General features: G+C 43.1%; 12 protein-coding genes and 1 non-coding gene across 23 annotated transcripts; 5 read left to right on the plus strand and 8 right to left on the minus strand.

The window, feature by feature from the left end:
* Positions 1-3,621: 3,621 nt before the first annotated feature.
* LOC120957776 (SET and MYND domain-containing protein 4-like) lies at positions 3,622-5,937 on the minus strand. Its single transcript, XM_040380130.2, has 2 exons — positions 4,413-5,937; positions 3,622-4,334 (listed from the first exon to the last, which is right to left on the minus strand). The coding sequence occupies exons 1-2, from the start codon at positions 5,903-5,905 to the stop codon at positions 3,968-3,970; spliced, it is 1,860 nt and encodes a 619-aa protein (XP_040236064.2). The 5' UTR covers positions 5,906-5,937; the 3' UTR covers positions 3,622-3,967.
* Positions 5,938-7,593: 1,656 nt separating this feature from the next.
* Positions 7,594-10,110, plus strand: LOC120958760 (CWF19-like protein 2). The gene is made up of 3 exons (XM_040381759.2): positions 7,594-7,995; positions 8,129-9,816; positions 9,896-10,110. The coding sequence occupies exons 2-3, from the start codon at positions 8,149-8,151 to the stop codon at positions 10,028-10,030; spliced, it is 1,803 nt and encodes a 600-aa protein (XP_040237693.2). The 5' UTR covers positions 7,594-7,995; positions 8,129-8,148; the 3' UTR covers positions 10,031-10,110.
* A 1,560-nt stretch (positions 10,111-11,670) lies between these two features.
* LOC120958358 (40S ribosomal protein S19a) lies at positions 11,671-12,821 on the plus strand. Of its 2 annotated transcripts, none has more exons than XM_040381094.2 (3): positions 11,671-11,766; positions 12,059-12,129; positions 12,213-12,821. In XM_040381094.2, exons 2-3 carry the CDS (start codon positions 12,059-12,061, stop codon positions 12,616-12,618), a joined length of 477 nt encoding a protein of 158 aa, XP_040237028.1. In that variant the 5' UTR covers positions 11,671-11,766; the 3' UTR covers positions 12,619-12,821. The 2 variants fall into 2 exon arrangements, with proteins under 2 accessions (XP_040237028.1, XP_040237029.1); XM_040381095.2 differs by having other exon boundaries at positions 11,756-11,807.
* LOC120956501 (uncharacterized) lies at positions 12,654-21,556 on the minus strand. The gene is made up of 2 exons (XM_040377998.2): positions 21,452-21,556; positions 12,654-21,378 (listed from the first exon to the last, which is right to left on the minus strand). Exon 2 carries the CDS (start codon positions 21,376-21,378, stop codon positions 15,616-15,618), a length of 5,763 nt encoding a protein of 1,920 aa, XP_040233932.2. The 5' UTR covers positions 21,452-21,556; the 3' UTR covers positions 12,654-15,615.
* A 667-nt stretch (positions 21,557-22,223) lies between these two features.
* Positions 22,224-24,118, minus strand: LOC120956502 (delta-aminolevulinic acid dehydratase). The gene is made up of 5 exons (XM_040378000.2): positions 23,596-24,118; positions 23,375-23,522; positions 22,785-23,237; positions 22,595-22,711; positions 22,224-22,527 (listed from the first exon to the last, which is right to left on the minus strand). The coding sequence occupies exons 1-5, from the start codon at positions 23,703-23,705 to the stop codon at positions 22,369-22,371; spliced, it is 987 nt and encodes a 328-aa protein (XP_040233934.2). The 5' UTR covers positions 23,706-24,118; the 3' UTR covers positions 22,224-22,368.
* A 565-nt stretch (positions 24,119-24,683) lies between these two features.
* Positions 24,684-27,186, plus strand: LOC120957402 (mediator of RNA polymerase II transcription subunit 18). The gene is made up of 3 exons (XM_040379600.2): positions 24,684-24,897; positions 26,448-26,538; positions 26,609-27,186. Exons 1-3 carry the CDS (start codon positions 24,773-24,775, stop codon positions 27,026-27,028), a joined length of 636 nt encoding a protein of 211 aa, XP_040235534.1. The 5' UTR covers positions 24,684-24,772; the 3' UTR covers positions 27,029-27,186.
* LOC120957403 (high affinity copper uptake protein 1-like) lies at positions 27,057-31,561 on the minus strand. Of its 7 annotated transcripts, XM_049610162.1 has the most exons (6): positions 30,955-31,435; positions 30,204-30,439; positions 29,623-29,992; positions 28,170-28,216; positions 27,892-28,080; positions 27,669-27,787 (listed from the first exon to the last, which is right to left on the minus strand). In XM_049610162.1, exons 2-5 carry the CDS (start codon positions 30,339-30,341, stop codon positions 28,045-28,047), a joined length of 591 nt encoding a protein of 196 aa, XP_049466119.1. In that variant the 5' UTR covers positions 30,342-30,439; positions 30,955-31,435; the 3' UTR covers positions 27,669-27,787; positions 27,892-28,044. The 7 variants fall into 7 exon arrangements, with proteins under 7 accessions (XP_040235536.2, XP_040235535.2, XP_040235538.2 ...); XM_040379605.2 differs by lacking the exon at positions 27,892-28,080; XM_040379602.2 differs by lacking the exons at positions 27,892-28,080; positions 28,170-28,216; positions 30,955-31,435 and adding an exon at positions 31,442-31,561 and having other exon boundaries at positions 27,057-27,787.
* Positions 31,562-44,031: 12,470 nt separating this feature from the next.
* LOC120956983 (midnolin homolog) lies at positions 44,032-51,471 on the minus strand. The gene has a single exon (XM_040378868.2). It carries the CDS (start codon positions 49,242-49,244, stop codon positions 47,064-47,066), a length of 2,181 nt encoding a protein of 726 aa, XP_040234802.2. The 5' UTR covers positions 49,245-51,471; the 3' UTR covers positions 44,032-47,063.
* A 10,960-nt stretch (positions 51,472-62,431) lies between these two features.
* On the plus strand, positions 62,432-179,542 carry LOC120955640 (delta-like protein 1). 2 transcript variants are annotated; one of them, XM_049610157.1, is made up of 6 exons: positions 62,432-62,858; positions 133,211-133,339; positions 178,196-178,493; positions 178,559-178,750; positions 178,823-179,014; positions 179,077-179,542. In XM_049610157.1, exons 2-6 carry the CDS (start codon positions 133,310-133,312, stop codon positions 179,400-179,402), a joined length of 1,038 nt encoding a protein of 345 aa, XP_049466114.1. In that variant the 5' UTR covers positions 62,432-62,858; positions 133,211-133,309; the 3' UTR covers positions 179,403-179,542. The 2 variants fall into 2 exon arrangements, with proteins under 2 accessions (XP_049466114.1, XP_049466113.1); XM_049610156.1 differs by lacking the exons at positions 62,432-62,858; positions 133,211-133,339 and adding an exon at positions 174,609-175,030.
* Positions 143,451-170,144, minus strand: LOC120955642 (autophagy protein 5). Of its 2 annotated transcripts, XM_040376692.2 has the most exons (8): positions 169,811-170,144; positions 169,637-169,736; positions 169,459-169,564; positions 169,261-169,385; positions 169,081-169,178; positions 166,170-166,275; positions 144,361-144,487; positions 143,451-144,133 (listed from the first exon to the last, which is right to left on the minus strand). In XM_040376692.2, the coding sequence occupies exons 1-7, from the start codon at positions 169,958-169,960 to the stop codon at positions 144,375-144,377; spliced, it is 798 nt and encodes a 265-aa protein (XP_040232626.1). In that variant the 5' UTR covers positions 169,961-170,144; the 3' UTR covers positions 143,451-144,133; positions 144,361-144,374. The 2 variants fall into 2 exon arrangements, with proteins under 2 accessions (XP_040232626.1, XP_040232625.1); XM_040376691.2 differs by having other exon boundaries at positions 143,451-144,487.
* LOC120955641 (protein lethal(2)k10201) lies at positions 179,426-180,646 on the minus strand. The gene is made up of 3 exons (XM_040376689.2): positions 180,299-180,646; positions 180,024-180,225; positions 179,426-179,958 (listed from the first exon to the last, which is right to left on the minus strand). The coding sequence occupies exons 1-3, from the start codon at positions 180,472-180,474 to the stop codon at positions 179,560-179,562; spliced, it is 777 nt and encodes a 258-aa protein (XP_040232623.2). The 5' UTR covers positions 180,475-180,646; the 3' UTR covers positions 179,426-179,559.
* A 13,333-nt stretch (positions 180,647-193,979) lies between these two features.
* Positions 193,980-194,052, plus strand: Trnaf-gaa (transfer RNA phenylalanine (anticodon GAA)). Its single transcript has one exon. It is a non-coding gene; the product is annotated as a tRNA-Phe (tRNA).
* Positions 194,053-231,465: 37,413 nt separating this feature from the next.
* Positions 231,466-235,228, minus strand: LOC120958430 (uncharacterized). 2 transcript variants are annotated; one of them, XM_049610150.1, is made up of 4 exons: positions 235,145-235,228; positions 234,601-234,989; positions 232,777-232,973; positions 231,466-232,711 (listed from the first exon to the last, which is right to left on the minus strand). In XM_049610150.1, the coding sequence occupies exons 3-4, from the start codon at positions 232,945-232,947 to the stop codon at positions 231,527-231,529; spliced, it is 1,356 nt and encodes a 451-aa protein (XP_049466107.1). In that variant the 5' UTR covers positions 232,948-232,973; positions 234,601-234,989; positions 235,145-235,228; the 3' UTR covers positions 231,466-231,526. The 2 variants fall into 2 exon arrangements, with proteins under 2 accessions (XP_049466107.1, XP_040237185.2); XM_040381251.2 differs by lacking the exons at positions 234,601-234,989; positions 235,145-235,228 and adding an exon at positions 234,355-234,594.
* Positions 235,229-267,224: the final 31,996 nt, after the last annotated feature.

The raw sequence follows: 267,224 nt of genomic DNA on the forward strand, positions 1-267,224 counted from the left end.
CTAGTACCCGGTGAGTGAGCAACGGGTACTTCTACGAGTCCAAATAGTCCAAGCACCGCGGCATGACCCTGACCGCCCCCGCCACGTTGCCTTTCTTTCCATGGTAGGTGGGGCAGGCCGGGAGAGGAAGGATGAAGTTTTGCAGTTGATTGCGCCGCGTGTAGGCGCGTGGGCGCACAGTCTTACCGTCGGTACTGGGAGGCACTGAGCAAACTTGATCGAAACCGACGATATTGATCAGCGCCGTCGCGCGTGTGGGAAAATACGTCGCGGACCGTAGTGATCGACAGGTTGAAATATGGCTACGGTCAGAATGTCATTCATAGATTTAAAAGTATCCTCGAGTAAAAAAAAGTGGGGCTTTGTGGGAGCAATTAAAAGAGAATGTCTTTTAGGAGCTTTTAGGTGTGTGTGATCTTCAAGGAAAGTGAATGATCTCATAAATAAGTAATCGAAGAAAGCATTTAGCGTTTTCAACCATTTAAGGATAAGCTTAAATGAAGCGTAAAGTAACTCTGATGGTTAGCGAATACTCTATTCCTCTCGATTTCTTTTTGAATTGTCGAATTCTTCAAAAGCTCGATGATATATGTGATTTAGCCGTTCTAAGATCTTGTTGTTGGTGGTTAATTGAACAACATGTGCCGTGATTAGCCATTAATTTCACCGCATAACAACAGGTCCGTCTTGGGTTCTAATATCATATGGTAACCCTGGTTTATGGCTATAACCCTGGTTTTATAGCCTTTGTCTTGTTGGTATAAGGACCTAGACACTCATCTTTTAGTTTTTTGGTAAACCTTTTTTTACGTCAATTTTATAACGATTCAGAATGAAATGAACTTTGAAGCCTTTACAGGAGCTGATTGTTCTATCTTCGATCTTAAGACCACCTTGTTGTCCGAATTCATTGAAATCGATAACCAAGTTAATTAGATAAAGATGCAGATGTGTGTTGGACTTCACTCATATCGGTTATAGAAAAATAAGCAGAAGTACATGCACACAACCAATTTAGCTTCAATCTAAACGGGCCAGGTCTTTGAAGAGCTTTGACGCTAACAAACTAGACACTGATAAACTCTGCCTTTCGAATACGGTATCTCTCTGTCCAATGTATTATCATCTTTCATATAAAGTAATTAGTAAATACGATCCAGCATCTAAGATCATTTAAGATGTTGACTTGGAAGGGGTCGATCCGAACTTTTTTGTGACTTCGGAACATCTATCATAGAACTGCAAGACGTCCTCTATAACACATTACCACATCACCCAGCTGATACAGTTCCATTGTGAGCCAAATAACAATCTGCTTCTTAAGTGGATTTCTAATTTTATCTTACATCTTATCGTAATCAAAAATATTTAATTGGAAAGGCCAGAATAAGGGTAAATTTTCTGTATATTCCCCAAACTCCTGCCATAGCATAACACTTTACAGAAAATTTGTAGCATTCATTACCAGCAAAATCGAATGCGTTGTAAGAAATAGGCCTGTTAAATGCACTTCGCAACAAACCCCCAACCATGCTGACGACTTCACAGTGTTCACAGTTACGGATCATCTCCCGGTGCGAGGCCGATTGGTTTCCCCCTTTTATGGTCCGAAAGCTGGTGCCGGAATTGTGACCAACTTTAGCCATCCTGGTGTGGGTGTTTCGATTTCTTCGGTTGGCTGGTCCAATCTTCTGTACGGCGTTTGTGTGCCTGCTTTTGGGGGCGAGGTGTTATTATAAAATAAAAAAGCGATCCAACTCCCCGAACTGTCTCTGCACCTTTCTTTGCCCGGTGCCAAATGGCACCACTTGTATGGGTGCAAGTGTTTGTGTGTAAGACATTTTTCTTCCAGTTTTTTTTCTCTTTTACACAGAGGGTAGTACTTCCGCCCCCGTAATGAGTACCGACGCTGCCATGATGTGTGGATGCTGCCATGCTGTCGCTGGCAAGGCACCAGCTTTGGTAATGAGAATGATATCATAGTTGCTTCATCGTTTGCTCCAAAATAGGCAGTCTCCGTTCAGCAGTGAGAGTAATGCAAGCTGTGCTGAACGGATCCAGAATACAGGAGTTCAAAAAGCCAACTGGGCAGAACCCATTACGGCAGCAAGGTTTGGCTAGAGCTCAGAATGATGGAGTGATGTTTGTTAGAGAAGCTCTCGTGATGCAATTGCTTCATTGTGGCTTGCGGTAAATGTACCAATTGGTCTGTAGTGCACTTGGCTGTATATGGGACTGATCATGTACACTGTACGGTTTTAATTATTACGAATGACACCCTTTGACACTGCAGTTATAGGAGAGATTTTTTTTTTGCGTTATTTGAATTGATACCAGGGAAGAATTTTATGTGAAAAATCATCGCTAGTTTAAGCATGTAATGTAAATCTTAACTATTTAGTGTTTATAGGTATGTCAACATTCAGTGTTGGCTTTTTTATTGGCCTGTCTTTGAGCAAAATATGTACAAAAAAACCCATTTTCTCTTAAGCACTTCCGTTCTTAATGTCAAATTTACCGTTTGGAGTTGTATGCGAACGAATCAAACGATTGCAACTTGCATACAAATTGTACATTGAAGTGCTCTCTAGCGGTGAGCTATGATACTGTCGCCCTGTTGACTGGTGTCGTTTAAGGAGCGTAAGAGACCCATGGTACCCTTTGATTTGGATTCGTATTCAGTTTTTCAGAGACAGATTCGGAGTGGATCCACATCTACATTTCGACAGGAGTCGACTCGGATCCGACTCTGGATTTAAAAACCGTTCGAAATCGTCCGGTGTCGGCAAGATTTGGATGTTGATTGCAAGAAACTTATTTAGAAGGCTCATTTACGAAGTTCACGCGCAAAGCGAAAGATGAGGAGTCTAAACTTGCTCTGACTGACTCCGGATAACTATGGTAGTTAACTCCAGTTGACTTCGACTCCAGATTGATTCCAAATCCGGCCGATTTCGACTCCAGTTAGATTCCATGTGCGCTCCTGAGAGCACATCACTACACTACTAGTATCAACTCTGCACTGTAGAACATCTAGGACCTTTTGAGTGTGTGGAACTAAGCATAACGATTCCGTGACTCCACGCAGCTGTCGATACAACCCACCTACAAATATAATTCCGCCGGCTAGCGAGTCGTTTCCAGGAATTGGTTCCACACCTACTATCCGGAATCGATTCCAGAAAACTTCGAAGCTAGCCGGAATCTATTTTAACCAAAACTTAATTTTCCCATAATTACTCACATCTGTTAGAGCAGGGAGTGGACGTTCTCTCCTTTTTCAAAATACAGTAAGACGTCGATTATCCGGGGGTGGATTAACCGTGCGCAACAATTTGGCAGCTGTTCAATCGTGGGGAACATTTGCATCGATAGTTAAGTTGATAAACAATATTTGTGTGCAACTATCAACGGTCTAGTCAACGACTATATCATGTTGAAAACACCGGTTCTCGTCCGATATTTTTGAACTTCATTTTTGTTCATGAACAGTTGTGTAACCTATAGTTATTGATTAAAATATTATTATACTAGTGATTAATTAATCAATTATTTAGAATCACGTGAATTGTACATAAACAGTGCTTCTAATTAATTGATTAACAATTAAATTAGACAGTGAATTTTATAATTTTTCTATGAAAAAGACATGTTTTGGGCCATTGTCCGTGGAAATCGATTATTCGGCAATCCTCCGGTCCGAGCTTCCCGGATAATCGACGTTCTACTGTAGCTATTTTACACGACGCTACTGGTGACCAGTCCAAAAGATTTTAGTTTATTGAATAGTATTGTATCTAATGTTGTGTGCTACACAACAGTTATCAATCGTGCCATAGTTGATTGAAATTCATAATATTTTCGTTTCGCGCTAAACAATTCCCGGTAGCTCTGTGTGTTAGGAAATGCGCACATCTGTGTCCTCGAAATCTTTCACTCGATTTAGTAATTATTTGTGGCACCCCTATTACGGTTCACAGTACTTCCAATACTTAACACTTTCTGAAATCTGACCGTACAGTGTCACGACAGTACATTCAAACTCTATTCGCTTTATGCAAACTATAGGCTCTGCATACGGTTGCGGCGTTACATTCAGAAACGACCGTAGTTTTAACATCATGCTCAATAGCTTCTTTTTATCAAAAGACTGTGCTGCCCCACATATTTGCAAAAAATCAATAAAAAATGCTGCCTTTGTACCATCATTACTTTCTTCAACACATTTTGATGAAGGATAGTCATAAATGCAAGCATCGCACGTGCATTGGAACTGGTAAAATAATGGTAGAATTATTTGCCTCTTTTTCCGATCCTTTGTCCAGTGATCCACTCTAAAAAAATAAATAGGAGAATTATAACGAAGCAATGGGAGAAATTTGAGTTAACGTTTGCCGAATGCCATCACTTACTCGTAATTATCGAACAGTTGGCCTCCTTTAGCGACTGTATGGATGACAATCACGGCGCAACGGCCATCGGGTAAAATGAGACGTCTCACGTTGGGAGCACATGAATGGTTCAGCATGCTAATCAAAGGGTAGCAACTCGTAGGAAATGTTTCGTCCTCGGGATTTCGATTCGTGATCTTAATGCATGTCAATAGTTTATAGTTGCATTCTGTAATTTGCAGATATCGCAGAATCAAATCAAGTAACAGCTTGCTTGCTGTTGGATTTGCCTCGCAGGCCGGTCCCAGCTCGGTCCACTCCAGCAAATGATTGTGCATAACAACTGTAAAAAAGGTCAGCCCGGCAAGTTCTTTGATGTTGCGTCGTTCTTGATTGGTGCACAACACGTGCACCGTGTTGAACACGTCCTGTGGCGTGGCTTTCTTCCAGTCCATCGTAAACCCATCCACCTTCGACTCGTCCAATGCATCCAGATGATCTTTCAACTTCTCTAGATCGTTATCGAAGGTGGTGATCGCAATTGCTATCATGCGTAGAGCAATCACGCCGCTTATGCCTAGAACTGTCCACAGGTCTCTTAATACGCCACACTCATATCGATGGTACTTGCCGTACGCTTTGCTGATACATTCCTCCGAACAGTACATGGCCACCGTACACCCTTCGCATGGAATCAGTGTGAACAATCGTTCCGCTTGGCAAAAGTCACACCGTATGTATTGGAACGTTTCCTTCGCCACTGTGACGAACGGCTTCTCGATCATTACAACATCTCCAACCTTTAGCTTGCGTTTCGTTACCACATGTCGCCCGTACTGATCGTTCCTGCCCAGTGCCAGACAGTTGGCAAGTTGTGGAGCGTTCTCGTGAGCTGGGTAGCTTAACTGCAGGGTTTCCACCACTTCGGTGGAAACCTTGGAGGCATTCTGATTCCTGGCCTTGGACAAAGCTTGTTTGGCCTCCTTTTCGCGTTCATCCAGCTTTCCACTCAAGTGCTTCGGATAGTTCGACTCACGAGCCAGCCGGATGTTCTGCAAACAGTCCTCGAAGCGCTCCATCTTTAGACAAATGAACGAGCGATTTCCGTATGCCAGCGATCTTTCTTCCGATCCTTTGGCCGAAAAAGCGATGCACTCGTTATACAGCTTCATGGCCTCGATGTATCGCTTCACCTTCGGGTGTACCATTTTATTCCCTGCGGACCGTAGCTGAGCCGCCTTCTCGTTGTCCTTGTTGCCATCGTTGCGCAAGTTCAACCGTTCGCGAAAAGTACAATTATGAAGCGATTCCCTTACTTTCGAAAATAAGAACTGGACAGTCTCGTTGGCATTTCGATTCATCATGTTTGCTTTTTGCATGCTGGGTTCAAACACCACAGTCCACAGCCTTTGAAAAAAGGTCATCATTTGTTGTTTTTCTTTTTCCCACGACACACACTCTACGCCGAAATATGCTTCCATACTTTCTAAAAAGTCTATGTCGTATTGCTCCATTTTCTTTTTTACTTACTGCAATCCGAACAAAATGTATACTACAACTAAGGTAAATAAATTAATTGTAAACAGTAATTGATCTCACAAAATCGATCGAACTTTCTTTACCTCACAAGCGTGCAGATGAATGGCACACGTTTCTTTGAATTTGCACAAAGGAATCGTTACCGTCGTGGAGTTTTTGGTTGATGTTTGGGCAAGGCGCGCAACCAGATTTGTGAGCACACCCAGTAAACAATCTGGATATCAACGAGTCCATCGTGCGAAAACTGCTCGAAAATGAAGTACCCAGTCAGACCAATCGGATTTAATTTCCCTACAGGCAAAGAGCGGGATATTTTATCATGGTGTGCGTAAAAACCTAGAGTTAAGCGCGCTTGTAATTACCCGGTAATTACCCCTATCTTTCCACTAAATTACCGGGAATTTAAGAGTAATTTAATAATAAATTAGCAGTCATTAATTAACCCATTCGACCAGTTTTGATAGATTCTATTCCTTTCTCTATTTCTTTGCGATGTTTTTCAGCCAGGTTTTTAATAAATAACACAAAAAGCGTCGAATGATTATTGTATGGTTTTAGTTTATCATTTTTCTTGAATCGCGAATAACGCGGATGATGAGTCAAATGATATATTTTATCACCAATTCCTGACAGTGGCGGATCTAACGGTAGGCGGACTAGGCGGTCGCCTGCCCAAGCGCCACAGATTAAGCTTAAACGACTGGAAAATTGAATATCCATAGAAAAAAAATGAAAGCTCCACAGCTTCATTGGTTTGATCAATAGATGGCGTATTACAACTCATCATTATATTGCTATCCTTTTCTTGCAATGTGTTTCGACAAGTTTCATCTTATCATGACCTATATAGCCTTCTAACTTTCCGAGCAAAAATCTATATGAATGGTCGTGTGGTCAGATACGTGGGTATCAACACCAACGACCATTACTCAAATCTCACTTGCTTCAGTGCTGGTGGTTTCCATTGGAGTTTAGTATTTAAACAATCGTATCGCCGTTCTAGTTCTAGCGATGCATAACTTCAATACGAAACCATACAACAGTACAGAGGAAATGAGAAAGCTCTCCTTCAAGCGATGAAGCTCAACTGGTTGGGGTATCCCACCAACAGATAGCGCCACCAGCTTTTTTGCTATTTTTAGAATGCATGAGTCGTTTGCCGTCTGCTAAAAGAAGTCTTTCTATATTCCGTTTAGGTAGAGAACTTGAGTCGTTTAGAAGCCGTTTAGTGGTCGTTTAGTGGATTTGTGGCACTTGGGTGGGGCCCGTCGATTTCGGGGCCCCGTAGATCGCCATTCTATAGTATGCCGTATGGACAGAGTACTAGCGACAAAGGTCCCCGGAAGGATGGCCGTTGGGGCCCCAATGCTTGCCAAATAATTTCCCGTTCGATCGAATGTTAAAATCTATTTCAAAAGGTTTTGAACTGTAATATTCAGTCAGAATCATATCAAATAATTTATAAAGTGACTAAAACCACCCCCTACTTGCAAAATTACACGAAAATTTGTGATATTTTAGCTGAAAATCACGAGATTCGACTTACGCGGAAATCCGAGATACGCGGTATTTTGCGGCCGTTTTCGGTCCCCATATACCGTGTATCTCGGGGACCGCCTGTATAGTGTTTTTTGTTATGATAATGTGCTCTTATAACTGCTTTTTTAAATATCCTCCTCATAACGCAATGTCACCTTTGTATTGAACTGTCATTTCTCAACAGCACGGATAAACGGAAAGCCGGATAAAAGGTACACGGATAAACGGCGCTCCACTGTACTCTTAAATTAACGGCGTTAAGATAGGGGTAATTTTAGCCCGATTTGTCTGGCTGGGAAGAGGTACCGTGTATCTCGGGGACTACCTGTACTTGGGGAAAGTAATTTTGTTGCTTGGGTAGCAGATTAATGTTTGACGCACGTAAAAAACGGTCTCCGTCGCCGATCAAAACAAACAATTCCACCGTGGGGACAATTTTGGTGCCGCTTTGCTTTGCGAAATATTTATTTCAGAATATTTGTGAGCAATCTCAAATAAATGTTTGCCATATTTGAATTTTAGACAGGTAAATAATACTTTGTGGCTAGAGTTCAATTTTAAACATCCTCCAAATCGCTTCAGGAAACTTCTGAATATGTTCTATGCAACGAAAGAATATTGATAAACAGTTCAGGCTAACATTGCTATTTTCATTTTAGGTTCTGTTGGTATAAATAACATGGGATCTTTTTCCACCTCCGACAGCGAGGAAGAGCGCAAACAGCGCAAGCACAAGAAAAAGGAGAAAAAGTCCAAAAAATCCAAAAAGGAGAAAAAGCATAAAAAAGAAAAGAAACACAAACGCCACCGGCGGCATCGCTCGTCCTCGTCGTCCAGCGCGGGAAGCGAAAGCGATCAGTGGGTTGAGGCACTGCCAGCAACTACGGATGGCCCCTCCCGACAGTCACCCGAAGCGAAGCTCGAGCGTGAAGATTGGATGAACAGCATGCCGATACCGACGTACAGCCGGGAGCCGAAAAAGGAGGACAAGAAAAACAGTACGCCCGCGGACCAGCAGCAGCAGCAGTACGATCCGAAGACAAGCGTCCGTGAGCTGAATCCGTACTGGAAGAACGGGGGCAGCGGGTTGCCCAGCTTCCGCAAACCGGCCAATGATGAGGATGACTACGACGAGCGGGATGATTACTACCGACGTCGTGCGAACGAGTCACAGCAGCCGCAGCAACAGCATCGGCCTAGTAATGCTGGATGGAAAAAATCCGCTCGAGAAACCACTGCAAATATAATCGCACCAAGGGAAGATGATAAAAGGGTAGAAAAAGAACAGGAAAGCGTGAACAAACCGGATGCTCTCGATGAACAGCTCCTGACGGACGAGCAGTTGAATGAGCTAGGAGCTAAAATCATCAAAGCGGAACTGCTCGGCAACACCGCGCAGGCGGAAAGTTTAAAGCTGAAGCTAGAAAAGGCGAAAGCTTACCGTAATGAAGTGCAAGCGAACAAAAAGCAGCATCCGTCCCTCCGCCATGATCCGCCTGCTCAGAAACGAAGAATAAGCACGGACGAGCCAATCACGTACGTTACCGGCAAACAGGGCAGTGAACGGTCCCAGCGCTTCGACGGTAGGAAGCAGAAACGCTACCAGCAAAATCTACCACCCGGGCCGGATCTGGCCGACAAGTTCCGGTCCGAGCGAGTCGAGAACGACAACATGGACGCACAGTTCTTCAAAGTGTCCGCGAAGATGGGCGACGGCAAGCGATTGGAAAACATCTTCGACCACCAGAAGGCGTCCTCGTCCGCTGCCGGTATGGATGGCATCGAAGAGCGGTCGGTCAAGGACATGAACCGTATGGCCAAGGCACAGGCCGACTGTGAGCGTTGCCTCAACTCGTCCGTGTTCGGTCAGGAGCAGGTCATTTCGATGGGCAAAAACGTTTACCTCGCGATACCGACTTGGCGAGCGCTACAACCCAAGCACTGCTTCATTGTACCGGTCGGTCACTATCCCTGCCTGACGCAGGTCGACGAGGACGTTCATCGGGACATTGTAGACGTGTGCAAGGCGCTGGTGCAGATGTTCCGCAAGCACGGCATGGAGGTGGTATTTTTCGAAACGGTTCGCTACCTGCACCGCAACCCGCACACGTACATCCAGTGCGTGCCGGCGAAGGATTACGAGATGGCACCGTTCTACTTCAAGAAAGCGATCCTCGAGTCGGAGACAGAGTGGGCCATGAACAAAAAGCTACACACCGTGGAGGGGTTCAATGTGCGGCGCACGGTGCCGAAGGGTTTGCCCTACTTTTGGGTGAACTTTAACATGGAGAGCGGGTTCGCGCACGTGATCGAGGATCAGGAACTGTTTCCGGTTACCTTTGCAACGGTAAGTGAACGGGCAATGTTGAACGCTTTTTAGCAGCTGCGTTTAAATTAATCGTTCGCTTTTTGGGTGTTTTGAACAGGAAACTATTGCCGGCATTCTTGGGCTCGATACGCGAGATTGGCGCAAACCGAGGAAGGAGATGAATCCGGCCCAAAAAGTGGAAGAGTTTAAGCGGTGGTGGAGCGAATATGACTCCATTCTGCAAACAAAATAATTGTTTAAGGTTATTCTTCATTTTTTTACGAAATAAAGTGAATTCAAGCAATTTTACTGTTCGTTTTAACCCTATTGGAATAGTTGGCTACCCGGGTAGCCAAATCGATTTTGATTGCTTATTTCTCTGATGTAAGAATCCGATTAACTTGAAATTTGGAAAGTTTATGTAAACTATAGTCATCTTTCAGTTCATCTTTTAAATTTTTCGTAGATTTTTTTAGAAAAATAAACCTGTCGTTAAGAAATATTTTTTGCAATACCCCTATTCCAGGCAACTACCAGGGTAGCCAGCAACTTTGGAGGCTTATAACTTTTGGATTAGTGATGGGTAAACTTGGCAAAAATCCGGAGTCGACTCCGATCCGACTCCGATAAATTCGGAAACGACTCCGCGGAGGTAGTTCCGCCGTCGGCCGAGGTCGACTTGTATAGGAAGTGCACGCGCAAAGTGAAAGAGAAAAAAACACAAAGAAAGGAAATGTCTGATCACAAGCACATTACACCACACTGCTCCCGTTGACTTCGACCAACCTCGATTCCGAACGACTCCGGATGACTCCGAACGACTCCAGATGACTCCAGACGATTCCGACTCCGGGCGACTCCGGATGACTCCGAACGACTCCGAGTGATTCCGGACACCGAACGACTCCAACTCCGGGCGAATCTAGTGGTTCCATTTTGCCGGAGTCGGAATCGGACTAACAATAGTCGGAGTCGGATCGGAGTCGTGGGTGAGCTCCATACAGCACATCACTATTTTGGATAAGTAATCCAAAATCGATGCAATTTTCTGATGATAATTTAATAAAATAATCTTCTTTTTTGGCACAACAAATTTTTTGAAAAAATAAATAAAAAATGATGAAAACTTGTTTTCACTTATCTACAAAATTTCTACAAAAACTGTTCATAACACGTCTCATATTGTTTACAGATTTTTCTATGTCCCATAAAAAAGATAAAGGAGTTTCGATTTGAAAGAAAACCGTTACAACTCACCTGTCGTAATAATCTTATAAAATGCACATTTGCGACAAATGCAAAAACTTCATCAAATTGTCTCTATTGGTAAATTATATTGATTATACATTGTAAAGAGACTGAATTTAAACATCGTGTTTGAAATTTATTTGATGTTGGTGTCTTTCTACCAGCAAGGGTCAAAATATAACGGTTTTTATTCAAATGGAAACTCCTTTATTTTTTAAATTCGTAATAGTACATAAATTTTGAAAAACAATATGCAAGACGTGTAATATACAGTTCTCAAAACTATTAGAGCCATTTTGCTGGGATTTTTTTGTAAAAAGGTGTTACACATTAAAACATATAAAGTGTTGTATTATTTCAAAGAAATCCTTTCAACTTTGAAAGGCTATAATTTAAAAACGGCTGTGAGATGAACCAATCTATGCACCATTATAGAAACTGCAATAGTTTATGCAATTTTCATCACGGTATTGCATCGATATTGACTCACGCATTCAAAAGTTATATGCCTCCAAAGTCGCTGGCTACCCAGGTAGCCCGGTTGCCTGAAACATGATGTTGTTTTGGTTGCCAGTGACAGGGTTAATCGCGATGTCCTTGGGGAAAGTCACACTGTGCGACCCCCGGATGTTGATGAAACGTCAAATAGCTGTCCGCGTTTCACCACTGACAGCGGCTGTCAGAGCTGTCGCCATATTAGCTTCTTTCGATCTCTTTTTCCGGTTGCGCTTGCAAGTGAAGGTACGTTTTGTGGCAAATTTGCTGGAAAAAGTGTGGCAAATGTAAGGAAATGGGGCCGAAAATCGCCATCTCTCGCGATGCAAACGCAACTTGACGGGCTGCGGTTGTGTTGGTGGTGCAGTTAGCGACATTTGGCACGGGATTGCGGTGTAAAAAGCCGAAAAATGTTGACCACCAGTGTGTGAGACGGGTTGCATGTGGCTGCCTGGTCGCGCCGCTGGTGTGTTGTGTGTGTTGTGTGCTGGCTCCCCTTGTCTAACGTGTGCGCGTGTGTGTTTCTCTTATTTTTTAGATGCCTGGAATCACCGTAAAGGACGTTGATCAAGACAAAGTGGTTGAGGGTGTTGCCCTTTTCCTCAAGAAGTAAGTATTGTCTCTCCGGGGTCACACAATCAGCAAATGCTTACGGCTCCACTTCTCTATCCCGCCCCTCACCCATCACGCAGGTCTGGAAAGCTGAAGGTGCCGGAGTATGTGGATCTGATCAAGACTGCCAAGTTCAAGGAGCTGGCCCCGACCGACCCGGACTGGTTCTACGTCCGCTGTGCCTCGATCCTGCGCCGCCTGTACCACCACAGCCCGGCCGGCATCGGGTCGATCTGCCGCATCTACGGTGGCCGCCAGCGCCACGGTGTGCGACCGTCCCACTTCTGCCGGGCCGACGGTAGCGCCACCCGCAAGGCCGTCCAGGCCCTCGAAGCCATCAAGATGATCGAGCGGCACGCGGACGGTGGCCGCAAGCTCTCCAGCCAGGGCCAGCGCGATCTGGACCGCATCGCAGCCCAGATTTCCAGCAAGAAGCGCGAAGCGGCCAAGAAGGAAGCCGCCCAGGTGCTGAAGCTGCAGGAATAAGCGTGTGTGTGCTGTTTTTTTGAACGCCCGTGGGTAAAATCCATTTTTTTCTTGTATTCCGTGCGCGGGAGAGAAAAGAAAACAACACAACTCTGTGGATGAAAGATTGAAACGATGGTGGTGTGGTCAGAATATAAGTTACTTGCTACTACTGTGGACGACAGCGAACCAACATCGCGCTGTCGTTGAGAGTGGAAAACAAATTGGACTCTTCCTGTGTTGTGTGTGTGTGTGTGTGCGTGTTTTACAGTGAGAAATTACGCTAATTCGTCCATTGGTTTCGGTACCGGCCGGTGTCGAGGGTTGTTGTTGTTGTTTTTGGTTTGAAAAAGTCCGTTTTATTCGTGCATGTGAAGTGTCAGCAGCAGCACCGTATTGCCATCAGGTGGAAATTTACACACTAAACACGCTGTGATGTTTAACCTGGTTGCTTGGATTGTACCATGTTGTGCTTTGCAACAAGCTCTTTTAATTTTACTAACTTTTAATTGCCATACTGCCACCGTCCTTAGGGACGGACAGAAGGAAGATTTTTCATAACAAGTCCAGTGGCTACACTAGTGGTGTGAAATGGTCGTTTAGCCTCAAACGGTTAACATGTAAAGGCTTCGATCTTTCGTTGCCACAGGAACCGACTCTTCTGTGATCTTGACTCATTGAATTGGCATGCTTTTACTTATGAAAATTTGCGGAATTTATGAATATATTTATTTTTCCTCTCCATTTACCTTAAACAGGCAGATTATTCTTTCTGAAAATGTTTTATTTAATTGCCCTTTTCGTGGGCTCTCGGTTTCATTTCTTCTTCGTTTTTTGCTTATTCGGCGTTACAACCGGTCTTGGACAGCTCCAAAAATGTCGGAAACCGCTCATTTACACGGAACTTAGTATACCAATACATTATTCCGGTCTTAAGGCGGGCGCCTCCATGCTATTTTGCCACCTATATTTGCTTTTAGGTCTTCCGATTCCATGCCTGTAGTTCGCTCCTAGGGTATGGTGATGAGTAAAGTTGGCAAAAAACTGGAGTCGACTCCGGTCCTACTCCGATAATTTCGGAAGATAGGTCCGTCCAGCATTATCCGGAGTCGTTTGGAGTTGTTCGGAGTATTACGAAGTCCTCGGGAGATGTCCGGAATCGGTCCGGAAACAAAGGCCTGTGTATGAAGTGCACGTACAACGTGAAAGACACGACACACACGACAAAATGAAATGCCTGGTCACAAGCACATTACACCGGATGGCTCCTGTTAACTCCGACCGACTCTGGTCGACTCCGGACGACTTTGACTTCGAACGACTTCGGACTAGTGATGGGAAAAATGAAGCTTTTGTCGGAATCAATTTGGACTACTTCCGAAGTTTACTGGAATTGATTCTGGATAGTAGATCCGGAATCGGCATTTGCTGCGGAATTGGTTTCGGATTCGGAATCGGAATCGAATCCTCAATCGGAATTGACTTGGAAATCAGAATCGGAATCGAATCCTGAATCGGAATTGGCATGGAAATCAGAATTGGCTTCGAAACGGAGTCGGTTTCGGCATCTCCATAAGAATAGGCGTTTGGAGAATCAAAATCAAAAACAATGAATTAAGATTTATTTGTAAACGATTCTCATGGAGATTCCGGGACCGATTTCGCTTCTGAAGCTTATAATTTCAATTCAATAACTGATTCTCATTCCGGAGGTCGGAATTTCATTTCTGGAGTCATTCCTTATTCCATAACCGGGGCTAATAAACTCCTGAGTCAACTCCCGAATCGGAATTCGCTCTGGATTTGATTCCGAGCACGGAATCAGAATCGGGTAGGTCCGATTCCGAGCTCTCACCACTTCTTTGGATGACTCCGACTCCGGGCGGAACTAGTGGTTCGGATTTGACCGGAGTCGGTATCGGAGTCGTGGATGGGCTCCAAAGAGCACATATATAAGAGCGGTATAGCTTGTCGTTCTATCAGCTCCTCCATAGTCCTTCGAAACATACATATCAAACATCATTCTGAACATTTTCCCCTCGAATATGACTAACAAGGATTCGTCAGTTTTAGCCAAAATCCAACAGTAGAGGTCCCAGCTTTATCCGTTGTGGTAGGTTTTTCGTTTTCCATTTCATTGGCTCCGCTGAAATTAAATGCAACTTATTTGGAAATGTGTACTATCACTGTTAAATAATTTTGTTATATTTTGCAACATTATTTTCATTTTTTGTTTGTTTATTTTTGCATTTTTTTTTGTTTCGTATTTTTATTGCAAATTGATTGAGCTTATTTAATGTCTATTTTATTTGCGAAAATTCGCTCTCTAAAATTCAAATATCCAAATTGATAAACAAAAATTGATTAAAACATTTACAGGCGGTCCCCGAGATACACGGTACCTCTTATACGCGGATTCGGAGATACGCGGTTTTCTAAATTTGACAATTCTTTGAGCAAATTGTACTGATTTGACACATTAATTGCAAATTGCCAAATAATTTCCGTTTTGATCGGATGTTAAAAACTATTTAAAAAGGTTTAAAACAGTTATATTCAGTCAGAATAATATCAAATAATTCATAAAGTGACTAAAACCACCCCTTACTTGCAAAATTACACGAAAATTAGTGATATTTTAGCTGGAAATCACGAGATTCGACTTACGCGGAAATTCGAGATACGCGGTATTTTGCGGCCGTTTTCGGTCCCCATTAACCGTGTATCTCGGGGACCGCCTGTATTTAATATATCCCTGCATCAATTGCTTATTACAGTCTTTTTCTAAAGGCAATTCAAATATGTTTTTAATTCTGCAACGGCTTTCTTCTCAGATTCTTTTTCATAACAAATCCTAAAAATTGATAAATGCTATCTAAATGTCCTACACAATGCGTGTTTGAGCCTTAAAGGGCTCAGATCTCTCATACTTGAGTGAAAGATTAGATCTATTCGTATAAACCTCCCCAGATTTGAGAAAAAAAGTTGTGTTACACCTTTTAAATTCGTATACCCAACCTACTGATCAGCAAACGAGGTAACGATCACCAGCAGCTCCTCCAGGAAGCACTGCGACTCACCATACCCCTGCATCTGTATCACCTGCGCTACCGACACACCCTCCATCCCGGGCAGTGTACAGTCCAGCACCGACCGCAACCGGGGCAGATCACGCTCGTCCACCTCCGCCAGCGTGTGCTGCAGCTCGTACTCGAGCAGCCCCTGCGAAAGCTCCCGATCGTCACAGATCAACGAAAGCACTACCAAATCTTCCTCCCCGATCCGTGTCAACCCTCTGATGTCATTTTCGATCGCATACTTGAGCAAACACTTCGCAATCTCAACGTTCCGCAGGATTATTGCCGTTCCGAGGACCGTCAGACCGTCGTTTGCGGTGTGCCGTAAGTTCGGTTTGTACCGTAACACCACGCGCAACAGCTGGACCGAGCTCGTCCTTGCCGCGTACTGTACCAGCGTCAAACCCTTCCCATCGATCGCATCGATCGCGGTGGCATCGTGCTCGAGCAGCATGCCGACGACCCGGTCCGCCCGGTACAGGCACGTTCCGGCGGCAAGCTGGGCCGGCGTTACGCCGTAACTGTTCACCACCGACACGTCGGCACCGTGCCGTAGCAATCGTGCGATAATATCACGCCGTCCGACCATCACGGCCGTATGAATCAGCCGGTTCGCACCGTTCCCATCGTCCAGCTGTAGCACGGACTGGCCCTGCTCGTTGCGCAGCTCGCGCGCAACACACTGATCGTAGAGGTACCGTCCGACCGCGTAGTCTTGCGAGTTGAGCAGCGACACGTGGATGGCCGCCATGCCGCTCTTATCCGCGAGCAGCGGATTGGCACCATTTTCCACCAGCAGCGTCACGAGCTCGAGCGTATCGCGCGGAAAGCAGTGATGGAGCGGTGTTTCACCCCCCTTGTCCCTATAATTAACCGTTTCCGTTAGATCGATGGGGTGATCGATGCTAGCGGGAAGGATATCGTACGCACAATTCGTTTGCTCAATCTGCCAGAAGTGCTTGGTGGCTTTGGGGGTGGAAAACGAAGCGTAAATGATGCCATATTCATTGAGTTTGCTGTTTGCAAAGGTTTGGAAGTCCTTTAAACAGTCTAGCAACGAATCTGGGTTGGTTAGTGCGAAGGAGGTGTCTTCAACCTTCAAAACTTCATCCTCTCCCATTAGCACGTGGAACGTAACCGTTACAGCTGGCGTCTTCACCGTCACCTCTTGCCATGTCATACCCTCCAGCACAGCGCACGATTCCATGCAAACGATCATCTCCTCGCAGCTGTCCCCCGCATTCCAAAGCGGTTGCTCTTCACATCTCTTCCCCGACCGGATATACACAGAGTCCCGTTCAAACACAATGCCCCCTAGCACACCGGCAAACTCCTCTGGCAGCGTGCGTGCCTTCCGGCCCCACGCCAGCAATGTCTCTACCATCGCTTTGTCCCTGTTTTGTACCGCCCGAAACAGTGACGTTTCGTACGTTTTCGATTCCTCCACAAAAGCGATCATTTTCCAGCGATAAAGCACCGCGAGCGCCAGCCGGAAGTGATCGTGATGGATGGCGGGCTGTTGTAGGGTACAGGCCACGTCAACTTTTTTAAGGATCGTTTCCAAGATTGGCATATTTTTGCTTCTTATCGCTTCGTGCAGGGTGGATGAGTTGTCGAGCCAATCGAACCCAAGTCGTTGCAGTGCTCGAATCATTTTGTCCGTTGCCGTCCCGTTGCGTATCGCCACCGTAAAGGGATCTAGTGCAACCGTACCGAACATGTCGCGCTGGATCGTGCCGATGTTGCGCAACAGGTTGTACTGGCCGTGCTTTACCAGCAATAAAAAGGCGCAGCGCTCTTCGCGCACCCCATCCGGGAAGAGTGTATCGATGGGTGCGTTCTCTTCGAGCAGCACTTTAACACAGTTCCACCGCTTCCGGCGTGCTGCTTCGTGCAGGATCTTAGCCAGACTGGTACTGGCCTTCGTTGGACAGCGTGCAAGTAAATGCTTCAACAGAGCCACCTCTCCCTGTCGAACCGCGGCCAGACAGCCCTGTTCAAAGGCAGCGGGAATGAAGTGTGAAAACGAGGGCGTTTCAAGCAAATAAACCCCAGCAGTGTAGTTACTCGCCTGTGCGGCCGTTTTCAGCAGAAACGTGTACGTCGAGGGATCTATCTCAGCCCTGCCCATCATGCCCGCAAAGATGTCGTTCCAGTGCAGCATGATGGCGAGCAGAATGACGGCCGGATGCGGTACGGTGGTGCGCGGTAGTAGCAAATCCGTGATCGCACGCCCACAGTACAGCATCGCATCGCCGAGCGGACCGCGGGATTCCGTCGCGTTAAAGTGCTCAAAGTAGGGCAGCAGCTCGCGCACGCCACGTTCATTGCCGTGCTCGATCAGCTTCTGCAAAATGGGGCCCCTATTAACGACGGCAACGAGATGTACGAAGAGATCAGTTTGGCGCACGCGCTCCATCAGCTCGGGCCAGCCGAACAGCTCTTCCCGAATCACACGATCGCCGGTAGCGATCGTACGATCATAAGCCGACTGAAAGTCGCGCAACTTCAGTGCCATCGCTAGCTGATGGTCAGCATCGTTGCAGCGATCTTGGATCATTGCGAAAAATTGACCCACATACTGTACCATCCGTTGCGCAACACGGCAAGGATTCAGCAGCTCCGAAAGCTCGAAGTAATCCGCCGCCAGAAAGGCAGGGTTACGGGAGCAACAAAACCGAGCCTTTCGAATCTCTCCACCGGCGATCCGGATCGCGTGCATCCGCTCAATATCGCCAGCGCGAAATGCTTCCAAGAGACGTTTCTGCACCGCAACCCACTCGTTGATTTTATCCTCCGTTGGAAAGGAAAAATTAGCCGCCTTCCCCGCACCAGCCCCTCCGCCAAACAGGCGCACCTTCCGGTTGGCAAACACGAACGCATTCACCACGATCTTCTCCATCGAGCTGTCCGTGAGCAGATTGTACGAAAGTGCGTCGTGCGCCAGGAAATTGCGATAATTCTTGCCCTGTATCATCGGCACGCGATGCTTGACGTAGTGGAAGCTGTCCCCAAAGTACCCGACCGCGTACAGCATCTCGCACAGCTCCAGCTGCATGTACTCGATCGCAACCAGCATGGCGGTCGGTAGCTCAAACAGCCGCCTGGTCAACCCGTCCAGCGTGTGCAGCTCGTTCGCCTTGAGCAGTTGCCGCAACTCTTCACGACGTTCGTCGTACAGCTGCTGCAGCTCTTCCTGATCTTTCCTCACCAACGTTCGCGTGAGTTCTTTACTCCAAACGAGCTTCCGCTCCTTGCAGAACGATTCCAGCACCTTCCACTTGTTGTCCACGAAGAACATGTTGTTGTAGTACGGTTTGAGGCGCTTGTTCAGCTGCTGTAACGCTTCCTCGCCGATCGTGCCCGCCTCCATACCGAGCTGCTCCAGTAGCTTTCGCGTGTGCTCGACGTAATCGAACTCTTCCGCACAGTCCATCGAGATGGAACCATTCTTCAGGATGCCCGCAATGACGGATGGATTGTACTGGAGCAGTCGCTTCTCCATCCACTCGATCGTGACCGACTCCACGTGATTGCTGTGCCAGGAGGAGCGCACCTCGCGGTAGAATTTGTTCGCCCACGTCATCGTCAGCTTCCAGTCGAGCATGCGCCGGATCGCATCCAAACTGTCCCCGACAAAGCACGCTCTCCTTAGCTCCGCGTACCCAAAACCATCGTTTTCTTCAATGTGTTTGCCCAGCACGTTCACGATGCTCCGCTTCACAGCGAGCTGGTCCTGCAGCAGCCGAAATTGGGGCGTCTGGCCGATCGCTTCCCTCGCCAGCTCCGCAAACGTGTCGTTCGCTTCTTCAAAGTACGCCCGCACCTGCCTGTAGCAAGCGCTCTGCCGCCGCTCCAGCTCTTCCATATCGCCCACATACACGGCAAGCGAACGGATCTGCTCCATGCTGCTGCATCGTCTCATAGCGCCATAAAACGAGTGTCTTATGTCGGCGACCGCAACGGCATACAGCAGCTGGAAAGCGGTCCGCACCATGCCCAGATGCGAGCGGAACGTTTCACACAGCCGCCGATCGTTGCCATCACCCACCAGAAGCTTCTTCAGCGAAATGCTGTGCGAAAACACCTCCCGCAGCTGCTTGTTCATGTCGGGGAAGAGGGCCGTTAGCATGGAGTCGACCGCGCCCTGTGCCTTGCCGGGCAGGTTGGCCGAGTTGGTCGTGTTTTTGATCGCTTCCCCGAGCACCTGGACGGTGCGCTTCATGCACGCGATGTCGGCGAAGGTGGTCGGGGCGGTGACACGGCGCCGTGCCGTGCCGGCCATCTGCTCGCAGTAGTACACGATCTTGTGCAGCGAGTAGTGCTGCTTGGTGGCGACGTAACACTTGATCAGCTTGCGGCGGATGGTGCGATCGGGGCGCATGAGGTGGCTGAGATCGAACGATTCGCCCGCGATGAGGTCGGCTACGATGGGGCCGGTAGCTTTGCCCTTCTTCCAGTCGCCCATCAAACGGTTCGCCACGTTCTGTGGGTGGGACACGTGGCGTAGCCGTCTGCGTATTTGCTCAATCAGATGCTCTTTGGTGTTTTTTTCGAGCGCTTTTAGTTGGTTCAGTTTTGCCTCGGTCCAAGGTTTATCGATGCGTTTTAGCTTGTCCATTAAATCTTTAATCAGAGCGTCCTTATTGGAGGAACCGATCGTGTCTGCCCGCTCACGCAGCTGCCTCACCACGTGCTCTTTGTTGGGCAGATGCGATTCTCCAATTTTTCCCAACAATTCCTCAATCAGCGCACTCTTCGCTGTGGCATCTTTCCCCTCAACACTCTGCACAATCTCCAGCAAATCCTGCTCCGTTCGCTCGAGATACATCTTCACCAGCGTCAGCTGTCGGCTCACCATGCGCGCAAACTCGATCACGAGACATTTGTTCACCATCAGCCGATACTCCCGAAATTGGCCCGGATTTCGATAGATGGATAGGAAAATGGCCACACAAAAGATTGCCTCCTGAAGCGGAAGATAAGCGAGGAATTGTTTGTGCTTGAGTAGATAGAGATGGTTGTGCAGGGTTTGCAGCCGGTGCAGAAACGGATCGTCAACGTCCGCGTACAGCCCAGTGTCGTGATGCTTTGCAATATCTTCCCAACACTCCCGCACGAGTTCGATGTGCTGCTTCCATTCGTTGGGGTCTTTCGTGCCCGGCCAATTGCCGGCCAGGTGTCGGAAGCCATAGTCGGACAGCTTCCACAGCGTGTAGATGTGCAGATCTTCCGAGAGTTTAACGTTTTTCGCATTTAGTTGAACTAACGCACACGAGATGTGTTGAAATTCTTCCTCCTCCGTCAACTGTCTCACCGCCAGGTACGCTTTGAATATCTCCAACGAATCGTGTCTCAGCACACGGTAGCAAGCGGTTGCATCATCCAACCCTTCGGTCGTTATCTTTATCAGCGCCTCGAGCAGCTCGCGATCTTCACCTGCCTGGGCACACTCGAGCATCGTTCGTCCGTCCCCGTCGACGGCGGCACTATCAAACAGGCCACTCGCGAGCAGGCCACGCACCACTGGCAGATGACTCATGCCACCAAGCTTCACGCACAGATGCAGCGGGCTTTCCCCGTACAGACGCTCAAACTCCAGCACGGTACCGATGGTCAGCTGGCCGATGCATCCTGCCAAAAGGTCGGCATCACCGGTGCTTACCGCTTCGAACACACACTCCACCAAATCAGCGCTCTCCATCTGCAAAGTGACAAAGCGAAACTTGTAGCAGGTTAAATACGCACAAAATTTACACTATGCGCAGCAAACTTACGCCTTGTTATCGCTTGCGCACGACTGTGAAGGAACTGTTTTGGTTTTGCGTGCGCTGAGAACAAACGTCGCTGCCGGTCGTGCCCCCACTTAAGTGACGATCAAGTGGGGTTTCCCACCCCATTCTTTGTAGTGGTGGGGGTAAGAAAAAGACACTGCTCGTGAGCTCTCTTACCACGATAGCGCTCTTCTGGCTTACGCACACCATGCCAAAGTTTCTTTGGTGCGCTTATTTTACGCGTGAAGGGGATTTTTACAAACTTTTAAACCAGTTTAATTCGCAGCGGGTCAATGCGGCCAAGCCATTCGTTATAATTGCGTTGGGTATTCCCCGTTTCGAATATTTCGCTTAATATAGGATTTCGCACAACTTTTTCGACATTTGGGGCACCATTTTTTAATTTCTGATAAAATAAATTAGAGCGTTTCTAAAAATGAGTCATTTAGGATTCTCTAATTAAAATGGATACCAATAATTATTTTGAAACATTTTAAAAATTGTGTTGATAAACTTATGACTCCTTCCTGATATGCTTTCGCGACTATAATTGCAACAAATTAGGGAAATTGTAATTAAATCGTCTTAAAAAGTGACAAACTTCTTACAAATTAGGAAGCAGCTGTTAAATTTGAAGGGAATTTTAGTAAATAATTATAAAAGGAAAATTATTGCAATAATAACAATTTGCCTTAAACTGGTAGAAATGTCCATAAATATATGTGAAACCCCAAATTAATAGTTAATATTTTCTCTAGAAAAAGAACAGTTCATACCTTTTTTACACACAATTTTCGGGTGTAGTAGATTCATTGCAACAATAAACAAGATGTTTTGTCAATACAAACACATACTGATGTTCCCGACACCAAATCAAAACGTTATCACTATTATCAGCTTCACGAGGACAAAGGGGAATCTCATTCTTTTAGCCAGTCTAGCACGAGCGGCGTGAAGTAGGAAATGATACAGTCGGCACCGGCCCGGCGCATACCGACCAGCACCTCCCACAGGACAGTCTTCAGATCAAAGGCACCGATTTGGCCGGCATTCAGCAGCATCGAGTACTCGCCCGAAACCTGCAAATTGTAATAAATTCAACAATTAATTGAATAATAATGGAAATTAGTTGAACAATAATCCTACTTGATAGATGAACAGTGGAAGCTCGGGATAGTCGTCCTTCACTTGCTTCACAATGTCGAGGTAGGCCATGCCCGGCTTCACCATCAGCATGTCGGCGCCTTCCTCCACGTCACGTTTCTATAAAATAAAAGCAAATAATGGATATATTTTACACAACAATAGCAAAAAAGGTTAGCAAACATTGCCCTACCGCAGCCCGCTTCGCTATGCCCTTCGAGCCCGGTGGCAGCTGGTAGCACTTCCGGTCGCCGAACGCCGGTGCCGATTTGGCCGCATCCCGGAACGGCCCATAAAAGCCGGACGCAAACTTCACCGAGTACGACAGCACGGAGCAACGGTTTTCGAGGTTGCTCCCCCTCAGTGCCTCCTTTATCGCGCCAATGCGATTGTCCATCATGTCGGACGGTGCAACAATGTGCGCACCGGCCTGTGCATACGCGAGGGCAATTTCGGCGATGCGCTTAATGCTTGGCCCGTTGTCGATAAGCCCGTCGGCGGTCAGCACACCGCAGTGGCCGTGGTCGGTGTACGGGCAGAGGCAGACGTCGCACGCAATCAGCAGCTCGGGGAAGGCTGCCCGCAGGCGGGGCAGGGCGCGTATCACCGGATTGGTGGCGCAATCGGCACCCGAACCGGTGGAGTCCTAAAAATGAAAATCGAATTAAAAAAAATCGTTTGTTTGTGATTACGATGAGCTGGTGAAAATGAAAGTGTCGATGGTGTGTGTTATCACTGCACTGGGTGATTTGCACATTGAAGCATAACACATTGAAGTTATACCTTGGGCATTTTATCAACCACACCGAAGAGCAGGATCGATTGCAGACCCTTCGCAACGAGCGGTTCCAGGTGGGCCAGCAGGGTGGTGAGACCGTACCGGGCCACTCCCGGCATGCTTGGAATGGGCTGGACTGCGTCATCGTCGTCGCTGGAAAGGGAAAGAAAGCGATGTTAGCCATTGTCACGGCACACTTTGACCTGCAAGTGGGAAGCTTCCTTACACCAAAAACACCGGGTACATCAGGTTGTGCGCTTCGATGGACACATCCTGGCACTGGAGCTTTCGCAGCGTGGGATGGAATATGCTGCTGTGCAGTCTTGCCGACGTCATGGTGCACGGTTCTTCAATCGGGGAATGATTTGCAGATTGTGGAGAATCGGAGAGCGAGAGAGAGCGAGAAAGCGAGCGTCCGGCGCGTGTGGGCAATGAATAGTAAATAGCGAGCGCGACTTTACGCTGGAATCATTGCAGCTTGGCTAGATTGTGTAATTTACAGCCGAGGATCGTGCTTTGTTTGTGTTGGGCACCTGTAGCACGTGCACAACACACACACATACCAATGAGCACGGAAACGCCGGAAGGTTGTTGGGAATGGATCGTGGAATGGAGTTGTTTTGGTATGATATTTGACGGAAACAATGGACGATTTTTAGACTGACACTTGTAACACTTATTAGCTTATTTAATACTGTTTATATATGTAAATTGCACACTTTTCTTTAAAAAATATCAATACAACAAATGTTGCTGTGGTTTGCTTCCTGGTGAAACATCTGTTTTTGACAATCAAGGTGCATGTAGCTCACCTTTCCTTTACTTGCCCTGGCACTAGTGATGGGTAAATTCAACAAAAATTCGGAATCGCTTCCGAATGACTCCGCCAAAATTTAGGCGTAAGAAGTCAGTCGGAGTTAAAGCCTCTCTAAAATATACAAATAACAACTCCGCCAAAATCGGAAGCGGTTCCGCAAGGTAGGTGCAACACTCCAAGCTCGGAACCGTTAAGCCAAAGCCTGAAGTGCTTCAAATCGCCAGTAGAAGCGATAAAATCTAATACAACATTAGGAGTTGATAAGTAAAAACAATGTCTTCTTGATTTACATTTGACTCCTACGGCTCCGAACGGCTCCGGACGGCTCCTGGTGGAATCGTCGGTTTTATTTAGCCGAAATTGGAGCCGGAGTAGCAAAGCCCGCAAGCGATTCCAAGCTGTGAGTGCGATTCCGATAACCCATCACTACTTGACACACGCGCAAGCTGTCATAAAGTGACAGCGCTTTGTTTGTGTTGAATTGTTTGCTTTTTTTCTCTGCTGCGCGCTCTGGTAAACATTTACCAGTTGTGGTTGCATTTTTAACCGAAATTTGTGATAAAAACTCTCATTCCCCAAACGAACGATGGGTGCACAAGTTAATGCTGCCGAGTTGCTGCAGCAAGCGCTCAGCTCAAATATCATACCGAATCAGGAGTTTCTGCTGCAGGGTTCGATACTAGATTCGGCCGCCGAGAATCTGCTTCACCGGTAAGCATCGGTTTGGGGGTTGATTAAAGGATAATGGTTCCTCTTTTCAGATGATCTCTCAATGCAGATGTCCTTGCAGATGCAAAGGACAGTACCAGATTCAGTGCAATGTATAATATTGTCTGGTTTGTGCCTCCACAACAACTCTCGCTCCAAGAGGAGTGATACGCTGAACCAGTATAGAGTCTTCCGGAACCAGATTTTATAGACTCTTTTCAGGTCTTGTCTCACGCCTGAGATATAGACATTATTCGGTGGCGATAAAGTTCGTGAATGTGCGTCCCAGTTTTGGAATGTCCCTTCTTCTTTTCTATGGATTTAGAGGTATATGTATTCCCCTAGAACAACTAGCGCTTCCGCGAGATAAAAAACGAACCTGAACCTGCACCTACTGGCGAGAAAAAGTAGGGCACTTCTTACGAACCGGTACATAAAAAGAACGAGAATGCTTGCGTGTCGGAGCTAAACATATCGTCGAGGCTGGAGGAACCCATCAAACCTCGTGGCCATCCCGCCAACAACATACCCGTGCTTACAAAACTGTCATGCAGGAAATTACCTATATTCCTTTGAGCACGGAAGAACCACAGTTAACGAAAACAATATATTCGAAACTGATCCAAAGACTTCCAGTGACACTAGCATCATGTCGGCGCTGCCTGGAAAGATTCACGACAAAAAAACGAACATCACTGCAACGCTCCGTTCTATTCTTGCTTGTACATGGGGCAAATTCCACATGTAGAACTCTTCAGTAGATGGAATGGTACCACACACCAATCACATGTCAGACGTGTGCAGCTATAGACACGCTCGAACTCAATCAGTTTGCTCCATGTGAACGAGTTAGCGCTACTTGGAGAGCCTTTTGGAAGAGCTGAACGATCGTGTACCCAATCGAAACATTAAACAACAAACAATGGCCAGAAACCGGGCTCGGAAGCTGTACGATTTGGTGCTGACCAACCCGCATGGTTTGCTGATAGATAGATAGATTGATAGATGATGAAACCTACGTGAAAGTCGATTTTATAATTTTTTAACAAGGATTTGGCAAGGATTTGACAAGGAATCCGTTCATGTGGCAAAACACCATTGTGATTGTGAAGAATAAGAAAATTAAATCTGATTTGTATTAGCAAGAGTGCATTAAGACACGAATTTTGCCAATTATTGGGACTCATGATGGTCCAATCATGTTTTGGCCTGATCCAGCAAGCTGCCATTATAGCAAGGACGTGCTACAATGGTACAACGATAATGATGTGAAAATCATATCAGAAAACCTGAATCCACCAAATTGCCGCAGTTTCGATCAACAGACCGATATTGGGAAATAATGATACAATAATTAGAATAAAAGGGAGCAGTAACTAAGGACATCATACAAATGAAGAATTGGCGAAAGCATGAAATTTGAAATGGGAGTCAACAACGCGATGGATTATAACGATCAGTTATAATTCTCACATACGTCTCTGAGGCATGAAGATGGGTTAAATTAAGGAAAACCTACAACAGTAAAATGTATGTTTTGTCTATTTCCACAGATTGCGAGGTCTTTGCGACAATGTGGACGCTAGCCCGGAAACCTTCAGCGATATTGAAATGTGCTTCAGCTTGAAGCTTCCTACAGAGAAGGTGACTCACCTGTGCAACACTTCTCCATTCCCGAAATTACTTACACCTTTTCCGCCATTTCTCCTCCTAGACCCCGGTAATGACGGTCCGTGTGCGTCGTGCGCAGGACGTGGAAGCCCCCCTCCAGCTGCGCTACATCGGTCAACCCGAGCTGGGCGATCGGACCCGTCCCACGCTGGTCCGCAGCAGCCTCGACATTGCCTGCACCCCGCACGTGATCGATTTCCTGACCGAGATGGGCTTCCGGCTCGATTTCGAGTACTCCACCAAGGGGTACATGTTTCGCAAGGGTCGCATGAAGATTACCGTCTCTAAAATCTTGAAAAACATGACCGAACCCATCTCCCAAAGCTATTTGGTGGAGCTGTCGGTGCTGGCGCCCAAGGGCCAGGACGCAATCGCCGAGGATATGCGCATCTTTGCCGAGCAGCTGAAACCGCTGGTGCAGCTGGAAAAGATTGATTACAAGCGGTTCGCCCAAATGCCGTAAAAACAAAAAATAATTCCTCGCTCTTCCGTTTGCTTTATGACTTAGTGTGGTAACGATGCATTGTCTTTTGTGGCTTTATTGCGAAAGTTTTACACCTTTTTTCCCTCTCTCTCTTCAATATACAATTATAAACATTTGCAGGTTTCTGTACAAACAAACAGTTTAAGAAAAGTCCCCTTTGTGGGAAGGATGCTTGACAACCAAAAATATCACAAATTATTAGAATACACAAAGACGGAAGCATTTTTTTGTTTTGTAAAAGATTGGAAGCAAACACCCCTTTTTTTAGTTACTTAAATAGCACGCGACCGGTCCCCCTTTTTTGTTCCTTAAATATTGTCAATTAGTTTGTTTGTTCTTGGTTGAAATGGTAATTATATAGGTTGGCACCTTCTCTTCCCCGCTAATTTAAAGTATGATCATGTGTTAGTTGACCCTTTTGGTCGGTTCCTTCAGCACCCTGCTTCAGACGGGGAGGCGGAAAAAGCGCTAAAAGATCACAGTTTCGGTGCGGCATCAACCCGTGGAAACCGCCAGCAAGTGGATAGTGTGGGACTTTGGGTACTGTGCAGGAATTGTATCGTAATTTGTGTTCGGTAGGCCGTTTTTTGTTTTACGCTTTACATTTCCCGCTCTAGTGACAGCCAGACGAACCGTGCGCGATGCCATACCGACTGCTTGTGCCATGCTCTGCGTCCAACGACGAGGAGTCACGCGGGTAATGCTCGAGACTGGTCGATGCGGAAGGGTTTACCGATTCTGTAACAAAAAAAATAAGGGAAGCGACAGCAACACAAAAAAGGAGAAACAAAATCAGACCAGGAACTTAAAAACACAGAACAGAAAGAGCAACAAAATCAAACCAGAAAAACGACGGGCACAGAAGAACGAGGATGATGGATTGTGGCGGGATTATTGTACAGGAAATGGGGAACTGTAGCCAGCGTGTTCGGAAGGTTAAAAATGTATGCATGTGTGTTCGAATGACGGCGCAAGGGATGATGATACTATACAACTTAGGTCAGGGTTTGATAATTAGAGCGGGTAGTACGCTAAAACAGGCAAAAAGAAACAGAAAAAGATATAAGGGAAAAGAAAAAAATGGCACAACAGAACAGTTCTAAAACCGATTGTCACATACAGCGGATGGACAGGGCGCTGAGTGGCTCATTGCGCAGCTTTCCGCACCTTTTGCACCAATGCAGAATCGTTCAGAAAGCGGAAGGAGAAAGAAAGAGAGAGAGAGAGAGAGAGAGAGAAAGAAGAGAAGAAACAGGACATGATCAGAAAGGACGATTAGACATGACATTTGTGCGTGTGTTGCTAGCAGTGCTGCAAAATGCAAAAAATGCAAAATATCACGTCTGCACGTACTCAATTGTGATAATCAGACGTGATACACAAAACGATTGGTGTGATCAATGCATGCTTCGTGACATTTTTGCGACCATCGCTTGATCAGTCACTCTGTCATGACTTTTTACTGTGATCAGTTCTGCAAAATCTCACTGACATAGTCATGACAAATTCCAGCTGAAACAAAATCATGTCAGCGTCACGAGCTCTATTGTGATGAACAGAGGTGAGGCTCAAGCAGTTGGTGCGACCATCACATGCTTTGTGACATTTTGTGCAATGCACTCTTGGTGATTCTTGGTCGTGATATTCTCTGTCGGTGATCATCAAGATAGTCATGGGAGATATGCGATGCGTGCAAATGGTTCCAAGAAACAAAATGAGCATTGTTTCTCGCTTGATTCGACCCGACAGTGGAACCGCACGCAAAGTATATTCCAAGAATGTTGTGATTATCACCGACAGAACACGTCATGACCAAGTGAGTGGCCAAGAGTTGGATGCTAAACAAAATGTCATTTAGCTTGTGAATGGTCAACCAACTGTTTGTGTCTTACTTCTGATCATCACAGTTGTGTACGTGAGGTGATTTGAGCTTCGTTTTAGTCAAGAGTGTTTTGGTGACTGAAACAGTGGCATTTGGCAGCAGTGTTCACAGTCAGAAAAAGTCATGATTATGCTTGTGGCGGCAGCTTGTGAGTCAGAGTCCCGCGATTGACTCAAGCACCCGCATGTCGTGTTCGGCATGTCATGACGCACTTTCATTGAGTATCAGCAATGAGCATCAAGCTACCACGGATATGTTCATTGGGTTCGTTGATGAGTACAGTATGAACTCACTGGTTGAACCTCGATTCCCTGCCAACTATTGTTTTATGTGCTTTTTAGTTGGCACGTTTTTCCATACAAAAATATTCTGTAATTTTTCTCAGCAGGCCATGAGATTTTTGTGATTTTTCAAAAACTGGGTTTTCCATACAATCGCATGCTTTTTAATTGAACTGTCAGCCAACTAAAGAGCGTTCAACTAAAAAACATGCCAATTAAAAAACGTTCAATTATTGAATTCTGACTGTATCTCGTGATGCTCATGACATTTTGCAGCAGTGCTTGTGCAGGTTGCTAGTGCTACAAAGAGATGAAATGGGTAAGTCGATTGCCCTCCCCCAATCGGGATTCAAGTGAACATTGACACAAAGACGTCACTTTGCTGCCCCTCTTTTGAACCACACACTCACCTTGCTGTAGGCAGCGCGTGGTGCAGATCATTTTCGTCTGGTGCGCCTGTATATTCTCCATGTTCACCTTCATCGAGAGGTGGCCAAACAGGAAGTAACCGAGCCCCATGCCACCGACGACCGCCACAAACAGGTACCCATTGTACACCATCACCGTCAGCATGAGCGCATATCCCAGCATGCTGTGAAAGAGGAAGGTGACGGCTTCGGCGGCCAGCTTCCGGATGCGGCGCGATAGGTTGCTGCCGCTTAGCGGCCCATTGCTGACGCTACCCTCAAGGGAAAGCAGGGTGGCACTTTCGCTCGGTGGACACGAGGCGGATCGTACCCGTTCGCGTGCCGTCCTAGCGCGCACCTTAGCACCGTGGATCTAAAATAAAAAGGTAAAACAAATGAATTATTGAGCGATGGGCTGTGCTAACTCACGATTGTCATTTCAGATATCGTTCGTTCTACTTTGTAAGTGCGGTTTTTTCACCAAACAAAGACGCACGGGGCACCTATCGGTCAATGAACTCGCCGAACGGGCGGAACCGTGTAGCTGCACATTATCTACGGCACACTGCTGCTCTCCTTCTTACCTTTAGCCCCTCGTACGCCACCGACAGGGCGGTCAGCGTGAGACAGAGGGCCACCATTGGTCCCGTACCGTTCACCGTCAGGCCGGAAAAGAACACGTCGCCCACGTTTGAGCCCCACCAGAAGGACATGTGCATCATCCTCGCGTGTGCAGGTACGTTGTGGTGACCGCTGTTATGCTATTATGCTACTGCTACTGCCCGGCTTTGGTCGTCCTCTCCACCGTGAATGCTCAGCCCTGTGGGATAAGCAAAGAAAGAAAGCAAAAGTACGTTAGCGCGTTGGAAGAAACGACACGATAAGGGCCGATACTCATGGGCAGAACGGGGGTGATTTTGTGTAGTTGGAAGGGAGGCAAGGGAGGGAATACACACACAATAGTTTACAGTGCACGCAGCAATCTCTGCTCCCGGCCCGATGATAAGCGTGTGTGTGGTGCGTAACCACAAACGATGACCATCGACCGATTGAGATGGCCTGCTTTTTGTGGCCTGCACTCCACACTGGGGAGGAAGAACTGGTAGTGCTGGTGTACCTACGAAGAAGCCTTCCCCTGGCGTTGTTATTTAACCAACAACGGAAAGTAAAACACAAGGACGGCAATTCAGGTTTTAAAACACACAAGCACACATGCACGCGCACACATTGGTTTGGCCCATTGATCCGGTTTTTGGGGGCATGCGGATTTTTATGTAATAATGCGCCACACCACCCCACCCAATCACTTTGCAGCATCGAGCTTGCACAGCTTACCTTTTGTGGGTTTAATCAGCCTCAATCAAGGGAAAGAACCCACTGGGCGGATGTGCGGTGGTTCATCTACGCTTCTCCCTAATCTCCGTGTGGCACAATAGCAACAACGGTCTTGGCAGTGTGGGCACTTGTGGGGTGAAATGGATACGAGCGCGGGAGGGTGTTGTTGTTGTGCAAACTTCCCACACTCTTTTCTGCTGCGACAATCTGCTTGATGCTAACAAAGCCGTTTTATCCAAACAAAACAACACAAACTGGTTGGGTGGTTCTGTAGCACTTTAGAATCTTTTTCTATCAACCATCTAATTGTGGTGGTTTGATTGGTGAACAGTTTTGTTTAAACCCACACACGGGGAGCAGAAGCCTACGAAACAACACCCCGAAAATGCTGTGCTTGTGTCAGCTGTGTTTTGAAAGAGTGGTTTGTTGTTTTTTTTCTCTTGTGTTTGTCTTTACTTTTCCTTTCGGGTCCGAGTTTTACACCTACCAGTCCCTCACGCCCCTAGTCCCTCTCCTTTTCCGCTCAGCGACGACAGTCGAACGAAATTTGTGCTTTACACGGGTAGAAAGAGAGATGCCATAGAAGACGCGCGTTGTGTGGCGATGTGTTGTTGTTGTCTCTTTCAACCTCTGCCGTCCTTGAGCGGTATTAAGCGGCATTTACACGTAGTGCGTTCGATTTGCTTGAGAAAAGTTTCGGTGGGTTGAGTTTTATTGCAGTGAAATAATTCAACAGGTTGAAAGATTTAAAATACTCGTTGAATCTGTTACTTTTGTGGCAAAGAAATGAAATTACAGTCGTGTTGGGTACATTTTGCCTCTTAATTGCCATTTCTTTTATATTCAGCATACATTTTGTCTTTTTTGCTTCTGTATTTGTCTGATAGGAACTATTTTCTGTTTTATCCTATGTGTATTTGAGCTAATTTGGGACAAATTAAAATTTATAGATAACAAGGCTCGTATCGAGAAGCCTAGGGATTTGGACGATGGTAGGTGCGGATGATGGTTCGAAATTTGGGAACCGGAAACAAACACAAATTGATGTCGAAGCCATGCGGAATCGTTGGGAGCCGCTAAACGGCAGCTGGAGTCCGAGAGTCGCTAAAACCTTAAGAGAAAAACATCTCTGACCAGTTTTTAATGACTAAAATCCCTAAATCTATAGTTTTTTATGCTTTTGGTTAATTTTCTGATTTTGAGAGGTTCATTGCAAGCCATTGAATACTATTAACCTGAATTATTAATTATTAATTGAATAGTGTTTTGGCTGAGTGAGACTCGGGCTGTGTTTTTGTTCTCCGTTTCGTTTCAATCGTCGCGTAGGGTGAGGGGGAGAGATGCAAGATAATAATAATGACACATTTGGCACATCATCTTTTGTGTAAAGGAATGGTTTGCTAATTGGGCCAACATTATTTTATTTTAATATAGTTTTGCCATTATTTTATTATGGGTTTGTGCAGTTTCTAAAAATCGTGGGACTGTCAACGGTTAGACAATTGAACGATACACTAGTTCATTGATCGGTAAAATACGTCTCTCTGCTGCCTAGAAACGGCTTTTTCCTGTGTTCCTGCTCGTCAACTGCAAAAAGAGCGAGATGCAAAAGCGATGGCTGTATCAAATATGACACATTGACAAAATTTTGGTACAAAAAGCTGTAAAACACAACAGAAAGTGAAGCCTCGGATTATCGTAGGATTTTACAAAAGTGACAAAAGCTCTTGATTTAAAAAAACAGCATTTTGTCACGTCCGTTTCCGTGACCTTACACATATTAAAAAAAAACTTTGACATAATTTTACTCTTGGTTTATCAATTTGACTCTTCCCAATTTGCAAATTGGAGCTCTATGGTTATTTTTAATGAATTTGTTTCATTCAGTCACAAAGCTTCCCCTTTACTACGCTGGACCATTTTGCTAAAATTATAATACAACTGCTTTACAAACAGCGTTTGAAGAAATCCGCTTTGGACTTCTCACCAAAAAATATAATAAATGCTTGGCATTATGTGGTTTTTACAGGGTTTCCCACGATTCATTGGTTGGTTCCCATATATTTTTTTGGGCTCGTCTCACGATTTTTTCATCGTATCCCGTAGATTTTTGGTTCGTTCCCATAATGTATTGGTATCATTCGATTAGATATAAATACAATTGAACCTTAAAATTCTGGCAAACGCCCAATAAATCATGGGAACACACCAAAAGATATGGGAAGCAACCACAACATTATGGGAACCGACCAATAAATCCTGTAACCCTGTAATACAGAAATCAATTCAGGAAATCAATTAGAATAATGCATTTTAGCATTATTATCATGACAACCCAAGTGCCACAAATCCACTAAACGACCACTAAACGGCTTCTAAACGACTCAAGTTCTCTACCTAAACGGAATATAGAAAGACTTCGTTTAGCAGACGGCAAACGACTCATGCATTCTAAAAATAGCGAAAAAGCTGGTGGCGCTCTCTGTTGGTGGGATACCCCAACCAGTTGAGCTTCATCGCTTGGAGGAGAGCTTTCTCATTTCCTCTGTACTGTTGTATGGTTTCGCATTGAAGTTATGCATCGCTAGAACTAGAACGGCGATACGATTGTTTAAATACTAAACTCCAACGGAAACCACCAGCACTGAAGCAAGTGAGATTTGAGTAATGGTCGTTGGTGTTGATACCCACGTATCTGACCACACGACCATTCATATAGATTTTTGCTCAGAAAGTTATAAGGCTATATAGCTCATAATAAGATGAAACTTGTCGAAACACATTGCAAGAAAAGGATAGCAATATAATGATGAGTTGTAATACGCCATCTATTGATCAAACCAGTTAGCACGTGGCCACGGAGCTGAAAAAATGTTGAAATTTTTTTCAACTTTATCAAAATTGCTTGTCAACTGCAAAAAAGAGCTTTTCTCGTGGCCGCACCAAAAACATACACAAGAGCGACAAAAAGCTCCAACATCTGAATATCATCGATATTTTGTTTAAGAAGCACTAACTACCCAAGCGCCACAGATTAAGCTTAAACGACTGGAAAATTGAAATCCATAGAAAAAAAATGAAAGCTCCATAGCTTCATTGGTTTGATCAATAGATGGCGTATTACAACTCATCATTATATTGCCATCCTTTTCTCGCAATGTGTTTCAACAAGTTTCATCTTATCGTGACCTATATAGCCTTCTAACTTTGCGAGTAGTGTTGGGAAAAAGAGCACAATTGGGTGTGCTGTGCGCACACGCACGCACATCTCAGTGTGCGGTGCACATTTCGCTCTGTGCGCGCTCTACGCACTGTGCGCGCGCTCCGCACTTTTCGCACGGTGCGCGCACTTTTCGCACACTCCGCACAGTGCGAGCACAGTCCGGACTTTTCGCACACTTCGCACATTGCGAGCACACTCCGCACTTTTCGCACACTTCGCACAGTGCAAGCTTCACTTGCTTCACTTTGCACTGTGCGAGCACACTTCGTACCATGGTGGTACGTACACAAAGACCACGAACACACGACCAGTGTCAGCTTTTTCTCTTAGAGTTCATTTACTCAGCAATCGGGTTCGTCTAACAGTGGATGAACTTGGCGGACACCTGACCTCTTCAAGCCCAACCCCCCCCCCCCCCACCCTCCGCCCATCCACGAGGGCTATTATTGGTCCCAACAGAAAGCATGTGTAGATCCATGCAAATATTGAAAACCCCATCGATATGACATACACCTACATACATGTGACATACAATCCTTTAAAGCAGGGGCTTCCAAACTTTTCAGCTCGCTGGCCGCATTGCTTCAAAAATAACTATGTTGAGGGCCATTTCATTCCACGAGCTGCACTTCATTCCACGCTCTTCTTTTCCACCCTTTTACGCATGGCAAAAGCGCAGAACGCTGAAACACGCGCGCACTGCTGAAATCAATACAATTTAATCATCGTTGGCCCAAGGCATTGGGTAGAGCGAGAAACAACATATTTCTTTGCAAGTGTGGATGGCCGGTGCACGAGCACACCGAAACCGCGCGGAGACATTTGCTGCGAGAATCGAATGCACAGAACGCTGCGCTTGACCACCATTGAAAACCCGTTACACAAACACAAGGATACAACACACCCAGACAAAAATTTAAAGGCCCCGAAACACAATATCAACACAGCGGTCCGTAGCCGGAGAAATTATCAGGAAATTCGGCTGACACCAAGCACGCGTCTCTTTAAAACTACTATGAACTGTGAATGTCGTAGGTAAACGACGCTCCAGTGGGTTGAGGTTTCTCTTGAATTTGGCTGAGATGAGACGTGTCTGTGCTTGTACTCGGAGCCATCGCTTTGCGATTGTGCAATAAAACAGACAGCTGGTTTCACGCGAAAACTGTTATTCGCGTCGCAGGCTTGCGCGCACTGTGCGGAGTGTGCTCGCACAGTATGAAGTGTGCTCACTCTGTGCGAAAAGTGCGCGCACTGTGCGGAGTGTGCGAAAAGTGCCCGCACTGTGCGAAGTGTGCGAAAAGTGCGAAGTGCGCGCACTGTGCGAAAAGTGCGAAGTGCGCGCACTGTGCGAAGTGTGCTCGCACAGTACAAAGTGTGCTGTGCAGTGCGCACAATGAGGTGTGCTGTGCGCACAGTGCGCACTCGCGCACAATGCCCAACACTATTTGCGAGCAAAAATCTATAAGATTGGTCGTGTGGTCAGATACACGGGTATCAACACCAACGACCATCACTTAAATCTCACTTGCTTCAGTGCTGGTGGTTTCCGTTGGAGTTTAGTATTTAAACAATCGTATCACCGTTCTAGTTCTAGCGATGCATAACTTCAATGCGAAACCATACAACAGTACAGAGGAAATGAGAAAGCTCTCCTCCAAGCGAGGAAGCTCAACTGGTTGGGGTATCCCACCAACAGAGAGCGCCACCAGCTTTTTTTCTATTTTTAGAATGCATGAGTCGTTTGCCGTCTGCTAAACGAAGTCTTTCTATATTCCGTTTAGGTAGAGAACTTGAGTCGTTTAGAAGCCGTTTAGTGGTCGTTTAGTGGATTTGTGGCACTTGGGTAGGTACATAAATCAATTAGAATCATGCATTTTAGCATTATTATCATAACAATGGGTCACAACTGCGCCAAATGGCTGTTTGTTTACGCTTTTTCACGAACGTCAAATTTTGTCAACTTTTTTTCCTGGCTGCTCCAGGTCACAAAATTTTGACAGAAGCTCAAAAAAGTGACAAAAGCTCACATTTTGAAAAATTTGTCAGCATTTTGTCACTCCCATGGCCTTTCGCTTTGTCGTGTTAAACCCGTGCTTAATGCTACAACGAGCTTTTTTTATTGACTGGCTGCGTACGTTCGTCGTGCACGCAGCCAAAAGCACAATTTTGAAAATCTGAAAAACGGGTGCACGTTGCATGAAGAACGGTTAATTACATTGCGTATTAAAATTGTAAGTTCATTGATTTAATGTTTATACTTTCCGCTTGCCTTTTTTAACGTTTAAATAAAAAAAAATACTACAATTGTCATAATGTGTCCGTCCTTGTATAATATTTTTATGATGGCAAAATGTTACAAAAAAAACTAAATGAAATTTGATAAATATAAATTTTTGCTTGCGTCGGTTTCCCTCACTGTTTAGCTTAATTCGCCGAACTGTTCCAATCATGTGCAAAACATTAAAAAATACACACAAAAAAACTGTGACATTTACGTAGTCATTATAAAAAAAACCTCCTGACAAAGTGCAGGTCCTGACCGGCCGGGCGATAAGGGAATAATTCATTCATTAAATTTGCGATAACTTCCACGTTGACATGTTGCGTTGTTGTGGCACATTGCGAAATATTGTGCACCCAAGTTCGCCCGACGTGTGTGGGGCTGGTACCCGTGATGTTGTACCGACTAATTGAAGAAAGCAAAGATGCGCCTATCAGTCTGCGCCTGGCGGTTTCGGCAGGCCTCCCGAAATTAGGCCGCATCAAGGTTTGTTTCCTTTGCAAAATTCCCGTCTAATCGCACTCATCCTAACTTCCTAGGTTAACGGGTGCACAACAACAATCGGTCCATCCGTCGCTCGTGCACTAGACTTGATGGGTCCGGTACAAAAGAATGTCCGGCACCCTTGCCAAAAACCGGCCAATCCGAGCCGGATCGTTATCGCTCATCGTCCGTCGCCTGTTCGCCAACTCGTCGGGACCGTTGGTGGCGCATCACCCAGCGCTCTGGCTACTGTTCCTGGCTTCTAAGCGAGCGCCTCCCCATCAACCTGATCTTGGTGACCTCCGGGCAAGAAAATAAATACACATACACAGTGATGCTCCCCTTACTAACACAGCATCAAACGAGAGCATCATGTTTAGGTTGCCACATTCGAAACCGTTGCTGCTGCTGCTGGGCCCATAGCCTCACATTCCGATCCTTTCGCGAAATCAGATTAAAAATAGTCCGGCCCATCCTGCCGGTCGAACGATGCCCATGTCGGTGTGTGCTTCTTTGCTGTGTTGTGCCACCTTTTCGCGCGCTGGCGATACACTTTCCATCTCATTCTATCGGTTTGTCTGGCTGGGCGGTCTGACGGACAGTTGCAAGGAACGAAAGCAAGTAATCACATCACATCCGGTCAATCGCGACCTGCAGGAATGGTTTGATAGTTTGTGTAGCAAATATTGATAATGGACACCTTGCTATAAGGAAAGGTTTGTGAGGTAAAGTAAAATTAATTGAACGAGTAGCCTAAAAAGCTGCCAATTTTGTAATTCTTTGATGTTTACTTGTGATGGATTGAAAAAATGCACCTTAAAGCTTCGGCAATATAAAAGCGTGTTTGAAAGCAAACCACAAATTAATAGCTTTTGTAAGAATTTTTAAATGAATCCATAAACAATCCTGGGCCTTTTTATTTTCAACTATAATCCTCTATGCTTGGTTAGATCAGCTTACACGATTAAGTAGAAATTGTAATAAGTTCTTCCGTGGCACCTGGTAATCAATTTTTGTCGCAAATTAACGCCATCGTGAACATTGCGTCCTGTAGCGTAGACGTTAAAGGATAGCTCTAGTAGCACGTCCGTCAACGGTTCAATGCTCGATCTTGCCCGATCGCGGAGTTTACGTACTGAACTTTTAATCGACCATTACATAAAGTAGGAGGTATAATCGAAAACAAAAGAGAGACTAGACTGATCAATCAATTAAAAAAATACCCCACAAATCGTTATTTCAAATTGGTTAGTGATTTTGCAATTATAAATTATAAAAAAAGGAATATTCTGCTGATTTAAGTGGCGCAGAGAGAGCATGTAAGCCTCTTTTATGCGCTTTTAAAAATAGACACATCAAATTACCTAACTGACCATCACATTCCGGGTGATTCTTCACCTTCAAATTAGTCTTATCGCGCTTGCATGTTCATGACAAGACGCGACCCCCTTTGCCCAAGTGTTGGGCTGAAAATCGTGGGAGAGCACCCAATAGTTGAGCCAATTTACGCCTTGGTGCACGCCATATCCAGCCCATCGATTATATCGATAATGCTACAAATCAACTGAGTGGTGGGGGAAAACACCGTGGCACCGGTGTTCGTGGGAGCCTTACCAAAAAATTCGCATCCAGGGTTGCCTCATCCGTCATCCGGGGTTTGTTTGAGTCCCGGGACCGCGTTGACAAATCACTCGCACCTATCGTCCGCCCTGGGCATAAAACGGTGTGAGGAAAACGCTCATCGATCTCTCGCCTGGACCGATTTTTTGTTTGTTTTTTTTTTTGCTGGTCTGGGTCTCTGTCAACCCGTATAAATTAGTAGCGCGCCAGAGGACTCTCCATCCAGTGTACAGTGTTTTAAATCGCCCATTTTTTTGCCAAATCACTTCCCTTCCGTGCCCGAGCTGGCGATAATGAAGTGTGTAACGTTTTCGCACGCTCTGCTTCTGGGGTTTGGAAAAGGGGTAGAATGGGATGGAGGGATGGGGCTGACAAAACTAATTCAATTAAAAATCACTCCATTCCGGGCCGGGCGAGATACCGAATTACTGGACTGGTCACATGGCACAATCCCCTGTCGCACGGGAGAGGTATGATTAGCACTTGAAGCAACGAAGCAAAGCAACGGGTAAGGCTTGGGCATTAGATATGTATATCCGTGTAAACATGATTGCTTGTTTGTAATTTTGTAAAGATTATATTATAACCTTTTTTCACCAACCACCATCGAAAACAAAACGCGCCTAATTGAGTTCGTAGTATTATTAATTGTATCTTTAATCTATTCTGTTACATTTAGTAGTCGTTTATCAGATTTAAAAAGAGAGGATGATTTATTTTAAATTCTGATTATTTAACTAAATCAATTTAAATGATTCCAGAATTTGAACATAAAAGCCAAATTTCACTCTATAGTGACCTCTGATATTATCTCATATTTCATATTTCACGATAAATTAATTTTGACAATATCATGTACACCTAAATATTGTTTTTAAGGTTTTCCCAAGACATTTGGGTAACAATAGTTGGAGCAAACTATAAAACGTACATTAAACTCGAATTAAACGATGAATAATGAACAATAAACGAACGCAAACAATTTTATATTGAGCGTTAACCTCAACTGTACACTGAGACTGATTAGCGCCGAGGTTAAGTCTATGGTCGAAGATCGAACAGATCGGAGATGTGTGAGTTCTAGTCCAGATCCAGGATTGTGTCCCCGAATATCGCTCTTCTTCCAAATTCTGTCTGGAATCGTTTTTAATAATATAAAGTATGATTGGTATAGTTACACAGTCGAACCTCGTTGATCTGTGTTTTGGGGTCTAACGAGAGAGGTAGTTTTATGAGACAGCAAAGAAGTACAAGCATTTTGAGAATTTAGGTATGAAGCTAAGCTATTCGGAAAAATGCAATTAACAATTTTTTGTTGAATTATTGTATTTTTTTTTCAAACTACCCAACTAAAAAGTACGATACCCCAAAGTATCGTACCAAACATTAAAATTTAAATTTTTAAAAATTCGTATTAGGTAATCGATCAATTAGTCTGCTGGCATATGTCCCAGCTAAATTTATACGAGAAACACGCATTCGTGTGGGATGTTACATGTACAGCAGAGCACGCATTAGCCGGCGTTTTTATGCGCACACACTGGGCGTTAATTGAATTATACCCCTTTTGCGTGTACCATCTCTGGATGGAAGTGACTGGCGCTGATTGGCCGGTGTAAATAAGAACCGTGCAAGAACGAAAGTATTTCTTGAATTTTATTTGTTTTTTTTTTTCACAAGATGGTTAGTTGTGATAGACCGGTAGAGACATTGCTCTCGAATAAAATTATATAAATATTGTATTAATTGTATTCAAATACCCCGTTCCAGAGAGTCAAGCTTAATTACCCAACCGGTAACCAAAAATTCCACCACACACTGGCACACCTGGCTGACGGAAGTGCCGCGTAAGCTCCACCAGGACACATTGATGCGCATTTTCCTGTCGTTCGGTCGGAGGATTCGCTCCTCGTAATTGGTTCACCGGTAACTTGATACTGCTTTGCCCCCGCTGAAAGTGAAAAGCGTTCGCGATAACCCTTTCGCCTGCGGCCCCGGGGTTCAAGGACAGCCAGAGGGCACTTTTGGCGGGGCGGGGTGGGGATGTGGACCGCTTTAATTTGGACCGTCTGATTCAATTAGGCGCGTACTTAGTGAAAGTTGTGCGATCGATGTTGGTGTTGCTTTTGTCGTTGCCATGCCCGAAACGCGTATGCACGCTAAATGAATTAATGGTTTCACATTTCGTGCGCAAGAAAACACATTTTTGGGAGTGTAATTTTTGTTAACCCTTTTTTTCGGGGTTATTGCCACGTGAGTGTGACACAGTTAAGAGTACAGCAAAAAAAAAAAGAGGAGCCTACCACTCCGAATCGATCAGCGGGAAAATGAATCACCCAAGCACGATCGTGTAGCATTTCGAGCAATTGGCTCTTTTTTTAATATTTTCCACCAACTGATCAGTGAAACTGTTTATAAAAAAAACGATGGAAAACCAATAGCCGGCCGGTTGTGCTGTGAGGCATCAAAGACAATGCGCGACTGAGGATGAAACTGAAATGAAAATGATTTTATAAAATGCAGCTCTCCTCCCCGTTTCGTAAAGTCAACCCGTTAGCGTATCGCCCGCCAGCGCCCCAGTACGCCCGGATCGTTTCGGATCAATGATAACGCGCTCTCAATTGTAGGATGTACAGCTAAGTAAGGGGTACTAACACTGATCGGCAAAACCGAGCGATAAAAATAATAAGAGCTAGAGCCGGCCAAATAGTGGGCAAATAAATGAATTTCTCATTTACGAACCCACGAGGGGGCGGACTGGGACTGGGTGTGTTTGGGTTCACTATTTTCTCTTTCTTTAATTCACTTTCCTGCCGGTAATTAGGTTCCAGTTTTATGGTCGGGTTATTAGATATATCGCAACGAGTATATTGTTTTTTTTTTGCACACGTGCCAATAGGGAATCGGTGCCAAATGCTCTAGAATCAGGTGCGTCTGGAAATGAGTTTAATATTGAGAAAAATGAGAATGACATTAATGTATTTTTGAAGAGCTTTACTTTGCAGTTTTGATCATATTGTGATATTGCGATGGTGATCATATTCACAATCACAAATTAAAGGTGTACTTTCTTCTCGATTTTTCTTAATTTAACGATCGTTTTGTCGTTGTGCAACAAAATTATGTTTGTTCAAAAAATAAATAATTCTCCTCATATTCAGTCGTTTAGTGAAAATGAAATATTGTTTTTTTTTGTGATGTCTCACAATATACAAATCAACACATAAAACATTACACACGAGGGTTAAAGGTTGTTTTCCCAAATATTGGAACAGAATGATAAATTACACACATCTATTCAACATTTCTCTGTGAACGTATTGTTACAACATTTGTAGAGCGATGGAAACTAATCCTTAATATACAGTAGCTCACAAAATGTGCATAACAGTTGCATAGAGCTTAAGTGCAATAAAGTTAATTTCTGTAAAATTTAGTTTGATCTAGCAGATTTTTTTGCGACCATTATGTTTTCATAGCATTTTTGATAAGATTTAATTATACTTTAAATTCAAAATGTTGTTTTAAGCATAGATTTGCCCATTTGTTAGTATAAGAAAATCATTGAATTTAAGATTAAAATTTCAAATCAATTGTTACAATATTCTCGACATACGCGATTTCGCTATACGTTATTTTCTAAATTTGACAGTTCTTATAGCAAATTGTACTAATTTTACACATCGAATGTCAAATGCAAAATAATTTTCCTTTTGATCGAATTTGAAAACGCCATTTTAAAAGGTAACCAATAAAATTGTAACCTTCAGTTGAAATCAGATCAAATAATAAATTTAGTGGCTAAAACCTACCACTTCAAGCAAAATCATACGAAAATTAGCTATAATTTGTCTGCAAACCTTGAAATTCGACTTCGACGCTAATATTCGAGATACGCTATTGCCTCCGGCCCGCATCAATAGCGTATATTGGGGAATACCTGTACATCTTATCTGTAAGTTCGGGTGGACCACACATTTTTTCGGATATCGATATATATATAGCCATGTAAAACATGTCTTTCTGTTTCAAATAACTATTTTGTGTAGAAGATTTTTTTTTGCGAAGACACTCTTGTATCTGGTACAACTGGTGTCAAACGCGTGTTGATGTACCAATTCTATTCCAAATTCCTCAATGTGATAGGGCCTTTACAGAACCCTAATTGGTCAAGCAGCCTTTTTTGTAAAAGTATCCTGAAGAGGCTAGTGGTCATTTTTGCTTTAGAAAATTAGGTTATGACTTCAAATGAAGTACATGCGTCCATGTAATTGTAGGTGCACCATCAATTCTTTGATTTCAAATTCAGATATTTTAGTTAGCTTTGACTTAAATATAATAGACATGGTTTGGTAACCTTACTTTTACACTACCTATCGATGGATAGGAAGATTAACTAGCGATAGCTATCAAGATTTTAAGTCTAAGTTTAAGTCTAAGTCTAAGTCCAAGTTTGAAAACTGGTTAAGATATTAACAAAGCTCTTGTGATCATGCTGCGTTTACCATCAATTTTGTGAACCTCTGTAAATGTTTATTATTTTGCAAGTAGATGATTACTGCAATATAATATCGTTCGGTATATGCTATAAGGTAGATTTCGGTAAAAATGGTGATCTTTAGTGTATAAAAAAATAACGATTTATATTCATTTTCGCTCGATCATTAAATAGGGGTTTCTTCCGCGATTTTTTTTTTTGATACCGGAGTATGCGCCCAACACCGACGGGAATTCATTGTAACAGTCCCTTACCTGCTATGCTTTATGCAATTAGTCTCAACATCATAGGGAATAGGACGTTGTACATATGCTAAAGTTTAGGTAGCTATGGTGTGAGTTCAGCTTGATCTCATGGTCTGTGGGGCAAAGGATCCTCTGTGGATCTGGCTTATTAGATCCGATTATAGTTTGACCAGAAATATTCGAAAATATACCCTGAAATACTGGCAGGGGTTTCCAGGGCACTTTCGAATGTGCACCTCATTATTCATCACTTTCAAAATGTTTTTCAACAGCTTTCAAATGGTGTATTGAAGTAAAGAATAAAATTTCGATTCTTACACATGATTTTCAACACACCCATCACTAAGAACTAAATCCAGCTTCAGGTGTGTTGAAAATCATGTGGAAGAACTGAAACATGATTGTGATGCAAGTACAACATTTGACAGTTGTTGAAAAACATGTCGCAAGCAATGAAAAATGTTGTAGACACAATGTTGTAGGAAATTGACTCGGAAAACCCTGCAAGTTGCAATCTGTACTATCATATGATACTGAAATGATCGCAATAAGTTTCATTGTCATCATTCCTACCAACTTGTCAAAATCCGTTACCGTAAAAAAGACGCTGAAATATAAGAATAAAACTAAATAAGACTTAACAACCCAATTCATACACGAGGAAGAGTTTTCACGAATTTCTTTCAATGTCAGTGCGAGGAAAAGTAATAATGGAAACAATTTGCAATTTATGTTTTAAATGTATTGCTTTTGATTTTATTTGTTTTAACCATATGTGGGTAGTGGTGTCGAGCGAATCTGTTCTTCAACCGTTTTTTGCAAACACACACACTCACACTCTATTGCTCTCTACACCACCACGAGGGGAGGGGTTCTTCTTCTCTCGTACGCTTACGCATTGGCACTTGATTGACACAGTTAGTGTGTTGTATGTATGTATGTATATAGATTATTGTTGCCGTTTGTTGTATGTATTGTATGCTTTTCTGGCAGACATTTGTCGCCGTTTTGATAAGTATTTGATCTGTGTCGCTTATAAGATCTATCCTGTCTATCTACCGCTAATGCTGCGCTACACACACACGCGCGCGCTTCTTTGCTTTTGTAATATACGTTTTTTTTTATACAATTGGGGGTTTAAATTATGACGCTTACACACTAAACAGCACTAAACTGGCTACACTAAGCTCTAAGCTATGCTAATATAATAAACGTTTTGATTCGTTTTCATTTAGGCACTCGAATTTCACAATTACGTTTGTTTTCTTCCCTATGCTTTTTAGTCGCTACTATTAACAATTACTGTATTACTACTGATATAAGAGGGTTTTCCTGTAGTTTGTTTTCGAAACGCTCTACCGTTCCCCTGTCTATCCGTTTCTTCTTTGCTTTCGCGCTCTGGAAGAACTCGATTCTTAAATTGGGATGCTTGGGATGATGGGATTTACATCGGAAAATGGGAGGGGAAATTCGAGTCGCTGTTTTAACAATTAACCTTTCTACATGCTACTTCTCAACAAACGTGTTATAAACATTGCTTACTTAAACACTAGAGCTTTCTTTTTGCTTAACATTAACCACCAATCTGTACGCACAAAAACGTCGTCTTACTGTACACCTTTTGCTTGCTGCTGATTCTGTGTGTTGGCACCGTTTAGTTTTTATACAAGATTGAGAGATAATACAGCCGAGAGAGAGAGAGAGTGAGAGTGAGATAGAGCGAATAAAAAGGAAAGACTTAAGGACTAATACGACCAGAAACGAGAACAAACAAGTTTAGCTGACCTGCACTGAACTATGGGACGGGCGGCCCACACCCCAGAACTAAGGCACCGTTATACAAGTTTTCGATTACATTTTTCAAAAACCAAAAAAAGAAAGAAAGGGAAACAAATTAAAAAAAACTCATGTCTCATTTGCTGACGTTGAGCGAGCGAGCGAGCCGCACCGTCGCCACTTCCTTCCCCCCGCGGGGTTTGAAATCTTTCTTGACCCTTTTTTTGCAATTGTCCCTTATACGATATGCAGGTGTACAATTGCAGTCACAGGATAGGATTTGCTTTTTTTTTTGTAAGTGTGCGCGATTTGTTTGCCGTTTTAATACGTTATTGCTTTTTGGTGGTTGGGTGGCATTTTTTTTACCCCACACTGTTTTGATCCGGTGCTAAGGGCCAGCCACAACACACACATACAATTGCACTTTGCCAATTGAAGTCTAATTTTAGCTACCCCGCACACCACAACTCGACCAGGTATGATGATGATGCAAGCCAGAAACATAAAACCTTTTTCCCTCTCTTTGCCCTCCCGTCGCCGCGCGTCAAACTGATCGTAATCAAGCGGGACGCGGGACAGGGTGTGTGTGCGCGCGTTCTAAGGTGACAACACACGGTGGTCGGTCCCGTGCACACTTACGAGGGAAGCAGCGCAAAACAGGTGACTCAAACCCTCTTCTTCCCCACAAAACCAAAGCCTATCGGCGGAACAAACATATTTGCTCGCGAAAAAACAAAACGAAAAGAAAAAAAAAGAAGCAAAAGTCAAGTAGCGCGCGATCGAGGGCGATGCGTAATAGGGTCTAGTTCAAGAAGTGCATGTGCGAAGCATTATTTTGCGGCACAAAAATAGGAATAAAAAAGCAAAATAAAAAAAATCGTTCTCCGTTGTTCCTTTTCACGGCGAAACTGGAGAGATGGAAAACGTTGCTCCCTGTTTGAATGATATGTGAAACCGCCGGTAGTTGGCACATTGCACCCTAAATGTCCTAAAAGCACACGGTACGGTAGGTGTGTGTGTGTGTGTGTTGCTCTACGCTACCCCGCCTTTTCGCGCGGATTTTGGGAAATTCCCACCGAAAAGGCAAGTGGCAAACGCGCACTACCCAAAGAAAAGGGAAAAGGTGCGAAAAGATGCAGCCCATCCCCCATGTTGTATCCTTAAGCGGCCGCTTGTACCTTCTTTCCTTCTTTTTTCGTCGCAGCAACACGTTTGATTTGGAGAGGGCACATTATAAGTGTGTTGTAAAATGCAAATGCATTTTGGTTTGCTTTAAGAGCGCAGCTAAGGTCTACCTGGCAAGGCTGCCTCTCATAGCTCCGAAGCTTCTCAATCCCTACACTGCCCTACCTGGGATCTTCTCAATTGACCCCGGGGCCCTCGATTATGGCCATCCCTGTGTGTCCCTATCTCTCTCTCTATTGATTGAACTTGCAAACGAAAAAGCTAATGACACGGTGAACATTATGGCACCTGTGAGGTGTGACGATCGACTAATTGTGGGGAAATCCCGCGATCCCGATCTGGTCGCCTCCTTACCCAAAACCTGCCCGGTAAAGCATAATAAGGTGTGCGGCGGTCGGTGTGTTAATCCCGCCACCTGTGCGGCCCCTTGCTGAACTGTTGGCCACCAACAGACAAAACAAGACCTGCTCGTTCTGTTCTGGAGACGGTTGTAATTTTGGCATTTGGTGTGTAAAACAACGTCAAACTTGATATCCTTCCCATCACTTTCTCGTTTCATCTCTCTCTCGTGCTGTTTTCTGAATCTTCCTCATCTCGAGTTACATCCCTGTATCTCTCTGTGTGTGCTTTTAATTCACACAATATATAGTAAAATATCACATTTCAGTTAAATAAAACAAATATGATTAAATGGCCTATCTTGAAAAAGCAACTCCCGTTTTGCTTCCCTCCCTTTTAATGCTATGCACCCAGTACGGCATTACCTTTCACGTGTCGCAATTGAAGCGGTGCAAAAAATCACCCTACAACGAGCGGTGAAACTCGCACACTGCCCGCTGTCGTCACTTCCGCATGATGATGATGATGGTGTTGCTGGTGGTGGTGGTGGTCATCTTCCTGCTGCTGCTCCTCCTGCTGCAGCCACTTTTCCACGTACTTGCGGCTAATGTTGTACTTGGTCGCGACCGCCCGGTAGTCCCCGCGGCACGCCACATCATGGTAGAAGCTGTCGATTGCCTGCCGCTTCAGCTTCTCCGACGACGACGGGCCGTCGCTGCTGCCGTGGCTGGAGGCGCTGCTGTGGCTAGCGTTGTCCTCCTCCGGCCCGCTGCAGACGGACGAGATCGAGGTGGAGCTGTCGTATCCGGACACGGGCGACGCTTGCGGTGAGCTCCAGCCCCGCCCGGTGGCGAGCGCCGGTACGGGCGCCACACCCGGCAGGCCGGTCACCGGCGAGGCAAGCAGATAGGCCGGCGGGTTCAGCTCGTACGCGTGCGGCGGTTCGTAGTACGCCGGCGAGCTGTTGCTCCAGATGATTGGATATTGCTGCTGCTGGTGGTGTTGCTCCACGATCGCGGGCGATTCACGCGTCGAATCCTTATCATCTTCCGCGAGGGCTGAATCGGGCCTTTGCTGCTGCTGCTGCGACTGCTGCTTTGGTTCCTCATCCAGCAGGTACGGTTTGAAGAGTTTCACCGACTTGGCGGGGCGGCTCGTGTCGGGCGTTGCGATCGGGCCACTCATTGCCGAGGAGGATCGCTTGTTGGAGGAGGTGACCGTGCTGCTGGTGGCATCGCTTGACCGGCGGCAGGACAGATCCCACGCCTGTTCCGACGCGCTGTGGCTGCTTACCGGCTCATCCACCTCCTCTACGCTGATTTCCTCCTCCTCATCCTCCTCCTCCTCCGCCGCTTCCAGCTCCCCTTCCTCGTCGCGCTGCTCCTGCTTTACCCGCCGGTCGTACCCGGCGTCGGATGCGGGCGAAACGGGCCCACCGAGCTGGGACGAACCGGGGCGTGACAGATCGATCGGATGATCGTACCGCTGGACGGCGGCTGCTGCCACCGCCGCTGCCGCAAACGCACGAATGTGGCCGTAATAGTGGTTGCTCTCCCCGGCCGACGTTGGCGGTGAGGGTGGGGCGGCGGCAGGCGACGAACCAGCCAGCCGCGGTACGGGCGAAAAGATGACGGACGGCTGCTGCGGGTTCGCCGGATCGCCGCCAGAGGACGCCGGCTGCTCACCGTTCGATACGCTCGCTGGCGGCGACGTGGGACAGAGCGAACCGGCGGCCGATGACGAGCACGACGCCGATGATGCGGTGGACAGGGGCGAACAGGAGGACACTGGGATGGCCGGGGCGGTGTGGACGGGTGACAAACTTGCACCATTACGCACCGCGCGTTGTCTGACCGCGTCCATCAGATGCTGCTGCTGCTGCTGCTGGGGCACGATGGGTCCACCGATCGGATGGAACGCCAGCGGATGGACCGGCTGCAGGTGTTGCTGCTGCTGCTGGTGGTGGTGGTGGTAGTGTGCTGCTGCTGCTGCTGCTGCTGCGGCCGCTGCTGCTGCTGCCGCCGCCGCTACCGAGGGCGCTTGCATCAACCCGGTCAGCCCCGGATGGTGATGGTGCGGATGATGGTGGTGATGGTGCATGGCCGCCGCTGCCGCCGGCTGATAGTGCAGCGGATGATGGGCCGGATGGTGCACCGATGGATGGTGCTGCTGCACGTGGGGCAGATGCGGATGCTGGTGGTGGTGCTGGTGATGATTTAGAAGATTTATTTTCATCCCCGCCTCCCTGTTGGCGTTGCCTGCTCCTCCGTTGGTAGAAATTCCGGTGTTGCTACTGCTGCTGCTGTTGCTGTTGCTGCTGCTACTTCCGCCACCGTTTGCTACGACGGAGCGGAGATTGCTTTCCACCTGCAGCCACTTCTGGATTTGCCGCCGGTGAATGCCGTACTTGCGGGCGGTCGCCCGCTGATTCCCCTTGCAGTCCCCATCGTTCCGGTACGAGTCGAGCACCTGCAGCTTGAACTGGGCGGTGAAGATGCGCCGCGACCCCATCTTGGCGGCGTTGCTGTGGCTGGGGCTGGTGGTGGTGGTCGCTGTGCCGGCGGCGGACGGTGACCGGCCGGTCGGGGACGCTTCACTTTTCACCATCATGCCGGCAACAGTGAGTGAACCGTGGGCCATTTTTGTTTCTGTTTTTTTTTTCGAGAAAGTTTTGCACAAAGTGTTTGTTGTGGATATGTCGGATATGTTTTTCGCTACTGAAAAAAGGCACACACACAATTGGTAGTATTTTACAGACACACACACTAAAAGGCACGTAGATACACGTTCGCACACTTGTGGCACAGCATCATTACGGAACGTTTACGGCACATTACACGCTTGCTTGGAGCTTGGAACTGTCAAAATATTCCATTCGCCCGGCGGCTCTTTCTGTTTGCTGTTTTCGCTGCGTGTTTGTATGCGTGTGGAGGCGCCCGGTGCAGTTCGTTTTCACTGTTGTCGTCCGCACACACTATCACGTTCTCTCTCTATATATATATTTGCCGTTCTAATGCGCTTGCTGCATTTTCACAAAAACGCACAACACACACTTTACTATCGTCACTTGCTCTTTGTATAACAATTGCTTTTATTGCGGTTGTGGAGACAAACGCACACACACACACTACTGTCGTTGGAGAAAAGTCGTCAAAAAGGCACTTTGGGAATATGAGTCTTCCCTGCAATTACAACACTGGAAACACTCGCCAAAAACAAAACGCACTACAATATATTTCACACTAAATACAAACACACACACACGACCCGAGTAGAAGAAAAGGCTCTCTGTGAATGATGACCGAGCGCGCGCGCGGGTTGCACTCCGGTTGCTTTGTGGTGTGTCCGCTGTCGTTGAGCTGTGTTTTCAAAATGAAACACACAACACACACCTGAAACCTATTTTGTTAGGGGGGTCCTATTGGCTCCGTCTTTCTCGCTCTCTCACTCTCTCTATCTCTTGTTGTCTCTCTCGCGCGCGGGAGACGAGCGTGCGTGCGCTCTGGTGCAGTTGCTGTGAGGTATTGAAAAAACGGCTCGCTTTGCCGACTGTGCCAGGGCCGGCCGTGCTCACGGTTTGTCGTCGATCGTACGCCCCTCTCTCTCTCTCGCTCACCAGCGCACCCACACACACAAACGTACGAGGGGCGCAGTGCGTGCGCGTTGATTCATACTCACCGTCACATGATCGTACAAGAGAGTGTGTGTGAGAGAGAGAGCGCGAAAATGAGTGTTGAATGAGTGTGAAAGAAGCGAAGGAAAGAGTGAATGAGTGAGAGAGAGCGTGTGATGGCGTTCTCGTTCGCCGCTAGCGAGACAAGTGGCAGAAAGCGTTTGAGCGCGGCTTGTGAGAGCAGGAAAGCGCATTCTCTCGCTTTCGTATGTGCGTGTGTGTGTGTGTCTGTGGCCCTTTTGTAGGGCAGGTGCGGGTAGTGCGCGCGGTTCGATGGAATGTCGTTCGTTCGGTTGTGCGGGTTTTGGGTGTTCGTACGTGCGTCAAGTGTGGAAAGGTGGTCAGAGCGGTGGGCGGCGGGGTGGCGCACCAAACGAGACAGTCAGCCGTCAGCGAACGCGGAGCTGATTTCATCCCTGTGTGTGTGTGTCAGTGTGTGAGTATAGTGCGCATTCACAAAACGCCTACTGGTCTGCCGCGAGTGTGAGCATCCGTTCCGAGCCCATTCTCTCTCTCTCTCTCTCTCACACACACACAGTCTTTCGCATTGCTTTCTCGCTCGCGCACGCTTTGCAGTGGTGCGGCGCGATCTCTGGTGCGTCGAGAATGCCACTCGGTCTGACCGGACTGCGCGAGAGATCGAAACATTTCCCACCCCGTCCCTTCCCCCTTTTCATTCCCTTCCCTGTTTGCCCTGCATTTAGCTTGTTTTTTCTGCTTCTTTCAAACCGTTCTACAAGCGCGAGCGCTGCTTTGTGTGTGTGTGTTGTGCCCTGTTGCCGTCATCCAGGCTGCCGTCTTCCATTCCGACCGTTTGCAAGTGGGTGCAAGGGGGGGAGGGACGGCTAAGCCACCTTCACCTTTCACCCTCGCGCACACACACAACCTGCCGCGGCTCGGTCGCTCCGTCGGGGCCGTTTCCGCATGCGTGTGACAGCTCATCTCGCCCGGCTCCACTATCTCCCATAGGGTGGGTTAGGTGGGGTGAGGGAGTTGGGAAGGGGACGAAACACACACACACACACACAAATCGAAGATGATTTATCGACGCACTCAATTTTACAGGTTTTTGTTTTTTTCTTTATCATTTGAAGAGCGAAGAATGAATTGCCCCTAAAAATAATTTCAATTTGACACATTTGCGCATCCCCCAATACCCCTGTCCCACTCTCCCCTTTCGCGATCGCCACCCCTTTTCACCTCTCAGCTCCCCCCAAACCCCTTTTACACTGGTGTGCCAAAAATGTTAAAATAACCGCGAGTTCAATTTGAAAAAAGGGAAAAACAAACAGAAATTGCTTCCTTTTCTCTCCCACACGGCGGTGAGCCGTATCAGGAAGGTTCTATCTCTTTCTCGCTCGCTCGTCGATGACGCTCGATTTATACCAAAAAAAGAAGCATACGTATGCATGACCAACGACCGCTGGCTACTGTGTGTGTTCTTTTCTGCTACATACGCGCGTGTGTGTGAGAGTTGTGTGACTGATGCGAGCGAGAGAGCGAGAGAGAGAGGTGCGGCAAACGTGGCAACGCAGCATCAAACTTGTGCAGCCGCGATAGTGTAGCTCTCCAACACAGGCACACTCTTTCTGGCCACACTGCTGCTATGCTTCTCCGATTGTGTCGGCTTCTCGTTCTATTGCCCTTCCCTTCTCTCCCACCCTCACGTCTCTCTGCGACGAGCGTGAAGGTGGTGGAAGAAAGAGCAACAGGCAAACGAGCAAGCTCTCGATGTGTGCGAGCAGCAGCAGCAGCCGCCGTGCACGGGACAGGCCTGCCTAGACCGCACCAGACAAATTGTCGCCACGGCGCGGCTCGCTCTCTCGGGCTTGAACGCACAGACAAAGGCGGAGGGGCGAAGCGGGACGGAGCGGAACGGGTCGGGACAGACAGGCAGGCAGACAGGCAGGCAGGCAGGCAGGCAGGCAGGCAGTGTTCGCCGTCCATGGGCGAACCACCCCAGACAAAGCGTCGCGCGGCTGGAAAGCATTGCATAGGCCGCGCGGCGTATACAACATCACACACATCGTTCGATGTTGGGGTGTTCTTTTTTTCCTGCTCTGGGGTTTCGAACGTGGTTGTGTGTATGTGATTCTGGGAGCTGAGGGGCCCGAGCATCATCATTATTATCATCAGCATCATCATCGGCAGCAACTCCATGATGTGTTGTCCGAGTGGCCACAGTCAAAATGTCATTAACAACCTCTTGGGTGTATGTGTGGGTAGGGGAGGAAGGACCTGCAACAAGCTAAAATAACAAGTTTCGGCAGGAAGTTGTTTAGGCGCTAGGGTTGTGAATGAATCGGGTTTTGGGAATTGATTGGAAATTATGTCTACAGAAGTACGACACTCCAAGCATTGATTATTGATACAGATATAGAGGTCTTACTTCGCTCTAATGATTTTGAGGTTAACTTTGAACTACGTTCAATCTGTTTACTCAGAACTAACAGCTTAGGTCTTCTTGAGATGTTCTGGAATAATGGATCTATACAAGATCATAATATGGTTTATTAGATCCTCGTCTTCTATTTGGCGTGACAACCTACGCGGACATGCCAGTCTATATGCAGGATCTGAAATTTCCAAACAGTCCAATTGCACTGGATTAGACTATAGTGCTTCCTACTAGATCACTAGATCATCGTAGCATACAGTAGAAAAGAGTATAATAGATTAGAATATAATATAAAACATTCCTTAGCTCCTTCATAGGAGTGCTAGGCTAGTTATATGTGTTAAAATATTACGTATAGTCTTCATTCAAATGTGAAAACCCTATCAGTGATGCTCGGGACTTATTTTTATCTGTTCCTGAGAATGTCAAATGAGTCCAAAATAGTCAGTTTTGAGCAGGACCTATGTTTGAGAGTTTGGAATTTCTCTGGAGCTCAGGAAGTCATCGCGGAGTATCTTAAGATACTCAACGTCCAATCAATCGGTTTTATTATGAATAACTTCCAAGGCATTATCATTACGAACACCATGCGAGGTCATTCTAGGTAGCCGCATCAGTATGGACGGGGAAACGTTCTACGATCATTAAAAAAAACAACCCTCCAACAGGCTCAGATTGCATAAGCCGCACAACGGAGACATAACATGAGCAAACACGGCAGACCGCATGGCGCGCGATGCATTGACATTTAGGTTCTAAGGTCAACGGTACAGACTAAACGTGCATATCATACGGAAACGTGCCATTCTACTGTTTGCCGCTACCCTACTCACGGTCATCACGGATTGATGGGGCCGCCCCGATTGCATAACCTTAGCTCCCATTCCCAGGAGTTGGTGAAAGGTCCTTGCAGCGATAGACTGCGCGCGAGTGAGAGGCTAAAAAGAACACCCCGACCGCTAGCCATCCTCACGCAAAATCTAGATCATAATTCAACCTGCTCGTTACGGTCACCTTCGACAGGGGGCCTTACGCACACACCTTACGCCATGGCTGGATTGCCGCTTTCGATTGCGCAACAGCGAAAGCGCGCACGAACCTTAACGCGGACGCGCGTTTTTCTTGTCCTTTTGTCCTTCACCGCCGGTGGCCTCGGCCCGGCGTGCGCGAAAGGCGCCTACTACGACTTGGAGTCCGTAGGATCTTTCCTTGACTTTCGCACCAGCGAGTTTGCGCGCTGGAGAATTGTTTGCAGAAAATAAATAAATAGAAAACCACTGCCACAGTGCGACCACCGCACGGAGCTGCCGCATGTCCTTGTGCGCACGCTGCTGGCGTTTCCTTTCACTGACCCACAGCAAAAAGGGCGATTTCTGGAGCGTGAGAAAGCAGCCACCACCAGAGTAGAGCGTGTGGGGGGGACCAGTCCATTCGTTCGGACGTTGTAATCATTATCGAATCGGACCGAAACGCATTATTCCCACCCCGTGTGACGATTGGCGTGTATCGATTATATTGCTCATTTAAAGTGCGATTAAATTGCGACGCAAAAACGCCAACAGCAAGGCACATGGGGCAAAACATGTGAATCAAGTTTTAATGTGGCGGATTATAGCGTGCCTTAGAAATGCGCGACTTAGAACGCGCTAAATCAAGACGCGTTTCCGGGATTTTGCGTTTCGCTCTCGAAATGCTCGAAACGATGGTTGGAAAACATATTGCCGCCACTCGAAAATATATACCACCAGAAGGCGAAGGAATTGTGGATGATGATGGTGGGGCGAGAAAGTCAAAAGTCGTCGCGGAACGATGTGTGCAAATTAAAATCGATTCTGACGCCTGGGCGCACGTGGTCGTCCCATGAAAGTCGTCGCGGTGCGGTGTGCGTTCACAGCTTTGCTCTCTTTTCTACCGATCGCTGTTAGCGTTGGGGCCTTACTTCATGGTGTGTTTCTTCTTCTCTTCTTGGTGTACGGCTTGCTAATACGCATAGACGGAGTGGGAAGAACGCGGCAAAATCGCGACCAAAGATGCGCGCAGATTTGTATTTAGAAGATCGGTACAGTGCGTGCAGGCTTTTGGTCTTGATCTTTTGCAATGGAGATTTGTGAAATTTTGAATTAAATTTGCTGAATTCTGAAAATCAGGAAAACTGAGACATAGATTTAAATAGTTTAACATTTGGAGTTTTTTCTTCAATTTAGTTTTTAACGCATATCGTATCAATGGTATATTGAAAATATTGTATTATCGCATTAAACTATTTCCAACATTCCGAACGAATGGTTAAGGTTCTTACTGGCTCCAAAGAAATGGGCAAGAACGGTGATCATTTGCTTCTAATCGTGGCAAATAACAAAAACAGAAAAACCCAAAGCACACACATACACAACAAAAATCCCATCCTGCTTGGATCGACGCGCGCGCGATCATTGGAAAACGTGATTCTGATGGGACGCGAAAGCATACGCAAGAAGACGCGCCACCAACGGAACAAAAAGCAACGACCAAGAAGCAACAACTCCCCAGCGCCCTAAACCAAATCGTTCGAATCAGCCACAAGCGCCGCTGCTCGTTTGCGTGATGCGCAGGAGGCTAGCATGCGGAGGTTAGAGACGTATGTACCACGGTAAAGGGTTACTTGTTGCTTTTTTATGAGTCTTTTTTTGTCGTTCCTGCGCGGTCTCTCTCTCTCTCCCTCTTTTTGCTGTACGGCTCTTTCCCACTCTGGCGGTTTTTTTGGTGCGCCGTTCTTGTGCGCCGCGCGATGTACAATTTTCTCTTCCAGGCGCGAACGCGGCGTCTGCCTGGCTGCCACGCCACTTTGTGTGCGCGCCTCATTGACTCAGCGCACCGACGCCGCGGGTTGTGGGAGTGTAGGTGCGCCCATACCAGCTCTTTATGTATGTGTGTGTGTGTGTGTGTGTGTGGGCGGAGGAAGGGAGAGAAAAGGGTGAACAGAAAAAAAAACATACACTCTGGTCGCGTTAGAGCATCGTACGATGCTGCTGGCGGGCAGTAAAACGCGCGAGAGAACGCGCAAGCAAACGCGCGCTCCATGCTGTCTGTGCCTGTGCGCTGACGATGCATAATCGCGATCCGGCGTGCACAATGTTTGGCGCGGAATGCACCACACAACCCTGTAGCCTGGTGGTGGTGGTGGTTGTGGTGGGTTGGATTGGGTGCCATAATGTTGCCAGTCGGTTCGAGTGGGAGTCATTTCCGGTGAACGTGCGTTTTAAATCGTTAACGTGACGGGACGGCCGTGTTGGCGGTGATGATCACGATGATGGCGTTGTTGTTGTTGTTGTTATTGCTGCTGGTTAATATCGTTGTGTTAGAATTTTACTGCCGAGCCCTAATTCTGAGAGGCAAAACAGAAAATCTGACAAAAAAGGAGGGTCCGTTGTGAGCAAACAAACTTAAACAAATTTTGCAGTCTTGTTAGCTTTGGGGGAGCTTTGATGAAGGTTTTCCACTTCTGAAGAGGGGGTTTAGATATTGAGAGCTCACATGCAGGGTTCTGCAACTGATCTAATGTAGTTGAGATACCTACTGAACTCGGTGTGAAATAGTATTTATGTGTGATATATGTAGGGGCGGTCCCGTGGTAAAGTCGTCAACTCGAACGACTCAATAATATACCCGTCATGGGTTCAAGCCTACAATGGATCGTCCTCCCGTTGCAAGGACTGATAACTATCAGGCTTGTGTGATAATGAACTAATTCTCGAAAGCCTGTATAGGCCGGGCATGTCCGCGTAGGACGTTCGATTTCCCAAAAAACATTTCGTATGCCTTTTACTCTTAAACAAGTCTAAATAATTAAGCAATACGGCAAAGCCGTCCCTCCTGAATAACAAAAAAAGTCTAAAGAAAGCTTTATTATGAGTGTACTAAGCTACATCGTTTTAAAATGTCTTTTGAAGATGCTTAACAGTCTTTAAAGTTGCAAAACCTTTAAAACGCATAGAAGACACTGTAAGACTGTCTGTTAAAAATAAAATTGGAAAATTATGGCTGGCTTTAATCAACCTGTAAACGTATTTTAAAGCACGTTTTAAGACTTGTTATTTGAGATTAAGGCATCAAGATCAATTGATCTTTTAAATCTTGGCTTATGCCGTGATTTGACGGGTTATAACATCATAAAACGCTCAGAAAGTTGTAAGAACCGCTGAAAACACTTGCATTACATTTCTATGCTGTTTAATTATAATAACTATTTGTGAAAAAAAAAACTGTTTGAATTGGGTTTTACGATGATTTTTAATGTGCTTATAAGTGAAATTAATTATGCATAATGTTTGACTAGTATTAGCAATATAAATACATTATTGTATAATGCAATTTATAAATTTATTAAAAATTACATCATTTTACACACGATTTAAATAAATTGCAAAGTAAAATATTGCTTTTACCTTAACTTGGGGCACAATTAATCGCCAAAAAAATAATTATTTCAGTCATTACAAATCCTTCAAACAGTGGCAGTACAATTTTTCACCAGTATTTTTTTTTTCAATGTGATTTTTTATAGCGTTTTCCGAGTCAATTCTTACTGTCAACACAATTTTTCATGGATTGCGAGATGTTTTCCAACTGCTGTCAAATGATTTATGTGTATCACAATAATTTTTCAGTTCTTCCACATGATTTTCAACATATTTCAAGGTGGATTGAGTTTGAAAGTTCTTTGTGAGGTGTTGAAAATCATGTCTTTGAATTTCTCTTTTATAATGTATAAGTGTATAATGTTATGTTAATTGACTTTCTGTTTGAATGTAAGAATTGAAATTTTATTATGATGCAAATATACCATTTTCATGAAAAACATCTTTGAGGTCGTCAATAATGATGTGCACATTCGAAACTGATTTGGAAAATCATGTCATGTAATGTATGTTGTGATCATCCTCTTCGATCAGCTATTCTCTTGGATATGTTCTTTCGTTGGCCACGTTATTTCTATTTTGTTTAATAATCACTCCAAAAAGTTCCATTTCTTAAATCAAACATTCCAATTTGACGTCCTTAACGTCTTCCGCTTAAAGTTCAAAAATATCTTCGCAAAACCAACAAATAGCAGGAAATTTGATGGAAACCCACCCCACCGAAAAACCTGCAGACCGTTTCCAGCCGTCCGAGCGACGACGCTTTGTCTGACGCGTGCTCTGCCGGTGGCGACAATTTGTCTGGCCCGCAGGCCTAGGCGCAACGGAGCAATGTGCGGTGCGCGGCCGTTTGCGGCGTTTTGTTGCCGCTTGTTGCTTTTCTTCCGCACGCCCTGCTGCCGTGTGTAAGCAATAGAACGAAGCAGCCAACACAATTGAAAACATTGTCCGGTATGAGTGTGTGTATGTGTGTGTGTTGTGGGTATGAAAAACAAAAGCGCACCACCAAAGTCTAAACAAACGCGCAGCGAACAAGCAACAAGCTCCACAGCGTAAACAATCGCGCGCGCCCGTAAAGCATCACTAATTAGAAAAAATGTACCTTTAATCGGGGTTTACCGTCAACGAGGCAAGGCTTTTGAACAGGTGGTGCTTTCGTTACAATCAGTTCCGTTGCTTCGAGTTCCGGGACAGATTGGAATTCGTCCAGCGCAAGGGCACGGGATCCGCTGCACACTGGATGCAAGTACGCAGTAGAAATCGAATGTTCTTGTTGCAAAGGTGGGATTTTAAAAGCGAATGTCATCATAGTGGTTTTCCAGCAAATTTTCCCGATCTGTCATCGTCATCATCTTGCTATAAGGGAACCATTAAATGCGCTTCATTATCACAATTCATCCACCGTTCTCCGGCAATCATCTCTTGACTCAGTCTTTTAGCTCCATTAGGGAAAGACACAGCTAGAACGTGTGCGCCACCATACCCAAGAAGCAAAAAAATTCACAATTCTTCAATTACTGTACCGTCATCTGTACGGGATAAACCGTGCAGCATGAAAAATTCCCCCCCGTGATTCGCACCAGAGGGGTAGGTGGGGGCAGATTTTACCCAGGAAGCAAATTATATAAGCAAACACTCTGGCACTTGTGTACGAACGTTCACTTTCCGCGCACGGCGGTACGTGTCGCGGGAAGCATTTGAAGTGCAAAAATGGGAAGTTCTTGCCACTGGCGCCTTGTTCGCTGCATTGTAGCACTGGCGGCGAGTAAGGGGGGAGAGGGTTGACTCATCATAATGATCGTAACGTCGTGTTGTGGTGGTGATTTTGCTTCGATGAGGTGGGCAATCGTCATATCACGTGTTCTGTGTTGCACTGTTGCAGCTGGAGAGGAATGAAAGGGACACTTTTGTGCACAGTTGACCTTGTGTGATCGATCGCATGATGGTGGGGAGAGCGGGAAAGGAGAGGCTAATTATAAGCTTCCTGTGTGACACACTGTTGCTGCTAATGATGTGTAGATGATGCTTTGGTCGGTGGTAACAACACTACCCATGCATACATTGCTGGGGGACTAATGGATTTTATTGCATCATTGATTCTCTCGGATGAGAGAGACTGGAAAGGAGAGAATGTTGTAAAGAATTGCAGCAAGCGGTATTGCTTTCACAATGTATGGGGAATACACAACAATGGGAATACCCGCTAATATACAACCAGTGTGAGTGAGGAGAGAATAAGACTAGTTCCTTTCTTTTTTATTCAAACAGAGTTGCAATTTCAAAAGAAACTTTTGTAACCCCCACAACACTTTGTTGTAAAGCTGGAAGGGAGTTTATTTAGTCCCTTTACCAATATTATTACACCACCAATTTTTTCGCCCGATCTTATCGGGGCTTGATTACACGACCCGCTTTGCGTGGGGCCAAACTCTTCGCACTACGCTATGCGGTCCTCTTCACACGGGGTTCGGTAATATCTGAGCAGTATTGTGCGTGTTTAAATTGCTTAATTGCATTTAAAACCATGTTATGGTTTTTTAAGTTGTCATTACTATCAAAGAATGATTATGTGTATTGTATGATTAAACAAAATCTACATGGCAATAGGCTATGTTTTAGACGTCGCGATAAAAGTCTCTATAAACGTCTCTTGTACTGAATACATTTACTTTGAAAGCATTAAGTTCTTAATTATAGAAGTCTCATTCCAAATAGACTTAAATACTAACCTGTTTGCTAAGTAAACATATTTTCAATAGAGTCCATAAAAGATAGATTGCTTGCGTATGGCCTAGAAACACTTTACATAACATATCGGGGACGGCGGGCAACTAAACTTGCCGAATCACCACCAACCGACGCTAAACGGGCAGAACTTGTTCCCGCCTGACGCTAAATCTCTCGCTGGCTACGTGGCGCTACTCAGCGTTTCAATCCTGTTCTTCAACGCAAACCCACCGCACCTTTCTTCCTGGCCCCGTTTCACGGCGCACGGGCAAGACGGAATGAAAAATCACCCTCCCCATCTGGCCCATCATTCACTTCGCCCCCCCTTACATGCACACGACAGGAGGGTGCCTGCTGGTGAGAGTGAAGTGGAGAAGCATCATCATCATCGTTCGTGCGTTGGCATAAAATTCTGTCCGCTAATCTTCGTTCCTTCACCTTCACCTCCTCCAACCGCAAGCTCCACCGAGTCAGGGCGCCATGGTGAGTCGTTCTCGATTCTTGCTTGATTTAACTCGCCCTCTCGCTTTGGCACTCTGTCTGTTTCGCTTGCTCTCACTCTCGCCTCGAGATATCATGGATCGTAGCGCGATACGTGAAACGGGAGGCTGCGGGTGTGCGTTGGTTTGGTGCACGCGTTCCTACGCACACACACACACTCATTCAGTGAGCGCCTGTGTGTGAGACACACAGACGGGGTAACAACGCGTGCGTTCGCCTGGCCCTGGATCGCAGATGCGCCGCTCTGGCTGCCGACGCCGATCGTAGCGCCTCCGGTTTAGAGCTCGTTCTCTCGGCTCGAGCGTGGTTAGCGAAGAGGTGGTGGCAACGCAGGATGAGATCATGGAGCGCACACTCACTCAGCCTCCTCTGCTGCTGCTCACCACCTCACCTGAGTGCGCACGTTCGCGCCACTCGCCATCTTTACCAGGCCCTCTGCGTGGAGTTGCGTCGCCGCCGCGTCATGGTGCCCATTCGTTCGCCCACGGGGAAATGAGGGGCCGCTCCTCTATTTGGTCATGGTGATCAAGAAGGCGTCGTGTTGGAAGGTTTTTTGTGCTTGTTTGCTTCGTCTTCTTCACCTCCTGGTCCTGGTGATGGTTGTGGTCAAGAGAGCGCGAAAGAGCGCGCGAGCGAGCGGTGAAGGCATTGGGGACTCCACGCTTTCTTCACCCTTCCCTTAGCGTTTCTTACTCGTCTCGCTCTCGGTGGCAGGAGCCAGGATGACTGGGCGCGATCTCGTCCAGAGGATGGGTCTTCGAAAAAGAGCGAAACACGAAGCGCACAGGTGCGGTAAGGAGGAGGAGGTGCAGCGAGCTGAAGGAGAGGGCGGAGGTAGGTGAAGAAAATCTTGTTTGCGTTTGCCGTGGCCATCGCACGACGGTCGTCTCGCCGTCATCCGGGGCCACGACTCTCATGTGGTCCGGGACGACTTTCCAGCGCATTAATGATTTTCCAAACATAGTTTACATCTTTCGATACAGGTTTTCGGTATTTTTTGCCGGTTGTTGTGCTGCACGAGGTGGATTGACTGGCGCGGCTTCTTGCCTCTTGGGCGCATCCTTCCAACCCTGCCACACCTTCGTTCACTCGTTTCACCTCTTTCCAATCGAAGTTTGCTTGTACGTTTCTTCTGCTCTCCCGCCCTGCTTCCCTGCTTCTTCGTGCCTCTCGTCTGATTGTCTCTCTTTCGCAGTCCCGTTTTGCTCGATTTCCTTTTCGGTTGCGTCCTCTTCCTCGTGGCTTGTTAGTGCTACTCTTATTATTCCACTTTTTCCCTCTATTCCTTCGATTGTTCAGTTATCTGTTTTTTTCCTTTCTCGTTTCTCTTATTTTTTCGGTTACCTTTCTGGGGTTGAACTGCTTTTGTTATCTTCTCTCGGACGCAGTCGCTTATATTCTCTACGGGTTGGAATTCTACTTTTCAAACTTCTTCCTTTCTTTCGAGCCGAGCGGGATATTTTCTAAGTTTCTTTTCTATTCTCGGGCACCTTTTTGTGTTCAAAGTTTGCGCTTGTTGGTGTTTCGTTGTTGCCTTTAAGCTTTGGCTTCCCTTTTAACTATCGCTCCGTGTTTTTCCCGGTAAAATGCTCCCAAAGCATCGAACTGATTTTTTGTTGCTGCTTGCACTCTCAACGGTTTTTGGGCAGAACAGAAATGCAGGTTCCGTTCTGGTTCGATTTCGAGCGAAAACGATCCTGGTGCAAATGCGAAACCTGCCAGGAAGGTTGCAATCGCTTGGACTCAGGATCGTTCAGGATGCAGCACCGACAATTCCAACCTTAAATCCATGACCGGCGGCGTGGGTAAGGAAGGTGAAAATGGTGCAGCGGGATGCAAAAGGAGGCTTATTAGAGCAAGTAAAGAGCGAAAAACGATACATGGAAGGGAGAAAAGGTCCCGGTGGGAGGAAAGCACGAAACACAGAAAAGAATAATGGGTTTTATAAATTTTCAATTTTTATCTTCTCCCGGCTCCTTCGTTAGCAGGCGAAGATCAACAGCAACAATAAGGCCGGGACGTGGCAACACTGGCGCAATAGGCACCTTGGCAAAGAGATCGTTTACTGGTTATTTTTTTCTTCTTTTTATAACTCTCCTCCCTCTCTCTTTCGCTGTCTGCTGCTGCTGCTGCTGCTTTGAAACGCAGTAACCGGATGAACCGAATCGATCGACGCGCGTGATGGTGCCGTGACCAGGATGAGAGACGCCAGGCAGAGATGGTGAATGGAGGTTAGAAGCGAGGTAGCGCTTCGAGCGTCACCGTGCGCTAAAGTGGGATGGCATTAGGCGGCGCCAAACCAGCTTCGATCAACGCAAACACACACACACACATTCGTACAGCGACTGATGGAGGAGTACATGATCGACCGAGATCGAAGCGCCGACGCCGCAACGGGTGAGACCGTGGTACCGCGGAATGTGTGCGTGAGCTCTGTGGTGTGCGAGAGAGGTGTGTGACAGGAAGTTTTCATTTCATGAATTATGAGCCCGTCGTGAGTGTGTGGTGTGCACTAACGTCCGGCGGCGCCTAGAGGATGGTGGATGATGGTGTACGAGGTGGGTGATTTTTTATTTTTATTTTATATCGTGTTTGCTGTTGTTGCTGTTGTACTTGTTATTTGCTGGCGGATGATCTCCTTCGCGTTAATCTGCACCCCAACATTGCCTGGCTGGTCTTCCCTTCTTGAGCGTCTCCATCCTGTCTCTTGTGGGTTTTTGGTTTTGTTTCTCCTTGCGCTGCTTCACCACTGCGCCAAGAGGGTTAATTAATGCCCCGCTTACACTTTTCTGTGTCTCTTTCATCCTTTCATTTTCTCTTTCTATCTCTCTCGCGCATTCTCGCTTGCCTCTCTTTGGCTCGTATGCTTCATCGTCTCGGTTCCGCTCTGGCTAGCGCGGAGGTCGCTCTTGGTTTGCGATCTCTTTCCAACCACGACACGTCGCCGATCAGTCTCGTGTGCGAGGGCAAGCTAGGCGCCACCAGCGATAAAACCGTGCGGGGTCGGATGCTGTGCTTACATACACACACAAACACACGCTCATAAACACACACATACAGACCTAGAGGTCTAGTGTGGAGTGGATTCGAATTTTGTTTTTAAAACCCCCGGTATTCACAGCAAACATTTACTGTGCGTTCTTTTCTGTGATGTGTGTGGAGTCGGCGGATGCAGTAATGGGAAGAAAAACCTGATTGTTTTGTGTTTCTCGCCCAGCGCCCCAGCCTCCTAACCCCCACCTGAAAAAAGTAACATTTTGGGTCGAAGATGTAAAATCCCGAATGTACTTGGAGGAGCTTGCGAGAGAGAGAGAGAGGGAGGACTTGATTTATCGAACGATGACAATTGTTTGTTTGTTTGTTTTCTTATTTTTCTGTATGTGGAAGTGGAATAATGTATGATCCAAGGGGACATTTATCTATTTTTGAAGAAGTTGTGTATAAGGGGTTAATAACTCTCTACGCAAACTGGCAGTGACATCGCAGGGTGTGGCAGTTATTAGCGTGGGGGTTGAGAATTGGGACTAAATCATGAGTACTTTTAGGGGCGTTCTATTTACTGATTCGGAAGCTTTCATGCCACACAAGTTATTCCAGGAATCTTTATCAAGTTGAAGTTCTCCATTGCATCCGCTATGCTCGAAATCTTTGGAATTAAGAGGTAACGTGATCTATAGACGAATTCAGGTTTTGGGTCATTTGGACTAGATTAGACCTCGTAACATGCTTGGATGTACACATGACACATCGCTGGGGTGTCTAGATTCGGTGATATGAAGGTTATGATTATTCTAGGATTCTTTGATGATCTTTATACGCGATCATCGATCAAATGTATCTGAAATCGTAGTCTATCCAACATGACACATTATTTCGGTATATTGATTGAACGGTTATTTGATTCTAGATTCTCAAAAGCCTATCCAAACGTACAAACATGTTTGAATGTACACTTCACGGTCTTCTTAATATGCTTGAATGTACACTTGGCATATCTCGGTAGTGGAAATGTATAGATGTGGTGATATAAAAGTGATGTTTGGTGTATAATATTCGGAGCATCCTTATACAAGATCATTGATCAAACGTTATGAGCAAACATATCTGAAACATAGCAAGAGATTTAATTGATTGTAGAAGCTGAAAAGTCTATTTTCAAGATCTTGCACTTGAGATAAATGTTAAATAAACGTAAGATTACATACATTATATTACATGTGTTATTGACAAACCAAAGTAAGCCTAAGAAGTAATTATTTTGGAGGAACTGCCTAGCTGTCTGTCTTTTTTATTGCAAATAACGAATCGAGATTAAACATAGATGTTTAAAACATGATTCTGGAGACATGTAGGTCAGGCCGACGTCTAGGTTACTTAAGTGTAAATCTGCTAAATTCCCTTTTTGCTAATTTTTTAACACGAAAATAAAAATCTTCTTTTCTTGGTACACCCCAAATGATATCTTCCAACTGGGCTTCGTGGAATAAAAAACTCAGAGACGTGCGTTAAAGGAGAGGAAAAAAACGAGATCTTGAACGTGATCTTACGACCAGAAGGTGCGTTGACGATGACGACGGCGATGACCAAAAAGGAATCGAAACATTCCAACGTTGAACAAAAAATCCGAAGTGGGAGAGAGAGAGAGAGAGAGAAGGAGGGAGGAGGGAGGAAGAAAAAAACACACACAAACGGTCAAGTCGGCCATTTCGTTTGGACGATCGCAGGGCGCCATGTTGGCTCCGCACTGTCTGACCACGGGCCGGCAGGCGAGCGCGTTTATGCTGCGCCTGTGTGAAGCACCAGATTTGGTGCCGATCCCCCTAGCGGTTATACAGGGGTTGCTTTTCCTTCCGAGTCGGTTGGTTGTTTCTGTTTGCAATGGAGATTGGTTTCCTTGAATCAATTCAATGGTATTTGGTTGGAATTCCTGGGAAAGCTCCGGGTAAGCGGGGAGACTGAAACAAATGAGTAGAACAATTCGAACCGGTGCGCCCAGGGTTTCGATTTCTGGGAAGTGTCAAACACCGCCACACCGAGGCTTTTGTGAGGTGCGGTACGGTGTACGGACTCCAGCGTACGTACGGGGTTTGTTTTCCGAAACGCTGCTTTAACTGCTAGAGCAAACGAAGCCGAACACCGAGTTTGCGAATGGTAAATAGAAGATTGGATTTGTTCGGCCAGAATCTCTGGTTGGCCCGGTGCTTCTGGAAGAGGTTGGAGAAGCGGCCTCAAAGCTGGCCCGGTGTGGTGTAGCATAAATGAGTAGCATAACGCCGGGCCCCGGTGATCTTCCGGGAAGCACGGAGAGGCGAGCACATCGGGAGTTATTTCTATTATTTCTTGCAGCCGGGCGTTTTTCTGTTGGCTGTTGGGGAAAGGTTAAACGGTGTAAAGTAAACAACAAATAAGATATGAGTATTTTTAAACAGTGTCCGTAGGCAGCATCTCGCACCCGTGTGTTTTGTGGTGCACCGAGTGAACGCAGAGTGTGATCGAAACGCACAAAGGCAAGCGGACTCCTGCGGGCGAGTTGAACAGAAGCGAAGCGAGTCTTGGTCGCCCGAGGGGTTAGAACTGTGTGAAGGGCTTTTTTGGCTGCCGGCTTTTGATGCTGAAGCATCCGAAAGCAGTTTGTGTAGGTTGGTTTTGGAAGAAAGCAAGATGATGATGATGACGATGGTACACACCTTCTTTCCTCACTCCTTGTCCGTTGTACGACGGAGGGTTGCACTTACCGGGGTACTTCGTTTAAATACCTTGCCATGTGCACTGTGCACAAAGATGCAGCCTCCGGTGGCTTCTTTTTTTGGGTCGGTTGGCGCTTTTTGACTCTCGTTTGTTCGCCAGTTTTTGTTGTCTTCTTCATTTCGGTGCCAGTGTTTGGCTAGCGTCTTTTATCTTATTTTGTGCTTCACTTTTCGGGACGTGCACCGTCCCGTTTCGTGAAAAAGGGCGGTGGTGCAAAAAGTGTGAAAGCAGCATCTTTCCGGCAGCAAGTGGACGCGTATATGCAACCCGAAGTGTAGCACCTCGGAAGGGTCTGCTGTTTTTTTTTATTACTTGAAACGTGAAAATGAAGTTGACCTTTCCCTTACGGCTTGTGTAGCACAAAACGGGGGAACCGTTCCCGACATGAATGAACTGTGGGAATAGTTAATTTATTGGCTTTTTAGTTGAAAGTTTTACTTAATTTTCATAACGAAAAAATAAAATACCAGAAGGCCTTTTCCAGAAGCTGACCACATGAAGGGGGTTTTATCTGACCAAAGGAGTGTCAAGTGTCGCGCAGGTGATTGATGTTTGACGTGGTAAAACTTGCACAAAATTGTTCATTAGTTAGCAAAATCCTTTTACAGAGCGGTGCATGATCGTTGGGAAGATTTTATCTCGCAGTAGCTGCCGGAAGGGTAGGTCAATGAGTGTGTGTAGTTTCAATTTATAACACTTTTTTAGTGCGCAGGTAATTTGCGTGTAACGTTTTTATGTGTAAAAGTTTTATCTCTGGTGACCCATCGTAAGCTGTTGCACAAGTGCTTTAAATGACAGAAAGTGGTTGGAAATTGGTTATGGATAAAGTTTCAATAACGATAGGGAAATTTCTGTAGGTTTGTTCCTTAAGTAATAAAGTAGGAAAGTAGTAGTAAAAAAATATTTTACAATAAGATTATTATTATTTGGAATGAAATGATTTCATCGGTACTAATCCATGTATGCCTTCTTTTGTTGTGCATCTATTCAACTGCAATGAATTCAGGATTTCGGATGTATTTCATAAAACCTAGAAAAGTAATGTCGAAATATTGAGACATTAGATAGGTCTACAGTTTGGATTCGATCTCACTACCTCGGAACGTGTGATATCGTGCATGAAATTGTACTAAACGTCCACGAGTAATGCTGTATGCTAATAGCCATTAAAGTCCATGCTCTGTCGGCGTGTTTACTGCTGTCTAATACATATGTGACTTAAATACCAAAAATAACGTCTTTGCTGAAATAATAATACCATAATGCTTAAGGATACTGCTGAGTTTATCATACGTAGAATAAATATTTATTAAATATACATTTGTCCCGAGTAATAGATTTATTGGACAATCTTTTATCTCATCTAGATCCTTGAACCAGCATGAAATGTTTACCATTTTTAGGGTAGCATTGAAGTGTTGTTTAGCTATGTTTACAAATGTCGTAGAAATTAAATTGCTCTCGCTTAATAATAACTTACGACAAGCAATTGTACGGCGCAACCGCACGGACGCAATGGCAAGAACATTATCCGCCGCTTTTGGGGTACAAAACGAGCTCAAAAACCATCTTGCCGGGGACGAACCGCACCGTCTCACTTCCTTCAATTAACACGCAATCGTTTAAATGCATCCACGCTACCCCGTAAACCATCATGCAACGCGCACACACGATCGTTCATCGGCGTTGATCACCACCGTACCACACGGTGCCCGGCTGTGCGTACGGCAGTCGATGGCTATCGAGCACCGGATGTTGCTCCTTTCGAAGTCCTCCCATTAGATGCTCGTTATGATGATGAAGATTATAATAGCCACTGGGAAACTGCTTCAGCCCCGAAAACTTCGGCTACCGGTTTTACCTTCCCGGTCAAGCCCGGCGTTCTCTCTCCTTCTTTTCCTGTTTGGTTTCCACTTACCTTTGGTAGCATGCATTGCTTGGTCGCTTCTACCAAGATTCTGACTTTGATAGTATAAGAAGTCACCAGAAAGTGTGTGTGTGTGTGTTCATGTGTGTATGTGTGATTCATCGTCTATGGGGAAGGGTTTTTACGAGCTCTCGGTGCTTTTGTGTTTCGATTTTTGCCTTCGCTTTCGATCTGTGAGCAAGAAAACTGTGTTCGGAAATGGTTGGTCCACGGAAAGGAGTTTACGTGGTGGCCAGCTTCAACGGAGGGCTGTTCGGAGTGGAGTGGTTTACATATCACTTGAATTTTTCTGTTATGTAAATGTGCCTTTTTTCGGTACGATCGGTACCTACGGTACGGAGAGGCCTCTCCAAGATCTTGAACGCTTCGGTTCGAGGAGCCTGCCGGAATAGGGAGCAGAGCTACTTCTCCGAGCTTGTACTTCTGTTCGTGTTCAAGGCTGCTGCCGTTGCCAATGGGCACAGTTTGGCTGCAGATGGGCTGTTGCTCCGGTAGCAATACCAGTAGCTCCAGTAGGCCATCCATAACTCATTATCGGACCGCCCAAAACCATTCGTGCAAGGGGGCTCAAAAGTGGCTTTCTCGAGTGCAACCACTGCCGGAAGTCGTCTTACACATGTGAGGCTCTTTTTTCTATTTTGATTTCGCTGTACATGTTGGATGAGAGCCGTACAGGCACCGATTAGGCTGTATGATCCTCGTTAGACCGGGACGCGGTGTTGGGCTTGAAAATCGTCAAGTTTGGATTGCTCATTAGCAGGACATGAGTGGTGCTTTCTTCGCTGCGCACACAGTTCTCATGCGCAAGAACTTAATCTTAGATTTGTTGTGCTACACGCTGTCAAATGCTGTCGTTCGATGCCTTCCTGGACCTTGGCTTAGCTTCTGGGTAGCGCTGAAACCGATTTAATGGCAATTATTTATGTCTTTTGCGCGCATCTTTGATGTCGTGTGGTGCACTGCACAACAATTTGGCTGTGGCTCGCGATCGGAAGAAGATCCCGGGCAAATCGGGGCAAAAAATTGGGCCTCCAGAAGCGATGGGACCGCGCATCGTTTGAAATGGGCCGATAATTAACGAACCGTGCCCGGAAAGGTCTTGCCGAGGGCGCACGCTTTGAAGTGTGCCGCCCAGCGACCTCCTCCGCGCTTTGATCTGGTGCCGAACACGGCGGAGAGCTACGCGTTGAGCACTTGATTTGATTATGATTACCCGCCGGCCGGTGCCATATTCTACCGCCTCCCGTTGGTTGGTGCTTGATGTTCGTTGGTCCTGGTTCTCAGTTTTTTGTTTGTTCGCTCCGTTCTACTCCAGCCTTTCCACGTGTGCTGCCAAACGGGCGGTTGGCGCTTTCGTAAGATGTTCCGCTGTTGTTCCGACACTTTCACCATCCGCGGGGACACTCACACCCGCGCCCTCCGCCACCAGCTCGCTGTCACGTTATCAGCCACTCGTCAGCTCATCGATGATCGGTCGATGTGTGGCAACTGTGGTTGAGTGGTACCATAACCAATGGCACTACATTTAATAGTTGTGGCTTGTTTCCTTGTGGCCACGATTTCGTGTTAAATGTTCGAGATGCTCGTGTAGAATCGTTTTATTAATGTGTATTAACTTTGTATGTTTTGTATTTATAATTAGTAGTGTTATAAAGAACTCTATCACTAGAGATCTTGATGACTGATAATTGAGGTAGATGTTGAGGTACAGGTAGTTGAGGTGGAACTAGCTACTAAATACCAAAAGCGGGTTTGGTTGTTCAGAATTTTTCTCAGTACTCTTCATCTGTCAGTATAAAATCTAGAATGAAGAATAGATATTAAACTAAAGATTCGTGTCACTAAAATCTTGTTCATGATTTTTGTTAGGCATGCGTAACACGTAGAACTCTTTAGATCTTAGAATTGGTGTTTCGTGATGTTAATTGCTCTTTTAGTTTATAATACCTTTAAGTGATAATCATCATCTGGTCATCATTTCAGAACAGGCCCATAATGTTCATACAAAACTCTGGTGGTGTACGATCAGACAACTTTTCTTTCGAAATCATTCAAAATCCGTCAAATAGACATCACTCGTTGACCATGTACATGATAGACCATGAAGTATGATAGACTATAGCTATTATGGTAGACTTCATGGCAGATTACATTATTCACCATGGAGTGCAACTTGCAGCTTGTTCCTTTTAATGTCAATGAATGTCTGGTATTGATCGTTTGCTTATACGGTATGATCCTATGATCTATATTTATATTTTGATAATTTTAATTCATCAAGTATCATGGAAAGACTTTCGTAGGCTTTAGAATTGCTACCTTGCAGATGTAAGAATATCTACTTTAACTCAAGTCAATCGGTACGACTTTGATAGTTCTGATTACAAAACCTCCAAAGTCTAATGTAAAAATTCCCCTACTGTGGCGGGCATCTTGAGACATGAAACGGCGATTAGCTTATCAGCCAAGCAGCCCCAAAAGAGGAAGTGTGAGATTCGCTTAAGCTCCAATATAGCTGATGGTTAGCGCATCACGCTTAGCTCCCATTGCCAATGTTTACCGATGCATTCGCACCTTCTGCTGGGCACTGCTGGGCAGTGTAAAAGAGGCGATTTCCTTAATGCCCGGATAATCTACTCCACCGCCAGCACTTAGGGACTATAAATAGGACTAACTGCTACCTCGATACCGCCCCGATGATTGTCCACTTCAAAAGGAAACAACCATCCTTATCAAACCCCAATGAGACACGTCCCCTCGTTGCCACTTATCTTTCCTTGTGTGTTGTGCACAAGTGGCTCGCTGCAAGATAGTAACGGAAATCGATGCCGAACCCCTCTGTGTTTCGTGTGAACACGGTGTCTTCTTAAAAGTGAACACAAATTTAGCATTAAGGCGTCCGATCGCGCCACCTTCAACCCGTCCTGACCGTGCACCCAGAATGTCAGCTATGTCGAGTAGCCACTTGTTGTGTAATCTTACCGCCAGGGCGCACACACAGACAAGCACACGCAAATTCCACCTGTCTTTGCCGCATCCGGTAATGAGGGATTTTGCCACCGTCTAGTGTGTGTGTGTGTGTGTGTGGCTCCACTTGGTCAAACGGCAATCGGACGAGCGGCTTTCGTAGACAGGATGTGTACATTGATCTTTTTATAGCGCCATCCACACTATACGCGGATGGATCCGCGGGAGGTGGTTCGACACTTGAAAACACTCTCCCCCTTTGGACATCGGCGAGGTTTAATAGCATAGGACGGCTTTGCGGGAAGCTGTACCCTTAACTAGTAGATGATACGGTGCGTATAGAGGAACGATGGCGTCGACAAGGCTACGATTCAGTCCCACATTCCGATTGGCCTACTGAAATTGATTTTCTCACGCAATGTCACCACGCGTTGCAGCGGTTAATAATCGGGACGCGAAACTTCAAAGCTGTTTTTCGAAACAAAAGCTATCGTAAAGCTAGTCTTTTTGAAGCCAGTTCTGGTTCGGCGCAGGCCCAGCAATCAGTTTAATAATATAACGAAAAATAAACACGCCACGCCATCGGCCAAGTGCCGGCAAGTGGTTGGGATGAAGGGTTTTCGCGCGCGCATAGCATGGAACGTCGTGTAGCGCCAAGCGCACACCAACCAAGCGGCGAAAGACCGCGCTGAAGCAAAAACCCGAGCGCCCCGGCAACACAACCGGTTTGTTTGACTTAACCTCCATAAAAATATGATGTCAGTCAACACACAATCGCGAACTGCATGTGCGCAATGTGGGCTCCGGGCGCTTCGTGCCACTCGTTTCGTTAATAGCGGGGCGAATCGGTGGTAGAGGACGATTCATGGAACCAAGAGCAAAAAAAGGGAGCGAACGATGGTTAGCGGCATGGTGAGCCGTTGAGCGAGTTTGTTGGATGCTGCTGGATGTGGAGTTTGTCAGTTGGCACGAACAAGTCGCTGAGGTTTCATTTTTGTTCGTCTTTGGAGGATGCTTTGAAGATTGGGAAGGTTTTGCTGTTAAGTTGAAAATCCTGAGGCATTAGTGGGATTTGCAAGGGGTTGGTCTTTTTTGAAAATATTCAATGTGCAATTTACACATCATCAAATCAGAATTAAGATTTTTTGTTATTTCCTGGAGTAGGTTCCTCCAATAAAGTGAAATTGATCTTCATTTCAGAAAATGATGTTCTTACATTATCTGGTTCTATTGAAGATAGTGGTTTTATTGAAAAGTTCTTCTGGAATATATCTAAGTGCCTAACCCTAAAAAACGAATTCTGAGCAACTTTCGAAATCCTCCAACTCCTCAGCAAGCACCCAAAACGAAAGTACTACAAAATCCTGGTCCGTTTTTTTTTGTAAAAGACGATCACCCAAGAAAGGCAAAACAAAACAAAAGCACGAAGCAGCCCTTAACTAGAGGCCAATTTTTGGGAGCGCTATTTCTTTGCGCGAGACTCCCTTTTTTCTACCTCTGCTGTACTGCCTTTCTTCCTTTTGCGTGGCATTTCATCTCGTTTTCGGATGACTTTCGGGCGTGTGTAGCTCTCTTTGTGCTGTCCTGACCGTGCGCCTCAAACCTTCTCCACCTCCAACAAGCATGATTTCTTGTGCCGTTGTTGTCATGCCGTTTCTTCTTGTTTCGTCCTGTGCCCCGCGAAGATGCGACGGAATTGGATGAGGAACGATGTGTAACGGCCCGCCGAAAGGATGATCGGACGGCTTAGCGTTTGGGATCCGCAAACTCTTTGTGGGTTGTTTCGTTTAAACCTTGGGAGCCCATTGCGCATTCTTTCATCTCCCCCTTTCGCTACCCTTTCTTCGTATGCTTCCCCCCTAGATTGGTCGTTCTGTTCAACTCCTGCGTCCAAAATCAACTCCTGCGAACGAATCCCAACCTCATGAAAGCAAACGAAGGCAGTGGCTCTTTCCCGTGGTGGCTTGTGTGGTATGTCCGCGCACCAAGAACTTCACATTCCGCGGCCGCTCGCTCGCTTGCTTTATTTATTTATTTTCGTCAACTGCTCTCCATTCCCCTCTTCGTGTTTAGTCCTCTCGCTTAGCCAACTTTGAGCTTTCGTTTATTTAAGTATTTATTTGCCTCCAGCGCGCCAACCACCCTGCGTGCGCGCGGCTCTCAAAACCTTTACCCGTGTCTACTTCAGTCTGCTGGCGCTGGTACATTCCACCGTCGCCATATTTGATTGATACCGCGCGCGCTTCGAAATGGACCAGAAAATGAGCGGTTTTACAGTGTGCTGCGGGTTTTGAAACATTATTGTACCCGGTGTTCTCGGGGGTTGTTTTTCACACGTTCACGATCCTTTTGCGGTTCTGCGGGGTAGCTCTACACCTAGTCCCGGTGGTTTTGATTTATACACGGCCTCAGCTTTGGGCCTCCAGCTTTTGGCGGTGCCGGTTGATGGTGGTCAGATTGATGTTGATTTCGGTCTAGGGGTAAATGGGGCTCGGCCAGCCGGTCGGGGTACCGTTTGGAGGATTGGTAAAAATTAATCACTTTTAATTATACACGCAATGCGCCCGATACTAATGATACGCCCGTGATGATGTGCCGTACGAGAAGGATATTAAATGGTTGAGCGGCACACTTTGATTGGAGAATTTACTTCTACCATGATATCTGTGGTGCAGGAAGAAGTGCCAAGGAGAAGAAGGTGATTCTGAAATTTCAAATTATGTGCTATATTGTTCTACATTAATGATGTACTACAAGTGTAGTATAAAGTCATGTAGTATAAGGCATCTGATTATTAAAAACACTTTAACAGAATGTGCATTTACATGAACATAACCATCTGTTCAAGGCATGAAGTTATCAAATGTGATGTTTAATCTGATCTTGAGATCATGAGATCATATCATCATCATATTCATTATTATTTCCGAACTTCTGCTCTTTGAATAAAGATCTCAATAACATCTTGGTGAATAGTTAGTCCAATCTCAAATCAGTTCTCAAATTGTACTTCCCACATTATTAGTGATATATAAATTCAGAAGACTTTTGATAAACATTTCATTCTGTGGTTTTAGACGGAAAGAAGTACTATCCCTTGGTTTTGATGTTCCATTATCGTATTTTGAGATACGGACTATATTGCAAAATTGGCCTTACTGTGCTAAAGAAGGGACATCATGTGTATCAAAAACATCTTAAACGCTAGATAAAAATCACTGTAAGGGATGCATAAAGGGATGCGACGTACAGGATTTACGACGAACATTTAAGGACTTCTACATCAATCACAGTATTGTCTTCGGCACATATTGACATATTGATTAACCAGCTGTGCAATGGTAGTGATGTTAGGGATGTGTAGGATTAATCCCCTTCGACTTTCGGAGAGATCTAACCGCTGGAGAGAGACACTAAATCCTCCGGAACCACCCCATATGAATTATTGTATGCTAGTGGAGATTGTAGCTCCAATGATCGAGCGCCACAGATAGACGCAACGAACCACAGCTTTAGTAGGAGAAAGATGTTTAGGAGGACAACCTTCTGCGTCATATTGAAGTCCCTAATTATATACAGCCGGAATTATAATTATATAAGCGGCGAAAGTGCTGTATTAGCCAAAAGCATATTTTAACCAAATTATTGTTTTAAATAACACAGAGTAAGTTTTTAAATGCATATTTCCAAAATTCCGGTCTTACTCATTATTGTCTTGGAAGTTTTTAGCATTCCATTGTACGCATATCTTGCACTCTTGTTTGGCTATTCTTAAATAAAATATAACAATTTTAATGTAAAATTAAATTTTCTATAAACATGAACATTTTTAGGCTCCATGTAGTATGAAGTGCTGCTATTAGTGCCTTCCTAAAGCAACAAGCATTAAAACCATCCCCAGAAACAGTAACATACTTTTTCTGCGGAATTAAAACACTACGCGCCTTGCACAGGTCCAATGAACCACCTTATTGATTCAGCTTGACCCTCGTACCCATAGCGTGCGTTCTCGGAACCGTCCTCAATGCAGTTACAATTATCATTTGCCACAAAATGCGTATCACTGTTGTATACGCTGATCGCAAGGGAGCAGGGTGAGCTAAATTTTCGGAAAAACGCCACCCACACGTTCCGATTTGCACAGGTGAATGGGTAAAAAAACAGTAACAAAAAGCTCTCGTGATACTTCTTGGGCTCCCCCCCCCATTTGACCAACACAGTGCGACTGTTTAAATATGAGGCAGCGAAAATATGGGAAGATTCAATTCGATGGCGCATATCTTGTTCGATATTCCAGCTGTGCAAACGGGCTAATTCTTAGTAATTTTAACCTCACATTGCCTCACCTCAATCGGATCATTTGTTTTTCCCGCATTGCTGATCACTCGAGGAGGAAAAATGGATCGAACAGGATCTACAATGTGCGCACACGATCGTAGTCCGATGGAGCTGTAATGTGCGGTTAAGTTAGAGGCGCCTCGAGTGCGCACTACTTTACGTCATCATTTGCGCGCTTCTATACTTCAAGCGGATGTTAGCTCGTGTAGTTTTGTGTCTGTGTATGTATATATGTCAGGTTTAACGCCTACTAATGGCGATGGAATTAGTAGAGTTGAACAGATTTTTCACTCTACACGGTGGTGGCCTATGGAATGTATGAATCGAAACAGATTACATCGGCGACGGCCATGTACAACGCTATTGATCGATATCATCAAAGGGTATTTCATTGTCTGTATATGGGCTTTTCTATAGCGGCCTAGCATGTGTGTATTAATCAAACTGTTTCCCATAGTGTGGTTAGAGCGATGTGACTCACATTTTCCTCTACCAATAACCTTGAATATGATCGTTAAAGAGAGCTCGCCCTTTCCGCACTACCTCACTGGTTGGTTCGGTCCAGGCGGTCTTTAGTAATTTAGGCACGGGGGTTATCTTTATTGGACAACCGTGAAGTGTACTCCACCGAGACACACACGGTGAGCTATCCCCGGATGCCCATTTTACACCTGTTTACGGGGAGAGTCTGTAGTGTAGAGCATCGCGTGGTAATTGCATTGCCCCTAAGGCACCCTCATTTGGATGATCCCACTGCCGACGACTACTGCCGACTAAAGTGAAAAGATTGCCTTCGGGGCCTCTCCTTCACAATACCTTCAATCATCATGCGGGCTGGGAAGGTCTCCGCGACTAGCCGAACAACATTGTGACTACTGGTGCTGGGGACGCACTCTACCGCCTCCTCCTGCAGAAGTCCGGTGCAATTCATCGCACAGCAGAAAGCATGTGCGCACAGTTCGCCGTAAACAGGCGAATAAATGGTCCCGGGTGCCCGGTCGTCACGAGCTATGATCCTATGCCACGGGAGCGGAGAAGCCCTGGTGAGGCTGGTTAGTACACCAGTTTTCGAGCACGGCTCTGAGATCTCTCGCCTGGGGGAGCCGAACCATGCCCCCCGTTTCGCTACTGTTACCTAGCGCCATTTTGATTGAACACCTTTCATTATCGGCTGGGCTCCCTTATTTCGCCATCCCCACAGCGCCTAGTGGTACGCCTGTCAAGTGTCCAAAGGTGGTGGTGGTGGTGTTGGTGGTTTAAACGGGTCTGCCGGTTCGGGGTCCGGTTTCACCATAAATGCAACTGACTCCACGGGCGGCATCATGATTTCGTGCGGCCCAGGTGTGTGTCGGTCGAAGGTAGAGGGGCCAAGCTCTCTTCTGTCTTGCTTTGGCACGAAACACATACACACAAACGCAAACGCCTCCGGTCGGTCACCTAATTGATTACCGTTATGAACGGGGTGACCCTACCGTGCGCACTCTTCTTGGTTTAGCTGGCCCAGGTGGCCACCACGCTGGCGGGAAATACCTCGTGCACCAATTGCGCACCAGCGGAAAGCAAAACGAATGAAAAAAACCCACTGCCCACTGACGGCGACGGTTTGCGCGAGGGGGATAGCTTTGGATCTGATATCCGACCATTCGTGTCGTCAAATTTTGCGCCACCCAAAGCCACCCTAAGCTAATTGTTGGCGAAAAACAAAGCGTTCAGTGAGGAGTGTGGGGCGAGGATGGGTGCGTGGATGGGTGGTGTTAAATATAATAAATGATATCAATCATAGAGCACGTTTTGATGAGGTTTTCTTTACGGTGGTTAACTGCTTGGATAACAATCTGAGTAGGATGGCTGAGAGAAGAATTCAAGAAGACTACTCAATTGACGTAATTTAGACCAATGAACTCAAGGGTTTAAATACAAAGTCAGTGGAACTTTGAAGGTACTGAAGAATATTGACAAAACTGGCATTTCTTAATATAGGATTAATACATGAGGTATGTATTGTACGCTCGGTGCTTTAATAGATAGACATACTGACCTCTACAAGGTCGGACGTGGATCATTTCCCTTTTGCGCGGACTGTTCGTTCGCTTTGGCATTTGGATGAGTCTTCAAATTCTCTAGAAGCTTTAAATGACTCTTTAACAAGGATATTTTTGATTTAGCTTCGTCTACCTCTCTTTTAAACGTCGTCTCACTTATAAAAGCTTCTGATATTCAGGTCTTATTGTATTTCCAAAAGGGTTATCCAAAATATGTTTTGTTTGTTTTAGTTATGAAGTTTAAATCATTTCTAGATCGAGATAATTATTAAACAGTATTTTTTGTTCCTACAGATGCATTTACTCATTTTTTCTTGCAAAAATGTGGTAACATTGTTTTTTTCTGCTCTAAATCTCTAATCCAGGTCAAACCAAGTTGCCAACTTCTGGGAAGCAGATTGTCAAGATATAGAATTAGAACTTCAAATAAAGAACGAGATGGTTTGTTCATTCATCTTATTGTCTCATGTGTTCCATATGGCCTACATTATACAACTTGGCCAACATAGTCTTACATTCATGACTCTGTTCTGGGGCCTATGTCTTCTTTACTGAACACTGTAGTAGCAGCAGCAAATGAGGTATAACAGTGTATATTGTGTTGAAGTTTCGTTCTCCTTATTTACCAGTAAAGTAAGCTGAAACAACAACATTTGCGGACTAACATACTTCTGCTTACCAACAGAGAGCTTCGATCGTCTGTAGAACAGATAAGACGTCTTAAGAATAGAGAATGGGAAGATTTCAATGCTATTTGTTTAATTCATTTGACAAAAAAAATTGACACAATAGATTCGTTAATCGTAAAATATAAATAGTCCAACATTTATCATTCCAAAATAGAACCTGACCCAATAGTGCGTCCGTCACTTATTACGCCCGGCTCTAAAACGGACCAGCCTGCCAAACGTAACGCTACGTAATTGTACCGTTGCATTGTGCAAGACCTATGTCCACCCGCGGCGGACACACTCCACGACGCCACGCTCCTTATATTTTACGCCAAACGGAAACGGAGCAGCCGAGTCCAAAGACAAGGCGAATAAGCGTCAACGACGCGCCTGTCATCCGGAAAAGGATGACAGCTAGACGAAAGCCACCGCAACAATTGCGGGTGAGATGGCGCAGGTGAGTGATAAGACGGGGGACGGGTAGGGACCAGTAGTTGACGGTTGCGTGCATCGCGCCAATCGGTCTCGTCTAGCCGGCCCTTAAATTGAACGATAGGCGCGCCGGGTCGCTGGCCCTGAGCACTTGTTTTGCACCTCCCGTGCCCGTCCCGTCCGTGGTGAAGATGTTCGGGATTGGAATTATGCATGTCTTGTCCATCTTTTCCCCCCTTTGTACGGCACCGCAGTGTCTGTACCCTCCGAGGTGGCAATAATTGTTATTTGCATCTGTGCGCGATTTCCCGCGGGTAGCGTCCCGAATCGAACGTGCCCGTTTGTCTAGGCAGACGGTGGGAGGGCAAACGCATCGAATCTGACGGACACGAATGGCCATCGTCCGCCAAGTTCGTTAGTAGGCACGATCGCGACCGGCCAGACTGTGGCCACGTGACCATGCTGCAAATAATACGCCATTTCGTCAGGCATGGTTCAATCGTTCTGGAATCCGGCGGTGATGGCGGCGATGGTGGCAAGGCAATGGGAAACTATGCAATATGTCCGCCACAGCTGGGCTTATGCAACGGTCCGCCAATCGCGAACTCACTGAACTCTGCGTTACGGTGGGCGACGTAGTGGCTGGTGCAATTTTTGGGCTTTCCAAGAATTTTTGCACTCCAACCGTCAGGCAACCACTACCCCGCCTGGAACCATTCGGATCAGGTTCGTTCCCTTTCCCCTTCGGGCGAGTAAGGAATGCAACGGTTGTACGGCCTGGGAGAGATCCGGTGACTTCTGAGGGTTGAGGGTTTTATTTCTGAGTGTATGTTTTTTTTTTGACAAATGCCTAACCATGCAGGCAGGCGTACCGACGGACTCACCCGCGTTCCAAATGCTGCGTATGCTAATCCCCGGGTTTTTATCTTTGCCGGTGGAATGTGTCGTGCTGGCGAGCTAATCCAAGGGCCAGTAAGAGTGTCGTATGGCTCGAACCGAGGCTTGATAGATGTGTTTGAAATTAGTAGCCTCTTGTTAGGTTTGGCTAGCGGACGATGTCCCAACGAGGTTTGCTGTCCGGGGGCTTCGAGGTCGAGTGAGTAGTGTTTGGAATTTGAGCGGAATGTATCACAGGCCGTAGATTTATGGGTGAACACTGTAAACAATCTTAGTTATTTAGTTGTCACGTGGGAATTGTCTGCTTTTAGAATGCTCAGACACGATGATTGTTATGAAGGGCCATGAATAGAATATTGGAGAAAGTGCTCTGACTTGTTATGGACCGGGCAACATTAATAAACCATAACAATATGATAAAACTACTCCTGATAAAATAGTTGTCCTAAGTCTGTAACCCAACGTGGCCGAGCAATTAATAAAATAAAAATAAATAAATAAATAAATAAATAAATAAATAAATAAGTTCAAAACAACGTTGCGCTGAACTTACCACACTGAGCTGAACTTACCACACACGCATTTAATTACTGTATAATTTATGTATTCGCAAACCAAACAGCAATTTGCAAATCCACTTCCGCCACTGCGCTCTAAAGCGTAGAAGATTGCGCACCAATCAAGCACAAGATAAACTTGTGGCTCGTTGTCAGATTCACAACCAATTTCGGAGTCAATTTGTGACCCTCCTGTGTGAGATGAATCGGCGCGCAGTGCCATAAATGGAAGACGGGCTTTATAAAATTTGCATGCCCCAACCAGTGCCGTGCTACCGATGATAGCTCTATAATTGACAAACTGCTGCTGCTGCCGCTGGCTGGCTGCTGGAGTCGAACAGTGGAAATCAAATTTTTGACTCCATAAAAGTGGATAACAAAATGCAAACCAAAAACACACACAGAGCACACAGACATGAAAGCACTTCCTTGTTGCACACACATATCACTCTTCAAAACAAAAATGCCGCGAAAAGAATAGTCGCAACACATAAAATAAAAAAAAAACATACCGGACGGTATCATAAAACGATATGTTTATTTAGCCTGCCGCACGAGATGCGCACCCTCGGCTTGAAGGATCAAAAATTTGCAAATAAACAACAATAAACGGACGGGCGTGAGCGGGTCCAGGGAGTGGAGTCGTGGAGCCCATGGACAGGGAATCAGCTTAAAACAAACAGAGTCGTGCCCCTCAAGAGACGGGTTTCGATCGACGCACAATTCGGTAGATGTCAATAAAATACGCTCCCTGTTGACGGATGCGTTGGACGGTGTGCGCGTTCTTTGGTGGTGGCGTTTTGGGTTTGCGATCTTCTCGAGCAGTGCAAAAGATCAAAGTTTCAGGTTACACTGGCAGGGATGACTCACCCATCCGGAATCGCGATCATCGTCTACCTTCGATATCACACGGTGTACATTAGCTTTATAGAAGACCATCTTGTTGTTGAATGTCGCGATGAATGCGTCACTGCGGATATGGTTTGGGGAGGATTTCAATTTATTTTAGGTTCACTTAGACGCACAAGTGGATGCCTTGGTAGAGTGGATTCTAAAGGATGATCGACACCTAACGGCAAGGTCTTTCCCGACAGCCTTAACCCTTATCAAGTTTAGATAAACATCTCTTTGATTCGTGATCTCTATTAGATTGTGCTCTTGAGTATTAATTTGATTTCCTGTTCAAGCCTTTTGACGGATGATCTTTGATCGTTAAAGAAAAGTAATATTAGCCTAAAATGCTTTTCATATCTGCTCTTTTATTGGATGAGTCTATTAAAAAACTGTAGAACACGTTCCTCCCAAATTTTCAACCTCGAACCGCTGTCGCGTTTGACAGATCTAAGTACAGTGGAGCGCCGTTTATCCGGGTACCTTTTATCCGGCTGTCCTGTTATCCGTGCAGTTGAGAAATAACAGTTCAATACAATGGTGACATTGCGTTATGAGCAGGATATTTGAAAAAGCGAATAAAAGAGTACATTGTCGTAACAAAAGACACGATATTTCAAGCAAATTTCAAATATGCTTATGGAAAAAGATGAACTTAATAAAAAGTGGTTTATTTTTATCAAAAAATAAGATAATTTTCCAAAAAATTATCAGGAATTGGTGATAAAATATATCATTTGACTCATTATCTGTGTTATTCGCATATCCGGGCGAGGTCAAGTCCCGAGAAGCCCGAATAAACGGCGCTCCACTGTAAACAAACAAAATCAAATCATTTATATGAAAAGTAGAAGTTTTGTGAGTAAAAGTCAAACATAATTTTATGTAAAGATTTTACATAAATCATAAATTTAAAGCCCTTTAATCTGTTATGATATGCCCAAATTTTTATAGAACACTGTTTTTACGTGTCTCGATCGATTTATTATCAATTACCTTCAACACTCTTTTTGCGTTTGTTAAGCGTTATGAGACGACCGGTCCAGATTGTATTTGAACGCATGACTTGTAATTCGGCAGACTTTACGCTTTCACTACAGCATTACTATCAATTGCATTCTTATTTTATTTCTGGAAGTTGTATATTAATAATAAATGTTTTAATTTGTTGTGAATATGAGAATGATGGGTATAATGAAACAAAACTGAAATATTGTATTAAATCCCTATTTGTTTAATAACACTATCAGTTAAATTTTTCTAGAGATCCCATACAAAGTAGTTTTAAGCTGACATTTCAAATACATTACTTTGTTTGTAAGATAATATCCTTTTATGTGTAAACGAATGTGAAACATTGAAATATTAGGTGCAATTTAGCCTTTTTCTTTGCTTCACAGCGTGTGCGCAGTAATAACTACATTTTTTACATGTCCCATTCATGTATGCTGATGCATCAACAACAACAACAACAACAACAACAACAACAACAACAGGCAAGACAAAGATCTCCACACCAACAACAACGAACAGCCTGCCACCTGTAGCGCGATTTTGCTTTAAAAACCATCCATCCGATGGCGTCTGCGTGGCGTTGTAGCGTTTCATTCATTGGGGACATAAATTTAAAACTGTGAATGTCAAGTGGGATTTTGTCATTGAAGCGCATCTCACACTCGTGTGTGTGTCCCAGAGAAAGAGAGAGAGAGAGAGAGAGAGAGAAAAGAAACGCACTTATACGATCTTTTGCGGGACCAACCAGGCGGGAAAAGCTACGCGTTGTGATTGATTTCAGGCTTAGTCAAATGGCGTTCGAGAGATTTGGGGGACTGAAAGCATCTCCCTCCGCAGCCGATTAAAGCCGTAAAATAATGTTTGAACAGCGCAACGTAGAGAGAGAGAGAGAGAAGTTAAAAAAACACATCTTATAAAAATACATTCCACCTCAAGAGGCAGCGCCGCCTAGCGATCGAGGATATCATATTTCATTCATCAGTAAAAAGGAGCATTCCGATTGTGTTCGTGCGCGCGCGCTCCTCCGTGTTCCGATATCCCCTTCACGGCCCTGCACGTGTGTTTTTGTGAATGAGGTGTGTGAGTGGGGGTTGTTTTTTTCACCCCCTCTCCTATCCTATCTGTTCTTTACTGCTTCATTTTCCTTACTTGCAGTGTTGTGCTTTGTTCGTTGCCTTTTTTGCATAAAACGACTTCAGGTGTGCTTGTTTAAGCCTTTCGGTCGGCACTAATGTTTCTCTACCCCTTTTTGACTCTTCAGCCTCTCTCGAGTGTGTGTGTGTGTGTGTGTGTTTTAGGCTGAAAGAAGACTCTGTGTGGTCATCTCGTAGAAAATGATCGAAAAATGGTGTTGTTTGTTGTTTTGTGTTTTTATTATATTAAAAAGTGAAGAGCAGAAACAAAAAACATCCAACATCTTAAACCCACACCAGGCATTCCGTGTTTCCGTTGCGAGACGGGCGAAATTTATGACTCCAAAGGAGTAGGAGGTGGAGGTGATGCAGTGGAACACAAGCACACACACATTAGGCCGAAAAATTGTCATCCGAGGGCGCCATTTGTTGATTTTTGGGAGTGAAAACTCGCAATAAATGGGAAGCAAGGCACGGCCCTGGGGGAAGCAGAAGCTGGAAACAGGTTGCTGGCGAGCTTTTTCCCACGATCGATGGAATTAATCATCGTATCGAGATGGGGTGGGGGAGGCTAACTGAAGGGCGTAACCGGCTGAATTAGGGGTGTGGTGGCCAGCGGTTTTCGGAATAGATTTGTTTAGACCATAATAGTTAGCATGTTTGTTTAATGGACCGGGCAGACCTTATACACGATTCAAACGGCTTTAGACGGCTTTTGTTGTGTAAAAAAGTGTCCCTCCCCTGCGACTGGATAGCATTGACGATATATTTAAATACGAGAAAGAAATGCCTGAATGTGTCCCGCGTTAGGGCGTACACTGCAGCCAGCCGCGCAGACACAATCATCCGGGTTTTGAAGCCTTATTTGTATGCACCATCCGGCGTTAGATTGAAAAGCGCAAAAGTGGCGAAAAAAAACATACACACACGTTGAAATGTAAATAAATATTTTCCCGCAAGCATTAGCAGGCGCATGTTTTGGCTGCACCCGCTCGGGTGCATCTTCTCATGCAAATCGATTAGACGCGCGTACACATTCAATTGAGCAGCGTTGGCGCTGCTCCTGCGGCCGAAAAGGGGGGCACCCAACCTATGTATGTTTGTTTTTTTTTGGGCCAATTATCGTGCACACACCGTGTAGCTGGCCGGAAGTGGCTGGCTCGGCGTAATTGGACCAATGTTTCGCATCTGTCTGCCTGTTTGATTTTGGGGCCTGGTCGCTACAGGAGTCGGAAATTATTTGGCAGGTGCGCATACGGTATGGATGCGGCTGGAATAAATTCTGCTAGCCATTCACAACCACCATCACCCATCAGCGTCGTTGGTGGTGGTGTTGTACATAGGAATGCTTGTGCTCAAATGCATCCTAGTGGATTTGTGACTTGTTTTTGATTGGCATTTTTTGAGGCCTTGTATAACAAGAAATGCCTGAGCATCAGCAGAAGAATTGACATCTCGTTAAACCCTCTTAAGAAAATATTTAAACTAAATGCGAATGTCATACTTCAACTCATTGGAGTTATGTTTGTTATCGAGCATCTTTTGAATTTTGGCGACTTGAATCAATTCAGAATCTAAAATACGTAATTTGGTATGGTTAGTTTGTGCCAGTTTTAGTCCTTCGAACAGGATTATTTTTCATAGCTGTTTGTTGTTACTTATGGTATTTTTTAATCTAAAATGTGTTTTACTTGCATTTTATAAGCTCGTTTTCAAGTAGCTTCTTAACATCAACGAAGTGCTGTATAATATGTGTATAATATATGAGTTTCGAATCTAAGGAGCTATGGTCCTTCGAACCGGATTATTTTTCCAATAACTGTTTGCACTCATTTTTTACGATGTGTTAGTGCTACCACCAACGAATCCGTGATCTAAACGAACTGGAAAAGGCTGTTATTAAAAAATAAATGTCGTACTATTTCTGATAATAGAGTATAAAATAACTTCAACAATAATCGAGCGTTCCCCATTTACGTTAAATGTTCGGCGTGTAAGAGTCACCTCTTACAACTAAACAACTAAATCGTTGTTATTTTAATAGTAACTAACTTTGTAGAATATGAGTTAGGCCATTATTGGCATATATATAAGTTTTCGGTTGGGTTTGAGTTTTAATCATTTATATGACAAGAAATATGCCTTTTTGATTTTTTCATGTAGTTCTTGTTTCCATGACAGCAGTCTGGAGCTTTTTGTATAGGCAACAAATAGAATGTGGTGCAAATTTATTTCATTCAATTCGTTTGCAGTCCATTAAAGAAAAATACATAGCGACAACCTATAGACAACCTTTACTAGGTAGTCGGTTTGAAGCATTAACTTCATTGCTGTAGTTTATAAATGCAATAAGTTGTAATCTAACTTGCAACGATGTTTTTGTCACTACGCACCACAATACAATTTCATGAATTTCAAGTAGCATCGAGCTCACAATATCAATATAGGTACAAATATTTGCTACATCCCTTCTCCACAGTCCAAATCTGTTTCTTATGATTGCTTGTTTTTAAAATAATCCGTTGAATATTTATTTAAAATCGACCATTCGCTGTATCGCCCCGGCTGACAGCCCATGAAGCGGTAATTAAAATTGCATTCGACATCAGGAATTCGTTCAATCACATCGTGGCCCCTACTATTGCACCCGTCATGCTGCTCCATAAATGTGGCGCTGTGTTCCTTTTTTTACATTTGCCAACGAAGAAAAGAAGAAAAAAAACCAGAAAACGTCAATAAAGTCTCAGATCAAGCAAGGCCTTGGGGGCCGGGGTTGACACGATGTGATGTCGTCATTCGCATCCGTCGGAGGCGCCTTATGCAGCAGCTGCCGCAATGATGATGTTGATGATGGTATGTGGGGAGTCCATACACACACACAGCTAGGCAGGCCCTCATAAAATATTCCTCACCGAGCTGCGAAACCACACAAAAACCAATAACCTTCAAAGCCGGTCGCACTGTGACCCCTTTCTGGTGTGTGGTGTGGCGACCCTGCGCGCGTTGTTTGTTAGGTGAAGGGGAAGCAGCAGGTGTGGAGGTTTACCCTCATTTGCTTTGACAGTTTACCCCATCCCACTGTCGGTACGGTCCTCTGACCGTCGACCAATCATCAAAGGCGGCGCTTAGGCCGCGTAAATGTTTTGTTTGGATTTGTGGATGCGGTCGCTTGTTGTGATCTTCTCGGCGGAGGGTTTCTTAGAAATATGCGCCGAGATGCAACCCTGCCGAACGTGTCACGATATCTCGATTGTATGCTGAGAGGGTTGTCTGCGAGGGGGGGACAACGGGGATGAGATAGGAGTCCCTTCAGACGTCAAACGTGTGTGCTGCTGCTGGGGTTTTTTAACGTGAAGCTCCTTATCAGTCAAAACAGGGCGACCTAGACGGAAGCCGGTAGGGGCAAGAGCCGCCGTCAGCCGTCGAGCAGCTGAGTAAGCGAAAGGGCATGGATTGCTGCTACTACTGCTACAACTACTACGAGCGCAAGGGACTTGGGACTGAGATGCGAGGTCGTTGTTGTTTAGGATGCTTCGTTGTTTGGCTGATAAGCGAGCGCGGCCATCGATTGCTTTAGTGCGGCGGGCGTGTAAAAGGGCGATTAACTTCGTGCGGCTTTGGCGGATTGATTACTCGCCCGCCCTCCACATTCACAGCGGACCCTTTTCGTCGGCGAGGCTTAAGCTAATCACATACACGTATTAGAGCTTGTGCACGCACCGGCCAGCCAACTGGGCGACGGAGTGCGTTTTTGTGTTCGTCGAATGTCGTCGTCGCCATTAGCGTGTGCGTTAAGAAACGTGATGATCGTTAGAATGACTGCTGCACTGATAGTGTGGTGCCTGATCGGGGCCGTTTGGTGGAAAACGGGGAAGGCGTTTCTTTATCGGACGCGTTCGACGTTTTCAATAAGCGAATGTTTTGACGTACCGCGTCCATTACGTGCGATCGGTGCAAGGACACCGTTGAGACGCAATTGCATAATGAAGCAGAAGGGTTCAGTCGGAAAGAGTGGATTGTTTTCTGTTTTTAATAAAAAAATATAATGAAGAAGATGCTTATTTCTAAAGCAGTTTCACGTTCAATGCAATGAGTAGTTGTGGCTGAGTTTTATGGCTTACCGCACGTAGTTATATTGGTTACGTTCGCTCCATTTCACGTGCATCATTGCACTCGAAGGAATGTATGAGGAAAATAGAAGAGTATTTTAACATAATTTTAAAACAAGTATACAAAAGAAATATTTGAATTAAAATGATATAAATTACTGATTCAACTTCAATTGCTGAATTACTTTTGTTTTTAATTTTCTAAATATTTAACCTTTAAAAAACAGATTCTGTTTATTTGATTGAATAGTAATGATATATGTTCATTACGCTGTACGCTTTTACGCTTACACGTACACTTTATACTAACTTGCATTATGTATTTTACAGAAAAAAATACACTTTGTTGGTTTATCCTTTCCATCAAATATATTGTATTGTCGGTTTTTGGAGAATAATTCCATGAACACAATTAAATCTGAATATTCAAATGAAATGTAGTGTTTTTTTTTTAACTTTGATTGAAGTTGATTGGGATGAAAATCATTTTTTATGTTTTGAGATTTCAATGCCGGGAGTATTTTTGCCTTAAAGTAGATACTTTTACATTAAGAAAGGCTTCTAAATCCCGTGGATTGCAAGGGGAAAAACTTGAAGGGTATTTCAAATCTTTCACATTCACATTCACACAGGTAAAGGAAACGATCATCTTTCAGCGACTATATTTAAAAAAAGTACTGCTTTAATTTTGAAGGTTAATAGCGTTTTAGAAAGATAGAAAGGTTTCATATAATAACCGTTAAAACGAATGCTTTATTTAGAAAATTATTCTAATTCAAGAGAGTTATGCCAAAAAATATAACAACAAAAATAAAAATAAAACTTTTGTATGTCTTTAACATGGTGAGAATAATAGAAGTGTTGGCCATATTACTTCTTCCAATATAATTGTTTTGGAAGAGATAACAAAGAACAAAGTTAATTTAAATAGCAGGCATTTGAATTCTGAGTTTTTCGAACTGCAATCATATTTATAGAATGATAAAAATTCATTTGAGCAAATTTTCAAGAAAACGATTATAAGTATAAATCACAGCTGGGATGTGAACGTAATTTTGACGCTTTTCGGTAAATGTAAACATTAAAATAATAAGATAAATGATAAGATAAATAACAGGTAATATTGAAGATTAAGGTTGAATGTAAGTATAGCACGTCCTGTCATATACCGTGAAATACTAATGTTGCCTCTTTAATACTAATTACTTCGTTCTTTTCAACCGTAATAGGAATTTGATTTTTTAGTTTTAATTTGTTACGATTTTGTTTGAAACTAATTTAAGATAAATATTAATCTTTAGAAAGTCTTACAACATATAAATAGCAGTATAAATTATCTCTCTTTTTTGTAATGGACGATACATTACATTTCTGTCGTAATGTACGAATAGGACAGCTAATTGTTAATTTACTGTATCAGCTCAAGGAAACTGTTTGAAAAGCGTTAAACTATCGAAATGTAGCTAATTGTGTTAAATTTAAAAGAAAATTTAGGTAAAATAGAATATAACATCCTTATTCAATAGAACATATTAAGATATGCATGCTAATAATATATATTTATCGCGGTGTTTTTATGAGCTACTTCCACTGTTCAGTGTCTCTTCAAAAATACGCAAAATAAAAACATAGCACATACAATCAGTTGTCAAAATAACCTTAAAATGGAAAAAATAGATTACTTAATTAGACAAATAAAACCTTTGGTAAAATAAATCATAAAGGTCAAACAAACTAAATGATAATAGATAAACTAAATTGAACAAATAAATTTATTGAAATGTTCCATAACTCATAAACGACTAGGGTAAATGTACCTATAGTGGTGGTAGTACCAATAGTGGTGGTAAACTAAAATGCGGTTCCTACGGCAAATTACAAGTAATTAAGTTATTTACGTTAGTGTGAAATGTTCTTTAGCCTTTTACAAAGGGTGTAAAAGTTAAATGGGGCCATTCCGTTACTTAGTGACCGAAAAATCCATTATTTTGTGAAATGTGTCAACATTTTTCCAAAATCCTTAGGATTTCATAACGAAACTCATTTTTCTGTTAACGGTCTAAATGACCACAAAACCACGCAATTACTAGTTTTTCAACATAACTGTTATGAAAAGTTATTGTTTTACTGAAATTATTTTCCTTTTGACCATTTATGCATTGACTTAAAAATGCATAAATTTTAAGTGTTTTTTACCATAGTACCATTATAGGTACACAAAACAGGCATTTCCATATAGTGGTTATAGTTATAAAATCAATAAAAACAGGTCGTTTTAGATTTTTTCGAGGAGATTTTTGACATGTCGCACCGTTTTCACTAAAATAAGCAACAGAAACAAGTTTTATGTAGGTAATTTACCAAAAACAGGCCAAAATTCGCTTATATGGCTGAATGAAAAATTGACTTCAAATCAAGCACACTCTTCCGGGTGTAGGTTGACGACAGGTGTGATGCAGTACTTTAGTCAATAGTTTCATCGATCAAATTTATAAATTTTTTTACGATCAAATTACGCAAGAAACCAATATTATGGCAGTAATCCTTGCTATTCATACGAAAACAGCTTCTAAACTAAGTTTCATTGATATTATACACCGTTTTTGATGCATCTTTGTTTACCACCACTATAGGAACACAATACGATGACTATAGGAACCATACCACCATTATAGGTACAACGAAGCAGTCACAAAAATATGTATTTTTTCGTAAATTTTATGTATTTCATGATAAAAATGGTTGTGATTGCGTAGATAAAACATATTCCAATTGCTATGTGTTAAAATATTCAGAAATTGTCCTTCCTGACACTTTAAATCCATTAAAACACATCGGTACCACTACAAATTGCACCACTATTGGTACATTTACCCTATAATAGATTTAAAGATTAGTTAAACATTTTAAATTTGAAGTGCTTATCGTTTGGTTGAGTTTTCTAGTTTCTGAGCATATGTGAAAAAGTTCCTGAAGTCGCTAAATGGAAGACTTACTAATACATCAGCATTCAGTATACGTCTGCGATATAATGAGAACAAATAGAAAATATGATTGTAGAATTTTCATCTTCATTTTCAAACATATTCACAGCTTTTTCTCTCATCACATGATGGTGTAAATAAATCACGCGGATTTTATAAATTATTCCTCTCTGCATTTGTCTCCACATGTGCCGCTGTGTCTGCAGTATTTAACATTATGCAAAACCTATTTGAAAAAAAAAAAAAACGCTACACCCCAACTCCTTCCCACACGGCTTCCAACTCAATAGACACATACAAAAAAAAAAAAAACGCGTGTATAGAAACACGCCGGCCAACAACTGTGCTAACGAAGCAATAGGGAATAAAGCTCCTTAAACGATGTGTCAAAGGTTGAAACGAATGTCCGTGCGGGATGTGGGAATTGTGGGAGGCAGTGTGGAGTGGTGCTGGCAGGGCGCACCACGAGTTTACTTTACGTCCCACGTTTCGTTTTGGTGTTCGATTCGTTTCGATTCGTATCGAACTCCGCGGGTTTCCTAAGCGCGAGCCAAGCGTCATTTGCCTATGTGTTTGTGTGTGCCTTGGCTCTATCGATCATGGATGTGGGCAAACGGTGCGATGATTTCATCGATGGTTTGTCCCACACAGTGCCTAGCGCTCTCATGTGTATGCACGTGTTCGCGCCCATATACCCTCCATCCCCATCCCCAACCCTTCCTCGATCAACGGTCAGATCACACACGCACAACCGTTGTGCTGGTGCATCCCACGGCCACTTCCAGGGAGGTGTGTTTTGCTGCCACCCTCGGTTCCCTCCACAACCTTCATGCAACAAACTCAACGGGTGATCTTTGTTGGATCGTTGTTGTGTGTACTACTTGTTGGGTGGTGCGAGTGTACGTGTACACACACACACTTTGCCTGCTGGCGCTCTTTAGCCGCCAGCAACCGATCACGTAAATTCAAATGCAACAGCACTAACAGCAGCGCAATGCCCACAATCATCACACAACACAAGCGGCAGGCCCCCTCTGTGTAACCGCAAATGACAAACAACGCCACCGGCTACTATGCTGCTGTTTATCTTGCTGTTGCGGCTGAGTTGATAAGTTACTGCTATTGGCAATAATGGTTTTATAACAAAATTGAGGGGGCCGGTCTCGTGGTGCAGTCGTCAACTCGTACGACTTAACAACATGCCTGTCATGCGTTCAAGTCCCGAATGACCGTGTCCCCATACGTGTAGGACTGACTATCCAGCTATGGTAACAATAAGTCACTGAAAGCCAAGCTCACTTTCACTCCTATCTCCACGGACACCCGTCAATTTGACACTGAACACATGGACCAATATCTTTTCGATGCCACATTTTGACCGATGTCCGTGAATAAGGAATAAGTTGATCAGCAATTCCGTTTGAGGCCACTTTATTTAAATCTAAATCTAATCTATCCATCGGTCAATTTCACGAGTTCCGTAGAGATAAGTATAGCACATTTGTATCTGAAAATCTATGAAAGTTATGAAAATAAAACTTTTGCTACGTAAAAATAAAAATCAAGATTAAACAAAATATATTTGTAGTATTTCATTTCAAAGTTCCGTCAAATTGACGGAGTCCGTAAATCTTGTGCCATTTACGAGACTGGCTTTCAAGCTATCTGGCTTTCAAGCTATTTTCCTCAAAAGTGGCACCTTTAACTTCCATCAAACTGCACCAATTTAAGGTAGTTTTAGATCAAGCCATTAAAAATCAACTGTGATGTGCATGCTCTTATGATTTCTTCTTGTTCCGCCAGGAAATAACGTACCCAACCTTTAAATTAATCGTATACTGAAAAATACTTCATTTTCCATAAATAATGCGGCGCAAAAAATACTTCTTTCACTGTCCAATACCAAAAAGAAATGAATGTAAAAAGAGCTCAAAGCAATTGTCTATCGATAGAAGATCCAATTTATGGACTAAAGAAATCTTAACGTTTTAAACATGATTATTCACCTGAACCTCAAACAAATCCATAATTTCAGGTGTTTCGAATACTATTTGAGCGGATCAATGATAAAAATTTAGAATAAATGCCACTTCGGTAGTTGTTTAAAGAATAGTTTAGCCTTCATGAGTTAGTAAAATGAGAAATGGTGTAAAAGTGTCATTCTGAACCTAAGTATTTGTACGGGTCCTATTGCGGTCCTAAAGTGTTCCTGTTACTAAAGTCACTATGTCATTATGTCGACGTAAAATGAAATATAATCATTCTAATACTTTTCTTTGCATACTAAAATATTTATAAAAAGGAAATAAAATAATAAGACAAGTCCTGTACGTTTCATACAACTTTGATCGGACGGAATAATGCAATTATTAACATGAATATTTAACTTACAGTAGCAATTACATTTAAAATCGGGAATTTTATTGAACTGAAACGCTCATATAACTCATTGCTTTTTGCACATTGTGAATGCTCTTTTATCTATTTTTATATTTATTAAAATTTATGATATTTTACATATCATATCTGGTGCCGTGACTAGGATGCAAACCTGTCTCACTGCGTCATGTGTCTATTTAGGTTTCCTCGCGTTTAGTGCCCTTAAGGCACTGAAAAAGCAACATCTAATAGAGTAAACTCTATGTATTTTCTCTATATCATTCTTGTTGTATTAGTTAGGTTTCATGCTCGAACTTGCAAATGGTAGACTACATTGAAACATTTTATATGTGGGCTGATATTCCAGTGACTTTGCAATCGACTTTGTATCCGGCTTGAACGTCCGATAGCTTCTGCCCTCGGTGTCGAGCTGCGCTGCCCACGGGTGCCCACATACACACACACATACACAAGCCGCGGAAGGTAACGCCTGACACGGAAAAGACTAACCGCGCAACCGGATGAGGTCGCCTCGTTTGTTCGTTTGGTGAGGATAGGGGTTGTTTGGGGGAGAACGGTGGCCGCTTAAAGTATCGACCACGGTGCACAGAGCGATCATGAAGCAGAAGGGAAGCGGATGGGTGGGGGGGGGGGGGGTGGGAGGACTGCAACGATCGAATCGACGCGGTTAAAGATCGAAACGCAAACACCACCACCGTGACTGCCTAACACTGACGGCGGCGGCGAGACTGCTTGGCGTCATACTGTCTGCCGGAGCGTCGTTGTTCATACACTTTTTTTGCTGCTGTTGTTGCTACGCCACCGCGCCTCGATCGATCTCAACACACACACACACGCATGCACATAGGAGGATGGGGTGATGTTGGCAGGAATGGATTTCAGAAGCCGTAGTGGGTCGCATGAGGGCCCTGGAACAACCAAAAGGAAGTAAGGAAGGAAGATGGTTTGTTGTTTTAAAAAATATACACACACACACCCTCTGCACCCCCATTTGGAGGTGTCCATTGGATGTGGCCGGGTCTGTTTGCGTAAGTGCATGTGCACACACGGGCCATCAACGAGCGATATGGACGCATTTGGTAGTGCAAGCATCTCCGGTTGCAACGTCTTCCCGCACGAGTGTCTTTGTGTGAGCGCGAGAGAAAGAGAGAGAGAGAGTGCACATAAGAATATCGTTATCAACACCGTGTGGAAAGGGGTTGGGGGTAAGAAGCGGGAAAGAACGACCCTGCACAGTGTGGTCGTTCCGAACTCCCAAAGTCTGATGCGCTCTGCGTCTAAAGATCGCAGCGAAAGATGGTGTGCAGCCACTGAGAAGAAGAGATGGTGGTGGCTGCACTGGGGGTGAGCAAATAAGGGAGGTTTGGGAAGATTAAGATGAAGAGAAATGCCAAGAATAAGGAGTGAGAGCCAAGCAAATGCACTTCTGCTGCTGCTGCTGCTGCTGGTGGTGGTTCTGTTTCCATAAAAGCCCAAATACATAGCAGAGTGATGGAGGAGCGGAGGAGTTGGCAGCATAAAACATGGATTTTTTTTCCTTCTCCAAACGACGCAAACGAGAATGTTGCACAATGGTCCCTGCATGAGGGGCGGGTAGGGTGGATCTTGGAGGGTGAACGCGATCCCGAGAAGTATGAGTTGGATCGTTTTGCAGCTCGTAAATAAAATCCTCGTCTTGGGCCGGAGATAGAGCCAGAGACGGGGACAGTGGCCGGAGGTGGGGCATGAAGTTCAAATGTTTGATTTTGGGGTGTCTGTTTGCCCGAACGCCTTGGGTTTTTCGTCACCAGTGCAGTACCAAGTGGGTACTGTTTGCTTTGAGAGCACACTTTAATGTTTCCCTTTGCTACTGGCTTACTAAAATACGGGATAGGAAACCTTATAACAACACAACTTACAAAGCGTAAGAAAAGCGTCGAGATTTGGGGCATTGTGAACTTCGGCACGAGACAGTTTATGCTTGTTAAAATGGGGGTTCTGGCTTTAGAAAAGAACTTTAAATCTGTTCAACCCTACATTTCCATCAATCATACACCTAACTGCTTTTCATATCATTTCTCCGGGTTGCTGTTAACCAACTGGGTGCTAAGATGGCGTACACATTCAAATAACAGGGCATATGAGTTGGTGGCAGGCAGGCCAAGCGTTGGCTGCATTCCTGACGGTCACTTTCAATCATTTCGCAGACAAGTTGTTTTAAGGTCAATCAATTCATTGCGCCGTTTTATTGATGGACAAATCGTCTAAACAGTGAAGACATGTCAATCGACCTCGATCAGTTCTGAGATTGAGCGAGCGAGCGCGCCGGTACCAGCTCTGCAATGTACGGAATGAAGTTTACAGAGACTGGTAGAACAAAGCCGTGGGTATGGACATACAAGGGTAATTAAAAAATTATATTAATGAACGGAATGTTGAGTGCAACGACTGCATTAGAGACATTCCTTTTCAAGTATTTCCTATTGTGGCTAATCTCTGGTTGAAGTCTAGGATAATTCTGGTAAGGATCATGCACTTCTGCCGAATGTCTGAAGAAGTTTTCTAAGATTTCTGTTACTTCGGTTAAGGTTATTCTGGAATCTGTTTCGTATAAACGTCGTACTACGAGCGATATCATTAGATAAAGTAAAGCCATTTTCCAGTGTCTTTAAACTATAGACTATGTGAAGTATTATGCGATACATTAGATACCGGCGACTTTATACCTTGGAATTTCATCATTGGTCATTGGATTATGCAGGTAATTTGTAAAGAATTCTCAATAAACTTCGTGGCTTGATTATGGCCAATTTTGAACCATTTGCTATATGAAGATTTAAAAGATCTTCGAGAAGCTATTCTATTCTTTAAAAAGTCTTATCTAAATAAATCATATTCTTCGCTCTACAGCTTCATCCCGTTCTTTTCTATATTACATTCATAATTGGATTCGGATGACTCGTACAGGCTGGCAACGGTGTTCTCTGCCCAACAGGCAGACAGACAGACAGACAGTTAGGAACCGAAAGTTCTTGTGCCATTTCGTGGAGAGATTCGGAGCTGTAGCTACCCACACCAAAGAAACTTGGTTCATATTCTTGTCGATCTTTCCCATCCCCCTGTCATGATGATCAAAAACCCGTCCCAAAACTCGCTTCCCACCCGCTCTCATGGTTCAGCGTTTCAGGGGTTTTTGGCCGGTTGGACCGTTCCGTCCCTGATGAATGTAGCATTTAACCTACGCCGTGATCGATCAAAAAAACCCAACCTGAACCGCGTCCGATCGTTCGCGGGGGGTGCCTTGTGGTGCATGTGTGTGTGTGTGCATGTGGAAAGGGTGGGTAGGCAAGCAATGCATTGAAACATGAAGAAACACTTGAGCGGACCACCGTTTCCAATCACAGGTCACCTCACTTCCCTCCCTTGCGCCTGCCTACCACTTCACGTGCTGTGGAGAGAGAGCTGTCGTTTGTGTTAGTCTGGTGCCTTCCTGTCTGGGCCGTCCAGAGTTTTTCCAAAAAAAAGGTACAGAGAAGCAAGAGAAGAGTAGAAGTGAACAGAAGAAGAAGGTGGTGTAAGGCGTAAGAGAACATAAGATGGCGATTAAAGGCGAAGGCAGGGCAAAGGAAAAGGGATCTGCTGCTGCTGCTGCGTGTGTTGCGCGCCGGCGACGGACCGGACAGACTTGTTGGCGGCAGCCGTAGCGGCGATCGGGACGGCTTTCCAACTGTTTCTGTTATTGGGTGTGCTCGGGTCGGGTGGAATGAGGTCGTCGGGCAAGAGTGGTGGTGGTGGTGGTGGTGTGATGCCTTTGCTTTGCAGGAAATTGACGATCGTTCGTCGCTAGCAACCCCAGGCACATCGCGCAGGAAGATGGGAAGGGGAAGGCAGAAGGGAAAGCAGAAAAAGGGTCCGTTAGGACGCGCTGTGGTGGTTATGGCAAAGGCCCCTGTGATGGGATGGCAAAGCCCTGGGAGGTGCAGGCGCGGTGCGGGCTGAAATGTTACACATTTAGGAATGGTGGGCCCGCTCTCGGACGCGCTATAATTGATTGCCCTGTCCGCAGTTGGGCACAACACGAGAGAACACACATCTTCCTTTCCCTTTTACGGCGGGCGCGTCTTGTGTCCGTGCGCATCCACGCAGCCGGGAGAATCTCCCCCGGGCAACGCCGTGGTTCTTGTTTTGCCTACTCGTACCGAAACGTAAAATTGGCAATTGCGTCTTAACGATTTTTACGAAATGGACGCCATCTTGTGGTGTCCTATTTCTTGGACTGTTGCATCATCGACGTCGATGCACTTACGACGACGACGAGGACGCCGCGAGTCCTTTCGCCTTCGGGTGACAGAATGACGCGTTAGATGACACCGCCGGAGTTTGAGAATGTTTTTAGAGAGGGAGAAAGAGATGTGCTGTTTTCTGAAGCGATAGAAAAGGATCTTGGGATCTCGTTACTTATTGACAGCCGTGAGCACTTTCCGTTCTGCATCCGGTTCTGTTGGGCCGTTGCGTCGTGCAGAAGGATCGGCGATCGGTTGTATGCGCCACATAAGCCACTGTTTTGCTGGCTAACGAGCGGAAAAATTCGGTGGGCCGCACATTTGGAACGCATTTGGAAAGTGTCAATTTCGGATGCAGGAAGAGTGCTGGTTGCCTGGTGGTGGTGATATTACGAGCACTGCTTTCTCTTTTTGATGTATGTAGAACGGAAAGGCTGAATTAGTTTGGGACGAAGTCAAAACTGATGAATGGATAATGTTCGGGGAAAACTGAGAAGATTATTGAGTAGGAATTAAGCGTTACATAAACGAGAAATTGACGTTTCAAAATATTTAAAACGAACGACGCTGTTAAACAATCGAAAGTTTTGTTTTGTTCCGTTATTAGGATTTTCTGATAAGTCTGTTTTGTTCTTGAGTATGTTTTGTTATATTAACTTATCCTTTTTTTGTGATTCATGATTCATTTTCATTACTTTTTTCAATGACATTAGTTTATCAATTCTTGAATTTGTTTATTTTGTTCAATTTCTTGCGTTTTGTTTTGTTCGTTTTATTTTCCATTGGTTGGACTTTTGTTTTAGTTAATAAGCTTGGTCAGCATTCTTTTTCAAATTGTATGTTTATTGTTTTACTTATAGGATATTTCCCGATTTTCATTAGCGAAATATTATTTTCAATTTGGTTCATACGATTTCTAAGATATTCTTGGACGGGGGATTTGCATTAAATTTTGTAAATATATTTGTTTCTTCTAATGTTTGCCGATCGATTCTTTACTTTCTATTCATCGGCAATTCTACTCTAACTGTTTCTAGTACTTTACACTTCTTCTGGCTATCCATATTGGGATAATGAGTGCTTGGAGAGCAATTTTCAACCATTCAACCACCATTTGTTATCACGCAAAACATCTCTAGAGCTCCAAAATTATTCCACCGCACACTCGCGTTACACGTTTCTGTATGGTTCTTCCGCCGGATGTGCCCGATTTCGCAACCAGGGCCGCATCAAAGCAGCGCAGCAATAGAAAACCGTACTCTGTTTGATCAGACAGGCCATGGGGCGATTTGTGTGATAAAAGTTTGGCCCTTGGCAGGCAGGAGTTAGAAAACCCATCCTATAAACTCTCCCCCCCCCCTCCTCTGTTCGTTTTGCGAATTCCTTCTCGCGTACACGATTCCATCGTACGATAGCGAAATTATCTCACGACCGATAACAGAAACTCGTAACGGCGTGCGGCAGAGGAATGTGTCCGGGTTTGGTTGCCGCCCCTTTCGGCTCGGAAGCAAGGTAGCGAAATAGAAGAGCAAGACCTTCACCTTCGTGGGACGGATGCGACGCCCTAAAGTCTGTCTCGTCGTCAAACTCTTGGTCCACAGTACTGCGTGTGTTGCAATGAGTGTCCCCGGGCGGTAACGGAGTGAAAACAGGAGTGTGAGTGTTTCCACACTCTCTGGGGTGGTAGGAATTTCGCAACTCAGCAGAGTTAAAGATCCACTGCCGGGAAGATCGATCGGCAGTGCAGTGGTGTGACAATTTTTAACCTCCACCCGGGAACCGGAAGTTTGCAGTTCTACCTGTTGTCCCACGGCGAAACCTGTGCCCGTGGCCCGGTGGAATGCCACGCCGTGCGCGCCCTGATTGATGAACGAAAGGGCTCGCGATCGCGTGATGGATGTTCAAGAAATATGCTAATGAACGGCAACGGAAGGTTGTTTCTTTCTGAGTTTGTTTTTTTTTTGCGCCAACAGTGTGTTTGACGCAAAACGTGCGTACCACCGTGTGTGGGAAAGTGTAACGACGGAAAAAGTGCAAGCCATCGTGCGCGCGGGCATTGATTGATCGGAATGGATGGATCGGAAAGCGATTTCCACTCCACTGGGGAACGAAGGGGAACGACAGACTGCACGCTGGCATGTTTGCTTATGGCCGCTCGTCCGGTTCCCTTGTGTCAACACTGGTTTCGGTACCGGGTTAGCATCGGCTGGACTGGCGCGTACGGGTAACGGCCGGCCACCCTTTCAATCGGGCGGATAATTTGTCATTCCCGGGGCGGTAAACAAATCAGCCGAGTCATTTGCGTTTGATTGAGAGATCGGTGGCAGATCGGTTTGACTGACCGGTCGATAGCTGACGCACGCACTGGCTGTCGATTGCACGAGACCCACGGGCACGCTTGTGGTGTGATTGTGGGGTCGTTTCGTTATACTGCAGGGTCTGGGAGAAATCGTATTTTACATATAGGAAATTGCTTAAAATCAACATTACTGTACAGCATTATGGAAGATTATCTTAGCTGGGCATCTTGCATTGTTGAGCCTCTGGAGCTAATATCATATCAAGCAGAGGGTAAGATTTTCAAGATTTTGTACATTTCCCAGGTTTTTTGAATCAATTTCAAATGTTGCTAGTTTACTGAAATAATATATAAATGTTTATATTGTCATTTTCTGAACTAAATATATTTTGTAGACTTTCGATAACCCAAGTGTACTGGGATAATGTGCAGAATTGTGTCCAATGGCAATCTAGAATAGTTGACGGAACTAACATTTCTAAAGCTCTGTCAAAATTAAGCTAATGCAACTCTCGTTATGGAGCTCTTAACTATTCTAAAGAAACTCCTCAATCTCTGGAATGGTTATCAGTAGCTCTGGGAAACGTTTGAAGATTGTAGTACGACGCTAGACACTATCTGGAATTACTTGAAAAAATATTGTACTATTGTAGCTTAAACTTCTGTCCAAGAACTCTTAATGTTGATGTCTTCATGTCAGATGTAGACGGATATCTTCAAGAGGTATTTTGAACCGATTATGGCGCTCTATATTCAACGTTATACAACGTTCAACGTTCTACGTTAAAACCTCGAATCCGAAGAAATGGATCAAGGTTTTAATTCAAGAAGACGACATTTGAATGTATAGAATGTATAGGGTATATTTTTGACTATAAGCCTCAGTTTTGATCTACTGCGCAAAAATCGTCTTAGACTGATCTCGTAGGCGTGAAAAGGGAAATTCAGAAAGAGTCGAATGTAGTAGATATGCTCAAAGTCTCTATAAGAAAATCAATCTAGAAATTCGTAGCGTGAACATCTCAGAAACATCATCAGACAGAGGGTCTAATTCCTGTATTTCTGTGCCAACGTCTCCTTCCGATTGCATACCGATTGCTTTTATTCTTAGGATCATACCAACATCCATGAAACCAACATAATAAACACCAACCAAATAAACATTTACCTTCCCGAAAATTTATTGAATTTTGTATGAAATCTAAAAGTTTACGTAACATTTTGTGATCACAACTACCTATATACAGAGATTATGACCTTCTTACAACAACAAAGATCAATTTGTACCTATTTATTATATTACTGTATCGTATTTCAGTTTGATTATTAACCAAACAGTTTCTTACGTCGTTTAATTTAAACGCCTGAAAATTATGCTTAAATGCTTCCAATTTCCCCTTTTTTGTGATCCATTTTTCATCCCACTTTTATCACTCATCCCGTTAAAAGTGTCCCCGCTCCAAGCGGCCAAAGGTACGCGGTGCCCCATTATTGCAAAGTGAACGACACGGTCAATATGGCAAACTTATCAATTTTCCACAGAAACAGTCGGTCGGAACTGATATTGAGACGACCTGCTGCCTTTTCGCCAGAGATAGACGTTGATGTGTCTCCATTTGTGGAGGCATAAAGGGAAGCAAAAAGAAACACGTTAAAACGCCAAAAAGGATGACCGGTTGGAACATAACTGTATCATGGTGGGTGCGAAGGGGGGTTGCAATAATGAGCTTAGCCCCAAAACAAAACAGACACAAACATGGAGTTACACAAGGAAGATACACCACGACACAACGGGTGGTGCAAAACTTAAACAGAAAAACAACACCCCTTTTACCCCCTCCACCCATGGACAGAAGAGGGTGGCCGCCTTTTTTGATGTTTTGGACGCGTTTGTTTTTTTTTCTCCATCGGGCGGCACAATTTCCTTGTTCGTGTGTGTGTGAGAAAGGGTAGTTTTTGTTTTGCTTGCTGTGTTTGCATTCATTTTCCCTTTACCTACTGCAATACCGCTTTGACGATCACATCAAAGGAAGTGGCACCGCGCAACAAGGAGCAACCAACAGCACAACAAAAACGTGGCCAGATGCAGTAGCCGTTTTTACGTCGCCGCCATCACTCCCTTATGACTTTCGTCGGGCGACTCTTTCATCCGTTCGAGAGCCTTGGATGGCAACGAGGGACATCGCGCAATACAGCTCGATCGGACCTTTCCGAACTCCGCAATAGCCTTGGATTTGAAAAAACAACTCTAGTCTTTATGTTACTCATTTTTCGTTAAGTGAAATAGTAAGTAAGATTTAGCACTCAAGAAAAAGTGTAAAATGTTTACGAAAAAAAGCAAAAACCAACTTTAATAGCATAGCAAATGCAAGATTTCAATATTAAAAGAGGAAACTATAAAAAAAAACTGTACCAACTTAGGTGAGAGTTGGGAAAACATGAGTTGCAAACAAATTTTAAAAAAAGTCGTATTTGATACTTTCTAACCTTTGCAAACTACTATTGCATTAATAGAGTTTGTCGTGGATGAATTGTGCAAATCCTTTAATATGCATTCTGATGCTGTAGATTTCCCAAAAACGTGGACGTGCTGCAAAACGCTAAAAATGCAGCGCTGCTGCGACAAATACCATCCCGAAACCTCTCTGTGTGTGTGTGCTTATCGTTGCTGCTTGTTAGTCTGCAAGAGACCGCGGCGAAAACGATCTAGATAAGCGTTGCCGGGAGGGAAAAATAAAAAAAACTTAAAAAGTTACTTTGACGGCGGCATGTTCGTTGCTTTCCTTCTTTCGCCTTTGCCTGTTGCTGACGTTATTTCGCAACTGTCGATCGTTTGATGAATTTGTGCCCCGAAGTTTGGGCATATTTCAATTTCTACTCCGCTTCTACTCCTGCTTGTGTGTGTGTGTGTGTGTGTGTGTGTGTATGATAAAGTTTTATTTTGAAAAATATTTTCAATCGCTCGTTTTTGATAGTGTTTTGTTTGTTTCTTTCATTAAAAAACACAACAGCAGCAGGCAAACGATTTACGTGTTCCCGGCTCTTCCAGAATCAAAAACCTTCTCCTTCCCCCTCTCCACCCACTGCCTGAAGGGCAAACGTGTGTGCGAACGGGCGAGCGAATGGGCGTTGAGCTCCGATGTATGCACTTTTTTCTTTTGTTTCTACTTCCCCAGGGTTTCTTCCCTCGTTTGGAGGGCAACGCGCACAAAAAGGGCAGCGTGACGAAACGGTTGGGGGGGTTCTACGAATACAGCGACGACACACTTTACCACACAACCATAAATAAGAGCGGGCGCTCACTGGGGCGAACCCCGACACTGTGCCAGACATTGTGCCGCCATGCCACGGGCTCAGGCGCGATCACGTTTTTCTGGCGCGCAGTGCACGACGACGCGCCGTTACAGAATAATGAGCGGGCGGGCAGCGGTGGCGAGTCAGAGTGGGAAGAGGGAGAACGGGCGCAAAATGGCAAGCGGAAGCTGGGTTGAGACTGGCGGTGTGTGTTGTCCGGGAACGTCTCCCCCCAGGATCGTGTTGCAGCACAGTGTTCGGGTGGTTGAACGGATGCAGAATTGCAAAATGCGCATTAAATAAACATGGCAATTTTGTGTATTCTTTTTAAAAAAAAGCAGCGAATTTTTGGGTTGTTACAAAAATTGTTGAATTTAAAACGTTGAATCTTTTATATGTTAATTTAGTCTAACTGGTAGACACACACACCCTGTTGGCGTTCTAATGATGCGATCCACCGTCGGGCGGAAACCACTTGCCGGATGGAAATTCCCTACTCCCCGACCCGGCACAGGTCCGGCACACTATTAGGGAAATACCGAGAAAACCACCACGCCACGCCTGATCCGACGGAAGCGGCCAGCCACTCAACTGCAGTTGGAGCGAGCGCGCGCTCGCGGGTCGGAAGCGATCGGTAGGAAGTTGTCGTCGTTTGAGTCGCATCGTATCATCCCGGATGGTTTATATTCCGTGCCCCTCCCTTGTTTCCCTCCCATTGTATCCCCCACGACCTTCCTGTTCCGGGGCTACAGGGGCAGCAAACGCCCACTTTCACGCGGCAGCGGCCGTCGACAGACGTGCGGTGATTCATTAATTGAGCGCTAGAAACACGATCGCCTAGAATGGTAAATTTAATTATTATTCTCGCCAGATCGTTGAATGGTTGAGGCGACGGTTTTTAAAGTGGGATGGGTTGGTTGGACTCTTGGCTAGGTTGTAGTAAATTTAATCTGGAGTTCGGGTCGTATCGTTGGTTGTAACTTGTTGATGGTTGCATTATGATTGAATGGTGCATGCATTATTGATGGCTTTGGTGGCGTTTTGTAATTGTAGGTTCTATTACATCAAGCTGACATAGCATCAGACTCTTACAAAAAGAAGGTTTGTGCATATATGAGTAGTTTTGTTCATCGTTATGCTATCTTCAGATGAAAAGGGTTCCCTGTTTAGGGTTTTGTTATCTAAAGACCTGTTTAGATAGAATTCAGGTACCTAGTTTTATTTTTAATATGCCCTTTTAATATTTTATTTTTAATTTTATATTACCAAAGCATGATTAAATTAAATAAAAAAATATAAATTCTATTTTGCTGAGATGTAATGACATATTATTGGCAGATGAAGGCACAAAATACGGGCTTTCATATTCAATGAAAAAATAACTTCAAACATTTATAAAGAATAGTGCCTTTATAAATAGAAATGCGGTCATATCAGAATGTACTGTTAATAAATATATTTAAAAAATAATAATACGTCTTAATTAAAAAACCTAAGCTATCAAGGGTCAGTGGCTCAGTAAAAAAACTGGCCAGATGTCATTACAGTCCGGAGTGTTAAAATGGTACAGTTATGTACAGCTTGTCCTGAATTTTGGGTTAAAGTAAAAGGTTTGGTAATTTTTCAACAAAAATTAAAAACAACTGAGAATACTATAAAAAGGCTTAAAAAAATTGCAAAATTGCATTGGATACATAAGCTAGCTAAGATAATATACCGATTATGCGCAATCTAATGAAAGGCATCGAAGGATAAGTCGTTGCATTCATCTGTTCATCAAAATTTTATATATATTTTAAATAATTTTCAATGAAATGTCAATAAAAAATACCTTTCGCTTGATGGCAAAATCCTTTTTTATGTTGAAAATGGCTTGTTTTACAATTTGTACTAAGTGACCAGATTCCAAACAAACAGGTCTTAATTGATTCGTTTGTGATCATCAATTTTGTGATTGGCAGTGAACCACATTTTGAGGCAGTTGCAATGGTTTAACTTGTAATTAGAATAGCACTAGCAGATACTAAAATTATATTTTCAATGGCACACTAATAGCCGAGCTTCTACTTTGTTGTAGCAAATGATATCGTTTTAAACTCGTTTAGAAATACTTCATCTTGTGCCAATATCGCCAACAATGTTCACACTTTGCCTATCAGTAGTGAAATGTATTCTTCAAGAGCGACCGCCTAGCGACACACCTATCTTTGCTTCTTATCTGCGCTTGACCTTCTCGAGTGCCTAAATGCTTGGCTCAATGGAAATATTCTTTAATTTTTTTTGCGAGGATTGTAGCTGACAGAAGCTATTAAGGTTCAATAGATTCGTCTTTTCAAGTATGTTAGAGATGTCAATGTGCATAAAAGAAGAAAAGGTATTCATCATTTACAACTTCACACAAGATGTTGGAATGTTGGAATTGACGAAGATATGTTAAAATTGCATGATTTATGACACGTACATTTTTTCGCTTAAACTGTGCAATTACAACGAAACTAATGAGCAGCTCAACCACAACACGCACCATAACGGCCGTGCTTTATGGTGTGCCAAAACCCGCTCAAAAAGATAGGTATCAGTTCGGGTACACCAAACCAAAAGAGCCTCAACTTTACCTCATTTTAACCTCGGGGGGCACACTCACCACCACTGCAACTGCTGCCGTTATCTCTTGCACTTGGCGTGCCGGTATTTGCGGTGGAAGAAACACTTTAAACACTTTAAACGGGGCGCCATAAGTGAGCGAGAGCCCCGCCATTTCCTGCGAAGATTGTTACATCATCGGGAGCAACAAGCAACTGCAGCCCTAATGATTGGACACACTGGGCGTTTCGATGGTTGAAACCGAGCGTGACGCGTGCGAGGGGTTGGTTTGGGTGTTTTTCCCAGTTTCGTTTTCCACCTAATTGGAGCAAGGTTTTTCAGCCCTAAGCAAAGACGACAGCCACACACACATGTACACATAATTCTCTTAAATAGTTGCTGTGCTGGGGCGTATTTGTTTTTCTCTGTTGTGGGTTTCGGTTTGTTGTTTTCGCTTTCTTTGAAATTTTCATGGGCCCATCATGGTACGGATTGCACGTAATCCAATTACCCCACAAATTGCACACGGACGACAGGGAAATTTGCCCCCCACCGGCGCGGGTTATGCTACTGTGGGGAGAGAGAAAACTTTCCTCTTCTTTTGTAGTTGCACTTGCTGTGGGTTTGTCGCCAGGCTGTCTCTCTTATGGAGACGTCTCGGATGGCGCTGTTGTAAAAAAGCTTGACCTCCTTCGGGAAATTATTGACGAGTCATATCGATTGGTAAACAATTCAGAGGAATGTAATGGTCGAGAAGCACCTTTGGCCATTGGTCCGTTTGTGGGTGAGGTTTGATGTAACTGAAGAACTAGTACGTTTAAGGTTAGAAATTGGAGTTGGGAAGTTGTTAGGGAGTTGAATTTATAACGAAATTCCTTCTTTCTTGGAATGGATATTTGATAGAGCTTTACAGAAAAGGTATCTGTTTAATCTACGATCGAAGAACTCATGATCCATATAACTTTTACAAGATGATCTAATATTTGAGGACATATTTAAGCTATTTATGGCTATTGCTGAGATTTTTTGGGGAGGTCCCGGAGTACTGTCGTCAAATCCTACGGCTTAATAACGTTTTGGTAAGGGTTCAAGCCTCATATGAATCGTCTCCCTGTAGCAGGGATTTACGTACCGGCTGTGCGTGATACTGAATAAAGTCTCGAAAGCCTGTATAGGTCGGCATGTCCATGTAGTACGTTGCGGCAAGTAGAGGAACATTTATGCCCCAACATTTGATAATTGAAGCCCAGATGTCGTCCAAGACTTGAAATATATGGTTTTTAATTGTTTTTCAGTAAGGGTTTATCATTAGGATACATTTGACTTCATATCACTGTATAGATTTATGCATAGTCATCAATATTTGTGGTCCCATAATTTAATTACAGTACAGTATTCAGTTATTTTAAAAGGAGTAAATTTTACAACGGATAATAATAGGTACGGTGAAGTGGATGAAAATGTATGAAAGGTATTGACTTCAACAGTTCAATGAAGTCATAAATAAACTCATATGCCTGTTCATTGTTCTTTATTACGTTCTTGAAACCGGAAATATAAAATTATCATAGTAATCACCACCAACGTGCAACAGTAGTAAGCATAAAATGTATCAACAAATGATTCCAAGAAACGCCTTAAATCCCAAAACCCATATTAAGAAGAAAAAAAAGCCAAACTTTGTTGCTGAACACCGTTGTTCAAGGTTAACATAAATTATTACAACGATGCGTGTCGAACACGACATTGATGGCACTCTCGCGCCGTGAATCTTCAGGCTTTACCATAATTGAAAACAATAAAATCGCTTACGTGCGTGCGAGTGGAAGAAGCGCAAGAAGGGCGAGCACCGGCGGCACCAACCTATCCCGCCGGGTCGGCTCCATCATGTCTGTCAAAGACGGTGGCGGTCGGTCGGTCGGCCGGTCCGTCGGTCGGTGGTCGGTATTACACAGTAGCCCATCCGCCCCGTCACACAGGTTCGGCACACTCGAACACAGGAGGGAAAGGAAAAGGTTAAGCGGCTTTACCGGAGACCGTAAGTCGGTTGACGAGCCGTGTAGGCGGAAACAATGAGCAAATGGCGGAATGTTATAACTTCATAAGTGTGCAAAGATTTGTGTATTTGTTCTGGTGGTTAGAGTGTCGTATTTTTTTTGACGCTCTGAACGAGCCGCCAATGAATGAAGATGGTGCGAATGTGGGATGGTTTTGTGGGTTGTACATGTGTTTTTTTTTACTATTTGCCTCTGGCACACATTTACCAAAGCAATGATGTGTAATCGTGGAGGAAAGTTTTAGGAAACTGTGGGTTGTATTAGATATACACATTAGATAAAGTATTAAAGTCAGTATTGAAATTGAAATTCAAAAAGCTCTAAAGTGGGACAAAATGAAAGCAAATGATTATTACAACGATTTCAAATATAATCTGCTTTTTAAAATAATAAAATAAAATAAATTAAACTCAACTCTTCCAGCGCCAGTTCCGGATTTGAAGATAACCCTTACAAACAGCGTCTACATGACCGTTAATTTGTCAACATTCCGAACGCTCGTCATAACAAAAACACATCAAGTAGCATAGGGCTTCAATTTCACCTACTTGTTTTTGCCCCTCTTGTGTTTCCTTGTTTAATGTCTCGTGCCTTTTTTCTGCACCTGTTGCTGTTTTGCTAGCACTGGAGGTAAAACTACCCCGCCTAACATTATATTTAAACATTACTGGATATGTTTTTGTCATTCTTTGTTTTGTTGTGTAAATTATGCGTTGAATGTCTTCTTTTCCCCTAACTTGTAACACACATGTAGAAAAAACTCAACCAACCCATACGCATAAGTTTGTGCCAAACTCAACTCGCCCAAGACAGGACAGCATCAGCAACAGAAGCGTTACATCATCAGACAAAAATAAGTCCGCGTTCTAGCACGGACTCTTCACACTTCACAGGCGATCGCGAGCAGTGATGTGTGTTGGGATTTTTTGTTGTTAGTTCGGTTTCGTCTTTCCGTTGGCAGAAATCGATCGTGGTGCGTGTTGGAACCGAATCAGGCTAGAAATGATCGATGACAGTCGACAGATTTGCTCAACGCGGGGTGGAAAAGATTAAGAGAAAAGGTTTAGCTAAATTTGTGTTTTACTTCAAAATTATGCCTTTTTTCATCTTTTTGGTGGGGTTTTGTAAATGATATATCCTTTATGATGTTTTCAAATAAAAGTAATTTACTTAAAACGGATTAAAAGCACCCAAAAAAAAACTCCACATCCCGGTGGAACAGGCACACAATGGTAGTGCTGCGGCTGCTGCGTGTGTCAGCTGTGGAGGTGAAGTGTAATAAAAATAGATGTTTATCTTTGAACATAACGATTAGCATAATGATTGAAATTGGCCCGCGAGGGTAGCCCTCCCTGGGTGCAAATGTGCGCCATTTGCGTGCGGGATTTATGGGACGTGCGGGGTGCCCACTTATGCTCTGAAGCAAGAGAGACTGTATGTTTTCTGTGGTAGAGATCTTCAGCGGCGGACAACGCAAAAAAAAAAAAAAAAAATAGCAAAGGACGTTACCGATCGGGTTGGCAAGGTCGCGCTTAAACCTGCTCGGTTTTGAGTAAAGGATTTGCGTGTCAAGTAGCAGAGAAGAGCGGCAATAGGTGGCAGCCACGGTGGCAGCCTGCAGGTGTATTGGCTTTGGCGCGCTCATTTATGCACACACGGCCGTTAGCATACATTAGCGAGAAAGTGGTCGCTTCTCGGCTTCTCAATTGAATGGTCGTATCGAGGGGGGAGTTTGTGCGCTGTGTGCACAAACCCGCGAACAGACCTAATTTTCCCGGTGGTCAACTGATAAGATTCGCATTAGCGTTCGGTATCAGGGAGGATTGCGTCACCTTCCCAAAAGGAACCAAGCAGAGACACAGCAGTTTACAATGGTCGTTTTGATTGTTGTTTATACCATCATAATACACGAGCGTATAGTAAAGACCGGGTAGTAAAGACAAATATCGATAGAAAATTTAAATTCCAAACTATAACTCATACAGCGGACGGAGAAAGTGTCCATATACATGTGGATGAGAGCTTGGGAATTATTGCACCGCATTGGGTTCGTCTTTTCCCGAACAGCAAGTTCCGTTAGCAGCTGGGAAGAAGCTATAGATGACATCAAAAACGGTTCGGTGGGAATGATTTGTTTAACAATTTGCATCCAATCCCAAGTTTTGCATATGAACGCACAGGTGTCCGATCACGAAAACTAAAAAGCTCCTCGTGCGGAAAAGCGTGTTTGTGTGTCGCTGGAAGAGTGCGCGCGGGTGTGCCAAGAACATCAAGCGCCCCGGAGGGGCGATTTGAGCAAATAAACACATAAAATGAAGTGTTATGACACGACATTTGATCCAAGCGGAGAAGCACTTGGACCAAGCGAATCGGTTGCCCCGGACCAAACTGTCCGGCTGGGTCGTAAATAATTTTATCGACCATCCATTTCCACGTCCACGAGTTTTAGGTAAATGGCGTTTGTGGGGTCGCTTTTAGTCGCTTTTAGGCATTAGTTTCCCACGGCTGGTGCGGAGAAACACAAACCAACATCCTTCACACAAACGATGGGGGAGTTGCCGTGATGCAAATGCAAATGCAAAGGATGTGTTTTGTTCCCGTGTTAATATGGTGCTGAATAATTGTTCAACGCGTCCGGGGGACGGACGCGATGCTCATAATGTTGGATGATTCTCGTAAATTATGGAACTCAAATTTAAATAAACTATAAGCACCGATTTTTTTTTTATTATTGGGAACGCGTGTTATATGAACATGGGGCTTTGAAATGGTGAGAATCGTTTGTCCTGACATGCAAATTGATGGTGAAAATGTCTCCACTATTTGGGAGCTGCAATATGATTGACGGCAAAAATGACATTTAATCGATAAAAGATACGTTAAAAATTATATTTGTTATTTTATGTTACTTTTTGTTGTAAGATTACTAAATGTTTAGGTAATATTTTAATAACTTGAAAATTTGATCCTCTGCAAAAGTTTCAGAATCGTTCTGAAGATTCAACAATGGTACATGTCTAGTAAATCGTTCATGCGCAACAGGAATCAAATCTTAAATTTGAATTCAACATGTTTGTGAAAAGTTTGCGTAACTTTGAAGATTGATAATACTTTAAACTTCAGGATCTTTGTGGAATTATGTTTGAGTTTTGAAGTTGAAGAAGTGAAGTCCCTCGATGCATCTTATGTTATGACTCTTGAATATTGCCACACTGGAAATATTCTCGTGGTTCATGAATCAGATGATGCAGTTTAAAAACTATGTGTAATTTAAAATAATTTTCTATTTTATTAAAAGCATCACAGTCAGGATGATCCACAAGAATTGTAGAATCACAAGGCCTTGTATTCTATGATTAGGTAATAGGGTCGATTATGTGAGTCAAACGGAAAAGTGTGAAATAAACTCATTCCAAACAAACCGAAATTTTAGGTCCAATTATGCCACTCGAGTGTTACAAAAAGTATCAACAATGCTGAATTTCTATTATGGGGGTCCTTTCCGTTTGAAGCTCGTAGGCTGAAATTTCAGCCTGTCAGCTGTTTGCATTGTATAGCAGTTTTCGAGCAGCTATCTAAGTGAGTATAATATACAGGTGGGCTTATCCCAAGGTGTATGAATTTAGAAAGCTGATTTTTGTCGCTTCTGCTTCTGAATGAAGATTGTAAGAGTGTTTTGAATATTCGTCAAGCCTCCAGAAAGCTCGTTGGAGCAAAAGTTTTCACTCGTTCTGTCAAAAAGTGATATTCAAATTTGCTTATAAAAAAATGCTATGAGACCACCTGGACTACATACACTTTGATTCCAGATTCGATCACCTGATTTCTTTAATGCACCTTGGGATAAATGTAAACAAACCCGTGTTTTGTAACAAACCCAATCCCGTGTACCCGAGCAGGTACTCGAATCTAATTCTAGCTTTTAGGCTAAAATTTTCTAGACTGAAAATCGCAGACTAGTTTTTTGTGTGGTTTTGTATGGATTGTTTACATGATTTCAGCCTCCAACTGTCAAACTCCATACAAAAAACTAACTAGAATCGTGAAGGCCCCCATGATCAGAAAAAATAGATAAATCACTAACAAGTTTGTATAAAGCCAGAGTGGTTTTGTTCGACACTTTTCCGTTTGACTCAGATTATTGGTCCTAATATTACCGAGCTCTCAAAATTTGACGATTTTTGAATAATGTAATGTATTGATTTAGTTTAAAGAGTCATTCTCAATATGAAATCTAGTTTATCTCCAACAGCAACTCATCGAGGCATAGGTAACATATGAGTTCTTAAGTTAGAGTTCAAAATGGTCAATTTTTGAAAGATAAATCCAAACAAAGATATAGCAATTGAAATCAACTTCTTCTCCTTGCGAAGAACTAGTCCTCCTGCTACACTTCTTGCCACACCAACTTGTGTACTACTACAACATCTGACATCAAACACAACTCACAGCTGGACGATACTGATGGAGTAGCGCGAGTAGCAGTTTGTTTGATTAACTCGCGCGTTTACTTTCGGTTTCCCTGTTTCTCCAAAAAAACGCCCCCCAAAAAGGGTTTTTGTAGCCTCCACGGTTAATTAGGTCATAAATATTTGCATCCACTAATATGTACCCAGGGCGTACCGATGCGCGCTTGGCACGCTTGTGTCGCTCGATGATTGTTGATACAACAACACACACACACATCACGCCGTTCCAGGTCGCGATCAAAGCAAATGGATTGTGTGTGTGTTTTTTGTTGTTGCTGTGGCTTCCGATCACTTTCCCTGATGGGTGTGGGAAGCTCCGTAATCGATCACCAACGAAGTCAATATCTTGACCGTTTTTTTTAAAGGAGCGTGAACACCCACAACGAAAATAGGCAACATCAAATCGATCGATGCTTACATTGTGTGGTTTCCTGATTGCTGCTGCTGCTGCTACTCGTCTTCAAACAACACCCAAGATCATACCATCAAACGTAGCTAGCGAGATAGAGAGCAAACAGTGGATGTCCTCTCCACCACGCAGCTGAAGGCAGACGAGAAGCCTGCATAATTCCCAGCCTCATTCTTGGGCTTTTTTGTTGTTGTTGGTTTGAGCAAATACCAGCAAGCAAGTACATTGTTGTTTGCGTTACGCAGTCGATCGCAATCCAAATAAATATTAACCCACCGTCCCGTCGGTGTGGACTCCGGGACAGCAATCGGTTTGGTACGTGCGCAGCCGAAAGACCACACACGATGCTGGTGGATGGATTGTGGTGGGATGGCTGGGAGTTTCAAAACTGGTAGGCAAACCCTGGGCAGGTCGCCGGTAGGTCTCGTACTGCCTGGACTGCTGTGTAAGAGGCACCAAAAGATCCAAAAGATCAATTAACGCACCAGAGACCAGTTCCCCTGGTTGGTTGGTTGGTTGGTTGGTTGGTGGGTGTTTTGAAGGGTACTCCTTTATTTCTGACCGTATCTCACACGATCTGCGACGCTCGAAGGTGTCGAAGAAGCTGACTCCTTGAAGCTTGAGGTGTGCAACGAAAGACAACTTGACTCGATTACGATTGTGATCGTATTTAGCTGTGAATTGAATTTATACCTGTGTGTCCCGGTTCTGCAAAACTGTCTGATCTACGTAGGATCCATGGATTTGATGATGGTTGTAAGGGCTCGGGCCGCGAAAACCGGTCGCTGATTGGTGTGTAATAGGACCTAGATCAGGGCAACTTCAACCCTGCCCCAGGTTTAATCCGATAGCGGATTGATCGTCTCCCGAGCAAACCTGATTCGGGTAGGTAGCTATTAGAAATCTATTAGGCTATTCGACTCTCCCGTGGACATGGGGAGTTGCGTGGGATTCGCAACGCGCACCCGAGGCGCGTGATTGAGATCTAACTGCTATTGAGAATGTCACTGACGGTAACCGTTTTGACGAGGGTTTGTTGCCTAGAATTTAGTGCCAGTCCCACCGCAGTAGGCGTAGGTTTTGAAATGGCGTACGTACACGCGATCGCGATACAATTGCATGCTCGGTTGGTAATTGTTTGCCAGCTCCAGTAATGGTTCAACAGTGCGCGCGGCCCAACAAAACCCCCATGCACAGCCCATTAATGCTCTCCACTCCTTGGCATCCCGGACAACAAAACGGTCCAATTACGCGAGCGCTCTGAGGGGAGATTGCAACTGAGCAACAGCACGCAAAGGTACTAGTAGGTGCCTCCCAATTCCAGCTGTCGCGCACCATTAGCCACGCGACCGGGGCAACCACCGGAGCGCCACTGGAGGATAATTTATTGACAGCACTGTCCGTCTCAGGTGGACGTGAAAGGCGCCCCAATTCCAATCGCGCTGCGCGGAGGTGTGCGCACGACACGGACATTGGTGACATTGTGAAATTATCTTTCTACCCGCCCTTGTTTCTCCTCTATCTTCTAGACCGGATTTCGGTTTTAATTACACGAATCAGAGGCAGTTTTTTTTTGCGGTAGTGGTGGTACACCCTCGATTGGAGTTCCGTGTGTTATCGGGCCGGGTTTTGTGCACCACTCTGATAACTAACTAATATCTGTCACCGTATCGTGTGATGCGGAGAACACATAGCCCCCCCTGTCGATAATCAAGGACGTTTGGAAAGGTTGAATCATATCTCGACTTTTACTGTTGTGCGCTGATTATTTGCTAAATCATATTGCTGTGTGCTGTTGTTGTTTTAAACTGGAGAATGGTGGCGAGCTTTCTATAGCGGTTCGCGCAGGGTGTGCCACCGTTTAGCAGAATTGCTAGGTAAGACGTGTGCGTACGTGTGGTTCTTATTTCACTTCACTGCGTAGCTGTTGCAGAGATGGCTAATTGTGTGGTAGGGCCCTATTTGCCATGTGACAGCGCGCATTCTTAGAACGATATCTTTCGCCTGGCTGCATTAGACTGTTTGGCGCAACTGCACAAGGTACGTCAAGCCGTGGTAAGAGTGGTTTTTTGCAAGATAATAGTTCTGAAGCAGGTACTTTTCCAGCTCCTAATTGTTTCTTGTGAGAATGACGTTGTGGACAATTTGCGTCAAAACAGCTGCAATAGGCTGAAAGTCTGAATGTTGAGTCAGAAGAGATCCCCAACAAAAAAGAACACAAAAAGAGTAGATATCGTCTGGTTTTATTGACTCACGACGTGCGATAGTAATGATATAATTAATATTCACATGTTTTAGCATATACCCAATATCACAAAAACTCTTGGGATGATGGTGGGTTTTGTTTTGGAAAACACGTTTATGCTATCAACCAATCTTGAGATGAAAAATTTCAAAATACTGTAAGCTTAGAAATCTGTTGCCATTATGAATTTTTAAGAAGAGTACTAGAAAGTTCATGACTGTGGACATTTTATACATGTCGGTTGATTCGAAAAAACTCCCTAGTTAATCACGTATCTTGAAGATGACAAACGGGATGTATTCTTGAGTACTATTGCCTGACACGAACATATGTCTTGTTGTATCAATTCATACTTGGGACTCGAAGACATCCTTCGGTTTTTTTTTTTATTATTTTGTTAAGTTTAGTTTAGTTTAGTTTAGTCTTTATTAATCGATGGACTATAAAACCCTCTCGAGTCAAATAGTGCTTACAATATACAATAAAAAACGTACAGAATATTTATATTTTGTTTTGATTGGGCGCATTTTGAACACTTAAACGTGAAGTCTGTTCTGCTATCGTAATTTCAGGTTCGTAGAGATCGTCAACATAATTTAGTAAACGGCACATACACAGAAGGGAGTTGCGAAAGCCAAATATTGGCCGGGTTTCAGCGACTGCCAAGCAGTGGCCGGCGACGAAGTAATCTGGCAGGAATATAGAAGTGAATCCGCGAAAGCAGATCGGGACAGTCGATGGTTCCGTTTAAGATTTCGTTAATAAATGCCAGCCTGGCGTGCTCAACACGTTCGGCGAGGAGATGGATCCCAAACAACAAATACTTAGTCCTGTAGTCGAGACGATACAACCATTTACGGAGGGCGAAGCGCGTTCCCTGCCGTTGTCTGGAATTTAGCAGCGCAAGCGTTTTATTTTACAGATATTTGCATATTATTTCTGTACAGATGATTGGCTTTATTTGCTTCTTTTCATTTTAGAGATGTGTTCAATTCCATCAACCACACTAAAGAAAAAATACATCCAGAGTTAGCCTTGATACTCTATTCTCTTATGCAAAATTGAGTACAAAATTCTTAAGTTGAAATGCCTTTTTCCCTCCAGGACTACAGTAAAGGATAAATATTTTTAATGTGTGTCCTTGGATTGTTATTCTGGTAAACATTTAGTTATGAACTATTTACTACAATTACCCAGAGTTTGTTTATAAAAGGGGAACTTTCAAAGAACAAATAGTGCAACCGGCACGATGAATCCCCAAACGTTACTGATCATAAAATTATTGCAAAAGAAAAATCAATCTTAAACACGTCGAGACATGTCTAAACAAACCACAACAAACATGACGTTTTATCAGTTTTCTGCAACACAAATTGTTAGATAGATTAGTAGATAAAGCAAAAATGCTGTGTCTCTAGTCTTATCGGGTATTTGAACAGATATCTAGGGCGTATTTTTCATCAACATTAGTTTTTTTTAATGCTACAATGCTAACAAAATAATGTATGAATGTGAACATCATGAATTATGAACATCATCAATGTGAACATGGCAAGAAAGAAAATTATTGGTTTTCAGTTGAAATACTATGACGACGACGATTTCATAACGTGCGTTTTCAAAAATGTTTCAATAAAGCTTGCAATCTAACGGACGATCATAATTTCTTAACACTCTCTAACCGCCAATCCCGAAGAAGATGATCCTAAATCTCCTTCACAAGCAAAAAAAAAACATTTGAACACCAAACCGGAGCTACGAACACGCTGATCCATTCCAAATAGAGAGACACACGACAACAGAAAAAAACAACCGCGGTCACCTCTGACCTTTCCGTCTTTTCTCGCGGTGACAAACAACAACTGCGTGCGCTTTGGCTATGTGCGACGACGGCTTCGGCTACAAAATCGTCCAAACTTAGCCGCTCACGTAACTGTTGCACCCCGCGCGCGCCCGAAACGCGTTTCGTCCCACTGATAAGCCAACGCCGCTGGGAAGGGGGCACATGCGGCAGTCGTAGCGGGCCCCGTTACCGGTTTTTGCTTTCGCATTCGATTGTCGCGGCAATGTTGTCCAATTTCACCGCAACCATCAGACAAACGCCACCCCAGCATCGAATCTGGGACGCGCACTGGGCGCTCGGGCTGGAGGATTCCAGTGTGGGAGCACTGGGGGACTGGGATGGAGAGACCGGGCGGATGAAGGTTACGGGGCCCTGCTATTTGTCACCGGCCTATGACCTCGCGCGCGCTGATTAGACTTATCGTGCCAAAAGTCGTTCGGGCAAGTGATAGCGAGAGCCCGCGAGAGCCGCAGCAAATGTGGTCGCAACCCGCAACCTGCTGTTCGGGCAAGTAGCTTGTACTGGCCAGACAAGCCGTCGCCATGTCGGTTGTGCCTGAGGGAGGGAGGGTGCCTTAGGAGCTCTTGATCTTTTCAATGGAACGTTCAAGATCGTCGATTGTTTCGATGTATCGGATGACAATGCCCGAGCCGCAGATGCAAACTCCCGAAAGGCGTGATCGAGCTCAATTAGCAAAGCAGGAATTATTAGTGCCCTCAGCTTGACTACGTCAATCAACCGGACCGTGTCAGCGAACCTGGCAAGCTTTTTGCACCATTATTACATTCTTCTATCGCTCCCTCGCTCAACCTCAAAGCCTCCCTATCCAATTGCTGCCCAAGAACGCCCACCAGCACTGCAAACGGAATGCGTCTCTAAGCGTTTCTCAAATACAGTTGCAAGCCGATTTTATCTTTCCCCTTGTGGCGGTTCCCCTTCTCCCTTTGTTTCCAAAGTTGTGGCGGTGTGGTGGCGCGGAGTGCTGCGAGGGTGCGAGCGTGCGCGCGCGCGCACGCTTGCGATACGGCTGCGCATGTTTGCGCACTTGGCCAGCGGTGGAGGCCTCGATGTTTACAAACACCAGCGCAAGACCGAAGCCATCTCCGTCCCTTTGCTGTTTGGTTCAGTTGGTTCCTCATTTCTCACCCCCCATATGTCCCACGTGTATGTTTGCCTGTGTGTCGGTGTGCGGCTGGCCGAAAGGCGCAGTCGTCGTCCCACACACCCGCTGAAGTCGTCGTCGTCCCACTGATGACGAGAAGCGATAATAAATTACCGCGCTAGACTGGCTGGCACAGTCATTTATTTATTTTATGATTAATTTTCCTCCGTTTTCTGCCTCCCGCAACGTGTTCCGTTCCGTGGGGAGTCAGAGGTTTCGGGTCTTCCGCCTAGGCCTCTTCCCTCTGGATCTCTTTCTCTCTCTCTCTCCCTCTCTCAGTTTCTGGGATGCGTTTTTCGACGTGGTCCTCGGGAAAATGTCTTCACCTCTAGATATTCAAATTTGAGGTTCGGAGTTGTTTTTTGTTTGTTGCTTCTTTCTCAGGTTTTGAGGTCCTCTACCGCTCTCCGGTCACACGGCGTTGCGATACGGTCCGCTTGGTTCCACACTGGCTGCTTTGTTCTTTCACTTGCCACAATGATCTGTCAATTGCTGTCACGTCGTCGTTGTAGTCATCGTCGGCCGGAATGAGATTTCGAGTTGTCAATTTTTAAGCGCTTCTAGCAAGATCAATGGCCAATACGAGGCGAGGGATAGGAAGCCAGGGAGCCTGAAGAAATGAAATATTGTGCAGGGAGGTCTTTTAAGGTGACTTTTTTTGGCAATTGATGATGGTGTGGGAACGGAATTGGGAAAGGCATGACTTCCGATGGTCATTAACCTTCTAGGGGATATTTATTTCTTGTGGAGTTGTTGGGTGTAGATGGTTTGTGTTTTGACATCTGGCCACAAAAGGGTATATTTTTGCCACCTTTCAATACTATTGTGTGAGTGTGTGAGTGTTTGTATTGAACGGCTCGATGTGGGATTTGTTATGACAGCTCAAAGAATGAAAACCCAAATGCCTCTCTATTTCATGTGTGTCATTTGTATTGTAATTTCGTGAAGATCACGATGCATAACACCAGCCACAGTACGGGAAACACACATTCCTTGGCTTGATAGATGCAATAGATTGACGTGTACGGACGTAACAGAGCCAAAAAGCTGATCTTTTGTTCGTTACATGGTTCACAGAGTGGTTGTCCCTGTGTCCCGAGACTAGACGCGCTAGACCTATCGACGCCATGACATGTTCCGAATGATCCGGTCCTTTGTTTGCCCCAGTACCTTCTAGCAGTCACATAATTCTCTGACATACCCGCCCGAGGCTACAACAGTCCTCCAGAAAGCAAATTAAATTATGCTCGCATGGTCTGATCGTTGTCTAAAAATAAACATATAAGCGCGGGCATGATAACGCATCGGATTTATTAAAAATCACAACCTGTGCCACTGCTGCTGAGCGCCTGGGTTTAATCAAATCCCTATTGGTGGTACGATTTTATCACTGCACATGGTACATGGGCCAAATTAAACATTCCAATCCAGTTTGCGTGTGTGTGTGCGGGTGCTGCTTCCCCCAAACGCTACGGTCTCTTGACGTCCCGAAGGCCTGGCCCGATAAGCAAAAACATGAATTTCAATACGCCAACTCTAGGCAGAAGAAAAAAAAACAACGCGGGCGGCACGAATGTTGAGAAAGTTGACGACAAACCGCCCCTAAAGACCGCAAGGTAGGTAGGATGGTAACGCCGCAAGCGTATTTGGTCGTGGAGGTGCGAAAATATCCGGGTCAGGTTTAGGTGGCGCACTGTTGCCAGTGGGACTGGCAGTGCAAAATGGCGCCTGACGTTGGCCTCGATCGATCCGGGGCCTAATCGGTGCGCATCTGACACTTGATGCATTGTTTGACAGCTGTCGGTGCTGCTGCATCTTGCGCGTTCGGTAATGAGCATGGTGTCTAGGCAGCGGAAAGCCTTTCGCAGGGGGGGTTTGCAGGGGTTGACTGTGAGGGATTGGTCAGAGATGTTTAAATAAGTAGAATTAGTTACATTAAACTAGGTTTGAACCCGAGATTCTAGAACAGTTTTGGAGATTCAAGTTATTTACTGAAGATCTTCAGGATTTCTGGAGAGCTGAACGGCATTGAGGATTAGGACCTAATACAGGAAATTATTCTTTAGAATTTGGAACACTGTCATGAAAGACGTATAATCATATGAATATCAATTTACAGATACTTAAATGTAAAATATTCGGCGAACCTTTATTTGCCTGAATATTTGTCAAATTTGAAAAACAAGTAATATGGGATTTAGTTTCTCTAATTATCAATTAGTGAGAATGGCATCAATTGTATGTTATTCACGTTTTCTGAGTGAGTTTAAACGATAGATTCTGTAGTTCCTTAGATATCTGGTTATTTGGAATGATTTAAACTAGCATTAATCTCCATTCTTTTGGATCTTGATGAAGCTCTGATTCCACTTTTAATTCCCACACTTAATTGACACCCAAAGAAGCCTTAGAAATGGTTACATTTCAACAGACAACCCCTTTTGGCCGATTAGCAGTAACTTCTGAACCGTAACAACCACTCTCATACTTAACAACCTTTTTCAAACACAAATCACACGTCAACTCCATCGCTCGATCCATCTAGCAACCGGAGCATGTGTGCTACCTACTTTCCCTTGGTGGCGCAAACACTGTCAGTCAGCCCCGGGGAAGGAACATGTCGGATGAGTGTTTGATAAGCGAGCGCCCGCGCAGTCAAATCGATTGGTACACACGCTCATACGCGATGCAGCGCAAAGTGTGTTCTACTGACACGAAACTGACTGGCGTCCGGGTGGGTAAAAGTTCTGCTGTGCTTGGGCCATAGAGCCGCCAACGATTACTCAACGGTTTCGCACCGAGCTGACATCATCATCACCATCATCATCGCGAGTGCGGCCTAAAGAACTGATAACCATCGCCGGTCGCGGGTGTTTGTGCTGATAATTCCTGGGAGAATGGGGGAGGGGGAGTTATGGTTACGAAAAATAGCAAATTAGTAATACAGTAAGGGCCGACTGTACGGATTGGAATTTCTTTGTTGTACAAGGTGTATAGATGTGTTGTGAGATTAGATAGGCTTTTGAATTCGTAATTGTGTGTTAGAATAGAAGAGTGTTAGAATGAAATCATTTACTGCTCTGTTGGATTGAATGCTTTGTTTTCTTTCCATGTACATTAAAAGAATTTCCTTGATAAACAATATTTAATAGTCTAAAAAGGATCCAAATAAATAAAAACTAGGCGTCTCCATCCAGACTTCAGTAAAATATACTAAATAGTAGAAAACAATCCTGTTATAGTATTCAACAAATAACCTTTTATAAAACTATGTTCGGATTTTATAAGCCATTTTTGCATAACCTTACCTTTTTCTCTTCTGCACCATAATGAGGTGTATGCATTTCAAATGCGTGTGCCATGAATTTTTATAGTTATGGCTGTGTTTTTAATGACAAAAACAAGCGAAATGAAAGTGTTACATACATCACAAACATCGTTGACGGTAGAATAATCTTAATTGTTATTGTTTGCATTAATTACACCCTAAATCCTTTCGCAACAAATTGTTAATTAAAAACAAAAACTGAATAACCAATAAGGTGACATTTTACTTAAGGTTCTCTCCCAATCGTCACCCCAACTTATCGAAAATGGAACATATTTTACCGTGAAGCTTTTAATTAAATTAAATGTCCCGGCAGAGGCAAAACGCTCCGGGCCCGTCTTTTGCTCGAGCCCATATGAAAGTTTTTCGATTTATAGCAAGTTTATTCAACAAGCAGATCCGATTATAGCAATCTAATTTGTCGTAGCACAATAATAGAGCAAAAAATATTCATCCATTCCCCGCCGCATTCATTGCCATAGTCACAGGTTAGTCCTGCCAAAGAAAGCCTGCAGCACAGGCACAACTCTGCCCGAAAGCGGTGATGACTCACGTGCCGTGCGTGTGTTTGTCTTAGCGAAATGCCAAACCAATCGCAACCCAATCCGTCCCGAATCCGTCCGGCACGACTTTGACTTCGACTAATGAAACTGTCAGATGCCGAAAACCGCCGAAAACTGCCGAATTTAACGACTCATTTTCATTAGCATATACGCACGGCGGCAGGCGTGGGGATGCTTAGATTATGGTGGCTTCGGATTTCTCTCTCTTTCTCTCTCTCGCTCTCCCTTGCTTCCATCACCCCTTCCTATCCATCCTCTGCAGCATCAAAAAGTTGTTTTTCTCATTTCATTCAAAAAGCTAACCCATTCAAACGACTACCAAACTGGCCCGCTGGTCGCCGGTAACCGCCCGAATTCCCCATTACCCCCGGTGGCACTTATCAACCGTGGCCCCCCCGTATAGGTGCACAGGTGATAATTTGAATTTTCGATTGGTTTGCCGCCTTTTTCGGGCGGTTGAGGATGAGACCCCTCGTACCCTGGATGCTCGGCTAGAATCAATAAATATTGAATTTCATTTTGACGAAATCAACTGTCTTGCCGTGGTGCCGTCCCCGGAGAGATCAAACGGTTAATTTTTATCACACCGAAGAACCACCTACCCACCCGCTCACAGCTCTTCCGCCGTGGGTTGAAGAAGATTGAGTTAAAAAAAAATAGCCACGGCATGAGCCAAGGCAGGGTGACGCCATCATCTAGTGAAAATTTATGAATAAAATATTCACATTCTTGGCCCCGGGAGGAGGGAAAGAACAGAAATCTCGTTTCTTTTCGTGGTTGAATTAATTAGAGAGCATCGCGTTTTTTACTTCTTTTAGACGCCCAAACGGTGGGGTAGAGCTTTTTTGACATTGAGGCATACAGGAAGAGTTTGGGGAGCTTTTCTCCCTAATAGTCCATTTATTGGATTAGATCATTCACGCTCCGGCTCGATTCCCCTAACTTGGGGATTTTTTGTATTGCGGAAAGAAAACAGCAACAATCAAGCGCCATCCAACGGTTGTTTGAAGCTGTCCTGTTTTTTAAATGTAAATAATACAAGCACATACATACAATTACTACCGCAGAATCATACGGTAGTTAGAGAGGAGATAAAATGTTGTTAAAATCTTTTTGGAAAGTGTTATAAACTCAATGAATGTATGAAATGAAACGTAGTAGGTTTATGACGCTAGTATTTTTCTTTGACTTAACGACCTATCTGCTCAACTGGTTAGGTTTTTTGAGACATCTTTAACTACGTATCATGATAAATGCGTCGTGGTATACCCGTCAAAAGCATGCCCTAAGTACGCTGGCGCGCATCGCTCTGGGTTCAAATCTCAAATGGATATAACTTGACCTTCTTCCTAACATGGCCAAAAGCTCTAAAATGCTTCTTCTGACCAAAAATGAGCCACTATTTTCAAGAAGCTAGCGATAGAAGTTGCTGTGCACACGACGCCTGTTGTGTTAAGCTTTCAAAAAATGGCGTTGAACCATTGGAGCAGAGACGTGTTTGCATTAGTGATGGGTAATCCGGAGCGGAGTCATGGATCAACTCCGACTCCGGTGCGCATAATATGACTCCGGCTCCGGATCATAACTGAATTCGACTCCGGATCAGTCCGGATCAGTCCGGATCAGTCCGGATCACTCCGGATCACTCCGGATCAGTCCGGATCAGTCCGGATCAGTCCGGATCAGTCCGGATTACTCCGGATCACTCCGGACCACTCCGGATCACTCCGGATCACTCCGGATCACTCCGGATCACTCCGGATCACTCCGGATCACTCCGGATCACTCCGGATCACTCCGGATCACTCCGGATCACTCCGGATCACTCCGGATCAGTTTTCGTATATTCGATGTACGACTTGAAAGTCAATGAACTCATCAAGAATTGTCTAAACGATAATTCCGGAGTGATCCGGAGTGATCCGGAGTGATCCGGAGTGATCCGGAGTGATCCGAGGTGATCCGGAGTGATCCGGAGTGATCCGGAGTGATCCGGAGTGATCCGGAGTGATCCGGAGTGATCCGGAGTGATCCGGAGTAATCCGGACTGATCCGGACTGATCCGGACTGATCCGGACTGATCCGGACTGATCCGGACTGATCCGGACTGATCCGGACTCGGAGTCGATGAGTCCGAGGGTTTTCGCGAACGCACCCCCCCCCCCCCCCGCTAAACAGTCCGGAGCAACTCCGAGTCCGACTCCGAGGGGTGCCGGAGTTGGATCAATCCGACTCCGGAAAAAAATTGTATTTACCCATCACTAGTTTGCATGCTCCTAACCCCTCCTATCCTGCAAAGGCAAACACCACGCATCAAGAAGGTGCTGCTGCTGCTTGCTTTTGCTGGCTTTAATGTATTCTCCTTTTTGAAACTATTTATAGATATTCTGAAAACATTCCGTGCCCGATTACCATTCGTTGAGTTGCTCTCTCGGACCAGAGATTATGATCGCCTTTTCAAGATGATTGATCGTGTAGTCCAGCGAAGGAATGGCCCTAGAGGTGGTGCCTGGCTTCCCAAGTGTGTTGGAATTGATAATTCAATCGATTACGTTCCAAAAATGGTATTTTGATTGGCATACTTGCTTAAAGTGTTTTAGCAGAGGTAAGGTGAGGTACAAATTAGACAGTTCTCGGGAAAAGGAATTTTGAAGCAGCTATGCAAAATTTGATTAATGTGGGTTTGAACGTTTCACGTGGAGTATGAATTCAAGAATTGAAGAATTATTCAACAATTTATTGCAATGGTTTAACACTTGTACTTATGATGACCATGTAGATCTCCAAAAAAGAATGATTGACAAAGCAAAGTATAAACAAGAATAGTCTGAAACATGAGCAAGAAATGTCAGTTTTATGTGCAGTTGAGTCATTGATATAAACGCCTTCCATCATTTACTGCTCAGAGTTTATTCAAATTGATCACTGGAAGTCAAGACTTTGACACTATAGTCACTTCTTTTCCACGATCTCTTTAGACTTTGACATTAAGAAATGCAACTCAATAGCAACAAATTAAGCCTTTAAAATTAATCTATCCGTCCAATTGGATCAGCTAGCGTCATTTAGCAGACATTCGTCGACAATTTATTTCGTTTCCCTTGTGAGCTTGCGAGCGTTGGAAAATTAATTATTGTTTTCCTTCACAATCGATCAACGAATGGTTGACGTTGCCTACTGCCACCGGTCGGTCGATAAAGCTAGCTAAACCGATCATTAAACGCTGGAGAAAAAACAACAAACTAAAAGTCGTCGATCGTTTTGCACCATTCCAATGACGCACCTCTCCACCTGTTTCAGGCTGTTCTCCCCAACGGTGGCGTTAACTTAACGGGGCGCGCCCTAAAGAGGTGCATAATCGACCTCCCCGAACCTCCTGAACGGGCCCCGCGACAGCGCATTTATTATCCGTCGCGTTCGAATCCACCTGCGACCCGCCGTGCGGTCGTCCCACCAGGTTTTGATAAATGCCTTTTAATCGCCTTGGGAACCACACGTCCGCGCCGCTCCGCTAATGGTTGCGGTGGCCATTCGGCGCAACAAATCTTTCTCCCGGGGTCATAAATTTTAACCGATCGACGTTGGGTTTCCCTCCTGCCCTGCCTCGCTTCCGCACAGATTATCTCTTTCTCAACCCACCGTCTTAGTCATGCCATAGGGACAGAGAGAGAGAGAGAGCAAGGAGTGTTGGCGCAGGTTGACGATTGAGTCGATCACTTTGAGGTCAAAACATACGCGCGAAGGTGAGGGCCCCCGAAGTGGAAGAAATAAAAGAGAAGAGGAGGGAGTATAAAACCCAATTCCACATCTACAACAGCTACAAGGGCTGGGAGGGAGGGAACACCCTCGAAGCAACTCCTGCCTCCACTATCTGCTCTCGGCATGATCGACCCACCCGCCAATTCCAAGCGAGCCCCCGGGGCAATGCTCAACCGAGAGTGCTGGCCTAACTTCCATGTAAATATCTGCCCCGACGCGCACGACGACGATGGCGACGCGTTGTCTGGCCCGACTTGGCCTGGGCCTGCTTGCTCTCTCACTCTCTCGCGTGTGTTTGCGCACTCATTCTCGCCACCTTGAGCGGGGACGACGGCAAAACCCTAAGGCGATCGTTTCCCTTTTTCCATATTATCTTTTTTCGCTCTTCGCTCTCCGCTCCCGCATTCCCCGGCTTGCCTGCTGCCGGGCCCGGGGCGTGAATATTGGCCGTGGAGTGTCCGAAGAACTTGAAAAACAGCCATACACGCACATACAAACACACACACACAGAGTGGTGCAACATAACACGCTTCGCGCAAGACGCGCAAGTCGTCGTTTAGCATCGAAAGCCTGAAAGGTGGACGAGGAGGAGCTCCGAGAAATAGAGGAGGCAACATGCTGATCGTATCTCCGCTTGAGTCTTCTTCTTCGTCTTCTGCCTTTTCTTCTTGTCTTCTTTGACCCTGTTTGTATGAGATGATGATCAGGTTAAATGAGTGATTTAGTCCTTTGACGAGGAAAGAGACCATCCAAGTCTAAGGGAAGAGTCCAACCAACCTCCCAAAAAAAAAAACACACCCCAAAACTCTGCATTGCCCGTTTTTGTTTGCAAAAATAAAAGCATCACCCCGTTGCTAAAACCGTCTTTTTATCTGCTTCGCTTGGTGGTTGTGGTTTTTGTGGACCAGCTCTTTTAACGCCCTTCATCCCTACATCATCCCTCGTGCCTGGTTTGCGGTGTACGCGCGTGTGCGATCTGCTGGCAGCGATTGAATTCCCAAAAAAGGAAACCGACTCGCGCACGCTCGCGTCGGGTTTCGGCTCCATCCCGTCTGCTGCGGTCTGCGATGGCGTTTTCGGGCTGTGCGTGCCTACGTGCACATGCGGTGCACGGTCCCCGTGTGGTTCTCGGTGTGGGTTGGTGGAAGGGTGCACCACATCCCCAACGACTCCTTAAACTGTTCTTCGAAGAGAGTTCTGGAGATGGGGGTACGTTCTTGGTATGAGATGGTCCCGCGATGGTTGGGTTTTCGCAAAACACGAACGAAGTGTTTGGAGCACATTTGAGGTTATCATAAATGTTGTGGAAGTGTTTTACCGCTTGGATTGTTTAGGCTTTTAGCTTATTAGCTGTTTGTTTTTAAGCGTTTCGATGGTTGCAAATAAATTATCACGTCTTAGAGAATACTTTCTCAATTGCTGAAATCCTCAGAAGTCTCTCCAAAAATATGACTATAGATCGTCAGAAATTGGATTGGGAAGGTTTATGTAACCCGTAATTCGTAGAACCTCTTCAAGATGATCGCAATCGATCAGCGATCAAATGAATAATTTGATTCCATTTGAATGCACACAACCTTGGCGGGTTCGTCGAGGTCGTAGCAGGAATAAAACATTGATTTGCTATGAAAGCTGAGTCGTTACGTTGATTTCATTAAAATTTGATCGTTTAACGCCAATGATAGAGCTGATACTTTGACTGCAATGTCCAACATCAGGAAAAATGTAGATCTTTTTGTCCGCTTTTTGATCTTCTTTGTATAGATCATCGAGCTCAGGTCGAGATTTCATTTGTATATCTGTACACAGTGAAGTCTATCTGAAGTCACTCTCTAAGGGACCTAGAGCTGAGAGATCATTGAAGTTATCTCGTGTTAAAATATAGCCCTATTTGCCCTATTTAAAATTTGATCGTTTAACGCCAATGATAGAGTTGATACTTTGACTGCAATGTCCAACATCAGGAAAGATGTAGATCTTTTTGTCCGCTTTTTGATCTTCTTTGTATAGATCATCGAGCTCAGGTCGAGATTTCATTTGTATATCTGTACACAGTGAAGTCTCTCTGAAGTCACTCTCTAAGGGACCTAGAGCTGAGGGATCATTGAAGTTATCTCGTGTTAAAATATAGCCCTATTTGTTCGTAAACAGAAATATTTCTGAGAATTCGTATTCTTGACAGGCAAATGCAGATATGGTCAAGCAAGAAATAATTAACTGTATGGGAATGCTTGTGTACGTTTGAGATGACTGAAATCACTTCTATCATCACACAATCTTTGAACAACAAAGATCTAGAGCTTGAAGAACTTAATCTACTTGATATATCTTCTTGATCTTCCAAACGTGGATATTTCTTTCCTGATGTGATCATTAGGTCAAGATTGTTGAGAGATATTCTAGTTTAAGCATTAGGATTCGATTGAATTGTTACTAGAAATCTAATGTATTTTGAAAACTTTAGATATTCTGGAAGAATTTAAAATAGCTTTAGATGAGCGAAGAAACTCTGTAGTCATTAGACGACTGAAAATATTCATCTAATGATAAATTCTACACTTAATGAGATTTGGGTGGGAATGTAAGGATTTTTTTCCCTCCATTTAAAACAAAAGCAACGCCACACTGTCTTTACATGGTATGTCTGACTGCTGTATTCTGCCTCCAGATCTCCGAAAGATGTCCAACCATTCACTCGGCGTGCATGCGGCTGCAGTAAGTGCCTACCAAACATCCATTACACCTACAAGTCGCTGCATATTTGTGTACATTGGGAGAGTTCTTTCGCTGCCTGGCTACACCCACCCGTCCGTCCTTCCCATCGCACAACCATATTCAATTGATTATTTCTCTTATGCTGCTCTGTCTTCCGACCCCCAGGGTTACGGGGCACTTTTAATGATTTTCCGTCCCATTCCCCCCTCGAGCCTCACGAGCCAAGGGCGTGCGAGAATGTGTACCATGTTGTTGTTGCTGTTGTTGTTGTTGTTGTTGTTGTTTGTGAACGGATCCTTCCCTTCGTAACGATCTCCGTACTCCGAACATAAAACACCCATCGCGTCGTCGATCGGTTGACTCAGCTTGCATGACGATGCTGCTGCTGCTGCTGCTGCTGCTACTACCTCTTCCTGTTAATGTTGTCGAATTGCGTCCCGTTCCCCGTCTTTCTTCGACACCACTTTTTTGCCGCCCCTTCTGGTGGCGAATCGATCGCTGGACATGGTCGCTGTTGAGCTGTGCCCTATCTCATCCCTTTTTCGGTGAATTCTTGAGTCTTCTTGAGCACCGCACCGAGTGTTCCAAAGGCGTCCGTCCCCCAAGAGGCGCAACGGTTTGTGTGGGCAGGTGTGTGAGGTGGGTGTTGTGTATAGAGGAGGTGCCTTTAAGCCTCGGCAACCCCTCGGTACCCGGCAACATCCCGGCACCTGATCTACACACAGCGTCCCGGGGATCGAGTGTGTGTGTGTGTGTTGCCTTTCATTTGTGCGTCTTCCTCTTCTTCTGCGTGTTGTTCGCTTCTCAGTTTCCAGCTTGTCTTGCTTCGTGCCCGCGCTTGCTGACGTGGCCCATCCCTTTGGTCAGCTCTTATGCTTTTTCTCGGCTTATGCTCGATGCTGTGTTACTGCGTCTCCCGCTTTCCTCTTGTTCCTTTCCCCTTGTTTTGTGGCACCCTTGCACCCTTGCTGTGTGCCGGGCATGAGCCCCGCGCGTCGCCACCTTCAGGTCGTTTTGAAAGTTTCACCCTGCCCCGAAAGGGATTCTCCGGGGACTGCCGGGGATAACAGAGGTCAGAGTGAGAATGAGAAGGAAAGAAAATGAGGGAAACAGAGAGAGAGAGAGGTTTTGCAGGGAACGAAACGATTGAAAGCAGCAACGTCAGCAACGATGATCTTCTTTGCCGCTTCTTTGCCGGCCCGGGGCGTTGTTGTCTTCCCCGTTTCTGGCAGACAGACTGGCATCGAGAGTTGTTGGATTTTTGCTAGGCACGGTTCGGGGGTGAAGAATCGGGGCAATCCGTAGTGAGGGGATCTTAAAAATGGACCTTTCCACACCGTCATCCTGTCCCCGCAGCAAGAACACGACCCATCGTCGACATGCAAGCGTACACAGACCGGAGTCGGAGATTTCAAAACCTTCGCCGTGCCGGTCGTCGTTGCTGGTGCCATGCTGTCTGGAGTGTCTGATATTTATTTTTGAATGCATGCACCCCGTGGGCGTCCGGGATGGGTGCAGGTGATGCGGGTGCAGGGTTTCTTTAGCAGAGGGTTCCCGTGCAGAGCTGCTGCTGCTGCTAATAAGGATAGCCGATCCCCGGGCTAACAGCGTAGAAGCAATGTCGTTTCCTGGTTTTTAATAGATTGTGCGAAACAGCGCCCGGTTGAGTGAGCGACAGCCTATATACACGCACTGGCAGAACAAAACGGGCGAACCGTTTTGCAGCACGTAATGACTTCCTAATAAGTCGCATGATTTATTAGGATGCGTGACAAATGGTTGTACCACTTCTCGCCCCCCCCCCCCTCCCACTCCCCTGTGAGGGACCATTGGACGGTTTATTTTTGGCACGACCAGCATCCTTCGCGTCCCGGTTAGCTGCGGTTTCGATACTTTTTGGGGGTTGTTTTTCGGGGAGAAAAGATGAGCACAGATTTTACGCGAATGAATACTACTCCTTGCGTGGTGCAGATTTTAAGTTTTGGCAGATAATTTATGTTTTGGGGGTTTCGTGCCTTTTTTGGTTAGGTTGGGCTGTCTCGATGAAAGATAATGGTGGTCCTAAAACTGCATCCAATTTTAAGAACAGTTAATATCATATAAGATCATTGTAGTTCAATAACGATGTTGAAACATTTGATTATTTGCTACAAAAAGCAGCCCTAGCAAATTTGTATTCAATTCAATATTTGATGGTTAAATTCATTCTTGAGCTTTGGAATTTTTGGAATTTAATTTTGACTTCTAATTCCATGTAAAATTATTCATTATTCTCACGCAGTAACTGCTACATTGAAGAAAGATTTCCAAGGAACTACGGGACTGGGTAGAGTCGTCAAATAGTACGACTTAACAATCTACTTGTTGTAGGTTCAAACCTCATATGCACAGTCTCCTCGTAGTAAGGACTGACTACCTGTCCCGAAATAAGTCTGTTCTGTTCAACAAGTCCAATGAGTCAATTCAATAATCTGTTCAATAAGTCCCGAAAACCTGTAAATGCCCGCATGCCCATTAAGGACGTTACGCTAAGTAGTAAAAGATGAATTCGATGTCTTATTTGATTCAACTTAAACAAACAAGGAATCCAATATTCCAAATTATTTGGCTAAATTGTATACCGCCCATTATGTGTAATAATTAGGTAGATCGATTTTTATTCAAATACTATATGTCATGTACATTTATTGTACATGTTAAAATAAAAGAAATAAAAGATTTATTTTAAAGCTTGCTATTATGTTATCCATCAAACTTTTAAAAGGATAAATCTCATGTACAATTAATTTAACCCTTTTAATATCGTTAACTGTCATTGGGAAAAATGGATGATAACATTAATTATACATATAGTTTAATTTGTCTGAAGATCATATTAATTTGTTGTAGAATTGATTTATCAATTTTATTTTCATGGTCATTTTTACGATTTAATAACGGCTTAAAAATGTGTCATTTTTGTGTAAAAAAATTATTTTTAAATACTAATAACATCCAAAAAACGTTCTTATCGCACACATATTGTTTGTATACTTGAATATCCGGTTCGAAGGACTATTTACAGCCGTTTACTAGTTGGTAAATATTTACACTTATTTTGCTTTGTTAGGAGTTTTTGTTTTTGGGAGCTTTTGAAACTTTATTTGTTTTATTTTTCATCCTTTATTGATTAATCAGTTCCAACTTTACTGCTCTTGCTACGCTTACTCAATGAGCATTTGAAGAAAACGGTTCATAATTTACCAAGCAAATGGTTAGAGCAAAAAAGGCAAATAACGAAACAATGTAATTCTCACACCATAATCAAACGTTGTATATGCTGAAAAGATTCGGCTACTTGCAAACAGCAACACCATGCAATCATTTCATCACGGCTTCATCGTTCTTCATCGTGCAGCAAACAAAAAAAAGGCAACCGAGAACGAAATGTTTGCTGCTGTCACAATTCAAGATCAACAAGTCAAAAACGCGGGCTACGGTCTCGTAGCTGGAACGAAGCGAACATAATAATAATAACAACACTAAAGCAAAAGAACAAAATCAAACAGCGCAGAAAAAAGGAGTATTCTGTTGGATTCCGTTTGCTTACAAAAAAAAAACGGCTTTCAAGAAGTGAAGCAAGGGCAGGACAAAAAACGCAACGCCTGCCGACGGATGTGGGAGGGAACCGAAAATCTTCGCCTCATTTGAAGGTTTCCAAATTTCCAAGGAACTAGAAAGAGGAAGAGGTAGAAGAAGAGCAAGAGGAAGGGGGGAAATCAGTACCACAAGGAACCTGAAACGCATTCGAAGACGAAATGCGCGCGGCCTAACCTTAACTTTATCTTCGCTTCTCAGGAAACTCTCGCTCGGTGTGAGGGGTAGTGGGGAAGGGTGATCGTGCCAACAAGGGAAAGGTTGACAACATAAAAGGGGGAGAAGAAGAAGAAAAAAAGCTATACAACGTCAGAATCAGAAAGCAGAGTATACAAAAGTTGAAATACGACGGCGCAAAAGTTTGGAGTTGGAGTTGAGAGATTTTTTGTTTCTTGTCGTTGTTGTTCCTTCATCCTTACTTTCCCTTCGCCGTGTGCCTCCGTGCGGTTCGTTCTTTAGCACTTTGCCTTCGAAAGTTCTTTTGTATCGCGAGCATTGTGTGTTCGGTGGACTGGAGGACGTAGAGGAAAGGAGAGTACTGCTGCTCGAAGCATAATGTTGCTACCAGCGGTGAAACACGGGAGTGCGCCAGATCCGGCTGGGAGAGAGGGAAAGAAAGAGAGCCAGAAGGACTCGAAAATCACCGCATAATAATCTGATTAAGAAGAAGCATAAGTAGCGCCCACAGCATAAGAGCAAGGTGTGGGCCGCAGGAGTGGTCCCGGAGGACGCCAGCGGCGGTGGCCAGGCCTTTCAGGCATTTGTTCGGTGGCGTTGCCCAGTTGTTGTTCGTAAACTGGTTGGGCCCTATGTTGGCTTCCTCTGGTTAAAGGCGATCAGTTTCGAAAACACTGTTCCCGGTAGAACGATTTGCTTCTTTCTGCTTTGGTGTGGTGTCTGTGTGTGTCACCAGTAGCCATTGTCACCCTTGGCTATCAGGCTCCTTGGCAACCCGCGCGTAACCTATTGCATTTGGGCATTGGGAGAAGGTGTTTGTTTCCCCCTGGGAGGAAGAAACAGACCAGAAACTGCCACTACACACACCGGAGTAATGCACCATTCAGTTCATTTGATGCTGATGGTGGTGTGCGCTTGCGAGTCTCGGGTGAACAACAGGGGTAGCGCTGGTCTTTCGTGCATGAATGCATCTCGATTCGAAGAGGATCCTTTTCATTCTCTTCATAGTCCGTTCCGGTCCCGGGACGTGGAATTGGACGGATTGGATTATCGGGAGAAACAGGGTGTCGGCCCGGATACTATCCCCGGGCTAACGACAACAACGGTGCCCCGTGCAATGATCATGAAAGACGATCCTTGGTAAATCTGTGAACTTTGCTGTAATCCTTGGCGGAAAGTTGGGAAAACAAATCTACGAGCGAAACAAGGGATCGGGAATGGGTGAAAGGAGTTGAACGGAACAATGTGCGGTACTTGCATTGTATGTCTGTTGATCATTAGATCTTACTGATAGGTTGGTGGAATGGTTCATTCAGAACCAACAACGGGGAAACAATGGTTTTGGAAATATTTGCTCTTCATGGATCATTTAAAGTTTTTCTCTGGAAAATACTATGGAACATCTATGAACCTTCCGTAGTAATATTGTTATTCATTTGCGCTTCACGGTGACTTGTGCTAGACAATCTCAGGTGTAGATCAAAATCGTTTTTTTAAGAAGTACCAGTCTAACGACTGGATTAACTGGAGAATTATGATTAGCATGTTAGATCTATAATGTTAAAATTCAACAAAATTTGAGTATAAGCTACAAAAAGTAAAAAACAATCCATCAATTTATTTTTTCATGGTTTTGAATTCATGATTTTATACGAACAAATCTAGACAAAACAGACATCAAGTAGCAACACATGGGCTTTCAACTGGAACCCATTGAAGCATTCTAGACTATGCCGGAGCATCTGATCGCCAACAAAAGTGTAATGGACCGTGCAGTGATCCAGATTTTGTTGTGTGGTTTCCTAGCTAAGGTTCTGGCCATCTGCACCGTGTGAGTCAGTCACATAAGGCTTTGAAGACTTTACATTGACACAGGAATCAAGAAATTACCTTTGATTACCTCCAATAAATCAAGCGTGCACACCAGATCTTTTAAAAAGACTCAAACTACCTGATAGATAACACAGTTAATCACTCTTCTCTTCTTAATATATTGCAGTTATAATTCTTGTCCAGTGTCGAGTGGGATTACCATTCGTGAATTGTTACACACGATGGATTGCATGAAGATTCTTTTCGATGACAGCTCGAGCATTTGATGTTGGTGTACAACTGTGAACAGGAAGAGGTAAGTAATAAAATATATTAAATATAGATCATAAATATCTTAGATGTCTAGACAATCAAGGGGTTCATTGTACTATGAGCCGTTAAAGTTGCAGTTCAATAGACATCTGGAGGACACGCATCGACCGTGTCGACTGTTGATGTACTAAAATAGGATCTTTGAAGAAGTTATATTGTTCCACAGTCTAGTCAACGCTGTGTGGCAGCAAAACGCGCATCAAAGGTACACGCATAAAACAATTGTTTTTGTTAGCATAATGCTTCTGCAAGCAAAGGGTATTGCATCCGGCTTAGTTGAAAGAACTACATATCCCATGTGGGCAGGCGATCGACGTGCGTTGGTAAAAGATGTCCCACTGTCGTCAGCGCAATGACCTGCCAGCTTGATTGATGTTTCAAAGTAATAGCGTCTGAAGTAGCGTTGTTATCTCAGCATTGTACTCCTCCAGACCAGTACCACCGTGAAGGAACATGCTGATGCCAATGGCAAAGGAGATCATCGCTCTAGCTCTAAGTGTGTGGGACACGTGTAGCATCAAACGACATTAGATGTTGGTAGCATTAGGCACTACAAAGTCGATCGTTCTGCGTTGGTTTGAGGTATGAAAACACCGGAAGGCAGATCAAAGTTGGCCAAACATGGTGAGATTGTTGAACTCTTCGCCGTTGTCGTCCAAAATAATTCTGATTGTAGGCATTTTTTCCACATCTTTCGGGGTGGGATTTTCGACCATATGCGGTACACCTTTGGAAGGCATCTTTAAATAGCAACTGCTAGGCTGTATCCAAAGCACTGACGCATCGCACATCTACCCACACTGGGGTAAGCAGCAGTGCCTGTACAATTCGCAACGGGTGCAATGCTCGATGCCTCGCGATCGATCGCCGTGCCGTGAGAGATGCTGCGCAAATGAAAAGAAACGGCGTAGGAATGATGAACGGGAAAGGCAGCAAACACATTCTACACACTCCCTGCACACGCACAGGAAATCGTAAAAGTGCATGTTGCTCGAGTGCGCTCGATTTGGCGCAAAAAGAAGAAGAGGAAGAAACCGGGCAGAAGGGCGGCGACTAATGCGATATAGCTGCGCGTAGCGCGTCGGTGCCAGCACGTCTAGCGCTGATGGTGCCTCCCCAGCCCCAGTGTGATGTGTTGGGGAGTTGGAAGTTGGAAGGTTTCCGGCGCGAGGGGAGCGTATGCTCAGCGAACGAGGAAGCATACAAAAACACACACACGCACGTACCTACGCATGCACATAAACAAGTACGCGTCCATATCCGCCGCCGGGGCACACAGCAGGGCTGATGGGGCGGGCGCGATCGTTTCAAAAAACGGCGCGCGTTTTGGTTGCCTTTTGCTCGACGCGCTCACGACGCTCCACGCGGCCCCACTCACGGAGGTTAGGGCGGGTGTTGCGCGAGTGCTCCCCATCCTCTACACACAGCCACACACTCGCCGTATCCATGTGTCTCCCTTCCAACGGTTTGTCTCGGGAGCACGGGCCAGACTTTTTGACGCTACGTGTGTTATTTTCACTGCCGCGCGCTCCGCTTGCTATCTCTCGCACATACGCTCAAACGGCATAAATCTATTGGCCGTTTTCCCTTCCATTCGCGTGTGTGTGTGCTGGGACGACGACGGTTTCTTTATTTGCCCGTTTATCATCTGAATTTTATCTCGAAAAATACTCTTATCTCAAATTCATCACGCGTTTCTCTCTCCCTTTTGCTGCGGGGAAAGGGGTGCCCACCGCCGAATCGGGGGGTTGTTCGGGTTTCCTCCACGCCACAGAATGGAGAGAAGTGTCCAGAACCGGTTAAACCACCACCACCACCACCATCACCCTCGAGAAAAGGGATGTATTGTGTTGTGCCTGCAGCTACCGTGCACTTTTGGGAACCGATCGATTGGGTTTTTTTTGGGAAATGGTTTATTTATATTAGCCCCAGCGCCTTAGTTGTTCGAGTTATCGAGGTCGTCTTTTCGGTTGTGTCCGTCGAAATGTGTGTATGTGTACTCTGTCAGTCTGCGTGGCTGTCTTTTTTTGGTGGGGAGATCTTTGTTTTAATGGGTCTTGTTGCCTGAGAAGATGCTTTTTAGTTCTGGAGTTCAGATCTTTAGTATTATTTTTAATGCTACATTGAATTAGTCTTGATTGAAAGACTTCAATTGTGCCTAAAAGGTTTGGTGATGGGATTTGTTCCAGGAAGACTTCATATTCTGAATGTTAAGATCAATAATACTTAAAAAAATAAAACTACTCATTCTCCAACAAATAAAGAACAAACCTCCAAAAATGAGGCATCTTTCTATTTCGAACATCTCAAAAAGGTACTAAATGGTACTACCCCTCCTATCCTTGTGGTTTAGTGTGTGGGAAATGCCTTCTAATGAGCGGGCAACGGGTGTTTACGGAAAATTACACGCTTCAGATATTATTAGAACCATCTCGAAGCTCGTACCGCCACGATCCCCCTCAGTGCTGCTGCATCGCGCTTACGCACCATCCCCTGCGCTCGTTAATAATGCGCAATCTCCAAAAGCCGTCATCATCGGTCGAAGAAGACCACCCCGGCGGACCACATCAGCCGAGGATCGCCGTCCAACGTTTGATACACAAATCGTATCATTTCGAGTGGGGTTCGAGAAGAGCATTAGCAAAACCGACTCCCCTTCTCGCGCACGTTTGTGTATGTGTGTGTGGTCAGGAAATTGACCACCCCATATACACACAGATACGTACCATCGTTTTACGTAGTCTTCCATCATGCCGTTTGATCTGGTGATGTGTCGTTTTATTTATGAATTGAAAAAAAAAACGCACGCGCGGTGTGTTTAAAGTTCTGAGGGACGAGTGTTCGAATGTTGAATTCTCGGCTAACCCGGAAGTTTTGCGTGTGTGTTTTGGTTTTGTATCTAGTAGTAATGCTATGCTTGCGAGGTGGTTTGGTTCGATCAATCGATCTTCATTTCGATTCTTTTCCTAACGGCGAAAGTGATTGAGTGTTTGATGATGTTCAAACGAATGCATTATGTGTTGTGTGTGTGTGTGTGTTTGTGGGCGGGCTATTGGGGCGGGTTAGATGGCTTCCGTTTTGGATGATTAATCGACGGGGAACACACACTGCTAGAGCAGGAGTTAGTAAATCATATGATGATCTTTTTAGTAAGATCATTTTTGTAATGTCTTCTTGGAGATCTTTTGGTAGAAATAAAAGACACTGAATGAAGTTGTTTTATTATTGGACACACCTAGGGTTTTAGTATTCCCCGGGTTTTATGAAAAAAAAAGTTGGTGAACTTTATTTATACAAACTATTTCGGATAATTTGAGTCATCATGTCCTGTCAATAGCCAAAATAATTAACAAATTCATGGTGCTTTTGACTGAGAATCGGTGTGAAGTTGTATTTCCGAGAACTTCAGTAATTGTCAGCAAAATTGCAGTTTCCGGATAAATCGTATTGTTTTACATACATTATATATTAGTTCTGTATCGAGGTACGTAGTATTTTTTAACTATACTATATAGCATAAAATTTAACCAAAATTTAAGTGGCGAGTGGGGTTAAAATCGAAACTTAGTAGTTTAATGATGGCTATTTGTAGTTTTTTAATATTATATTTTTATCGAAATTTAAAAGTGGCTATATTTTATACTTATTGCTTACTTTTTAGGCATCACTCTTTCTACGTAGAATACGTAGAAAAGTAATGCTTTAGAGGATATGATACCCGAGAAGTCAACACAGAAAAAAAGGTAATAAACATGGTATTTATTTATAATTATCTCATAGAACGTCTGCCAAGCTCGGACACAAATAATTTATTTAGTATCAGGATTAAGCTGAACAGCAGAGAAAAAAAATCCAGCATCTACACGATCTGGAGAGCCGTTTGTATGGGGTCATAATATAATGACCAATGTTTGACTTTTGGCTTTTGAGTTAGCAGAGAAAAACAAAATTAAACACACATCCATTTTATGAGAAATAGAAGACTGCTAGAAGAGACTGGTCGCACAGAGTTTTAAATGAATCCGAACCGTAGTGTATGGTTCCTGAGTTTCTTCAATGTGGAACCTGGTTCATTGCTTCATTTCTTTCGTGTGTTTCAATAATTTTTTGTGTATTTTTTGTCATAAAATTGGTATGAAATACTTTGTTGAGCTTAAATTTAAAAAAAAATGGCCATTATAGTTTATTATTTCAATAGTTATAACCAATTTGTCTAAATCTCCACACATGGTGTCGATCTTACCCGCACTGTAGTCTTGGTGCAACAAAAACACACTTTTTTTACTTAAATGTTTTGAAATCATTAGAGGAACCGTAATGTCTCATAAAATAGTACATAATGAGTTAAAAAAGCTTTTTCGATGTTTACTAGTAAGTTAACAACCCGCCATGCAATTGACAGCGATTTGCGAGGGCGCGCGAGGGCTCGCACGCCATACAAGTTCACCGCCCCAGAGCCCTCACATTAAAGAGCTTGCGAGCCTTGGTAGTTTTTTCACTCTTAGTTTTAGCAGTTATAATTATAGCACCCCAAGAGCAGGTATAACAGTGAAAATTGTAGCATACTAAACACCTGAATTTTTTCATTTTATTTTAAAGAATCCACAAAAATTTAAATAGTGATCTTTTCGACAAGTACTACCGCAAAAAAAATCCATGAATAAAAATCAAAGGTTATTTAAAATACCATAAGATTTCGAGCAGATGATATCATTCGCAACCTTCGCAATGTTTGACGGGAATGTCAAAACTATTGGAATCAGGAGAAAACCCTGAGATGTTTATCTACCCCTACTTCCCCCCATACAATTATTCAGCTGCTCTTAATAACACCAGAGCTTGCAGATTGATCAACCAATGGAAATTATTTAAAAGACCTTTAAACATGAAAATTTAAAAATAAGTAGATAAAATTAAGTTACTAAATGCATCATGGAAGGAATTGTCTAGAATTTATCCGGTTATTTGTTTAATCTGCGATTGATATTCTGCTCAGTACATTTGGCTCCAATTACGATTCTCTGCTCTAATGAAGCACGTGTCGTAATGACAACTTCAATGATACCAATATGTGGGTCGATTCCAATCCAATTGAATGTCCTGCAACAATGTCAAAATCAGTAATTCTATCTAAATGATAGTGACACAATCCTACAATGATATAATTTTAGACAAAACCAAAACTTGCACAATTGCAATAGAAAAGTAATTCATAAGAAAAGTTAACGAAGGTAGGATTATATTCAATCCATTAAAGGAATTCAAGGGAGATATTGGGTAAAAAATTTCAGATCATTGAAAAAATCTTCAAAAAATCAAATTTGACATGAATGTACCGTAAAGATACAACTTTTTCTCATGCATTCTCAATCATCCGTACCCAGAAACTGTGAACTTATTTACTGCTCATTTTCATCAGAAGTTCTAAGCATATGCACTACACAGGTGCCATCAAATATATAAGTCATCTTCTTCTATTTGACGTAAACGTCTCATGGGTTCAAGCCTGAAATGGACTGTCGCTCCGTTGCAAGGATTGACTATCCGGCTGCGTGGTAATGAATTAAGTCTCGAAAGCCTGTATAGGCCGGCATGTCCGCGTAGGACGTTACGCCAATTAGAAGAAGAAGAAGTCCCACGGGGACATGCCGGTCTACACAGACTTTATAGACATTATTTAGTACCACGCAGCCAGATAGTGAGTCTTTGCTACGGAGGAGTGGTCAATATGAGGGTTGAAACCATGGCGGACAAGTTGTTAAGTCGTATGAGTTGCCGACTGTACAATGATTTCGACCCGAAATCTCATACACAAGTTACAAAACAGTAAAAAAAGATAGCAACATAACTTTCGCATCGAAAGAAACCATTTTTACGGCAGATAGCGTTCTGTAAGTGTTCCAAAAGAATAAGAACCATTGAAAAATCCTGTAAATACGTACATTAATTAACCTTTTCGACGATTCATTTTTTAATGCCTCCCTAAAATCTATACTTTATTGTGGATAAATCTGTACAAAAAGTAGCAACATCAATGTACCTTATTTTAAAATAATTAAATCGATGTTCAAATCAAAGTACAAATTAATTTCAATGTTGTAATTCCAATAATTTCCTTAATCCAATGTCATTTTCCTTCTTTTATGGTCATTTCGATTAAATTTCATGGACAATATTTTGCTGATGTTTTACCATGACAGTGTAAGTGACTGTTCTGTTTAATTTTACCCGAACGATCATAAACAGCAAAATGTGAAACAAAGTGCTTTGATACTTTCATACCTGTTTACCCGAGAGCTTATCAAAACGTGCGATTGTAAATAAAATTAAATAAAACGTAAATGAGCGATTTATTAAAAAGGTCAACCACAAGCCAAATGGGCTGTGCTGTGCCATATTTTGTTCGCGCAAAATTCCATATCCCTTGCACCACAAACACGAGTACTTACGGGGAACGTTTTCATTCCATCATCTCTTCCCCCTGAAGCCAACCGAAGCCAGAGCAAGCGTGTATGATGAATTGGTTAAGACTGTTGCTGCTGCTGCTGCTGCCAACCTCCAGTGGTACGACTTTTAATTTACGATTTCGATAACCTTGCCGGAACGGTTTTCAATGGACTTTAATATTTTTAACGATCCATAAAGATCTCTTACATTCTGCTGGGACGAGACGACGGGTGGGTCGTCGTTTGCTTTGCAAACGATAAGTTTTTACGACTACTGGCCGGTGCCGGTGGCAACCGTTTCCAGCGAAATGGGAAGATTACGAGTGCACAAATCTCGTGTTGTTGTGACTGAAAAACGGTTCAAGCGATCACTCGCCTAACGCATCATCCCCGTCCGACAAACGGCTACGACGACGACGACGACGAGGATTTATGTTGTCTCCAGCGACATTAATTGCAGTTCGGACTTAGGGAAACACATTTGCTTCTGCTTCTTCTTTTTCCGCCCAAATGTGGGTGTTTTGGGGAGTGGTGCCCAACCGTCAACCAGGCTCAGGCTAGGATGATAACGTGATACAGGGCACACAGTGTGTGTCAGCTTCTACTCTTTCTCTCCCTTGATGCGTTTGCGTTGATGCTTCCGCTGACAGCTTCCGGAGACGCTTGGTCTTGGTCGGAATGTCATTAATGTTATTTGACTGGATGCGCTCCAAAGGTACTCCATCCCAAAGAAGGCCCACGACCACGGCCCACAGGCTTCTGAATTCCAGACTCCCGTCCACCAATTCCCGAAGGAGTTGTCAACGCCATTGGGGATCGGATCCGAGAGAAGGACTCCAAAACGGGTCCGACTGTCAGCTTCTGCTACTTCTGTCCACTGCTGTGCACCGAAATACAGACAGAAGAGCAAGGGAAGGATGCTGGAAGCTGGCATATAAAATAATGTGTTAGGCTTCCTTTGCTCCGCGAGGCCAAGCGGCCGTCTCCCCGTCGATTAAGGGCAAACGCGCGCTTCATATCCCCAAGCTGTGCACAGCCTGACAAAAACACGCAAGTCAGCAACACATTCCAGCACTGCGCGGGCTCACGGCGGGAGTATTCGTGCCAGTAAAAGATGGACGTTTAGAGATCGTTTACCCTGGACGACAAAACTCCGATCGCTGCCGGTTAATAATGCGCACACGCCACATGCCTCCCGGGGCCATATCGAAAAGGGGGGGGGGGGGGGGGGGGTGGGGGGGGGTGAGTGAAAAAAGGCGATGGGTGGTAGCATTATGCTAATTGTTTGTGCCCCTTAGTGGGCACAAAGGATAAGTCACACCGCCACTAACCCTTGGTGGCGTTCATTGGCGGATGCTTTAATCTAATCGTCTACTTGGCAGCTCGTAAAGTACGGCACCACCACGAACTCCACTGTGAGTGTGTCGCACTTGGTGGAGGTAATAAACGAAATAATTGTGCCACGATTGGCTAATGCAGCGCTTTTATGGGGTGTTCCGGTGGTGGCAATTTCATTTCACCGGAGAGTACTATTTAACCGAGGTGTTTCGTTTAGTGTTATGGGGGATTAATTAATGTGTGTGTTTGTGCTTTTGGTCGTTGTTCGTTTAAGTTTGACTCATTTTCAAGTAAATAGGATTGAGAGTGAAATGTCTATTCTTTTTAGGTAAACTGTTTGAACTGTTGAAGTGATTTGTTCTCAAGAGTGAACAATTTTATTATTTGTTACGTTACGTTTAGAAAATCCAGGTTAAAGCGTCTTTTGTTAAATAAATGTTTCCTCTTTTTATTTTTTTTTATTTTGTGCTGAATGTGTTTATTTGTTTCTTAAACATATTTCCATGTAATTTTGTCATATTGTCACAAAGTGTAACATAAATGATTGAATGAAAAGCTAGTAACATAATAGTCGTTGCCGCTAAATTTGGCGTTTAAGGAGCTACTTTTTGCCTCAATATTGCCAAATTGTGAAATTGTGTGCCAAAATAGGTAAATTGAAGTAACTTAATTAATAAAAAAATAATATACTGGAGAAAGTCGTTTCTCCGGGCCCCAATGAGACTCGAACTCCCCCGGATATTTGAATAACACGAAAAACTAATGGGTCAACGGATATATTTCGATGTTTAGTGATTGGTGATTTATACCTAGAAGATTTTTAGAAATTTATATTATGTTTGGTAAAATCTAAACAGTTTTTATTGATCAAATGTTTTTTCGATGAGAACATTCGAAATTTGCCATGACAAGATTTTTATTTCGTTGTTTTGATATGAAAATGAACTCTGATAATGGTATTTTTGTTTCCAATATCCTGTGCACGCAATATCACCTTTGTATTCAACTCGATCATTTCGGTCAACAGCACGGATAAACGGACAGCCGGATAAAAGGTATCCGGATAAACGGCGTTCCAATGTATTACGATTGATATACTAATTTTGAGAGATTTTAAGTTGACATGTGTTTTCAAAACTAAACCCTTAAAAAATTGATTAAATTTCATGTAATTGTTTACAAACAAACAATGGAATTAACAGACTTTTAAATACTCTAAAGCAGGGAGTTCCAAACTTTTCAGTTTGCGGGCCCGCATTGCTTCACAAAAAAAGAAAAAAATGTTGAGGCCCATTTTGACGTTACTTTTTGGTTAATGGGTTAACGCTTAAATCTCGTTTTGATAAGAAAATTCTCAAATCTCTTCTTTGTATTTATTTTTTTAAGCTTGGTATCGTCTTTAAAAAGCCAAAATTGAAATTTTCAAACAAAACAATCAAACTAAAAGCAATTTATTTTAAACTTTACAAGGTCATCACGGGTCACAGTATAGGCTCTCATTACTATTATACTACACAGTCGAGTTGTAAATAAATAGCTAAGAATGAACTGATTCAAAATAAGAAACAATAAGAAAACAAGTATACAAATATAACATAACGCAATAATGATAACGAAAGATAAATATACGATATGTTTAAAAAACATATAAACAAAACATAGCCTTCGAAACAAATACAAAAGAAGTTGCTCTATGTTTAGAAATCAATCAAAAGTATTGCAGTTTGATCGCATAACATAAATTATATTAATTTCATCTGTCAAATTGGAGAATGGCACACTTTAACAGGAAACTAGTAAATAAACCAATCAAACCCCCATTAACGACAGGTCAACACACTTCGCAGCACGTTTATGGCACATCAAAAACCACAAGACGATTCGAAAGCATGTCCGCCACCTAAGAAGATGAAAAAAAAAAAAAACTCCGGAAGCTGCGAAAATTATCACCCTGCCGCAAAACATCGATGCAAATTGCTCATCAATCGATGGCAAAAAGGGTGTTGGCGGCTGACTAGGTGGTCTAGATGAAATTTGGGCTCGCAAGTGCTGGAGCAGATGCTTTTATTTGCTCTTCGCGAGTTTCTTTGCCGTATGGTAAATTAGCCAAGTACAAAAATGAAATTAAAAAAGGGAGTTTTTGGAACTCAAGATTTTGAAGATGGCGCAACCCCCAACATTTACTTTCTTTCCATCGCGATGTTTAAACACACTAAAAAGGCTTGCCGACAAGCATAATGCACAACGAAAACAACGGACAAAAAAGCCTCCTTTTCTCATTCGAAAAAGCGAGCGAGACACGAGATGGAATAAAGGTAACTAGCCGCAGTGTGCATATATTTTACCTTCTTATTATGACAACATTAATGGTGCTTCACTTGTACCGCCCGTCATATGCACACCGCGAACGAGCGCGAACGTGCGCGCCCCTCCGGTGCCCGGTGGTAGTACGGCGGCAAAACACAACACGTCTGTGGCTGGCTGGCGCGAAAAAGAGAAACGATAATCGTATAATTAGACATAAATGTCAAGCAAGCAAAAGACGGCGACGGTGACTGCGGCGACTGTGGCGGTGACGGCTCCAAATGGCGACCGAGCGACTGCGAGATCACGGCACCGGGCACGGTTTAAGATACGGCCGCGGCAGACTCGGTGGTGCGCGCGCGAGACCTTATCTTAACCCATCTCCCCCATCTCCCCGGGGCTGACTGACTGGCTGTGTGTGTATGTATGTGTCGCAGGTTTACTGCGAAGGATGTTCAGCTCCCTCCCTCTTCCATCCACTATTTGGGTGGACGACGATACGATCAGTGAAGTACCACCAGGTTCCATAGTGTCTGGGCGGCCACCACGGTTGTGTGTCTCTCTGCTGCTGCGTGGGAATGAATATGACGCCATCTCTCTTCTTGGTCCGATTCCGCGTCCGAGCGCGGGCTGCTGATGAACGTGATCATTTCTCGATCGTCGTCTTCCTCTGGGTTTTTTTAATGCGGCTGGGGGCGAGTAGTGATGGAGGGCGCCAGCACAAAAATCCAAATCGAGAGGAAAATAAAGAGAAGTCCGTGAAGCGTAAGACGAATGTGCGGCGGTGACGCGCGATAAGGTAGAACGGGCGATGATGGCGATGATGACGACGGTGACGGCGGTTTCTCCGGGGGTTTTTGGTTTTGGTACGGACTCCCACCCACCACCATCATCTTCACCCTCCCACTTTACACACCTGAGCGATGGGGCTTATGCGTACGATAGACAGAGATGCAGAAAGTTGTCCGGATAGCTGAGGTGCTCCGACAGCCACTGGAGTGGAGTGGATTCCGGCACGGTAACGCCATGGGTTCTTGCCTCGACTGTGGAGTGGGAAAAGGAGAGAAAGAGAGAATGGCTGATTAGCTGATGGGGGCAATGGCGCGCAACGTGTGATCTGAAAAGGCAAAATCAAGCCCCATCGGGTTCCCGCCGTCCGCTTTCGACCACTCGCCGCCCGGGATACGCCTGGCCCACGATACACATCTTTTCCAATTAGGAGCGCTTCCCTTTGCCGGCTACAGAGGTCCCGCACGGGGCGCGCGGGCCGACAGACGGACGGCGGCGATGGGGCGAATGAAAAATAAAATCAAACGTATCTAAGTATCGCGTTTGCCGAATATGGCCACTTGGAACCGGTTTTGGGACAATGTTAAGAATTCTTCGATCCCTTTAGGATGAGTAAACATGTTTGTCGAGCACATGCTGGGGAAGAAGGGAGATCGTTCGTTTAGGGATGTGGGGATGATATAGGAAGAACACTACTATGCGACAAAGTAAAACCAAAAATGAAAAGAGTCTTAACGTGATCTTTAGCCAAAGAAAGATAAAATGGGTGATACAGGAGATGATCAAAGTATTAGATTTCTTGATCTATGTCTAAAGAGCATAGTTCTCAATGAAAAATATGAAGTATACCAACCTACTACATTCCCGACAAGGTATTCCAAGGTAATACAGTCTGGGGTCTAATCTTTGCTAAGTAATCTGAGTATTATACGAGCATAGCATTGATTACCAATCAGGTTAGAACTCAAATTGCATAGAAAAAGGCAAATAGAATGCAGTAAATATCGAAGCATCATAGAACTGCATGATGTCATATCTTTAAGAATGGACCCAACAAATGGTATATTGATCCAAATCATGTCTTTTTCATATGGGACAATGAGATCATTTATATTATGATCCGTCTATTCTATAAAGATTCATCTTTTGTTTGAAATCGTCCATGTATAATTGTTTGACTTAATTTGAGATTATATCATCTTCTCAGTAACATGTTCACAAAACAGTCTTCGAAGCTATGACATCAGCAAGAAGACGAGGAATCAATGTGACCATTAAAATATCAAGTATCAGGAACATTTCTAATCACAGAGAAATCTCTCAGTGGAGATCCTCGAAGGAGTCGGCTGATTAGACAGACGTTCTTGGATCTTGAACAAACTAATCAATACTTTTAAAAACCAAACATTTATGTAAAATGATAGGACCTTTAATGTACTCTTACTAGACAAACATCAAGCATTGGACATCTTGTAGAAATTTCAGAATAGAAAGACTTCACTGTATTTTGATTCTTAAAGTATCTTAGCATTACGGTTGGGGTTTAGGATACATAGATGCAAAATATGTGTAAGATAGGTCCATAGATCAAAGATTCTAGGTCTTCAAGATCCAAGGTCCATGATCTTTATTACAAACAATCTTTTCTAGTTATATATTCACCCAATATCATCAAAGAATCCAAAACTTCATACACAAACGATTGAAATCTATCTCAGAACATTCCCCTTTATATCTGTCATCATCATCACAACCCCCTTATTGCCACGTTAATCAGAAACCACCCATCGACAGAACGCCACCCATTGATAGGAGATTAGGCGTGCGTTGGAAAACAAACCGAAACCCAAAAGCCCTTCCGAACGTAACGACTCGTTTCTCAAGAAATTCTTAATTCGTTTCTTGGTTATTTAAATAGTTTCTCCCCACACAAATACACGTATATGGGGCTCAGAGCGAAAGAGTGTATCAGGCAACAGAAATGTGATCTTCAATCCTTCGACGTCGTACGTCGTTCTTTCTTGAAGGCAGCTGGCGTTTCGGATCGTTTTTTGTATCTCTCTTCTCTCGCCCATTTTCTTCAGGAAAATGATTTAACAACATTCCTGTTGCTGTTTTCGTAAGCTCGCTCCGTCCACCGGGACAGACCCGCGGGCGTCAAGCAGGGCGTGTATCAACTCTGCTTTGTTTGTTGTCCTCCGTGCTCTACAAAAATCCACCACCCATCCAAACAATCTTTGCTGGGGAGTAAAACTGTCGATCTGATGTATTCCTGTGTTGCTCGCTCTCCAACTCCAACCAGCACTTTAGTCATCCTCATCATCACCATCATATGTGTGGAACCTCCTATCTCCACCATCGAGAGCCGCCGTTTGGGGACCCAAAAGGTGGCCCATAAAACCGGTCTCCAACGATCTGTAGAGAAAACGAGCCTTCCCGAGCAGGCTGGCTGCGCAAAGCAAGCTCGTCAAAGAGCGATTAGAAAATTAATAAACCGACCCTGTCTTTCTCTCTCTCTCTTTCCATTCGTTTGAGGTCTTGAGGGTGCGCTTCTTGGGTTCCAAAATAAAATAAAATAAAAAAAGAAATACAGACGCCAGAAAGGAATGATCGAAAATTGCTTTGAAATGAGTTCACCATATCTCGAGAGCGAGTTTCGGTTAGATCGGGCAGGCTCTCTGCCGAAAGTCGAGAAGGAAAGAGGAAAAGACAAATTCCACAGAACAGACCCCTGGGCGATGATGGCGCAGCGAGATAGTGGCGACCCGGCCGAAGCAACGAGACGTCGAGGAGCCCAGGATCGGTTCTTTTTTTTTGGGTTGGCTGGTTTGACGTAGGACCGTTTTATTTTTGCGGCTTTGTCGGGTTACGGGTTGTGTTAATTTTGGGCAAACTTGAGCATTGGGTTGGTTGGATGACGCCACCATCCAGTCGTTCCTGTACGAGCTCTCCTGGGCTTGTGTTTTTTAATCCAACCCAAAAGCAATTTAACAGAAAAAGAATTAAAATTAGACAGACAAAAAACAAGAACCTCAAGATTACCTCACTAAGTGGCTCTCTGTGTGAGCTCTTTTTTGCGTTGCTTTTTCCTGCCTCCACCGGCTCGTGGCTCATTTCGCACCTAAACCTTCTGCGGACATTCTTTGACGTGCTTCTACTTGTGATTTGCTGCCCGATAGGGATCGACACCACAAACAATGAATATCATTCAGCATAATCTCCCGTTTCCAACGTACTTTCACGAAGCTTCCAGGAAAACCGCACCCAAAAACCGTTGCTCTCGCTCATTTTGAACCAAACACACACGGGCTGAAATCTGAAATCCGCCGATCATTCTTGAGCCTTGACTCTCCCCTGCATCCCCGCGTTTTGGCGTTTGGAAGATCCTGTCAATCCGCGGGCTCACACTTCTTTATGTTATGGGCGGCAAAAGTTCAGGCATTTTTTTCTCGATTGGCGCATATTATTTTTAGCTCTTTTATCGCATCCTTCATCCCCATCCTCAGGGTACACTTTTTTGCTCTTCCTCCCCATTTTATAATTCATTAGGAGGCTTATGCATACACAGGATGCGGCGAGAGCTGAGGATCGGGTGCGCGTTGAGCCGAAATTGAAAAATTCCATTCATCCCAATCATGGACGAATGTGTGATGGAGAGCGGTTTTTTTCGATTTACCGTGATCGTTTGGGGAGGTTCGAAATTCTTTGCCTCATTTAGGGTGTGTGTGTGTGGAATGCTACTCCATTTTAAGGCATGACTCGTAAAGGTGTGTTATTTTGGGGCAGATGCTACCGGTTCATCTGCTTGAACTGATCTAAATAGATCGTTTGCATCTGAATATTACTTTTTGGGTTAGTTGAAGCTGAAAAAATGTGTATAATTTTATGTTTATATACTTTCATCGCATTATAACCGAAATGAACAAATATGAGAGTTTAAGAAATTGTCCAGAACCAATTTTATTATTTTTTTTCTTCAATGTGGCAAGAACAAATAGTTTCGACTAATAGAGCTCAAGGAAGCTTTAACTCTAAGTTATATTTTCGCTAAAAAGCGGTTAAGCTTGTTTTAACGTGCCTTAACCACGATCGCAAATAAATCAGATGGTGCTAGGAAGAGTCAACTAACGTTTGCATTAAAAAAATGCACAAAAATTGTCGAAGGGTTTGTCTTTGCCTGCACTAACGAAACATTAATTTCACGTTCAATTATAGTATCCCATGAGCCTGTAGACAAAATTTGATACCTTTATCAGTCGAACTCTAATCGTAAATGGCCAAAAAAGTAAAGCAACTTTATTCTGTAGCGTACGCAATCAAAGAACGGCACTCCGCAGTGTCTAAAACAGGACTCCGTGAGGCAGTTTGTGGACGTCCCATAAGCCTGTTCCGGCATCTACAACATTTTGGCATTATTAGACAACAATCAGAGCTCCGAAAGAAGGAATGTACCGAATGGCCGACGACCCTGAACGACTTGAGTTTCAAAGGAAGTTGAAAATGAAGACCGAGAGACAAGTGACTGCATCGCTGCGATAAATTGGCCCGGAGGTTGATGCAACCGGTCAAACAGTGAAATAGTACCTGGGGAATATTAACAAACATAACCGCGTCCACTGGCTTTGCAGCGGTAAGCTTTGACGCCAAAAGTCAATGTGATTATTTCAAGCGAATTTCGATTGAGTTTCGATATGACACTCTAGTCTGCGAACCGGTCCAACATCCACTAGCTGCGTCCCATCGATTTTTTTTCTGGACCAACATTATGCAAAAGCTCTACTCTAACAATTTTGTCGCGAAAACTGAGGAGGAATGGATAAAAATCAAAGGTAGATCTTTAAACATGCCTATACGCATATCTTCGTCTGCCATTAGTTAGTTTTATTTCATCTACTGTTCAGAATAGCTACTCCGTATTAGAATTAAATGTAGAGAGAATGAGTAAGAATGTCTCAACTTCTAAGAATCACACAAAACGAACCATTAAACATTTAGTGAGTTGCTTCGTGCAGAGTTAACACATTCAACACTCAAAAGAGCTATATGAATCAAGAATGATTTAATAGTATTCAATATCGAGGTTAAAGTTATCATCGTGATCATGATCATCGTAACGCTCGAAAGAGTTGTTTTACCCACAAATGATTAGAATCTTTGTGACTTACGAGTCACCATCGAGAGTTAAATCATTATTCGTAGCAATCAATCCATTCATGTTTACATTCTGACACATTATGTTGTTAATTATTTTTATTCAACTTATTAATTTTGGTTCGTAAAATTCTTAAAAGTAGCTATTAACTATTATTAAAAATAGAAGAATCAAGCAGTTTATAACTTTCTCATTCTTTACGGACGGTTACTGTGTCATACTGAAACAGTAACTGAAACCATTCTTCTGCACCATTCATAACTCAGGTTTTCCTCGACATTCAACTTGACCTTACCCAAACCGGAACCCCCCCCCCCCCCCATTCCCTTTTGGACGGCGTTTTCTTTATTATGTGGAGCAGTTTCCCATTCTTAACGCACGTCATTTCAAGACCAATGACCACCAACAACCGGTGTGGACACCGGCCAGAGCACGATGTGTGTTGGCTATGAGGACGCGGAAAAATATCACGTCAAACAACACCAGCCTTTTTCCCAACCAGCGCACACCGCAGGTAAGGCACTTGTCGACCGATAATGAACCGGTGAACCGAGTACGTTTGGTGCATTTAAAAATAAGTACACAATTTTCCCCCCAGTACGCGCACACCGAGATTTTTGCCAAGCGACAGTGACACGGCAGTGTCATGAAGACACATTGTCTACCACGATCCACCGGTTGGACACTTGGGAGAAGTGGACAACTTCAAAACCTGTTGGTATGCGCCACCCGCGCCATGGGAATATTGAAAAAGGGACAACAACGCGATTAGGAAAAAAGGCTGATAAAAAGGACAATCGTAGGACGTGCAATCTATTTTCAAAACCAATCCTCTGCAGTTATGTTCCCGCAAGGAAGGCTCGTCCAATGGTCCGATTCTGATGATAGCTGATGCTGAGTGTCGTAACAGCCCAGGCAAAACCCATTGCTAATGATTGATTTTCTCAGCTAGGGATTTGGTTTCTTTTTTCTTCTCTCTCTCTAAAAATGTGTGCTGGCCATTGATGGGTGGGTGAATGGGGCAAGGGGGTGTTAGGGTAGAATCCACCACCGCCTCGGTACACGTTCGTTTGATGTACGTCAAATCGTTGACCGTTGTCGCGGTGTGGGTTGTTGTCAGTTCGGATGATCTATTTTCGAAATCGACCTCACTCTTTCCCTCCCACGAACACTCTTCCTCTCTTCCGCCCTCTGGTGACTCCACCCTCAGTAGTGGTGGAGGAATTTTTGCAGGCCTCAATTTGTCTGTAATGTGCCAAACACCGCCTCGGCTTGCCCTTTTTTTGTGCTGTACGCCCTCAGCCGTCTCACTGGGTGACTCGAGTCAGTGTTGGGTGGGTGTGTCCTCCGCGCTCACTGTCACCGCCGCCGCCGCCGAACTCGGTTTTGGTGCAGCATCCGAAGGATATTTTCAGATCGATTGAGTCACCGAGTGTAGAAGAGGCGGCAGAGAGATACGAAAAAAAAGGAAAAGAACCAACAACCACGCCACATTGCTGCCGATGCTGCAATTACCGTTGCCAAAATAAAGCGAACATTCTCAACGCTCACTTAGGGCACCCTCTGCCCCCTACGCTGCTGTGTCTTTCCTCACCTCTCAGGTGGGGTGGTGACTTACTGTTTACTTCAAACCCCGCACGCTCGGTCGGTCGGTAGATAGTGTAGCATGTGCAGTTTCAGTTGCATGATGCAACCGTGAGGTAATGCGCCATATCACCAACGAACATCGAAGCCTTCGGCTAATGGGTAGCAAGTTGGCGCACTGATAGAACATTTCTTGGAATACTACGGGCATTTAGGTACTTAGTACGAGATGCTATAAAAATGTTTAATAGCAATTTTATAGCAAGTTTATAGCAACTTTAATAATATCAAGAATGATGTCTACTGCTTTTTAATTGTACATACTATTTATGAGACAATCCAATGGAATTTTAATAGCTGAATTTTAAAGCAACTTTATAGCATCGATAATTTTACTAAAATATGTTACTAAAAAGATTTGTAACGAATAATCTATACTTGTAACAATACTTCTATACCAGATAACTATCAGCAACGCCTTATGTCGCTTTTTTTACTCATCGTTCGCTGACGACGGCTGGCGATGATCGTTGCCAAGCGACACATGTGTTTTGCTACAATCCTTTTACCCGGGCTACAATCGGCCGGATCTGCACTTAGTGTCCCATTTAGCGCCGTCCTCTCTCCTTCCTCCTTCACCTTCCACCGAACCACCACCCACTCGAGGCACCCTGCTTCACTGTTCGGCGCTTCCTTGCAAAACTATTCGCTTTTCTAATTCAGCCAAACAACCGCGGCGCAACAAAAACAACAACTTAAAAAAAAGACAACCCGTGGCAGATGCTTTTCGCATGAGGCGATGCGCGTGACAGTAACGAAAAAGAGAAGAATAAGAAAAGGAAAAACCCCCCTCACGGCCCCAAAATTGCTATTGCCGCGGTGGTTGCCAAGAAAGAAGGATTCCACCGCGCGGCGTCTTTCAATCAGGTGTGCGGTGTGCGGTGGGTATGATGAAAGGGGTGGTGGAGTGGCTCGTTCAGGGGGTGATAAAAACACCACAAATAAAATTACCTCAAAAGTACACGCCCTGCCAATGACGTATGTGATGTGGTATTGTACGGGGGGGCAAGCGAAACAGTGATGGACAGTGAAATGTTGAACGTCACACCTTTCTATAGAAAAAAATGCTTTGCACTTACATTTTTATGATTTATCGCAACTGATAGAAAAAAAGATACGTCATACGAAGGATGTTTATTGCGTTTTTTTTTTTAATTTTTATGAACTGTTATGAAACTTTATAACTGAGCATTAAATAATTACCGAACTGTGCGTGAGTAATAAGTCTTAGGGAGAGCTCTAGCTAATGTTTCTTGTTTGGTTTCATACAAAGAAATATATTTTAAAGATTTGTATTTTCATTCAATTAATAAAGGGTTTCCCGAGGATTCTTTTTTAAGGTTTCCCATTTTTGATTCCATAATTCTATCCTATTTTGAATCGATTGTATAGTTTTATGGGTTGCAAGTAAACTGTTCAAATTTCATTGCAAATCTTGCAAGTTCAATTTTTAATAATTTCCAAATAACAATTAAATTGATGCGAATAATTCGCATTAAAAAAAACAAACATGATAGACATAATTTTTATTTTTCAATTAATCTATTCCATATATCTGTAATATGATTGTTGAAAAACGCGGTGGATTGTTTAGAGAAAACACTTTATTTACTGATATGAGGTTAAATCAAAAAATTAGTCCACATGTACCGATTGTCGAATTTCAACTAACTCGCTAGGATCCGACCAATCCTCCTCCTTCTCTCCTAATTTACCGTTTTTATGCTCCCTCTCACTCTCTTCTCTAGCGTTGTGACCTGAAAGACTGTTTTTTTATTTTTTTTTATTATTTTTTTTTTATTTTTATTTTTTTTTTTGACTGTTGGGCACTCACGAGTTTCCAACAATGATCGACGGCATATTGCTGCTTCATGATCATGCTGCTCATGCTGCTAGAGCACAGCCTTATAGCTTTATTTATTCAATTGTTTACCTCCCTTGGGAAGGAATCTCTTTTATCTATTTTAAAATGCACAAAAATAAAAGGATTCGTCATAGTCCCGCAACACAACTCATTATCGTAAAATTTCATGATCTCCTATCTATCTACAAAACACAACACGACCATGTTGCACACCATAAAATAATAGTACCAATGTAAATTGAGGAGAGAGAATTGTTTGTTGAGTGACCTCTTTAATGGCTGTTTTCCCCCCTTCTTCTGGGTGCTTTGGTTTGTTGCTCTTGATAGGCGTTTTGGCATCATTTTTTTTTCGTTTTACTTTCACGCGTTCTCAGGCGCGCGGCAAAGAACAAAGTGAAAGCAAATTCGGGTGCAAAACGAAAATAAAACACCAACCAACAGGCAGGGCAAACGACGGCAGCAAAAAAGGGCTTTCTCTTTCATTTGTCCTCACACGCGCGTTGATCCTTACTTGCTGAGGGGGTTGGATGCGCACAAAAATTGCATGTGCACGCCACCATCACGAAAGCGCCAAAGGTATGCGCCAGAGCAGGCCGAAAAGGCAACGCACAACGCACCACAATCGGTTCAATTTTTAGCAGGCACAGTCAGTTACATTTCGATCACTAAGTGCTCGGCGATGATTGACGATCGAGCGCCACATGATCAAGGGCAGCGCACGGGGGTTTATATTCGCTCTCTGCGTATCACCGCCTTCCTTTCCGCCACCACTTCCATTGCGCCACACGAGCGCAAAAAGGGCTCGAGAGAATGCCCGAGCGACCGCGACGTGCTGGTTCGCACGCAAACCCCGTGAAGATGAACCCACCACCACTAACACCACCAGTGTTGCTTGTTGTTTTGCCGTTTTGTCACCCCCGTTCTTGACACACGGCGGCTCCGATGGGGGCGACACGATGGCTAATCTCTTCCGTTTTGGCAGACCGCGCTTGGCGCGCGGGGTGTTTCTGGTTGCGCGCCGCCGATGACCGATTAGGTCATTGTTTTATTTCGTGCTCGTGATGTCAGCCCATCGAAATGTTGGCCACCGGGCCATGGCGGTATGTGCGTGTGTGGTGGGGGTCTTTTTTTGCTTTTTGATACCGTTTTGTTGTGTGTGTGTGTTTTTTTTTCAACTCAATAGGTAATAAGTATTCTCGGTAAAAGGGGAACAAACTCATCGAAAAATTGTCACAGAGTGCAAAATAAATCGACCGGGTTACACGCGTACCACTGTGTCCTGAGTATGTCTCTGGTAATTCGGGTAACCCATCCCGGTTACAACCGGACACACAAGGCCGCTGTGTCAAAGCGAAGACCCATTTTGGCAAGTTTTTGGCGAGGTCTCAAACGGACTCCAATGCCGCGCGATGATGGAATCGGTCCACAGCGCGCAATCGACGAGATAAGAAAGCGCGTAATGGCGCCAGGGGATGTTTTCGCTGTAGCACAACCCGATAGCACAACCCCATTCCCCTGCCCGATAAGTTTGCTGTTAACAAAAAAAAAAAATAGGGCGAACCAAAATCGACAATACATTCCAAAGTGCAAACCAATGGAGACCCACACGCGATAAGCTGACAACGCTTTGTGGCCGTTCGTATCAATTTTCACACTCGCAACTCGCACTTTTATCAGCATCGATCGGTGACGTTCGTTTTTTGGGGGAAGGGCGGCTTCTTGAAAAAAATAAGATAGAAGGTGGTGCACACAACTGCTGCAAAGGTCTCGCTGTGTGGCTCCTGCAAGAGTTGTTGCATTCCAATGTCAATGTTTGCGCAGAATGTGTGATGTAACGGTCTTTCGATTGACCAATTACACCATAAAGTGTGTTTGCTGTGAGAAATTAAACGCTAAAATCCGCAAGCAAAAGTGTATTAAAAATACAAAATAATGCCACGCAAAGCAACTAAGTGGGTACTGCGTACTCATACAGCACAACAACGCGCGCCAAGTCAACAAGAAGCTGCGCATCGGTATCGATGCGAGCCGATTTCCAATTAAAGCAAATGAGATAATCTACATTTCGCTATGATTGATAATGTTGCGCGAGGTGACGTTATCGGTGACGGAGCGTGAAAACTGCATCATTAGTAGATAATGGGAGAAGTAAAAAAAAAGGTATAGCTCCCGAAGGGTTCCCAGTTGAGTCACGTGATGACTGACTTAGAAATATGGGAGGTTGTTTTGACTCTACGTAAAGCAATCATATTCATAAGAATCTTAAAAACATACAATAATCTAGATTAAAAGATCATCTAGATCATGTTTCTCATTTTCCTCAATGGAATTAAATTTGATGTTAGAAAAGATTGAATTTTAATTGAAATAGATAACACCGTTTCGTGTGTGTATCTCTGTAATTTCAATTGTAAAATCAATTCAATTCGCATAGTATGCTAAAAATAGTGCTCTTTAGGGCTTAAGTGATGTAGGAGCAAAAATAGTGATGGGAGCTCGGAATCTGCTCCGGAATTGGAATCGACCTAGGAATCGCAATTTGCTCCGGTAACGAAATCAGAATTGACTCCAGAATTGGAATTATTTCAGAAATGAGAATCAACTCTTGAATTGGAATAAGAATTTTCAGAAGCGAAATCATTCCGGGCATCTCCTTTAGAATGGATCATTTACAAATAATTTTTTTGTAAATCTATCACGTAGCATCATTGGACCCAAACGCCTATTCTTATGGAGATGCCAAAACTAACACCGATTTCGAAGCCGATTCTGATTCCGGAGCTGATTTCAATACCAGAACCGATTCTGATTCCGGAACCGATTCCATAATTGATTCCAGACACTGATTCCGGGCCTAATAATCGGAATCGATTCCAGAAAACTTCGAAGCTAGCCGAAATCGATTCCGACGAAAACTTAATTTACAAATCACTAATCCTGAAGAAGTGTATGAGTGTTAATTCCAATTTCAGTATACATCCATACATTGGCAACCACAACAACTATGCAAAACTTTAAAAAAAACTATGAAAAACGTAATTTGACGAACAATACAAATTACTGTCAGAATTCAATAGATTAACACTTTTCCGTGGTTTTCCGAGATTTTTTCATACATGGACCTGAGGTTTTGACTGAAACATAGCAAAAGAATGTCAACTTCGACGTGTGAGCAAAGTTTTTAAAATAGCTCCAAGGAACTGTCTAGGAAACCACAAATTCAGAATATAGGTGTCTTACTTTAGGTGGACGCCATTGTAGGTCCAGATATATGAAAATGTCGCGGTAACAATTCCATAAACAAGTTACAGCATCAAATAACTTTCTTTTAGGGGTTACGGGTCATGCCGGCATATACAGGCTTTCGAGACTTACTAAGTACCACGCAGCCGGATAGTCAATCCTTTCTTAGAGCGATCGTTCATACGAAGCTTGAATTCAGGACGGGTATGTCGTTAAGTCGTCAGAGTTGAGACGATAGTATTGATGAAAAAAGTATAGGATCAGTATAAGTTCTGGTTTGGGTTCGGCATCAATTCCAGGGCTGCTACGGATTTTGGAGCAGTTTCAGGACCGGTATTATAGGGTCAAGATCAATTTCATGCCCGGTATGGGATCGGGATCAATTCCACGATAGGTATGTCGTCAGTATCAGTTAAAGGACCGTTAGGATCAGTACCAGAGCAAGCAAATGTTCATGACTAATTCTGACACCTGTATGGGTTTGGAATCAGTTATAGCACCAGCATGAGTGCTGTAAAATTCCAGGATCAACATGGGTTCTGAATCAGTTTCTTTCCATGTGTCCCTTGGAGTTAAAATTCTCCTGGAATTTGTGTTCTATTTTCAAACTGCAAAACACTGGAGTAGTATCCTAACGGCTATTATTTTATTTTATAATACGTTGAATAAATTCTCTTAGGGGCCATCTTGCATATCTGTATAAGAATAATTAACGATTAATTTTCACTAAGCTTTGACCATTTATCCAGCTCCCAAAGATTGCCTTAAATCTTCACAACGGCAGCAGAACCCTACAAATAAAACAATTAACCTAATGCAAAACGGGAAAAGAAAACAAATGCAACAAGTTCTCGGGTAATACAACACAGGTTATTAAAAACCCTTTAAAGCTCTTCAAAGCCTAAACCCGTTGCTTGCTGAAGCCGAAACCGAATTAATTATCAATCCAACACACCCACCGAAAGCATCCATTTCTATAAATCTTCGACATTGTTACACTGATTGTTTCATGTTACCTGGGTTAAATCCTTTTCCTCAGCCAACAGAACAGATGAGCAAAACGTTTAAGATGCGCTCTTACCCGTCGACAACCATATTTTTACAAATAGCATTAAAAACGCACACATACAAAATCTACGCACAATGCTACGACCCTCCCACGGGTGTTGCATTTTGAAGATGCATTGCTGCTTCCACTTCTTCTAACATAAAGCCAAAAAGGGAACTGGTTCGGGATGCAGACACACATATGGCCCACCTCTCTGTGCGCAGTTGGAAATAATGATAATAATTTATGCAAATTTCTTTCTTCTCTCGCAACGCCAATCCGCTTTTCACTTGGGATTGGAGGTGTATTGTGCGCACATCGAAACCGTGGGAGAGATAAGGCACAAGGTGGACCACCATCACCACACCATGAATGGCAGGTAACGGAAGATTCCTTGGGCTGTTTGGAGTTGTTTAGAAGAAAGACAGCGCCGCACCATCCTACCCAACTTACACACTTTGCACTTGAGAGAAGTGCATTTGCATTTTTTATGTGACTCTCCGCACTCTGCACAGGTTTTGTCTGAACCTAATGTACGTGCCACATTCCCCTCCTTGGGTTTCCTCCTGGTGGGTGCAAGAACGCAGGTTGGGAAAGTCTCAACGATGGGCTGCCAACTTCATCTTGAAGGCGATAGCATCCCTTGGTTCCAAGTGTCGAACAACCAGAGTTCCTCTGATGCGTCCAAGGCTTCCTCGTACCTTGCACACCTTGCTGCTCTGTAGTGCAAGCAATAAAATCACTACCAACGGTTCAAATTACCTATTTTTTGCTTTCTCTCATCAACCATCGTGTGAGGTGCATTTTGACCATTGCAAACAGAACCGGCACAAGAACCATACAGCATCGTGTTGCTGCGCTCTTCAGACACTGTTGAAGCCTCCGCAAATAGGCGCTCGGGAAAAAGGACTAGAACACAGAACGAAACATAAAACGATCCGCGTATGCGCCTGTTGGGTCTTCTCTACTCGCCCTACACGTCTCCTTATTTATACATTTACGATGGTAATAAAATATTCACACCTTGCTGAATAAACAGCAGTCCGTTTTCGGCTGGAGGCGCAACCAACCAGGTACCTTTCTCTCGCCGTAGAGCCGGGCACGATCGACGATGATCCTTGGCGTTTTTCTTTTCTCTCGGTCAAGGTGCTTTCTCGTCAGGACATCGCATACACTTGTGGCATGTGAAGAACGGGCGGCTAGCGAGCAAAAAGGGAAAAGATCCGACCGTCTTTTCATTACATCCATAAGACACACACAGAAAGGCCGACCTTTCCGTTCCCTTTTGTTTTACCGCATTCGCATCTTCCTTTGCTGCTGCTGCTGCTGGTGTTTGTGTTGCCACAGAGAGTCCTTTTAGGTCGGGACAAGGATCTTCCCATATCCTTCGAGAATCGGAGGATCTACCTGTCCTGTCCTAAAACAATATTTAACTGGCTAACACACCTTGATGCTGCTGCGATGGCAGTGAGGTGCAGCCGAGGACGGAAACATTCCATCTGGCAAAACGGCAGGTAGGCATGGCAGGTTGGTTTAGTGTACTTTGCATATTGCACCGGGTTTAGGTTCGATGATTGAGTGTGGAAAAATAACAATCGTCAAAGTGTCAACGGGCAAACACCGACACACAAGTGGCGGGGAACGACCGGCTGCAGATGGCGACCGTGGGATCACACTTCAAATGGGCCTTCGGAAAATAAACCCATCGAACCTACAGGTCACATAAAGCCACAGCTGGCCACTACTGGTATGGGAGGCAGGATTTTTTTAATTATAAGAGAAAAAATCCACAATTCTATAAAACAAGTAGATTTCATTCCCTCGCAGCTGTTAAAACACAACGAATTTGCTTCCCTAGGATATTAATAAATCAAGTTGGTTATGATTTTGTGTTATTTTGAATATCTTAAACTAATCGTTACTCGAACACTCCTTACTCCAAGGCAACTCCAAGGATCTCATGAAGATTTTGAAAGTTATTATCTTATTTTTGGATCGATCTATCTCAGATCTTAGTTTGTTAAGGAGAACCTGCTCTCTTTCCTATCTAATACTTAAAGATCGATCGCTAATGATGTTGAATTGGGCAGATGATTATTACACACATGTGTTAGGAACACATTACTCCATTTATACTACCCGTACAGCTTAGATATTTATTGCTGGTACTGTCAGATGGTAGGTTGGTAGGTCTTCCTAGTTATTTCAATCATTCGAAGTAAAAATCCGATCTAGAAAATGTCAACCATCTGACAAACCCTGAAATGTAATTACATAAATCGTTTACTTGTTGTTGTAATAGGATAGATCAAACCATATGACCAAGTTTTGGCAAATATTGTTCTGTCTGTTACCGAGTAATGCGTTTTGCAACCTACGCCGACTCTGAGCCATTAGAATTAATAATAATTGTAATAATTAATAGTAAATCACAACAATTGTGTTGTGAAAAACATCAATGACAACAATGACACAAATAAGCAAATTGTCCGGCACGAATTTTTCATTGTTTATTGGCAAACCCCACAAAATTGTACCGGGACTACCCATATTAATTAAATATGTTATACAATTGCAGCTTTATAATACAATTTATGTATAAAAAAGTCCTCGTACGACTTAACAACATGCCCGCCATGGGTTCAAGCCCCAAATGGACCGTGCCGCCATACGTAGGACTGACTATCCTGCTATGGGGGGGATCAATAAGTCACTGAAAGCCAAGCCCACAAGTAGTGGTACAGGCAGGCCTTGACCGACAACGGTTGTTGAGCCAAAAAGAAGAAGAAGAAGAAGAAGATAAAAAGTCCTTTGTTGAAAAGATTGAAATGTAGATCCTTTGAAGCCAAAGGGACAAGAGTGTCAACAAGCGTTTTTTTTCAGTAAAACTTTAGTTAAATGACTAATTGAGTATACAGATGGTTTCGTTCCAATGACTAGGTATACAGTGCCGAATTTCATATAACTTAATCGATTTTTCTCATTGTTTTCATCTGTTTTATATTGAGTATAAAAATTAGCAGAGTATTTTCATGTTTGAACCATACCGAATAACCTCACAAAACACATAGGAACAAAGAACTGAGCTTAAACACATAGAAGCTGAGAAAAAGTGAAATTTTTCGTGGGATTGCTTTGAAATAAATCATTTGTCCTGTTCTCCTGTTTGTCAATTAAAAATCTAATTAAAAACAACTTTTGGGGCAAAAGAGCTACCTCTATTTGGGGCAAGTGTGCCACTATATTGCATAGACATGGAACTGTAAAAAAACATAAACATTGTTTTAGAATGCAGCTGTATGATGCGCTATTATGAGCGGATTTCGACCCCGAGAAAACAGACCACTAACTTCCATATTTAGGTTTTAGTGAGTTGTAACATGAAATGCTTAAGATGGCACACTTGTCCTAAATTACGCTACTGTTTATCATTCTTAAATAATAATAAAAACACGATAAAGAAGGTTTTTTTACCCATGGATATTTTTGTACTAATATTTCCTGATTGTCCTTTGATGATCTTTATTTGCGCCTTGTGCTCGCCCCAACATCAAACCACTTTTGGCATCACTAAATCATAATTATGGTTCATTCCCAACTGTAAGTAATTAGATCAAAATGCGATTTCTTATTGTTCGCCAGAGAAAGATCTCTCTCAGCCAACCAACAACCAACAACAAACAACCAAAATTATCAAAACCGCTAATAATCGAGCAAAATATGCTGCTGCGTGCCTGTATTTTTCGGGGCTAAAATTACCCAAAAGAATCCACCGGATCGGGTAGTTCCGCGTAGAGGAAGCTGGGAATGCTTTGCTATTTTCGAAGTAGATCACACCGCAGCACAGGAATGTCTGGTCACAACGGGCGAACCACCCCGTAGGGGGTTGGCATCCTGGGAATGTTGTGAATTTTTAACTTGAATCACAAACCAGGAAGTGGCGGTGCAAGAGGGGACAAGAGGAGGTAGTAGGTGTGAAATTTATTTGTTTGTTTGCCGCACGCCCAAAAATGCCGCCCAAAAAGTGTGTTTATATTAATTGAATTCTCACACAGAACAATTCGAACGATCCAACAATTCATCTTCATCGCGCAAGTATCGCCGTCCAACGACGTCACGATTTGGCCCCGAGTGCAGAGAGTTCAGAGCCGTCATCGTTTGAAATGCCAGAGACGCGAAGTGAACTCGAAAGAACATTCGCCAAGGGTCGAGCCAAACGGCGACGATATCAATTGTCACTTGCGCGACGACAGACCATTGCTCGACCGTCTGCCTATTGCTCATAAATCAGATATTAAACAGGAGCGCGGTGGTAGCGAACTGCATCTCGTAAAGGAGCTATATCCATCGACAAATCGTCCGGGTCAGAGATAGACACCCCAAAATGACAAACGACTAATTGATAGACGACACTTGCACCATCCGTCGGCAACCAGGTGCTGTGTATTGTGCATTCGTGCATAGTTTCATCAGACAATTCCTTATCGTGTGTGTGTGTGTGTGTGCTTGTGGCGTGGCTAATGGCGGACAGCGATATGCGGACGACCACAAATCAACAAACAAACATCCTTTAATAACCCTCCCCCGGGGTACATCGTACATCGGGGCAGTTGTGAAAAAGCTTCCCCACCACTTTGCAATCGGGAGGTGGGCCGTCCTGTATGGGGTTGGGTTTGATTTTGCAACACCCAAACCGATCCCCCCCATTGCTCTATTGCGGTTGTGCAAACACCGAAACACTAACGAATCGATGAACCCTTCCCCATCCGATCCGGAGTCGGAGGACGAACACGGCCATCACGCGCGCGAACGATGTGCCACACGCGACTGTTGCATCTCCCTTTCCCCCCGCAAAGCGACCACGGCACACCTGACACATGACAGGTAACGACCGATGCCCGTCCCAAAGCAGGTGGAGAGCATAGTGTCTATAGGCGGGAAAGGGGGGGGGGGGGGGAAGGAGAATGATCTTCTCCGTGGACAAATTTTCGCTAATTGATCGTACGTGAGCGTATTGCTAAACGCATTATTCTGTTCGCATTGAATTTTAGGGCTGACCGCGTGCGTGGGGTTTTTGGGTGTTGGAACGAGACAAGCAAACTAATCAAATCGCATACTCCTCATCAATTGGTCGTACTTTTCTTGTGTGTGTGTGTGTTTGTCGACAGCGCGCGAATGGTAATGAGGCCGAAAAAGCACTTCGTTCAATGATCAATGATTTCCGATTGCTTATCGTCATGTGTTTACCGAGAGCTGATGTGCGATCGGGCTACTTAACGCAGGTGATCGATCAGCACCAATCAAGGGTGCTGAAGCAGCACAATAGATAATTTGGGGGCAGAGGGTGGGGTGGTGTGTCCGCCGATCAGTCATCCAGCAGCGGAGCGCGTTTCTAATTGCCGGCAAATTTCGGCGTCGGTACGCTTTTCGTCAACGGCAAAGGGACCACAAACTCAAACCCGATTGAGAAATGCATCGCAACCAGCAGCACTTCGTATTATCGATCTATTAGGCCGTTCCGTTGAATTATTCTGTAATTGATTAGATGAGATCTTAAGATTGGGCTGGGGGAAAGGGTGTGTGTGTGTGTGTGTGTGACCAAGCAGGGGTTATGGAAGCAATTTAATTTGAGCGTTGGCACACTTTCTCGACACGCAATCAAGTAATGTGGAAACTATGTAGGAGAAGGTAGGTAACGACGGACACGTTAAAGTAAATGTTTAAAAACTAGGGATATATAAATACAGTCACCATGAAGATGGGCATACCTTATCTTACAGCCATGTTTTATTAGAAAAACTGTTGAAACTGTCAAGTTCCTATCACCTGTTTTGTTTTGTCATGAATAAAAAACATGTCTTTTTCGTGCAGTTTTGAAATGTTCGGGTAAGACAGACACCTGATATGGGAAAGATGAACACTATGAAGGGTAAGATGGACACCTGTAGAAAACGTTAGAAATTGAAGAGTTTTATAGTATTTTAGCACATCCTATTACTTTCCACATCCTCGTACGTACATAAACTAATTCTTGGCCAATTGGCACAAAGGTTCATTCTGCCATGAATTTAGGAATTGTAAGCGCAATCTATGATGTATTATAAACGGATATCATAGATTGCAGAATCTGAAGCATTATTGAAATATCGCGCACTAACAGCTGACGTTGCTCCAGCTTACAGAGCAACTGTTTAAAACTTCGCTTTAGGAAATTACTCCGCAGAAAGTACGTGGCCCCAGCGTGTTTGAAGGACTTGTTAACAGGTCAAGCCAATTTTTTCACCATGTCAAAATTCATCTTATTGGTCTTTGTAATCCCATAGAATCTCTCATCTATTCCTGAATGATGTCATATCAATGCCTCTTCTTTTTGTTGATCAAAGATGTCCAAGTCGTGGTTAGATATTGGGTTTCGTGAAGTGCCTCATCAGCGTCGAGCGAGTAATAGCATAAAGTATGAATGCTTTCTTTAGTTTCTGGATGGTTTATATCTTCAAAATACCCGTAGTATTTAAGGGATTTGATGAAATCTATTCATCATCAATTGATATACGAAGTAAAATGTTCCAACAAATTCGATGTCAATCTTTCCCTACTAAAGAGTGTCCGTATTTCCCGCTTTGGTGTTAGGATGTTAAAAAAACCACATGAAAACAAGATTTTTTAGTGCTTTCATCCTTGTTTTTTCGCTAGTTTTTTGCTTTATAACCACGACAGCTCATTAAAGTTGCAACTCACGAAATAAAAATTCCGAAAATATACACAAGATACAGAGCTTCAGAACTAAAGCAGTCAAATTAGATCCACAAGCGACCGCATGATTGAAAATTTGTTTTGTTCGTGAATTCAACCATTTTTGAATATATTATGCCGAAAATGTTCTCAAATGTATTGTTTTACTTTCACTTTGGATGCTACATTTTTTAATTATTCGATATTAACTTGTATCATGAATTTATGAGAAGTGTTCATGTTACCCGTAGTGTCCATCTTTACCTACCTTCCCCTACTATATTTGGGCTGTGAAATTATGTCAAAGAGTCGAGAATGTGTGCCAATTTGTTGAGAAAATAATTAAATTGTTTAGAAACTATTTTCTTACATCCTCATGATTGTGACTGTTTGAAATATAATCGTTTTAAACGGACTGCAAAAAGCCCCAAAAAGGGCTCGAGAAACTGTGCCACCTTATGAATCTAATCAATTATTCATTCACCGAAAGGACACCCGTATCAGACCAGGTGACAAAAACTCCTGTAAAATCAACGATTTAAGTTCGCTGTGACACATTTACACAACCCTGTATGTCTGGTGTGCCATCAGAGCACCAGTTTGCTCTCAAACAACAGAGCGACATGCAATAATTAATTACCCCTCGACAACAACAAGCGAACCCGCACATCGGTGGATTGGTTTTAGAAGCCAACCCCCCCTACTGTCCTTCGTCGAACACAGCCGAAACGGATGCGATCGCACCATCCTAATTGGCTATAAAATACATCCATTTCGTGTCCATAACTTAAGTCCACCGGGCCAGGAGTGTGAGGGAACGTGGAAAACCCCCGTGGAGGGGACCTAAGCGGAGTAAGCGGACGACTCGCCAGCGAACCAATAGCGAAAATTCGGCACACGGTGTAAACAATTTGCATATAAACAGACACGGACCGACGACGATTCGGCAAATCAGATCGCTTGGCTTTGATTCGTCCGCCAAGGCGTGCGTGAGGGGTGGGGGATGCATACACACACACACCTGGCATGGCATCAGATACACACAACAAGCCGATGCCTGGTGGAGCAGTAGTGCCTAGAGAGTGCGCATAAATCCCGAAGGAGGTCCCATACATTCCCTTCGGGACGCGTCAAAGACGGCATCAGTGAAGAAGAAAAAAAAACACCACCCCGTCGATCGAAATCCAAATACAGAGAGAAGGGAGGCGAGAGAGTTTTAAATACATAACATAGAAATAATCGGTGCTCGTTAGCAATATTAATGAGCGGTGGGACACTCGGTTTTGAGACAGGCTGTGGACCCCGTTTTTGGAGAAGCAAATGGAGATGCGAAGCATTATGGAAGCTCATTTCGTATTCCGGTTGGGTGATGGAAATTCGTAAACAAAATATTAATTTCAAAAAAACGATCGAACCGAATCGATCGTATTCTTCCGTCCCTTCCCATCTGGGTAGGGTACCAGACCTTCTCGGCAGCGGCAAGTCCCGGTCCCGGCTGACAAGTGTGAGAAAATTAGCAATCCACCGATTGCATCGCATTACACAGAGAGAGAGAGAGGACCGACGGAATGGTCCAGATGGTCGGTAACGGAGAGGAAGCAAACAAAAACACTGATAGCATCATCGCCGTGTCTCCATGCTGTCTCGCATCATTTCAGCCAAGCTCAAGGATGATACAATGCAACAGGGCAACAGGGCCTCAGGGGGGAAACAAATTAGCCGTAAAGCTATACCTCCGAAAGCCGGGACTTTCCCGGGGTACCTGTGTACCGCCACGATTTCGGACAGTTTATCCTTAACCGTACGCACAATCACGTACGCACTACTGCACAGCAGTGCATTGTGTCCTTCGGGGCAGGTTCTGGTCCTGGCCCATTCATATGCCTCGAGCAGCATCGATCCTGACTGACCCACACACACACACACACAATAGCGCACCCTTGGTAGACAGGGAAAGAAGGCGAAACGCCAATAATTTCCACAATGTCATCCCTTCGCCGGGAGAGGAGCCACCGAGAAAAAAAAGGCTCAGGACACATCGGAGCACCAACAATACAACAGGCACCCCCAGAGGATAATGCTAAAGGTGTACATTGTTTTGTAGCAACGGAGTGTATATGTAGTACCTTTACCCGTGCGTGTGTGCGTGTGCGTTAAAGAGACCGTGCAATTGGGACACACTGCTGGGATACTGGGACAGGCTAAAACGAAGCGATACAACACAAACGGCAACAGTTTTTGGCGCTCACTTACCTGCTTTCCTAACAGGTGTTGAGAAATCGTCCAACAAATCCTGCAACAGACGCTTCTGACCGGATGCGGTGCTGGGTGCGACTAGTTTCTGCTGGTACGTACCGTCCTGAAGCGGGGGAAATGATAAAAAACAGAGACGTTAATCAAGGCAACTCTGCGCGGTTGGCTGAATTCGTGATAGTGCTGATAATTGCTGGGTTGGTTAGGCTATGCTCGAAACGATAATTGTTGCAGCACAACTGACGATCTTTTGAAGATTTTTACAACTTTCCGCATAAAGTTGGTTGAATTTATGCAAGGCTAGTTTGGGGTAGTTATTAGCTTTTTACTAAACTTTTTTTTAATTGCATTTATGTTTCATGATGTACTAAAAGATCGATAGGCATCAGCACAGACGTATCGCAAATGGAAGAAGTTATAGTAGGTATGGTACTTTAAAAATACTGTGGGTCAATAATTGATTAAAAAACAATATTTTACATAACGTTATTGCCTTTGTAGCGTCTGTAGCAACTCATACGTTTCGATGAATAAATTATGACTTAAACTTTACTTCGTTTCAAAAATTATCTTTTGTTTAGTCAAATTGCATGTTCAAACCTTCGGATAATATACCAATTCTAACCTTTGCAAAATCGTAAAATACGAACTGTAGCATGACATAAATGCTGATTGGAAAATATCCATTTTCTTGAAATGGGATTATACACAAATCCTATTAGAAGTACAGGGAGCACAAGAATTGTACGTGAGTTGATAAATACAGGGTTTTTCAGGAGTTCTCATGGTTGTGGGACACTTCCTTGATAATTTCTTTAGGGAACTGTTAATGAGGAGAATTGGATTGTATGGCACCCTTTAAGAACAGGCTCATTAAGATTTCCTATTGGATTTGTCCAAAACGGATGCTATAGAGTCCAATTCCTATCACATAAAGTTCATTTCCCGAAGAAGGAGTCAAGAAAGTGTCCTTCAACTATGAAAACCACCGAAAACCGCTGTAATCAGATGCATGCTGAACTAACGATTTTTTTTCTCCTTCGTCGGCAACAACCTTGTCTAGGCCCAACTAACCTTGACTTTTTGTGAATTTTTGGTGTACTATGTATTGTAATGTATTGCGGGACCGGCCAACGGGTTTTTCGATCCAGTTTAAATATGAATCATGATGATAATAAGTTCCACATCTTAACCCAAAAAAGGGTTGAAAAGCACCGAAGTATCTTATTCTAATGGTAGGTTTGAAGAAGTAAAATTTACGAACAAGTGGTGGCAGCTGATAACGGTCTAAAGCACTCATCGGGTACATGCATTCGTCAAGGTCAATTGACAATGTTCTTCCATAGAAAAAATGAGTCTAATTCCATCAAATGCAATAATTGTTCCTAACATCCTTACCGAAGCTTGTCAAGAACATATTAATGGGTCGTAGGCCACCTACAATAATCAATGAGAGAATGTCGTTGAACATAATGCTAATATCGAATGGAAATCATACTCATCATACATAACGGTGCTTCAATGCTTGTTCTGCAATATATCCTACACTAGTTGAAAACCATGTATTTAGCATTTTAATATGCTCATTACCAAAACAATTAATTATTGTCGCCCTGTACGGTGAACATCATACAAGTTCTGATCGAACAAACGTTATCTTATAGCCAAACGACTTGCACGATCATGCCGGCCTTATCAGGCAGCCGGATAAGTCTTGCAATAGAGGAGGGTGACATTACAGGGTTTTCCAAGAGTTCTATTAGCTGTAGGACACTTTATTGACTCTTTCTTACGCGAAATGAACTTAATGGCATGGGAATTGGACTCTACAACACCCTTGTGGAACAAATCTAATTGCAATTTCAAAGGAGTCTGTCCAAAAAGGGTGCCAAAGTGTCCAATTTCCATTATATGAAGTTTACTTCCCATAAGAGGAAGTCAAGGAAGTGCCCCACAACTATGAGAACCCCTGGCAAACCCTGTATTAGGAATGAGGTCTGTCCGGCCTTCACCATCGGGCCGTCTCATCTTTAACTAAGCACTATGCTATGAGCAGGGGTGCATTAAGCAGTACGCAAACTAAACGGTCGCGAGGGCCCCAAAAAAAAGGAACCCAACCCCTGCTCACACGTAAATTTGCTTCGTAAACATTTCCTGATTTAGAATTCTTTACACAACTTATCACTCGACACTCTTGAAAGGCCTACATTCGTGTGAGCGCTTAGGGCTTCAACTTGTGCTAATCCGCCACTGGATATGAGACATCAAATGTCATGTAAGTTGATTATTTTAAATCATGCTTTGGTTTGAAGTGTTCAAGACTATATACAGTAGGTGACCGCTAACTGAGAGGTAAACAAGCTCCAGTTAACGAACAATGTTCGCTAACTGGAGTGACGTTTCTATGGATTGATTGTTTTGATTGGCGTTCACTGGAATAAACATACCAAACTTTTTTTTCATTTATGTTGATATAAAGTATAGTAATTCGTGTAATAACATAAATTAATAGCAAATGTAGGCAAGAGACCCTAAATTTGTTTGAAAAATGCACATTTGCGACAAATTTCTCTTCATGAGATTCCGGATGGTTCATGTTTTGACGTTTAAGTGTTCGTTAACTGAGAATCAATCCAGTTAGCGAACCTCCAGTTAAAAAGCACTCCATTTAAAACACATCCAGTTAGCGGTCACCTACTGTACTATGCTTGATATCCTGCTTAAGTTCTAACCTCTAACACTAGCGAAACCCCTTTGTTCCTGTCCATTGATTTGAAATTCAATTTTTTTTCTGTACAGGGACCCTGCCATGGTTTTAGCAGTTTTTTTTTTAAATAAATAAAAAAAACTCCAAGCATTAGATAATATCGTATTATCGTAAGGCAACGTGTCAATAGACAATGAATCTTACCTCGGCATAGCACCTTACTGGAATGTGTTTGAAACCGTCCTGGTCGGGGATGGGTTCCATCAATCGCCTGTTTACCGCCCAGAACTGGTCGAACTTATCTGAAACGTGTTTATGGACCACCATTAGCCACCAATCTACACGATCACGTGCACTCCCTCTCTCGTTATCGTTTCGCCTTACCATTAACTAATCCTAACCAGAGCTGATTGTGGTCTTTCTTCTGCATGGCGGAAACCACTTGACCGCGATGTTTCAACACATCGGCTTCTTTGAGACTAGACATGAAGTGTGCTTCAACAATTTCTCTGCAATAAAGGGGAAAAATGGCATACTGGTTTAGTAAGGCTTTTTGCGCAGCGAATACTCTGGAAGACATACTTGTTGGGACACCGGATGAGAATATCATCGGGAAACTTTGAAAAATGTACTGTGACGTGCCAGGGCAGTGTCCCATCAGTACCGACGAGTAGATCGTACAAAACACCTAAAACAAGAAGACACGATTATGCTTCATGCTCTTCGATGCACCGGCGGCAACACACACACACACACCCACCTATAGGGAAGTGCCACTTTAATGGTGTTCCATTGCTGTCCATCCACATTTCCCCGTCCTGCAGCTCGTTCGACACGAATCGTAGGAAATGTTTTCTTACCTAATCGGAGAAAGAAGAAAGAATAAACCTTTAGTTGGCACGCAACCCACCGTCCATCCGTGAACCGTACTTACTTTATCAGTAACGAGAGGAAAGTAGCTCAACCGCGGTATGAGAAGAAAATACTCTTCCGGCTCTACATCGGTTTCGTCGGCCGATAGCTTAAAATGTACTGGAATTTTGCCCTCCCAAATTTCACGCAATATTTCACGATCGTTCGCCATGGTGTGTGTGTCTATGAGTAGTGTGCCGGGCGGTCCGCACGGTAGGACGCTTACAGCATCAAATCTTTGGATAGTTAAAGGACGGCGAAAAACAATACGGCACACACAGTATCGGCCAAAACACAGATTCTGCTCTTGCTCCCTTTTGCCGATTTCTTTGCTTTTGTTCTGAATCGATTGTTGTTTTGATTTGTGCTGTCAAATGCGGCCTGCAGGCAGTGTGACCAGTGTTTTGTTTTGGCAGTTTTCGGTAGGAGCGTCAAAATTTTATAGGTAATTTTTGATAGGAGTTTCATTGTGTATCGGTAGTTTTCGGTATGTTTTAAAATGTTAAGGGGAGACGGGAGTTGAGATGGGAGTGCTAATTTGCACGAGAAGATACATCATTTTTTTTAAAAGGAGATGCATCAGATTTACTTCATAGCAGTCCTACCGGTAAAAATCGGTAGGAATACAGATAAATAAGTATTTCTGGTCACTCTGCTCTCGCGGTGCGTTTATGTGGCATCGTTGAAGCGTCAAAGTTGTCACGACGTGTATCGAAAGCTCGTTTTGTCGGGGTTGTAGAACCCGAACGAACGGATCGTTATTCAATATTTGAGAATAAAATTTAAATAGGTTGAATGATGAAATTGTGTCGCATTTATGTAACAGATATCGCACATCAAATTAAAAAAAACGAAAAATAAGAATGTTTGCAAGAACATTTCAATATTTTAACGTTGGAAAAAATCCCCTCCCTCAAATCACATTACAGATGGACTACACCCCGTCCAATAACTTAGTTTTACCGTTTTTTTTTGTGAATTTGTCTTTTTGTTTCCTTTATTCTGGTATATTCACTTTTTTAAATAAACCAAAAAGAATTTCATTATATTTTATATAAATTGAAGTTGTCCCATGCAGCAATAAATTTAAAAAAATATGTTGATAATTGGCTCCTCAGCACGGTTTGCTATGTATTTGCATCACCATCAGAAGCGTTTTTCATCCAGCCATCTTCCTGGTCCTCCATAAATATTTCTATCTTTCCAGAAATGTTCTTTGACTTTAGATGTTGTTTGATCATCAAATACACTATTGCATTTCACATAACATCCCAAGTGCCACAAATCCACTAAACGACCACTAAACGGCTTCTAAACGACTCAAGTTCTCTACCTAAACGGAATATAGAAAGACTTCGTTTAGCAGACGGCAAACGACTCATGCATTCTAAAAATAGCGAAAAAGCTGGTGGCGCTCTCTGTTGGTGGGATACCCCAACTAGTTGAGCTTCATCGCTTGCAGGAGAGCTTTCTCATTTCCTCTGTACTGTTCCCAAGTGCCACAAATCCACTAAACGACCACTAAACGGCTTCTAAACGACTCAAGTTCTCTACCTAAACGGAATATAGAAAGACTTCGTTTAGCAGACGGCAAACGACTCATGCATTCTAAAAATAGCAAAAAAAGCTAATGGCGCTCTCTGTTGATGGGATACCCCCCAACCAGTTGAGCTTCCTCGCTTGGAGGAGAGCTTTCTCATCTCCTCTGTACTGTTGTATGGTTTCGCATTGAAGTTATGCATCGCTAGAACTAGAACGGCGATACGATTGTTTAAATGCTAAACTCCAACGGAAACCACCAGCACTGAAGCAAGTGAGATTTGAGTAATGGTCGTTGGTGTTGATACCCACGTATCTGACCACACGACTATCCATATAGATTTTTGCTCAGAAAGTTAGAAGGCTATATAGGTCATGATAAAATGAAACTTGTCGAAACACATTGCATGAAAAGGATAGCAATATAATAATCAGTTTTAATACGCCATCTATTGATCAAACCAATGAAGCTGTGGAGCTTTCATTTTTTTTCTATGGATATTCAATTTTCCAGTCGTTTAGGCTTAATCTGTGGCGCTTGGGTTGTATGGTGTCGCATTGAAGTTATGCATCGCTAGAACTAGAACGGCGTTACGATTGTTTAAATACTAAACTCCAACGAAAACCACCATCACTGAAGCAAGTGAGATTTGAGTTATGGTCGTTGGTGTTAATACCCACGTATCTGACCACACGACCATTCATATAGATTTTTGCTCAGAAAGTTAGAAGGCTATATAGGTCATGATAAGATGAAACTTGTCGAAACACATTGCAAGAAAAGGATAGCAATATAATGATGAGTTGTAATACGCCATCTATTGATCAAACCAATGAAGCTGTGGAGCTTTAATTTTTTTTCTATGGATATTCAATTTTCCAGTCGTTTAGGCTTAATCTGTGGCGCTTGGGATATGATGCTTTATAAGTTACGCCTGTCCTACAACTTACGAACAAAATCGATAATGTTTGCAAGAGTATCAGCTGCATTTTCGATGTAGGGGAAAGCGGGGCAAAATGGGCATGTGGGGCAAAATGCGCACCCTCTATTTAAGCATTATTTGACTACAAAGATACTTTCCAATGCTCAAAATGTATTCATTGGAGTGTTCTATGAGCACCATGTAAGTTTCATAACCTTTACATGACAAAAAACCAAGAAAAATGCAAAATAAGGTTTAGTAGCATATTGATGTAATTTTTGCCACTGCGAAAATAAGCTTAAACCATTGTCACAGGGATGCGTTGAAGTTGTACATGATATATTTTTAAAGATATGATTTTTCTATATAATTTGTCTGAAGAAAGCAAGGCGATTGAATGCGTATTTTTACTAATATAACAAAAAATACAAAAATGGTTCACGTGGGGCAAAATGGGCAGTTACGCTTAGGGCAAAATGGGCAGATGCTTTTGACATACGGCGCTTGGTGAGGCTATGGTGTTGTATTTGTCGCCTCAATAATGATATCAGGCACAGATTAAAAACATTGGATTTTGTAGATTTAAACGTGTAAAAACTGTTTTAATTTTGATAACATATTTTCGGAAGAATTTTAAGTGCTTTTCTGACCAGCAAAACAAAAGATAGAACGAAAATACATTTCACGAAACGTGCGCAAAACCATAGACCATTACCTAAGCGCAGTTGTTGTGGCCCATTTTGCCCCAGTGTTTTGACGTTTCACAGTTTGTTTACATATGCCCATTTTGCCCCAGGGCTATGCCCATTTTACCCCGCGTGTCAAAAATGCTTCTCGTAAAACATCAACTTTTATTTTACATTACAGTGAACCCTCTCTTATTTGACACCTCTTCAATTTGAAAAACCTCTCTTATTTGAACATTTTGCACAGTCCCTTGATTTCCAGTACATTTTTGTTCCTCTAATTTGGAAAACCTCTGAAATCTGTGTCCCTCTTATTTGTATATGGTGTTGCCATGGTTATTGAATGATGTATGCTCAAATTGGCAATCCTGTTCGCAGTTTCCTATAGCAACAGTTAAGGCTGCATACTAAATGTTCTTTCTCTTTCTTGTTTGGATGGACCTTTCATTCACTTTCCACCTCTGTAATTTGAAAACCCCTCTTATTCGACAGTCCCATCGCCTCTCAAATAAGAGAGGGTTCACTGTATTTACATGTTTTTAAGTTGTTTTCATTCTATGTGGCAATTTAAATCCATAGATAAATGGTGGAGGCATGCAATAAAGGAAGAAAAATTGTGTTTTATGGCATATTCAAAGGAATATTCAGTAAACTGCTTAACATGCCCATTTTGCCCCGCTTTCCCCTATTTATAAAATTACTCCCAATGATCAACTAAATAGCGTTGCAGTTAATTCTCATGTCATTTGCTTCAAATCGTGTGTCGTTACTTGAGAATCGCATGCTACATCAAATGCCTGTACAAGCAGGCATTTGAAGAACTAGTGAGATCTTTTTTAGCTTTACGTAATTAATGGATGACGCCTTATTTGCTTAAAATTAAAATCTAAGTAATATTTTTTTAATATTCTTATAAATTGTAGCCACACACGATCAGTATTACGGCCTCCTGAATAATAAAAAGAAACACATACGATCGTGAAAGCAAACATGAACTTTTATCCCCTAAAAAAAAGCTTTTCGTCCAGCTTTGCGTGAAAGCTATAAGCAACATGTGTTCTCATCAGCTGAAATAATTCTACTAATTTTCCATCAAATTGCTTTCTATTGGCGTTATCCAAGAATATTTTCGAACAGCACTGTATAGAATGTATTGCTAAAAATCGAAAAACCTAAAAATCTCTTCGCTGTAGAGCTAAAGAAAACAGTTATTTCATTAATTTGTACTTCTGAGTTTTTGAATATGAGTTTTTAATAATTTGTAACATAAGCAGAGAAACAATCACTAAATAATTAATTTTGCGAAGCTTGTCTTTCATTAAACGCGATCGAAGCTTTCATAATGCCCGTGCTACGGCCAACGTGCTTTGCATACGAATCCGATGGAAATGCCCACCGACGCAGTGGCTAGAAACTTCGTCCTAATGCGATAGTTAAAATGTATGTACTTTTGGTAAATTTTTACATTTTAAACAATTAGCTTCTGAATGACATGTAATAATAGTACTTGGTGAAAAGAAAATATAAACATCGATTAAAATTGTCTGAAACACAGATCGATCGCGTATCTTAACAACCTCTGCCCCGAACAGGCGCAAGACGCATCACGTTGCGCAGGTGAAAGCACGCGCGGGCAAGAAAGCAAAAGCAAACGACGAACGCCGCGTTCGAACGGAAGAAGCTTGCTGGGGTGCGTCGTCTTGCCCGCAACCCGTCTGCAAGCAGTAACCGAGCGGTCCCGTTGGCTGCTACCATTCGCCCAGCCCAGCGCACCGGTTCAGTCTTCGCGCAAACCACGATCGGAGTGGATCAGTCACAGTCGGCGTGATTCTATTCCCGCGGGCTTAGGCCTCTTCTCCTTTTTTTTTATTGATTTTGCTGCATCTCCAATTCCGTTGCGGTCTCTGCTGAGGTGAACGTTCGCTGATACAGTGTTTGTGTTTTCGGTCACAGTTTCCGTCTGTCGCAAAACGTGATCGCGCGATGAGTCACAACCATTACTATAGGATCATCGTTGTCGGCGCGCTGCTGCAGCTGATCGCGCTCGTCTCCCCGTCCGGTGCCGTCCGTTACGTGCCAAAGTGGAAGAAGCAGGTTGGGTGAAAATTATGCGCTTTTTCTGTGTTGTGTGTGTGTGCCTAGCTTTCGACCGCGATCATCGCCACGCGCCGTTCCCCGATGCGTTCGGTCGCAGATTAACGATGGCAATGACACTGATCCTAGATTTCTCCATTAGCGCTTGTGACCTCAGAGCCAGTACAGGGAGGGTTGTTTTTTTTCTTCTTGGTCGCAGTGTGGGGCGTGTGTGTAAACAAATGTTGGCCTATAAACAGTCCGGTTAAAGAAAGTGCAGGGGCTGTGGAAGAGAAATTTCCCTGCAACTGGATAAATGAACAATTTCTCTACCTGCTTCATCTACTCTCTTCCTACCATTGTCTCTAGAACGCACTTCCGCGGGATGGACACTATTTCTTCGATCAGATTTTGTCCACCAAGTTCTTGCTAGCGAACTACAGGAGCATAACAGGGAGTGAAAAGCGGGAGGAAAGCGAGGGGACGATGTGTTCGGAAAACCCGTTATGTTGTTATGTTTTTCTTCCGTTCACCGGTCGATTTTTGTGCTCCCTGCGTAATGGCCTTAAGGGAAGCAACGGTTCTACCCAGGCAAAACGGGCAGAAAATGATGCGAACCGAGCGATACGTGAGACGCTTTTTATGGTCCCGGGAATTGGAGGTGGAGGGATATGATGGGGCGGAGAGGTGGATGTTGTGGGAAAAAACGCATCCCAGACACTCTCGTGCTCGTAACCAGTTTTCGTATGAGTGAAAATAGTTCTTGATCGTGCTCTTGCAAACAGTTACAGCTGTGGATAGGAAAGCTTTGCCAAGTGCAAGAACAAACGATGGAATCGCTCTTAACCAGTACTTTTCTTTCCAAATATTGAAGTAAATAGCAAACAAAAAAAGAAAGTTTTATTATTTTGAGTCATCAAAGTCATCAAAATGAGCAATATCAACAATTGCAATTGACTCATGCCAACTGGAATATGAAAAGCGGATCCCAAAAAACACTTTAAAAGTTTTTGTTTTAGAATCTATACATTGCAAAAGCAATTTGGTTGTTTCTAGGAATTGTTAGCATTTATCTTGCACGATGAGAAACGAACCTTGTCCGATCATGAAGGAAGCCGCCGCGTCTATCATTAGACCACTGAGCCCTGCAGTATCTGCACTTATGATTAGTTATTTAAACAAATTATTTCTGAACTAAATTCTTCTTATTCTGGACTAAAAAATTAAGAACCAGTCATGCATTAGCCATAGAAGTTCGCATTACACTTAGATTATATTGATTCTTCGTGGTTCATAGTTCGTGCAATCGCACCCTAACACATCAGCGAATGCATGTGTGTTCTTCCTTATCATCATTTTACTTCTGTTGAACATATTTAATTGTTCTATTTAACAGGTTATTTAAATATAGCATGTACCGCCCTGATATCGCAGGACCATTAGCAACCGATCAATATAGAATGTTTTCCTGAAAGCCGTCTAATGTATTGAAGTGTGTGAAATTTATGTTAGGTGACTCATTTCGTCTGCATTACACCTGCCTTATTATAGTAGCTAGTTTCAAGGAATACGATCATCAACATGCTTTTTTTATGATCGATACAAGCCCTTTGTGAAAACAATACAGATTTGCTTATTTTACCAAAAGAAGTTGCCACAATTTCGCGAAACCATTATTCCCAATTGGAGACATGATGATACAAAAACAAGCCCAATTGCCATCAGATTAGACCAGTGATAGGCAAAGTAAGGCTCGCGAGCCTGCTTTTGCAGTCCATATTGGTGATGGGTAAAGTTGGCAAAAGCCGGAGTCGATTCCGATACGACTGCGATGATTACGGATCCGACTTTGTAAGGTAGATCCACCCATTATCTGGAGTCGTTCGGAATCGCCCGGAGTCGTAGTCATCAGGAGGCTTCCGGAGTCGTCCAGAGTCGCCAGATGCTATATAGTCTCAGCTTCATCCGTCGCGACAGGTTCTTTGAAGTGAACTGATTTATCTGCATCCTTGCGCGCAGCTCAACTTTCATGCTATTGTCGTTGCTGACCTTTGACCCGAGATAGGTGAATTCTAGGACTACTTCAAAAATGCGTTCACCATTTATTGATTTGGAATCGTTTATCTGCAATTTGAGGATCTTTTCCACCAGGTCATCCCTTGGTAGGCTACTACTACATAGGAGAGCCGCAGACCAATAATGTGCATATCATCAGCGTATGCCAGGATCTGGGTTGACTTTTGTTGAAGGTTCCCGTGGTCTCCACTCTCGAGTCACGGATGGTCCTCTCTAGCCATGGATGGCAGCACGGATGGCCTTCAAGTTGCATAGGAGACAGGCAAGTTACCCTGGCGCATGGCCTTTGAGACTCCGTTCTCCCGGTCTCAATGGCAGACGCCTCCACGCCATCTTGTCACCTCAATTTGAGCCTATCACGCCTCTTCTGTCCTTGTGGACGGCCAAAAAAGACTTTCCGGAGCTAGTGGTTCCCATTTTGCCCGAGTCGGAATCGGATTAACAATAATCGGAGTCGGATTAGAGTCGTAGGTGCGCTCCAAACAAATATCGTGAAAGTATGCCAACTAGAATTGAGAAAGTTGTTCAGTTTTTGAAGAACTTGGGTGATTCATATTCGTTTTGATTCACATTACATTCATGTTAATTAATTCATATTAAAGAACTGAACGTGAACGGCAATTCAACTGACGGGTATGTCACAAAAACCTGCCGATGGACTTCAAAAATTTATCCTTTATTTCGACCGTACGATTGGAAGTTCTCATTATTTTGTCCGTTATGACGAAAAAATGTCCTTTAAACTCCAAACGATCTTCTTAATAAAATAATATTTTGAATTCTTGTAATACTTCGAAAAAAGATCGTGTTTTAAGAAGATGCATTATCTAATACTCCTTTTCTTATATTCAGAACGCTTCTTTACGAAGAATTGGAGCAGTTTTTTTTTTTTTGGAGCACGATTTACAAAAATAAAGCTCTACATCACTCCAAAAAGATTGAAGAATTCTACCAGAGTTTGACAAGCATTCCATCAGACAGTATCCACCGCCTAATTAATATTTAATTAGACATTCCTTGCCGGCTCACACCATCTACCACACCTTAATGAAACGATTTGTCCTATTCCTAAAACTCACCACTTTCCGCAACCGCTCTTTCTCCCGACAGGCTTGCGAGCTGCCAACGCCCCAGAACGAGTACTCCCACTACGTGTGCGATGACAACGGGGACGTGAAGTGTTTGCCGGGCTGGACGGGCGATTTGTGCGATGTGCCGATCTGCAAGAAGGGTTGCGATCCGCTTCAGGGCTACTGCAAACGGCCCGGCGAGTGCCGCTGCAAGCTTGGCTTTTACGGGGAAAACTGTAACCGATGCATCCCGCTGCCCGGGTGCCAGCACGGCGGCTGCCAGGTGTCGTTCGAGTGCGTCTGCCACAAGGGCTGGGATGGGATCTTCTGCTCGGAGCGTAAGTAAAGGACCGGAGTTTGAATTGTTGAACTAAGTTAATGTTTGATTGTGTCCTCTTTGTAGCAATTTGCCGTTCCGACTGCCATCCGTCCCGTGGGTACTGTGAAGCGCCCGGCGAGTGCCGTTGTCGGTTGGGCTGGGCCGGACCGACCTGCCGCGACTGCCAGGTGCTGCCCGGGTGTATGCACGGTACCTGCACCAAGCCGCTCGAATGCAAATGTCTTCCGGGATGGACGGGCATCCTGTGCCAGACGCGTAAGATGTCCACTTTTTGTCAAGAAGATAATAAGAACGATTAATGAGATGATTAATTGAACTTCTTTTTAGCGATTTGTGCCGCCAACTGTAGCCGCGAGCATGGATACTGCCGCCGACCGGGAGAGTGCCGCTGTAAGGTGGGCTGGATGGGGCAGGAGTGCAACAAGTGTCACCCGTACCCGGGCTGCGTCAACGGTGACTGTCGCCGACCGTGGGAATGTAACTGCAAACCGGGCTGGGGTGGAATGCTCTGTGATGAGGGTAAGTCCGTAGCTCTTCCTAACAGAACATCGTCTTAATACTGTTTTGAATCGCCCACTCAGAGCTTAATTATTGTGAGCAAAATCCCGACACCTGCCAGAACGGAGGCAAGTGTAAATCGGTCATCAAGGACGATGGCCACTATCGATGTGAGTGTCCGTCCGGGTACAAGGGACGCAACTGCGAGATTCTTCCACCCTCCATGATGACGTCAACGACGAGCAGTAGCACTACGGAGCAGCCATCCACTACGATGATGGCCGACGTATCCTCCGAGCTGTCCACGATCGGTCTCGAGAATCTGGAAACGTACCGCAACAGTTCGTCCACGGGGGAGGACTACCTGGCCGATGAGTACAGCTCGGAGGATCTGGACAACGAAGCCTAAACAGCTGTCCCAGGGCCAGGGTGTCTTGTGGTTGCAACATTTTAATTCATATTATTTATTTCACTTTACTTAACTTAACTTATTGTAGTACCGCTACTCCGGAGCCCGAAAGAAAGCCCGGTTTTTAAGAACCTCTAAAATCTCCGACTTTGTAGCATTATTCCTGCGGAAGGCTATCCAGCAGATCGATCACCATTTGGTTGCTTTCCAGTATATCACACTTGGCGGCGCTCGGTTTAGTAGTGCCACCGGTCGCTTTCGCTTTCGTTTTAAACGTACGCTGCTGTGGATGGCCAAAGGAGAAATTTTTCCTACACTTTGGTGCGATCAGTTGGGTCGGCTCTTCGGCGTGCGGTGACGTCATGCCGCCGGCAGCACTTTCCGTCTCCATCGCGACTGTCGCTTTCGGCTGTTTGTCTGATTTGTTCGGTTGGTTGGCGCGTTGTTGCATATCGAACCGGAAATTGTGCGGGAACCGGTGCTCGCGGATGCAGTGATCTCGACGCTCGGCCGGATCTTTGCTGCGGTGTTTACATTCCTCTAAAAAGCAAGCATACTTTAAAAGAAGAAAAAATGGGCTATTAGAATTGAGTTATATAAAAACAGAAGGGAAAATGTTACCATTGCACGGCTTGCCGATTGGACCTGTGCTGCAAAGTAGGAGTCGTGCGTTTCCGACAGGTGCAGATCGAGCAGGTGAGCATTCGGGAGCGACTTTTTGCACTGACCGCACGTGTACCGATGCTGGGCGTTGTAGTGCGCCTCATAATCCATGACCGAATGGCAGAAAAAGTTACAATCCGGCACGTTGCAGCTGATCTCGCTGGAAGGAATGGGTTTGGTTATTTTGGCAACACCAACTACACACATGCCATGACTCTGGGGTCTTTACTTACATGCCGTCATCTTCGGGTTCCGTATCATCCAAAGGAAATTTGCTCAACACTCCCAGCTTTGCGAATGGCTTGAGATAAAAGTTTCCCTCTCGAAAGAACTCATCATCATTCTTTCGCGGACCGTCAGCGTAGCGCTGCAGCAGGCTTAGCACCGTTTCTTTAGCAGTAAACTCCATTTTCTTATTGATGTTCGATACAATTGCATTCGTTTTTGCACAATTTCACAGGGAAATGTGCTCAACACGCTCCCCAAAACGCGCCACAAAATGGTAGAAATGGTTCTGTTTACAGCGACCAACAAGTGTGTTTGTTTTGAATGTTTCTAAGCGCCGTGCGAAAGGATCAGCTGTATATCGCGCCGTCTCGTTCGCTCCAGCTGTCATACAAGCTGCTTGTGTAGGACAAAAAATAGCTGCTGTTATACCATTTTCAAATTGACTGTTGTTACAATAATTATGCAAGAAAATGCGAATTACAGTATAAAATTTCAGCAGTACTTGATTTTCCAACAAATCTTACAGGGGTTTTCTTTTATTTTATTTTTTTTGTAATTTTTTGAACCCGTAAACCAATTTATTAAAAATTTTCCCATATATTTTTGAATCTGAATATATTTTCTTTTCTTTGAAAGTCAATTCAAATGATTCAAAAAATCTGTCTAACGTCATATAAATTGTAGAATGAACAAAAAAAGGAAACTTCTCAAAAAGGTGCAGAAATGCAGTTTACGCTCGGCATTCCGTACTTTTGAGAACCAATTTCATGAAATTAATCAATGTTCGATCAAAAGTCATAAAATATGATAAATCTTAATAAAATAAATATCTTTAGATTTCTAAAATTATAGGCTTTTTTTGTACATCACGAAAATGCTGAGATTGTACAACAAAGAGATCATTATTTCATGAACAAAAAAAGTTTTAAAAAACATCAAAACGTCACTCGAACAAGAGCGGATTGCAGAAAGTTAAATGTAACAACAGCAAAAACCTTGGGAAAACCTGATTTTTTTTCTAAACAAAAAAAAACTTTATCCAGAACTAACCGTTACTTGAGTAATATTTTCAGTTTAAATCTTATAACTTATTATCTTCGCGGATGATTGCTATAGTAAAACTTTTTTTTAATTGTATGTTTTTTTTCTTCTAAAATAGCCCGAGTATATTTAGGGTTTGGGGAACATATTCTCCTATAACGGCTCTATCTGTTGCAATCTAGCCGTTTCTTTATAACACGGCGATCGTTGCTTTTGGTGAACAAACTCCATTTAAACATAAAATTGTCTTCAGAAACAATTCTTAAAAATCGTAGTAAGAGCAACCCCTTCAGAAATGGCCTGCACGTGTTGCAATGAAATTTCACCCATGAAATATTTCGTGAAACAAATTGAATGCAAGTTTTTTTCACGAGCTCGCGTACAACAATCTCTGGGGCAATTTTGTGCAAAGTAATGAGCCGTTAGAACCGATGATCACCTTTAAATAAAGTTTTAATGAGTTTCTGATCAAATTTAACAATTTTATGAGTAGAAATTCCATTCTTTGTTATTTGTATTTCCATAGAAAAATTCAGACAGAAAATATTCAAACATCTCCATTCGTGATGATTCACCCGATCCGAGCAAAACGATCTTCCCGTGAATTCTTAGCATTTCCTACTCGTTCTGGTTTGTTTGCTTTTTTTTTCGGTGTGATATGAATCACAACGGAACGGAAGCGGTGACTGCATCTCTCGCACCTGCCATTTAACTGAAATCGGTCATTACAACCTGTACAATCGTCTTGTAAATACAGATTAAATATGGCTGATCGCTATAGCTGGTTAAAGAAACACACCTTAAACTTCAATTACCACATACAATAAGCCAGATCCAGTTGTCATGAGACTGAGGCTCGTGCAATAAAAACCAACTAGCTGCTGGTCGTCCAGTCACCATCGCCGTCGTAGTTGTCGTCTTGAGTACTTTTCGTCAATTACAACCAAACCCAACAGAGTGCAGAGTGTTGCAACGCCGGTGACTGGATGCATCAGGATGATGGACTCGAGGGGAACCCCCTAAAAACAGACGATCATGCGGATGATGATGCTTTCTGGAAAGGGAAGCAACTTAATTGGAGTTGTTTCTCGTGCGTGCCCTCGGTAGCCCATGATGTTGTCCAGTGCAGGTTGGTGGAGCCTCCCTCCAAAACTTTTCCCCAAATGCTCTGTCCATTCCCGTAAAAAAAAACAAAGCGCAAGAATAATGTGGACAAGCGATACGGTAGCAGCAACTGTGAAAACATTTCTGCGGACACTAATTGGTAGGTTCAAGTTCAGGGTTACCATCAGTCGCCTGGCAGCGCATGTTCCAGCCTGACGATGTGGTGTGACAGCCGGTAGATCTTATGCAGTTTTTGGTTGTTTTGTTTTTCTTATTTGGGGAGGAGGATTTTGGACCCTTTGAAAGTACGGCGAGTCAAAAACCCCCTTTCTTAAGCTGCTGGATAACCTCGCTACAGAAATGGTACACTTGTGCGCGCACACTGGAACTTCTTGGCACAGGATGGCAGTGCAAATTAGGCAATTTTGTTCTGCAGGATTCGAAAATGCCAGGAGGAAGGGGAAGTGTCGGTGCGGTTGCAGCTAATCGTTAAAACACTATTCATCTTGAGCATAAAGGAGAGATATTTATTGCAAATTTTCAAGCGTGATATTTGGAACAGTAAAGCAACAATACAACATATCATTAAATTCGAACAAAATCACCTTACACATGAAACAAAGGACAAAAATCGCAGGTTGTTTTCCATAACATTTTCATTTATCATATTGATATTTTATATATTTTCACCGAAATCACTAGGGAAACCCCTTGGAAAGAGCATAAAAGGATTATTTTTCTAGCGCCCAATTAGCCGCATTCAGCCCGTTCATATTTATTAAACGGTACATTACATTAGTAATAACAGTCAATCCATTAACATGAGCAGAAGAGAAACATTCTACTAAATATGCTAACACAGCTGATCGGACTAAAATACTTCAGACAACGCGTTTGCGATGTAAAGGGAAAGAGAATGACTTATACCACCACATTCACTATCGATCACCTGTTATTCCGTGATATCAGTGTGATTGGCGGTTACTTTGTTACCCAGCACACCATACCGTAAAAGTAATTCGATTTAACATTCCAACGTGATCCTGAGATAAGAAACAAAAAAAAACTGATAAGGATACGATAAAACATGGAGGGTCAAATTCCAAAACAGATCAGGTCGTTGTGTAGGATCAAAACATTGAGGATCCAATTCCGATACAGATCACTTTGTTGAGTAGGATCAAGCCAGGACAGGGGGCGGTCTCATGGTATAGTCGACAATTACCACGACATCATAACATGTCCATCGTGGGTTCAAGCCTTGTATGGAGCGTTCACCCATACATATAGGACTTGACTATATCCTGCTGCTTGGTATAAAATAAACATCGAAAGCCTGAATAGAGATCGATAGGACCGCGCGTAGGTCATAGGACCGCGCGTAGGTCGTTACGCCAAAAAGAAAAAGAAAATCAGCTCGTTGTTTGAAAGCGAAAGAGCATTGTGCTGGATGCGCTCCACCATTGATAGGAGTGTTGTGATATCGAATGCTAATTTCATCTACTATAACGACTTTTGGTTGATCATGATCGAGGATGCAAATAAACATTATTGATCTCTTTTTCCCCCGTCTTGATAAAAGTGTGACACCAAACACTTTCCCCATCCGTTAGTATTGAAAAATCAATCGTACGCTTACAAATGTTTAGTTTTGTTTACCCTTTACGAAGCATTCGACCCCATCAATGTTGCATATAGTTGATTACAATTGATCATTAATCATCTCAACAGCTACAAGATACAGGCATACATCACCATAAAGGATTTCCAACATCAATAAGTAAACAAAACTTAAAGACTAAAGTAAACAAATAAAGCAACCCAGGAGGGGGTCAATTACTCACCAAACCATTTCTTTGCCGTGTACGCACAGTTTTGTGTGTCTGTGTGATTGTCATCCTTCGCGCCATAACGAACCGCACGATGACGCACACACGACGTTCGAAGCACCTCCAGCTGGAAGAAAATACCGCTTTGCGTGTGGGAAAATTCATTTTCCTATCCATTCTCCACACAAAAAGAAATGTCGAAAAACGATGCAGTATTGCATTTTCCATTTCGTTCTGCTTTATCCTTTCAACGTTCCATGTCATGGTGTTGTTGCTTTCCACCATTCGCTTCTTGTTTTTCCCTTTGAAAAGAAGAACAAAAACGAAAAAAAAGACCGGGTGCACAAGTCCCGTCCCCTGTGCACAACAACATCGCAAACCGCGCAAGTGAGAAATTGCATCTTCTTAAAGAAGCAAAAGGGGGAAAAAATAGAGGGCGACCCCGTCAATCCTGCTGCTTCTGCTGGTGCTGGTGGTCGATCTGTCTGTAACCTATTGGGAGATGTGTGCGCAGTGTTGTGAGATGCGTTTTGCTTCTATTTATTTTCGGGCACTACGATTTACAACCGGGCAGATGGGAAGAGGGAGGAGAAGAAGGAAAAAAACAGGGAAATTGAGGAAGGTTTCGGGTTTAAACGCAAACGTTGCACATGCTCAACGTTCCCACGCATCGATCCTCACGTGTGCAGCAGGGGGCGAAGATCACGATCAGGCAAAGGGAGAGAAAGCAGGGAACAGGAGGTACAAGTGCAAACGACAGAGGGAGCGAGAGTGAGTGGAAAATGAAGGACATACAATCTGTAAAAACGCGCACAACTGCATAACGTTACTCTGCTTGGGGTCGTCGCATTTCCACCGCTTTTTGTCCTCTTTCTTATTTTGTGCTCTTTTTTTGTTGTTTTCTTTTGAACGTTCTTTGATTCGTTCTTGGTCCTTTGTCGTCGTTCCTTTTGAGCAGAACGGTTTTGGTTTACGTTTTGTATGGGCGCTCATCATCATCATCAGGTTTTCCATATTTTTATACACACTTTTTCCTACTCGATCTCTCTCTTTCTTTCCTTTCTGTTGTTCTATTGCTGCCCTTCAATCTTTTTTACAAACGTTCTTTTTTTTTTGCTTCACTTGAATCATTCCATAAAGGAAGAAACCAGACGCACAGACACGAAAAAAGGGACACACGGTGAGCATAATCGACGATGAAAATGTCGATCCTCTGTTTGGTTTCGAGCTTTTTCTTTTTTTCGCTGCTTATGCCTCCATGTGGGGTGTGGATGGCATAATATTATTACGAAAGGAACACGTGTTCGAAGTGTGCACGGTGTGATCCTCGCCTGAACCGAACGGCACGACGGTAGGTGTGATCGAGCACACGCAGAAGAGGAAAAGGAGAGACCGAGTGAAATAGGGAGAGTAGTGCGCAACGGGTAATGATTTCGGGTGGGGTATGTGTAACGCAAAAGGGGCTAATTTTTTTTTTCGGAGGAAACCGCCGTTATGCTGCGATCCAGCTAAACAAAAAATAAAAATGGTTTTTGGTGTTCTTATTCATCCCATTTTTCGAAAAAGGATGCACGCAAGAAAAAAAACCCAAATACGGTGAAAATTACCCAGAATGAACGTTCTTGGTGCAAAAATCTTGAACTTTGAGGGGCACCGTTAAGGTTAAATTTGGAACCCTTTACTTTTGGGGAGAGTATAATTTTTGTTCGGATGATTATGGTGGCAAGCAGGAAACTTTAAACGAAGCCGTGAATGAACCACAAACCACAAGGTGGATGAGGGTTGAAGAGTGCATTAAAGAAGCATCATTGGCACGAGGAGTTTGAGTTTGTGAAATATTTAAATTTGTAAAAATATTCTTTAATAAATTCAAAATCAAAGATTTGTTATTCGTACAACAATTAAAGTACTTCGCTTTAATTTTAAGATTAAAATCAGAACTCTAAATAAATGTTGTTAGCCTGTTTCTTAATCAGGCATAATAGTTATAAAAATAGTTATAAAAATCATAACAGCTTAGTACATGGAACCAGAGCACAGTGGTCTAAAGGCGGACTTTATGGAAAAGTATTTTTTCTGTTTATTTCTATCCCTTTTATTTTTAACTTAAACTAGGATAGTTGTTTAGTATAAAGTTGAAATTTCAAAGAATTTCATTGATTTGTTCAAAAGTTATGACGCTTTGAATCTGAAAGTCTTGGCTTATTGGCCGTTTTTAAGCCGTATCCACTGACATAATGTATTTGCTTAAAACTTCGTTTGTGTTCTACCTACAAATTTGAATAATACATTGTTGGAAAGGTATTTTTTTCGTCTTTAAGAATATGTTAATAGACTTAAGCTACTGTGACGAATAAAAAAGTTACTACAAAAAATATATAGAAAAAGCTGAAAAATATACACATAAGTCAATAATATAGAGCGCCATTTTTTTTCCTCTAACTTCCTGTTGTTGCTACCCACATTGAATTAAAGTTTAACACTTTCTACAACTTCAGTGAAAAAAATTCGGTCCCCTTTTGTCCCCTCTAAGCGCTGCGGCAATTTAAAAGTTGATCGATTGAAATACTAAATGCAACAAACAAAGCTAAAAGTACGACATTTTTTCCGATTAACTACACTGTGGTTATTCTTAAGGTACAGTGGTCAACTTTTACAACCTAACAACATACCCTTCATGGGTTCAAACCCCGTACAGTTCGAGCTCCCCTCCTCCCGCTTCACTATATGCAAACCTGGTTAATGTGTTCCAAATCAGTCAAAGACATCTTAGCCTCAACGTTGCTTACACAGGTATAGACTTACTACATCAAATAAGAAGAAGAAGTTTCTTATTATTTTCAACCACCTACAAAAGAATAATTTTAAAATTGTATTTATAAATCTAGTTCTCTTTTTTTCTTACTGTTTTTTAGATAACCAACAAACTAAAATAAAAGTGGTAACATTTATCTATTTTTTTCTCCTGTTTGAGCAACAGCAAACACTATCTGTTCCTTGCTATAAGTATTGTATTGCAAATAATCATACGAAGGGTTCGTTAGCCTCTAAATCTATTCAGGGTTTACTAGTCCGAACAATAACCCGACTGAACGACGATTGAAATCAAAAGTATAATTTAATTATTTATTTTATAAATATTTTTTTAATTATTAAATTAAAATTTAATTATTTGACATTTACTTATGTCATTGTTAATAAATAATTGTAGGCACGGGCAACAGGAAACATTCAATAAATTAAATTGTTTATCTCTACTCAAATTGAAGTTACTTGATCAATTTGAGATTTTTTTGCCAGGGTCATACTGAAGCTAAAAAAAATATTTCACTAGTGGCGCCATCTGTATGTCCAAAATAATTAAAAATTCTATGTAATTGTATAATATGTGAAACTAAAGTCAATCGATACTGAAATAGGCCAAACACTGACAGTAAATAGCAATGTCCGCCGATTGCTCTGAAGCAAACTACTGTGCAGAGGCTTGAAACAAATCCATTGATTGCACAAGTTAATCCGGCCTGAAGGACTATTTTTTGCCAAATTTGAGGTTAGTTTTATTCTGAGCATTATGGAAAAATCGATCAATTCTCAGGATTGATCCTTTTTCTTGATTTTTCATACAGATTAATATCATACGACATCTTTCAGCATGCGCCTTTGGTTTCATATAGGTTTAACATAATGGGGTTTCTATATTTTATTTACGCACTTGCAATGGTTATTGACGATTTCCCAAATTGTTTTGAATTTGTCCCTTATTTTATTGACTGTCCCAACATTTTTTCAATTATGTTTAGGACGATGTCTTAAAATCGTGAAACAAATTTTAACATATTTTGTTTGATTGTAAAAACAAACCTTGATATCAACTCCATTTAATTTGATCTACATTTATTGATAAAAATTGAAGTTTTCACTATAGCAAATTAAACCCTACATCAGGGACTACAATCAGAAACCAGTGTAAAGCTGAATGAATCGTAACGGCAACGTTAGTTTTTTTTTAAACACCGGCATAAGCACACGCACAACCAGCATACTCCACCACATGATCATGGATCACGTGGTTCTCCTCCTTCATCGTCAGCAAGCGATTGAGTAGTTAATTGCTTTTGATTATTTTCACAAAGCGCCCTCTCGGTTCACTCCGGTCTCCTATAATGCGCTACTTCCTGCTACCGGGTGTTGCTGAGGTACGTAAGCGCACCCTTTGTAGCTGCAGGGAAATAAGGTGCCGCTTAGCGCCAGTTGTATGAAAAGTAGTTAGAAATAACAAGTTTTGTGTAGGGAAGAAAATTGGAAAATATTTAATTTTTGCATATTTTAAAACAATCCGGGAATATTTCTTTCTCGAGAATCATTTACCATCCTCCTAAATAAAGGATCCCCTCGCTCTGATTGGGGGACTTATCAATTGGCTCATAATTACTTCTTCGATGCATCCTACCCTCCCCCTTGTCCACAAATGAGTTGGGGGTTCAAATCTCGCTGTCTTAACAGCTTGAAAAGCCAATACTTACGACTCCGGATCGAGGGAAGATCTCCAACTGGGTTTGAGCCTTGCGGTCGGGGGAGGGTGGTCTGAAGTGGAACCTGTTTGACAGCTTCGTTTAATAAATGATTTTGATTGCGGCGAGGAATCGGTTAGGCAAAGATGTTAGTCGACGGACGAAGGAGGAGAGGACGAAGATCGACGACGTTAGGCAAACACAACTAGAGCCAGTAACAGAAGAAAGAGAGAAAGAGAGAGAAAAACCAGCCAGATTGCTACGATGGATGGATCATTAGGGTGCACTTGTCGGTGACACAAACAAACCGCGCGGGTGACAATCGACAGTCACCACCACCTCCGGCAAGGCCAACGTGGATTTGACGAAAGATTCCCCTTTCGTCGATGTGGACGAAGCGATCCGAAGCGTCCCCGGATGTGAGTTGTAGCTGGACGCGCTGTGTAGAGTTGCCTCAGGTTCAACGGATCTTTTTGGGGTTTTGGAAGACAAATAATGTAGTTCCAAAACAGGGAACCTCTAGAAAGAGAGTCGACTTCAAAATATATTGATTGTAACAAATGTTTAAGAGGATGGTTACATTATGATTAATTGAAAGATCGCTTTCCGCATCAAGGTTGAGCGGAATTGAAGCTGTGAAAGGTATTTTCGTCCTCACTCAGGATCGATTTGTGAAGGTTTCAGAGTTTTGTAGGGCAGGTCAAGACTGTAATTAAAAGCTCATTTGAAGTTGCCTTTTCCGAAGTCTGTGTGATTTCAATAATCGATCAATATTAGAAGCAATCGGGAATGGGAGTCACTTGATCGGTGTAATTCTAGCAAATCCGACAGAAATTCAAAAGAACACCTGTGTTGCACTATATGTACAACATACGAAACACTCTAGCGTACGATGATTAATCGATCGTTAATTAGGTGTCCGGTGAATATCCGAGCAATAAAAATGGTACAAGTTCTGCACCTACGATCGGCTTTTAAACCACCCCGTCGAACATACGATTCTTAACGGGCCACAAAGGAGCGTAACTAACCCTTCTTTTTTCTACTTATGCAGAATGGATGGTTGGAACGGTGGTGGAGGTTAGGCAACCATCTCACACGTTAGCGAAGCATTCAGCAACTCCACACGGAACAGCTTTACGATCGTTTCAACTCCCTGCCAACATCGAATCATTTTATGGCTCAGAGAGCTCACAGTGGTGATGGAATAGAGACCCGATGATCGTGTGCTGTGCCGGGGTCTTGTCGTGTGCCAGTCTCGTTCGACACCATTCCACTGGCGATGGGGCGGCAGGAAGACGTCGAGAGTGTGGCAAAGTCACGACTACAGGAAATACAGTGTTGACCCCCCCAGAGAGACAGCCAGAATTTGATGTGTTAAGCCTCCACCGTTCGTAACGGGGTGGGTATGTGTGTTCGACTCTATTTATGGTAGGGTCTCCCCACTAGACCAGCCGTCATTCTTCCGTTAATCAGTGCCGGCCGATCGCGAAAAAAAAAAGCTTCACGCGGACATGCGGACATTAGAAATTGAAAGTTCTGTCGTGTTAGGACCGGCGGCACTGACGGCGTTGAAGAGTGTGGCGTGTGAATGTTTCCTTATTTTGAGTTCTCTCTTTTTTCCGGGGCCTCTAGGATTCTAGAGGATTTGAAGGTTTTGTCCTCTCCCGAAGGTTAAACGGACGCCGGCATTTAACGTTTCCCGTCTAAGAAGGGAGACAACCGTAACGAAAAGGAGGAAGTACAAGGTGTTGGTGTAGTGCTTCTTGGTTGATTTGCTGAATTAAATTAGAGATTCAGATCTAGCTCAAAGCCTGAATAAATCTGAGACTTAAAATAATGTGGATACTAAAATTGAATGAACGAATTTCTAATGTCCTTACACTACAATTCAGTTTAATTAAACAATTTAGAAGTTTTCCAAGTCCAACAATTCTCTGCTCAGAACAAGCAAGTACGCAAAATAGGCAATAAACCTTACGATCGCGATCGCGAACGAGACGTGATGTCTCTTTCCATTCAGAATGACTGTCAAAACCAGTTCCTAGCACGTATCTAGGCATCATTTAAAGTCAGCTCAAGCAAACGGCGGTTCGAAAAATTTAACATCTTCTCATCAACAGCGTTCCTCCCGGCGGATCCACGCGGATGTGCTGCGTCGTTCAGTTGACAGTGAGAAATCTTCACCTCTCGCCAAGTCTGGTGACTATTTGGCAAGCGAAAACTGGCCTCGCCGCATTAAAACGTTGTCGAAATCTGTCGTTCGGTGAAGCCGTGTCAGGACGAGCCTGTTAGGGGCTTTTGTCTCTAACTAACCTAAGCCACACGAAATCGGTTTCGGTTGATCTTGAAACAACAAGTTGAAAGCATCTAGCCAGCCCGCCAGTCGACAGGGTTTGCTTGAGAGCAGGAAGAGGTTTAGGTTTAACTCGATCGATTAGTTGACGAACGTTCCTCTATCCGCTTGTAGAGTGCGCAACGTCGATCAGAATGAGCGAATTAAGTCAAAGTCCATCAATCACTGGTGTGTCGGAAATCTCCGGGTTTGCTCCTAAGAGCGCAAAAGAAACCAATTCTTTTGCTGCACACGATTGTCTAGGTGTTGTGCGAGGGGGGCTCCAAGTCGTGGCTAGATCATCTACACCTACACAATGCTAGATCTGATCCTCGCTCGAAGCAGCGGTGTTTTGCTCAGTGTGCTTAGGTTAATAGCACATCTTTCCACTTGACACGTTTTTGGAGCGTTGGTTGCGGGGGTTTTAGCGCCTTCTAGAATCAATCATCACGTTGAGGCTGATTATCATTAGATCAGGCAGAGAGCATCACCCAGACGTCATGCTGGTCTGGTGTCCTTCAGGAGCGGTGAAAGAGAATGTTTTGACAATCACGAATGAACGAATTAGGCTGAGGTTTGCAATAGAGCCTTGAGTTTTATTGTTGCAATGTTATAATTTATAGCATTCAGAGTGATTTTATGCCTTAAAAAGAGGAGCTAGTTTAACATTTTAGTCGTTGCTCTTGTTCTAGTTTCAATTATGGTATTTCATGCTACATTCGGTTCCCTTGCAAAGGCTTTCCTGAACTCGGTCCAGGAAAATAACTTGGTTTCTGTTCCGTCAGAACATGTTTGCTTTATTGAACCTGCTTCATGCGAATTTTATTTATTATTAGACTTAATAGAGATGGAAATTTAACTAGCGGTACACGATCACGAGATCAATTCTTTAACTACTATAGAATTTCAGGAGGGAGTGAAACCATTGAAGTTATTTGGTACTCAAGTACACATTTAGAGAGCAATTAATTGAGCTTGGAAGCTAAAGTACAACTAAATGGACTTAGTTGCTTCATGAAATATTAAAATTTTGTTTTGACTATTTCCTTATAATATTCATCCAATATAAGCATTAACTGAGAGCTGACAAAAATACTGAACTTTATTAGAAATTCAAATTCAAAAACACGTATGAGAAATACAAAAAATGTAACGCCTTTTCCCACTCCAACGTTGCTTTCCCAAAACTCAAAGGCAAACTATCACGAGAGCATTATTATATCATTTGATAATAATGAAGGTTGCATTACAAACGTCCCTTCTTTGCATCCCCTACAAAACATATCTACTCATCCATCAATTAGGGGACCAGGGGGCTCGTTTAGTTAGTTTATTATACCGGCAGCAAAGCAAAAAGAAAACCTCACTTAATGCGCTAATTGTGACCCTTATGTACCGGCATGTCAACAGTGCCACCGCGACTCGTTCACAACAAAACCCTCTCCCCTCTTCGGGAGAACCTCGAATACTTCCCCCTTTTGCAGTAAAGCTATCCATATCCCGTGTGTCGAACAAAACGTAGAGATGGGAGGGTAGAGCAGGATCCCGAATTGACTGTCAATTGATGAAAAGTGGGAAAATCAACTATCCCACCCAACCGCCTCGCAGCATATGGGACAGGTAACGAATTTCCCGAAAAACCACTCGAAAAGCAACCCAACTGCCGTAGATCCGTTTTGAGGAAGGATCTCCCGCTTCAGATTTGATGCTTCATCGCGTGAGGGTTTGCCGCGGTCCTTGATGGTTGCGGTAATAAATAAATGAGTAGCCCGCATAAACCGGTGCGAGATGCATTTCTGCTGCAGTGCGAGGGGTCCTGAGCGTTTGAAAGATTCCTCCGGCAGGGTCGTCGTGGGGAAAGCGCGATCGTGGGGAAAGCGCGACAAAAGCGTTCACACGTGACCAGCACGCGTTTAGAGCCAATTCCCTTTTTGAAAAACACTCGAGAACTTTATAGTCTGTGTGGAGGGAACTGAGGCGCGCCCCTATCGGTATAGAACGCTTGAGGGTCCGCGCATCGCACCCTTCCGGTGTTGCTGAAGGATTTTCGGCTTTTTAAAAACAAAGTCGCACTACTTTCAGCGGCAAGGGCCACCGGTTGTGCGCGTGCTCGGTCGGTTCGGTTATGCCGGTTTTGCTTTTAGTAACGGTTAATAAAAATACACACTCACATTTATGCTGGTGGCGTTCCACAGGGAAAGTGGAACTTTTTCACACAGATTAGGTTATCCACAGAACCGTTAGAGCCGTTCAATCAATTGATGAGGACGGGAAAAGCCGATTTTTTAGATTAGTAAATCCATCTTTTCTAGACAGAACTAATATAGGCACCAAACTGGTTTGGATCACTTTTAAATTGAAGCAAATATATAACCAATTACATTTGATTGGAGGATTACATTGCGTTAATTAAGAGTGATTTTCTTTGTAAATAGCATTAGAAGCATTTTAAGCTGATTTTATGAAACCCTGATGAAAGACTGCTAGATAAGTCTATGAATGCTACTTATCTTATTTATATCCCTTATCTTAAACATTAAGTTACAAAATACACCAGCATGATAAATAATCGCATTCCGTTTCAATATTTTTCATCGTTTAATGATAGTAATAATAGATCAAAATATGTGTTCTATTTATAGCCGAAAACATAGAAAAACAAGTGCAAATGATCAACTCCATTGTTCAATGCTATTATACCTTTGCTACGCTTTAACTGCGTTTTAAAATCTAAAAGAAAGCCGAAAAAGCTAAAATTAACCACACAAGCCAAACCAACGCCAAGCGAGCGAAGCGCGATAAGAGCTCGGTTACGCAGCGCAGTGTGCCATAACCTGTTTCAATCCCCGCGTCTCTTCGTCAACCAGCCGAAATAGCTCAGTTGGGAGAGCGTTAGACTGAAGATCTAAAGGTCCCCGGTTCAATCCCGGGTTTCGGCAGGAATAAATCTACTTTTTGATTTTTTTTAAACTCTTTGTTCTTCACGTACAACGGAGATTTTTACTTTCTTTTAATGATTTATTATTTTTTCAATAATGTTAAACAGGAAAATTCAAAGCTTATTTCGACAAATGTTTGTATAATACTAAAATATAACAAATTACATGTAATATACAATTGCAATTTAGATTAAACTATGATAATCATTGTTAAATATAAGCACTAAAAGGTATACAGGGAAAAAATTAAAATATAGTTGAATTGGAATATATTTCGTTAATTTAACTTGAAACAGCAACAAAAAAATCTATAACTAATGAAATCTAAACTCTTAACAAACATACCATAAGCATTAACTAAGTTAAAATAAGCCAAAATAAATCAAAACAAACCAATTCAATAGAGTTAATTCGTATAAGACTTCCATAATGAGCAGCAAACCACCAAACAGAAGCAGTTAACGGACAATGTAAAATTTTCCCGCTTGCCGAGAGATTTACTTTGGCGGCACCACAATGACACTTTTAATTCAATTTAACTTCCCCTTCCTTCTCCGCTCTTCCCTTGCTCAACCGTGCTGAAGCGGTGAGCCAAAAGCGACATTCAAGCATCAAGCCCTATTCAGCTGTCCCACGGCAGTGGAAGAAAAAATGAAAACAGTCTCTTTTCAGAACCATCCAATTTCCATTTCGCTTCCACCGGGCATCATGTGTCCAAATTGAGCATTTGTTGTTCACCCAATTAGATGAACAGAGGGCGCATGGTCGTCGCGTATACGTGTATGTGCTGTACTGTGTGGAGATGCGCACTCAGTGGAACCACTTGACCACTACCGTTCACGATCAATCATACCATTTTTCACCACTTTCACTACTTGCCCTGCTGCCCAATGGGAGAGGTGGGCTGGTGCGCATATGGGAGAGTGTGGGTGGCATTTTTCTTTTGTTATCATTTTCCGCCTTACACTGGCCCAATACTCCGCACGTACGACACGGCATGCGGACACGCCGAGCATGCCCCAGTACAATAACGGACGGAGCGGTCCGGAAGTGGGTCATGTGTGTTACCAAATGGTGTGTGTGTGTATCGTTTGTTCCGGTTTTCGCGCCGACACCAAACACACTAAATTACATTGTAATGTGAGGGCGGCGGAGGAGGAAGGTTTCCTGTCAAATGCCCACCCGGGCGGTCTGGCTGGCAGGCTTCCTCCTTCCGTACTTCGCGATCGTTGTGCGATCGCAAACAAAAGCGTAACAACGCACCTAAAAAGCCAATGGTAGTAACAGCTTTTCCGCGTCTCGTTATACATTTTTGAGTCGTGTGCGTGTGTGTGTCGTCGTGTTTGTGGTACTGTGCTGTGCCGGTTGGAACAATGGCCCATTTTTAACGTTTCAAAAATCGAAATCGGAAGTGGCAAACGCCACCACCGCCACACCACACGGTGACAAGATGAAAGCATTTCATTTTGTGGTTGGAAAGACACGTCGTAATCGAAATGTGTGAATGGTTTTTTTTGTCTATTTGATGATCTGTCGTTTGAGTCTTGCTTCGTGGTAGCAAGAGTTTTTCTTTACAAGTTTATGTGTAAATGTGTGTCAATTGGAAAATAAAAATATCAATAATTTCAATTAGCATTTGATTTTCCAACATTTTTTTTTGTAAATCGTCATTTTTATACAATTTTAAATTTAATGTTAATGTACAAATAGAATTACCATAATTATACATAAATGATGCAGCTACTTTTCTTAAATAAGTTAATCAGAGAACATAATGATAATTATCACTGAAACTGATTATTACTTAAAGTCTTGTAAAATTTGAGGATTTAAATGGTACAGTAACTGTTTTTTTACACTGGGTTTTCTACGATTTTTTGGTTCTTGGCATCGTCCCATCGATAATCGATACAAATGATCCTCAGATTCTGGGAATTGTCCAAGAAATCATGGGACAAATCCAACAAATATGTGGGAAGCATTCTAAAAATTTGAAATCAATTTAAAAAAAAATACGGCTGTAAGTATTTCTGTGGGTTTTATCCAACAAATGTACACTTTTTGCATAGTTTGTTGAGTTTGTTCCAATATGTAACGACTTAAAGACTTTATATTGAGTATGGAGCATAAAGCGCCCACGTGGGGACTTGAACACAGGACGAGCATATAGGTTTAATATAGCCATTAACAGACTGTAATACCTTTAGAAAGGTATTATTTGTTTATTTGTCATTTAGTATCTTGCATAGATTTGCTGGGACACTTACTTATATAGCCGTCCACACGTGACAGTATGAGTTGAAAAGAACTGAGTTAGACTCTAGGATGGAACGTAGTAATGCGGAATAAAATGATTTCAGACATATTGGATCTTTTATCTCAAGAGTTTGCCTGATTATAAATCCTAACATCCTCTTGACCTTGCAAATTACAGAGTGATAGAAGGATAGTGATGAATCAAGGATCACACCAAGATCCCTGACTGATGACCTGCGAGACAACTTGTAACTGTGTAAAGAGTAATAAAAGTTTAAAGGGTTTCGTTTCCTGCTGAATGTAATCGCGATGTATTTATCCACACAGAGGCTTAGTTGGTTTGCCACACACCCAATTGCTGAATAGGTTGAGATTGTTCTGGAGCGCGAAACAATCATCAATTAACCTGATAACTGAAAAAAGTATAATATATATAATTTAATAATATATAAACATAACGACTATTGATTGCTTGTTTGATCATTAGTTGAAAATTTATCCAGAGAACAACTTTTAACTACTTTTGAATTTCTTAAATATGTTGTCTGTTGGCAAGCCAGTCAATCATAGAATTTAAAAATTTAAATATAACAGTAAAAAAACGCTTGGAAATGGAATTCTCCCAAAAATACCTTTTTGAAATGCCATTTTTTGTACAAAAACCCGTTTGCTGACGATCGTATGGATTACCTATACCGACGAATATATCACACCGTACATCTGCACCACACTTAAATTCCCCGTAAAATATTTGCCCAAGTCATGTTCAAACGTCTCAAAGAACGATAGGAGCCCGTGAGGGTGGAATTTATGACCACAAGACAAAGCCGCGTAACACGAGTAAACACAGTAACACGTCCGAGATTGTGTCCATAGCCCAATGGCTTAGCGTGCCACGAAAACCCGGATCCGTACTCAACCGTGTGCGTGTGTATGTGTTAACCGTTTCCGGGATGTTCAGGCCGGCAGATGAGAGTGATCGTCGCAAGCGCGATCAGCTGAGCTGTCAGACGCGGTGCGAGCGCGGTTTTGTTTGACATTTTTGCACTGTTTACCTTGTGTTTTTGTTTTGCGCGCGCACATTGAAGTACAGAACGATTCTCTTTGTATCCCGATACCGGGCGTCTGTTGACTGTGGCTTGCTAAGATGTGTTTACCCCCTACACAGCACAAACACATTCTGTGCGATCTTCCGCTATAAAAAGATGTAAATTCCCATGCCGCGTCGCGAGATCCCAAGATCTCGCACAAAACTCATCTTCAGCTTCCAGTGCGATGGACAGAGAACTGGCAACAATACAAAAAAAAACGATTACGGACGATACCCCGACTGGCGCGGGACTGGCGTGTTTTGCGAAAGCACCTTGGTAAAGGTCGTTCAAACATATCACCTTTTTGATGATGTCTGCCGATGTTGAGAATGATGAAGAAGGTGTTTGGCTTACACACAACGGATAGAGGAGAGTCGTCGTTTATTTGGACTCTTGGACAACGGAAAAAAAGACCCGTCAATCCCAACCGCCTCGAGCCTCACTTGGGGTTTGTGATCATTGTTTCGTATTTAAACATAATCACACACCGCGTGGATTTTTTTTTTGCTGTTCTCGTACTCTGCGGACTTTAAACACGCAACACTCTGGGCCCAAGAGCGCAACCCTTTTCTCTGATTGGGGGAAGTGACGTGCCAAGTGTTTAAGCACCTCCGCCCCTTCGGAAACCTGGGGGGCTTTAACAAAATGAAACTCTAGGGTCTAGGAGGAGGTTGCCCATTCGATGGCGTTTTGTGCGTGTGTGCGGTAATATTTCCTGTCAATTCATACGCTTCGCGTACGATTTGTATCACACACGCATCACTTGGCGTTGTTGCAAATGTCAAGGGATGGAGGAAAAAAGGTGTGGTAGAGTGAGAAAAAAATGGGTCCTCAATTATGCCATTATGCTGTCATAAGCGATTTGTCACTCTCACTTTTAGCTGTGTCGCGCTGCTGGCTAAACTTCATTAAAGTGTGCACGCGTTTTGGGGTTTTTTTGTTCCTATTTTTTCCAATGTGTTACATAAATGCTGTCTTCAATCATTGATGATGAATTGTTTGTGCTTATTGCATTGTGTTGTTGTTTTTTTTTGTATTGGTGTTTTAGTTCCTTTTTCATATTGTTTGTTGTTTTCTTTTGTTATATTTCTGCTAACTGTTTTGAAGTAAATAAACAGTCAATTATGATAGTTTGATGATTCAAAAAATGACTTACATATTTGTTTTTTTTGTTTCATTTTCATATTGTAGAGCTTTGAGCAAAGAGTCTTATCTTCTTTTCTTAGTTTATCTTAAGAAGATTTTTCATTATCTTCTTTAATTGTCTCATGTACTTTTTCTTATTTAGTTTAGTTTGAAGCCTTTGCTATTATTTTCTATATTTCGTCTAAGTTTTTCTATTCATGTTATTGACTATTCTAATTATGTTTTCTATTTTCCAATTAATGTTTCTATTATTGCATTCCTAACAGCTTTCTCAAGGCCTTTACAATTATTCATTAATTTCCCTTCATTATTGCTTCATTTCTTCATTTCGGTCTGTGCTCAATTTAGAAAGGAGTTGGGTACGATTGCACATTAAAGCTCAGCCAGGCTCACGCTTCCTGTTTTGCTGCTCAGGAACTTCCGCTTAGAAAGGTACGGGCGTCAAATCGCATTCCGGAACACTGCGCTAATCGACCAGCGTGTGTGTGTTTGAGGTGGATTAGGTGGGCGAACCGCGTGGCTTTAGTTCACTCGGAACTGTCAGCTTCGATTAAAGCCGAAACGGTACCAGAAATGCAACACCACAGTGTCGTCGGCGGCGGAAACGATTGCGCGATCATTTGCGCGCTTGGCCGGGTATGCAAAACACGCCTGACGGTACACATGTATTCACACACACAAGCGCATGGATTCCGCGTGTTGAGCGAGCTTAGTACCAGATCTCAACTAGCTTAGCCTTTCGGTTGGTTTAATTATGGCACCATCACGGGTTTGGAACTTTACCGGGGTTTTTTTTCTTCTCTCCGTTGGTCGGTTGGTTGGATGGTGGTGGGTGATGGAAACTTGCCGAGCCGTAACGCGTAATTGAAAGCACAAGCATAACTTGAAAGAGATTGCTTCTTTGCTGTTGGTTGGCACAATTAGAGTGCCAATTGGTCGGCTTGTAAGTGGACCTAATTAAATGGCTTTTAGAAGCAAAATAAAGCGATGTTTTGTAAAGGGGACTGTAATACAAGCTTATTACAATGCAGTCAATAACCAATTGGATCGGTTCCATTGTGTTGGAAATTATCGTGCATTAACGTCACTGTGCTGGAAGTCATTTTTAGGACTAAAATACAGTTTACTAACGAGTGAGAACTGAAATATATTGCATTAACCTACTCCTTCACGATTACTCCATACATACCACGGAGAGTATTTTGACGCAATTTGAGCTGAAAATCTTTTACTGTCAGCTTTTATATATTTTTTAATAACATGTTTCTAATTGGTGGTGTCTCTATACAAGGATTAAAGTAATTCAACGCTACAACTATGCTAAAGACTGTTATGGGTCTAGGAAAAGTATTAAAGGAGTTTAAAGGTCAAATTTTATGAAAAGGTAAACCAATAAGTTTGAAATAAAATGTGAAAATCATTGTTCTTATTGAAAATTAGGTCATTTCCGCGAAAATTTTGGTTCTATGGCATTTACATCAGACAGCCTTTGACGTACCTATTTTTGAAATTTAGTTAACAGTTAACGAGTTAACAAATTTTGACTCCAGGATGAATTGTGATAAGTCTATTCTGTATTTATTTATCTGTGCATGTGTTTATTCTTATGTTATAATTTTTTCTTTATATTTTTATATTTTTTATTTATTAACTTAATTTTTAGTTATTTATTTACATTTTTTAAATTAATTTTTTCTAGATCTAAATCAATTCAATCATAGACATTCGAGACATGGGCAACAAAGGTTCATTAGAGCTACACTGTCGCCTCCTAAAGTCAATACTTTAGTTAATACAGATCGGACAATCGGGTTAGTTTAATGATACTACTATTATGTTGCATTGGTGATTTTATCGTATTTATTTTAATGACTTGCCATTTAATTGCTATGAAATTATTAATTTTATAACTTGAATTAAATAACTTTGAGACACTCATTTTTGGAAGCTAAGTAAACAACAGTCAAATGTCGATGCATCAGAGACGAAAATGTATGACAAAGAGGCAGAGACTTGCTGCCTTATAGGAATATTTTAAACAAACTGTCCAACGTTTATGCTTTACAGACAAAACGTGGCGATTTAGAGACGAAAATTAGCTGTGTCGACTGTAACATGATATAAACAGACCAAAGTTATACCAATTGAAGACGATACTTTAAAAATAAATTAATCTTTTTTTAAATCAAATAAATAATTCTTTAGTTGAGGTCCTTTCCCTCATTGCAAAATATTGCATTAATCTAACAGTTCAATGCAATTCTCCAAAAACCACCTATTTTAAACAACTCATAAACAATTTCCATAGCATCAAATTTCCATATTTTACGTATTGGGCGCTGCCGTTCTAGACTTGTCTATGTCACTTGGCTGCTGGAATAAATTCTTGACTGTTTGTGCCATTTGCTTCAAGCATTATAAACAACAAATATTAGAGACAATAAATCAAAAGCCTTAATAAAGTGCAAATAAAACAAATAATTAGAATGTGAATTCAATTCCATTCAATTAACGATTTTGAAAAGCGATTTGTTCTACACGCGCTAGTTGGAAAGGAATTTGAAGTCTTCTAAAATGATTACCTAACCAGAAAAGTTTGTCGTTTTTATGATGCTTTTTTTCTGCGTTTAAGGTCTGCTTCACATAGAATGTAACATTTTATTTGATTGCGAGCAAACGCGATTCCCCATTCTCGGCATACTTCCATTCTAAAAACAAAAACAAAAAAAACCCCGCAACATAGAATAACCATAAAACAAACACTCACCTGTACGCACCACACGTTCCGCTTCGTTTACGATTCTGGTCAGCACCCGGCGGGGTTAGTTCGAAGAATCTTTCGATCGAAAAAAAATAAGGAAAAAAAGTATATAAAGATACATTCTCCCAATCTCCAAAGCACGCACATTGAGCGGCGTAATCCGATCGTCCGGCCGCCGTCATTCGCGCGATGGACTTTCCACCCGGTCAGAATTCTTATTGGTTCATTAGACTAACCCCGTCCCCGTCGCCCCAAGGGGGGGTGCATCGGGCCGCAATCGCGGATGTGACCAAACACATAAGCCCCTTCTTCGCTCCGCGTCCTCTCGCACCACGAGATGGTCATAAAAGTGTGAGGAGATGGGTTGGCCGAGGCTCAAACATTCTACGCTAAGAAAATGGCCATTCTGAACCGCTCGACCGTTCTGAAGTATTTTCCACCCCATCAAACAGCCCGACGGTCAGTTTTGATGGAAGGAACCCGTCCCGCCTCCCGTCCAACTCTTCCAACCTTTGTCTTTGGTGAATTTGCCCGGTAGTGTTCACAACATGTCGCGCATATGTAAACCGGCGAAGCCTCACAATGACGCGTGACAGGGCGTTACATTCTGCCGCAAGGGCCACCAGACCAGTATATGCCGTGAAACGATGAGTTTCTCGGTTTGCATGTGTGTGTCTGTGTCTCGATAATGTGTAATTTAAATTGTTAATTGAATTCAGCTTGAGACGGTGTCCGGCATGGAGCAGAAGAGGAGCTGGAAGAGCCGGGACGCGCTAGGCAGGATGCGCGCGCTGTTATGACGTGTCCGGTTTATTTATTTCCCATTAGCCACCACACCGAAAGGTTCACTTTGGCTGGGAGCGGTCAATACACAGCTGACCCGGGAATTGTTTAAAGGCCGAGAAGGGAGTCAAGAATAGACTGATCTTGGCTATGATCATGCGATCCTGCAAACACGGTTCGTAGCGGTAAGCAAATAAAGCGTTTTATTTCCGTGAGCGCGAGCATACGTGCTAAATGGCTGTTTATTTAATCAGCGAATCCTTTCGGAATGGCGGTTGAATGCTTTCTGCGCCTTTTGGAATCAATTGATTTGATTGTTTTGTGGGGATAATATTTGTTTTATATCAAGCTGCTATAGGCAATCTGTTGGGCGTAAGTGTAAGCTTGATTTAAGAAATGAACATCAATTACTCTTAATCAATTCGGATATTGTTGGACACAATTAAAATGATACAAAAAAAAATGATAAAATCAAAACAGCAAAACACTATCCTCAACTATCTGTCATTTCGCAACATTATCTTCACAAAAACAGTGTTTTTTTGAGAAGTTTTACTTCATTCCTGGCAATATCCATAAAACGGCTACCAATAACCGTCGTCAACGAATGGTTTATGGTAATCATTCTTAATTGTAGCATGGTTATCATAATCCATTAAAATACGACTTGTTGAGAGTTGTTTCCAGGGTTTCAAAGTGGGGTTAGATTACGATTCAAAGGGTTAGATTTAAAACACAAGTCCAGTGTTTTCCTTAAAAAAATAGTAGGGACAACTAGACATGAATTACGATGAAATTTCTGCATAACCGCATCCATAACTTGCAGAAACGCTTGCTCTACTTCAGCAAGCCCTGTCGATTTAAAGTAGTGGAAACCATCCACAAGGTACATTATTGGGTTCTATATGATGTGAAGTCGCGAGTTTTTGTTCACTTATGATCAAATGCTCCCAAGGAACGCATAAGAAACGTACTCAGAGACATTAAAAATGGGCCCTTTTATGATCAGCTCGAACAGCAATTCTACTATCACGATAAAGTGAATCAAAAACAATCCTAAATTTACCTTAAAGTTGGGAAAAATGATGAAAAACGATTGAAAATACTTTCGAGCATTAATAAATAGCGAAAGTATACATAAAAGCGAAAATGTTTAATTGAAAACGATTTGAACTTGTTTGTACACCTAATAGTGTGGTAAAGGTGTACGATGAGGTTAATTAAAATAAATAATAAAATAATTAAAAATAAAAGTATATTGCTCTTCATTGATTCAATCAACGTAGGAATTAAAGCTGATGTTAAAGGCTATTTGCATTTAAATCCTCAACTTTAATAGCAAGAATCCATCAAACATTTGAATTTTAATTTGCTTCAACTTCTTTGTTTTAAAAATGCCTTTTTTATTCCTCTTCCATGCCGTTTAATAAGCAGGTAAAATCGAGGAATCCCTTCAAACGAAACAACCCTGCCTCGGCAAGGCTAATGCAACATCAATCTTCATCAATCTCGGCTTTTGGTCACATGCAGGACACGTGTGGAAAGGTCCAAGGAGCAAAGCCAGACAGCATGCGATGCGTCCCGATGACCTGGACGCGTCCTTTCATTCTTCTCCGTCCTCTCTCGCTCTCTCTCCACAACGAACAAAACATAACGAACGATCCATAACCGGGAGGATCCTTTTCATGCAGGCAGACGGAAGACACCACCACCACCACGATCATGTTACGGACTCAAACAGGGACGCAAGGGCTTCCGAGGGCCAGCGTAATTATATCTTGTGGCCTTTTAATTCTCCCATTCCCTGCTCTTCTCTGGGTCAGATTGAATATGCGCGCATTGCTGAAGATTCCCGTTGAAAACTCTTAATTTTAATTTTTATCTTTTATCCCTCCCTCCTGTCGTTCGTTGTTGTTTGCTCGCAGGGATTTCCTAACGATTTGTTTCGTACCTTTCGAGGTGCGCAACTTGCACTCGATTGATTGTCGATGAGTTCGTCGAATTGCTTCGCTGGTCAATCCAATGAATCGAACAGCAAAACACGATCGTTACGTGGAAACGTGTTTCCCAAAGCGTTAAATAGAATACGGTTAGGAAAATCGAAGACTTCCAGTTCCTATCCTACGCTCCTTTTTTTCCTTACGTTCCTTTTTTATAATTTAAGGCTCCGTTTGGAAGGATGACCGGTTTTATTTGACCTTATTCTTTAATCGCTATTTCGTTCTCTTTCTCTCTGTAATAGATTATTCTTATACACCAGAAGCATCAAATAGAAGTGAGGGACTGTGGTAAGGACGTTCGATCAGTGCTTGGTGGTATAAATGATCACCGATTTATGCACCTCCCTCGGGCTACCCCCTTTAGCCAAGGAAGTGAGGAGCAGCTAACTATATAGAGAGGATATGAAAATCAAACGATCAAACAAGGGTCTGAGGGATTTCTCTTTTGCTTCAATTTTGTTATCCCTTCCCTTTTTTTACGCAGCTTGAAGATCGTTCGATCTTCGTTTGTTTCGAGTCCTGGACTGGTTTGTCCTGAATGGATGGTCGATGGTGCGTCTTGGTGTTGAATATAAATCAGTCCCTTCCCGTCTCCCCTCGGATGCTATTTTGTTACCATTTGCTGGTACTATCCAATTTCCCGTGATTTTCCCTGCTTTCGGGGTTTCTCTACTCGATATCCTTTGCACTTTGCTGTTTGTTCCCTTTTTTCACAACTCCGTTTGAAATTTGAAACACCTGCAAGGGATCGGATCGGAAGAGAAAAGCAGTAAAAGCAAAACCTGAATGATTGTGAAAGAGAGAAAGAGACATGAAGCGATTTGACAGCAAAACTCTAAAACATTTTTTTTTGTGGTAAAACTAACCGAAACCCCCTATTTTGCCGTAAAGCATGCAAGAGTAAAACAAGCAAAAACACAACAAAACAATCCCCCGACACATCAACAGTTTGCAACAGAAAGCGGAGAAGAAAAAGAGGAGGGAAGGAGAGATTTGTTCTTCCCAACCCCGAAAGGATGATTCTAGCTGTGATGTTATATTTTTCGGCACGAAATTACGTTGCAGAAGACGACCAAACACAGGCCTGACAAATATAAATTGTCATTCAGGAGCAATTATTTTCACAAAAGGAAAGCCATTGTTATGGTGCTGTGCTGCTGTTGCTGCTGCTGCTGTTGCTGCTGCTGCAGTCCCTGCGTGCTATGTCATTTTGTAATGTTTTTTTTTTTTTTTTTTTTTTTTTTGTAATAATAGTTCATTGTTGTGCTGGAGGAAAAATCAGGTTGATGGACAGGTGGGGCAAAAGGAATAATAGTGGAAATGAGTATGAAAAAAGCTTTTAGAAATGAATTATTCATATGTCATTTTTTTGAGTGCTAAAAATGTAATGGTAAAAATTATACGATCCTTTTTGACAGTTTTCTTGATACCTGATGTGATTTGATCTTCATATTTTCATTCCTTCTACGTGATCAACCTATAAGCTAGATCAAATTTAACTAGTCATTTAACGTTAGGCTCCACAGTGTAGTGGTAAACAAACAAGTTAGCGAATAGCTTGTTATATTAGTTCGAGACTCATCTGGAACAGTTCAATTGAATAAGTTCGTGACTGATTCTTATTGTAATGAAGTGTATTTTCCAGTATAAATTACATAGTTTTAGGTCAATATTGGTACAGGGTTTCTCAGCCTGACTTCTCTGACACTTTTAAAAGGGACACACACTTTCTTGTGACGTAAATGTTGTAATAAAAAAATAGACATAAAAAATAAACAACCATACCGCAGCAGGTCCCATATAGTACTACAGGGAGTTCCTAGTCAGTTTCGAATGTAAAAATTGTTATTGACCGCACGCAAAAAGTTGTTCCACATCGATCTGACATTTCATTTCAACCATAATAATTTTTTAAATCTACATCATGATTTTCAACACGTCTCAAGCTTGATTGAGTTTGACAGTTCTTTGTTATGTGTTGAAAATCATGTGTTGAAACTTACATTCGAAACTGACTTGGAAAACCCTGTATAACTGTGTGTTCATGGTTCACTGTCGTAAGGAATGATTATGACGATTATCCATCCAACTATTATGAAATATTACACCCTTTAAAGCACAACAGTGATACAGGGTTTTCTGAGCCGAATTTCAATGTCTACAACATTTTTCATTGCATGCGAGATGTTTTTCATCAGCTGTGAAGTGTTGTATTTTGCATCACCATAATATTTGAGTTCTTCCACATGATTTTCAACAAGTCTCAAGCTACATTGAGTTTAATTGTTCTTTGTGATGTGTTGAAAATCATGTTCAAGAACTGAAATTTAATTCTGGTGCAAATAAATCATTTGACAGCTGTTGAAAAACATCTTGGAGGCGGTGAATAATGATGTGGACGTACGAAAGTGACTTAGAAAACCATGTTTATTTTCCTTTAAGATGTATATTACAACGCAACTGTCTGAACTATCTCGTTTTAAGATCTTTCTATAAAAAAAACATTATCATATTTGAATAGTTTTGATGAACTGCTTAACTCAAAGGCATTTTTCCTTACCTCACCATAGCTGAACCAACAGCCTTCGGCACAACATTGGACATTGGCCCCGAATCACAATTATCATCTGGTTGACCAACTCCGTACAAAAGTTACAAAACAGAGGAAGAAAATGACAAAAACCATTCCCCACTGCACACTTTCTGCACACTGCACCTTCCCAAGGCAACCTTACGCACACACCGTACAAGACAAACAAGACAACAAACTATGACAATAACCGTGCGGGTACAATGCACCGCGCATCACATTTGCACACAGCAAAAGTGCATTGCACACGGTATTGCACACACATACGCCGGGTTGATTGTGATGTTTATCCAACCTGGTGGTGATGTTCCACCTACGCCACCATCGGCGGTCACCAACCATTTCACTGTCAACCGCCCCGTGGCCACGTATCATCAGCGCGTATTGGAATTGTCACCACGAACGCCACCACCGCAGTTTGCTACGCACATTTCTGCGCAAACTGCAGCCGCCTTTCAATTCAAACCGTTCCCCGGTCCTCACGCTCCCCCAACTGTGTGTATGCATAATTACTGCAAAGTCAAAGACGCGCGATGCGTTTCTTTCTAAGCCGTTCGTTTACCGTTTTTATTAGCACCATCGTCTGGTTCGTCGCTTATTTGTTTATTTAATGCCCGGCCGCGTTCTCTTTCCGCCACACTCACCCGAGCTACTGCACATTACTACTGCCGCGAACGATGCAGCTAGTTCACATCTTTGCGAGGAGTTTTCTTGCGAAGTTCAATGGCATTTCTGCGCTGGCAGAGCAGTGCGCAGTTTTTGTATCGGATAGCGATGAGAATATATGCACTCATGCTGCTACCCCCCCAAGTGCTGTGCGTTTCGTTGTTTTAAGACAAATTAGCACCCAGTTGCGGTTCGAAGCAAATGCATTTCCTATCACGAGAGCGTTTTCATTAGCACTTCTTTTTTACGCCTTTTGATGCTTACCATCATAAAAAATTGGAATTCTTTGACATGGGTGCATGTTGGATTGTATGTATTTACATATGTGCAACAGTTGTTGAAACTCTTGCAAGAATGCATTCGCTTGAAGTGCATGTTTTCTGCCGAATGAAGATAAACATTTGATGTTTTTAAAAGCTGTTTAAATCAAACAACCATGGAATGAAGAAAGAGTAGGAAGAATGCATTTAAAATGTACAAGTTTGCTCATGCTTAGAACATTAAGGCAGACGAAACGTTCTTTAACTGAGACTAAATGTGTCCTCGATTTGAGTTGATCGAACTTTACTAATATGGTAATAGGTTTAATAAAATTCTGTTAAACCTTGAGCACAACAACGTTTATTGATCTTTTATGTTTGTTTTTTAGATGTTTTTCTTTCAAATTAGGTACGCTATACGGGATTTTTACGAAATTATTGGGAATCAGAGATATGTGTTGGTAGGAATATATTCCGGATTATAGGTCCAGAATCAGTTTCCGGAATCGGCTCCAGAATCGATTATTGCTTCGATATCAGAATCGGCTTTGAAATCAGAACTAGCTCCGGAATCGAAATCAGTTTATGCAGCACGATGAGAATATACGTTTGGACCTACTGGAAAGGATCCTACTGCGATTATATTGATAGCCGCAAGGAATCCAAATATATGTGTGCACGATCCATTCTCATGGAGATTCCGGGACAGATTTTACTTCTGAAACTTCTGATTTCATTTCCAGAACTGATTCTGATTCTGGAACAAATTCCAATTGCAGAATCAATTCTGATTCCAATTCTGGAGCTGATTGCGATTCTCGACTTGAATCCGGAGCCAATTCTAATTCCGGAACCGATTCAAATTCCAATTCAGAACAGCTGCTTCCGGAATCGGAGTCGGCACCGGAATTGGCTCTTGATTAGGCTTCAGAATAGGCTGCTTAATCGGAATTGGTTTCGGAATTGATCCTGACCACGGAAATGACATCGGGTAATTCTGATTATGAGCACCCACCACTACAGAAGACCCTCTGAAAAGCCCTATGATGAATCCTCTGTTGAAATATAATTTTTTAAATTTAATATTCCTTGCTAAACGTCATAAAAGTGATTTTATGTTGTTCCTATTTTAAACATACACATACATTTCGCGCTTAACCTGACACAGCAGTCAGTCTCTTTGTGCTCTCTGTAACATGAATATGCACACCGAATGATCCGATCGCTTCACGTTGCCCAATAACACCCTTACGACTGACCTGTCAAAGCTTGATCACAGCAAAGCTTTATGCCCAAAGTGCATATGCACTTTCGAAATGTCCACCTGCCCCCCCCCCCCCCCCCCTCTTCTACCCACCTTCACTAATTCCAATCAATCCGATCGCGCGCAACCATTCCAATCGCTAATCGACCAAAACAGTCCGATCCCTCTCCTTGCGCGATCGGTTGCGCTTAGGGATTGCGCAAAGCGCAAGTTGTGTCACGGTGTACGCGTGTTGACGATGGAGCAAAAAAAAACATACACAGCAGGCAAAAAAGGGTACGACGATGCAGAGATTTCCGCATTCGGGGTTGCATGTTGGGGGCCAAGGAACATAGATACACAAACAAAACCGAAAACAACTACGACGGCAGCAAAGCGGGTTGGAGTGGTGTGAAACTGTGTTCACGGTACTGGATTTGATTTTTTGCTAACACAGCTGCATTAGACAGCTCGCTAGCCAACATTGCAGCCAAAAGGTCTGTCGTGTCATTTTTCAATCAATATTCTACAATCATTTCGCTTTCAACGCGTACCGAACTGAGGTGGGATTGTAATTAATGTTTTTCTTGTATGCGTTTTGTCAGTGTTGCTGCCTCAGTCGCATAAACTCCATTGTCATTGGCGGTGGCGATGACACACAGAGAGGAAGCAGGAGAGTGACGAAACTATCAATTAAACGGCACCACAATCGCCGCCGAACGATCTTCGCCGGGGTGACAAAACGGGGCAAAATTCAATTTCATTGTCTATGAGGTAATTTATGGCACGTGTGTGTGTGTGTGTAAGCAATTGCAGTACGAGGAACGTGTATTTACTCCCTCCTTCCCCCGTGACAGTGCGTACGCAGGGGGTGGAGGATTTGAGGATGAACTAGATTTGGGGACACGCGACACAACATGCAACCGCCGCCCGATCACGACCAGCAGCGGCGGCGTGACGCTCCGGACGCACGTTTGACCGTTTGGGAGGTACGTTTGTATGTGTGATGTAACCGACGATAAGTGGATCAAATACGCCGGGAGGTTTTGTAATTGGCTGAGCCTCTACCGACCCCCGGGGGATGGGTTCCCCGGCCGATTACGCACGCGCGCCACACACACACTTGCGCGCAGGCGAATGCCAAAAACCTATCGAAATGTCGATCGAACGTCAACCTGATGACTGTTTTGCGTTCGATTAGGTGCATCAGTTGCAGTCCGATGGGAAGGGGAAGCGGTCAGCCCGGTGTGTGGTTTTGCATGCGACACCCGAAATGGGCGGCCGGACCGGGTTTTTTTTGCTGACCTGGAATTGAAGTGGGTGCGCGTGCACGCGCGTGACACAACGTTGTCGTTGGTGACTTCTTCTGTTTTGTTTTAATTGGTGAGTTTTGTCCAATTTAGTAGTGGCTGGTTTGTTACAGGAACTGAATGGTAAAGTGTATTCGCAATTTGACCCATATATCTGCTGGACACGTGTTGCGTACGTTGGCAAAACCAGCAAAAGCATATGCTCAAGGTAACCGTTTGATTGGTATGGAAAATTCGTAATTAGGTTGAACAAAACGGTTGTGGGGAATGGGAAATCAACAGGTGGATGTCCCCCGTCAATTGCATCATAACTTGCGATTAATTGGTCGTACTGGTTCGAACGTTTGATACATTTTGAATATTTGAATCCTTTCAGCTCTCTAAGACCTTATCAGTTTAGGAATATTTGTAACTATTACAGAACATATTCTTAATACATAATTAATGACTTAATTTTAGACTAGAAGAGGGAAGAAGTTTGCAAAGCGCCCATAATGATATCACAAATCCTGAAGCAAAATCACGCATACTACTTTTTCTTTTTCTTATTCTAACTTTAAACCACTGCTTTATTTATGAACTAATTATTGGTTCATAATAATTACCACATGACCACCTCAAGTAGAAAGAAGTCACAGTCCTGCGTGTGCATTTGGGGAAGTTTGGTCCACATGGGGCTCGATCGTATGACGGACATGTATTGTTAGCTTGTACGACTTGACGACTGTACCATGGAGACGGCTAATAGCATGTGTCGACATATTGGGGTAAAATGATTCAAGCTCAAGGAATGTAAATAAACGCCGATTAAGACAGGCAAATAATAGTTCGTAAATGATAATTCATTTCTACATAATAGTTCTACAGCAAGGAATGCTAAACATACAGTGGCCGCCACCTAAAGTCGAACTCCTAAGTAACTCTAAAATTTTGAAAAACAATAACTCTCTCCAAAATTACTATGCTACATTTGTTGGAGCCTTCCACCAGCGGTATTTGGTCGATTCAGACCGTAGAGCGCTTGTCATAGGATATGTAATACGCAGATCACCACCCAAACTAAGTGATGGACCTTTAATAATTGATATCAAATGATTTAGGAACCATATTGGTCAATATTGGCGGTTCCGTGGTAGTCGTCAATTCGAACGACTCAATAACATACCCGTCAGGGGTTAAAGCCTAGAATGGACCGTCCCCTCTTAGCAAGGATTGACTATCCGGCTACATGGTAATGAATTAAGTCTCGAAAGTCTCTGTACAGGCCGGCATGTCCATGTAGGACGTTACGCCAAATAGAAGATTGGTCAATATTGGCATGCTACATGGTCATTTTGCTACGAAATGAAGACTGTCCGACTTTCAGTGGACCGCATAAATTTCATACCTTTTATCAAATGTATGAATTGTGTTCAGAGATTTTATATCGGTCTGATTTTGAAGAAAGTTTTCCTATCGGTAGTCTAGGAAACTGTCCATGGTGCCTCAAAGTCGGAAAAAGGTGAAAATATGAGGTGTCCGACTTTAGGTGGCCGCCACTGTAGTTTGAAACGCTGTAGTAGATTGTGTCAAATATATTAAATCTTTCACAATTCTTCTTCTTCTTCTTCTTTGGCAGAACAACCGTTATCAGTCAAGGCCTGCTTATAGCACAAGTGGATTTCAGTGACTTATTGATTACCCATAGCAGGATAGTCAGTGCTAATGAATAGATACTCATTTCGAAGTAAAACGAACAAAATGAGTTTGACATGCATCATTATCGCTACACAATTGTCACCAATGGAATATCAAAGCACGAGAATTGTCAATTAGTAATGAAAAATTCCACTTGGTTGATGAATGTTTCACAGAAAATGGCAGGAAGTTATTTTATTTGATAGGCAAAAGCTTCGTAGATTACCGCATACGAATTAAAACGCCGAATGAAGCCAACAAATATATAGGAAATTAAAAATTCAATATTCTTATCCCTTCCGAATTACATGAAGCTAAGATTTAATTGCAATTCAATCTTCATATTCAACCATAAATTCAAACATAAAGTCCGTAGTGATTTCGTATTACGAAGTAAATTCAGATCCTTCTTAGAGCTTTAGTACATGATCTGCACTAGTATAGTAGACAGCCGAAAGATACACAATGCTGCACACTCCAATGTCTCCTCATGTGTCCAAAAGTCATGTGAGGTGAAAAAAAGCTTCAATTTGATTATGTCATTGCATCGTAACACAGTTCAAGCAATTTGGATTCATTTCCAATACCAGACAAATTCCCACTCAGTTAACAGCATGGTGTATGGAAACGAGGCTCTAAAACCCCAACAGTTGGAGTTCATCATTATCTTAAATGTGATTTTATCTCTCAAAATTGTCACACGTTTTTACATTATACCAAAACACGGTTTCAGATGCCCGCTTTGATTGACTTCATCCAATAGCGTAAAAACTCAAACCAACCACACACTTAAACTTGCATTACGTTGGCCTCGGCCTGCGTTGCGCTGTAGGACTGCTGCGAAAGTCCTCGCCCTCCCCTCGACTCACCGATATCGATCGATCTCGGAGTCGCAGTCCCGCGACGATTTGCCTCCCGCGCGATTAATCGATATCGGTTGCCGTCAGCCGCTGGTCGTTCGGGAAAAGAAAGTTGACCCCTCCCCACCGGTCAACTAACGTCCACGCGGGAACCACGAGCAAATCCCGCCAGTGCCAGTTCCTGGGCCTCCCCCGCTGGACCGGATTGAACCCGGCCATGGAGCGAAAAACAGGAACAGACACCCCCGGCGCCAACAGACCTCGGGCTCGGAACCGGAATTCGAACCCGGCGCGGACGAATTGCGTAGAAAGCCACCTTCCTCTGCCCTTTCGTTCCCCAAAAACGCCCATCACGGCGAGGGGAGATATTATAATTATCATTGTATAAGAGGCAAGCCGGCCTATTCCGTCGAGGGTTCGAGCAGCCGGCCAAACCGGTCGCTTTCGTCAGCGGAACAGATCCTTCAGCTGGAGGCCAGGCGAGATGTGACAAGTGGCGCCAGCCGTCCGGAACACCTCCCAAATCGGGTGGGGAGTGTAGCCCAAAGGATTGAAAACAGCCGGACGATCGGGTCCGAAGATTCGTCACAATCCAGTTGAATTAAATGGAGAAAAATAATAACAAAACTGACGGACAGCAGGAGGAGTCGTTCACTCCATTCACATACACACTCAGAGCAAAGGGTGTCCGGGGGTTCGTGCGTAAGATGGTAGACACAAAATTAAACCGTAAATCAATGCGCGTTAATGATACCGAGGGCGGGTGTAGGGGCTTATTAAGCGCTGCGCAGCTCTTTTATTGCAGCGCACTCCACAAATGCAGTTTTGCATTTTCTCCTCCTGTTGCTGCTGCTGCGTGCATTTTTGCGTATAGTGCGCACATTTATGCACCTCTTTGCTTGTGCTCTTCCACCCCATCCCCGTCTTCCAGCCGCATCGCACGATCGAGTGAACCCCTTTCACCTTCAGTTCAGTTCGGAACCGTTGCCAGGAGTGAAAAAGAGCAGCAACTCGTTGTTGCATGCGTTGCAACAAATGCACGGGACACCTTTCCAGGGCTTCTTTCAGGCTTGAAGGTGTGCGCTGTGCGTGTGTACATGCAGCAACCTTTCACTCGTAACCGTGTGTGTGTGCAACCGCTCGTTGCTGCTTCAATTCGATCCGATCCGCCAGTAAAATCTCGGGCGAAATGCAAATTTGCATCAACCACTCCCTTCTCTTTGCTCTACTCTCCTCCCCCTCCCCCCCCCCCCCCCTACCACATATTGACATGCACCGATGCGTTCTATCGGAAGGAAAATTGAACTGCATCCCACTGTGCGTGTGAGTGTGCATGTCCGTGTCGAAAGGAGACACGCGGAAGGAAGGAAAAAATGCACGTCTGCAATCGTTTCACGCAATAAACGCGCGGCCTGCAATACTGGACACAGTGGAAGCGGGCGTGCGTGGGTGGTGCTGAGTGCACTTTTGCGGGGAGGAGGAGGAGGCAACGCATGCGTGTGTGTGTGGGTGCAAGACGATCAATTTATTGCCGATTATCCAATCATGTCTTGATCTCGTGCATGTCCGTCTGTCGCGTTGTGGCGTTGATCCCCCTCCCTTCATCCCCTGGCGCGAAAGGGCTTTGAATGGTTTCACTCTCGTTTCTTTCTCTCTCTCTCTCTCTGGAGAGGAGGGGGAGTTGTTCGTGCTGGTCATGCTGTCGCATTTGTCTGGTTTTTTGCCTGTTTGTTTGTAAGTTTTGGGGTTTTGGTTTTTTTTGCAGGAACACTCTCCCGGAAGTGGGTTCATTGTGCTAACGAGGAAACGGTGCGCAAGAGTAAGAGTGAAGCATTTTTTGCATTTATAGAGAGGAACGTAACGTGTTGCAGCACTACTAACTGATGGTTGTGGTTGAAGATCTGAATATGAGAAATGATCAATTCCAGTCGTTTGGGTTACATTTTACCTCAAAGTCACCAATTCTTAACGCCAAACGCCCTCGATTAGGGTGGTTTAAGTTGTTCCCCTCACAAGCACCAAGTTTTACATCGATCTTATTTGGGTTTTGTCTTTTTAATACAAATTAATGACTGTAATTAACAGAGTTTACAATGTTCCATATAGAATCTGCAACCATATGGTTCAACAGTTGTCAATTTATATCAAATAATCCACAATGTAATAGTTTAAGCTCCAATGCAGTCTTTTAAGCTGGTACACAAAGCTAAGTGAAAATTGATTGACATTCCTTCGGTATTTTCACGTAACATAAAACAACACTGCGGCTAGTTTCTATAACCGCACCTCAAATTTTCCTGTTTTTGCTATATCTTCGAAATATATGACATCGGTAAGTATGGGTCGTTTGTTTGTGGTTGTGAAAAAAGAATTTAGCGCATTTTAATTTTGTTTAATTATTTTACCATGGATTTTACCATTAACGTATATTTTGACCGTTTAGTTTCGATACCCGCAATTGAATAAATTGCAATAAAAGGTTGATGTTAATTCAAATCCATAAACTTTTCATTTGCATTTCTCTCAGGTTGTAAAGGGTGATGTATATTAAGATATCATAGGTAAAAGTTATTTCTATAGCAACAGAACGCCAGTATCCACAAGAGCAAGGTAGCACATGGTAAACATAATTAAAAATGCACTAAATTCTCTTTTCACAACCACAAACAAATACCCCATACTGATCGAAATCATATATTTTGAAGATATAGCAAAAATACGAAAATTAGGGGTGCTGTAATAGAAACTAGCAGCAGTGTAGCATCGCGGGGGTTTATATTGAACCTTGATCGCTTAAAAAATTCCTTCGCTGGTCTAGAAACGGTTCAGGCTTAGCTAGTAAGAAATGTGAACTTATGGACCGTTCTCATGGTACAATTGTCGACTCAAATGGGTAATCAATAAGTCACTGATAGCCTGAAGCATTGATATCACTGAAAGAAAAAAATAATTTTAAAATATAGAATTTCAGGATTTTTTAATAACTCGATACATGTTCTAGGGCATAGAACCGATTGAAAAAAACAGATTCGATTTTATATCAATTAAACGCAAGAAAATAAATGCTTAAAACATGGGGCACCGCTCAAGTACGAATGGTTGTACAGGCGTCCCTCGAGTTACGACCCCCTCGAGATACTACGATTCGCAGATACGACGATTTTGATTTTGACAGTTGAAAGATTGAGACGAAATTGATATATTTTTTTGAATTTCTGTGCAGATAACCGTTACAAACATATTTCCTCAGATTCCACAACACCCCAATCTAGAATATCTGGTCGTGTAAACGGCTTTTGGAGGAAAATTAATACATTATCGTACATTATTTTTAATAAAATATACGATTTCATAGATTCCGACTCTTCAATTTCGGTTATAAACTTTATATTCACAGATATTCGACATACAACTATTTCAACTTACGCCTTGCTTTAGGACATTTTTTCGGCCCCAAATACAGTCGTATCTCGGGGGACACCTGTATATTGTAATTTAAAATATTATCTTTTTTTCAACTATAAATTATATTTATAGCGAATTAAGCAAAATAATTATAATTTTCAATCTAAAAGAAATCTGTTGGAGACAAATATGAACGCACCATGTCGAAAATGGTGGCTTAGAGGCATACACAAGCGGAAAATTTAAAAAAAAAGTATTAAGAGCACTAAGTACCAAAAGTACCACTGAAAAAAATAAATAAGATCACTTGTAGGGACTGTAAGGATAAAAAATGAATAAAAAATCTGGACAAAAAAAAATTAATCAACAATAAAAACATCCATGAAAATAATAAAACACAATAAAGATAACCGTTGTTGTACTCAAAGCTAAAGAGTAACGACTGTTCGCTAAATAGAAAGAAGTTATCTTTTCACTAAACTATTATTTTTTTTAAGTGAACAAACCCCAACCAATTAGCCAGTTTATGTTCCCTGAAATATGACCCGTGCTGTCTGTCCTGTACAGAAGTCATCCGTTGTGACTCTTTATGGGTCATGAAATACGCCATTTAACTACCAACGAGCAGACTTCAAATTAACATTCATATTTATTTTGGCGCTTGAATTTGCATTTAAAATGAGCTAATAATTAACTGCATCCTGCCGACTGCAACATCCTGGGTGTTGCTGGACGGACGTGTTCCTTTTTGCCACCAAATAAACAAAAAGCCCAACTAGACCGTTCCTCCGTCGTCCTTGTACGATGCATGCATACCGCCGCATACGGAAAAACTCCAAATCGCAAAAGATGAAATCATTATTTTTTATGTTCAAACAAGGAACCATCACACACACACACACACTCGCACAGAGCCAGGGGACAAAAAGATGAGAGGAAAATTTACAATTGCTCGCGGGGGTTCGGCGAAGCGAACGAAATTGTCCAAAAACCAATCCAGAACCTCCAGAGCCAGATAAAGCCAACCGTTGCCACAGCAGCCAGAGGTCGAAGGATTTTATCAGCATAATAAGAAGGATGTTTGGTACCACCACCGAAAAAGGAATCGAGCGAAGGAAAATTCACATACAGGCCAGAGCAAATGGAATATCCTCATTTGTTGGCGCGGGTGTGACTGGTGGTGGATGGTGATGGAATCTTTTTTCTTTCTTTTCCTGCTTTTTATGCGCTCCTTTATGTTGCGAGAACAGAGACCTTAATATCTTGCACATGTTGAAATTCCCACGCATCGGCACCGGTACAGATGCTGCCGAAGGTCTCTTCGTCTTTGTCGTTCGCAACAGTGCGGCAGGGGACGGTAAAGCGAGAACGGGACCAGAAGGCGAGGCAGAAGGCGAGAGGTCGGGTTCCGTTCCGTTGTCAGGGCGAACATGTGGCAGGTTCACTGGTGACGGGAAGATTTTCCCGTGACCCGATCCAATTGCTCATCGAGGGTTCGGCCGCCGGTTTCGAAGGGTTTTTTGGCACAATGTACAGCTGCGTACTGCAGACAAGAATCGGAATGATGAGTGCGTTTGGGAAAGGAGATTATGGTGGAGAAAACGGCACGCAATGCCGGAACGCGGCAGTGTCGACGGTTGCCGGGGTTAACTGCGTTGCCCATTGTTCTCTTCCGCTTTCCGCTGCCCGGTAGCATTGTCCTTGACATGGAAAACGTATGAATTGAGCGTGAGGAGAGCCAACAAAACACGCACAAAAATCAATAGCAATGGTTGAAATGGCTATTTTATGCATCACCTCATAATCGATTAGCTGTCACTCAATTTTTAGCACAATTGCGATGCATATTGAAGGAATGTTTGTCTCGTAAAATAGTCTTTTGGTGAGTTCTTTCTTCCCATAAGACTTCGAATTGAAAATGGTAGTTTAAAAAAAACTGTTTTAATTTAAAAGACTATGAAAAACCAATATTTATGTTTATCAAACTCCCGCTAGTTGTATTTTTTATAGCTTTGCTCAAATCTTTCAATAATAATAATAATATTCATAATAAAAACACTTATAATAATAATAATAATAATAATAATAATAATAATAATAATAATAATAATAATAATAATAATAATAATAATAATAATAAAAATAATAATAATAATAATAATAATAATAATAATAATAATAATAATAATAATAATAATAATAATAATAATAATAATAATAATAATAATAATAATAATAATAATAATAATAATAATAATAATAAAAATAATAATGATAATGATAATAATGATAATAATAATAATTATTATTATTATTATAATATTTATAATTATTATTATTATTATATTTATAATTATAGTAGTAATAACAATAATAATAATAATAATAATAATAATAATAATAATAATAATAATAATAATAATAATAATAATAATAATAATAATAATAATAATAATAATAATAATAATAATAATAATAATAATAATAATAATAATAATAATAATAATAGTAATAAGAAAAGTTAAAATCATAAAAACATAACAATATTATTAATAATAATAACAATTTAAAATAAGTGATAACAATGAAAATTAAAATAATAATAACAATATTAATAGGAAGAAAAAGTCGAAGAAGAAAGAAAAGGACAAAAAACCATTGATAAAACAAGTCAAACAATATGACTTGTACCAGAAAATACAAAATAATTATATAAAGGAATTGACAACAGAGATGAAATCATACAAAAAAAAATCAAAACATAAAGCAACAAAAATCAACTGACAAACGGAAGGAAAGCGCCATGGAGAAAATGATACAATGTGTTACAAAAAAAAGGTAAGTGGCTGTCAAAAGTCAGTGAGTGCAGCAGGAGCATAACGCGCGATGATAAGTTTATTTATTCTTACGCACCATTTGCACCGTTTGCATAGTAAATCCCGACCGAACGATAAGGTTAATTCCCGTTCCCACGCACCGCGCGATGCAGTGACAAATGCAGATGTTTATTTGATCTATCCCTGCGGCGGAAGACTTTTTCTTCTCTCCCCCTTTAGACTCGCCCCTCGTAAGTGAGTAGTGAGGAAACGTACCATCATCATAATTGACAGTCGGTGACGCCGCAGAAAAAAAGGGGTGAAACTCACAGACAACACAGGGCGATAAACTAATCAACTCCTAATTAGATAGCATACGTTTCATTTCATCTTACACACCGGTGTAACACTACCCCCATCTCGAAGGGAACCAACCAGTACTCTGGCACTTGGGGCAGCTTGCGATGCGCTTGCCGTACAAAGTGATTGACACGCTGAAGGAGAGCTATTCCCATTGCGCGTTGGTGCATGCGCAACCCATCGTACGGATGATTAGTTGAGGCGTTCCGTCTAAATTTGTGCTACGCGAGGAAACGTTTTGTTTAGAAATCGAAACCCGGTGGGTTCTGTTTTCTCCGCCTTCGCAGCAACGTTGTCCGGAACATGCGCACAACACCCCGTAAAAAGGTGAGCTAATCAAAGGATTTCGATAGTAAAAAAGTAGACAACGAACCTTGTTTTTTTTGGATTTTAGTTTGGAAAATGTTATTCACTTTCTGCAATTGTTAAACATCTATCTAAAAATTCACTTTTACATTACCATACTCGCAAAATAAAAACTGAGCTTGGGCCTTAGAGGTTACAGCAATGATTATTATTGCCATATTTTCTGTACTTTTTGTAGCAAAACATTGTTGGGACATGCGCATAACAGTGTCTTGTATCAGAAAGGACTTCGATACCAAACATGAAACAAGCCTTTTTCTTAGAGTTTTGTTTGGATATTGCTATTATATTGATGTTATATTTGGATGTTAAAAATCTATTTATCAATATTTTCCAAGGTTTTATGTATTTTTTGATTGGGTTTTCGACTTTATGCCTAAGATGAATTCAAACTTTTGTACAAAAAATCATCCTTTTTTTGCGAAACCCATGATGGTTATCGATTTGTTTAATAAACTCCCTAGTCAATGAACATTTTGGACATGTTTCGAAGCACAATCGACTTGACCGTCCTGCTTTGGGTATACAATTCGGTAACAGATTGCCCACTATTAGTGTCTAATAAAAGAACTAGGATTGACAACGGTTTTTGAGTCCAAGTAAGGAGAAGAATTACAATTAAAACTTTAATTTTTTTAAACAAAATTCTAGTGTCAGCTTCTTTGAGCTTGAATTAAATTTCAAATTGGTCATGGCTGGTTTGATAATATTAAAAAGAAAAATTCTAAATAACTAATGACTGTTTCCGTTTGACTTTCAACACTACTTGGTTGCAAATGTATTTACATACTTCAACAATAACACCGATATTCCCATCAAATGCATGAAAAACTTCTCCCAACTTTTATCAAATTATATGACTCGTACCCAAAGCATCCCAAATTCCCCGTAATTTCACCAATTGCATGTGTTACCCGTTCCCGTCGATCCCGACCGGATGAAACCAACACCCCAAGAGCAAGCGACCAAAACCAACAAAAAAAAACCCAAAATAACAACAAAAAGGTCCGAGAAAAATATTTGCATCCCACATATGGTCCAAATATGTTTCACTATGTCAGCAGCCGATCGTGCGGCGTTTCGGGTGTAGCGCATCCCTCCCGCCCCGTACCGCCTTAAACCGGCCTCAATGTATGCCGCACCGAATTTTAACACACTCTTCTCGGTCCAAAACTTTGCAAAAAACTTTGTTTTGTTTTTTTCCCTTCCTGATGCTTCATCAAAACGCACCGAAAAGTAAAGGAGTCACCTACAAAAAAAAAAAAACGAGCCAACCTATCCATCTTTATGACATGAGCGCTGAGACGACATCGGGACCGGAAAAAGGGTCCATCAAAAGCATCATGCAAAAGACGTAAAAAATGTTGAACCTTAAAATTTGAAACAAAACCCAAAGTGCCAAAAGAAGACTCTCGTTTTCGCTCTCGCTTGCGAAACATCAGCATCAATAGCGACGACGACGACGACGGGGGCCATCATCATTGGGAAGGGGACCATACCCAAACAACAAAAAAGAAGGAGGGATCCGCCGAGAGTAATCATACTTCATTCAAACAAAAACTGACGCCAGGAAATTGCAAATTACACATGCATGCACACACACCGAGCAGCTCCGCATGTTGTCTCGTCGTCGCCCGTTGTTGGTGTCGATTTGGGTTGCGTTTTTTTTTTTTGTTTTTCTCCAAGGGCTTTTGGCTTTAAGGGTTTTTGTTTTCGTTCTTCTATCCGCCGTTTGAGCTCTTGGGGTTTTGGGATTTTGGGTTTTGCGAAGCAAATTCTGAGCTCGCAACTGCACGTGTGTGTTTTTTTTTCGGAGGTTCTTCTCCGTTTCTGGTTCCGCTTTATCTCCCTGCATCATCACCATAAATCTTGGTGCCAACATAGAAAGCCTCTTTACGGTGCCACGGCCAGAAATCCGTATGGTACTCACACACACACACAAACAGTGCGGCGTCTCAACCCAAAACCTCCGACACCCCGATAATGTACCGTATGGTTTTCCTTCTTCAAGCACAGGCCAAAGCCCCTATACCATCACCTCCACTGGGGTTTTATGTGTTATGTTGTTTTGTTTTAAAATTTTAATATTATTATGGTGGTTCTTCCTTCTTCTGCTCGGGGTTTTTGGTTTATGATCGCCGCTAGCAGGGCTAAAGTAATCTCCAGAACAGGAAGATCTGCCCAACCGAAGTGGCAGAACGACCTCGTTGGTTCCGACGGTTGTTCCTTATCCGTAGAAGGTCGTAGAGATCGGAGCGGTAGATTTCGCCGTACCTGGTGGTAGTGGTGCCGTTTCCATTGCAACTGCGTCCCGGAGAAGAGGAAAAGAAGAAGAAAAAAAAAACGCTCCGTCCTCTGCTGTCCATAATTTATAACGAATTTTTGGAAACACACTTCGAAACGAAGCAAAAACCATAGCACGTGTGGCCCGTGCCCCGAACAAAAACCACAAGGCCAGGCCTGAGTGTGTATCCCAAACAAAAAAAATTGGACGAGGTCAAGGGTTATACCTGGGGTAAGGGCCAAAGGTCTCAACGGGATGGGCAAAAGTAGAAAAAGGGGGCATTTGCGTGTAAACCCTTACGAACCGGAAGTGTCGGCTTGATTATTGGTAGGCGAAAAAGGTTGGGTCCTTCTTCCAGAAGGAGTATGTAAAATAAAATCATAGTAAAAAGAAAAGACTTCATTCAAGAGTACGATGTAGAATATGAGAATTCAATATGAAGAATTAATCAAATGATTCCGTGATCAATATTCAATTTCTATACATTGCATGAAAGTCAGACGAAACCATAAAATTATCATTGGATATCACAACAATTGTAAATCGACAGACATGTTAAGACAGTTTTAAGACAAAGTTAAAACTACACTCGCAAAAATGTCAAGATATCTGCTTTGCGTATTGTAGGGTTGTTTTTTTGGAATTTTAAGATATCATCTGAAGCCTTTTTTAAAATAGACATATAAGGGGCAAAATGAGCATACGGGGCAAAATAGGTACCCTTAATTTAAGCATTATTTCACAACAAGGATGAGCTCCAAGGCTCCACATGTGTTCATTGGAGTGTTCTATGAACACCTTGTAAGTATTATAGCCCGTAGTTAAAAAATAACAAAGAAAATACTAAAATAGATTTAGTCGCATTGTTAATAATTATTAACGGTCGATTAGCTGGCACCGTGTTAATTCCTGTAATTTCCATAAGAGAGCGACACAGGAGAGGATTAGTCTGTTCAGCTGTCACCACTGATCAGGCCGAACAATCCCGAAGGATCCCGATCGAGGCTAAGCGAAGAATAACTCTTTGAAGGTTACTCTTTGAACAAAGCCCACGACAAGTGACGGATTTTTAGCGTCATAAAATATTAAAACCAACTGCTTAAAAAACACTTGAGTTTTCAGTAGCTTTTGGCGAAAGAAGAGTCCTATTGCCAAAGTTGCAACAAGCATATTGATGTAAGTTTTGCCACTTTGACAATAAGCTAAGCAATTTCACAGGGATGCGTGGAAGTTTTACATTGTGTAATTTTAAAAATATGATATGTTTATACAATTTTTATAAAACACTTCAATAAAACAAAAATAAATAAAAATGCTTTACATGGGGCAAAATGGGCAGATTCTTTTGACATATGGCTCTCGTTGAGGATATGGTGTTGTATTTGTCCACACAATTGTGCTTACAGGCACAGCTAAAAAATCTACTCGTCAATTGAAGCGTGTAAAAATGTTTTAAAGTTAATAATACCAATTTGATTTTTGGACCAATTTGAAAGGCTTTTTGAACAGCAAAACAAAATATATGAAGAGAATACATTTCACGAAACGTTTGCAAAAACTTTGACCACTATCCAAGTGCTGCTGTTGTGGGCCATATTGCCCAGTATATTGAAGTTTCACGTAATGTTTACACATGCTCATTTTGCCCCGCATTTCCCTACCCCAAATTCAGCAAAAACTATTACAAATGATTTCCTTATTGCCATATATTCTCATTCAAAACCCACCAACAATCAATAACAACCCTCAATATTTACGTCTACATTTCAAGCTACAAAACACTACAGTCACAGAAAAAAATCCTTCATCCTTCCTTCACTCAAAACTGATGGTGCCGATTATCATGATTGCTCATAAAGAGGCTGTTTGTAAACATGCTTCTTTTTTTTGCTTCTTCTCCATCTCCAGCATCGCACAGATGAAGGAGCTGCCACCAGCTCCGGTGGAATTTATGTACCTCCCGGACGGAGTGCCGTCGTTACATTGCGTTATGATGTTATTTCACATCTATTTCCCATCCCGCTTTTCCCAGGAACTGTCGGAAAAGCCCCCTTTTTTCCTCGGCACGCAAACCTCGACGAACACGTGGTCGATGATGGTCTCCTGCAAAGCCGATTTTCCCGTGCCCTGAGAACCCTTCAGCGCGACAAGTCGCAGCAAAGAACGCAACGTTGAAAAAAAAGGCACGATGGTATTTATTTTTAGTGCTCCGGCTCTTCTTGAGAAGGAAACAAAACCTCCCTGCGCACATAACGATCATTCTTTTGGCTGCTGTTGGCGGGTCCCAAAAATGTTTCCTCCACCATACGCACACCATGCGTAAGAGCATACGGAGGCATCCCAATATGTTGCTGCTGCTGCTGCGGCTGTAAACCTTTCCCTCCTCTACCCGGTTAAAAGGCTCACTAATTTATTGCGAGTGTAATTATTGGCCGGATGTTGGCACTTGCGTGCGTGCGTGGCTCTTGTGTCAAGGTTAGCAGCGTGTGTGTGTGTGTGTCTGGTGTGGCCGTTTTTTTTTCTCATTCGATGTTCACCACTTTTCGGGCTACTTGCAATGGCAGCGACAACAGAACGGCCAAAATTAAGCAGGAGTCATGAAAAATGAACACTTGTGAGAGTTATTTGTTCTTTTTTAGAGGCAGTATGAAAGGAAGGAAACCATTTGACAGGCAGCCCGCTGTTTGGCATTTGGGTAGGCGAAATTGGTGAAATATTCTTGTGCCCCTTTTGTTGGCGGGATGGGAAACAAATGGTGAGGTTTTGTGATACGGAGGACGAGGATAACAAGAAGCGTATGTAATCCGGTACAAATTGTTGCTAATGAATTGCAATGTGCATAATGATTCATTAGATTCCAAAGTTATGAGTTGATGAAACATAATTTATGAAAGTTATTGGGGAAAAGGCCAGGCAAAAAAATGTGTTAAAATCGTTATTATTATTTTAGTTCAGAAATTAAAGATTTTGAGAAGGATCCTATACAAATTAAGTTAAAATTCCCATGCTATTTCCTACGCCAATTCCTACGCTATTCATACGCTGCACATGCACTGCCGGATATGGTTTGTTGACCGGCAGAATCAGTCACTAGAACCAAAATGGGACTGTATCGGTGCCAGACTCAGACCACACATTATAGTTCCAGAAACAGAATACAATCGGGACCTATTTCAGGACTAATATCATGAGTTCATGATCGATTCCAGGACCGATATGGATTCGTGATCAGTTTCTGAACTGAAATGGGTTCAGTATCTTTTTTCTGGACAGGATAACCTATTGCCTACGCCTACACGCGTGGTCAGTATCAGGTCCAGGATCGGCTCGACTTCATAAACAGCTCCTGGACCACTAGTGGTATTGGTATGGGTTTGGTTTTGGTTTTTTGTCTCTATATGGGTCGTCATCAGTTCCTCATTTTAATTGGGTTTCGGAGCAAATAATTTCGGAGGACACCTGATAGGAGATCCTTGAAATTTCGTTGCGTCGCCCTGTAACCGGACCAAATTAACTAGCTAATTCAAATAAAAGTATGAATTCAACAAAGTAAGAATTGAAAAAAAAACAAAAGGAAAAGTGTAAACAACAGCAACAAAAAAAAAGAAAGGTAGAAAGAAAGATAAAAGTAAATAAGTAAAAAGAAAAGTTATTGTAAGAATTCAATAAGGAAGTAAAAGAGTAAGATGGTAGTAAAATATGCAAAAAAGTGAATGAAAATAAGTAAATAGATAAGAAAGAAGTGAATAAAGATAAGAAATTAAGAAAGTAAAAACATCAGTAAGCAATTCAATATGCAAGTAAGAAAATATGTAAGTAAATAGGTAGGCAAGTCAGTGCGAAAAAAAAGAAAAAAAAAATAAGAAAGCAAATAACTAACGATGTGGTCAACGAGGTTGGTAAGTAAATAGAACAAAAATTGTTATAATATATAAGAAGGTAAGCAAATTAGCAACTGAGTAAGTAAATAGTAAAAAAACGCGCAAGGAATAACTAACGAGGAAGGTAAACAAACTAATAACTTTTCAAAAACAAACTGCGCTATACTTCCTACCAAATCGTAAATCGTTCCTAATTGCCAACATAATCAAACACTGTTTCCAGCTCCCTGGCGGCCATAACACGATCTTAAAACTCGCAATAGCTGAAAGCATCCACAGCAATGATCGTCGTAAAGGCACACGATCGTAATCGCCATCAGAGAGCGGTCATAAACAGCTTCCAGGACACACAGCTCCCGCTAGTGTGCACTACCACCACCCTCTAGGACTGTTTTCACAACATTCAACCCAACGACTTTCGCTCCCAGGCGCGTTGTGGGTGAATCATCATCATCATCAGCAGCACCAGCAGCACGGAAACGTACCACGCACGGGGATCCGGGATGGGTCGTAAATGTGTTCATTTAGCCGAGAGCGCAATGGCGCAATTGCAATCCAAAGTGACATTTCGCTGCATCCTAAACAAAGCCCCCCCACGAGCCCGCAGAAACTAATGCCGATTTTCCAACCTACCCAACGGTAATGCATGCAGTGGGAAGTGGTAGGAGAATGCAGTTCCAGCAGTGGGTGGCAGTAAAGTAAAGGGGGGACACGGTGGTTCGTCAAACTGATCACATCAGGCGCCTGAGGGCGCAGTTGATCGCCGCGCGAAGTTAATAAACTCATTCAACGGGGGGTGGCGTTCGCAATTGAAACTGCTTTTTCCACCCCGCCCCCTGGTTTGCTTCCTCCGTGTTTGCTATATTAGTCAGGTCGTGCAATTTGCCCAATGAAAATGATGAATACCGCCAGCTGATGGCAGAGGGCGCGCGTGTGCGGTGTTGTTACTAAATGGCTGGGAGTAGAAGAAAGTGAGCACGGCAAAGCATCAAATTGATTTGCAGCGACCAAGAGAAGCAGCACACAAGAAAAAAATAGGTACTTTGTGTTGAAATGTATCCCCTTTGCTTTGCCGCAAGCGTTGGTGCTTCATAAACAAAGGCATTTTATTTGCCAAAGTGTTATAAATAATACCAGTAACTCACACAGTAAACGCACACTTCCCGATACCCGAACTGTTTACGAACTGTTGCGGCGTGCATATCACGTTGCACATGCATTGCCTTATTCTTAGGTTGGTAGTTCACCGCCAGATGGTTCACTTCCTCAATGCACTTAATCGTGCATCTTAAATCTTGTGCGATTCGTTCCGTCTGATGCGCGACGATGCAACCAGTTAGTGCAACAGTGTCGTACAAAGTTCTGACTTTTTTCGATCAATCGAGTTCATTCATGCCCAGTTTTTGTGCCCTTTTCCTCTGGCCCTTGCCTTCTCTCTCTCTGTCTCTTTTGCAAATAAACGCAACGTGCAACGTTGTAGTTGTTTTCATACAAAGAACACGATTGCTGACCTGTTCTTCGTCGTGAGAGCATTTTTTGCATTTTTAAGCAGCGCCAAAAAAAAAAAATCGAACCAAACAAAATCGATACCACACACGCACCCAACAAAAAAAACGAAGCTCACACAGCATTTGTGCTGACTGTGCATCCAATCGCATGCGTGTTCGGTTGGTAATCAGATACGTTCTTCTGACCAGGCCCTTTGCTTCTGCGCGTATTTTCGTGTATGTGTGGAAGGAAGTTGCCCGCGCAGGAGTCCAAAATTTATAGTCAGCTTTGTGACTTTACGCACACTCGCTGGACGGTTCTAACATTTCTTTGTGTTAACACAATTAAAGTGCATGATATGGTGGCTGGCAGTGGCTGGCTGGTGATGTTGGTTATGATTTGCACGTCTGGTGTGTGCCGCAAAAGGGAAGCAAACAAAACATGCCACCAGACTGGCCCAGACGCAATCTTTCAGGCTTTTCGTGCTGCTGCTGCTGCTGTGGGTCGTCTTACTTCGCGTTTTTTGGTAGACATCGCTTCCCGTCTGGCTTGTGCGCTGCCAATTCCCCGAAAGTTCGTGTCGATCGTTATCCGCATACAAATGATATAATTTTTACTGGAAGTGTTGTTCTTGTTTTGTGTGTGTGTATTTTGGTTTTTGTTTTGAAGAAACATCAACATCAATTCTCTTACGTTCTTTGTGGACCTTTCTGTGTTGAATCTTATGCAATGGAGAGCTTGGTTAAGAAAATTGAGATGACCTAGCCAAAACTAGTGATATCTTTTTATACAAACGAATGGTAACATAGAAGAGTTTGACCGAGAAATGGGTGGTTTTGATTGTTTTTACTTTAGTTCAACTTTAGTTTAGCAATCCATCTTCCTTTATGAAACATAAATTATTTTTTAACTGATTTTACACACATATATTTCACGTTATTATTTACAATGAATTTTTCAGGCTACAGCCAATCCTGCGGTACAGTTGACAAGTGTACGACATGACAACATCGTCTTAAATCGTTCCGTATCGTCCGGAGTCATTCGGAGTCGTTCGGGTCGTCCCGAGTCGTCCCGAGCCGTTCGGAGTCGTCCCGAGTCGTTCGGAGTCGTCCGGAGTCGTCCGGAGTCGTTTGGAGTTGTCTGAAGTTTTTCAGAGTCGTTTGGAATCTTTTAAATCGTCGGGAGTCGTCCGGAGTCGTCTGGCGTCTTTCAGAGTCGTCCAAAGTTATCCCAAGCCAACTGGAGCCATCTGGAATCGTCCAAAGTCGTCTGGAACCTATTCGTTAGAAATCATCCGGATTTTTCCCGAATATTTTTGTTCGAGGTCATCCAGAGTCGTCCCGAGTAGTTCGAAGTCGTCCCGAGTCGTTCGGAGTCGTTCAAAGTTGTCTGAAGTTTTTCAGAGTCGTTCAAAATTATCCCGAGCCAGCCATCTCGAGTCGTCGGACGTCGTCCGAAATCATACGGAGTTCTCCGGAGTCGTTCCTATTCGTTCGAAGTCATCCAGAGCTATCCGGAATCTATTCGTTCGAAGTCATCCAGAGTCGTCCGGAGTCGTCTGGAGTATTTCAGAAACGTGCAGAGTTATCCAGAGTAGTACATAGACATTCAGAGTCACCTGGAGTCGAGAGAAATGTCCGGAGTAGTATAGAGTCGTCCGGAATCGTCTCGAGGAGTTCAGAGTCGTCGGAAGTCGCTCAGAATGAGTTGGAGTAGTCTTGAGTCTTAAGCAGTCATCCAAATGTATCCAGAAATGTCCAGAGTTGTACGAAGTCGCCTGAATTCATCCAGATAATTCTAAATTCTACCGGACTGGAATTATGAAGTTCGAATTGAAGTAGATCCACAACTCCACTCCGGGTTACTGACATCTATGAAAATGCTTATTCTGTATTGCATTAATAAACATGGAGCTGATGAATCCTCACTGATAACATTTAAAGATCTATTGAATATGCTCAATAGCGTTGGGGATTCCTATTTTGGTACGACCATAAAGCTCAGTTCACGTGATTTTAGATTCAAGCAACATCTTCTATCGAATATTCTATTGTATAAGTGACAACCATATTGAAGGTCATTATTTTTATCACATATATTACATTTATTATTTATTAATATTTATTAGCCATTCCACGCATGCTCTACACGCAATGACAAGCATTCATCGAGTGTAATTAATCATGAAAAGAAATAAAAATGCCTCAATGACACCAACCAAACGACACAGAAAACAGCTCACAAACAATCATTTGTCCCTTGTTGAAAAGTTCTTAGTTTCGTTTTTTCGGCAAGTTCCTAAACCCGACAACAAACGGAAGCGCCTCATTGAATGGTGTGTTGTTTTGATGTGCGCATCGAATGCATCCAAAACACAACCCGAAACATTGTCATGGTGTACAACATGCGTACATACCGGAATAGTCACACTAACCAGCCAGACAACCTGCTTCTCATTCATCGAACAATCGGTCAATTGAAATTTATGACCGTCCGGGCACAAGCGTATCGGCAAGCGTGAAACCGCTTCATTTATGGTCGATTTGGAATCTATTGATTAACTTGTTTTGTTTTTTTGCTTGCTTGCTCGCTTGTTTGTTTGGTTATGAGAATGCGTTCATTTGAATGTCCGGTATGAGACCTAGAAACGGGTGTGTGTGTTTTTTTTTCGTTTTGTCCTCATGTCGCACATTCTCATGTCGCAAGCGCACAAGCTGTCTATTAATTTTTAATCAAACGAGTGTTCCACCCGTGCGCGCACGTGTATTAATGACCATTCATCTTGTCTGGGGTTGTTATAAAGTCGCTTTGCAGCCGGCTGTTTGTAAACAAGAGATGATACAGAAAAAAAGTGAACGACTGATGAAATTGGAGCACAAAAACGTGCAGGTTATCTATAAGGGAAGTGTGCTGAAAACAAAAACCCATATAGGTCAAACAGTTACCCGCCACGGGTGCCTTATAGGTTATGTAAACTTTTGTTTAAATAGAATTATACATTGAGCGTTTTTGCTGGTCTGTTGCTTTGCCCTGCAATCGTGCAGTTAGTGATTGGAGCCCCGAAAATGCCGAATAATCGACGCGATGCGGTCAAGGATCGAATCAGACAATGAAGATGTCTTACGAAACATTAGTCGTCTAAATGCAGCACTCACTAATAACCCACATTGAATCGTTTGTTTACCTCGCCACTTTGCAACCATGCGTCTAACTTTGTAATCTGTTGCACTACGGCTCCACTGGGAGACGTTCAATCAATACAGGAAAGCTTTACCATGTGTCCACCCTGTTCGTGCGGTAAATGGTGCCCGCCTGTGCTCAAACACCATCCAACACACGCCGGGGCGCCGGTGTCATAATTCTAAATTGACAACCTGCGACTCCATTCAACCTCGGTGCGGCATATTTGCACCGAGCGAACTATCCGGCAATCTAGGTTGTACAAATATATCGCGACGGTGCGGTCGGTAATAGGGCCAGCCACCACCGACACACAACTGCACACTCAGAGCATCGCGCAACTTGATTGATCGTGATTAGTGAAGGAGGAAATAGAAACGCAACCACGGCCATGTCCACCTTATGCATTTTGCTGCGGAGCAGGAGAGTGCGTACCAAATACAGGGTGCTGAAGGGCCAGGAGAACACACGGGTCTTTGTAGCTGTGCGTGTGTACATAGCTAATGGCGAACATAACGCTAACGAAAGCGAAAAGGGTGCTGATAACGCAGAAACTGGTACTGTCAGCGAAAGTTGTTACATTACGTCGTAAGAGGTTGATAAGATCGGTTGACAATCTTGCGGTGGAGCGGGTGGCTTCAATTGATTTCGCTGGACATTGGGGCCTGGTGGGCTTGATAATGGTGTATTTTGGAGAGGTTTTCAACAATTTATGGTATTTGAAATGGTCTAGAAATGAAGTGCTGAGTTGATTAATTCGTCTTAAAAGGAGCTTAATCGATGGATCAAAGAAGTATTACTTAGTGGCATTAATTCACGAACCTTGTTGAAGGTCTTCAATCAGGAATGTTTTAAGACCACTCGCAAGAATTTCACAACTTTCAAGATACAGGGTTCATCAGGTCATATGGCGATGTGAAACCCTGTAAAAATGAATGAGCTTGTTAACAATGGTATAAAAATATAAAAAGCTATATGGAATAAAAATAAATTACAAAATAGTTCAATAATTTATTGTACAACACCAGTCCCAGTCTCCAGTCCCGTTCTAGTCGTAAAGCACCTCCACTGAGTTCTTGCTACCACCAAACACGATACCCTCGCGCTTGTAAAACTCAATACGCGCCTGTCGTATCGACATCTTGGAGGTTTCCGGCAGCTTCCGGTAAAGCACATATCCAATGCCCAGCATTGGTATCCCGGCCACTAGCAGCGTCACTCCGTACCGATCGTACACAGCAAAGTTCCACCAGTACACGACGCCAAACACGATCAGATGCAGTATCTGCTCCAGCACCTGAACTACAGCGATCGATAGCGCCTTCTTCTTCGTGTTGAACGCTTCCGAGCAGAGCACGTCCGGGATGAAGGTAAGACCGAGGGAGGCACCCACTTCACAGGCCACAAACAGTGCCATCCCGATGTCGGGCGTAATGGAGTCCGTCGCCAGGTAGACGATACCCATCGCGACCAGGACTAGCCCGGTGGAGCAGATCGATACGAGCTGGAGGGCGCGGCGCCCGAGTACATCGACCGCGAACATGGCGCCCATACCGACCACCATCCTTATCGACATCAGGATGACAATCGACAGCCGTATATCGGTGGTGGTGGTTGCGCTGCTATCCAACACCTCATCGATGACGTTCGCTTTGACCGTGTTGACGGCGTAGTTGAACGACAGCACGGACGCAACCTTGCCGAGCGCTACCAGTGCCAGTGGGCGAAGATTCCCGTCCATAAAGATGGACCGCGATGTAGTCGCATCCTCCGACAGCATGGTTTTGAATTCGGTCATTTCGTTACGAATTTCCCACGACTCGGTCGACTCGTTGCGCAGTTTCAGCATACTGCGAAGCGCTTCCGCATCGTGATTGCGCTGGAGCAGAAAGACGGGCGACTCGTAGCAGAGCATCAGGTTGAGGAAGAAAGCTAGCAGCATGTAGGTGAGCCCAATGATGCCCAGAAACTGGTGTGCGGTAAGGCTTTCCAGGTCGACCGGGTTTACGATGCCACCGATCAGCGCACCGGAGATGACGCAAAAGTTTACCGCCGCCATAATGACACCACGCAGCTCCTTGATCACTATCTCGCCGCCGTGCACTAGCACTAGTAGGTAGGCAAGACCGTGAGCCACTCCCATCAGGCTGCGGGCAAATGCGACGGCAATGAGGCTGTGCGGCACTGCGATGCTTACCGTGCAGCCCACGATCACGAAGGACATCGTTACAAACTGAACGGGAGGGAATTGAAGTCGGATCAGGATAGAGTCAGTGTACGGAGTTAGTTCTCGCTTACGTTGATCTGTTTTTTGGCGTAACGCTCGATCAGAATCCATCCTGCGAGTGATCCTACGATGGCCGCAATATGGAAGAGCATCAATGTTACAAGAACTGCCGTGTCTGAGCGACTGTAGGCCCACTCTTCATTTCGATATCCTGGATCGTACAGGGTTGCGGCATGGTACATGCCCGTTGCAAGAAGTGTAAACACTCCTATAGATAAGGAGAAAGAATGTGTCGTTTCTAAGTGGATTCAGTGAAAGAAGTGTGGGTCAATGATAATTTAAGTGATCATGTTGGATGATGTTTAAGCAGCTACTAGGATCATCAAATATATTGTACTCCAATTATTAGTCGACTTTGCAATAGAAAATGTTTTGTCTTTTCACGTGAATCGTTTCAAAAAGTCTGTTATCTGCTAAGATCAATCAATTCATGTCAGATCTGATACTGCAACACAAGGAAAGACCCTAAAAAGGCTATATCTTTTCAATTACCATACTTCCGGCAAATCCGCTTTTGTTTGAAGCATGCATTAAAATGGCAAACATTAATCAATTAAGAAATAAAGCGGCGTTTAAGTTAGACAATTCTCTTTAAATGTTTCGATCCATCCATCCTGACAAAGTCACGCAGAGATGTACGCACAGTGTAAGGGCGAACTGTTTCACGATTTAGTCGTAGCAATTGTATTACTTCTTAGTAGGGGAAGAAACACACTAAAAAAACAATCTTAGTTTGATGTGTGTTGAATCCTATACTAGGCTGTGAGTCAGTAGTCTTCATGGAATGATAATGAGCTTAATTTAAAAAAATGGCTCCTTATTGGGTGCAGAAAGTGAGTGCTATGCAAAGCCAAAAGTGTGAGATAGTGAGTGCAGAGCTTGATTAATTTAAATTCCATAAGACCGAGTCACTAGTCATGCTGAAAATGAGTGAGTTGAATCGTATAAGAGTGATAATGTTATTTAAAAATGAGTGATTTGAATCCTACAAGAGCAATTAATGAGCTTAAGTAGTTAATTATTTTTTATGGGTCTCAAAATAGTGAGTGAAAGATTCAATTCCTTTTAATCACTCTCGTACTCTGATTCAACTCATTAAAAAGAGCGTTTATTCCCATCTCTATTGCGTAGTGTGTAGATCTATCGCATGATTCATTAGACTTTCAGGCACAATATGCAGATAATGCGCATTATGTTGCGCCAATTACGGCATTTGTCTTCCCACAACAGTATCGGCCAATCGTTCACTTCGGCTGCCTCGATGAATGAAAGCCTCTTTAGTGAAGCGTTGAGAGAAACAAAAAATGCAATCTTATCATTGCTCACTGTAGTGCGCCCAAGTGCGCCAAGTTGGACAGCTTCCTGGGTCATAAAACACACATTAGCACGGTCGTTTGGTGTTGAGACGTTTCCGCCCCCTTTGCAACACACACACATACACTCAATTGCACACCCATTGCATCTAGCTGTATGCACCACAATCATCATCACTACCAACCACCACCCCGTTAGGGGTGGTGCGTTTATCTGTGAGCTCGACGATAAGCAAACGTTAATAAGCCCAAGCACGTTATCTTGATGCCACGCACCTGTCGCAATTGCGTTGCTTTGTGGTTTGTTCTTCTGATTCAATTCTACCCACTCCGTGCAGCCCATCGTAGAAGGAATGTGCGGCTATAATTGCCTATGAAAACTATTGTTATTAAACACTATATGGACACCGTTTTTGCTGCTTTCGCCAGGAACAACTTCCCGTTCTTTTCCGAGGTTCGATATGTGCCACACACCACCACAAGATTAGTTGCGTCCCGGGAAGGCTACAAAGCGATACTAACCCTGGACGGTTTGCTGCCATTGTTTTGCTTCACTCTTCGCCTATACTCCCGCTGATTGCAAAACACAAGCGTTATCATGCTCATGACGAATCATATAACTGACCAGAACAGATATGATAAGTCTCTCACTCTCCCGGTAGGGTAGGGAACAATTTGATCACCGTTTTTTTACTTCTGTTTTTATTTTAGGAACAGCAGACATACAGATGTAGGTGAAGCGCTGCTTGGAAGGACGTTCATTTCCGGCCCCGGCACATGATTTATCTGTTTTGGCTTGTTGATGTGTGCTGAGATGAGGGAAGTGGGTTTGTTTGGAGTGATAGGTTTGGATCACGTAGGCCACCATCACTGCAAAAAAGAGCTGAAATCAGATGTCCACAGCCCGATAACTGCAATGGTAAATATTGATCGAACGAATTATACAACCATTTGCTTGTGGTAAGTGTTGCTCGTTTGATATTCTCGTTGGATAATAAAACATTTTGAAATAGATATTCCACTTTTCCACAAATCTTTTTGTACTGATCCTTCTTTTCGTACAAACCTTTATCACCTCTACTGAAACACCTAAACAACCCCATGTTCTTCGACTAAGCACTTCAGCTTTTTGTTCCAATGTGTGCAGTTCGTTCGTTTACCCCGTTCAATGGTTGTAGTACTTGATGAATTGTACAAACAGAAGCAACATTTACACACAGACAAAGTACGTACGTCACAGCTCCCCGAAGCCCGGTGCAATCCCCAGACGTCCGCGGGGCCAGGGGATAAGTACACAGTAAAACCGCTTCCAATGTGCCGTTGTCTTCCCGTCGTCGTGTCACTTGAGCTTGGCGTTTGAGAGGTCCCCTGTCGGACAGGTTGGAATCGTAGGGTCGTGTGTCTTGCGATTTACGTGTGAGTAATGGAGCATTTATTTGTTTTGGGGCAATTTTTCTAATACACTCCTAAGGATTAGACACTTTGTAAGCTAGCGTGGTCAGGTTAATTAAAGATTCTGAACTTCTGATTTATTAAAAACAATTGTTAATTTTACAATTTTCGGATAACTTGAAACACTCTAAACGCAAATTACTTCTTTCGCAATCTCTAAATTGCGTGATCGAAAAAAGCTTGTCCCGGGTGTATCCCACGGTAATGCAACATTGCATTCTTTCTCGGCAGTCACCAGCGCACCGGGGCAAAAAATACCGGAGACACCCGACCGCTCCGCCAGACCAGAGCTTCATTCATCAAACGATAAATTCTTACCCCAGAGCCTGAACCGCGCTGTCACATGAATTTGCACGCTACGGCTGCCTCGCCGTTGCCCATTTAAATTCCAAAGCGCGCAGTGTACGGATCCGATCAACATCTGGCTAAGCTGCAGAATCCATTCCGGTTCCGGAATCTTACACCTCGGTCCACAGTATCCCTGCCCTTCCATTCCGCTCATTGTCTGCATTTGCACCAAGTTGGTGGCACGCCAGCAACAGCAACTACCCCCAAACAATAAAAAATGGTTGTTGTGCGAAACGGAACACATTACGCCACCGCGTGCGACTTTTGCTTGCCTGGACCCGCGGACCGATAGCCTTTCAGCCCGGTGTGGTTGCTGTCATCGGTAAAGTAACTCACTGCAGGCGACTGCGGGGCTTCCGGCGGGGAAACGAGACGAGAACCCACGAAATAAACTGGCAAATAAGCGGTTTGGCAATCGGATTATCATAAATCTGTCAAATTTTAATTTATTTGCTTACATGACCGTGCTTGTCGAACCGGGGGCGCCGACACATCGACCTGTACACTTCTGCACTACGGTGGACACTCCGCCTGTGTGTGTGTGTGCGTGTCTTTCGTGTGACGCTTTGAGGTGGGCCAATGAAGGGTTAAGCTTTCGCGCAGTGGCAACACAGCCAGTACACGTTTATTATTTCCTTTGCTGGGGCCATTTTTTGCATTTGCACAAGTTCAGTTACCTTCAGTGTGTTCTCACGTGAACTGCAGAGAGGTGGGAGGGGGGTGGATGTTGAAAGAAAAACTCCACCACCACCCACCTGGGCGTCGTACCCGGGGAGGACGAAGAGTTATGAATTTTAATTGCACAAAGAGCGGAATAAAATAATATCGTTTAATATTCTGCAATCGAGCGGGCCGATTGTTGATTGATGGAACACCGCGCGCATGATTAATCGGCAAATGGTTAAGCTGGTGACTATGGTTCGTTTGTTTGCGGTTCTTGATCAATAAAAAATACCAGCCTTGATGAGCAATAAAAATGAATAATAATGTTTAAACGATGACTCCCAGGCTAATGTGGAGAAATTAGTCGTGTTTTACCATGTAAGGAAATATCGTATTGCTATTCATTGCAAATTATTGCTATGTTCTACAATATTGAGTGATTTGCTTAGACATCAAAATATCTACAATAAATCAAACCAAACTAAATCACCTCTGAGAGCTGTTATCAAAATGCGTTTAGGAATCAACCAGCATACTGCGTTAATGTAACGCATTTAACTTTAACTATTGATAGCAGGACGTTTTGTGCAATCGGTATAGCACAAGCCTGTCGACGTAGCCGTACAATGATCGAGTCCCTGCAAAACTTGAAGGTGATATTAAATTAAATAGGGAATCAAATTTATCAAATGGTGAAAGGAGGTATTCAGCAATTCGCATTGCAAAATTTGTTTCTGAACATAACGTTCTTTCAATCCTCTTTCTCAGTCTAACAAATATTGATGCATATTTAATAACATTTTTTTATTATGTAGGGTTATTTGCCAATTGTTGCACACTTCAGGAAACAGCCAACGTATTTCTTAGTTTTGAAATGCTTATAACCACAATATTCTTGTTCTATCAGGCTAGCATACATCATTATATATTTGAAAATAGTATGAATATTTTATTTTAGGGATAAAAATGATGAAAAATGACAAGAAATGCAGATTTTTAAACCTATCCAAAAATCCAATTGTTGCACATACACAAAAACTCAAAATTCTAATACTGCACACTTTATATCCAATTATTGCACACTTGCCAATACACTGAAACCGACGAAAAAGAGCCCTGAAACGGATGTTTTTTTTCTTCTATCGAATAGTGTTTAGGACAATACGAAACGCTATTACCTACATTACACGTTTGTCCTTGGTTCAAGCCGGAATTCCGCAAAAATAAGTAGCGAACTTGCACCTGCTTCCGCACGTTAATGGTAAACAAAAAACTGTCAAAATGATAGCACGATGAAAACAGGAGGCTTTGGTCTGTGCAATAAATAGGATCGAAGTACTCTCTTTGCTCCAATCATTAAACAGTGGATTAAAATAAGTTTTTTTCACAAAATGTCAAAATTGTTGATACCTAATCGTGAGAATTTACTATATTTGTTTCATTTCAATCAAAATATAAAGTTCACAGGGCAAAATAAATCCTATTTTGTGAGGTACAATCCTTAGCGGAATAGCTAAGAAATCCATTCGTTTTTATCAAAATCAGTCGAAATATTTTCAAAAATAGAAAAAGTCCTCTTTAAAAAAAACAGTGGAATATGCGGCAGAAATCCTCAATGTTTAAGAAAAAAATGCGACTTTTCATTAATGTTTTATGAATATTTAGAAAAACTACAATTTATACGCATTGTGCAATAATTGAGCGGTATGCAACAATTGGCTAATTACCCTAATTCATTTTCCTTTTCATATTATTTGTTCTTTACTCTTCAATATTAATATTAAAAACAGCAAATTTTATTATAGTTGTTAGTCTTTTAGTTCATGCTTTTTTTATGTTTTTTTCGTTCTTCTTTGTTTTCACTTCCGTCCAAAATTTTAACTGTGACTCGTGATCTACTCTAGTCTACGAGTCTAGATTTTAGGTTTATTTGTAATCTGCCTAACTCGAATGGAGAGTGAAACAGAAAATAACATGGAAAATTGAACTTTTGACTGAGAAAACTTGACTCTTAATATTGATTGGTGCATGTTTGATTGTTAAAAAGCTGCTAAAAATCGATCAAATGTTAATTGATTCGAAATGGTTGGCACGATTCCGATATTTTTCCGTACGATTCCAAGCCATCCGTTGCATTCAACTGCTGTTTGAGTGACGTGATCAGGCGGATGTAAAGTGATTTATTTTATGTAAAGCACTTGAGACGAACATTAGTTACTATTCAATAATGAATACACATATTGCCAAATATGTTCGGTGTGAAGTCTGAAAGTCTTTTGATCTATCCGATCAACTTGGATGTGACAAATAGGAAGAATGAAGTCTGAAAAATACAATCTAAAAGAAATCTAAAACCACTCATTTTAAGATGGAACCAATTCTACGAATGCTTTCTTCCTGGCATATAATTCATTACTACATTGTATGCAACATGCAAAGATAAATTCTAATTCATCCTCAATATCTCTTGGACTCGACTGACTCATGTTCACCGACTCAAGAACTAATCTAAATTAATTCGAACAATGTTTATGGCACAGGTATTCCAGCGTATTAGTCCCGTAATCTAGACCACAGGCGAATATCTTGGTCATTTGTACCCTCTATCTAGTAATGGGGGTTCTGCCCGGTGTAATCCACAAAAAATCCATTATAATTTATCTATCATGGTGTGTTGGTTCTTTGTTTTGCCATTCTTGATTTTCCATTTTCTACCATCCAACTATCAGTTTCGCTCGCCACATGCAGTCGCGTTCTGCGATCGGCTTGCGGCGATGTTCCGGCAGGAGAATTAATTATAATGCAAATTGGTATCGTTAAAGTTATGGGTTTTGCGTTTGCTGCGGAACCCGTTCCCGGGCTAGGGACAGTGTTGTCTATTAAACTATAACTGTTTAGCATTTTAAGAGTCATCTCCGCACGACCTTTATCACACACCGTACGCCCACGTGGTTTGAGCTTTATCAATGGCAAAATTCATTTACATAAAGGTGACGAGTTTATGTGTTCTAAGGCACGAGGGATTTTGCCAAAAGCTTAGCTTGCCAAATAAATTTCCAAACGCCCTAGCACTGCACAGCAACACCATGTAAAACTGTTGCATTGCGATTTGCAACAAATGCTTGATCGATTATTGTAGCGCTGTCAAAGTTTGGTTGGCCCTAGGGGTTCCAGTAGGAGAAGGGCTTTGCACACACTCGTTGCACGTGAGAATTTCATTAAAATTCGCTTAGTGCTGGCCGCTTCACCTCCATTCTACCATCCCTGCTACACCCCCTTTTCTGGCACTCACCCTGGGGCATGTGGAATTAATATCGCCTCCATGCAGCGTCCAAGCGCTGAACAGAGGAACGAAAACACACTCGCTCAAAAATCGACTGGCGCTGGTGGTCCAAATAGCGAGAACTGGTTCCTGCATCTTCGCAAAGCAAGGCGAGAACACGCCGAAGAATGGCTAAAACAGCTGAAACCCTGAACTCAGCACAGAACCTGTCGGCATGTTTCCAAAAAATCTCCCTCGAGAGAAGGTGTTCCTGCCTTCCGGCTTGCGTTCTGGCCCCCTCCTCCGTGTGCATGTGTCCTCCCCACCTTTGGACATTGATCCACGTGAATACCATTAAGGGTTTTGCCAGCAGTTTGCGACCATCCAGCTCTTTCTTTCCGTCTGGTCGTCACATCAGCAGCAGCAGAACCTGCACGCAAGAACCTGCGGCAAAAGATGTTCTGAAGCTGAAGCGCCCCACTACAGCAAACCTGTCCACGGTGGAGAAGGTTGCACGAAATTGAGCCCAAAAATGGTTGGAAGATAAAAATATCACCCATCAGCACCGTTCGCATCGTCGTCGTGGTCGTCGTCTTCTTGAAGTGCTGAACCTTTTACCAAAACCAGCAAAAAAAGAGACGCACACACACACTTCTAGAACCAATGTTCGTGGAAGGAAAGTGCTGGAAAGAATGGTTCGCGGCCGGCTCTGGGGCTTCTCGGTCCGAAATGAAGTAATGTTGTTTCGGCGGTTCGTTCGTTTTGCTCATTTTGTTTAACGAGGAAGAATTTCAAAGCTCCTCCCCTCCCCCTTTCCTTCCGAACCAGAAACACAACAGCCTGAAATGTACGAGCCGTGGGGTTGTCGGTTGGGGAATGAGGAAAGAACCGATCCGAAAGCATTAGAGCCCGCGGAGCGATCTCTTCTAGCGTCAACAGCAACAGCAAGAGCGCACCCGGAACATGAAATCATTAGCATTTGCGAGAATCATATATTTTATTCACGCATCATCGCAATCCGACGCCAAACTCCCCAATGTGCAAACCTATGCGTCTATGTTTGTATGTGTTCACCTGCTCCGTTTTAGTGTATTGGTTTTTATGGCACAGCATTATACGATTCTTTAGTTCGCTTCAGCTTCAAGGTGATTCCCTGGTTCGCGATGGGGAAAGCGCCCCCGGGGCTGAGAGGGCTGATCGTACAGGGCTGGGTGATACATTAACTGTTTTTTTTCTGGCTCGAGAAAATGCTGGACACACGAGTCTGTGTACTGCGTGTGCCAGTTGTTGTCTTTTTTTTACGAACGATAAACACGATGACACTGGTCATCTTAATCAGGGTATTAATTTGACATGTTGAGTCATTAGGGGTTTTTTTTCCTTTTGTTTCTTACAGCACTTCTCATGCCTTATAAAGGGGGGTTTAATGAGTCGTTTTTTATTTGAAGCAAATTTCAATGTTCTACGATCCGAGAGAGGTTGTTTAGGTGTTTAGATTCTAGAAAAGGAATGTGATGACAATAGTTAAAAGCTATCGTTCTGCCTTTAATAGATAAAGGTCGAGGACTAAGATCAGAATAAAAGAGCAGGTGAATTAAAGTGGAGTTCTTATGCAGTGAGTGTGTCTGTTTCAAACTTATGAGTAATACTTTAGATATGCAAAATACGTAGATTTAAAATCTTACATTGTATATGTTTCTAACATGAGATTGAGTTTACTTTAGAAAGTTTTTATTACTTAAATTGGTTTGACGGAAGTTCCACTTGACTTGCATTGACACATTTTTGATAAAAAAAATCTTTTTGGAGTTCAGTTTCTCACATCCTACCAAGTCGAAACCTGACAAATTATTTATAACCTTATCTGATTAGTATAATCTCATCTGGTCTTGTCTGAGGCTCTATCAACGTATCGAGAACATCTTCATATCGTATCTACTAAGACCAAATCTTGTGTTATGATCATTCGTGAATATAACAGGTCCATAATCCTGTTAAGACACTTTTTTTCGAACCTAATTTCGTTGAAGTGATGCTTGAAGACTGTGCAAGAATAATAATATGTTGTTGTAACACTGCAAAAGCATTAGACGCTAGTTAAATCGCAAATAAGTTCAGTAAACTTATATATAAACAATATAGTGTAATTCTAAAATGAAAAGAGATTTGCGGAGCTGTATGCCAAGATTTCTTCATGCTAGGGATAAGGTAGAGTAGCAGCGGCTTAGGCAATGCTGCAGCAAGAAATAGTTTCAATAGCTCCAGGAGGCTCTCATCTCTTTAATAGTCTGCGATTTTCAGAACGAGCAGGAGTTAGTCCGGTAATGCCTATCTATATTTTGTTTGCTATAGGTTGTTTGCTAACTACATTTTGCATATCGTTGATAACAACGATGATGAGAATTGTCTCATGCAATCAAAATAGCTAGAATTGTCTCATGCAATCAAAATAGCTTGGACACTTCATAAGAACAAGAAAGGAGAAAACTTTTAACTGTAACTACATCTAACTATAGCTATAACAGTCTTAACACGAACATTACAACAAAGCTGATATTTCTTGAATGGCATTATTCATCAAAAACAATCATCATCATCATTTCTACATTAGACACACTGCTACAATCACACTAAGTTTTCGCAATAACAATGTTTCTGACATGTTGAAATTCAATAAATCATACTGTAAGGTTGCAAAATTCTTTCTCGAATAGCCTACTATCAGTGTGCTAAACCGGAACAACACGTGCATCATACCCTCCACTTGCCAGATGATTACAAACTAAACAAACAAACCAAAGCCCCCGCGAGCGAACGTTGATTTAATTATCAATAAAATACGCACCATCTCTCACAAACACACAGCACGCATACACAGACATCCATCATCCAACCGCATCTAAACACATTGCTCGGATGCTGCCGGAATCGGCCCAAGAAGACGTCAGTCGGCGGCGGTTGAAGGTCACCCTCAAGAAAATCATCCCAAATCATTCACTCCGGGGACTGCTGCTCCCCGTTGTACGTTGCGAAATTCCAACCACCACCTTCAACCCGCACGAACATCGTCATCATCATCATCGTGAAAAATCCAGCCCAAACACTGTAACCCCCCACATGGCCCCCATCATCATCATCTTCACCTCACTTCTAGCAGCAATATTCCATTCTTCGCGCTTATCAACCATGCACGATCGCATAATCCATCACGGCTTCAGCCAGTCAGCTCAGCACACGCTTGTATTTGGAACCGATTTTGGAAGAACTTGTGCCGGAAGAGGATGGGGAGGGGAAGATCTCACTTTGCTAATTCCTTTTTTTTGAAATTCTAACCCTCATACGGCTTAATTCTTCCACCTGGCTACTTCACTCTCCACTCCACCCCGGCGACGGTTAATTTCGCGGAATGAGTTGCAACTATTTTGGCCATCGTAAGACATGAAGCAGTCGGTGCGCCGTCTCCCCACAACGCAGGAAGCTTCTACACCCATCCACAATGGCCATATTCTTGCCGAACCAAGCCCAGGGTGCTCGAAATAGGCTCACAAGTGCTCCGCCTCGACCGACCAAACCTCGGGACGCAATGCGAGAAGGTCAAAACTCGGGCGCGCATGCGAGTATGAAATTTCAAACAGTGAATAAAAGTAAATTGCACACCGAGGGGATTACCGAGCCGAACGCCATAACAACATCAGCAAATAAAAAAAAACTGCCTTCTCCAGTGATCTACTCACCTAATTTATGTTTCATGCTTTTTTGTTGTTGTTGTTGTTGCTGCTGCTACACTACCCCGGGTTGCTCCCTTTTTTTCGTACACCATTATTGTATGTGGTTCTAAACAGCAACACACAAAAAAACCTGGCGAGAAACTCAATAATGATGCGAGAATAATATACGAAGCAGCAGCAAAATATGACCAGCAGTCGGAGGGGTAGGCAGCGGGGACTTTGGCGGTGGTGGCGGCAGCAATCAGTTTCATTTTTATTTTGTTCCCCAAACAATGAATGAAAGCGATTTAGAATGTTTCTAGAAAAATGGGATGTTGGAATTTTTGCTGCTCTTTTGCGCGGTGGTTCATTCAGAAATGAAGTAATAACAAGCAACACTGCCAAACACACACACACAGAGGCAAACTAAACCTCTCCTCACACACGCTACGTGAAAAATAGCGAACAAAATTACCATTAAAATCGAAATGCGGTAACTTGCACTTTTACGCCGTCTAGGCCCGGGTTTTGAAGTCACGAAAACACTTCCTATAAGTTCCGTCAACCGTGAAATACATCGGCTTGCACAAAAAAAAACTTCGTAACTATCTCCGATGGTGCGCCGTCTTTCGTCAGCAAGCGAACAAAATATAAATGATAATCAACAACCACAGCAGCAGCAGCAGCAGTAGGAAAGAAAAACACAACTATTCGTCTGGCGTTAAAAGTGACTTAAACGGTACATTAGAGCAGTGAGCGCGCGAGCGCGCACGCGGGGTTTCTGTATGTTTGTATTTTGTTGCTGTTGCTGTGTCGCGCTTGGTACGGTGGTTATGCTGCTACCGACGCAGTTGTGCAAGAATTTTCTCTTACGTCACCACGTGCAGGCGCACAACATTATGGATTTGATCGGAATGAAAGATTGATGAAGGGAAATAGGCGCATTACCGAGCGAGCGCGCGCACGCTGGGCGAAAGCGAAAATCCGCAACAGTGCACGGTTTGCTATTTGTTTTTTTGCTGTTAAATCTTTTGCACTACTGTAGTCTGGCTTAATGCATTTCCATTATGAGTCACCTCTTTTTTATAATTTTCATTTTCGTTTTACTTTTTACCTACTTTATTAAAGTTTAAAAAAATGTATTCTAAATGTATTACTACAAAAGATTACAACCGTTAAGGTACTTCCAGGTGCTTTGACATTCATCCAGAAGCTTTGACACGACAACCGAGTTCAGGGACTTCAATAATTGACATAATTTAATGGTTCAAACATTTTTTAGGCTTTCACTGATTGTTTACCACAACTGCCCTTATAGAATCAGTATTGTACATTTTTCAATCTTAATTCGATAGACATTCTTCAACCCCGTATCAAGAAAATCGTTGATAATCGCTTAAAATAGGTATTTCACTCTTTGGGATTGGGTAGCATTGAAACAAAGATTTAATCGATGTCCAATAAATAAATATTGATAGACCTTAGCTCTAGAATTGGCGTCCAGCATAAATCTCAAAGCAGATCTGGTGGTACACTCGTCAACTCGTACGACTTAACAACATGCCTGTCATGGATTCAAGCCTCAAATAGACCGTGCCCCCATTCGTGGGATTATGGTAACAATAAGTCAATGGAAGCCAAGTTCACTTCACTAGTGCTTACAGGCAGGCCTTGACCGGCAACGGTTGTTGTATAAAAAAAGAAGAGGATACGTCTCTACCAGTCACAATCAATCTATACTAAATGATCTGGACCACTCTTGAAGTATATTACCTTTCACAGTTCCAGTTTCTTCTGATATTGGGGGCCTTCACGATTCTAGTTAGTTTTTTGTATGGAGTTTGACAGTTGGAGGCTGAAATCATGTAAACAATCCATACAAAACCACACAAAAAACTAGCCTGCGATTTTCAGTCTAGAAAATTTTAGCCTAAAAGCTAGAATTAGATTCGAGTAGCTGCACGAAAACACGGTGTTGTTTACATTTATCCCAAGGTGCATTAAAGAGATCACGTGGTGGAATCTGGAATCAAAGTGTATGTAGTCCAGGTGGTCTCATAGCATTTTTTCAAAACCAATTTTGAACATCACTTTTTGGCAGAACGGGTGAACACTTTTTCTCAAACAAGCTTTCTGGAGGCTTGACGAATACTGAAAACACCCTTACAATCTTCATTCAGAAGCAGAAGCGATAAAAATCAGCCTTCTAAATTCATACACCTTGGGATAAACCCACCTGTATATTGTACTCACTTAGATAGCTGCTCGAAAACTGCTATACAATGGAAATAGCTGACAGGCTGAAATTTCAGCCTACGAGCTTCAAACGGAAAGGGCCCCATTACCAAACAAAAAACCTATAAAAAAAAAAACAAGTTCCTTTTCGATCTTCAGTTTGGTTCAGTTTGGAGTTTAGTTTGCTTACTCCCATATGTGTGATCTGATATACTTCCGAACACCTTTATGCCTTAACTTTACTTCATATTATCACTATTAATAGACGGAGGTAATTTTAGATCCTAGCCCTGTGCCATACTAAGGTGTACGAGCTAGCTCTTATCTTGTCTCAAAAGTCAAATAGTTCTCCAGACTTCAGAATATCCACCTGAGCCTAAAATATCAAACGGACAGGTGGTTTCGTCCTCCGTTTGAGTTCTAAGCTACTATAAGAATCTCAAGATGTTATAATTAAAAGGAACGACTCCTAAATATACGAAAATACGATAAGATCTGGAAAAAGTCTGGAAATAACTTTTAGATTATTTTTGTGCTTGTTTCGTGTAATTCTCACAAATAGATAAAAACAAATTCGTTCTATAATAACAAACTATAAACGGCTGCAATAAAAATCATGTCGAAAGTCTTGCAGAAGCATCGTACAGCTTTCGAACACTTTGAACCACAAATATGCCCGAATAATTGAAGCATTACTCATCGCTTCTTCCCGCTTTAAACATCACACTAATGTAGTCATAATTAAGAAACAAATCCTTCTTCTCTCTTTCTTCTATTCAACACTTCAATCACTGCCCCATCAAGCAGCAGCAGAACACCCCAACAACGACGGTGTTGTTGTCACAAAATTAATATTCATTGAAAGCATTTCCCTTTCGTGATGCACATTTGCGTTTCGTTTGCGCCATACGCCATCTCCTCTTCTCTCGTAGTAGTGCCTACATACGTATGCTAGCCGCAAACTTCAGCTCAGGAAGGGCTCATACGAAACATGTGTTAAACATGCCTATGAATGAGTGGCATTGTGTGAGAAGAGGTAAATTTATTCATAAAGCAACCAAGATAAAACAGAATTATCGATAAAACGCCATACTGGGCGGCGTTTTTTGGGTGATAGGGTGGGATGGGACGACGGTGGTCGTCACAACCTTTCTTCCAACCGTTCTGGTGCATTTGCATTTTTCGTCCGAACGTTTTGCATTCTTCGCCGCTACTTACTGGTTTCTTTCTCACTTTTAGTCGTGTAACCATTAAAACCATCTTCCGTGCCCGAGACTGTTTCGATCGACCCGCACTGCAGTGAGTGCTGTTGCATATTGATGCGTCTACTTTCCTCTGTCCTCCTACGGCTCCTGCACTCGGCAATATGCATCCTGTCCACATGCAAACGCTACCTCTATCTCTCTCGTTACTTCATTATTTTGGGTGGCATTTAGCAGCGAAAAAACGCAACACCAACCCACCAACCAACCATCAATTGGCGCTATTTATTCTACGTTCGACAGCTTCATATTTGCCCCGCGGTTACATGAAATCGGCCGCTAGCCGGACGCAAACAACCGCGCGTTGATTTATTGCAAACCATTTCGAAGCCTCCGATCAACGCGACAGCAGGCAGACTGCAGGGTAAAGGCAGCAGGCATGTGTGCAAATCGCGGTGCAAATTGATTGCTCAAAAATCTCAAAACGATCGAGCAAGCGGTTTCGGTTGCGAACGGTTTTGTTCAATCGCGGCACTGTTCACGCAGTAGCGGACGACGATCGTCGTCCACTTTTACACAACAACAATGTTGCAGACGGTCATTTTTTGGTTTGCAAAACGTGCGAAACTTTAACATATTTTTATGAGGCCTGCAGACCGACCGACAAACGAAACAGTTGCCCGCATGATGTATTGATCAACAATCGATCAAATCGGGTTGGGCTGTCGCTTGGGGGATGGCAGGGTGTGTGCAGTCGAATGGCATGTGAAGAAGTGTTGAGAGATCAGGGTAACAGGCTCACGATCAGGATAACAGGCATCGATGGTCGTTCTGTACGGTCAGGTAATTTTATAATACAAACGATATTAAACGCATGACCTTTTCATAGGTCTGCAAACTACAAGAAGAGGCGTATTATGTTGGATGAAGGTGAATATCTTATCAGTGCCTTTTTGTTTTTTGTTTTTTTTTAATGAGTCTCATAGCCTCGTCATCCTAGAATGTACCTTAATATGTTCAAGGTTGTAAGAAGGATCTTTGTGGTCAGTTCATATCACATACCAACATTTATTACAATACTTTGAATTATTCATGCAACTTCAATAGTCTTTATCTCATACATGGACAGGAAGGACCATGCAGAAATTGCTAGTATCACCTTATTTCAATGTTATTGCCCAATATCTTCAACTAGAGCTATCTTTGTCCAGTATTTCAATAGTACTACCTGTTTAAAGTGCCATCCAGGACACTAGTGTATTATGCTTTCTAAAATGTTTAAGCAATTTATAAGTCCAAGGATTCTAATATCTTCAGAAAATCGCATGTTTAACTAACTACGTCTGCTCATGCAACTCGTTGAAAAAAAATATTCATCTCATAAAGACCAGGAATTTTAGATAAACAAAAATAGATTCAGACAAAGTTCGTCTTAAATCTACTGGTAAAAAAGATCATCTGAGGACCACAGCATTTTACTTACTACGTCTACTGATCAACTAACTACTGATATGCTACTCATTTGTTCAGAGATTTTAGATCTTCACAAGTAGATCATCTGGGAAGAAGATAATCTAAGCCATACTTCAAATGTGTAAAATGTAAATGCTACTTTTCAAGCTACGGATTTGAAGGTGACCTTGGAAGAAGCACTTCTGAGTACTGTGGTATCTATTACTAGCTATTCAAGTGAAAAGTTTACGTGCTACTCATCCGTTCAGGGATTTTGAATCATTATATCATCAATCAAGATCAATCATGATATTCAGATGTTTCAAACAATCCAACACGAATTTGTTCATGAAATTCCCAGAAACATTGTCCTAATACACTTTTTGTTGAATGGACTTTATGTAGCAGTTGTTCACTAAATTTGTGTAACTCTTGGGTAACTAGATCTCCGTACCACCTCATTTTGCTCGGCTATTGCCATCGATACGACGACACGAGGAAGTCAGCGGGCAACAACAAAATAATTGATTCGATTACCGCAAGTAAGTGTGAATAAATCAGATGCAAATTGCCACTAATTCTGTGAAATCAAGCGCACTACTCACCACACCACACCGTTCGCAACGCATCGACAAGCTGGCTGTAGCGTCCCCCACAACCCCGTCCCCGCACAGACCCGCGCAAAAGGAAAGGGGAAGAATGTCACCGGATTGTGGCAAGATTTATGATCACCGACACACTGGGAAGAGTGGAACGCTGGCTCGCTGTGTGTACTACACCTTTGCCCATCCAGAGTTGCACACTTTGCACAACGCCTACGGTATATCAGGACCCTGCTACATGCACTTCTGCGAGTGAGTGAGTAAGACGTTGGAGCATTGCAAGTACGACAATCGCTGGGGCATATTGTTCCAGAGCTCGTGAACACGCCGAGGTCGCAAATAGCAAACAAGAGGCCAGAGGAAGGACGGAACACCATAAACAAACGGAGAACTGACACTGCACCACCATCACCCGGGACGTCGGGTTCTATCTAGCCTGCTCTTCTGCTCTCAATCTCAATTCTCCGGGTCCCGCCCTGGCCGTGGTTTCCCTTTCGCGTGGTACGCTAATTAACGATGTCATTTGCGGTGCTATGAATCACTAACGAGAACCGGTTCGGGTCATTGTGGTACTGTCAGGCCACCAGAGACACTCCTCACCGGGAGGTTAAATCAATCCCGGCGCTGATGCTGGCGCGAGCAATGTAACAGAGCACACCAGTCGGTTTGCGACGGAATGGGCAGTTTTTCATCTTCCCGCAAAACTGTGCTGTTATCTGTAGTTGGAGAGAAAATTGTGTTCCTATGCCTGCTGATGGCTGTTCCCGTCCCCATCTTGGTAATCTTTCTAGTACCTTCCAAGATTGAGCGTACGGCTTGATGAGCGGCGACTGCGACTCTGGCGGGCTAATCCCAGAATTAATTATCTTGTACTTACAGCGAGCTAAATGTGTGTGCGTGGTGAATCGTTCTGTCCAGCCAGTGTGAGTGCGTTTTGTCATTAATTTTAATTTAAATTGTTTAACGTTTATAAGATAAACTTGCAATTAATTTTACAACACGCCTTGGACCAGAACTGCTTGGACTATTCATGGATTACACTCGAGCGTACCAGTTTTGGGTGTTTGTTTCATAAAACTTCAACGAAAAGATATGAAACGGTACACCATCAACCTGCAACTCAACTCCATTTGCTCTCCCCCTTGCACCTTACTGGCAAAGGCCTTGGATAGGACATAATCGAGGCCTATTACAAAATCATTACCCCGCTTTGCGTACATTACACGATTGTGTTCTTCACGTTTGCTTTTGTCGTCACACACGCTCACATTCGGCAGCATAACCTCGCGCATAACGAAGGGACGCCATTACACAGCGTGTGTACTCTACAAACAGTTCGATTCAATAAAGGGCTCCACTGCCCCTGCGCCAATGAACCAAACCGACCGTACTGCGTAAGGGATCTTGAAAGAACCTAGCCCCTCCGCGATCGCGCCAGACAGACGTTAACATGTTTCGTGATGCGTTTTATGGCGTTAGCTTGTTAGCGAGCAGTACGTGCGACTGTGGCGACACTTGGCCGCATGGCCACACTGGCAGCATTCATAATTTAACCATCATCAACAGACCACCCCCCGTCCTATCAGTTCCGAGTCTGAGTTTGATGGATTTTACAATGCCGAGCAGGGGCGATAGATCGTTCCGATCATGCAGCTTTTCGTTGCACGATCGAAATAATCATGCACAGCGACGACTCCATCACTCCACCAATTCGGAGTGTAATCGGAGATTTTTTGGACAAAGCTAATGAGCGATCGTAAATTGTGTCTACGGTTTTTCGGGGAGAAGCAACATATTTTAACGAGCTGTTTTTACGAGAAACGCGTGCGCCGCTAAAACCCGTAACGGTTGTCGGGATAATGTTTTCCGTTTTGGTCGGGGCGGAGAGCGTTTGAACGATCTGGTGTGAAACGGGTTTGAATTATGATCAATTCTTCCACCTCTGCTGGTTATTGTATCCTTAATTATGTTTCTGTGTTGTGCAAGGGGAAAACATTTACGTTTTGGTTGAGCAACAGTTTTGACCGTATCAAATCGCTTTTTTGGCATTTTAAGGGTCGGTATGATAGTTTTATTGTTTTGTTTGAAGTATGCTGAAGTTGCTATGTCTTTAGTGCAACAAATGGCGGCTTTGTTCAGCCTATGTACAACTGAGCATCATTGAATATGCCATACAGACTTCTCTTATACAAACTTATTTTTTCAAATAAACTATCATAAAGCATTGAATCCAAAACGGAGACGTAATCGGAGCAATGACTGATAAATCAATCTAGACTGAAACTTAGCAAGATACATAGTGAGAATTGATCTAACAAATATCTGACCTGACGACACATGTATTGCGAAAAAGAAAGGAAACATGAACGGAGAGACTATTCTCATAGTGTGAAATAGCAAGATGGTGGCTCGAGATTAGAGACAGGGAAGGAGATTGGAACTATTACCAGGTGTCGACAAAATAACGACATTGGCATACAAATAAAAATAGGAAGACAATGATAGATATCTGAACAGGAACTGAGTGAAAAGCTAGTAGTTTCGATTAAGAACTGAGGATCACATTTCAGTTGATTGTAGATAAAAATGATCGAACTTCATAATTAAACTAATGTACTATTATTAATCTAGCCCGGTACTGATAGTCAGGATCTTGTAGTTAATAACATGTGTGTGTGTGTAGGAAACATAAAATAGAAGACGAAAGCAGAGTTCAGGAGTTTTGAGACAACCTTTCATAATCTAAGGATAGAACTAAGAAGAAATTTTCAACTGCGAAGTTTACGCAAGAAAACTATGGATCGATTACCACAATCGGTCATGATATTCAAACAAAAAACATGTCCTCTATTATAGTCCCTCTTCAAGCCATACAGACATTATTACCTGCAAAAAAGCAGCACAGTTTTAGAAAACAATATTTCAATAGAATGCATGATTGCATACACCTCAACCAATTTCAAATGGTTCGTTTAAGCACTTGTTGATGCTGATGGAAAAGCAAGTACAGCAAAAAAGGAAGACACCGTGTAGCAACACACAAAGCGAACAGCTTTTTCGGGAGAGAATCTAATTAGGCGAACATGGTTTGCAATACCAAAAAACGAAACACCTCAAGTACCTAAACGTTTATTTCCGCCGGCGCTTCAGACGTGCGAATAGAGAACGTGCAATGTGCGGGGGCACGAAAAGAACGACTAGGATTTGTGTGTTTGTGTGTGTGTACCAGAATAAAACCTGATACCATAAATCATTCGCCATTATGGCAGTTTGAATAGCCGCTACGGTAAGACCTAGACGCGCACAGCAACTGTGGCGGAAGGAGAAGAACCGGGCTCGCTGGATGTGTTGTGGAGCTAGGAGCAAAAAAAAAATAAATTACAAAAAACCCATGTTCAAACTACCCCGCAGGTGAATCTGTGGTAGGCACAAGAATAGAACACGACTCGGGAACACAGCTTTTGCGAAGAGAGGGGAAGCGGCTTGACGCGCGAAGATGTGGGCCATGAAATGATGAGGAACTCATTCAGCAGACATGCGATTTCCTCATTTTATCACCACCTAATTGAATAGTCACGATACAGTCGGTGCCTCCGGCTAGAACCGACCTCTCCTGCGCCTTGTACGGTAAAGCACGCCGACTAGCTGCTGCTGATGGAGGAAATATGATGGCTTACGATCTGGGCTTATATTAAAAAAAGCGATCCCTCCCTAAGGGCGGTTGCGTATTGTGAGTGATCAGTATATCTGCAATAATAATGATGAAGTTATGTGACTGTACTCGTTGAATCATCATTAGCAGGCTGATTGTGCGTAATCTTGAGTTCAGTATCGCTAGATCGTGTATCCAGGTGCAGCGGAGTGAGGGACACAACAAAACCCCTGAAGTATTGCAATTTACAATGATCTTTAATCTGATTTCGTTGGCAAAATATGAACCGGATGAGCTAACGTTACGATCTGGCCCCAAAAAAAGCGACTGATCCTGTGCTGTGGCTTAATTTCTGGCCGATTTATCATTGGGGCCCTAACCCAGCGACGTAATAATCGTAATCGATTCAATCGAATCTTCGAAGACCCCACCACATCCAAACCTTTCGCAACTCACCTTAAGCTCCAGTAATTGTGGGCCTGCATCTTTGGTTCGTCCATAATACATCCCCTAATATTTTGTGCGAGGATGCTATCTCGCTATCCACCATTACCATGACCTTCAACTTAGGCCGCAACGTTTCAGAACTGAGCCCCACAAGAACCACAAGAACAGCGCACCCGGGTCGGTAAGCTTACGATAGAGCACTCCCCAAAGCAGACCTCTCCGGACAACGAGGAATGGTGGACGAAGGAAGCAACAAACAAAAACCGCATCAGAAACATATCTCTGCCAAAAAGCAAGCCTGCTCCACCAGCCTCAGAGAGGCTTTAAGGGGGAAGAGTTTGCGATCGACGCGCCGGTTCGGTCTGGGTTTGGGGCGATTGTTGTTGATCTTCTTCGAAACAATTATCTTCATCTTGGCCGAAACTTGGCGAGGCACCTCTTGGACCTGGTGTACACAGCCTCCGGTTGCAGATGGAACCGGTTCTGTGGCTTTTGTAATCACCTTCTCCGGGAGGGCTCCTCGCGAGGTACACGTCAGGTTTGGCTCTGGTGTCGGGGATGGTGCGCTTCCTGGTTCTGCCGAAAGCCTGTGTGTTTGTTTGAAGTAGCAATCGAGAGGGTTGTTCTGGCCCTTTTCCAGTCTCGATGGTCCAGACACTCTTGCACGAAACGTTCCTGCACTTGCGGTGCACAACCACCGAGCGGGTGTGGGTATCATTCAAACTCACACTGCGCACTCGCGACACACTGTACATACAGTCGATGACAGCAGCAAATCTTTACTGCAACAAACAACAGACGTAGAGCTCACTCACAGCAGATCGTAAAGCAGATGCTACGAGACGGATCTTGAAAAGCATCCACCGAGAGGCTCCAGTGTGCAGTAAACCTCAACCCACAAAGTCCGTCGCCGCTCCTCAACAGCCGCTCTCTTGATGGTGTGTGTGTGTGTGTGTGTGTGGAATAAATTTATGAAATGATACTGCGGCTGTGGCGATAAATAATGAACGATATTTATTCCAAACCAGCCGGTGTCGGTGTTCTGCGCCACGAACCTGCTACTTGCTTCTTCTCCCCTCCCATAGAGCGACACCGGTTGGCATATTGGACCCCAGGCTCCGGTTCGGCCAAATGCAGAAGAGTGTGTTAAGGTCAATCGTGTACCGTGGAGCGGACAGGGGGATAGGAGAACAAAAACACACGCGCACACTTGGCGGAGAGCCGTCCATTGAAGTGAGCGTAAAGCGTGCGGTGCCAGGGCCTGTAAAATCACGGAAATCCCATGCGCTACGCTACTGGACACTGATCACAGAGAGCCAAACGGCGAGACAACGCTTTTGTGTGACGGTTGTGAGACCCACCGGTAAACCGTTTGACGGTGGTTAGTGCCGTTTGTGCGTGAACGTCGTGTGCTGCTGGGTATGCGCGTGGGGGCACGCGTGTAAGATAAAAATAGTGTTACCCGCACAGTACAACAGTACGGTATACGACGTTTCAGGGACACGTTCTAATCCAGCCGCACATGAGATGAGGCCATCGAACTCCGCGTTTTTTTGCAGGGCAGACTGTGATCAAACAGTTTTGACAGTCAATACAGATGGTTAACGGTGGTGGAGAGAAAAAAAGAAGAAGGAGCTAAGTCATTATGGAATGAAGTTTGGGAAAAGAATTGGAGGAGTGGAAGAATTTAAGCTGTATCTAAATTAGATGAAGTGGGTACTACTGGAGGTGATCTTCTATTATAATAGTTCTTTGATAATAATAAAGCCATTATTTGCAATGCTATACGGTTCTTCACTTGCTTGGGTTTAGCAATATGCGATTTTCTTTGTGTGACAGTTCATTCTCACCAAACACATACTTATTTGAGAATTTAATTGCCAAATGCAATATAAAGTGCCATTTTAATGACATCTTGAATACATAAAAAGAAGAAAATTTATGAAATCACACAAAAATTATAAAAAAACTACCCATACTATTTTGAGTTCCAATCACGATACTCAACGTCCCTGTACATTCGAATTACACTGATGCCTTCGGAACTCATTAACTAGGCAGTAAACTATACTTAAAAATATGAACCTGTTAATCAAGGAGACCTTAAAAAGGACACGTGGTGTTAATTCATAGAATTTATATCTACATACATTGATGTTGTTCTGCTAGATATGCAAAAACCATATGTGTGTTTCTAAAAACAAAGCATAAGCCATGGTGTCACAATAAACTGTGGTACAAGTTGTCAGAATCGAACGACCTTTGGAGTGAGCAACGAGCAGTTTCCTGGTGTGCAGATCACTGATCATGTAGGTTCAAACAGATCTAGTTGTCGTTCTTCAATAAGTTGTTTTTTGGATCCAACTCCTGAGCCCTATAATAACAACACAACAGTCTCCAAAACATTTGCAATGGAGATCCGTTTTGTACTCTATGATCAAGTCCTCAATGTAATAGATTTACATAATGACAGACAGTTTGTTTCGCTTTCTGATCGCTTTCATTCCAAAATCAATAAACCAGAAAATGTATAAAATCTCCACCCAATCTTCAGAATCTATTAAATCAATGCTCAGTGTTCTGTATTACAATTTCATAGTATTTCACCTGGGACTAATTAACATAAAATTGCCCAAAATTACAATGACCCATAGAAACCTTATAATAACAGCCTCCCTGACATTTGAAAACACACTATTGGAAATGTAAATATTTCATAAAATGTAGCAGACATGTTGGAAAAAAGCTCTACAAAACTATTGTTATAACTTTGATTTGAAAATCACATGTTTTCCATCCAAAGTACTGAACGGTACCAAAACAACAAAACACATTGAACACAACAACGTACACTACCTGTACTTCACTTCCTCATGACATCAACGCCGGACACACAGAGTAAAGGGCGGTAGTATAAGGCGATAATTCTTATCATCCTTTTGCAGCGAGCCATAAAATACTGTTTACAAAACGGAAAGCAACCGGCCCGTACACTTCCTTGTTGAGTACGTGTTCTAAAAGCGGCAATCGCCGGCACACAATGTACACACTCACAGGCCCACTGGTCATTGCTTACTAAACCCATTTCGTAACAACAACGGACACGGTTAGCAGCGTCACGGCTGGGCCCTTAACATCGCAGCACGCTAGTTTTGCGATTTGCGTTTTTTTCCACCAGCAGCGGCGGGTTTTTTTCCTTCCTTTCATTCCTTTTCCAATGCTCCGCCAACGCCTAACGCCACTGGAACTCTATTTCCTGCTGCAGCACGACTACTTTCGCTTTCCTTTTGGTAAGGTTTTGTGTGCTGTGCGCGAAGTTGAATTTTCTTTTGCAATTGTACTACGATCGGAACGCTACCGGCTGCTACTGCTGCCTTTGTGTTGCGATTTTTGCGTGTCTTCCTAATTATAGCCTTTGCTGGCAAATGGATATGTTTTGCTTATAGTCGGGGTTTTTTTTGTTTCGCGTTTTCGGATGCGCAACTCTAACGCAACACGCGAAACACCTTACAAATAGAACGAATAAATCCTCCATGACTCACAAGTGTGCGGTGTCGTGGCCAAAAGGTGAGTAAACATCCCGAAACACTTCCCACCAAAACCAACCATCACCGCCATCCATGTAATGAATGGGAGTGTAATTTAAGCGTATCCCACTTCCCCATTCTCCACATCAGATGATGTCGTGGCGTTGATGAGAAGCTTAGCGCGCTTAGTAGCAACAGCAAGGAGAGTCATGGCAACAGCATGAATTTTGATTGATTGGTTAATTGAGGCATTATTCATCACATGCACAGTTTGCACTATCGAGTAGTAGTTGCAAAGTTCCCCAACACTTGCGGTGGTAGAAGCAATGCGGTGGAAACCAAAAACAGAGAGCTTCCATTTAATTAACTCCCCGTTTTAATATCTTTTCTTAACTAGGCAAGACGGGTTGGCGTGAGTAATCATTTTCAATTTGATACATCTTTGTACATATTTTTACATTGTGTCCCTTATTGAATTAAAGAATATTGTTTGAAGAATTGAAGAAAAAATTATATATGTTTTCAAAGTTTTTGTTAATTCTTAGCTTAGATTACTCAGGAAGAATCTTTAGGTGCTTAAATGAAACATAAACATAAACATAAACAAACCCTTTTTTCCGTTCATTTTAGGAGGTGCAAGACAATTAAAGATGTTAAACTATGTGCATTCGATTATTCATGTTGTGAGTAGAGCTTAAAAGGTTTTGAACCTAATCGTGGACATTCGCCTGTTAGAATATGAAACATTAACATGTTTTTAACTACCCATACAATTTCCGGAATTTAATGAATAAGTCGATTAGCTTAAATTAATTAAGTAATAATTATTAAATAAAACTGAAAATCCTACACAATGCATAAGCTAGTCCAGCTAAACGGATTTTCATTTTTAATTGGTGTCGTCGTTAAGTACAAAATATTAACATAATATGGTGAGCTCCAGTGCTATGTACGTCGACGTCAACGTCAGTCTTTTCTAAAGTATTTTTACTATTTTTGAGCTGTTGCTAAGTAATGTTTTAATATTTAGAAGGAACGGCCCAAAAAGGCCGTATTGCTTAGGGGTATAAAATTACAATTCAAGGCGTTACAATCCTTATTGGCTGGGAGACATTTCCTTCCCTGATCCATGTGAGAGCACTAGTGTTGGGATTAATGAATCTTTTGTTGAGATTCATTAAAATGAATCTTCAGTGATGAGTTATTTGAATCTCCAATCGACTCTTCAAGGATTTATGAATCTTGATTGAATTATGAATCTCCAAGAATACATGAATCTCGAATGAATTATGAATTTTCAACGATTCATTAATCTATAATATTCATAAATTCATCAAAATTCATATAGCTCCAGGGATTCATGAATCGTTAGAGATGTATATTTAGAGAATATTGAATACAGAGGATATTGAATTTGCGCGATCCCACCTAACCGTGGGTTCAAGGCTCGCATGGACTGTCTCCCCGTAGCAAAACAAACTACCTGGCTGCGTAGTATGTGCCAAGAAGTCTCGAAAGCCTGTAGGGTAAATGTACCTATAGTGGTGGTAGTACCAATAGTGGTGGTATTGCACTAATATGCGGTTCATACGTAAAATTACAAGTAATTAAGTTATTTACGTTAGTGTGAAATGTTCTTTAGCCTTTTACGAAGGGTTTAAAAGTTAAATGGGGCCATTCCGTTACTTAGTGACCGAAAAATCCATTATTTTGTGAAATGTGTCAACATTTTTCCAAAATCCTTAGGATTTCATAACGAAACTCATTTTTCTGTTAACGTTCTAAATGACCACATAACCACGCAATTACTAGTTATTCAACATAACTGTTATGAAATGTTATTGTTTTACTAAAATTATTTGCCTTTTGACCATATTTATGCATTTTTAAGTGTTTTTTACCATAGTGCCATTATAGGTACACAAAACAGGCATGTTCTTATAGTGGTCTTAGTTATACAATCAATAAAAACAGGTCATTTTAAATTTTTTCGACGACATTTTTGACATGTCGTACTGTTTTCATTAAAATAAGCAACAAAAATAAGTTTTATGTAGGTAATTTACCAAAAACAGGCCAAAATTCGCTCATAATGCTGAATGGAAAATTGACTTCAAATCAAGCACACTATTCCGGGTGTTGGTTGACGACAGGTGTGATGCAGTACTTTAGTCGATATTTTCATCAACCAAATTTATACATTTTTTTACGATCAAATTACGCAAGAAACCTATATTATGGCAGTAATCCTTGCTATTCATACGAAACCAACTTCGAAACTAAGTTTCATTGATATTATACACCGTTTTTTATGCATCTTTGTTTACCACCACTATAGGAACACAATAAGACGACTATAGGAACCATACCACCATTATAGGTACAACGAAGCAGTCACAAAAATATGTATTTTTTCGTAAATTTGATGTATTTCATGATAAAAATGGTTGTGATTGCGTAGATAAAACATATTCCAATTGCTATGTGTTAAAATATTCAGAAATTGTCCTTCCTGACGCTTTAAATCCATTAAAACACATCGATACCACTACAAATTGCACCACTATTGGTACATTTACCTTATAGGTTGGCAAAATCACGTAGGTTGTTACACCAAGAAGAAGAAGAATGAAAAGCTCAAGCCCTATGAATCCATGGAGATTTATGAATTACTTGAAATAAATGAATTCCTAGAGATTCGTGAATCTTTCGAGATTCATGAATCTTTGGAGAGTCAAAAATCTTTGGAAATTCATGAATCTTTGCAACCGATATTCAGATTAATTGAATCATTTATAAGATTCATTCGGATTCATGAATCTGATTCAGATTTACGCAACACTAGAGGGCACCTTATCCCGGGTGAATTCGTTTTCGGTTCGATTTTGTCCAACCCAGTCCATGATGATGTGGCCCTATAAGCGTGACAAAGGTCTACATCATTCGGTTTTAGAGGTCAGTAGTCCCAATGGCATTGTGGGTATCTGTAACGTTTTGGTTCTTAAGAATTTCGTTGGATATAGTCTTTTCCATCAGGAGTAGCCCAATTGATATGACGGGTTTATAAAATCTTTATATTATAAGTTAAAGTATATTATGCTAAGAAATCTAATAATATATTTTAATTACAAGTTAAACAATGTTACAGTAAATATACATTTTTATTAAACACTCCACATTTTATTTGCCATAAACTGTTAAAAAGAGAATAAAATTGATTTTCCTTAAAAAACCAAACAACTTTTAGAAGGTTAAAACATGTCCAAAACCGACAACTCTCCGACTGTTTACTCATCCGCCATATGATACATGTTGACATGTGTGGATGATGAATGGGGGACAACCGCAAGCAAAGAAAAAAAAACAGATTTAACTACATCCAGTTCCACCACCATCACTCCCTCCCCCGCCCTTTCCCGTTAACAGGTTTAAAGGCGTGACGAATTATTACATTACCGAGGGTAATGGAGATAACTACCGATCAAGCGAATCCATCCGAACGGGCGTAAACTCTCCATACGTCGGGTTTTCCACCCCAAAATCTCACGCACGCAAGCTACCAAACTAGACTGGCCTGAAAGCGGGGGGCGATCGAGAAGCGAAAAAAAGAGAACCAAAACCAACCGTAGCCAAACTGGGGTGGCTCGCGCGTCTAGTGTGTTACTACGGTGTGTAGTGTCCGTCACGGCTGGCCCGGATTACGCCATACACACACACTCGGGCAGCTGGTCCGCACACGCTGGTCCGTCTCTCCGGCAGCCCCAGCAGCGCAGGTCAGCGAGGTGGAAGTCGGTGCAATGTTTTCCACACAAGCTTTACCAGCTTTGGTCAAATATTTTACCCTCGCCTGCGCGCCTCTCTTTGCTTCTTCAATTTTCACTTTCGTTGCTTCAGCGTGTGCACACACACGCACGGATCGAGGTACGTTGTAACGTTGGACCCTGATCGTGATGTGACGCAATGGATGCGGACTTTCGTGCAAACGGCCTTTTCCTCGGCCATTATTTCATCGCTCGACATGTTGCCGCTGCCGCCGTTGGAGATCGGAATCGGAGCAAAAGCTAGAAGCCGTTTGTCCGTGGCTAGGCTGTAGGTAAGGGGTGTCAGGGCATGCCGAATCGAAACGCAAAATCAACGGTTCAACCCTCGGTACGGTGGCTAAACAAGCGCACTGCGCTGGCCATTGTAGTTTACCTTTCACACCTTCCACCGATGTCCATGGTGAAGCTGGTGCGTCTTGGGAAGCTTTCTTCTGACCCTGGTGAGGAGGAGGCTGCACACACAGCCACACATTGCACAACTTGGTTTCGAATGCAAACGAGAAAAAGGCGACGAATGCTCATTAAATCACACCGTTGCGGAGGAAACTTAAGCGCCGCAGTCTTGGCGTTTATCTTCACATCTAAAGTCGCATCTTGTGCATGGAAAAAAACTCAATGTCTTTGGATTTTCATAGCGCAGGAAAGGCGTCTTTAACAAGTACGGTTAAATAGCAGTCCAGATGGTATTAAATCTCATCATTATGCAAGTTTGTCCGTGCTGGACTCGCGAACACAATGTAAAACCCCCCTTTTCTAATGCTTACTTATGAGTGATTTTAAATGTACTACTTGCGGTGCTGTTTCCCAAAGAAAACTTCCTAGTAGTGTACGGTCATTCACCGTAACGAATGCAACGCATTTCCCCCCGTGGACGAACTGCACTACTGCCGCACTATGGGGACTTTAAAAATGCATCTTTCGGCTTGATCTTTGCATCCTCCCCATGGTCGCATAACTCTAGTGATCGCACCAAAACCTGCCAACGGAAAGCAAAGCGAGAGAACAACAAAAAAAGATCATATGAAACAATGGAAATACTACAAACACTACACTACCCGAACCAACTCACAGGTCAGACCCTCCTGGCCTGGGACGGATGGTTACGAAAAGGTCATAAAAAGTGCCTGACCAAAAAAAAAAAGACAAGCACACAGACACACATTAAAGTTAAATACTCACTGAAATGGGAAGAGGTGAAAGTGAAAGCCCACCAAAGAGCGCCAGCAACTGCGGTTTTGTGGTCACGCTCTAATTATTGATGGCGCAGACATTTGCCAAAAAAAAAACGCACCCAGACGACCAGAGAGACGGGTGATATAAATATCATTTATTTGTTGTCTGCATGGGAATCGAATAGGTGAATAGGTTATGGGAGGGGGAAAGGACAGTTTTGCTGCCAAAACGGTCGTTTTTGCCTTTTTTTTTAGAGCGAGCGGGAGCTTTCCACGATGAAAATTATGTTAAATGGAACGGGTGGACCTTCTGTTAAAGTGATAAGGAGTGGTAGGAGAGCATCAAGAGAAAATTCCAGGAAAACGATCTAAAATGTCCAATGGTTAGTCCGAATAACTGTTGTTATCTCTCTTCATTGTAATAAAAGGATTTAAATGGATATAAATGGATTATCTCTGTAACACAAGAAGATTTTATATTTGAAGAAACAAGCAGCAGACTTTTGAAGATTTAAAATTCATAAAATTGTGCGAAAGTCATATATGTCATAAAGGCCATCCATTTTCATTGTATTGGTCCTCATCTTACAACATCTTCTTGAATTCTTATCTGAACAGACTTGAATTCTCATCTTGAAATCTGCAAGATATTAATTATCTATTGATATGTCTAAATTACACATTATGAACTGTTTTTAGGCCCTGGTTTAGTATTAGTTGTCATCACTAAATACTTAACGCACACGAAACAAGTAGAAAATCATATACTTTAATCAATAAATAAATGGTCCTTCGAACCGGATTTAGATACATCTTTTCGTCTCTTCCGCGTCATGGAAAAATAGTAAGAAAACAAAAGTAAACAAAACCATCAGGCAAAATAACGAGAATGTAGAAGTATTAAGAGGATGGCAAAGTACAGAATGATTGTGTTCTAAAGCTGTCTAATGAATAAATTGCTTTGAGATGATATCACCATCATAACAGTATTTATCTTCATAGATACATTTATCGTCTGTTTAGATATGATTGTCGTGTGTTTGCATGGCACTTTGTAAAACTTATAGTAATTCATCCTTTTCTACGTTCTTTAAAAATTTCATTCGTTCTGTCCTTCGCCTTGGTTGGTATTTTTTACCCCAGTTGAACAAATTTATCTCCAGCCTGCCCCGTCCCACCCATAGTTCAGAGCCAAATAGTATCACAAAACCTCCCGAAACGCACAAATCTAAATATACGAAAACACACCTAACCAAACAGAGCCAACTCTTCTTGGGCTCGCGTTCTTGCCCCGCGACAACACTGCTGTGCAACCATATGTGTCCAGCGGGCACACCAAATAGCCCATTTTCTGTTGACGACGCACTTCCTGTCCGAGAGAGGCTTACCCACTGGGTAGAGCTGCCAGTTTGTATTGGTTGACCCGACTGGCCTTTTTTTTTTTAAATATATATTGCGTACGTCGTTTGTCGATATGATAAGGCCGGAGCTTTATTAACACGGCACTATATTATGCATTCGTTGCGGTAAATACTGGCCTTAATGTTTGCACAATTTGCGTCCCAGGATTCCAATATCTTCGACCGGTGTCGGCACGATGGGTTTTTCCTTCCCTCTCTAGCTCGGTTCGTCAACAACCTTCGCTCCAACACAAACCGCTGGAGAAGAGACCCTGAGAGCCTAACCAAACTCAACCCGATAAACGACCCGATCCGCGTCTCATCACCTTCTTCTCGATCGATTTCGGAGGAGGTGGGGAGGGGGACCTGTGTTTGAACAGGTTTAACGCTTTTTTCCCTTTTTCGCACAACCCAGCAGAAACGAAACACAACCGTCAACTTGTCCAAACACGACGCTACCCAGCGAAAAGACCCCGGCGACCTTTCGAACGGCCCGAAGGAACGAAGGAACCCGGGCTCCGGAACGGTGGAACGGCGGCGTGTATCGAATCGGCTAGATAGCGGAGCAAGGCCCTCCGAAATGTGAGCTCTAGAGCACAACTCGGCACCACACGAGGCTGCCACGCGCGTATGACACCCAAATCTAATGTTCGAGGTCAGTCCGGAACGCGGCTTCTAACAGCTTGGATAGGCTATTTTTGTGTTGCCATCCGATGTCCCGCGTGTACACGTGCGTCGCACTTTGACGCATTGTAAGCGAAGAACGGGCGGCCGACGATTAGTATTGTTTCGTTTGGCCGGTTTGCCGTTGTGCCACGCATCTTTCAGCGTATATGTGGCCGATCTTTACTGCCGAACATCATTATTCATGTGACGCGCGAGTCGCCTTGACTCCACACAGTCAAAGGGAGGGGGCCAGCAGAACGGACTGGCCAACACAGGCGGCGTGCTGGATCCTCCACGACCGTGTTTGTTTTGTTTTACGTACGCAGCAATGATCTCCGACAAACTCCAGTGGAGGTAAAGGGGGTGGGGGAGGGTGAGCGAAGGTAAAATCATTAATGGTAAAACATACAGGGAGGCTCTCCTTGTAAATTATCACTTATACATTCAGAACGGGCATCTTCGTACCCATTGCGCCTTGTCGCTTTGTGTCTCTCTGTGTGTGTACCGGTTGGAATTAATTCGCGCCTAGCTGGAGATCCGGTCGATCCGAACAACCCCCCGTTGGACCCATACACCCTTTCCCCTCATTCCAACTCGCAGGGGTTCTAATCTAAGCGCAGCTGGAAACACTCGCGCGTTTGAAGTTTGTCGCGATGTTTGTTCGCTCACGTATTCAGCATTATTCATTCCCATGCAGGCTGGCTGCCGGCGATTTCTGTTACCGTTTCGGCACAGCACATGAATGGGGATGATTTACACTGTACATCTCCAATTCTAGAGTTCGAGTTCTGCTCGATTCCGTTCGAATATGGATTAGGGGGTGTTCGTTTTGCTTTCCATTGTCCGGTTGCTCCGGGCTGGACTAAACTGTCATCCGGTGTGATCAGGATGGAGCCATACTGACTGGCAGAGCTAAAGGTACTTAAACTTTCATAATATATATTTAGCTTGCGTACGTAGTAGATGTAATTTAACCTTATGTCAAATCCGTTGAGAGTGAGAGTCATCAATTAGGCTTACTTAAGTGCTAAGAAAGACATCTTACTTAAGCCGTTGAACATTGCTAGGTATGATAGACCACTCTATCTGTCAAAATCACTCCAACAGCCTGGCAGATTGGGCTTAAATTACCTAATATTTACCGCAAATTTGAAGATAACTATTAAGGGTTATTTATGGGTAATTTAACGGTATATTAATATTGACCAATGTACCCATTAGAGCAGTAGGGAGGCATCCTATTCCTTCATCTTTTCAATAGATTGTTCTATCAAATTTAAGAATGTTACACAACCAGAATTCTGTAACAATTTTAGTTTACTTCATCTTCTTCATTTCTCAAAATTGTTACTTTCTGAAAAACTCAATACAATTCATTTTATTGTTTCCTCATCGATTTTCTTTTCCAGAGCCAACAATGTCTTCTGGAGGCAACAATATCGGAATTCACTCAGTCATAATTATTTAGCGTAGCACTGATCAAGCAAGTCATAAGACATAATAATATGCTTAAAGACCTTGGTGTTAATTAGTTTAGCAGAAGGAAAAAGCATTTCAAAACATATTACAGTGTAGAATGCATCGCACGAAGCACTTCAGAATTCCAGAGTAAACTTTTAATCATCATCGTTGACAAGATGCAGTTAATGAACACATCAAATATCTGAAAAAATGTACATTTAGCATGCGATTTTTACATACGCAACATACACACGCCACATCAATTAACAGACATCCACCAAAATCACCGGAAATAACAATGCTAATGAAGTAAAGCATTAAACATAGGCGCCTCACCAAAAAACACGTCCTGTTGCGAAGATGTCGATACAACAGCAAAACCAGAGTAACAACCACAACAAAAACCTCCCCTACTCCTCTTGAAACATATAACCCCAATCCGTTAAACGCCTCGACGGCAGAGCCCTAATTGTGGATAATTAAAATCTATAACGTACAAGGCACCGTAAAATGGTCAACAACGCCTGAACATCGACCGAACGCAAATCCACCACAAAGATGTTAGCGCTAAGAGGGGAAAGGCAACACAGACGATGAGCACGACTGAAAGAATCAATGTTGAAAATAATAATAAAAAAGACGACAACCAGACATTCGCGAAACCCAGCCAGAACTACCAGATCGAATAGCCAGCGGGGACAGTTACAGTTAGCGCTATTATTGTTTCATATTTTTAAATTAGTCTAAATTGGTCCGAAGAAGCAAACAAATAAAGCACGGTTCCTCTTCGGGGGACCTGACGGGCTAATTTAGCCGTTCCGTGAGCGTGTGTTGTGTCGGCTCTGGGGAGCTCTTGGAGAGCTTCGAGAGGGGAGACATGATCTATCATTCCCCTCGAGTGAGCTGCACGTTTTCTGCACAATGCACAATGGTGTGGCCGAGCGCAGCACCGAATGTGGATCACCCGGTTGACTTTGATTACCCCCGACCAACCACAACGCATATCGTTCATGTGACCCTCGGGAGCCGACACACACGCCGGGTAAGAAGAGACACCCCGTTTAGTAGCGCTGCGTCTCTGGAGTTGGAGTTTTACTCTACTTCGAGCCGACCACCATAAGGCTCAAGAGGAGTTTGCGACTCCATGGGGTGGAACTTTTGCAAAACGGTCGTCGTAAACGATGGTGGTACGAATTTAAAATAAATTGATCTTTATTTAACACCAGTCCAGTCCAATCCGACTGGCCTGGTGGTGTAGCGGAGTTGCGTGACGCATCTCTTGCGCACGGCAGAACCTCGTACTCTGAAGCTGCAATCATTCATCATAGCGTGGAAAATAGCGATAGCACGTTGTTCTTCGGCAGGCGCGCTCTGTTTATAAGGGTTATATGCTTGATTAATTCGTCAATTGAACATCACAGAACACGGGACGGGATTCGCTTATGTTTGATGGTCTCTTGCCAATCTGTCTTATCTACTTCCTCAAGTTGTAACATGGAAAGCAACACTGGCAACGTAAGAAGAAGAATCATTTTTTTTATGTGTCCTCTTTTGGACGATTTCAGAACGCTCAAAAAGAGGCTCCCAGACACATCAGACAAAACCCTCATCATTGGACACAATCATTCCACAGCACAGGATGTATGCAGTTTGGCTTTATTTCGTTGCTGATGCCGCCCTTCACAAGAATGATGGTGGTGGTTGCGAAATGATGGTTCTGTGTTTCTTTTGTGTATGCTGTTGCAACAAAGATTCGGCAAAGCCTTGATTAATCATAATTATTGATGTATGCTCTTATTTCAGAGACATGTACTCTGGGGGCTTTTTATATGCGAAATTTAACCATCAAAAACCATGTTGGTTCAAGGTCGCATTTTTCGAAGTTATTTTGAAGTGGGAATGGATTTAGACTTTTGATTTGATTAAGTTTTATTTGTTCATAACTACAACTGACATTCAAGTCTCCTTATGCATTCTTATATGTTATTTAAAAAAAGCTGGTAACATAAAGCCCATACGAACGCTATAAACTGGAACTACAACAGAAATACCCTGTATGTTTCTCCAACAGGACGGA

This window comes from Anopheles coluzzii, chromosome 3 (genome assembly GCF_943734685.1).
Source record: "Anopheles coluzzii chromosome 3, AcolN3, whole genome shotgun sequence".
NCBI classification, from domain to species: Eukaryota; Metazoa; Arthropoda; class Insecta; order Diptera; family Culicidae; genus Anopheles; species Anopheles coluzzii.

Excerpts from the sequence above, each read along its gene's own strand:
- LOC120958358 (XM_040381094.2), top strand. The coding sequence starts at position 12,059 with ATGCCTGGAATCACCGTAAAGGACGTTGATCAAGACAAAGTGGTTGAG. Across the intron at positions 12,130-12,212 it reads GTTGCCCTTTTCCTCAAGAA|GTCTGGAAAGCTGAAGGTGC; the intron begins GTAAGTATTGTC and ends CCCATCACGCAG.
- LOC120957402 (XM_040379600.2), top strand. The coding sequence starts at position 24,773 with ATGGGTGCACAAGTTAATGCTGCCGAGTTGCTGCAGCAAGCGCTCAGC. Across the intron at positions 24,898-26,447 it reads GCCGAGAATCTGCTTCACCG|ATTGCGAGGTCTTTGCGACA; the intron begins GTAAGCATCGGT and ends CTATTTCCACAG. Across the intron at positions 26,539-26,608 it reads TGAAGCTTCCTACAGAGAAG|ACCCCGGTAATGACGGTCCG; the intron begins GTGACTCACCTG and ends TTCTCCTCCTAG.
- LOC120957776 (XM_040380130.2), bottom strand. The coding sequence starts at position 5,905 with ATGGAGCAATACGACATAGACTTTTTAGAAAGTATGGAAGCATATTTC. Across the intron at positions 4,335-4,412 it reads CAACTGTTCGATAATTACGA|AGTGGATCACTGGACAAAGG; the intron begins GTAAGTGATGGC and ends TTATTTTTTTAG.
- LOC120955641 (XM_040376689.2), bottom strand. The coding sequence starts at position 180,474 with ATGGAGTTTACTGCTAAAGAAACGGTGCTAAGCCTGCTGCAGCGCTAC. Across the intron at positions 180,226-180,298 it reads GAACCCGAAGATGACGGCAT|CGAGATCAGCTGCAACGTGC; the intron begins GTAAGTAAAGAC and ends CATTCCTTCCAG. Across the intron at positions 179,959-180,023 it reads AATCGGCAAGCCGTGCAATG|TATGCTTGCTTTTTAGAGGA; the intron begins GTAACATTTTCC and ends CTTCTTTTAAAG.
- LOC120956983 (XM_040378868.2), bottom strand. The coding sequence starts at position 49,244 with ATGGCCCACGGTTCACTCACTGTTGCCGGCATGATGGTGAAAAGTGAA.
- LOC120956502 (XM_040378000.2), bottom strand. The coding sequence starts at position 23,705 with ATGACGTCGGCAAGACTGCACAGCAGCATATTCCATCCCACGCTGCGA. Across the intron at positions 23,523-23,595 it reads ATGTACCCGGTGTTTTTGGT|CGACGACGATGACGCAGTCC; the intron begins GTAAGGAAGCTT and ends TTCCCTTTCCAG. Across the intron at positions 22,528-22,594 it reads TTCCACTGTTCATCTATCAA|GTTTCGGGCGAGTACTCGAT; the intron begins GTAGGATTATTG and ends TACAATTTGCAG.
- LOC120955642 (XM_040376692.2), bottom strand. The coding sequence starts at position 169,960 with ATGGCGAACGATCGTGAAATATTGCGTGAAATTTGGGAGGGCAAAATT. Across the intron at positions 169,565-169,636 it reads AAAGTGGCACTTCCCTATAG|GTGTTTTGTACGATCTACTC; the intron begins GTGGGTGTGTGT and ends TTCTTGTTTTAG. Across the intron at positions 144,488-166,169 it reads AACACCTGTTAGGAAAGCAG|TCGAGGCAAGAACCCATGGC; the intron begins GTAAGTGAGCGC and ends CCCACTCCACAG.
- LOC120956501 (XM_040377998.2), bottom strand. The coding sequence starts at position 21,378 with ATGGAGAGCGCTGATTTGGTGGAGTGTGTGTTCGAAGCGGTAAGCACC.
- LOC120958760 (XM_040381759.2), top strand. The coding sequence starts at position 8,149 with ATGGGATCTTTTTCCACCTCCGACAGCGAGGAAGAGCGCAAACAGCGC. Across the intron at positions 9,817-9,895 it reads TTCCGGTTACCTTTGCAACG|GAAACTATTGCCGGCATTCT; the intron begins GTAAGTGAACGG and ends TGTTTTGAACAG.
- LOC120958430 (XM_040381251.2), bottom strand. The coding sequence starts at position 234,421 with ATGGGCTGCACGGAGTGGGTAGAATTGAATCAGAAGAACAAACCACAA. Across the intron at positions 232,974-234,354 it reads AAGCAACGCAATTGCGACAG|GAGTGTTTACACTTCTTGCA; the intron begins GTGCGTGGCATC and ends CCTTATCTATAG. Across the intron at positions 232,712-232,776 it reads ACGCCAAAAAACAGATCAAC|TTTGTAACGATGTCCTTCGT; the intron begins GTAAGCGAGAAC and ends CCTCCCGTTCAG.
- LOC120957403 (XM_040379602.2), bottom strand. The coding sequence starts at position 30,341 with ATGATGCACATGTCCTTCTGGTGGGGCTCAAACGTGGGCGACGTGTTC. Across the intron at positions 29,993-30,203 it reads TGGCGTACGAGGGGCTAAAG|ATCCACGGTGCTAAGGTGCG; the intron begins GTAAGAAGGAGA and ends TTTTTATTTTAG. Across the intron at positions 27,788-29,622 it reads CACGCGCTGCCTACAGCAAG|AATCGGTAAACCCTTCCGCA; the intron begins GTGAGTGTGTGG and ends TTTTTGTTACAG.
- LOC120955640 (XM_049610156.1), top strand. The coding sequence starts at position 174,920 with ATGAGTCACAACCATTACTATAGGATCATCGTTGTCGGCGCGCTGCTG. Across the intron at positions 178,751-178,822 it reads GGGCATCCTGTGCCAGACGC|CGATTTGTGCCGCCAACTGT; the intron begins GTAAGATGTCCA and ends ACTTCTTTTTAG. Across the intron at positions 179,015-179,076 it reads TGGAATGCTCTGTGATGAGG|AGCTTAATTATTGTGAGCAA; the intron begins GTAAGTCCGTAG and ends TCGCCCACTCAG.